Source organism: Anguilla rostrata, chromosome 1, assembly GCF_018555375.3.
Source record: "Anguilla rostrata isolate EN2019 chromosome 1, ASM1855537v3, whole genome shotgun sequence".
Lineage (NCBI taxonomy): Eukaryota > Metazoa > Chordata > Actinopteri > Anguilliformes > Anguillidae > Anguilla > Anguilla rostrata.
This window is the reverse complement of record NC_057933.1, coordinates 60,374,226-60,585,467: the sequence shown is the minus strand read 5'-3', so window position 1 is coordinate 60,585,467 and position 211,242 is coordinate 60,374,226. Positions and strand designations below refer to the sequence as shown.

General features: G+C 40.1%; 9 protein-coding genes across 22 annotated transcripts; 4 read left to right on the top strand and 5 right to left on the bottom strand.

Moving 5' to 3' along the window:
• The first annotated feature begins 1,091 nt into the window (after positions 1-1,091).
• On the top strand, positions 1,092-19,527 carry phf20l1 (PHD finger protein 20 like 1). 3 transcript variants are annotated; one of them, XM_064346336.1, is made up of 24 exons: positions 1,092-1,228; positions 2,440-2,553; positions 2,653-2,824; positions 3,138-3,233; positions 4,180-4,264; positions 4,549-4,637; positions 5,533-5,716; positions 6,619-6,753; positions 6,859-6,941; positions 7,424-7,676; positions 8,666-8,839; positions 9,403-9,585; positions 9,854-9,913; positions 10,378-10,671; positions 11,047-11,259; positions 11,392-11,445; positions 11,537-11,644; positions 12,355-12,501; positions 13,996-14,177; positions 14,538-14,637; positions 15,239-15,434; positions 16,549-16,867; positions 17,270-17,435; positions 17,956-19,527. In XM_064346336.1, exons 2-24 carry the CDS (start codon positions 2,471-2,473, stop codon positions 18,096-18,098), a joined length of 3,519 nt encoding a protein of 1,172 aa, XP_064202406.1. In that variant the 5' UTR covers positions 1,092-1,228; positions 2,440-2,470; the 3' UTR covers positions 18,099-19,527. The 3 variants fall into 3 exon arrangements, with proteins under 3 accessions (XP_064202406.1, XP_064202414.1, XP_064202424.1); XM_064346344.1 differs by lacking the exon at positions 3,138-3,233; XM_064346354.1 differs by lacking the exons at positions 17,270-17,435; positions 17,956-19,527 and adding an exon at positions 17,036-17,229.
• A 1,503-nt stretch (positions 19,528-21,030) lies between these two features.
• tg (thyroglobulin) lies at positions 21,031-68,570 on the top strand. The gene is made up of 48 exons (XM_064346312.1): positions 21,031-21,166; positions 21,379-21,487; positions 21,623-21,720; positions 22,386-22,574; positions 23,033-23,192; positions 24,753-24,859; positions 25,139-25,282; positions 25,626-25,811; positions 26,177-27,226; positions 27,831-28,427; positions 28,759-28,992; positions 29,520-29,657; positions 29,912-29,989; positions 30,692-30,795; positions 31,120-31,240; positions 31,504-31,707; positions 31,872-32,081; positions 32,644-32,789; positions 33,103-33,262; positions 33,617-33,781; positions 34,482-34,631; positions 35,053-35,217; positions 36,303-36,419; positions 37,044-37,159; positions 37,778-37,883; positions 38,340-38,537; positions 38,871-39,041; positions 39,529-39,615; positions 39,764-39,847; positions 40,358-40,495; positions 40,979-41,152; positions 46,099-46,210; positions 46,348-46,424; positions 47,505-47,648; positions 48,623-48,688; positions 49,349-49,483; positions 49,710-49,874; positions 50,200-50,404; positions 50,532-50,619; positions 50,708-50,867; positions 51,477-51,673; positions 59,799-59,963; positions 60,400-60,567; positions 61,733-61,920; positions 64,991-65,098; positions 67,356-67,496; positions 67,638-67,831; positions 68,296-68,570. Exons 1-48 carry the CDS (start codon positions 21,100-21,102, stop codon positions 68,430-68,432), a joined length of 8,223 nt encoding a protein of 2,740 aa, XP_064202382.1. The 5' UTR covers positions 21,031-21,099; the 3' UTR covers positions 68,433-68,570.
• LOC135260784 (src-like-adapter) lies at positions 52,002-58,958 on the bottom strand. The gene is made up of 8 exons (XM_064346324.1): positions 58,808-58,958; positions 56,986-57,142; positions 55,997-56,096; positions 55,366-55,452; positions 55,175-55,278; positions 54,704-54,835; positions 52,969-53,098; positions 52,002-52,806 (listed from the first exon to the last, which is right to left on the bottom strand). Exons 2-8 carry the CDS (start codon positions 57,098-57,100, stop codon positions 52,602-52,604), a joined length of 873 nt encoding a protein of 290 aa, XP_064202394.1. The 5' UTR covers positions 57,101-57,142; positions 58,808-58,958; the 3' UTR covers positions 52,002-52,601.
• A 3,247-nt stretch (positions 68,571-71,817) lies between the features above and the next one.
• On the top strand, positions 71,818-80,905 carry LOC135260766 (CCN family member 4-like). The gene is made up of 5 exons (XM_064346299.1): positions 71,818-72,063; positions 78,068-78,344; positions 78,681-78,935; positions 79,775-79,968; positions 80,207-80,905. Exons 1-5 carry the CDS (start codon positions 72,016-72,018, stop codon positions 80,504-80,506), a joined length of 1,074 nt encoding a protein of 357 aa, XP_064202369.1. The 5' UTR covers positions 71,818-72,015; the 3' UTR covers positions 80,507-80,905.
• A 603-nt stretch (positions 80,906-81,508) lies between these two features.
• On the bottom strand, positions 81,509-95,380 carry LOC135260749 (protein NDRG1-like). Of its 3 annotated transcripts, XM_064346280.1 has the most exons (15): positions 95,144-95,380; positions 91,127-91,156; positions 87,616-87,721; positions 87,296-87,416; positions 86,905-86,967; positions 86,732-86,792; positions 85,653-85,739; positions 85,376-85,432; positions 85,049-85,152; positions 84,895-84,957; positions 84,737-84,788; positions 84,300-84,347; positions 83,962-83,997; positions 83,582-83,633; positions 81,509-82,828 (listed from the first exon to the last, which is right to left on the bottom strand). In XM_064346280.1, the coding sequence occupies exons 2-15, from the start codon at positions 91,148-91,150 to the stop codon at positions 82,605-82,607; spliced, it is 1,098 nt and encodes a 365-aa protein (XP_064202350.1). In that variant the 5' UTR covers positions 91,151-91,156; positions 95,144-95,380; the 3' UTR covers positions 81,509-82,604. The 3 variants fall into 3 exon arrangements, with proteins under 3 accessions (XP_064202350.1, XP_064202342.1, XP_064202358.1); XM_064346272.1 differs by lacking the exons at positions 91,127-91,156; positions 95,144-95,380 and adding an exon at positions 88,560-89,563; XM_064346288.1 differs by lacking the exons at positions 84,895-84,957; positions 91,127-91,156; positions 95,144-95,380 and adding an exon at positions 88,560-89,577.
• Positions 95,381-99,111: 3,731 nt separating this feature from the next.
• On the top strand, positions 99,112-124,926 carry LOC135260734 (protein tyrosine phosphatase type IVA 3). 7 transcript variants are annotated; one of them, XM_064346249.1, is made up of 6 exons: positions 99,112-99,269; positions 113,720-114,325; positions 116,857-116,949; positions 120,881-121,011; positions 123,576-123,650; positions 123,791-124,926. In XM_064346249.1, the coding sequence occupies exons 2-6, from the start codon at positions 114,221-114,223 to the stop codon at positions 123,906-123,908; spliced, it is 522 nt and encodes a 173-aa protein (XP_064202319.1). In that variant the 5' UTR covers positions 99,112-99,269; positions 113,720-114,220; the 3' UTR covers positions 123,909-124,926. The 7 variants fall into 7 exon arrangements, with proteins under 7 accessions (XP_064202319.1, XP_064202290.1, XP_064202294.1 ...); XM_064346220.1 differs by having other exon boundaries at positions 113,717-114,325; XM_064346224.1 differs by having other exon boundaries at positions 99,115-99,273.
• A 3,181-nt stretch (positions 124,927-128,107) lies between these two features.
• LOC135260722 (casein kinase II subunit alpha-like) lies at positions 128,108-137,339 on the bottom strand. Of its 3 annotated transcripts, none has more exons than XM_064346198.1 (13): positions 137,183-137,339; positions 135,047-135,188; positions 133,735-133,846; positions 132,755-132,856; positions 132,439-132,489; positions 132,276-132,335; positions 131,664-131,747; positions 131,190-131,300; positions 130,786-130,887; positions 130,385-130,485; positions 130,104-130,252; positions 129,215-129,304; positions 128,108-128,613 (listed from the first exon to the last, which is right to left on the bottom strand). In XM_064346198.1, exons 2-13 carry the CDS (start codon positions 135,145-135,147, stop codon positions 128,498-128,500), a joined length of 1,179 nt encoding a protein of 392 aa, XP_064202268.1. In that variant the 5' UTR covers positions 135,148-135,188; positions 137,183-137,339; the 3' UTR covers positions 128,108-128,497. The 3 variants fall into 3 exon arrangements, with proteins under 3 accessions (XP_064202268.1, XP_064202276.1, XP_064202258.1); XM_064346206.1 differs by lacking the exon at positions 137,183-137,339 and adding an exon at positions 136,206-136,345; XM_064346188.1 differs by lacking the exon at positions 137,183-137,339 and adding an exon at positions 135,328-135,486.
• A 10,560-nt stretch (positions 137,340-147,899) lies between these two features.
• On the bottom strand, positions 147,900-160,196 carry LOC135260701 (heat shock factor protein 1-like). Of its 2 annotated transcripts, XM_064346140.1 has the most exons (14): positions 159,743-160,196; positions 158,633-158,741; positions 158,134-158,270; positions 157,092-157,216; positions 156,365-156,440; positions 156,152-156,213; positions 155,627-155,723; positions 155,126-155,259; positions 154,834-155,028; positions 153,696-153,773; positions 152,291-152,396; positions 151,987-152,046; positions 151,793-151,844; positions 147,900-151,365 (listed from the first exon to the last, which is right to left on the bottom strand). In XM_064346140.1, the coding sequence occupies exons 1-14, from the start codon at positions 159,857-159,859 to the stop codon at positions 151,205-151,207; spliced, it is 1,509 nt and encodes a 502-aa protein (XP_064202210.1). In that variant the 5' UTR covers positions 159,860-160,196; the 3' UTR covers positions 147,900-151,204. The 2 variants fall into 2 exon arrangements, with proteins under 2 accessions (XP_064202210.1, XP_064202221.1); XM_064346151.1 differs by lacking the exon at positions 153,696-153,773.
• Positions 160,197-172,197: 12,001 nt separating this feature from the next.
• LOC135260690 (basic helix-loop-helix transcription factor scleraxis-like) lies at positions 172,198-181,932 on the bottom strand. The gene is made up of 2 exons (XM_064346129.1): positions 181,081-181,932; positions 172,198-173,733 (listed from the first exon to the last, which is right to left on the bottom strand). The coding sequence occupies exons 1-2, from the start codon at positions 181,609-181,611 to the stop codon at positions 173,695-173,697; spliced, it is 570 nt and encodes a 189-aa protein (XP_064202199.1). The 5' UTR covers positions 181,612-181,932; the 3' UTR covers positions 172,198-173,694.
• Between the last annotated feature and the right edge of the window lie 29,310 nt (positions 181,933-211,242).

Below are 211,242 nucleotides of genomic sequence, written 5' to 3'. Positions count from 1 at the left end.
CTCTGACTTTGTAAAAGCTGGAGGCACTGACTATAGCCTCATCTTTAACAACTGCCACGACGGGGCTGGAAGAATGATGGGCCAATAAGAATGCAAGCTCTGCTGTGGACGTCTTGTAATGTTCATCAAACATAATGCATGCAGCAGCTATGAATATAATTTTATACACTGGTGTTGGAACTGCTTTGTAATCAATTAACAATATAACATACAGTTTTGCTTTCATTTAAGCAATGCATTCTCCTTCCAAGCACTTGAAAGCACTGGTTTTATTTTCAGTAGAACAGATGAAGCAATGAATATTGTGAGCTACTGTAAACATTAGCATTTCAGTACCTCCCTATTTGTTGTAAGTGCATTATGAGAGAGAAATTATGAGGTGACAGACTGACCTAATGGTCTATAATACTGCTGGTGGAACTGACATGTGCATCAATGTGTACTTCTGGAATGAAGATGTTATTTTCACAAAAAGAATAAAAAGCTCCTTTCAAAATTGAGTCTCCATGGATCTCCTGTATGAAAAAAAGCTTCTCCAAAAGCTGCATTAAGAGATGACAGATCAGAGGCACTGAGCCCATACTATATATAGGCTACTACAGTTTATTAATGTAGACCAACACAAATGTTTACTTTTAGTTCACATAGCTGGATAGAATCCATCAGAAAACATTACCAAAATGTATGCTGTTAATGAGTGAATTATCTAGTATCTGAAATGTGTACACATGTACAGTATTTGTGCACTTAAGACACTAGGCCTGTATACTCCAAATACAGCAAAAAAGTTAAGTGGACCAGGCCCCAGCCTTTACCCAAGGAAGACCCATCATGTTCATCCTTTAAGTATTTATGAATGTGGAGAAATGGGTTAGGAACTATTATTTACCTGACCAACAAGTACACAGAGAAGCACAAACCATGTTTTAAAAATTACAGAAGGACGTAGGGTGCATGGCAGAAAGTCTTGATAATCATTAGTCAAAAGTTACTGTTGTGACAATCTACATACTGTATCTTTCAGAGGAGAGGGGATCATATTTTCTTCATTGTCACGTGATTGTAATGTCTCGTCCCTGAATGGCTCGCCTCCTTGAGTCGCAGTGGTTACGTACTGCTGACGCCACTGTGTTTGGGTTCGGGGAGAGGGTTAAAGTATCCGAGAGCAGAAGAATGGAAAGAAGGCTGAGTTTTAAAAATAGCAACCTTCTTTAATGTGTTTGCAAAGGTAAAACAACTTGCTGTTCATCTCAACGAACGTGCTGTACGAACAGTACAGATGTTATAACTGCTGACTGTGATAACTTAATTACTTGCAAGCCAGCAATCTTGCTAGCTATACCAGGCTTGGTGGCTAAGTTGAGTTCTGAAGCTAACGTTAGCTGGCTAGCTGACTAGCTATCCAGCAAGCAAAGTAGCAAGCTAATTGCATACTAGCTAGCTATACGCTTGGGCCCATAGCTAGCTGGCTGAATTAATCACCGAAATGTAACGGAGTATTAATTTCTTAAATTGTTGTGTTACTTCATATTTCATGTTCCACTTTCAGGAAGATACATCTGACTGTCTTTATCAAGGAAAGTTGGTAGCTAGCTAGCGCCCAGTAATATGACAGTGGCTAGTTAGATAGCTAACTAGCAAGCTGTGTCAGAACAACCTAGCTGTCCAGCATGCACATCTGAACGAGTGGAGTTGTTTGACTGCTGGTGAATATTACAGAAAAGTTAAAACATTAGCAGTTGTTAGCTAAGTTACCTTGCCACTGAAAATAACTTACTATCAATTACCAGCTAGCTAGATTGTTCCGGACTTACAGCGAACTATTTTCCATCTTACTGTAAAGGCACCATGATAACTTGCAAGCAAGCTAGAGTTGTTTCCCAGATAGATATCATAACCGTATTTTTTCGACAGTTTGTAAAGTCAACTGGCTAGAAGTATTGAATCGAGCTAACGCAACTTATTTTTGATATTTTGTAAGCCAGTTCCATTATTCGCTGTCGTCTGTCGCGGTTTTGCGTTTCCACACCTTTAAAATGGTCAAAACCTGCTCACCAGTTTACTCGCACTTGCTAAGGTTCTACATCTTCTCCAATGTTCTTGTAGTTAGCTCGTTAACCTATTATAAGGGTTAGATAGAGTGTTTATGAATTAAAGTAGTTTTTTTGACTAATAGATCTTAATAACAAACTAGTTAATGCAAGATGAAGTTCAAAACTGTTGTTTGTGTCGACTGTCATGTAGATTGTATCATTCATAGGTATTCGTGCAAGTCCCATGCATGGCGCAGTATAGTACCATGGTAAAAAGTTAATGGCTAGACAATTCATTTTTCAACAATTTTACTACATGTCATCAAAATTATAAAATTTTATAAAAAGCTACAAATCTTTAAATGTCTGCATTAATGACCATTCACATGGTTTTGTTCCCCCACAGGCTGAGAAAGCATCAGTCTTGACAGACGAAGATGAGCAAGAAGCCCCCAAATCGTCCAGGAATCACATTTGAAGTTGGTGCCAGAGTTGAGGCTCAGGATTACTTACAAAAATGGTATGCAAAAACTTTTTTCTGTGTTAATATTCAATTTATGACTTTTTAATTCTCACCCTTACCACTTGTTATTGTATCACCCAAACTAAATTTACATAGGTACCCTTCTCGCATTGAGAAGATAGACTATGATGAAGGAAAAATGCTTGTTCATTTCGACCGCTGGAGCCATCGCTATGATGAGTGGATCTTCTGGGACAGCAACAGGCTTCGTCCTTTGGAGAGAACAGCACTCCGCAAAGAGGGACTCAAGGATGAAGAGGAGATATCTGTGAGGGTCTTTTCTTCTCGAGGCACAGTCCCCCACCCCCAACACACCTACACAATCACCTTCATGTGCACACCAGGAACATTCCCTAAATTGAAAGTATTGCAGATGATGGATTCACTTTGGAGAATATTGTGATGTTCAAGGATAAGGCATGCCCAGTCTTCAGGGATGAGCAAATGCTTCAGAAGTTGTTTTGATTTTTTTAATTTTTTTTTAAAGGTTGAATATGAATGCTGTTCTAATTTCTCTTTAAAGTTATCTTTTGATCAATTTAACTAATTCTTGATGTATATCTCATAAACATTTCTGCCAGGAGAGACTCGGTGAGATAAGAACATCTCGCTATCGTGAGCCTCCTGGATGTACGGAGAGCAGAGAGGACCAAACAGAGTTACCACAGTCAAGACAAGTAATACGCTCCCATCACTCAGACGCTTATAGTGATTTGGCTGGAATAACTGCTTGACTCACCAGTGTCTCAGTATTTATTTCCATTTGCTTTGAAGATGTCCTTATCCAGTTTCTTACATTTCACCTAGGCATTAATAAAGCTAGTCAATTAATGAATAAATTCAGGTACCTTGCTGAAGAGAGCAGCAGCAGTGATCATCCAGAATTTTAACCTGCGACCCACTGGTCATAAGTCTTGGCCTCTAACAGTATATACTGTGCCATGTTGTAAATATAGTGTATTCTGGCAAAAGAAAAGGTGCATGTTGTGTTCTTTTTTTTTTTTTTTTTAAATTAAGTTTTCAACCATTTTTATCAGGTATTTCTTTTTCATTAATATTATGTTTTTTAACTGTGGAATTCTACATATGTCGTGTGTTTAATTCCAATCAGGATATTTATGGCTGGGCTAAAATATAATAGATATAATTATAGTATGTCGATAAACCACCCAGAGTTTAATCAAGCTAGCAAGTAATACCACAGGAAAATTAAAAACTTTGAAAGCTTGATTGCTCCAGGAAGGATATCTGCTATTTACTTATGATAGGATGCTATTTATATGCTTTTCATACGTAGTAATTTCAGTTGTGGAGCCGGAACTGTTTTTCAAACATAAAATAATTTTTAAGTATTACAATTGCTTAACATTTAAAAAGGTGAGGGCTAACCAGTTTAGTTTGTATCCCAAGTCGGAGACCTTACTGGAAAGTGGGTGACCGGTGATGCAAAATTAAGACACAACCACAGTTGCAAGACCATTCACTTGGTAAAATTTGGATTCAAGTTTCAAAGCATCTTTACCTTTGAAACTTGAGTTTGTGTACCCCTGGGACATTATCATGTCTGCCAGTTAAGTGTTTGAGAGTGAAATATTTGTATTTTTGCTTTTGTTTCCTGTACAGGTTTTGAAGGATGGAGAGGAAGTGCTGGCACGATGGACAGATTGCCGTTACTACCCTGCTAAGATTGAAACTGTAAACAAAGAAGGTGGGTATGATTGGCTTTTCTGGATTTTACAGAATGAGGCTCGTTTTCAGTAAAGACTTCCCCTGAATTCTCACTTGCAGGTGAACGCAAGCATTACACTGTTAATGCTAATAGTGGTGATGTATTAATTTAGATTTAATTTAGATTATAAACACCATTACAAATTTCAGTCAGTGAAGTACTACTCCTTTATATGACACACGCCACATCTTTTGTGCATATATTGTATGTTTTTTGTTTTATGTTTTCGTGTCAGCTTTTGTCATCTGAATGTCAATTTCCAGGTACTTATACAGTGCAGTTCTACGATGGGGTTATTCGCTGTGTGAAAAGAATGCATATCAAATCAATGCCAGAAGATGCGAAAGGTCAGGTAAGATGATTTGAGGGGAAATGTTGGAGGTTCTGATGGACCTATTTTTCAGTGCAAGCACTACTCGCACTGCTTGTATTTTTTCCATAGATTGCGTTGTTGCCGTTCTCGTTGTGTTAGTGTTAATCAGTTTAACCTTCAGGGTCCAAGTTGAACTATGCGGTTGTTCCCTGCACTTGGACCGGTACTTCTCTCTAGGGGTTTCGTCGTACTTGTTCCTGGTTATGGTTATACACTTTGTTGTACGTCGCTCTGGATAAGAGCGTCTGCCAAATGCCTGTAATGTAATGTAATGTAATGTAATGTAATGTATCCATTTACAATATTACAATATTTGAGGTCTAATTCCTGTCATATTTAATCATATTTATACCTAAATGTATTAATTATAAGTGATGTTAAATAAATGGACAAAGCCAACTGTTGCTTAAACTTTGTGCTCATATCTACAAACTGATAGAGTGGAATTATTTATTATGCTGCAGTGTTACATTTTCTAGTATGTGATATTCCACACTATGCTAGGAAACATACAATAGTTTACTCCAAAAATGTAGAGATACAAATATTAGGTACAGATGGATATGCAAGTGTTTTCTTTCTCGGTTATTGTTTTTTAAAATTCATATCAATTAATTAAACATGTATGAGTTATGAATATATAGCCCTACTAGCTTTGAGTTTTAGAGCTCTGTTGGCAGAAATTATATTTTGTGAACTTTCTGGAGGACACTATTAAAAACCAATATAACTGTGGTTGTGTTATTGAACAGTGGCCATAAAATCACATTTAGTCTCCTGTAGAAGCGCTATGTCAAGTGTGTGATCGAACTTTCAGTGTACTGCCCATCCTCCAGTGTCTTGAATGAGGAATTCTGTTCTTTTTTTTAACCAGGACTGGATTGCTTTGGTAAAAGCAGCCACGGCTGCTGCCAAAAGCAAAGGGGCCTGCAAGCCTCGAACCAGTGCCAACAGCAACAAGGACAAGGAGGCCAGGAGGGAGGAGGACTCTGACAGTGAATCTGATGAGGACACAGACTCGGAAGATACGGATGAAGATCTGGACTCTGAGAAATCTGGTAAAGCGTGTGCCCTTGCTTTAATCCTGGATGAGTATTCTTATCAGCACGCAGTTCTTCACTAGTACTACATGTATGATGCTGGTTCTGGTATGATGCAGTGTCTGCAGGGCCACACAGCCCTGGTGCTGCAGGGCCACACAGCCCTGGTCCTACAGAGCCCTGTCCTGGTCCTGGTCCTGCAGGGCCACAGTGTCTGCAGGGCCACACAGCCCTGGTCCTGCAGGGCCACAGTGTCTGCAGGGCCACACAGCCCTGTCCTACAGTCCTGGTCCTGCAGGGCCACAGTGTCTGCAGAGCCACACAGCCTTGGTCCTGCAGGGCCACAGTGTAAATGGTAAATAGACTGCATTTATATAGCGCTTTTATCCAAAGTGCTTTACAATTGATGCCTCTCATTCGCCAGAGCAGTTAGGGGTTAGGGGTTAGGTGTCTTGCTCAAGGACACTTCGACATGCTCAGGGCGGGGTTTGAACCGGCAACCCTCCGACTGCCAGACAATCGGTCTTACCTCCTGAGCTATGTCGCCCCCTACAACAGTGTCTGCCGGGCCACACAGCCCTGGTCCTGCAGGGCTACACAGCCCTGGTCCTGCAGGGCCACAGTGTCTGCAGGGCCACACAGCCCTGGTCCTGCAGTGTCTGCATGCTGTCATTTCATATTACAGAAACTTAATGAACTGATTCAATTATCATTGTCTGGAAAAGAACTTTAACTCTCTAGGTCTACGCAGAGCTCAGAGACGTATTGGGCTGTAGCCTACCATGTACAGTTGAGTAGCTCTGCTAAATAGCGTTTACATGTATTTCAGTACCAGGTGTGTATAAATTCCTCAAAACATCAGTTTTTTTTGGTTTTCAGTTTTTATTTTGTCAACACTCTTGTCTCCCTACACCGTTAAGTTACCTTGGAATCTGCTGTTGAGGAAGAAGTAAAGCCATCACCTGAGCGGCTGGAGTCAGCAAAAATGAAACGGAAAAAAACTAAACAGGGGAGTTTATTCAACTCCAAGAGAGCTCGCCTCAGCAAAAATACAGGTAGCGTTTTCACCCGCCCTTTTCCATTTTATATTTCACTGATTTCATTTGAGTTCCTTTTGAAATGACTTTGTAAAAAACACCCATATGTTATGCAAATTGTAGGGCTTTTAGTCTCAAAGGTAGTAAGTGAGGATGAGAGCTTTCACAAGGAAGAGCAGGCTGACCTTCCTGGGACATCTGAAGAGGTATTTACTTCTTTATATCTGTGCAATGGCTTATCTTTGAAGGCCCAGTTGAAGTGCATTGTTTCAGTGCATACTAAATTTAGTGCATGTGGTTACTCGTTGATTGTTCATTGTCAGTTTCTTCGGAGCACCACTCATACATTTGTTTTAAACTTTGTTTTTGGATTGCCTTACCTAAAGTTGGTATTAACGCTTTAATTACAAGTGACTTTAAGACAAACATTACAAAACAAATGAACGAGTACTTTAAACATTTGGATTAATTTATGATTGATGAGAATTTTTTAAGTCAGGGATCAGTAGCATCATCTTTGGGACATACACAGTGAAACAGTTCATTTTCTTAACCTTAATATATGTTAATGATGCTTTATTAATGGTTATGTGATGGGGCCATGTTGTTACCATAATGCCTCATTGTGTGCCAGGTTGCATTTTAAAACTGGACTCTTGACTCGATGGTCATGATTTCCACCTCTCAGGGCCCTGAGGCAGGAGGGGAGGAGCCAGGAACGCCGGAGGACTGTGTCCAGATGCCATCTTCCCAGAGACACGCCCCTGTCATGGCAGGGTCTCACTGCAGGGCTGGGAGCCGGCGGCTCCGAGCGGAGCCTGGAGAAACTCACGGCTGCCAGAAACAGCCCAGGCCCTGCTCCTCTGCCACATCCACAGGAGGGGCCGTAGTACTGGCAGCCCCCATCCTGGTGCCCAGCCCCCCCAACATCACTCATGCTGGTGGGTGGAGTGGGGCTCTGTACTGTACATAAGACCATGGAAAAATATTATTCTTAGCAGGCCTAAACTAATTCCTTGTATTTTTATAGTGTTTTTCATCATCGCTGGCGACTCAAAGGACTTTACTTTAGTCAACCACCACCAATGTACAGCACCCACTTGGGTGATGCACAGCAGCCATTTTTCACCTCAACGCTCACGCCTCATCAGCTGACCAGTTAAACTGGGAGATACACTTTTTTTTGGCAGTACACTGGGGAACCCCCCACTCTTTGTGATCACTGTCATGGTATCTTCCTGTCTCATCCGACCGTGATCATCTCCTACAGCTCAGTTTCCCCATCACTGCACTGGTGCATTGGGGTTTATGGCTCCTTACTGGCCTACCCACACCACTTTCAGCAGCAACTTTGGTCTCTCATCCAAGTAAAAACCAAGCCCATACCTGCTTAGCTTCAGCAATTCAGTAGGCACAGGTTACATGGTGGTATGGCTCCTGGCATAAGCTTTAAGCATTTATACTTTCCTCCATAGAAAGTCACTGTACCAAGTGCCATCCCAGTCTTATTCTAATCAGACAGACACATGACCTGTACTCCACATTCCTGCAGTGGAGGCAATGACATGCATGACCTAAAATGGCTGTATTTATGTTCATGCTTACTTTCAGTTTACTGGAGCGCTCTCATTCATTTCTTCAGCCTTTATCTTTAGCTGCGTGAAGTAGTGTTTGTGGAAATATGGGGAGGGGCTCTGCTTTGGAAGACAAACTACCAACTAGATGTAATCATTTGAAATCATAATCATAATCGTTAATATGTAGTGAGATGAAACAGAGCAGAATGGAAAACACGAGAATGGTAGCCACCCTTGTGTATGTACCTGCTAAGAAAGCTTTTGTTTTATTTGTTTTTTTTAATGAAAAAAGTGTAGTCGCCAGAAGGAAACAATGGGGTTCTCTTAAGTTTGTTGTTTGTTACTCTCTGCAGGACTTCCTGTGACGGCTCCCCCCAGCTCTCCCCGAGCGACAGAGCAAAGCCAGCGACGGAGACGCTCTCAGCGCCTGGCCACTCCCACCCCCGAGTCCCTGCTCGAGCCCGTGAACAGCGGTCTCCCTGCCTCTGAGGACAGAATGGCTCAGTCCAGCCTGGGGGCTCCTCAGAGTGAGTGTCACTGGGTCACTCAAGGCCCACATCATGTGCAGCCTCATGTTGTTTAAACTGAATTCAGGTGTTTTTCATATGAAAGGCCCCTGCTCGGTTTTTATGAGGCAGTAAATCCCTCAGAAAACACTTTGTTGGACGTAGAAAGAATCTGAAACAGCTTCCTGCCAATTTTTTGTGTGTGGTCTTGACATGTCTGGCTGAGTATCAGAGAGGTCGGAACACTTCTTCCAGAAAGCCTGAAATGAATTTCAAAGAGAGAAAGACAAGAGTTTTTTTGTATATTGCAAATAAAAGTTTGATTACCTCGGAACTAGTAGTTTGTAGTTGTAGGTTGTAGTTTCTGCTGAGTGGATGTATGGCATAATGGCTAGAAAACCTGCTTTGTTGAGAAATTATATGTATGAATTTTTACAAATCAAAAAAAGTTATGTATACTGTTCTGGATAAGAACTTCTGCCAAGCAAAGTACTACAGTAATATAAATGAAGGATATATTTTATTGTGTCTTTTGTGTGTCCGACTAAAATCTAATGCTTTTAACTGATGCATTTATCTTTCAGCTCAGCACATTGACAATGTGGAGAAGTCTGTGGAGTTGCCCCTTTCTCATCTCAGTGTAGTTGTACCACCAGAAACATCCCTCCTACCACCTCATCCTCCAATCACAGTGAAAGACGAGCAGACTGACACCTCCTTATCCAATCAGATGGTCCCTGGTATGAAATCATCCCCTACGGCTGCAGGTAAACCAGGGGTGGAGGGGAAGGTAGTGTGCTCTGCAAACTATAGTGACACCAAAGAGACCAAAATGTGTAAATAAATATGCTGTCTTTTTCATTTTTAAGTTGACTTAATGGAATGGAAATAGAATGAATGATGAATATTTTGTTTGTCTATGTACTGTTTCTGCTCAGAACTTTTTAATGAACATGAGTTTTGTACTGAAATTCTCCTGAATATCTTGAGGTTTACCTCAGAAGCTGAAATCTTCATTTTCTGTCCCTCTCGTAGCTGCTGGGCCGAAGGTTACTGCCAGGACTCCCAAGCCCAACAAACACACCAGAGAACCCAGTATGCACCCGTCCTTCGTTTGCTTCTTGTACCTTGCCATGTTTTTGTATTTGGCTAATTGTGTTGCTCACTCTTTCTGGTTTGTAAAATAATTAAGTTTTTTTTCCTTTTCAAAGACAAAAATATTCTGATGTGTTATCATGTAAAGAGTGACCTACAAGGCTACTATGGCATGATGCAGTATGTGCACATTGCAGGTGTGACTCTGATTGCTGTTACATAAAATAGAGATCATGCTGAAAAACAGAAAAAACCCCCACAAAAATATTTCTTGTGCTTAACAATTGTTCTTACAGCAACAAAAGCCCACCATACTAATATAAACATAGAACCAAGCAGCTCTCTATAAAGTAAACTTTTGTGATGTAATTGTGCTTATCTGATGCGAAACAGTGATTTGTACGAGCAGCGTTAATGTTCAGGTGAGCAGCACCACTCAGATGTGTCTTCCCACCCCTTTTCAGTAATTAACGTAAGAAGGAGCGATGACCCCACATCTCCGAATGAGCCCCTCTTTGATCTGGACCACAACAAGTTCAAGTGTCAGGTCCCGGGCTGTTCGAAGGCCTTCCGCAAAGCCAAGCTTCTGGACTACCACCTGAAGTACTACCACAGCGCCGACAAGGAGGTGGAGTCGGAGGCGTGGTCACCTGACAGGGCGGGGCGAACCCGGGCCACGTCTGCCACCGTGCCCACGAGCACCCTGCTGCTGGAGAACCCCGACAACAGGCGCCGCAGGACTGTCTCCACCTCCTCCTGTACGGAAAGGCCCTCACACTCTCTCTCTCTCTCACGCTCTCTCTCTCTCTCTCTCTCTCTCTCTCTCTCTCTCTCTCTCTCTCTCTCTCTCTCTCTCTCTCACACTCTCTCTCTCTCTCTCTCTCTCTCTCTCTCTCTCTCTCTCTCTCTCTCTCTCTCTCTCTCTCTCTCTCTCTCTCTCTCTGTCTTGCTCTATTGCTCAACCTCTCTACTATGTGCAGACCTTTGTACCTTCTAAATCCATGCTTTATCACATTCCCCATTGGTGGCTATCAAGGGTCTTTTAAATAATGTGAGATTAGGCATTATGCTAAGAGTCGATTAAGTCAGTGTTCATTTTTCAATAAAAAAATTTTCTTCTTTCTGTTATGTAGCGCTCTCTCCTCCCACTCACATTGTGCCGCTCGAGTGTTTGGGTGGTTGTTCCAGACCCCCCAAATTCAGCAAGAAGAAGCGCTCCTCTGTCTCGGTCAGTTCGGACAGTTCCGAGGTGCCGCTCCCTCTTCTGTCCCGGGAGAGGAGCTTGGAGAACCTGCACGATAAGGTGATAAAGAAGGTGATCGAGAAGGACCCCCACATGGAGCCAGGTGAGTGCTGCATGTCCTGGAATGGGCTGACGTCATGGTAACCACTGTACCATAGATACCACACTCCGATGGCAATCTGAAAGAATCATGTACTGAACTATTTCTCATTACTGCTTGACTTCGCTTCCGTAGGACTCATAAAAACTGAGAAAAAGATCAAGCTTGAGGACAAATGTCAGCCAACTGGTAAGAGATCAATTTCAGCAACTGCATATGTATTTCAGTGCAGTATTTTATCGTTTATTAAAAAAAAAAAAAAACACTTTTTGTATTTCAGGGAAAAAGAAAGAGAAGGACAAAGAACGGAAAGACAAAAAGGAAAAAGACCCTTTTAAAATTAAACTAAAGAAAAAGAAAAAGAAGAAAAAGAAATCAAAGCAGCACAGTGAGTGTAGAGATGATCTCTTCTTGCTCGTGTTGTGAAAGAAATAAAAATGCTGAATGGTGTGTTTATGAAGAGATAATGTGGGGTCAGTAATGGCTCAGTTTGTGGAAACGTGACCCATGGAAAAGCTCAGGCCCTGTAGCTGCAGGTTCAGTCCTCAGCTGGACTTTATTAGACTCATTAAACTTCATCATATCAGTTCTGACAGGGAGCCTGTGGTGGTGGGATACTTTTGATCTCTGCACTTTCCTTTCTTGTGTCCCATCCTTTAGGCATGCCAGGTGCCCACAAGCAACCAGGTTTCATCTGGGAGAGATATTCCTCTCCTCCATGCAGTGCTAGCCTCCTCCTGTAGTACTGAGCAGCCTGTAAGGCTGTGGTTTTTAACCAGTGCTGGGATTTTCAGACCTGAAAATCCTGTTTATTTTCCTGTTAGTGAAGTAAATATTTATAAAGTATATGCCACTGCACCAGACACCAGAAAATAAAGGGGTTTTATTAGTATGATTTAGTATGAAGTGCATGGAAAGATTGCAGATGCAGTGTTCCTGCCATGTGGGTGACCCAACTTGCCATTCCACATCGGGGGCAAAAAAACATCTAATGCTATGAAAAACAGAGTGAATCTGGGGAAAGCTGTGTTGTCATTAGGGCGTGTTTCTCCCCCTGTGGAAGCCTGACTGCCCCTGTGCTCCCCTGCTTGTGCCCAGGTTACTCAGACTTTGAGGACATATCCCTGGCCTTCCTGGAGAGGTGCTCCTCCAGCAGCCCCTTCGCCCTGCACAGCAGCGCCCCCTCCAAGCACAGCACCTTCCAGTACCCCCGTGCCCTCCTGTCTGTGGACCTGACCGGAGAGAGTGAGTCTCCCCAGGACAGCTGGAGCCCACACCATCATAGTACCGCGACACCATTCATATCTGTTCATACACTGCTGACCGTTATAGTACTTCTACACCATTCATATCTGTTCATACACTGCTGACCGTTATAGTACTTCTACACCATTTATATCTGTTCATACGCTGCTGACCGTTATATTAGTGCTATACCATTTATATCTGTTCATACACTGCTGACCGTTATATTAGTGCTATACCATTTATATCTGTTCATACACTGCTGACCGTTATAGTACTTCTACACCATTTATATCTGTTCATACACTGCTGACTGTTATAGTACTTCTACACCATTTATATCTGTTCATACACTGCTGACCGTTATAGTACTTCTACACCATTTATATCTGTTCATACACTGCTGACCGTTATAGTACTTCTACACCATTTATATCTGTTCATACACTGCTGACTGTTATAGTACTTCTACACCATTTATATCTGTTCATACACTGCTGACCGTTATATTAGTGCTGCACCATTTATATCATACACTGCTTTCCGCATGTGTTGTAGAATTAAAGAGAGTTGGTTTATCAGTTCTGGCGCATAATCAGTGATGTCACAGTGACATCCCTTCTGCTGTGTGCCGATTCTGGTCCATGGCAGTGCCCACTGTGGCCGGTAGCTCCTTTGGGCAATGCACAGTTCGCTTTGGCATCACCCAGGGTATGGGGGGTTAAGTCGTGTTGGGTGACAAAAAAACATTTCTACAGAAGCAGATTCTACAACAAAAAAAGTGCTTAGTGTGTACGCACGCTTGGCTTGAGTCTAATCAGTAGTAAATCGTTATCCTGAACTCAGAGCAGTGACTTGTGACACAGAATGCAAAGAATGTGACCTCTGCACCTCCACACTGGACTTGTACAGTACAATGTACAGTGCTGTGTCCTACAAAAGCTTTCCTGTGAAACTTACAGTAACATTTGGCTTTAACTGTCAAATGTTACAGTACTGTTCAGGAAATCATGAATTCAGATACTATCTGATATGTGCTGCTTTGCCTATCTGTCAAGAACAGCTGTACAGTTCTATGCAATGCACATTAAGGCAGATATGAAGGCATTCCCCCTACCCCCACTCACACAAACTGAGAAACTGGATTGTCTGCCAAATGCCTGTAATGTAATGTAATGTAATTTGTATTTTTGCAGAATTTCAACTCACACTTGGACTACTGTATTCATATAAACGTAAATGGTAAATGGACTGCATTTATATAGCGCTTTATCTAAGCTTACATTGATGCTCTCATTCCAGGCAGTTAGGGTTAGGTCTTGCTCAAGGACACTTCGACACGCCCAGGGCAGGGTTTGAACCGGCAACCCTCCGACTGCCAGGCAATCGGTCTTACCTCCTGAGCTATGTCGTGGCAGCGTTAAAAGCGTGGTTAGATGTAACCATGAACAAAGGGGGTACTGTAATTGGACCTGAATCTTTTCCCCTCCTCAGACCTGTCGGACATCGACTTCCTGGAGGACTCGACCACGGAGAGCCTGCTTCTGAGCGGGGAGGAGTACGGCCAGGATTTGGACTCGCTCACCATGGACGACTTTCAGGAGGAGGACGACGACGCCAACGAGATCGTGCGCTGCATCTGCGAGATGGACGAGGAGAACGGCTTCATGATCCAGGTGCGTCCCGTTCACGTGCTCCGCCTCTGCGCTTCTCCGAGCTCACCCTCTTTCATCCTGTATCTGACAGAGAAATCCCTCCTGCGTCTCAGAAGCTTTGTCTAAAGTGTAGGACAGCCATAGCGCCGTGCTGTTTTATTACTCTGGTCCTTAGGGAGCTGGAACTCTACACGGTCTTTCCTAGAGTGTGGATGTAATTTGTAAAGTTAAATCTTGAAAGCGACACTGAAAATGCACTGAAATCAAGGGAAGGTAGTGCTGAGGAAAATCGTTTTCATCAGTTCATTTGTATTCCCGCATTATGCCGTAATTACTGTGCAGAAATCGTGTGGTAAGGACTGTTTCCTCCTCCTGATGCAGTGTGAGGAGTGCATGTGCTGGCAGCACAGTGTGTGCATGGGCCTGCTGGAGGACAGTATCCCTGAGCAGTACATCTGCTACATCTGCAGGGACCCCCCAAGTAAGAGCACGAGTACGCGCACACGCACACACTCACGCACGCACACACTCCCACGCATGCATACACACACACGCACACGGACACACACCCTGTGTTTGGAGCATTTGGCTTTAGCCCCACACTATTTATATTTTGACCTTCAGCAGACAGAGTGCATGCATACGCACAACAGCGCTAATGGTCACATCTGGATTCATCAGGGTCACATCTGATGGTAGTAGTCAATACATAGTCTTGCAATGTAACGTTAGATGCCTTAGTTGGTGCAAGAGGAAAATAGATGATATGGAGTATCATTATAAAACAAAGAAAGTGGTTAGGGGTTAGAGTTTTTAATTTAGCATAGGTGTGGCTGGTGAACCCATGTGAAGTGTTGAGAGTTCAGCCTGAGATGAGCCAAGGTGCAGTTTAAACAGTTTAAGCAGGTTAAACAAAAATCAAGAAAACAGCCAAGAAAAGGATTAGCAGTGGCCGTCGTAGTTGTGATGACAAGGAAAATAACAACGGCATGGTGTTGGTGATGATTATAATAGCGATATTGTTCGTGTGCTGTCAGAAGTGTTGCAGTCCTGGCTAACGGACACATTCATTAAATTAACAGGGCAAAGGTGGAGTGCCAGATATCAGCACGACAAAGACTGGCTGAACAGGGGACACATGTACGGCCTGTCCTTTCTCTCAGAGAACTACTCCCACCAGAACGCCCAGAAGATAGTCTCCACCCACCAGCTGCTGGCGGATGTGTACAGTGTGAAAAAGGTGCTCCACGGCCTGCAGCTCAAAATGGAGATATTACAGTGAGTGACGTCAGAGGACAGAGGGGAACTTCTTCCCCTTTAGTCATGTGTGTGAGGCATGAGTGTTCATTTAAGAAGCGTTCATAACCTATCCTCGATACGTTCGTGTGCCATGTGTTAGTATCTCGTGAAACAACTGTGCTTTATGATTGGTCACATACAGCTCTGGAAAAAATTCAGAGACCACCCCATATTTTTTAGGAAGAATCGAGGTTACTCCACCAAATATTGATTGATGAATCCATTGTTCAATCCACAAGACTTTGTTAATTTTATTGCTCATTTATGGGTATAAACTGATTTAGTTCGCATTATTCAATGTTTTGCAAAACTGTATTTTTAGTGTTTTGACCAGGTGTCATTTTCTGCAAATAAATGTTCTGAATGACAATATTTTTGTTTGGTATATAAAATTAAATGTAACCAACAGTTCATTAAAGGATATCAGAAGTTAGATTTTACACAGCCACGTACTATGAACTGTGAAACTGAAAATTTGATGGGGTCTCTTGTAGGTTGAAGGTTATCTGACATGACAGTTTGCTTTCCTCTCATCTTTGATATGAGTAATACACCGCATGTTTTCACGTGCATGGTTTCATTTCCTTTGTATAGAAAGTGCCATGTCACTCTGTCGGCTGGCTAGTCACGACTGAAGTAACCTTTTCACCATCATAAAGTTTTGACAGCTGACCGTGACGTGGTACTCTAAAAATAAGGGGAGCTGGAGCACAGAGAGGTGTGCGCTCAGCATATTTAACATCAGTCCTCTCAGTTCACCAAACATATTCTGTTAGCTCATCAGGGTCTTTTATTCTTTGGTTTAATCACTAGTCGCAGATTTTAGGAATTTCTTTAGTATTTTATTGTCCTCTGTGTTAAGCTCTATTCCTCTTGACAATAGTTGGTTTGAGGTGCATCAAGTGCTGTGTACTCATTAGAATGTTTATTATTGTTTACATAGGCAGATATTTCTTTTTACTGGTTATAATGTGCAGTGTTTCTGTGAAATTCACTCCGAAATGGCCTCTCAGGGGGCTATATCAAATAACTAGTTATACGAAATGTTGGTAGATATAAATGAGTGAAATGTGTTGATTGTTCCTCTTTGAAGAAACAAACACAATCCTGACTTGCACTTATGGGCACGGTCGTGGGTGAACTCAGAGGAGGACCAGCCCATGGAGGGAGTCCCGGACTGCATCCACTTCCAGGAGCACTTGGCCGACCCCCTGAATCAGAACTCCAACCTGGATGCCTACATCGCCAGTGAGCACAGTTACCAGAAGCCCCCGGGCCTCGGCCTGGGCCCCTGGCCCATCGCTGACCCCCTCAGCCTGGGGGGCGAGGAGGGGTTTCGGCTGGAGGAGGGGCCGGAGGTGGTGGCCGAGACCTGCCCCCACACCCCACCGTTTGGACTGAAGGAGGAGGAGGTGAGGGCCGCTTTGCACCAGGAAGTCTGATCTTCTTTATTGATGAAATCATCCAATCAGATCCCCAGCTGGTTCTGAGCCCTGATTGGGTTAGAAATTCCACTGTCAATGGAAACGCGCCCATTACGATGTCAGGATATGAGCTTGTGTATTGTATTCTTGGCACAGGTGCATGAACATGGGGCATTCAATTCTTGGTGACCTCCATTCCTCTGAACTGTTTGGGACATACAGTTACAGCTTTGGAGTTTTCGCATACATTTCACAACTTCAGATGAGTTTCTCATTGGCTAATAATGATTCAGTGTGACCATGTCACTTAAACCTAGAGTTGTATCAGCAAAATAACTCACAATGGCCCTTTTCAGCCCGAAGTGTGAACGTTATCTCTCCTCTCAACAGGAGAGCACTGCCATCACTGTGTCCGGCTGTTTGGCTGAGACTCGTACCGACTCAGCCGAACAGGCCCGCAGCTGCCTGCAGTGGCAGCTCAACCTGCTCACCCACATTGAGGACATTCAGAACCAGGTGGCCAGCAGGATGGATCTCATTGAGAAGGAGCTGGATGGTAACCATCTTCTCGTGTCATATTATGGCAAGGTTACTGATATGACCACCAGGTGGCACTGTGGTTCATGGATTATGGAAGAGCATAGCAAGACCTTAGAATCATACTGCAGTGTTTGTTCTACCTGTTTGATCGACTGTAGATTAAATAGATGTTAAAAGTTTAAAAGTCTGGTGCTCTGAATGTTAGGTTAAGAGTGCTGCTGTTATAGCCCTGTGCAGTAAAAAGTGATAAAAAGGCAATAAAAAGGTGAGCTGCTTCTGTTAAATATACAGCTTTATGAGTGTTCATGATGGTTTATAAACCAATTAGGGTATGTACAATACATGCTATTTAAGCAATTAAATAATAATAATAATAATAGCAGCAGCTATGGTTGTGGGTAGTGGTATTGATATAAATATTGACTGAGCAGATTGCATGTGGTGATCTGTCTCTCTCTCTCTCTCTCTCTCTGTCCCTCCCTCCCTCCCTCCCTACCTCCCTCGCTCGCTCGCTCGCTCCCTCCCTCCGTGGTCAGTGCTGGAGAGCTGGCTGGACTTCACCGGGGAGCTGGAGCCCCCGGAGCCCCTGGCTCGGCTGCCTCAGCTCAAATGCAGGATCAAGCAGCTCCTGACGGACCTGGGCAAGGTGCAGCAGATGAGCTCCCTGTGTTCTGTGTGAGCGCGGGGGGTGGGGGCGGTGCCAGGGGGCACAGGGAGCCCCCCGCCGCTCAGTCACAGTCCTGCCCGCTGACCGAGATCGCTGTGACAGCCTATCCCGCGCGTAGGGAAAACGCCAGCTTCCCGTCGAGAAGAGAACAGCAGCCCTCCGACTGTTCTGTGGGGGGGGGGGGCGGAATGTTCCCTGTACGTGTCATGAGAATTTGGAACTAATAGTGTAAAGGTACAAGGCAAAATGAGGAAAGTCAATAGTGTGTTGAGTATGTTGTAAAGAAACACAGAATGTGAATCACCCAAAGGTAACCACATGATGTAATATTATAAAAATATGTAGACAAATAATATTAACACAGCACAGGTCCGTCACTATATTTTTTAAGTAAGCAAGAAACAATAGTTTCTTCTCTTTTAACAGTAGTAATTACTGATCACAGTGATTATTACTTTTAATAGTAATAATTTAACAGTAATACTTGCTGATCACAGTAATGTTCTGTCACCTCTATTAAGGGAAGAGGGAATGTTTGTATTTGAAATGTATATCCACGGCCGCAGACTTAAACACTACACTGAGGGTCTTGGAGGGTGGAGTGGACAAAGGGGAAATGAACTAAAACAGTATAGGAGGGGCGTTATCTCAACTGCCATTAACAGTGCGTCAGAGTGTGTGTGTGTGCGTGGGTGGTTGCGTGTGTATGTATGTGCGTGTGTGTGTGTGTCTATGCTTGCGCGTGAGTGATTTCAGCCACAGTGCGTCCATCCCCTTGAGTGTGTGGTTATCCCAAAATTCTGAAAGAGAGATTTATTCTGGAAACCGTTTTGGTCAGAATTATGCATTTATAACCATTTTATTGTTCAAAAACCGAATGGTTATTTATGCTTTGTGCCAAGAATATCCAGTTCAGAAATAACAGTGTTCTCATGTTTGCTAGAGTGAGCATAGAAATAAGGAGAATAAAGGTGTACAGAAATTTGAAAATGAAAGGCATATATGCTAATCATAGGATGAACTGTCTTGCAAGTGGAATGGATTGGATCGGTCACTGTTTCATGCCATACAGTATGCTACTGCCTCTTCTCCCTCTCGCGAACACAGTCTAGCCACAGTAAGCTGGATGTAAATAAAGTTAAACAAAAGTGTTGCAGTTTTGAACAATGTATGTACAGTTTTATAACTGTAAAGCTAAAAAAAAATGTAGGCAGACTATAAAAAGAAGTTTACTTGAAGAAAATGCCTGTGTTAATTCCAGCATTTCTGATGATCTGTATAAAGTGTGTTTTAGAACTGGTAGGTTATAAAACTTGAAGTTGATTTTCATTTGCATATACCAGCTGTACATTAAGAATTTATTTAAAAGAAAACTACAAAATTGACTGTTTATGTAATTTACTATATGTAAAACTGTTCATTAAATTTACTGTATATTTACCATGGCTTGTCTTTGTTACTGTTTGACCAAACTGCTGGTTTCCTGACAAATGGCTGAACCAGGCCGAGGCTTGGCTTGATTACAATGAGAGGCAACCGGTGAACCCAGGGTGTCTACCAGAAGGGTGGTTAGCGAACTGTTAGGGGCATTCTTCCCCCTGGACCGTGTAGAAAAAACTGCCCCACTGGTACAGGGGAAGTCACCTCATGCCACGGTCAGTGAAGACCCTCTGATCTTTATTGTCATTTTGAATTGTGCTGCCTAGTGTCCTGGTAGAGGCCTTCCCAGACTTTGTCTCAATTTTGGTTAAGTTCCCTTTCACCAATTAACTGGTTAAATAAGTTCCTCCCTTTCATCTTTTTTGGTAACTGAATATTTTGTTTAAAAAATGGCTGCCATACATCACCTAGGTTTGTGGTACTTACCTGTGGTATGTAGAGGTGAGATCCTCCCCCCATTGTTTTAGATACCTGAAAGGTACTTTGTGAATAATCCCTCACGGCAGTGGGTAGCACTGTCGCCTCACAACAAGAAGGTCACGGGTTTGAATCTGGCCTGGGCCTTTCTGTGTGGAGTTTGCATGTTATCCCCGTGTCCGTGTGGGTTTCCTCCGGGTACTCCAGTTTCCTGTCCGGGGTTTATTCCTTCCTCTTGCCCAGTGCACGCTGCAATAGGCTCCAGCACCCTCGTGACCCTGCCCAGGATAAGCGGGTATAGATAATGGATGGATGGATGGAATTGTACGTGGAATCTGTTAGAGAAACATTTTTCATATTGTATATAGTAAAGTGGAACTTGTCATTTATAAGAGATGGAATATAAATCTATTTTGTGGAAAATAATTATCAAGCATAGTTGTGAATACTACAAGGCCCGTAGGCACATTGTACTGAGTTTCAAAAAAAGAATACTATGGATACCCACAATGCATGAGATCCAATCAGTGTTTAGTCTATCAGAAACCTGTAATTGTATTATTTGGGTTCCATTCAAGGTATCTAAAATATCACAAGCCCGTATGAAGTTGGAAATGATGTGTAGCGACAGCATGCATTTTCATTTTCCTAGTAATAATGTTTCTTGGTTGACATAATTTCCTTTACCTGTGGGGATATATTTTGCTGTATATTTTTGTGGTGTTCTGCTGTATCATCAAGGTTATCTTTATCTTTAGATTTTGAGCACCTCTGAAAAGTTCACCTGAACATATGAAACAAGTCAATGGCACCCTTGTTCTCAAGTGTCCAACCAGGAGACTACTTGAAAATTTCCTAAGCGGTAAAAGCGTGTGTGTGTGTGTGGGTGGCGGAGGGGGGCACTTGTTTGTACTTTTAGTGTTACTCTTGATTTTTTACGCTGGGCTGTGTTGGTAATGACAGTCTTTGTCTTGGACATGCATGACTGACCAGTGTTTGGGGAGGTGGAGTCGAGCATGCATCAGCAGTGCTTGTGTGTGTATTGATGATGTGAGTGGGTGACTGGGCAGATTCACTGGATAGTATTTAAAGCCCCCTGCATCCCCAGCAAAGGGCAAGCTCCTGCATCCGACGAGGAGCCGGAAAGAGCAAAAAGATGGGCATCATCAGCTGTGTCTCCGTCCTCCTCTGCTCCATCCTCCTGTGTGAGGGCAAGATCTCAGGTAATACCAGATACTGGCACATAGTGCCAACTCTCTTGATTGACATTCTTTTTTAGAGCAACTGTAGTCTACAATGTGTCAAAGCCCTTCAAGTGTTAGATGTTACTGTGGCAGTGTCTCGCCCTGGATTCGAACCTGCAACCAGGTTACCAGTCTAGCCTCCTAAGCTCTGTGTCCCAGCAGTCACGTTGTGCTGTTTTGCTGTGTTTCAGAATACCAGCTGGAGTCGGAGACTCTCAGTCGGTGTGAGCTGTTGAGGGTGGATGGGGCAGCCCAGCAGAGAGAGCACGTGCCCCAGTGCTCTGAGGGTGGCCGGTTCAGGTACAGGCGTCTGTCCTCTCTCACACTCAGGGGCCTTCTTTCAATGAGCTCTACTCTAAACAATTCCACTCAGTTCATTCATTCTGTCCTTTTTGAAGTTAAAGTTGTGTCCCTTCTCCTCTCTCCTCTCTCCAGGCATGTGCAGTGTACCCGTGACAGCAGCGAATGCTGGTGTGTCGATGCTGAAGGATCTGAGATCGCAGGGAGCAGACAGAATGGATCAGCTGTGCACTGTAACTGTTGCTTACTGACCTTACTGAACAGCTGTTACCTTTCATTGATGATGGTTTATATTAAGATATAGAGATTATGTAATACGGGATAAGATAATATCATAGGAAATTAATTTAACAGAGTTTAGATTAAACAAGCAAATTAACTGTAATTAACTGGAATATGTTATTAAAATATACATCACACAATCAAAATAAATGCAGCTGATTATTTTAGTCACAAGTGTAGATATCTTTACTGATCAATGTGTTGAAGCAGAGTTAGGTTAGAGATTTTAAATGAGCTTTTCTTTTAATCCTGAATGCAACAAAGTTATCTGCTGCCCAGAAAAGAGCATTTAGTATTGGTCATTTGGAGACCAAATTTACATTTTAAACAATTGACAGCATGTTCATTACCAATGTTCACCAATGAGGTGGAGAAGCTCAAGCTCTCATGTTGAGAAAAGCCACATTTTACATCTACAGGAGATTCTCCTGTTTATGAATATAGAGCATTGACTGTGGTTTGAGCATTTTTAAGAAAGACTTGACCATACAGGTTCATTAATTCCAATTTATGTGTAGATGCAAAGTTGGTAATTTGAGTACTCGTGGACCTGTCTGAGAGATGGCACCCCTGCCCGTACCCTGGATCACTGTCTTTTTTGGGATGGTGCCCGCAGGTCTGTCCTCATGCCAGCTCCAGAGGCAGCGGGCCCTGCTGAGTGGAGATGCCCCATCTGTGCCCCTGTGCCTAGAGTCTGGGGAGTACCAGCCCATTCAGTGCCAACGCAACCTGGGTCAGTGCTGGTGCGTGGATCAAGAGGGCATGGAGATCTATGGGACACGGCAGAATGGAAAGCCTTCTCGCTGTACGTGGTGAAAGATCACTTATATTCACGTGTCACATACTCACGTACAGATCTGCACAGTCTTAAAACACAAACATGGGTACATGTAAGCACACATGTATTAACTCTCATGCATACTTTACACACACAAGCTGTCATATGCACACATATTTGCAGTCGTGTCACACTAAGGCATGCCTGCACCTTTAGACACGCACAAATAAGGAAGAGCAGCCTCCTACACTGCAGATAGTTTGTATAGTGCTTATCAGTGCATTTATACCATAAAATCTCAGCTGTATGTAACATAAATTGTTTATGTAGCTGTATAATGTTTGGCCTGTGAGTTGACAGATGCCTGTCTGGGTGTTACACTTTAAGAGCTGTTTAAGAGCTGTAGCACAGATATGTGGCCTTAACATTCGGAGATGGCTGTAAGGGGTAGTGTAAAGTGTGTACTATATGACCTTTGACCTCAGGTCCAGGTAGCTGTGAGATCAGAGAGCGCCGCCTGCTCCACGGGGTTGGGGAGAGCTCCCCCCCTCAGTGCTCGGCCGATGGAAACTTCCTCCCTGTGCAGTGCAAGTTTGTGAACACCACGGACATGACAGTCGTGGACCTTCTTCACACCTTCAACAGGTGAGAAACAACAGCAGAATTTCCAAGGTTTAAAAAGCATGTACTTTTTTGCGTCATTAAGTGGCATGCCTTCCGACAGACAAGATAAAATTGCCTTGGAGCACTGGTGTGAGAAAGTGACTGTCAAATAATTAAATACCAAAGTTAGCCAGAAATATAGCCTTGGTTGTTCTCTACTATAAGTCTGGTGAAAACGGTCCAGTTCAGATCAATAAGCTCACCCCCTTTTCACTATTTACTACTTTTCTAGCAAATAAAATCAACTCAGTGAAGGTGGATCGAGGGTGGAGCCAGTGACTCAAACAGATTCAAGAGTACACTATGAGTAACAGGGAAGATTGCTCAGTCAGCATTACCATCCTTTTTCTATTGCCTTGGAATTCTTTGTGCCATTTAAATGATTCATTTTTATTTAAACTCAAGTTTGGGTCAAGTCTCCCATAGCCAGTGATCTAAGATCCTGGCTGTAATCCCAGTATCATATGTTGCCAAGGCTCTGGCAGAGGGGAGTTTTATTACATTGTTAAAGACGGTGAGGGGCATTGCTAATTGAGCAGTTTTATCTTTACAGCTACCAGGTGGGTGCACTGGGATATGTTCCAGGGGCACTGTGCACAGATTTGTGGGTCTTTGCGTTATGTGTATCCATTGATGTTATAAGTATCATGAATAGGATTCAGATGTTTTAATGATCCGTGGAAGATCTGGTCAAAAACCACTGATCATCACATGATCCTGACCCTGTTTTTTCCATGTCTAATCTCTGGCACATGTTTGATAAAGGAACAGGAACATTGTTTATGGTTTATCTCTTTCCGTTTCTCTCCACATCATGACTTCTTGGACAGTTGTGCATATGAGTAAAGTGTTTATATGCCTATGTTCACATATACAGATTATTTATACAGCAAAGACAAGCATCTTAAAACATTTACATAAAACATCCTTTTGCTAATGGACAGTTTATATAGCTGCATGTCTGCCATGAATACATGAATACTTCTGAATACTTTTCACATTATGTTAAAATGCATAATACATAATGGAGTGATATGACAAATAGTTGACATAACAACATTCTGTATTAAATATTTTTGCCTTTTTAAAAAAAAATGTGTTTATCACGCATTATTATCCAACAGTTGAATATGGCTGTCAGCTCCCCCTCTAAAAATATTCACATAATGAGAGTCTCTCATGGCTGACTAGATGGGCCCAGCAGTCAGTCATCGCAGGTAAAGGTATTGAAATCTTAATAAGCACACAATATAGACATAAAGACAATATTCTGGATAAGTTTGATGTTTTTGGCAAAAACCTGAGCCTAAGCTTTCTCAAATTCAGATTCATAACTGACCATTGTCTTAATAGAACCATAATTGAGAGACCCTGCTCAGCTCTGACAGTGAAAGTGTTTTGAATGAAAACACCGCTGAACTGCAGGCCTCTGGGTGGGAGTGGAGCAGCCCTGGTCAGAGGCTTTGAACTCCAGCGAGTCTCTGAGTGTCTGTTTGGCAGTGAATAAATGAAGGAATGAAGTCTTTGATGTTTCTCTTTCAGGATGCAGAGAGCCTTTCAGACATTCAGCGGCTTCAGAGAAGCATTCCCGGAGGTTTCCAGTTACTGTTTCTGTGCTGACAGCCGAGGCAGAGAGCTGGCCAACACAGGTGAGGCGTCCTCAGGTGGCAGACCATGTTGGGACACACGCCACTCCTGTCATACCAACCAAAGTTTTTCTCATTAATGTGTTGCCTTGTTTACATGGATCTGTATAAAACAGCTGCAATAGTTTGTTAATCGAGGAGGTAGGTATATTTTAGCTTTTTTTAAATCATTTCCTGAATCAGGGTATTCCCGTCTGTGCAAAGTGATAACTACAGTTCTGAGAGGTCCAGTGCAGACTGGCCACCTTTAGAGGTTGAGATTATGTCCTGTCCACCGCTCAGGCGTGGAGCTGCTGCTGGACGAGGTGTACGACACGGCGTTCTCAGGAATGGACCCCGGACGCTCCTTCTCCCAGTCCAACATGTACCGCATCCTGCAGAGAAGATACCTGGGGATACAGCTGGCCATGGGCGGCAGGTTTAGATGTAAGCATGCATTGCTGTGGAGTTTGGAGGTTGGCAATGACAAATGCTACCGATGAATAATCAATCATTCAAATGATCAGAACAGCCGAGCACTCTTAATAAAAGCACTGATATAACATTGCACAGGAAATGAACTGGTAAGACAGATACCCAAGAATTTCCTCAAATGACTGCAGTAATAAGCAATGAGCAATAAGATGTTCACAGGATATGTATGTATGAGGTAGGTATATCAATGTAATTTTCAGCTCAGTTCTTTGAAATTTAAAACATTATTTCATCTATTTCATATTATATCTTGAATGCAAGTTTAATCCTGATGAGTGTGTGTCTTTTCCCGGAGGTCCCACTAAATGTGAGAGCGAGAGGTCATCCAGCGCTGAGGCGGGGAACGTGTTTGTGCCCTCCTGTGATGCGAGCGGAAGCTACGCGCCTGTGCAGTGCCAGGCTGGCGGGCAGTGCTGGTGTGTGGACTCTGATGGCAGAGAGATCTATGGGACACGGTTGCATGGAGGAAAACCCATCTGCAGTGAGTATGGCACCACATTTAGGATTCAGAATTTTATGTTTTCAGTTCACGTCACAGACTTTTGTGCTCAGAACTGATGATGCAATATGCGTGGCACTGATTTCTTTCACCATGTTCAGTTTCTGTTCTCTATTTGTCTTTGTCTCACTCTTTATCACTCTTTTTATCTGTTTTATTCCTCTAACAATTCTCTTCTCCTCTGTCCCCCATTCATCCCTCCCTCCCTCTCTTCCTTATTATCTCCGGAAAAGGCCAGTACGTGTATGTACTGAAGACAGAATTGATTTTCTTTCACTTACAGGCAGTCGCCCAAGATGGAGTAGTCTTGTGTGGTAAAAGTTAAACTATATTGTCTTGTTGTGCAGGTAGTGGAGTGACAGACTGCCCTTCAGAGAGACGGCAGGCCCTCTCACGGCTGTTCTACGGCCTGTCTGGGCCCTTTGTTTCCCGAAACTTGTTCTCACAGAGGGACAGCAACCCCTCACCCCTCAGCCCCTGCAGCCCCGAGGTGCAGGAGCTGTTGGCAAAGTCGGGTCTGCTCGTGTCAGTGTCCGAGTCAGGGCGGTCTGACCTGGGCGAGGTCCTGGCTGAGGTAATTCAAGGCATGTTCCCCACTGGGTCCATGGCCCTCAAAGCCCTGTCCCTCACCACCAATCCCAAGAGGCTGCAGGAGAACCTTTTTGGAGGGAAGTTCCTGAAGAATGCCGGCAATTTCAACTTCAGTACAGCCGTTGGGGCCAGGGGCACATTTAGCTTCGGCAGAGCCTTCAGCCAGGTGGGGCTCAGGCAGGTTAGCGCTGACTTGGCCCAGCTGGCTAAGGTCTTCTCCCCTGAAGCCAGCTCTGTGTTCGAGGCTCCGACCCTGGACCGGGAGATCTCTGATCCCTTGGGCCGGCTCGTGAACCTGAAGAAGAACAGAGATTTGGTGAAACTGGTGGGGTCCACTCTGGAGAGCGAGCAGTTCTTGGCCACCCTTCGGAATGTCATCACCGTGATGAAGGCGGAGGACAGTGTGGACCTGGGTGGTGTGTTTCGGGCTGTGTTCCAGAGCTCCCAGCCAGGCGCTTGTCAGAGAGACTCTGCTGCTCTGTACGTCCCCCAGTGCACAGAGACCGGGCAGTACCAACAGGTCCAGTGTCAGGGTACAGAGTGCTGGTGCGTGGACTCCCGTGGGGTGGAGGTCCTGGGTTCCCGCTCAAAGGGGCGGAGACCCAGGTGTCTGTCGCAGTGTGAGAGCGAACGGGAGATGGCTGTGAAAGTGAGGGCGGGTCTGTCGGCGGGGTCACAGGTCTTTATCCCCAAGTGTGAGGAGGACGGCAGCTTCGCACCTCTGCAGTGCTCTGGGAAGGACTGCTTCTGTATGGACCGGGAGGGAGGCAGACATGATGCCACTATGGGACCTGGGGGTCTGCAATGTGAGTGTCAGCAACCCCTCCTTCTGTTGAAATACATATTGCATATGTATGTTGGATATGTAATAAGATGCTGGACAATGTTATGTATTAATCTATAATTAATGCTATATCAGTTTATAGAATTAATCTATAAACTGATATAGCAACTGGCCATAATAAACATCAAAGTGTAGCTCCTGCTACCCCATTCGTTTTGCTCCAGAACTCACACCACAAATGGGATTATTAAACTAGGGCCCCTAGTTTTGAACTGTTTATTTTGACTGAAAACAGTTGTATGTTTTCTGTCTGCATTAGTGCTACCCATTTTTAAAAAAGAGGCAGACATTTTAATCCAGTTATCAAGTGTTTTGTTTTTGATTCCCCCAAGCAGCCATAATATTATTTATCATTATTACTGTAACCGCTGAATGACCCCAAAGAACCACAGAGCGTTCCTGAGACACATCAGCACAAAAGTAAACACCACCAATATGCATTAAGAAATGCCACTGAGAACTGAATCGCTTTCTCAACTGGAAACAGAACCTTTTGGGTGCACTGCTCAGGTTCTGTAGCTCTCAGACCCCAGGCCCAGTAAACATTGTTTATCTTATTTGTCCAGGTCCGACTGACTGCCAGGTGTCAGCTGCAGGGCGGTTCTTGAGTGAGGTCCGGTCGGTGCTGTCAGACCCAGCTGCGATGGCCCAGCTCTCCGACGTGTACGTCCCCCAGTGTGACCCAGCCGGGGCGTGGCGGCAGATCCAGTGCAATGGGCCCCCAGAACAGGCCTTCCAGTTCTACAGGGACTGGGTTCGACTCAACAATGCCGGGCAGGACCTGCCTGTCTCTGAGGTCATCAGCATCCTCAGAGGGTACGGCAAGCGACCCGAGGTCCTGGCATCGTTTGGGGGGTTCGTGAAGCTGCTGTTTGATGCAGGACATCAGAGCGTCTTCCCCGTCCTCTCCCAGTACGAGACTTTTGACAGTGTTCCAGCAGAGGTGCTGGCCGGGGACAGCGATGCTGTTTTTGGCCCCACTGTGTTCCTGAACCCCCTGTCCCTGTGGAGACTGCTCCAGGGGAACGTCACGCAATACCCGGGACAGGCCTCCGACTTCAGTGTCCCCCTGGGGCACTTCCACCTCCGTCAGTGCTGGTGCGTGGGCGCCCGTGGGGACATGATCGCTAACACCAAGGCTGCTGTCAACCAGATCCCAAAATGTGAGTTCTGAGCTCAGGCCCCCCTATAGTAATATTGGTCACTGATTGGTAGTCATCAATATCCAAATGTTGTAAACATTTTTTTCAGTTTTTTTTTTCTCTCAGTGTTATTGAAGCAAAGCCCCAGATCTTTATTGTATCTGGACCAACCTAATCTTATGGGTGGCAGTTCAGTTCTAATGAAGGACTGGTTCTTTCTTTTGCACATACTATTTCAGCATTCTTCTGTACTTCTAATGGAATGGTATTTCAGTATAGCTGCAGTTGTTTCACATAGAGTGGGTACCGGTGTGTGTGTAATGGTTGCAGTGTCTCATTGTTCGTTCCTCAGGTCCTGGCTCCTGTTCTCTCGTGGAACGCCAGATCTCCCAGTTTCGCCAGGATACGGAGGCAATCATCTCCCTCTCCAACAGCTCCAATGTGCCTTTGGGCTATGGCTTTCTACTGGCAATGGGCCTCAGTCTAACCCCCCAGGAGCTCCAGCATAGCCCCCCTGTGGAATCTATCATCTCCGACACCCTGCTCATTGACTCTTATGCTGCCCTTCGCCTGGCTGCCCACTCCAGTACGCTGTTCCTTACTTATCTCTGATTGGTCTAGATCCCTTGCAGATGCCATACTGCGTGGACTGTTTTCCAAGTAACCTATTTACTTTGTTAAACTAATATTTTATTTATTAACTAATATTTATTTTGAATACTAACAAATTTCACCTTTGACTATTTATTTACAGGTGATACGTGTCTTTTCGGTAATTTCCAAACTAAGTCATTATTCAGTGGATTTATTATTTTACCTGGCACCCCCTGGCTTAAGCAATCTAATTTATTTCAGATGGTCTAGGTACAGTATTATGATGCAGTCTGGACACTCAGACCTGGCTTAGTCAAGAAAATGTATGTAGTGTTAGGTAATTAAACATCACAGATAATCATTATTGTAGACATTTGTACTTACTAACTAATGGTTTTTGTATTATCTGCAGACAAATCAGTTCTGGCATACTGCTATGGCTGTTGCTACTATATACTACTACTACTAATAATAATAATAATAATAATATATATTTTATTTATTGCCTGTTATTTTCAGCGCTTCAGTTCTACTGGCAGAGTCATATCAGCAGGTCTGACAGTGACAGAGAGGCCCTGCTTCTTGGGTACCAGCCCTACACCCCACAGTGTGACTCCAACGGCCTGTGGCTACCTACACAATGCTACCCAAGCACAGGTGAGTGTCTTACCCTGGTAGCAATGATGTACTCAACAGCTGCCTCACTGCATCACTGTTCTTATTCTGGAACCTTCCTCTGCAGGAAAATTCATTTGTAGAAGATCTAGTTTATTTATTGTAAGCATGTACAAATCCTGTTGTTCATACCTATACCCATGGGTTGTTGAAATGTGCATTCAAATTTGCATTTCTTCTGTATTGGGATAGGATATGATCTGACATAGTGATCTCTTTTTTTGCTCTATTGACAGGTCATTGCTGGTGTGTCGATGGAGAAGGAAGGTATATCCCTGAATCTCTGACCAGTCGCTCTATGGAGCTTCCACAGTGTAAGATTGTCCACTTTTCTGTCATTTTATTCTCAATACTAACAAGGTAGAAATACGATTTTCTCTTGATCAGATGCACTGAAAAAAAGAGCAAAGTCACTGAAATTTAATTCCTTAACACTAGTCCCTCATCTACCACAGGAACTCCTTCACTGGCAAAGGAAGGAATTTAGTATTTCAGATGTGTCCCCAGTGATTACAAATCTCTTAGTTTCCCTTTGGAACTGTAATGATTGACAGTTGGAAATGCCTCAGTCTCGGCTGACCTTAACCAAGACAAAAAATAATCATTTTATTTCGGAAATGGAACATCATCATTCATTTATGTTTTATATTTATATTCCTGTTTTTGGCAGGTTGGAAAAAAATTGTTTTAGACCTCTGGCTTTTATAATTGCCCATATAGTATAGAGTATTAATGTCTACATCTGTTTTACATTGAAATTCCATCTGTTTTACATTGAAACTCCATGAAATGCTTTCAGAACCCGTAACATATGAATCATTGTGTCTAGGATTTGACCTATTCTTTGGTAATAGTACAATGCAGGTATTCAATTTTTTTTCATATTATTTTCTTTCTAGGCTGAGAACCAAAAGTACATTTCAGTTTGAGATTAATTCATCATTTAACAGCAAAGAGATAACTTGAATCACTGATTTACCATGGAACGTTCCTTTTTAAACATGGTTCTCTTCCAGGCGGGACCCCATGCCAGCGAGCTCACACGCAGGCTCTGCTTTCTGATTGGATGCCATCTGTCTCCGAGCCGTCAGATTCTTTTTATAATCCCACTTGTGAAGAGGTATTTCTCCCAGTCATATTTTTATTGGAAAAGGCTAGTGCATTCATAACTGTAGATCTATCTTCAATTGTAATTGCATTTGTTGCCCACGCTTTACTGTTTGTTACCTGAGGTTGTAGCCTGGCTGAATTTGTGTGTGAGCTAATTCCCTGTGTTTATGTTTGCTGGTTTGTTGCCTGTGTTTGTGTCGGGTGAGTTTGTTTCTTCTGTTTGTTTCTGGCAGAGTATTTTGCCTATCTGTCTGACAGCGTATTGCCTGTGTATGTGTCTGGCAGACTGTGCTGCCTGTTTGTATTTGATGGTGTGTGTTGTCTTTGTTGGCAGAGTGGAGAGTTTTCTGTGCTGCAGAGGGAGCGTGCAGACAGTGGCTTTGGCTGGTGTGTCAGTCCTCTCTCTGGGAAGGCTATCCAGCCTGCTGTTTTGTCTCAGACAGGAGACATCCAATGTGCGTAAATTTCACATGTGGACTTCTTATAATTCCAGTTTCTTCCTTTTTAGTTCTTGAAGAAACTAGAAAGAAATTTACTGCCAGCTCCTTGGGTTACTATATTTGACAGGAGCCCATAAAAATTTCATAAAATGTGATTGATTGGATGCAGCCTACTCTGTAAGGGCAACAGGGTTCAGGTGTGTTGATCTGACTATATCTTTTTTTACCCTCTGCACTCCTCATTCAACTGGGGTGCTTTCCTGGTCAACATATTGTAGGCCCCAGCTGGTGCCAGATGCTGAAGGAGCAGGTGACTGGAAGGAAAGCTGGCACTGGTTATGAGCCAGAATGCAAGGCAGATGGGCAAGGCTTCTCTCCAATGCAGTGTGACCATGGAGACTGCTGGTGTGTCTCTCCAAATGGCCAGGAGCTTCCTGGGACCAGAACCCCTCGCAATGCTGGGCAGACTCCTGCCTGTGACAGTACGTCACCCGTACCTGAGCACAGTGCCACTCTGCTTTTATTCCCCCTCATATACTGTATATACATATATATATATATATATATACACACACACAGGATACATCTATACATCATACAGTCAGTCTTCACTTATTTTAATATATTTCTGTGGTCTTGTTCTTAGGTCCCCAGTGTCCCCTTCCCTTCAGTGAACTCCTTGTTGCCCACGGTGCCCTTCTGTGCAGTAACATCATGGAGGACGGCCAGCAGAGACAGCGTTGCCAGCTCGTGTGTCACCAGGGCTATGAAAGCGCACTTTCTGTTGACAACTTCCTGTGTGATTTAGTGACCGGAAACTGGGTGTCAGATGCCCCACTTCCTCATGCCTGCCAGAGTAAATAGCCACCACTGCAGTATCCACTTCCTCTCTGTGATTGTGATAAAAGTAATTTACAGAAAACTACTACTCATTCACTGGTTACTGATAATCAGGAAGGATTTTGCAATGCCCTCTACAAACATAAAATTGCAAATGGTGCAGTTTGTAGATATGCTAGATATATATGTGCTTATGCCATGATCTGTCTATTATGACAGATCTAATCAGTTTGTTTATTAGTGATCACTATATTCTATGAACATTGGTACCATTACCTCTATGTGTTACATTTTATATTTCTCTCTGTGTAATGTGTGAGGCATTTCAACAGTGGAGAAGAACTAAGGAAAACCTAGCATGAACACATTGCATTTTGTCTGTAGCATTCTAAAGTAAGTTTAAGTGAGGGCTAATTGTTTAATTTCGTTGGTAGTATTGTGAATTTGGTGGTTTTGACTGATGTAGGGTAGCACTTGTCCATGCTACTGCTTGATCTGTTTTGTTGTATGACTCTGCTTCTCTGTCTTCTATTTCTCTTTGTGTCTTTTCTCTCCCTGTTGCTCTGTGCCTCTGACAGGACTCCAGGTTTTGCAGTCAGTCCAGGCCAGCTCTCAGCTCCAGCTGTCTGTGTCCCAGAGGCAGCAGTCATGTAGCTCCATTCGCACTGGTCTGCAGCTCTCCCTCCTTCAAGACATGAGGAGTCGGGGACTCTGTAGTCTGCAGGTACTCCCATGGATACATTTGGTTGGGCAATGTGATGTACAGATTCAGCACATATTCACTGATCTTTATTTCATCGGTACGGCCCATCCCATTGACTGTCCTTGCTTTGTCAGGTAATCCATGTGCAGTAAAGATCGGTCAGTCTTGGATTGTATTGGATATATGCAGCATGAAACCACGATTTTGGTCTTTCTTGCCTTGTCCATGCCTTTTGATTGCTTTTGTCTGGTGGTAGTTGTGTCTGACAAGTCTTGTGTTAGAGGTGGTACTTTGTGTTTTGGCAGTAGAGTAACTGACCAGTTGTATGTTGTAGGTGACATCCCCCACAGGAGAGCTCAGCTTTATGTCAGCCTGCGATGACTCCTCTGTTTTGCTGGAGTGTGACACTGAGGAGACACTCAGGGCCACGCTTGCATGGAGGGCACGCCTCTCAGATGTCTCAGTACAGGCTCTACCAGATCTACACGATATCGGTAAGCAGAAAATACCAAGGCACATGAAAAGGGGTGTACTTAAAATTTGTTTTCACATTCTTTGGGTCCAGATTGGTTCATCTTGACCAGGAACATGGACATGGCATGACACGGTACCCTCTTATTCATGTAATATCGACATGCTTGCGACAGTTACAATGTAATTTACCTCATCAAACCACTGCTGCCTTTGACAGCTCTATGTGATTTTGTAATTGACTGTTATGTACAGTGAATCTCCAGATTGGCCTTATAACATCTTCTGACCTCTAAATCCCTCCAGTACATTCAAAATCCTCAAGTCCTGTCTACCACTTAAGTAGATTGTTTTAAGTGCTTCATTTTCTCATTCAGATGTGGCATTTACTGCTGGGAAACTATTGGAGGGAGCCGTTGACCTAATACGAAGTGGCAGCTACCAGTCCACCGTTTCAGTAGATGGCCCTGTGGACCCAGTCCTGACCGTGACCTTTGGGTGTGCTCCAGGTTACAGACGTGTCCCAGGAAACACTGGATGTGGTAAATATGAATGAAATGACCAAACTGTCTAATGGTGTGGCAGGGAAATTGTATGGGTAATAACAATGGCTACAATGTAATGCAGCTTATAGAATTATGTTGTTTTCATGGTGATGCATTGTTCTTGTTTTTTTTTTTATCTGAAGCTTTCAAGATCTATATAGCAGCACTGTGTTTTGTGATTCCGGCATCCTTGCAGTAAATTTTGGCAACCCCAAGGAACAGAATTTCAAATATAAAATATTTATGCAGAACTTTATATCATTATCAATAATGCGTAAATTCACCTGGAACTGCACATTAGATTTTTATTACCAAAAATATATGGCCACCCTGCCTTACAGAAAACAAATGATGCAATGCCTAACTATAGTACAACAATCATTTGAACATTCCAGTTTGAAACTGATTGACTGAAGTTAGTTTTGCTGCAGTTGCTAGAAGTGTGCAATTAAATCAGATTAGGTGCATGTTTTTCCTTTAGCTGTTCATGGTAGCATTTCATTTTGTACACATGTGGAAAACAGCTGCTACTTACTGCCAAGTAAACTGCAGTACTTTATGAGTATTTCAACTAAGTTTACAATGCCTTTCTGCCGACCCCATTCTAGACTGAGACAGACATCCATGAGCAATCTTAACCCACCCCATGTGATATAATTCCTGCCTCCTGATGGCGCTGTGTTCTGCATTCCCACAGTGGCATGCCCTGCAGGGACCTTCTTCACCAATGGAGGCTGCTCCCTGTGCCCTGAAGGGTCTTATCAGGATCAGAAAGGCCAGGACTTCTGTGACAGGTGTCCCCGCGGCACGTCCACCGCCTCCCCAGGGGCGTTCAGAGCCACACATTGTGAGTATGTGGCAGCGCAGCAGGCTCAGGCGATGGCGTTGTATCCAGAACAGACTGATCTAGGTTGAGACAAAGATCTATTTGTGAAAAAACAGCACTTTAAAAGTCAATCTTTGGGGCTTCGGACTCATTCAGTTGCTAAAAGCTTCTCTCCACAAGCTAAAATGTCACAGGTTTGTTTTTTGGCAACACAATGAAATTAGCTAACTACGACAGGGACTCTTCAGTGGCAAGAAACAAATCAAAATTTACGGGGGTATCCTGGTTGACTGCTGCATTGGCTCCTTCCAGCCATACTGCAGGTACCCACAAGAATCAGGGAGCCTGGACCCCAAGAATGTGGTTCTGGTATTAGAGAGACTGGACCCTGTCACTGTGTTCTCTGTGTTAGACTGACAGGACCCTGTCACTGTGTTTTAAGGTGCCAGTGAATGCCAGAGGAGTGGACAGGGCTGCACAGACAGCGGGGCATTCCAGGCTGCCCAGCTGGACGTCCAAATGGGGAAGTGGCTGTGCATGAGCTCGGAGGGGAAGCGTCTGCTCTGGACCTCCTCAGTGGAGCCCCTGTCTGAGCCTGAGTGTCGAGGTACAGCCATGTTGTTTTGGTGAACTGACATTCTCAGAAGAACTAAACAGTGGTTTAATTTTTTTCATAAATTAACAACAAATGAACTATGCATAAGCATAAATATTAATATTGTATATGCTTGTTTATTGTCTAACTGTTGTCATAATAACATTAGTTAAAAATTAAAACTACTCTATTTATGCCTCTGCCTCTTTGGTTACCATTTGGTCTCAATGTTGTAATCAGCCAAGATAAAAAATTAAGGCAGAATTAAATTTTTGTATTTAATGAGAGAGAACAATGAACTTTGTAAACCACCCGTGGTTTTCAGAATAACACTACAGCCCTAAAGCAACTTTCCTTTTCCTGTCTACCATTTGAAATGTAAGGCTGCTGCCTCCTTTTATGTAACTCACAGTACCGGTGACTGTTTCCAGTACTTAAGGCTATCATTTAAGATGCCTACGACTTTAAAAGCACAAGGTTGACAGAAATAGCCTCAAGGTTTCTTGAAAAACTGCAAACGCTCTTACTCTGAGGAAGTATTGCACACTTCACACCTTCCCCTTCATGCAGCACCACAATGTCACGAAGTCCCAGTGTGATCTTAGCCCAAGGTTTAGTGCTTTAGTTTCAGCTTTAGTGTTTTATTTGTGCCTGGGTGTCTGGTAAAAATGACTTCATCTATGTTAAAATAACGTCTCAGTCTTGCACAGTTTCCAAACCACAACTGACAATTAATGCTCGTTTTTGAGTGGAAAACAGATGGCTAAAACGCAATGAGAACATTTGGAATGTTTGGTAGATTATATTGTAGATGTAATGGTCTGACAAGCTTTCCAGTTGTTTTGAAATATGGTCTACATCACCTTTTTAAACGTGATTTAAAAGAGTGTTTTTGTAACTAATGTCAAAATTATGTTAAAAATTATATTAAATGGAAAATTGAAAAAAGTGCATCTTCAGTTTGTGAAAGAAGTTTTGCTTTACTCCTTTGAGCAGTCTAACACATGTCATGTGGAGATTTATTTGCATGTTTATTCATGTAGGAAAACTGAAAATGTTAAAAAAAGATATGATTGATATGATTGTTCCTCCTGCAGTGATGGAGAAATTTGAGGATGTGCCCAGGTCTCAGTGGCGAAGTGACGATGCCATCCTTCTTGGCTCCAGGGTCTCAGAGGATGCCCTGGAAAGTCAGCTCAGAAAGTGCATCTCTGGTAAGTAACTGTTTATTTATTTTACAGACCACCCTTATGCAGCATGAAAAATACACTGCAGAAAATGAAGGGCAAATGCAACAACTCCGAAACGTACAGTACTAACATATGCTAAAAAAGATTTTTTTTAAATCTGTCTATGAACAGTGATTAGTATTGACTTGAGTTGAAATGAAGGTACACCTCCAGGAAACTACTTCATCAAGAGCTTTTTGATAAAAAAAAAAGATCAGTATTCTTAAAATTCCATGAATGCACACATGGCCACTCTGTGGCATGAGAACTGCCTGGCTGCTGCCATTCTCATGCTCATGTCTGCTCTAAGATATTTTATATAAACAGGCTTTACCAGACCTGGGTCAAGTAATTATAAAATAAATAAAAAAAACTCATTAATCCTTTAGACACTATTAAAAGTATTGCAGATTACAGAAATAATTTGAAGAAACATTTGTCTTGACCAGTAGTTAGAACTTGATTCTTCCTTCAACGTTTAACAAAAACGTGGTACCGAACAAAACTGTACATTTTGTTCCCTGAGTTTAATCATACCTGTCTATATGTGTTAAACTTAATGTTATTAATGATTTTTTTTTTTAAATAAATCTTATTTTCCCACCCCAGACTGTGCTGCCAATGACTCCTGCCATCACCTGGCCCTGTTCACTGATGGAGGGCGAAAACATTGTGACCTCTACAGCACAGATGGAGCGAACATCGAATGCAAGGCTTCTGAAAAAGTATACAAGGCCCCTGTTCTTTCAACACTGTGCTATTGTTTTCACCAAAATTATTTTCATTAGTGAGAGCTTACAAAGTTATTCCATGGCCCTGTGCATGTGGCTAGCACTGATGGGTGGAGTACAAAGAGGGTGTTTCACATTGTTGGACATTCTGGGTGCTTACTGCATCACATCTTGGAAATAGACAGGCAGAAGGATGTTTGATATGCATGTCTTTTCTGAAACAGAGCTAGAGTACATGTCAAACTAGGCGCTAACTGTAAAGACAAGCTTTTATAAATCGTAAAATCAGTGTTTTGACAGTCTTTGGCGAATTAAACTACCTCAAATACCAGCAATAATTGTACTTAATTTTGGTTGTAGTCATTTCATCCACCTTGGATGCCATCCAGAGCCAGTGTAATGCTTGTTTTCTTGACTGATTGTGCTTGGTGTGGCCTGAGTGATCAAGCAGGTGATGTAGTTGAGTGAACTTGCAGAACTAATGGCCCAGGCCCCTCAGACTGTGAACAAGTCAAGCACTTGCCTTGACTCTGAAAAGGACCTCTGTTGTCTTCTGGCCTCTGATGCTGAAACAGAAATTGATTCTTCTGTTTACATTATGTCTAATTACAGACCAAAGGATTTTTGGGAAATCCAGGTGCTGATATGTACCAGAGTCTCAGCTGTTTGCTAAAAGTGAAAGGAGACAGACCAGACCTTGTGGTGTTGAGAAAGAAAGGTATGAAATTAAGATGCAGTAAATTAATGAAATAATGAAGAATATTATTATTTTATTATTATTATTATTATTATTGATAGAAGTAGTAGTAGTAGTAGTAGAAGTAGCAGTATTTGCTATAGTAGTAATGCCTTGATATCTACTGTAGAAATTTAGTTTAAGGACCTTGCTTGGTACAGCAGCTGTACCCTGCCTGATTTAACCTGAAAATGGCATCCTCTGTAAATCTGTGGAGAACTGTGAAACTGTATATCCAGAGAGATTGATTTAGGCTGATAGATTGGGGGCATCTCTAAATCCAGGTTTGTTGAATTGGAACTGTAAATCCCCGGAATCTTGGCAACAGCTAGATGTTCTTGGCCACCCGAATGCATTCGGATGCAACTGTGTGTATTGGCCAAAACTTAAGAATCTCCCATGCTCTCTTTCGTGCTCTCTCTCTCTCCCTGACGCAAGGTTACGAGTTCACCACTTCTTCTTTGAAGACCTTTGAGAGGCTGAAGTTCCGCAAGGCGAGCTCAGGGGTGTACCGCACTGCGGTATTCCAGGCTCAGGGGGCCTCCTTGACGGATGTCCATCGCTTCTGCCAGGACACATGCAGCCAGGAGAGCTGCTGTGATGGCTTCATCCTCAATCAAAACATCCTCAATGGAGGTCAGCCGCTTAAACAACACTGGAATTATAGTGCAGAATGCAAGCTACAGTACCAGAGCCATACAGATATAATATATCCAAGTAATCATATAAGCCAGAATTCAATGGCAGAAAAGCAAGTTACTGGAACCTAAACCATTGAATGAGTATCTGTCTTGCCAGTTCATTACTATCACTTCACTGTGTCCAACCAGTACTGTGTGCTTTTGTCTGAGTGTGTGTTGGTAAATTTGTTTTTGCCCGTCTATGTGTGCGTGTGCTCATGTGCTCTTGTGTATGTGTGATTACGTATGTGTGTGTGTGTGTGTATGTGCATGCACGTGTGTGTTCCAGGCACCGTCCTATGTGGCCTCCTGAGCTTCCCAGACCTGCTCCTCTGCAGTGATGAGGACTGGGACGTCTCTGGGACCTCAAAGTCGAACCGCATCTGTGGAGCAGGGGTTCAGTACAACAAACAGAGGAAGCAGTTCACCTTCAGCTTCGGGGGCCAGAACTTCACTATCAGTGAGCATGAGCTGCACTGAGCATCTTAAAATTATTAACCGTGCAAATACATTCTCTAATGCTAATGCTTAGCTCAATACAGTCCTGTTGTTGGGCTGCTGGATGACTCATCCCTTAAGGCATTGTTCTATTGTTCAAACAGAGCGGCATAAGATGTCTGTAGCATTGTCCGGGGGGGGGGGGGGGGATTTCAGTCAACAAGATGCTCTTTGTGTATAAGGCCCCCTTCTGTACAATCAGACACCCGCAGTCTGCCTGCATAACCTGCCCGTGAACTGTACTCCTCTGACTCAATGTCTGTACAAGCTTACCTGATGGACTGTGCAGTTTAAAAATCAGTGGCGGATATATGTGTTTCTGAGGAGAACATATGCTTGTCAGAGAGGGACAGCAGTGAGCACAAATATAACAGAGGATTCCAAATTGTGATGAGACTTATCTGGCTGTCTTAACAATTGAGGAATTTTCTTCTTGTCCTTTTGTCTAGCTGATGCAGCCTTGCCACCAACTAGCAAAAACAAAACTGATTACCAGGCAACAATCATTGGTTTCCAACGAATTTATCTTTGGAGAGGTACAGTACAAAATGCTCATATCATCACAGGCTATTACTCATTTGAAACAGCTGTTCATTTCAGATACATATGAATTCATTGTGTGGCTGAAAAATCTGCTTGGAAAGAGTACCATGCTTCTGACTTCACAAATGATGAACGTTTTAGGTTCTGACATGACGACTCGTCAGAAGTCATCCCCAGAATGTCCCAGTGTTTCTGCGCAGCCGGACCAGAGTGTTCTCATCTCAGGTAAATCTTTTGTGTGGAACAAAACTGAAGCGCCTCAATATCATATACTTGGCTCTAGTGGGTCCTGTGTACTGGGCTTTATACACTAGTTGGATCAGTATGCAATATAACAATGAATTATGAAATATAATATTTATTTTGAGGTTGATAAGTGTTCTGTTTTTAATCTGGTGGTTAAGGTACTCTACTTTTAACCAGTTAGGGGAGGTTGATACACGTGAGTATCCATAAGCAGGGTACTGACCATGAGCTTCTTTAGAAAGTATAAATGGTGATTGTTTAAAACTTCATAATCATACTGGATAACAGTGTGTCATGTAATGAAAAGGGGTTTGTAGTATAGCTAATGACACTTGGCCAGTGTGTCATACTTTTTGAGTTTATTCAAATTATATTGAAGTGTTGCCACTTCACATTTCCTTTTTAATATTATATTCACCTTCTCTGCACACACGTATTTATGTTATACCATTTACTGTGAGTTCCAAACCATGAAATTTTCATCCTCAGATGCAGTGAAAGAGGGATTCATGGCATTGGACAACACAGACATCCGTGTCAACCCAAGCCAGGCTGTCCCAAGTCAGCAGTACTGGATCTTCAAGCACCAGTTCTCTGCAGAGGATGCCCAACGGTGGTGCCTAAAACGTAGGAAAACCGTTCTTATCTACAGTATATGACCTCTGCTCATTGTCCTTCACACTAGTTATGAGAGAGTGAGGATTTATGAATCCCAAAATGGGTTAAGCCATCTTAATTTATTTTTGACTCAGTGATTTGAACCAATCATAGCAGTTTTCTCTGGATAGCCAGGTGCTATGATTAATTTACACATTGGATGGGTAAAAAATCTATGAATGTTCTTACATTACATGTCCTTCATGTATTGAATCATGGTTTGTAATTAATTTGGCCCCATAAAATTTTTAATTTTTGAACTATTAACCAGCTGCTCATTATCTGTGTTCTAATTCCTTTAAAAAGTCCTATTTATTTTATAGGAAGCAACAGCTTTTTAAAACTATGAACAGACCATACAAAATAATCCTTGCTGCCAATTTTGGTGAATATTTTGTGGCTTTGTTTTGCTGTTGTTTATTTCTGCCTGCTGGGCCATTCTGATTCTTACAGGTTGTGAGGAGGAGGGCCTGTGTCACGTAGCAGATATTCGGGATGACAGCCCTACCTACTTCACCTGTGCCCTGTATCCCGACACCCAGGTGTGTGGGGCCTATGACACCCCCCTGAGACAGCCCTGCAGCCTCGTACTGCCCCAGCCTCCCCACAAGGCCCACAGCAAGAAAGGTGAGCTCTCTCAACTCCCCCGTTACGCCCGTTAGGTCATGATCTCATGCAGTATGCTTGAACACTAGGCCGATTGCTTTTTAAGAAAGACCATTTTCCATATTTGAATTTCACGCATATCAAGTAAAACGGGCATGATTTTTATAATGTAATGTATATTGTTGAATTCAGTACAGAGTAGGGTGGGTTACTGAAGCGTCCAATGCACTTTATTTCAGGGTCAGAGTTTCCAAAATACAAGACATATTGTGACTTTTGCAGACACACACACACACACACAATACACCACCCACATTGGCAGAGGAAAATGATGGATGGACCTCCATGCAGTCCCGTGCATTGCTGCTCCTCATAGCTGGCGTGTTTTAAGCGTGTTGATCTTAGCAACTGGTCAAAAGTGCATGCGACGTTTGGACAGCTGTTACCTTTTCACAGTCCAAAAACAGCAGAGAGGAAGTGGTTAGGCAGGGGGAGAGCTGTTTGGATGATGCAAGCATGCTAATTTAAACCTGGGTCCTGAGCTGAGGGCGGGTGCAGGGGTTTTCTGATGCGCTGTGGCTGAATCTTGATCATAACCATTCCCAGTTGACATCAAGCCCAGTTACTTCAAGGTTCAGTGAGAGATGATGCTGACTCTCCCGGAATGAGTACCAGTTCTTTTTTTTACCATTAAAACATATACCTGCTCCTTTGTAACTGGCCTCCCCCTGGACCTTTCTTTCATCGTAAACTGTATTGGGATTTGCTTTCTTTTTATTGGCAGGCTGTTAATGTGGAGTATTTTAGAGATATAAGCATCTCGGGTTACGCGCATGAAAACACAGAGAGCTGCTGTGTTTTCCAAGAAATCTCTTTCTTCACACCCGACATCAACTGCCTGTGCCATCACAAACTCCAGGGCAGGCAGACAAGATTTTACTGCTGGCTGAATGAGCAAATGTACTGTACTGTAATTCAACCACAATTTCAAGGCATTTTCAGTGTAATAGCACATGTTAAATGATGGCTATATCAAATATCTAGATTAAAATGAAATCAAGGATCAAGCATTGAGTCTTCAGTTATTTAGCAGTACAGACTTTAGTTCCCAGAATCTGGATGTACTCTATGGAACCTAATCAATCCAAACTCTGAGAAAAACCTGAAACCGTTTATACTTATCTTTTGATATGTTATGCACTATTATGATATTAGTGCAATGAATAACATGGATCATTTGTCTGGAACCATGTGAATGCTATGATTAATACTGACCTCAGATCACTGATAAGCCATGTGTGTGTTACAATATTCTGTAGCATTCTTACAGTATGTTCTACCTGTTTTATGAGCTTTATGCTACATTTACTATTACTGGTATGTTGCTATGTTGCTATTGTGTGCACTGTGCTTATTTTCTTGTTGTTTCTGGTGAGTTCTTATTTAGTGTTTATTGCCATGGTGATTGGACTATACAAGAGTCCGAAAAATAAATAAAACCCTTTTGTATAACAGACAGTGCTTTGTTAAATCCCTGTGGTGTGACAGAACAGAACAGAATGTTTTATTTGTCATGTGCCTTGAAAGGCAGTCTCAAATGTAGATGGATTTGATTTTTATTGTAATCATATCATAGTTGATTGACTTGGAAAGGTGAAAGGTAATGAGTGTTTGTAGAATAGAGATTTGTGTTTTTTAAGCTTTTGCAGATACTTCTTCATGTCAGAAGCAGAGCAAGCTGTTTTGCTTCTTAGAATGAGCCAACTATTTTACTTTGGTCTGTGGTATTTTGAACACTCATTTCATGACTACTGGCAGCCAAACCCATGCTGTCACATGTGCTGTAAACTCATTTGCAACGTGTCCTTTGGACTTGCCTTTGCACAGCTCCTCCATGTCAAACCTGCATATGGGATTCGGATTCTTTGTTCTAGACCTGAACTCGTTCAGGTCATATGATTGAGTTCAGGTTTAGCACAAAGTACATATACTGTATGAATGGATACTCTCAGTAAAGGTAAAGCTGCCTTCTTTTCCAGTCACAGTATTCCCAAGGCTGAAACTATGCATTCAGTTTGGAAATGACTGGTAAATGACTGGTAAATGCTTATTCTCTCCTCTTGCCCCCATTGAGAGAGACCTTTGCGGCTCATGTGTCCCTAGCTAGCTAGCTTTGGCTCAGCTGACATTACTGTATTCCTGCGCTTGAGAGGGGTGTAGTGTGGCGTGCAGCGGCACTTCTGCTTGTCCATCAACATGACTCATCCATCAACTAATCAGATACTCACAACTGAAATACTTCAGGACTGCAGTGCTTTTACAAGATGAGAGGCCCAAACTGCAAATGTGTTTTGTCACAACATTTATTCTTTAATAACAACAAACAATCTTCCAGATTTAATTCATTGCATTCTGGTAGTCTATCAAACAATTCTTCATAGTTGGGAACACCTGCGTGTTGGAGATGACAATTGAATTGTAGATCAGTGCTGTTATGGAGATGAAGTCTTTTCTGGGGTTGTTATGAGGCTGTGTTTGAGTTGAGAGGCATGTTGGAGATCACAGCAGTATTAGAGATGAATAACGTGTCAGAGATGACAGCCAATCAGGGAGCTTTTTTGCGTGTTTGGGGTGAGTGGTATGTTAGAGATGATCGGGTGTCGGAAATTGATGGTGGATTGAAGGTGGTTGGATGGATGGAGGGCATGTTCCTTTGAGAGATACTCCCCAAGAAATGAATCAGCAGATTATATCCTCCATCTGGCCGTAAGCAACAGTGTGCTGACATGACCTCAGACCAGATGTATCACAGCACTGTCCTGGCAGAGCAGCATGTGCAGTTGATCTGCAAAGAAATGAGGTGTGACCATTAAGGTAGAGAGAGATAAAGTTGAGATTTAGCTTTTCTTAGACATCACCATTAGAAAAACATAATAAATAGAGAAACCCTCATCTGGAAGTTGTGGTGAATGATTTTTTTTTATATGCATTCAAACTGATAATGAAATGCATTGTAGCTCATAACTGTGGTGTTTGGTTAGCCAGTAGGCTCATCTTTTATGTCATTTTATCTCATCCAATGCCTCCTTACCTCCAGAAAAAGGTGAATCACCTACTTTTTTGTATACAACTTAATGGCTGCTTATACTTTTTTTTCCCACTCCTCGCTTTTCAAATATTTTTAAGAGGTAAAATGAATATTTGTCTGCCTGGAGTCTTATCCATAAATGTATCAGTCGATAGAAAGCAAACAGACCGTGAAAGGGAGTGGAGTTACATAACAATTGTGCCGACAGTCTGGGTGCTGTACCCGAGTCAGGTCTGCCCAGATGTGCTTCGCAGATTGTAAAAGTTGTCCAGATTGAGACCAGATGGGAGAGGCGAGAGCAATCCCAGGACCGGAGGCTGCTACACCCTGGGACCACTATGAGCCCTCTTCAGTGGAAACCTCTGTTCTCACCCTGCTCACTGTACTTTACCTTAATCAGCTGTTTCGGTCGCGTTAAAGCTAACAAAGAAAACAAAGCCTCTGTGTTTGCATGCATGAAGGTATAAAATTAGACAATAAAAGGCTGCCTCTAATGACACTACATGTAGCTGAGTAGTCATAAAAAGATGTGAATAACATCTAAAATTGGTCCTGCTCTGATGCCTGCTTTTATTTTCCCTAAACTCAAAGGAAAGGGGGTCTTCTTAAATGTTGATCTAAACAGACAGATTAGACTGGATTGGTATAAATTTGAAGGTGAATGATTTGGCTGAACCTGCAGTGTGTCAAATACCAAGAGAATCATGGGCCTAGCTCACAGCAAAAAGATAACGAAATTAGAAATTGAGTAACTACAGCAGAATTGTAAATCATTTTCCCATTTTCATACAGTATATTCAGTGTTTATGGTAAATTAACATATGTTGTATAACATATACAATATTAATATCTAATAGAACTAAGAAGAACCCTTCACGGTCTGTATACAAGCAGCTGTTTTCAGGCAAAGAGCTGTAAATTTTTATTGGTCTGTTAAAACATTTGCCGACAACAGCATGGATGTTATGACTCACGTGTAGTGCATCTGTTCTTGACATTCACAGAAGGAAAATAACAAGCCCAAAATCAGTTCAGCCATGTGGTTCATGAGACACTGTATCTGTGAAGCTGCTCTTTGGAAGCCGCTGACCCAGCACGTAAACCTGCTCTCCAGCAGAAATCAAAGTCTTCTTTTATTATGCCCTCTGGTACCGCCATAGGATGATACATGTTAGGGGCTTTTCATATGTCAGTTACTGCTTCACAGGATGATTTACATGGACTTTTGGCCGTGTAAAACTTCCTTTTGATTTGTTTCTGTTGTTTCTGTGGAAAAAACTCAACGATTCCATCTACTATGTATGTTGTGTGGAATTGTTTGAGTTTTTCCCACAGTCACTTTATGTGAAACAAAATTAATTTGACAGGTTTAAGTGAAACATGTTGAAGTTGTTCCATATTTTTTTAGTTGTTCCAACCATTTTTAACACAATACAGGTTTAGCTTCTTTTTTATTTGCTTTGTCCTTGGATTGCACAAATGGTTTAAATTCAGTGACCAGGTGTCCACACATTTAACAGTTTGGACCACACTGATTTCACCTGCCAGTCTATAATTGAATTTTGGTAGCTGTCACCTCTGGTAAGTATCTGTCCAGCTGGTGGGCAGGAGATATGGTGGTGAGTGTTGGGTGTCGGTTATCATTTTAGTGTGTTTTAACTAGAAGTTTGCCGGTTGAATTCCTGGGTGTGTTTTCACCAAACCTGCCTCAGTAAATATCCAGCAGCATAATTTAATCACGTATAATAATTAAGGAAGTACATAAATAAATAAATAAATACAAGGAAGTGAATTCTGGACATGTTGTTTGATCGCCCAGTTTTTTTATATGCTGATTTGTGAAGTTTACAGCTGGAATAATGTTTGTTCTTTTTTACAGTCAACCTGTTAGGAAGTGTGGAGAGCTTCTACAGCCGTGTGCCTTTTAAAAAGATGGTGTCCTACTCGGTGCGGAGCCGGGTCAGCCTGGGAGCAAAACCCATCACCGAGGGGTAAGATTGTCGACATACCTTATGACAGACATCATTTTGTGCTCACGCTTCAGGGATGCTATTAGAGCTCTGGAATGTGAATGTGAAATGTGTTCAGCAGAAAGTAGTTTATGACACTGCTCTGGTCGCTTGTGCAGGTTTTTTGAATGTGAACGGCGTTGTGATGAAGACCCTTGTTGTCGAGGGATTGGCTATGTCAGAGACTCACAGTCTGGTAAGTTCTGCCAGGTCTTCGCTGTCATAGTGCTGTTCGGGAGTGGGGGAAATCACTGATGGAAGAAAACATGAATTAATTTGAGATTATTTAAATTTGAGGAATATCTGTTAGAGAAGTTCTCTTGTGTTCTGGATGTCACTCAGGGTTATTGAATGAGAAATTTAAATTCTAAAAAAAGCGGGACAAACATATTAACAAACCCTGTGAGGCTGTGTGTGTTTGATCAAAATGCTTTTTTTCATTTTCAAATATTTGTTAGTGTTTTTCAGAATATTTTGAGTTCAACAACAAAATATGGTGATAATGTATTTTTCCTAGAAACCAGCTCTATAAAGAGAAACACTTAGTGAAGTAAGCAGTGACACACCATTCAGATTGTATCTCCACAGCTGGGCATTGATTGAATATCTTCAGCTATAGAAAAGACATATGGCAGCCTTACTGCTCTGTATCAAAGTGCTTAACACTTTGTTATGGGGCAAGTTTTTAAAAAATCTAGTTTGTGTGATTTATACATTGCTTGTTTTGTTAATGCAGTGTGTTTCGTGTGGCAAAATATTTCATAATTTGTTAATACACAGAATTTCTTTTACTTCTTCCGAGGAAATTATGCTTGTGAGGTTTAATTTTTGTTATTTATTTTTGAAATAGTATACAGGGCAAGAATGGCTGAGAAGTCCCTTTCACATGCTCTGACTCACATGCTCTGACTCTGACTGTGACATCAGTCTTGCCAGATCTCTCCGTTAAGTAATCCTGAGGCAGTTGGCTCCCCTCCCTGACTGGTCGCTTCTCCCAGACACCGTGCCTGTCTGTACTGGCCCCAACAGTAATGGAAGGAACTTCCCAAAGTGTTCATAACAGTGATTGGCTATCTCCCAATTCAGGTGGAAGACCCATGAGTCCTGCTTCCACACCCACCTCATAGCACTCTCCCCTTTTAATACTAATTCAGCTAATTCATATGAAAATAGTGGGGTTGAAGTGTCTCTGTGTCTCCCAAACCTACGCATATGATTCTGAATGATCATTTGACATCTTTGTCCCCCCTTCCTCCCCCTCTCTCTCTCTGTTTAGGTGCGGATGCTCTCTGCCTGACTCTGAACAGCTTCGGGATCCAGACTTGTGGTGAGGAGGACCAGACTGCCTGGCGGGCCATGGACTGCACGCCGTCCAAAGTGGTAACGGGGGTGTTTCCATTTGGCTGGTATGAAAAACCAGGTGTGTACAGCTGGAAAATGAGTCTCTAAGCTCCCCAGCCTAGTGCAGGCTAAAGCACAAGTTCTCCCTATTGTACAGGACACACCTGGACAACATCTGGAGCTTTCCCTAACCCTCACTCACCCTCTCCTGATAACCCCACTGATATCTCTCTAACAAAAGAGTAGACATTATGGAAAAAAATATGACATCCTGCCTTTTTAGGAGGCATGGAGCGCAGCGCTATACAGGGTGAAGCAAACGCGACACATTTAATCAGGGTTTTTCCTGGCATGAAAAGGGTGTTTGGTGCTCCCCATCATTGCGCCAGGGATAATTTAGCTGCCCATCATTGATAGCCCCACCCACAGAGCCCATGAGTGTGCTGTCTTGCTTGTCCCTCTCTCTCTCTCTCGCTCTCTGCTTTTTTCCAATTATCATGAGTGCTACCAAATAAATAATATTCATGGTCTGTAGTTTTAATTTTTTTTTTTCCTCTTTGGCACTCACAAAATTTTGCTTTGGCATATGCCAAAGATTTCTCTATGCAGGAAACCCCTGTTAAGAAATACACAGCGGCGTACTGTGGTGATGCAATAATACTCTACTTGACCTGCTCTGCATTGGACGAGAGGTCACCATTTTTAAATGGAACTTTAAATTCTCAGACAGTGTTATCATGCCTTTAAAATTCCACCACACAAATCAGATGGGATTTGTTTCAGCAGCTTTAGGGGTCTGGCAGTTACGAAGTCCAAGCTTTGCATTTCATGGTTATATCCTGTGCCTGTTGTATTGATATATAACGTCTGAATACTTTGTCCCTGTTAATGCAACTTCCTCTGATCTACACTGGATCCTATGCCTGCACTTAAATTGACAGGAATTTTTGCTTATTCTTGTCTTAAGAGCATTTCATATCTTAAATCTTAAATACCTTTTGAGTTACTGATTAATTGACTGATTTGTGCTAATATCATATTATCTCCTTTCAGTTAATCAGTGGACTAGTAGTCCTGACCTGTGTCCTCCATTCAGTCTCCCTACAGCTACTCTGAATGGTATGTTGCAAGGACTGCATATTGTTGCTAACATTGAAATACTGTAATTAGCCTTATATTTATATTCTTATATTCTATAAGTTAAATGGTGTATTCCTCAGCTGGAGTTATCTGACAACTGGGTGTCTAGTTATTATCTTGCATAATTTTTTATAATTGCATATTTTATTATATTTCACTTTTCCTAAAGCAACCATAGTGCATGTGTGACAGGTAGAGGAATGCAAGTAAATTTACTGCACTGTTATGGTACTTTGGGATTGCTCTTCAGTACTGACTAGGGAACTCAGAATGTTTAAAAGAGGAACTCTCAACTGAGAGTGAAACCAGACTAGACACTCTTCCCATTGGTGTCTTGTTGTGACGTGGTTATGGGTTTATATGCCACAGTGTATCTACTCAGCGTTCAGTCAGGAGTTCATGTATTGAGTTCTGTCAGCTGTGCCAATTTCCATAGCTCTCCAGTAGCCACAAACCTGCCCATTAGGAAAACTGTAGTGAATCGCATGAATGCTCTTAGACCTTGGAAACAGTACCTTTCCCTTTCCATAGCGTCTTATGTGATTTGTTATTGTTAAATATTTTTATTCTGGTTCTTTGTATTCGGTTGTAATGCCAGGTATCTCGCCAGGTCTGAGTTTGTCTTTCCTGCCCCCACAGTAACACTGAGTGACTGGGCACTGGTGGACACGTTCTCCACCCTGGTGGATCCATCAGTTTCTACATTTGATGTCATTCACATCAGCAATGACATCGCAGAAGACTTTGACAGAGCCAGAGACTGGTGTCTGTCCGGTGAGCTATGCTCTCACACAGCCCCAGTGGAATCATTTACATTATACTCAGTTTAAGTGAAGTAACTACCAGTGCACATACTCCCAGTATAATCATCTCCAGTGAAGTCTCTCCCAATAGAGCTGCTACAAATATAGTAATTTCCATTGTACTCATAGTAAATTCAGTCCCAGTTGATATATAATAATAATAATAATAATGTGTGCTGTGTTTCTCTGCTCTTCAGCCTGTGAGAGGACAGACTCTTGCTCTGTGGTGACTGTGGAGAGGCGGGAGTCTGCTGTGCACTGTGTGCTGTACCCTGACACCCACGCCTGCATGCCCTCTGCAGAGGGACAGAGCTGTCGCCTCTTAATCAGAGAGTCTGCCTCTCACGTGTACCTCAGGAAAGGTGGGCCTCAGTAAACACTCTTTCATTCCAATGAAAAAGCATTCCAAAGCTCAATGAGTGTTGTTGGAAGTGTGGTGCATAAATACGCTTTCTGATAGGCCTCAGATTCAGGTAGCCCTTGATTTAATGTTGCCATAGGGAATTGCAACAGGACGAAGAAAACTAGTTGCAACAGGAGAAGATGTATATGTTATGTTTGGCTAGAAATTATAGGTTTATATATTCTTTATATATGCTTATTCAGTGACCAATGGACATGAAGAGTGTGGTGGTATTGAATGAGGTGTTTCTACTGACTCACTAGGGTTCATTTTGTTTAAATCAGGTCTGAAGTCAGAGCTCAAGTCCGTGCTCATCCCAGGTCATGGAACCCTTGTGGGTGAATCCAAGGTAACTGTGGTTGGCTCAGAAAGGAAGAGAGTGAGCCACTTCCTGGGTGTACCATATGCTCTTCCTCCAATAAGAAACCTGCGTTTCAGTCCACCACAAGCTGCTGAGTGGAGTGGGACGTGGAACGCAACCTTCCCCAGGTAACTTTTAGGCCTTAGCAATTGTATTCAGTACAGATATTGTAGTCTTTTTCCACACAGTGAAGCTTAAAGGTGTGGGGTTTGTTTTTGTTTTAACTGTGTGTGGTATATTACATGTCGGTTGCAGGTCCAGCTGCCTGCAACCAGGAGATGGAGATTCCTCTTCATCCAGTGAAGACTGTCTGTACCTGAATGTTTTTGTCCCCAGCAGCAATGTGAGTAGAACCCATTGTAATTAAAGTATTTTGATCAAACTTTCAGCTGAAGACTCTTCCCTGTAAATCTTTCTTGTGTCTGTGATAGAGAGGAAACAGCCCTGTCCTCGTGTTCTTCTACAACCCCACAAGACCTGCCAGGGCTGACGATCCTGCGCTATTGGACGGTTCCTACCTCGCTGCAGCCAGCAACATCATCGTGGTTACAGTGCACTTCAGATCAGCAGTGTTTGGATTCCTCAGCACAGGTATGCAGCCTGTGTGTAACACTGTGCAGTTCGTACACTTATAACAATGACAACAGAGCATTATTGTGTTGGATAACTTCCTCTGACAGACAGCACAGGGATAATCAGAACAAATTGCCACATAGCTCAACATAAAAAAAACACTTCATGGTGTTAGTGTGCTAACTCAGCTCCTTGCTCAGCAGGGATTCATCAGCCATGTCAAGTCCCTATTACCTCTGGAGAAGTCGGGTTACATTTTCAGAAAATCTTGTTTCTGTTGTTGCTGACTGGATACAGCTGGCTATCAACTATTTGAAGTTGGATGACAGTTACCCAAGCCCTGTAAACGTACATACTTACAGGGTATCCTGAAAAACAGTATGCAATAATAATAACCCAGAATAGAACAGAAAACAGAGGGACATTGACTTTCATGCTCCTGCAAGGCCTGCCACTCCCCAAATATTGCACCCTGGAATATGAATGGTAACCTGAGTCACTTATAGAATATTCGTTTGTATATAAGTATTGTACATAAAAACATAATCTATGTAATTTGCCCTGGTAAACCTATTAATTGTGTAATGAACTTGTTAGTCTGATAGTCTTTTTGATTGCTGGTTCCAGCCTCTGCAGCTTCTCCAGGGAATGCAGGCCTGCAGGACCAAGTGGCTGCTCTGAAGTGGGTCCAGCAGAACATTGCTCATTTCGGGGGCGACCCAAGCAGGGTGACCTTGGGTGCGGAGCGCAGTGGGGCAGACGTTGCCAGCCTGCACCTCATCTCCGCTGGGGCAGCCGGCCTCTTTCACCGAGCTCTGCTCATGGTAAGTGAGCCTGTCTGACCTGAGGGTCCAAGGTTATCATTGGTCCTGGTGTCATTGTGGGGCTCGGATTCACAGATTCAATAAATGTTGTGTTGCACTGACTGAACTGATTTTCATCAATGGCTTATTCTGTACAATATTTCCTGCAGTGGCCAGATCGCGAACTATTCTGTAAGGTTATTTTTTCCAATCTAAGGTTGATTTTCTACAGTACAAATAATTTAGTTGAATACGAGTCAAAGCTGAACCCATCTAATACTCATATGTCGTATCTCTCAGAATCCAGGACCCATTACACAAGGCAAAAAAATGACTGAGGTCACAACTGTGAAAAAGAATTAGCAAGGTTTAATTCACAATGAATTGTCATAAACAAACGTATAATCGCAAGAAGTATTATTAAAATAATATCCAGCAGTCAGTTTTAGTGAGTTAGCCTTACCCTCTCCTCAGTAAACTCAAAGATCCCCCTTGATATCAGATCAGCCAGTGTGTTCACAGAACAAATGCAGGAAGACCATTCAGGATGAATAAAAGTACAGTAACAAGAGGTTAACCAGGTGAAGCTATATAAATATATATGAATGCTACAATACATTACCATTTCTCTGGATTGATATGACTGGCTGGATATGAAGGCTTATTTGTGCCAAATTAAAAATACAGGCACATAAAATAAAATTTTTACTATATTTCTCCCTTTTCTCAATTGAAAGGATTTACATTTAATTGCCATTTTAATTGGCAACAAAAGGAAAAACTCTTACACAATACACTCTCTCACAATTGAAACTGTGCCGTTAAAACAAAGGTGATATGGCTGTTTTAGAAGAGGCTGTCCCAGGTAAAACTTGGGGGAAACAAAAGTAAGCAAAAGTCTCAAGACAATAATGATGATTTTCTCTGGCTGGAGAGGTGTTTGGTCCTTCTACTTGTAGCAGTCCTCCTCTCTGTTCTTGTTATCCGGGAAAGTGTAGATGGATTTTTTCTTGTTCTTGTACTGGCCCTTTTGTTTTGTGTCCTGCGATTTCACAAGGGACAGGTAGGAGGCGATACTGTTCCGTACTCCAAAGCTTATCAAGGAGTCTAGGTTCTCAGGGCTGCACTGTGTGCTCTCTTTAAGTAGCTCTGACCTGTGGACAGACACAAATGTCAGGGTGGTATATTTATATCAGGTTCTTCCTAATCATAATGGAAAATGAGTCATCTGCATATTTAGGACAGGTAGATGCTAGAGCAAATATTATAGGATATATCCTTGCTGTTGTTTTTATTGGTCATGGGCACGGCTTTACCTCTGGACATTCTGCCAGTCAAATTTGTGTCGCGTCACCACCGGGGGCCCCTGGTTGGTGAGGTTGAGGTTGCCAGTCATTAGCGCCATGCAGGGAGCAGAAAGGACGCAGCACAACCCATCTGCAGTGTCTGGGAAAGGAAAACCTGTCCGTCAACACCACACGCACTTCCTTGACTTTTACGTTTGGTATCATTCCAAACATACACCAGGAACCAGGTGGGGTGGAATTGGGGGAAGAGTAAGCTGGTCTTAGTTCGAAATCTTAGATCATCCTCAAAAGCGTGATGCATTTCTGCACCCAAAGCAGTTGGGCAGTACTGTAGTACTGAAGATTTAAATGTTCATGTTTGATAATTTATAACCATACATATTCTGACAATATTCAGTCTCTGTTATTCTGCTTTTATAAATTACTTGTCATATGCCATCCTTCTTTCCTGCTTACATAAATTACATTTTACCGTACATTTTACTGGATTAGTGGCATGTTTCAGTATACATTTGCCAGTCTGGAAATTGAGCAATTTACCTAACCATATGACCCCTCCACGAACCACATTAAGTAATTTTGAGAAATGTACAATTTCATTTATTTCCACATATTTACATACATTGTGGTTTGTACATTGCAAAACTTTGTATTTTTCCATTGCAAAGCATCTCCATCTGTGCTATTTTTTATGTTACTTCTGTTAACAAATTTGTATCGTCTTGCTTATTTCGAAACAAAAAAATGTACGTAAAGCCAGCAAGTTCGGTTAAGTGAAGAAAGGGAAGCTTTAGTGCTGATAAAATGTTGAGGCTTTTTTTAACGTGGACCTCAGCAAAATGTGTGAGGCTGCCCATCTGGCATCACATCCGTCTTTTACTTCCTGTGTCGGTCCCTCCTGGCGTGTGGCCTTAGCGCTGTGTGTGTGGCACAGCACGACTAAAGTCTCAATTGAAATGAGGATTAGAAGCTTTCATGAGCATAGGTTCTGCAAAGTATTATGTTTTATAGCCTTTTGTTCTGCTGATGTTGGTAAGATAATAGTTTAGTTAATTCCCATGATTTCAGATAACATTTTTTTATTCCCATTCACACTAAGGTTTATCCTATGCTAGCCCTTGCAGTAAATATTCCTCACCTGGAGTGAACCCTGATGTAGTGTTTTAGATCAGTGTTAAAAGCTTATGTTTTGTCTGACTCTACATTGGTTCTATTGTTCCATTATTCTACACTCTCAGAAAGAAGGGTTTTTTGGCTTGTCTCCATAGAAAATTTTTTTGTTCTTTATGTAACCCTCTATGGTATGTGGGAACAGTGTGAAAGCTTCCAGACTGAACTATGTTTTTGACAAAGAACCCTTGAACTAGATAGGCTTCCTCTATGGAGATACAAAGGAGCTTTTTGGAACCCATTCTTCTGAGAGTGTACTGTTTTTGTTTGGCATTCTCTACTGTGAGATAAATAAAACTTTAAAAAAAAAATCATTTAAGGCACTATTTATGAGCTTTTAAAGGATTTGTTGGTTTTCTCTTAGCAAAGTTTTGGAACTTTATCAGAATGACTTTCTTGTTATTCTGAATTTATGCATTTATAGCTCTTAAGACTTCTCACAAATGTGCATTTTCACAACAGTCTACAGGATAGTTATGGAATTTCTTTAAGCTTTACTCTTAGACAATGGGAATTGCATCTTAGTTTTAAGTCTTGGTTAACACTGACAGCATGTAGTTGTGTATGGATTTACCAGAGTAGTGATTCACAAGGTCCTCCAAGCACTGAAAGGTGAGTCGAGGTGAGATGTAGTACCAGTTATTGGGCAGCCGGAAGATCCGATAATGTATTATAGATCTGTATCTGACTGACAGGGAATAAGCACCTGCAAGAATAAAACAAAAATGCTAGGATCAGTCATGTTCATTCATTCAAGGACTCTGTCTTGCATAAACATGAAAATGCACGAAAAATTGTTTTTTTCAAAAATACTAAAACACAGGAGAAGAATCAAGTCACAAGCTGGATGTGCATTTAAACATAGGCCATGTGAGGCACGCCAGCTTGGCTTCCACTTAGAAGTAATATGTCTAACTAAAAACTCAAAATTAGGAAATGCCTTTTCAAATGTCAGAGAGGATATTTCAATTTTGACATAAATGAGCAAACTTTATATAATATATATTCATGATCGTGTCTGATCAGTTATTGCATCTTACAATACCTTTTTCTTTTGTTCTTTCTCTTATCATGAAAGAGCCAACTTTGTTTCCAGGGAGGAACAGTAGCTCTTCTGCCTTCTGTCTGCTCACTCCCTCAAATAGCCATCTAGAAGGTACAGAGTGATCTTATAATCAGAGTTTCAGCCTTTTTGAAAGACTTCGGTCAGTGAAATGTTCAGTAATTAGGGCTCACCCATGGTAGACCTTCGCAATGTGATTGTGTGGAATGTAGTTTTCAATTCCTGTTGTGATAGAATGCACTTTCCACCACCATTCCACTCTGAGAATAAGAATAAAAAAACGGTGAAAAGCATGGTTAAAAATGTTGCGTTTCTGTCTGAGAGATGAACGATTTTTAGGTTCCTCTGATAGGACTGTTTACTCCTGGAAGGTCAATGTCTAGCAGATTTGTTCATGAGAGGTTCAGTCAAAGCAATATTTTAAAACAGCCATCTGCATAGTTGAAGTGAAAGCCTGCAGACTACTGTGATGGAACAGGGAAGTGTAGCCCTGTACACACTGTGATACTTCAGTTCTCTAGGACCAGGGTTGAGTAGCTCTGTGGACACTGTGACACGTCATTACTCAAGGACTAGGGTTGAGTAGCCCTGTACACACTGTGATACTTCAGTACTCTAGGACCAGGGTTGAGTATCTGTGGACACTGTGTCATTCTCGGACCCAAGTGAAATAGCCCTGTAGTCTGTGTAATAGAGGCGGTTGCCTGAGATATACAGATGTCTGGCCACCCACATTTGAAGTGTCAGTGTCTGGTCAGAGATGAGTGTGGTAGGGAACAGATGTACGATGGAGCACACGCTTACTGGGATAATACTCGGAGCTTCTCTCCAATTCTGAAAATAGGCTGACTTATGTCCGGTGGAGGGTAGTCCTGTAGAACAACCAAGATGTCGCTGTCCGTCACTGTAAAAAGGCAGAAATAAACTGTTACCATGACTGAATTTGTCTCTTAACTGCTCAGAAGCAGTATTACAGTATGCGTGCCATTCAGACTCAGCATAGAAGACATAAAGAGATATCCTTTCAGAAAAGTATGGCCACACCGACTTATCTTTAACTAATGGCTTCCCCTTCCTTTTATTTTACTAGTAAATTGCTACAATGAAAAAATTTCCATCTCAAATGAAATGAGATGAAAAATATTTTCCATTGCAACAGCACTGGAATTGCTTTTCAGTGTGTGCAGATCAAACTCATTTTCTTCATATTTGAGGTATTTTACAGTACAGGCTTTCAAAATAGCCTTGATCCTGGGATTCATTTTCCATTGTCACATTTTTCTGTATATGATCAAAAATAATCCCATAGGGCTAGTTAGTCATATCACGGACAGTAAATGTGACATAGCCATGCCAGGTCAGCTGCTGCAATCTATGGCTCACTGATTTCAGTTGGTTTCACTCTGTCATTCTCCTTTTGAATTAATGCAAATATACTCGATTGCATGCACAAGCGCTTTCACTCAGATTTGAATTCACGTTTTTTTAAAAAGTTGTTGATGGACATCAGTTTCCGTAAACATATCAGTGTGACATAAACACAAACATCACATACTTATAATGCCGAATAACACATACTTAGTTGTAATCAATGCTGAATGCCAGTAAATAATATAATATTGCACCAGAAATGAATAATTTTATCATCGAAGAATCTTATCAATAGCCCATGTTAAATTTATTATTACAACAATGCTGCATTTTATGAAAAAGAACACATTTCATAAAATTCCAAACATTCATTCACAGTAATGCAAACAGAGCCACAGCAAATATAAAGGAAAGCACCGAACCTTCCTCCATGCTGGGTTGCATGCTGGGTTGCATACTTTTCATCTGGGGATCTGCAAAGTTCGTGCCATTTTCGTCCTCAGGCCCGGGCACCAATGTTGTGCTGGAGTTACCCATCTTGCATCGGCAAGCCCTACACCTCCAATGATCCACAGGGGCCTAAGGCAGGGGGGAGATCGTCCATGCTTAAAGGAAAGAGTCTGATGTGGAGTACTAGCCAGCACTCAACAATGCTTCTTTACTTCTTCACCGCTTTGCAGTCTGTCGCCCTTTTTCTAACTAGCTCTGTTTTGTGACTTCCTACACACAGTGTGAAGAGAGCAGTAAGGGCAGGGCCGGACAGAATGGGGAAGCTGAAAGGCGTTCACACTTCTGTTCCGCCAAACAAGAGAAATGAGGAAGTGCTACTAATAGCCAAAGCAGACACTTCAGCAGACTGGTGCAACTTTAAAAAAAAACAAAATGCTTAATAACTCTATAAAGCACTATCCTGCTGCAGAATATGTGAAGTGTAGGACAGAGCAAAAAGTAAACATAATACATAGAGAAAATGTTGTTTGTTTTTCAACATTTTCCGTCCTGCAGATTAAGTTTGCATGTGAAAATGCTATCTAAGGTTCCTGGCTACAGATCTTGCTGAACACATGTAATTAGCTGATTAAGTTACTCTTATCTGAGTTCAATATCATGGTTGATCAGTGTTCCATTGTTAAACTGTGCAATTACAATAATCCACCATAGCCATCAAAACATGAGTAAATTATACGTTATTATATATTGTAGCTGTCTTAGAGATGGATTAACTGAATAATAAAGGGTGTTTTTGATGCATTAGTGTAATGCCAGATTAATGCATGTATAGCAGCCTTTACAGATTATATTTAAAGATAGTTTGTAAACTGAGTATTCTGTAATTCTTGTAGATGGTTCATTGAACAATGAGCATTGAATGCATTATAAATCATTCCCATATTTGGAACAGTGTGCGATAAGTAACATAATCTTCATTCTTGATGAGATCATGCTAGAATGTGTTTTATATTTTCTAAACCAAAGTGACAAAGTGGTTGATATAGCTCTACGAATGGGCATAGCCTTTTGTCATATTGCTGTTATTCTCCCTGCAATGCTTTACTGAATATTGTATTCAGTAAAGCATACAATATTCAATATTTTGCATGAGTTGGATAGTCATCAATCACTGCCAGTCAAATGAAATAAAACAGCTGACTCAGCTTTATCGGCAGACTGCTTATTTGATTTTAACTTTCATAATGTCATTATTGATTACTGTATTTGTCATCGTATTTGACGCAATACTGCTCCCACAGCATTTTTTATTCTGTGAATTATGAATTTTTGATGTGTATAATTAGCAAGGTCCAATTTGTATGCAGCCTTTTCCTGTGTACTAATTTGTCGAAAACCACTCCCTTTAAAAAAAACTTAAATCTTCTGTAAATATTCAGCTTTTTCGGACTAAATGGAATGGACTGCTGTAGAGATCTGCCATGTTTTTTTTAGATAAAATTATGCAAATTCTGCCAGAGAAAGAACAACACCAACATGTATATTTATATGTAGTGTAGTGTTTCAATGCGCTGGTCTTATAACCAGAATCTTGTCATTTTGATTCTATTGTAGGGAATTTTCATTGTGCTCTTGAACTACTTATCCTGAACTACTTCACTTAATGTCCTGCTGTTTAAGATTGGAAGTGAAAGTCTATGTGAGTGGCCCCACATAAAGCTGCCTGAAAACATGAAGTAAAGCTGCCATTTTCTTTTTTTGTTTTACGGTAAAACATAAAAAGGTTTGCAGTACCTTCAGAAAGTGCTCATTTAGATGTTCCCTCCCTCCGGCAGAGTCAGCTTTGGCAGAAACAGCTGTTGCTCACAGAGGAATGACAGATGCATCACTGCGGACGATGTCAGGGGGGCAGTTTCGTGACTGCCGAGAGGGCGGAGTTGCATGTTTTTTAGCTGGCGCAGTAAGTGAGAGTGAGGGTGATTGGCACTGGCTGCACACTTCCTCTGTTAGGAGCAGGAAGGAGACTGTGCAATATCACAAAAAAGAACCCCTGAGCCATTCCCTTCCCCTTTTTAGGTAGAGAGGATTGCACAAAACCAGCTCTTATGAAGCGGATCGTTCTTCAAAGTGAACATTTGTGTGTATTATTGAGCCTATCCATATAATGATTGTCTTTCTTTTTTTCATATGTTTGCATACAATTTAGAATTATTTTGTTGAGTTTGGTTGGATGATATTGTGCAGAGACCAACCTTACACCAGCAAATACATTTTTTGCATGGCCTCTTGCGCTAAAAATAGCTGCATGTGTCAATATATGAATTATTTGTGGGACACATGTTTGCTGTTTAAACAGATATTTGTATATTCATGATAGGATACCAGGCCTTTCAAGGAACTGTAATGCACCTGAAGTGTCTGAAACTTGGGTCACATTAGGGATTGTAATATTTTTCAGTTGTGTTCATGTTGCCCATTTTTTTACACTCCAGCTTTGTCAGAGGTGTTTCTTGTGGTTTATATTTATGTAGTTTGCACATAACTGTTATGTATACCGAGTGGCATGTTGGCATGCAGTGAGGAGCAATGTCACCTGACAGCAAGAAGGTACTGAGTTTGCATGTTCTCCCTGTGTCCACGTGGGTTTCCTCCAAGTATTCCGGTTTCCTCCTTTCCTCCATTCTACTTCAAATACTATATATATATATATATATATATATATATATAGCTGTTATCAGAGCTTTAGTTTTGTTGCGGACCTTTGTTCTGTCTTCCTCTTTTTCAGGGGGGGTCAGCCTTCTCTCCAGCAGCGGTCATTGGCAGCTCAAGGGCCCGTGAGCTGACCAGCTCTCTTGTCCGTGAGGTGGGCTGTTCCTCGCCCGACCCTGCCCAGGTGGTGTCTTGCCTTAGAGAAATACCAGCCCCTGTCTTAAACTCTGCCCAGACCAAGGTAGGCATCTGCATCTTCATTGCCAGGGTTGGGGCGCTTTCTGGCATCACTGTCTTGTGTGTCGGACATGGTCCCCTCCTTAAATTCTTCATCTTCAGCATTTATATCACTGTATAAATAAACAAATGCATCCTGCATAAAATGTGGAATTTTTCATTTTGAAATTTCAACTCTGGAATTTGGCCTTGAGTTTAGGGATAATCTGTGAGATATGGCAAGGCACTGAGGTGCACTGTGTCAGTCTCAAGCTGCAGTCTGGCTGGTTCCCCTGGATGTGTTTTAGTTAATCTTAATACAATTGAAAATAACGTCAGGTCACCCAGCTTTGTCTCCAGTTCATTCTGACCTAGATCCAGCGGCCACAGCAAATGTGTGTCTGTTTGAATATGTGTATGAAATGCAGGGTGAACATGTGAACATTTCCACGTTTTTGTAGCTGCTGGCTGTCAGTGGTCCCCTGCGGGCATGGGCCCCAGTGGTTGATGGGATATCTGTGAGGGAAAAGCCCTCCCTGGCCCTCCAGAGGACACGCTTCTGCAATGTAGACATAATGTTGGGCTCTTCAGCTGAGGATGGGCTGATCAGCCGAGCCAAGAACATCAAGGTGAGAAAATCAACACAAATTTTTCCTCCACAGAATGCTTTGGCTTTGGTGGTGATTAATAAGTCAGTCAGAGAAGGGATGTATTACCATTCCTTAAACAAAAAACAAACAGTTCCTCAAATAAGATATTAGCCTCAGAGCTGCATGCTGGCCGATCATCTGAACAGTGTGTGAACCTGGAAGTTCCTTACTCTCTTTATTAGTGTCACTGAAACATGAGCATTCAACAGAAATGAATCACGTTTTCCATTTAAAAAAACTGGAAATACACAATTCACTCTTTATAGCCATGAGTCAACAAAAGCATCGATTTGTGTACAATCACTCATGAGTTTAAATACACGTTTGACACATAGATGGATGCCTTTATTTGTTAACTGTGCAACTGCTCTCTGGCAGGCCTCTGCTGCCAGTCCCAGAGTGAGGCTGTGCCGTTAATGACATCACATGAATCTTCTCTGTCTTGCTTATAACTGACGGTCCAGTCTGTATACCCCTCTACTCAGTGCTTTTCTTGGTCATTAGCTTTTAGATTCTCTGTAATCGACATACATATTCTTTATGCGTAAAACTTTATATTTTATGAATATATTTTGAGCTTCAAATGCCTCATTCCCAAAGTGTTTGTATCACTTTGGAAATAGATTGTAGATGGTTAGTATTGCGTTTTCATCTTTAAATTAGTTAGATTGTTGCTTTGAACAATATAAATCTTTTTAACCATTGTTTCAATTAACTTTACTCCATCTGCATATTTTCAGTTGTTCTATGTGCCAGTTTTGTATACTTATACTGTGTTAGTGCAGAATCTGTGGGGAGAATGAAACTTGCTATACATATGGAATGATTTAGTTTCTGATTGCTCTCAAGGGTACCTTAGATGTGGTTTGATTTTTCCCTGGGTCACCAGGGAGGCCTTATGGTGTAGTTTCAGGCAACCTTTTAAAAAGCCATAATTTCATATCTGCCTCATACTGTAACTATGCCCAAATTTCCCCCCATGTTCTTAAAATTACGCATTTCTTTCTGTCCTTAGTGCTGTTGCTTTTATATTTGAGAAGATATTTGACTTTGACAGTATTGTTGTGGCACGGTAGGCACCCTGAAGTGTTACACTTGCCTGATGTGAAAATTGCCCATCTCTCTCACCTTGTTTTCTAATCAGAAATTTGAGGAGCTGCAGGGAAGAGCAAATGGCAAAACGGCCTTCTACGAAGCTCTGTCCAATTCTCTGGGAGGTGACAGCGCCAATGCCTTTGTGAAAGAGGCCGCAACATGGTTCTACTCCATGCAGCACTCTCCCACACCCGCTGGCTACAATGTCTTCTCACGGGCTTTGGAGAATGCCACAAGGTAAGGAATGGAAGCACCACGCACTCTTATATTGGTCACATGGTGTCCCTAAAATCACATCTTCAGTGCCTCTCAGGCATGCTTTATATTTTTGGTGTCTGTAATTTATGAGTGCGAGAAGCCATGATGGATTCTTCAGGCCCAGAGGTGCAGAACTTGCTGGCCTCAGGAAGCTAAAAATGATTTAACTTCCCAACACAACCTCCTTTCCCTCCGTGAAAGGCTGAAAGTCACATGGCTAGCCATGTGATGAAGGGTTATGAAGCCACCGTGATGATATAGACAAAAATAAGCAAAGATGGATTTATATCATCTGTGTCAAAACAATTAGGTATTCAGTCCTGGAAAGCACCATTTTAAAGTGGTTTTGCTTGACAATTTCCTAAGATTTAGATGTGGCCAGTGTTTCAAGAAAGGGATATAATGACTCCTAGTTTTAAATAGGACTGTATTGTTGTGTGGTTAGTATGCTTGATATTGTTCTACATAAATAAATTCAGTCTGTTGACCTTTCTTGGTATGTACAACTAAAGACATTTTCTGGAGCTTAATTTAAAATGCTTCCTTTCTTGAAAGCATCAAACTAGCCTTTTGCTTTAAGTTGACAGGTATGTTTAATTATAAGTGTACGTTAAACTGCTGTTATTTTTCCAAGAAATGTGAAGGTGACGTCATACTTCACTATTGACTGTTGGAATGGTGTCCTCAGTTTGTTTAAGCACATGTTGGTAGGTCTCAGAATACCCACAAAAAATAACCAGGACTACACTGTACACTATATTCCCAAGTACATATTTACAATACTGTACAAAAAAACGTAATAAACTCAGATACAATTCTTGTTTTATTATGTATAACATAACTTGTTTTTTTAACTTGATGCAAGATCAAAATAATAATTCAAGAGCTAATATGATACAAGTGCTTCAGTTTTACTCATCTGTGTAGGTGGAAGGGTTTTTGGAGAGAACATATAATGATTCTTAATTTTTGAGACATGATGTAACACAGCAACCAGGGGTACTAAACTGATATTACACTACCCTACTGATGCCTCTAGGTAGTGCTGAAATGAAAAGTTTGGTTTTGATGTTTTGATCCTTAATTCCATTCACTAGAAACGTGGTCCTCTGTGTCTGGAAAATGGCTCTCAAAGTTTTACGCTCTGATAATTTGAACGTACTGAGGTTCTATCACGAGGTCTCTTATTTCCATTTACAAACTCTTCTAATGGGTAGGAGTGAGTTTTTGTAAAACATAGTGACGTACCTATCATCAGATCTCAAGATAATGGCCCTTGTGTAAAATCCTTTGTCTTAGAAACCACTGAGTAAACTTTGAGTGTGTGCACTCCATGAAGAAACAGGTTTTCTGTCTAATGTAGCTGTGCCAGAACAGACATGTGTTTGTGACCACAGTGTTTTCCCCTGTATAATGACTAGTGTCAAATATTGCAGAGAATAGAACCGACCCACAGACCTGTGGCTTTTTATAGAATAGTAGCCTTTGAGTTTCAATATAAACAACACTCCTCACAAAGGTGTACATGTGCATGCAGGATATGCATTCTGTCTTAGCATACACAAGGTGTATTCCAACCACGGGAAAGATAGATTTACTGCACAAGTTTCTGATGCTATTATTTTCTTCTTGCAGATGTTCTTTTGCAGACCAAGCCAATCACCGGAGGACAGTTGATATAAATGCATTCCATTTTTTGCCATTACTCTGCTTTTTTCAAATTTTAAGGGGTTTCTCTTTTGTGGGAAAAATGAGTCATGCAGAAAATCAAGCCTTGGACAGAAAGAACTCACTATGTAGCAACCCCTTGTCTTTCTACCAAGTGGTTTTTTATTTTTATTTTATCAGTAATCCTCAGTAATTGTACAGATACTTTTCCTGAAACTTTGGCAATCATACATTTTTAAAAAGCAAATAACTGCTAGTTTAGTTTTAATCATTTATGACAGACAGATCCTTACTGCCAGTTACAATTACTAAATGGATATAACATCTCTCTGTGCTATTCAGAAATTATCAACCCATCATTAAAGTGAGATAATACGTTCAGCATTTAAGTTCAACTAAGTAATATGAGCGTATGTAAAATATGTATTTATTATATAAGGGCAGGAGCCTTAAGCCCACAATCCCATCATGAAGTGATTCTGGAATGAATGGTACTGCCTTTAGTTAAGCACATCTGCATTGTTCCTCTCTACATGAGAAGGTCCTGTGACAGTTGGAAGGGGTCTCTGCAAGAGCACCGCATTGGCTTTACCTGCAGGGATCTGCTGCTGTGTAAACACACTGCATTCCAGAGTGCTGTAGCTCGATGAGGAGCCCCCCAAACCCACTGGAAACTCTTACTCAGTAGTCTGCATCAGGAGAGAGAACTGATGTCATCACATTAATCACAGAGCCCGTTTGTGATCCAAGTAAAGCCATGGAATGCATTTGTGGATGGTGCCTGTACAATTATGCCATACACACACATACACACACTCGTGCACATACACACACACAGAAGCGCACACACTCATACACACACAAGAGCACACGCTCACAAATATGCATGCACGCATACACTATATGACCAAAAGTATGTGGACACTCCTTGGTCTGGGGCTGTTCATGGTCTAGGCCCCTTAGTTCCAGTGAAGTCAAACCTTAAGGCAGTGACATTCTAGATGATTCTGTGCTTCCAACTTTGTGGCAACAGTTTGGGGAACAAAGTTTTGTCATCCTGTTTCAGCATTACAGTGCCCCCAGGTGCACAATGCGGTCCATATAGAAATTATTTTGTCGAGAACGGTGTGGAAGAACTTGACTAGCCTGCGCAGAGCCCTGACCTCAGCCCCATCCAACACCTTTGGGATCAATTGGACAGCCAACTGCGAGCTAGGCCTAATCGCCCAAACAGTTCCCGACTTCACTAATGCTCTAAATGGAAGCAAATTCCTGCAGCAATGATCCAACATCTAGTATACAGCCTTTTCTAAAGAGTGGAGGGTGTTATAGCAGCATAGTGTGGACCAACTCCATATTAATGAATCTATTTATTTCCCAGGGATTTCTTCATCATTTGTCCTGCGGTCCAGATGGCTCGGTTCTGTGCAGCCCAATCAAGGTCCAATGTCTTCATGTACCATTTGCCAGAGAAGATGGCCCAGACCAGGTGAGGCGTGTGCTTAAGGGTTCATAGGTACTTTGGGCAAGGGCTAAGATGTTGAGAATGGATTCACTTCTGGAGCAAGTGCAGCTATGCCTCAGCATGGTGAAACAGGAAGTAAGATGAGGTCGCTTGGTTTCACTCTGCGACTGTTAGAGCCAAGTCTCTCTTGCCTGCTGTCTCCTTTCGCATGGAAATATCATGCATTCTTCCTTCTCCAATCAGAGACTTGTGCTGTTGTGCTGTAATATTTTCCACAATTTTTTGCTTTGTAGTTGTAGCATACATTAGTGTATTGACCAAATATATGTAAATACTTAGATATATAGGGATGGAAGCCATGAAATAGCAACTTACCAATGATGACCTTGCAGCTGACGTATATTCCCTCTACAGATCCACTCACTCACAAAAAAATACTATGAGAAACCTGGATCAGATAAAGGGCAATACCTGGTGACATCTGGTTGCCTCTGGTGTGTTGTGAGGATTCAAGATTCGAGATTAAAGATTTTTATTACCATACTAATCCAGCAGTAATGCAGAGAGCCACCCCCCCCAGCCCCCTTGTCAACAGCATCCAACAGCACCGCCCCACCCCCTCCCCGGTCGATCGCACTGGGTGATACCATCCCTAGTGACGCCACTGCGCTTAAGTAAGTTGCCCACCTATTATTTCTACCAGCCCACCCTAATATAGCAGGCTGGAGAGCCATGGTTGGATTAAACCTACCCTACTCTTAGTAAGGCAAAGACAGTTTTGTCCTGTCACTGCAGACTCCTGGTCATATTCAGCTGCTGACATAGCCAAGGCTAGAAACTACAGTATTTTGGATAAAGATCCCAGCCTTTTCCCATTGCAAGTATCTTTACCAGCATAGTCACTCTGGAGCACTTCCTCAGGTACAAATGTGAAGCTCTTTGAGATTCAGAGGACATGAACTGTGTCAAGTGGTGTGACAGTGACATGTAACCCAGGGCAGAGTTAGCTAGTATTTGGTTTTTTCTTGCATTCCTGGCATTTCTGGATTGTAAAAGAGTGTTGTCTTTTGTTCTGGAATTCCACTGTTCCTTCAAAATGTCATGACTGTGGTATTGTGTATGTGCCCAAGATGCACTAACCACATTCATTTTGAATACTGCTGTATTTCTCAGAACTATCCCCGCTGGTGTCCCTCGGGGCAACATTGTACGTAACAAAAAAACAGCTGTGAAATTTGCACTTGACTCCCAGGGGACCCATGGTTAGTGTCTTTGATTTTGATGTGTGAACACACTTTGTCAGCTTTAGTGCAGGCATCTTCCTGTGGCTTCTGTGAATGCTATTTCAGCAAAATAGGCAATACAGACAGGGGAAATTTTACATTATATACATTCTTGAGCCCTCAGACCAGTAGATGCAGAAGAACCTCATAACATCTGATTCAACACTATGTTTCACTGCAGGTTTGGCAAACATGGCATGCATGGCCAAAAATCTCAATGACTGTAGCACTTGGTTTCAATCAAAGTTCAGCACTGGTTGTAGGCTTGTTTTGCATGTACTGATCCTGGAGCAGTTATTAAGATTCAATTGGAATGATGAACTCCTTTATTTTCCTTAATTCCTTTATTTTGGCCAAAACCTGGTATACCCACAGGAAGCACAAACTTGGAAATGGAAGCTAAACATCCCAACCATATCTCAGAAGTGACCATGAATTTCTGTCAAATTTATGTTTTGCAAGTTTCTCAGTTTCCAGACTTGAAACAACTGAAAGATTGTGGTTTGAATAAAAGAAGACAGTCCTCTGGTGCACACTGAACAAGGATATGAAGGATCTGAAGGAGCTTGAAAGATTCTGTATGGAGCAATGGTCAAAAAACTTCCACAATATGTCCACCAATCTCACAAAATCCTGGCAACTTTGTTTGTTCCTTGTGAAGAGTGACTGTACTAAGTATTAAAAACAAGTGTAAAAGTAATTTGAAAATCTGTCTTTGCAGAAATTGTGCTAGTATTTGTATTAATATAAAAGTATATAATTTTTCCAGTTTCATTTCCAATTTTCTGACCATGCAATGTACTTAATTATCTGTGTGGTTAATTTTTACTGCTATTTTTGTTAATTTTTCTCAAGAGTGCCAAGCATTTTGGAAGGGTCTTTAGAAAGATGCACAGTATTTATATACTTTACTATATATCCATGGTCCTTATTTAAGTGACTTAATATCTGTTATAGTAATTAAAGTCTTCTCCCCTGTCTATATCCTTCATCCTCAGTGCCGATTTGTCCATGCCTCTGGACCTCCAGTTTGTGTTTGGAGTCCCTCATCACTCCAGGACACACAGTCTTTTCACCAGCAGGGAGCGAAGGCTGGCTCAACAGATGATGGCCTATGTGGCCAATTTCGTCAAGTCTGGGTACGGAACACAATGCATGAGACTCCCCTGCATAAATCTACAATCTTCAGATCAAACCAAGTGCACTGATCAATAAATCCAAATACTCAGTATATGCTTAATGAGTGCCTTGCTGTTTTTCGTTCTTGTTTTCTTCTCCAGAAACCCAAACTACCTACACTTCTTCTCCCAAGCATCATTCAGTGAATCACTACCTCCCTGGCCTCGCTTCCTGCCCAGTCCTGAGGGGGACAATTATAAGGAGGTGGACATGCCCCTTAGCAACCACAAGGGCCTAAGGAGGGCGGAGTGCTCGTTTTGGGCCGACTATGTTCCACAGCTGACAGCTTCCACAGGTATGTTGAAGTTTTTGGGAGAGAGTGTAGGTGATTGCGGTGTGCTACTGGTATTGGTTTCACTGGAATGTAAGGAAAGTATGCAGAGCTCCTTCAAGTATTTAGGGCTTTATCTGCCATTTATCCAAGGTTTTGCCAGCCTGTTGTTTTACACATTTTTTCTCAGCATGTGAAGCAAAGCAAGGAGAGTGGATATGCATAAAGTATGCAGTTTTCAATCATGCAGTTTTTCTCTGCTTTCTCAATTGTTGTCATGCCGCATGTTCGTTGCTGAGCTTGAAAAAAGCAGAAAGTAATCAGTGATTATAACCACAAACAATTATTTACAGTAAATTATTATATTTTGAAAAAATATTATTTGTTGTATCAGTAATACTTCAGTCCAATATAAAAAGTAAACTGGCAATCATTGTGACAATCTGTTTATTTATTGTTTAAAAACTCATCGTGTCTTTTCTCCCTAGCCAAACTCTCACCTGCCCTTTCAGAGGAAGAAACGAACAGCTTTGGAACCCCCACACAAGAAACAAAATTGTTCAACGTTTTCCGTACTTCAGTGACCCAGAGCAAGCCAAAGTCTGAAAAGGATGCTTATAATTAAAGCCCTGCACTAACATAGATATAACATAGACAAATATACACCTGACTATGCTGTTACATAATTTGTATTAATAGAACCTAATCACATTTCACTGAAGCTGTCTGTGCAAATCAAACAATAAATTGCATTCTAAAAAGATTTGAGATATGAATGAGTGCATCATTACAGATATAATGGTTCACAGATCATACAAAAAAATATTGTTCATAATAGATAGTTCAGGCACCTTATGTTTTAGGCATTTTGTCAAAATGTTTTCAGTCATACTGTCAAACAATTTGGTGACAAGCTTGTTAGAAACTAGGATCCCACTTCCTGTTCATAGACCAGATCTATATAAATATGAACCAGAGCTGGTGCTAAAGTTTTGGTGGCCCTAACAAGACAGACAAATGGTAAAACAGTAACCTATAATGTATAATTCAGTAAACATTAAAAATGGCATGTGTACTTGCGTATGATTAATGCCTATGGCCGCATTCTGAAGCATTACCTTGGCTTCATTGATGATTTGACTGCTGACAGCAGCAGCAGGAGGAATTCTGAAGTGTACAACAAATGCATATTCACTCAAATCCAACCAAATATCTTAAAACTCATTGGACAATGCTTCATCTTACAGCAGGACAATAACCCCAGACATGCTGTTAAAGCAACAAATGCGTTTTTCAGGGCCAAAAAGTGGAATGTCCTTAACTAGCCAAGTCAATCATCTGACCTGAATCCAATTGAATATGCGTTTCACTTGCTGAAGACAAGACTGAAGACAAAAATCCTGCAAAACAAACAGGAACGGAAGGTGGCTGCAGTACAGGACTGGCAGAGCATCACCAGGGAAAATACGAATAAGATTATATTCCTTTGTCCAATTACCTTTGGTCCCCTGTGTAGTTTTGGTCCCTCCATGTGTGTGAGAAAACAGTTCTTTAAAGGGAACTTATGGGAGTTATTTATGTTGAATCAAATTCAATGACTTTATTGATTCATTGAATTGCAGGCTGTGCATTGCAGAACGGTATGTCCAGGAAGTCAAGAAAAGGAATGTAATGCTACAGTATGCTTCTGGAATTTCAATACTTGTGGGCTGCTAAGACAAAAGACAGTTCTGTCCACATGCATAACTCCTTAAACACATGTGCTACAGGCTGCGGAGTGATCTCCAGAGGGATTTCAGTTCATGCCCCTTCAGCGTCAGTCTGTATTTTTAATCCACTTTGAGAGTTTTAATGACTGTAGTAAAAGAGGATCCGCCCAAATAGCAAATAACTTAAATATCCTTTCAAATACGTTTAAACATAACATAACATTCATATCTTTTATGAATTAATACCTACCATGAATTGAAAATTGAATATATTTATTAAAACAGAAGTCAGTGTTGTTTTCACAAACTGGAAATAAATGCACATTCCTGTAGCAGCTGTGATTCTTCCGGTATTCACTGTATTTGGGATAGAAATAAACACTTTACTGCCAATCTTTTCTAACTGGATACTTCTCCCTGGCACCTTGCGTCTCACATGGTGAGAGGAGCAGTCGTGCTCTGACCTGGTCTCACGCCCTGAAACTCACATGCATGTTTAAAGGTGATTTTTCCCCCTTCTAGATTAAAGCTGATGTCCATCTAAAGTATAATTTATGTGACAAGCGGTCAATGCAAAGTTAGAGAACTTTTGCCCAGCCTCTTGCTCTAGGCCATTAGTGTTGAGTCTCGTGTCCTACACTTTGTTGGCCTTCAGATACCGGATGGCTCCTGTATCTGCAGTTACAAACCGCAGTACATAAAGTATTATGTGAAGTTGACACTTCCCATTGGTTTTTGGGCTAGAATTACAACTTTTCCCACCAGTGCTCATTTTCCGGTAGAAGAGCGAACAGAAGAAAATTCAATTGAAATATCCCGGGGCTCAAAGTCAGAACAACCAGCAGGATAATTTATAACAGAAGAGACCTGTAACAAAGAGAATATTTCACATAGTGCAAAAAAAAAAAATAATAACCCAAAGTACTTGCCGCTGTTTACTTGTCCAGAGCAAGCAGTGGCTACTACCTGCACAAAACCAGATTCCATTTGCTGCGTCCTGTTATATGTCAGGGAACAGTGGTATTATGGGCACTGTGAATATTTTGGGGATATTGTTGAAAAACCTTGCCATTCTGTCCTCAGAACTAGTCTCATGATCCCAAATATTACTGTTTTGTTTCATACATACATAATCACAGACAGTGGCTTTCAAGGAAATGAATGATGAATACAGAAAATAAGAGATGTGTGCTAAAATAAGAGAATTTGGCCTGGTTTATGTAGTGGGCTCGCAGGACCAGCTGCCCATATAATTTCATGAGTGATTTTGTACAAGATTGAGCCAACAAACAACCCAAAAAAGAAAACACTGGGGCAGGGATGTGAGGTCATCACTGTGTTGTGCCTCGTGTCCTAATGATAGGGATGTGCACCAAACTTTCTCATTAGAGGTTGATCTTGGTTCTGTTTTGTGAATTTATATTTCCTTTAATTTTCCTCAAGATGGATGTGTCAGTGGAGTATGCTTTGGTCTATCAACCCAGATCAGTAATAATGGCAATGCTATCACTGTATGGAGACCATAGGCACTGCCCACAGATAAAGTTCAAGTTCAACCTTTGCCTGCTTTGAAGTTTGTGATACATATACAGGTACACAATACCACTGTATACACTTCTCACAAAAATATTTGATGCATGCTTTATTTCATAGGATTATATTTTCTAGTCACTGAATCCTGTGCCATGAATTATGTTGCCATGCCATTGCATAAATCAATCTCTAATAATGAGTTGGTCTTGGGACTATAGGCTAGGCACTAAACTCACAATCTTCTGCTGTAAGGGTGGAACTTCTGCTGCCTTATTTATAAGCATCACACCTGGGTAACCAGTGTGAAAGATTACAGTGACTGGGCAATTAAGCAACTCAAACACCTTAGGTTTCTGTGATAATATGCCCTTGGACACTGCTTTGAGTTAATATTATACATTTAAATATAATATTTATATATAATTATACATCAAAGAAGCATGCACTATGCATTTCTCAATGTATAACCTTTTAACGTGAAACTTTTAACTGTAAATTAATTGAATACAATTGAATATGTGCTTATCATTTAAGAAAATGAAAATAAATCCTATCTAAATAGAAAAGTGTGTTTTAAGCTTTTTTGTGGCTTTAAAATTTACCTAAACTGTATGATTTAAGAAAAGATTATTTGCAAGTAGTGCGGGCAAGTAGCCTTTTTTGTAATTAGCCTACTGGACTGATTAGAACATGGTTACCCCGCCCACACCAATCCCTTTCCCTTTAAGGAGCTGTTTTCACTGTATTGGTAGTGGGAATAAAAAAAGGGCAGGGAGGAAAATTACCAAAAATGCAGGGCTCGTCCCAAGGTCTGACGTAAAGAGTCGCTTTAATAAGTCTGTAAGGTCCGGGAGAGTGACTGTCAAGTTTCAGAATGCTGTGAGCTCCTGGAGACGCGGGGCGTTTTGGTTTTTTGTTACGAGGGTCTAATTCTCGGTTCAATGAATTTATTTGTGAAATGTAGTAATGAGGTGGCTTCTGTCGTGGATTCTAACATTCGCCAGCATTCATCAGGTGAGCGGGCTGCATTGATTTACTTGTTTTCTGTTGTTTTCGTTTGTCTTTCATTATATCGTGTGCTTCTGAAAAAAAATCAACATAAGAGAAATTGCACATAGCGTTGTATTTGAACGAGGTCAACGGAGACGAGAGACGGACAGTATAAACAAAATCTGATTTTATACCATAAGCTTCTTCTGTGCTGATGCACGCCGGCTCGTACCCTGAGGGTTATGCATCTCTAGAATGTGCTTTTCCATTCAGCTGAGCGGGTGTTGTGCGGAGGGGGAAGGGGCGTGGGTATAGCTGGAGATTCTTGAAAGAGCAATGACCAAGGATCATATCTAAAGAAAATCCACTCAGTACAGGCGCACAAAAACGCTTGCCGTATCCAGTTCAAGGGCGACTCCCTTTCCAGCGCCGCTAAATCAGGTTCCCATTTCTTCCCTGAAAAGATAGTGGTTTCGTCAAATGTACAGCTTTGTGAATGTGTGAATGAGATGTAATCTTGTACATGCTTCGACTATTTTTCCTTATTTTTGTTAGGACTTATGCAAAGATAAATGCATTGCACCGTAAAAATGTGTTTGGCCTATGTAGGCCTAACAATTATTTGATCTTATGATAATTATGTATTGGCCGGCTTGTTGGCCGTCGGAATATGTTGGTATAGCACTAAATGTGGCAATAGATTCGACTATATATAGACATAGCCTATGAAGTGAATTTGTCTCAACAAATATGATTTGTTGCATAATTGCCATAACCTCACAATTAATCGTAGCCACACAGTCAAGGACAGTAAAAAGCACAAAGCACATTTTTGGATTCAATAAACGTAACTGTTGGATTACCACAGTCATATAATACCAGTACCTGTCAGGTGATAGACCGGCCCCACCTGAACTTGACTTTTGCACTGAAATAACCTTAGGTGATCCCACTGTCAAGCTGATAACCTATGGTTCTATGAGAGAGCATGTTAAATTAGGCAAACTAACATGATATGAGTTGTTTTTAACGTGTCAACTTTTAGATACACTTTGTTAGTGTTTCATGACTGTGATAAGGACCTTCTAATGGGGCATTGTTAAATATATTACATCCAAATTCTACCACTTCCATTGCAGCTGAGAGTAGTGCTAAAAGCATTCTTGGAAAAGGTATCTTTCTCAATAGCAGGCAACAATCTTGCTATTGTTGCATAAATTATGTTTACAATTTCAAAAACTGCTGAAACGGTCACAACTTGACATTATTTACTATGAAAAGCTTAGCTTTTCCCCTGCACTTACTCAACATTGTAACGTTTTGAGCGGATTGGGGATGCCTGCGTGTTTGGCTGGTGACCCCTGTGTAATGAAATGTTCATAAAGAGAAGGGTCCGGTTTCAATTTGCTGCTTGTTCTTTGAAAGGAATTGGCTCTCATACATGCCAGAAAGTCTCCCTATAACAAATGAATGTTTTCCGACGTGGCTAGTGACTATCATCTGAAAGCTATTCCAGAGTACCACCTCCCTCAGCCTGCGGAGGAAGATTTCTCTTAAACGGTTATCTTAGTCTAGCTCTTGGCATACATTTCCTTCGAATCAGAAACCAGTTCATTACAATGCAATACAGTAAATAAGACAACGCCTGTATCTACTGGATCTACATAGACAATAAAAATTATTTTACATGCTGTTTTCCCTTTGCTCATCCTCAATGGGAAAAAACAGAGGTGACAGACAGTATGGTGCCACTTCCTACACTTCAACAGCTAGCATTAAGTAGGCCTACTACATTTCCCAGGTGAAGGCAGTTTTGTCCCCATATTTCCATTTTCTCAGACAGATTTTGTTGTATTAATGCAATTAATACATCTACATTTTATGAGGCATATGGTAGATATTAATGTCTTTTTAATTGATGGTGTACATGCATTGGACAAAGCATACATATGCTCGAGTCTAAGCATTGGATCTATCAGGTCTGGTCATTTGTTTCTATACATTTTGGAGTGAGGAATTCAAATAAATATATGCATACATCTTTGAGCATATTTGTATCCTCTTAGATTGATTTTTCTACCATTGTGGAATCGGCACAGACAGATCCAACCCCATCCTTCCACTATTTTTAGAACACAGTAGAAGTGATACAGAACACATAAAGAACTTTGAAATTATGTGAAAATTTAAAAATTTATCACCAAGAAGGATGACTCACCTCTTATTGTATGGAATAGCTTTGTTTTTATGCTTAGTTTTTGTTGTCACAACACATCATGATCCAACTGAATTTGAAACACCTGCTGCTTGTTTAATGAGTGGGAGAAAACCCAGCCACTGTTTTGGTTTGTCTTGGATGATCTGTGAATGGAAGTTTTAATATTAGGCAGCAATTCACAGGAGACCTGTTAGGCTTGATAGAGGGATGGTTGTGAAATTATGAAGATGCTAAAACCAGAGAACATTTATTCTACCAGAAAATGCAGGGCTGTGTAGAAGTGCTGTGACTATCTATTAATAGCGTTCTGTTATATACATCATATAAGCTGGGCTCTTCAAATTCATTTTTGAATGTTTTCTGAGGGAGTTGCTATTGGGGAGATGCAAATACCAGCAACTGATCTCAGAGGATTGCCTGGGGTTTGGGCATACTCAATTTCAAATCAAGTTCATTGTATATTTTCTAATGCTGACCTCTGGTGGTTAACTGAGACACTGTCTGCATTTACTGATCAAATTATTTTTTACATGGCTGAATGATTTTTTAGGTCACTTAGGTCCTTTTTTCTCAGCTGAGATTGGAATTGTTTTACTAGGGCAACTCAGTTGAACAACTCAGACTAAGCGTACAGCAGCAGTACAACATATAGGAATCAAGCATGCAGCCACCTGTTAACAAGGCTAGTTCTCTTTCTACTTGCCAGGTTTCTTTGCCACAGATGTGTCACATCTTTGCCAGCACAGCAGACAATGAGCCACTTAATTCACATCGCATAATTCTGTATACATACAATAAATATATTCATAAATAATACCAAGGTGCCAAAAAAGATTCAGACTATTTTGTACTTGAAATATATGGGGAGAAAAAAAAAAGTTGTAAAGAAAGAGTACACAGCAATAACAGGCTACTGTAACAGTGGCATATTTTCATTTTTAGCAATACTATGCTGATTTAGTATGAATTTAAGAACTACCAAGCCAGTGTAGTTTAGCATTAGAAATATATATTTTTTCCAATATTAAAATCTAAATCTATTGGCACACAGGTTTTCCAGGAAAAATATCAGATTGTTTTTCCGAATAGCAAATTGGTTTTGGGCAGAAAGTATGAATTCGTGTCTGTGCACAACATACCAAATATACTTATATTGGTAGTACAAAGAGGTGAGATTATTGCAACATTTGTAGAATATTACGAAATATTTCATATGAGAAAGCTTGGAAAATACCCAATGTTTAACAAATCACAATGTTTATTTTAATTACATTACTCTCTAGTTTGGAAAATAATTTGTAAAATAGGGTGAACAGGGTGATATGTGAATAACATGGTTAGAATAATATTGGAGCATGAAACATTTGCTTGTTTGTTACAACATGTTCATATTTGAATCTCTTGAATTAGTGTATTGCAATTTTATGTTGTGCAGCTCTAATATTTCAAGTGGAGATTAGGTCCTCAAATAAATCATAATATGATGATTACTGTTGTCATAATACTACAGCTTTATGAAAAGGAAATGTAACCGTCATTTTCCTAACAAACACAAAGAGCTGGTTTAACTTCAAAGTAATTTCAAATGTGTGCAGTAAAGTACTTCAAAGAGGCTAATCTGAGATGTCTTCTCTTAGCTTCTGATGAGAATCTTTGCTAGTGCTTGATCAAATAGCAATTGTCTCGGGCCACTGTGAAACAGTGATTTCTCAGCTCCACTGTCCAGTACCAAAGTTTGGGGCAGAAAATGCTGTCAGGTGACTTGGTTATTTTCCTTGGCTTTTTATTCTGCATTGTCTTGCATTATGATATTTCAGATGTTTGAGATTTTTCAGATTTAGATGTTTTAGATATCTGTGAGGTATTTGTGAGGGGGAATGACCGGAAATGCTTGATTGTTATTAGTTCTGAAGCCACTGGAAATTTTCAACAGACACTAGTCTTTCCTTCTCCAGACCAAACAAAAAACACTTAGAGCCCAGAAAAACACCCAGCAGTCAAAGTGTTTATTTTCAAAGGTTACAGCTTATAGGAGGTTGAGGGGAAAATGAAGAAATTAGAAGAAATATTTTGATATATTTATTTCTGTGAAGACTAAACTGATGAGCAGGATAGATAAACTGAACTTTCTGAACCCAGAAATGGCTCAGCATGTGTGCTGAGGTTTCATCATAAGCTTATGAGTCCATGGGAACCCTGGCAGTTTGCTGGAGCTGCTGCAGGACACAGATGGAGACAGGGATTTTTGAAAGGGTGAAGTGTGTGTCACCTCAGTGGAACACACACAGCCATTACACCACTGCTGAATACACAGGGCTTCTGTCCGTAATGGAATGCAGAACAGAATGTTCCAGAAGACCAGAGCCGTGCCATGGTGGGCCTTCCTTTCGTTCCTCCTTCTTGCTGTCTGTGTGCATCAGTTCATGAGCACATCATATATTTGTTATCCTTTTATGCTAGTATTTTGTTCCTTGGCAAACCATGAAAGATCAGGAAATGAAAGATGCATAAATACAGCTTACTTTTGGTTTCTTAAAGACAGGTGGTGTGGTCTGGTTGGTTAAAAAGCCACTGTTAACCAAAATGATGATGTCACAAAAACAGAATAGGATATGACAAGATCTATCTGGTCATCCTCATATCCTTGGATCCACAAAATGAATATACTTTAGTCACATATTTGTAACTAAGAAATAAATATAGGTACTTGTTCCACTGTTGATTTTTTACTTGATTCTCCTTGATAGTTCACTGGGACTTCCAGGTAAAATAAAGGGTACTTTTTATGGTTTGATTTGATAAACAGTACTCAATATTAATCAAGAATTGCTGTTGTGGGGAGTCATTTAATTTGTGCTTGTGAAATTAGTTAAAACAGTTGTTAAGAAGATAATGGCCATGTGTGTATTCTCCAGACGTGTGTTTTTGTTGTAATTTTTCCTTCAATTGAAATGTTTTAGAGGAAAACGTCCCCAGAACTTCCTTTTTTAATGAAATGTTTAATTGTGCACTGCCACCAGTGTCTGGATCAAGAGATGCATGTGTGGCCTCACCTCCACAGGAAAGGCTGTGGTTGTGCACTAATCCTCCTGAATTTGTTTTTGGTGACTCGAAACAGGAAGGCGCTAGAGACAGAGACAAGTATTCTTAACTGGGATTAGTGGAAACTTGATCTGCTGAATTATCAAAGTTCATTTCAAGAACTAATGAAAACAACCTCCTTTCCAGACAGGTTCAGAAAAAGAATAGTTCTCTGAAGTATTTTATTCCAATCACCAGGATTTGCTAATTAGCACAACAAAGATGTAAAGAACTAATTCGTGAAATCAGGTGGCTAAATTCATGGGTAGAAGAAGCACATGGCAGGATTTTTACTTTCTGACCCCTGATCTTTCTACCTCTGCTCCTCTCCACCTCAAGATTCCCGAACATCTTCTGCTTTGCATCTCCAAAGACAGTGGTAGCATATGTGCTTTTTATTTACATTCACAAATCTCTTAAGTATACACAGTTGTTCCTCAATTCAATATCATGTTTTTCTTTTGCAAATTGAGTCCCATTGAGATGGCAAGTGAAACTTACACCAAATAGTATATTATTCAGATATCCTATCAATTTGAAATAAATGTTAGTATTTTACACAACTACTGAACTACCAGTTTTATTGAGGTTAAGGAGGAACAGACAGTTTAGTGCCACTGGTACCCTTGTTGTGCCATATTGGATTGCTTCCAGTAATTTTTGCCTGTCAAAAAACCTGTCAGAGCCTACCCCCTCAGACAATCCACTGAAGAAATGTTTATCTTTCAGGGTATTTCCCAGAATTCCACCACCATGCCTCCCACGCTCACTGCAGTGGATCCTTCTAACCGCACGCAGTACTGCAAGTGGCCCTGCAAGTGCCCCAAGAGCGACCCCCTCTGCCCGCGGGGGGTCAGCCTAATGATGGACGGCTGCGACTGCTGCAGGGCCTGCGCCAAGCAGGTGGGCGAGACCTGCAACGAGGCGGACACCTGCGACTACCACAAAGGCCTGTACTGTGACTACAGCGCGGACAAGCCGAGGTACGAGAAAGGAGTGTGTGCATGTAAGTGACCTCATCTTTGGCGACATCTGGCGCATTGTTACATTTCATTGAGTTCACTGGACATCATAGTAATCTTCAGGGGGTGAAATGCAACAAAGAGAACGTATCAAAATGTTCTTTAAAAAAATATGTTCTTCATTGAGCTTTGGTTCTGTGTATCATTGATGTAGCTACTCAGACACTGCTCTATTTGCAAAGGTTGTCAAATCATAAATTCTGATTTCATTTCTGAATTTCAGTCTCTGCAGCTATATGAGGGTCTTGGCAACCACTTACCTCTTCCTGACTTAGATTGCTGCTGGGCTAGCGTACGCGGTTGTGTTTGTGTCCATGTAGACATGGTGGGCACCGGCTGTGAGCATGATGGTGTGATCTACCGGAACGGACAGAGCTTCCAGCCCAGCTGTAAATACCAGTGCCTGTGCGTGAACGGAGCCATCGGGTGTCTGTCCCTCTGCACCGAGTCCCAGCCCCCGTGGGTGTGGTGCCCGGCGCCCAGGAGGGTCAAGCTTCGGGGCCGCTGCTGCGAACAGTGGATCTGCGATGAGCCCAGGAAGATTCGAAAGGCCATACCCAGGCACGCCGTGGAAGGTGCCACCTCCGCTGTTTCGCTCCTTTGATTCCCCAGCCGAAGAGATGGGGGTCAGATTTGGGAAATCACAGCACACAATCAAGTTTAATGCAGTGGGATTAATGTGAACGGTTGGAGAGTTGAATTGTGGAAAATCCAATGGATGGAATATTTCGAGAAAAATTTATCTGAAGTTAGGCACTCAATTTACTTCAATCATAGTTTATTATGTACGTATATGCCTCTGCACAAGATTACTCTGGAACCCACTGCCCAACTAGCTTTGGTGCAACATAGGTAATTAAACATACACCTGCCTTCTGGCTGTAGAAACATCTGGTAACATATTCCCCAGCTCCAAAGTGTCAAAATAGTGTCCTGCCAGGACAGGATTTAGATGCCAGGGAGCCACTGTTCCATTTTGCTCACTAGGACTCGTCTGGTCAGTCACAAGCCTGAAATCAGCCTGTGTCACCTTCCTAGTCCTACAGTCAAGTAGCTGCTGGCTCGGAGTCCTGGGTGGGGGACTATGGTGATTACATGCATGTTCATTTTTAGAGTTTGAGTTGAGTTTTAACATTGAGTTTTAAAATACTTGCTGTCAGTCTCATTCTGTCAACCCTCAGGTTAGTCCACAAGGCCCAGGATAGTAGAAAACGGACACAATCAAACCACACATGACAGAAAAACACAATCAAAATGAACAACAAAAGCAAGACAGAAAACAAAAAAGGAATAAACAAAGCAATACAACAAACAGTTACAAAATGAAAATATAATTATTCATCAGAAAATGACAAATTTACAGAGATCATTGCAATGATGGGATGTTCTTTTGTCTGCTCATATGTTGGCACAGTGTACCCAAATGACAATGAAGTCTGGGACAAGAACTGTGTGACGCAGACTACGTCCTGGAGCCCCTGCTCTAAGACCTGTGGCCAGGGGCTGTCCATGCGCATCTCCAATGACAACACCCAGTGTGAGATGGTGAAGGAGACTCGTCTGTGCAACCTACGCCCCTGCGACATCGACATTACCAAGCACATCAAGGTGCACGTTTTTTAAAATCTTTTGTAGAAGCGTTCATGTTGTGTAGCATACAAAAATGTAAAAAAGTATTTGCCTAAAAATCCATTCAGTGTGATAAATGTGCAATAATAGAGGACATCAGGAAGGGGGCAAATACTTTTTGCACTGTAAGTTGTAATTAATTAAATATATGGATAATGGGTTAAAAAGCTACAATATGACACCTCATATAAACACTACATGTCTCTTTCTCTCTCAGCCTGGAAAGAAATGTCTGAACATTTACAGAGAGGAGCAGAGCCAAAATTTCACCATATCAGGCTGTGTGAGTACCAGGCCGTATAGGCCAAAGTACTGCGGGGTCTGCACAGACGAACGCTGCTGCATCCCCTACAAGTCCAAGACCATCCTAGTGGACTTCCGGTGTCCCAACGGAGCCATGCTCTCCTGGCAGGTCATGTGGATCAACGCCTGCTTCTGCAACCTCAGCTGCCGCAACCCCAACGACATCTTCGCTGACCTGGAGCGCTACTATGACTTCCCTGAGATTTTCAATTAAGAAGACAAACTTGTTTCATTGACCCAAATTGCAATACATATAGATCCATAAGTCAGCTTTCTAACTCAAAGATCGTTTTGTGTTCAAGCCATGATTGGCAACTGAAAATTTCTGACCTTTAAATTTGTTATATTTTTATTCTTTGCACCTGAACGTTTTGGAAAAAAAGGATGCACATCTGTCATCCATAAAATATTATTTTTCCTATTGGAAATAAACTTATATTTGTTTATGAAATAGTAGTAAACCAAAATAATGTTTATGTTAATAAAGAGTACAGCAGAATTATACTGAATCCATAACAAAATGACTCATCGCAGTTATGTTACAATTTGACTTTTTCTGTTACAAAACCACAAAATGAAGATCAATAAAAATATAAAAACTAAATCAAAATTACCACAAAAAATGGCCTACGGTATTGTATATCATTTGAGTGGATAACAGAAACATGTATTGGGTAACCTCTAGTATGCCCAGTTAATGAGTTAGGTAGGAACAGGGAAGATTCAGAGAGAACAGGAGGTCCATCCCATGGACCTGCCCACAAGTGTAAGTCCCGATCCTGTCCTTGGTTGATGGTTTGTCTAGGTTTTAAAGTAATTTAATATTGAATGCTGATCATTGTCATTGACCAAACAAGCAAGGAATCCTAGTTGTCATTGGATACTGGATTAAGAATCATGCTGTATTAAGGGTCAGGAGATGCCTGGCTACACATTGGAGAGAGGGGCTGGAATACATTTTAAGGGCAAAACCAGCAAAAACCAGCATTCACACAGCCATCCCACAAGAATCCCATATGCCATTGTATAAAGGCAATCACACTTGTTTTCTTTCACTTTTCATAAGATTATTTCATGCAATTAGCTCTCAAAAAACTCAACCATTTCATTGTTTTCATCAGAAATTAATAACAGGCACAGTATTAAAGTTGACTGGTTACTGTTTTCCAAACAATATGACATGAGATGAAGAATAATCAGGCAATATACACTCATACAAATTCTGGAGGAAGTTACCCATTTTATTTTTTTCCAGTAAAGGGGAATCTGTATCTTTACAGAGCAATTTTCCAGTAGTGCAAGTTAAAAAGCAATAAGTAAATGAATTAATATTCAGAAAACCCCAGTTTCTGTATGATCGTTGGTTTAGTTAGCTCTGTTAAAATAGTGCAGAGGGACATAAATGCACATATAAGTTACAGAACAATGGCACTTTTTGTCCTGCTGTAATGTATAGTATAGAAAACCAAGATTTACAACAATAGCTCAACAAAAAACATTGCCGGAAGTAATATAATCATTAGTATTGCCACAAGTAGATACTATAATTTGCAATTAGAACACAATTGCAAGTTTAACAATACTGTTATGTTACTTCTGATAGACAATAAGCTTTATTGAAAAATTAAATAACTTTTTTTTAATAACTCAAATACGATGAGTATAATCAGTTCAGTAAGGTAAATTACTGATCTAAAAAGCATCAGGTTTACAACCGATGTTAACAGCAACCTAGAGCATATGTTATCATAGTCCCATATTTATTACATTTAAAATCTCATAACTACTTCAATCCTGTGAGTTTAATGAGAAGCAGTTGCCGTTATTTAGAATTTTCTAAGCACACTTAAAATCCATCAGGCTGCTCATATCACACACTCTGTACACAACCGTACTGCTGAAAAAGTGGCAGACTGTCAGAATTAACATTTTTAAATGACGAGTTTGTTCAGAAGCAGAGAAAGCAAAGGAATGCCAACAGTGAACACTGAAACAAGCAGACAAAGTAGAAAAGCAGAGAAGCAAGTTTTACTGAAAGGGAGAGCTCTCCAGCCTGTACTGCTTTCCACTCCTCAACCTCATCTATGCCAGGACTGCTCTTGCAGGAGGGGGACATGCAGTGTTGTTTTCAAGCTCTTTAGTATTACGTGTATATATACAGAGTCTAAATTCATATAATTAACCTTGTGATGACGCGGGCCTCTTCCATTGTGTTAGATAGGGGAGAGGAGGGGGAATCTCACAATCGGAGCGTCCTGGGTTTGTCATCCACAGTGGGTCAGTTCAGGCGGGGAGAGCTGGTGGGCGGGGCTTTAGCAGGACACCTCGCCGGGCCTCAGGGCCTGGTCGATGGTGAGGTTGCCGGCGCTCTCCATGGAGACGTCCGTGTGGGAGCGGCCCCGCTGGCCGTCTCCGGGGTGGGCGTGGCTCCTGTTGCCCTCGTAGGTGTGGGAGCGGCTGCGGTTTCCGTTGGACGCGATGCTGGAGCCGGACGCCGTGCGGGAGCGCACCAGTCTGGTCATACTGGCGGCCGGCACTGTGAGGGAGAGAGGGAACGTCACTGTAACAAACCCACCCAAAGAGGTATGTGCTTCCAATGCTTGTGATCGTACTCATATACACCCATACATCATAATCTGACACATAAAGTCAGTCTGAAATGTAACTCACTCATCACTTTTAAAACACTTCGTAAAAACATTTCCTCTGAAAATACAGTGTCTGCCCACTAGAGGGCGAACAAGCTTAAATAGCTCTGTGCTGTACATGGCCAAACCTGAGTGACATTCAAATGGCGACAAAGAACACTGGATTGACAGATGCCAGTCTGAGTCTGAAAACACAAGTGTACTGACCAAGTGTTCTGATCCTGTATCACAACAAAGGAAAGTGGGGTGGGTGTTTTTAAATCACTCACTCTAGCACTGCCATGCTATCTCAAGTGCTATTGTTATCTGTGGCTACCCAGCAATGCCTCCACCTGGGTTTCAATAGGATACAGCAAAGATGCTGGTCTAACACATGAGCAAATGACCCATTTGGCCTACAGACCAGGTGATGTTTCAATCTGGTGCTTAGAATTGGCCTGTAAATAACCCAACCCTGCAGCACTGCACAAAGGAACCAATCAGCTGTCAAAGGGTGGTCATAATTCATGAAATTAAACCAGTTGCCAAGAGCAGAATGTAATTGTGAACCTCAAATTCAAGCATTTGGGTAATGAAACGAGGGCTAGTGGGTCACGAATTTTCCTGACAGGGACAGTGAACAGTGATACTCATGGACTTACTGTAGCCCATGCCCTGGATGAAGTACTTGAAGGCCTCTGTCAGTTTTCCAGGCTGTTGAGAACACGAAAGAGGAGATGAGCATGTGAGCCGTTTCTCCCTGTAGAAAGCCTCTGCCACACTCAAAATGTCTGCATCTTTTAAATCATGAGATTAATGTTACCTCAACAACGTGTGTCAAAGCACACTGAGGATAACCATGTTAAAATAGTTTGGCATCCAATGTATGTCAATCCCCACCACCACTAGTACTCTGGGTAAAGGAGTGTCAGGAGTTGCACGTAAAGCTGGCTAACTTGTTGTTCATGAGCTTAGCTGAGACCATATGTTACCTACTTAACCTTGTCGGCAGGTGTGTGAGTCACGAGGAGCCTTTACGCACCTGATCCACCTGTGGCAAGCCTCCACAGTCTGCCATCTGTAAAGAGACAGATGTGTGAGAGCTTTAACCTACATGCACTACTGACATGATTACAACTCCTTCTGTTCCTTCATAATGACTCAATCAGGGTCTTAACCAGCTTGCTATTTTTTAACTTTGAAACCTTTCTGTGCGTGTGGAATGGAATTTCACATACTGGCTTAAGCTCTGACCTAAGCTCTGAACTCAGCAGTGAATGAGCTACATGTAGCACAGCATGAGGCTGATCTGCTGCTGTTTCACCTTATTAATATCTTTGCATCTGAAATAAAAAGAAGGAGTGAGTATGGACACTCTACCTTGAGCAGTGTAGTTTTTGTGGGGTTCAGTTTGGAATTGCAGTCCACCTGTGGAGGGAATGGATTCTGATAAATAACATGGAAAATCAAATACAGATCATTGTGAGGGGTATGCTCATTATTTTGCAGTTTTTTGTTTCCCGCTGTGTTCCAGATACCGAACATTATTTGACAACCTGACTGTACATTAAATAGTGAACAGTAATACTTACTGTACATTTCTTTTAGTTGTGTTTACTCTTGCTAAGTCTTTCTGGTCTCAGGACTCAGGAATAAGGCTGCTTTAGCTATAAAGCAGTCTGCGCAGATTGTCCACTGAAATTCAGTAAGAAATGTTCTCCACTATGTACATCACTCTAGATAAGAGCGTCTGCTAAGTGAGTGTAATGTAATGTAATGTGTACAATATGAAACGATTAACTGAAGCGTGCACTTACCACTGCATCGACTGCAGGTGAGCTGTCTCCTACCACCAGAAGAGCATGGCATCTGAAAAAGCCAAGAGGGCTTTGTCAATTCCACAGAACATCTAGAAAGCAATGTAACAAACTACACACTGTGGAAACAACATGTACAAGATTAGCCTCTGACTTACTGCAGACTTTTCACGTTAACATTTCCACCCTGGACTGGCCGTTCGATCTCCAGATCCCTGCGACTGCAAAAATAATATTTTACAAATCAGGGAACAGCTAAATTTGACACACAGTGCACGTATTTACAAATGAAGTGCTTACGTGAGGCCTTACCTGTTATAGGACCTGACGAAGTGCTGCAGGTTGGTCTGGTTCATACTGGTGGTGATGTGGTGACGGAACGTTTGGATATGATCGTGGTTGTTTTGTATTTCTTCCTGCAGAGAAACACAAATTTGCGCATCACATATCACTTTCTGAGTAGAAGAATATGGAGGAAGCAGGAACTGTTGCAAGCTTCCTTTTGTGTGATCCCAACCTTCTTTTTCATATCACACAGATAACATGCTAATGTTGCAAAGCTCTTACTATAAACATTAAGTAAACATTACAAGACAACTGATGAAAGGATTGGAATATTGAAGAGGCAGGTTGGCTCACCTTTCCAAACAGCTGTGTGATGACCATGTCAGGCAATGCTTGGGCCCAGCCGGTGATCTGGGGAAAAACACAGTAACACACGGTTTATAGTGCCATCTCTGACTGCCAAACTGCCTCAGGTAAGGTTTACTAGCATAAATTAAAATGAATTTAATGACATTTTTCCATCTGGAAAAATACAAATCACAATGGACATTTTTACTAATTCTCTACAGCTGGTTATTCCCCTTCTAATTGGCTGTCACACGCAATGACACATGACGCCAAGCTGTGGTACCTTGAATGCAGCCCAGTCCATCCAGCCCTCTGCACAGGCGTTAATGTTGATCAGAACCAGGCCCTCCACCAGGTCCGGATGGTCCAGCTGTAATCAAGACAAAGCAGCGGTGACTAAGAGCTCCCCCATAAGGCCAGCTAAAGAACTTCAGAACTGGAACAGAGCAGGGCGCCCAGGGAAAGTGAATCAATCTTCTAATCTTTGCTTTCCAAACGGAGCTAACATTATGCTCCAATAGTTTTTGAAATAACTTTGCACTTTGACAGGTATAGATGGTTAACACATTGGGTATACATTTACCACTGTTCTGTAACAGATACTGTGAGTTATCACTATGACATGATCAAGTTAAAATATGGCATTATGTACTGTGTTCAAGTTATCACAGTGGTATAAGTGGTATAAGTGACCACAGTTCTGTCACCACTGTATCTAGTGATCATATACAACACTGATAGAAATGTTACACTAAGTGCCCACAGTGGTTTGACATTTACAGTTACCACAAGATTGTCACAATTATGTTTCCTTTTCGTGGAGGCATCAAGAGATTCAAGCATTAATGGAAACGGGTATGCACACTATAAGGCATTTTATTTTTGATCTCTCCAATTTCAGTATGTTAGCTCTTTGTGGAGCAAACTGCAACACAAGAAAGTAGGGCAAATGCCCAAATCACTATTATCTTAGTGATCAAAATAGCATAACAGTGATGCTATTTTGGGGAGTAACAGGATGGAATTCTGGTTCATCCAAAGGTTGCAAACCTGCGTGGGACTGTATGGAAATAATTAAATAGTGTTTAAATGTAATAATAATTAAATTTTCCCAGTTCCTAGAAGGATATAGAAATGTGGCCTCACAAATAAAGTGATCAATTAAGTTTCTCTACTGTGCAGCACAACTGCTTGGTGACCAAAGAACATTCTTAGGACTTACACCCAGGCAGTCATATTAATCAGGATTATGTAGTATAGTGGTATGTACAAGAAGGAATTTTACTGAAGTTTAATCCTGCTTTAATAAAAGTCTCTCAACTAAGCACAGGAGGAGGGAGGGGGGTGAAAATTTCAACTCACTGCAAATTTAGCCAGTATGTAGGCCCCAGCACCAACAGCAATCCCAATGATACTGCTCAGGCTGTTGGGAAACAAGACGAAAGATAAAAGCATCTCAAAGGGCTAAATCTACTGAAATCTCTTTTCTGCAGGAGCTTTGCAATGGCATATTTCTGTACAACCTGCTCACTTACCCGAAATGCTTGAGCACAGACACAAGAGACTCAGACAGCTCGTCCATGGAGGGGTAGGTGTACCTGCAGCAAAAACAATGTTCAGTCAAGGCTCCATTCAGCCAGCTACACACATCACACCATCAAACTGTTACATTTGCTCATTGATGAAAATGACATGTAAAATGTAAGAGCAGCCTGAGGTTCAAAAGAAGAACCTAGAGAAAAAAATCTTTGCTTTGCATTTTAATATTTTTCCCAAATTAGCTCTTTCACCCACAGTTGACTGACACCCACACGGGGTGCTGTGTAGGTTGTAACACCAGTTTGCAATTGAAAGGTCAGGCCTAATTTAGAAGGCTGACCTCCCCCTCCAGGTGGGGTTGGGGGGTAAAGGGGGGGGGGCTCTCACCCTGTGGAGAGGGTGGTGGCCCCCTCCTGCTGCCCTGGCGCATCCACATGGCACACTGCAAAGTGACGCATGATCTCCTGCATGTCCTCATGATTGAAGAGGGAGTTGAAGCAGGATTTGTCTGCGCACGGGACAAAATGGACAACCAGCATAAGGAATGATGGCAGAAAGATCTCTGCACAGGGAACGTTTGGCTTGAGCACAGTGCAGCTTTGTAACTGCAGATTGATTTTACTTTACACCTCTAAGGCAATCAACTCTGTTACATTTTGACGGGAAGAATTAAGTCTGTAAGTTGAATTGACCCAGAAGAGACGTACGGTTGAGTCCGATGTCGTGGAAGGTAAGGATGACTGGCCGGTTCCCTTTCGGGACCCCTTTCATAGTGCAGTGGAGCTTGCCGTGCTGGGTCTCCACATCGTGCTCCTGTGGGAGGAGAACTGCGGTCAGGTGTGTATACTGAACGAATGTTAAAATCATCCCAACCTTCACTATTCTTCACAGCTATGCAAATCTCAAGTGGACATTTGCTTAAACTAATGGAACTGCAGTTCAGTCAGCCTGTAAATTCCTTTAATTTCACTTGCAAATGTAAGTGTCACATTTTGTGCCATTCTTAATTTTGCTGAGTTCACACGTTGCCAAATTGATAATGCTTTTACACCATTTTTTTAAAGAAAATCACTGCTAAAAGTTATGAGTGGTTCAGATACATCTTAAAGGTAAAAACAACACATTATAATTATTGAAACAATTAGGCTACATTACCCCAGATTTTTAGCTCATAAATTCAGAATAACCTAACCCAAAATCTATATGCTGCAGTAATGTCAAGTTCCAGTTGCTTATACGTAGCAAAACAGTGTGAAGCACAAGTTCTGGTTTTTATTTAAATGCTTCTAACTTAGCTTCCATGATAATAATATAACCTGATGATGCTGAATTACTCACACACACACTCTATGGCACATGCTGCAGTATTAACACCCTGACTATAGATGTCATAGATGACAGACATCGAATTAGAATTAAAATGTCATAGTAAAAGTCAATTATGGTGAAGAAGAAGCCCATTGGATTGTATTCTTAGTATGACAGAGACATAGCATCAGTTTCAACATGCCTACGCTGTTCAAACAAGACCCACACCATATACAAAAGCACATGGATTTACATCACAAATCATACCACAGTACAAACCACAGACCCATTCTCAACTTCAACTGAAAATCCACCAAAGAGCAACATGGAGCCCTATACTCACAGACACTTCAATTCCAAAGACAGAGTCCACTTCTGAGTCTTCCAGCACCATGTTTGTGCTTGCAGTGGGTTTACTGTGCTTCAGTAAAGATCCTACTCCTTCAGCTCTCCTCGGGGACTTATCTGGGACTGAGCTGAAGGCCTGGTTTTATACTCCCGCTGTTAACCACCCTACTTAAGCTCCAGGCTCCCATGATGCCTTGCAACCATCACCAAAAACCAAGCTAGCCTAATTCTGCAGGAGGAGATCCGCAAATGGGATCAGTCAAAGCACTGCCCCCTCTTCTGTTCAGGGAAATCATAAAGCCAACAGCTGCGGCTCATCACGTGGTCTATTCAGTACAACCTAAGTTCTTGTTTATGAATGAAACACACAAATGCAATGTACACAAAATGGCTGGAACACAACAACCAAGTGATCCTGGTACAGTACATGTCCTGTAACTGTGGGCAACTGCGGTATAAATCAATGGAGAGTCCAAAAAGAAAACCAAGAAAAGGACAGAAATTCTACGCACCACGGGTGACATTGTTCAACCAAATACAATTGTAATTTTTTAATTGTGGAAATATATTTCATTTGACTTGTACAAGCTGGTTGTGTACAGCTGTTTGGAACTGACCCCACACTTCTGAGACCCCTGCCAGTCAGACGTGCATAACAGACCTGCCCCAGAACAGCTTACAACAGGGAGCAGCTAATGCCAGAAACTCCCTATTATTAGAGCATAAAAGGAACGATGTGTTGGGAGGGGGTGAGGAAACAAAATAGGGGAAGAATGTTCAGGGCATCCATGACCCCTTACAGTCGATAAATAATTATTAGTCTGAGGGACCGGAAGTGAATTTTCATACATTCACCCTTTCCACTGTCATGTTTGAGTTTAACCAACACATTCAAACTGAGGAATCTGAATACTGACTGCTCATTACACATAGAAAATATATCCACTGTACAGGACCACTGAGGAGGTCTATGAGCAAAAAGACACTTGGAAATGGATAATCAATTAAATGATCAATTACATCCACAAATATTGCATAAATCAATAAATAAGACAACCATATACAAGAAGGAAATTACAAATTGAATACATTAATTTATTAATACAAATAAATTTTCATATTTTTTTAAATTATTCACATTATTTGTTGTCTTCCCACTGTGATATATATGAATGTAGTTGTCCATATAACATACTCTTTAAAATTTCTATGCCAAGCAAAAGAGGGGTAGATAATATTCTGTTCTGTATGTTGTATTAATACTGTGATCATAATTGAAATATGTATACGGAGAATCCAAAGCTATTCATAATGATCAGGTTATAAAATACCCATCCTCACAAGAACTGGTGGTAAAACAGCCTGAGTTAAGCTTCCGACAGCATGACGTCATGGTGAAAACCTCGTCACGCCTCCAGCTGCACTAATCCTGTGTAATGAAGGAGGGTGTCTGCGTGCTGCATGCGTCTGCAGCTCAAATCAGCTTGGGCAGATGGTGCTTCCAGCAGGACAGCGTCATCGCTCAGGTTAGCAGAAGGTCCCCAGCCTTCCGCATGCTGCCGTTTAAAGTGGAGGACAGTAAACGGTTTGACAGGATGAGCACACGGCGGCAATCTGTTAACAGATTCCACTGATTTGGCAGGTCAAGTGTGAGCACGCTCACTCCCTCAAGACCTGCCAGGCTAAGAGACTCAAATCACCCGAGGAGGACAGGGAGTGCACCCGAGTACTTAAAAATTTGATCACACAATCCATCCCGTACATTTCAAGTAAAAGCAAAAAGGTACCTGGGATGAAAATATATATTATTTCACTTATTCATAAACAGATGCCCCTGACATGACATTTCCAAACACAGCCAGGCATAGCCTATATTTGTGACTCATTAATGTGAAGGCCCAGTCTCTTTACAGAGTTATAGAAAATATGACAGGTGTTGTCCAAGGTCCTGAAGTGAAGAGGACAAACCCACCTTTTCCCAGTTATATTTTCAGCTAAAGTTTTTATTTTTAATTTTTAAAGCTTTCCACTCAAAGGAATACCAATAACCATTTTTGGTGGTGACGGTTCAGAACCCATATAGTTCACTGCTGTTGTACTAATATTACTAATATAACATACAGCAGAATAAATGCTTCATGTGTAAAATTGTTACTATAGTTACTAAAGAAATACTAAAGATTTCAGAATGTAACAAGGCATCATATCAGTATCTATCTTACTGTAATTATTATGAGGAAAAGAGGACTTAACCACAACTGGCATCCTCTCAATCACATAATCTGTAAGCTCAGCTGATACCCCTATCCAGACGGGTAAATTTACACTTTCCATGTTCTGAAACACATTCAATGTGGTGCAGTTTTACTGCTTTAAACTTCCACTCCACACACTGCTTTAGAGTCCTTTCTGAGTTCTGCCGAAAGACAGTTGCAGACATACATGCGACCAAGCCAGAAAAACACCGTAGTGTTTATACCAGGCTGACAGTGTTTATACAAGCCCAGCATGCAGGATTCTGCACAATGCATGCTTATTTTGAAAACTGCATGATTGCCTTACCACTGGCTGTTGAACAGACTCCATCAGCCCCTGGAATAATACAAAAAAAAAAACAATAAATGAGTTACATAACCCTACAGATAATGTTTTTTATTAACACACAGAAGCTATTTTAATCACATTACCATTATTAATGCAAGCTTGAAGCTTAGCTTCTGCCAAGTCAAACAGCTACCCAAAAGAGCAACTGATTCATAACTGCATCATTGTGAGTTTACCACCAACAGACTTCATACAGTATTAAAAACTTTTTACATGTTTACAGTTTAAAATGTGATTATGATCCTTAGAACAAGCACAGCAGGTCTGCCATGGGTCAGCCAGGCTAAGAGCTTTGCGGGTTTCATAGGCCATATAATAATAATAATAATAATAATAATAATAATAATAATAATAATAATAATAATAATAATAATAATTGCCGTTATATCATCTCTTACAAGGGTTTCAGGTGTTTTGTTGACATTGATTTGTTTGGTACTATGACATCAGTTCTGCTTTGGTAAGAGAAATCCACAGAATCTGATCACATCATCGTCGACACGCCCACTTCTTATCCAGATGTTGATTCAACAGCATCCCATAGAATAAGTGCCCTTTGTAAGCTGTGTCCCTCCATGCCTCTATTCTTTGCTGCGTTGTCTGGGAAACAGCTCTGACATGTCCCTCCTCCTCGTTCTCAGATCCAGCGACTGCCAACCTCCCACATTTCACTGCACTTCCAGGCTCGGGGGCCTGTTTTCTCAGCCAAGCCAAGGACACTGAATCTCTCTCAGTGCTGGACTGGAGCCGCATTCCTGTGCAGCCGTTTCAGCACTAACCACTTTCTCCAACTTTAAATACTATGCCCTGATTATTTCAGTTTCAAAATCATTACTATCTTATCTAGCATTACAACAGCGACTTCCAATAGAGCATCATCACCATCATTTCAGTTTCAACCATGGTAAGCATATTGTACGTCTCTGTCAGGTATTTTTTTGTTGGCATCAAGGTTATACTTGGGCTCTCGTTTCCTCTTGTGATGACTGAGGACCATCAGAAAGGTGACACAGGTACAACAGTAACTTTAGGACTGCTAGGTACTCGATAATTAGATGCAATCCGTTACTGTGCTTTTTGTACTACATGTCTAGAAAAAATCACAGCATTTGATTATAAAGGATTGCATTTTTATAGCACCTTTCATTACTTCAAAGTGCTTAACAATGGAGGAGGGAAGATCCCCAAATGGTTTACCTTTCCTCATCTTTGTCCATTGCAGGAACCTAACCTGAGCATTTATAAACACAAATTATTATTACGTGGAAAAGAATAACAGGGACATTTGTGTCCTCCTAGTGCTGTTAAGTCTTCATTTTGCATGCTCCAAATATGAGGTTGTTCAATTATGATTTTGCCTGCATGATATAGCAACAATTGAGGAAAATTCCATTAAAAATTCTTCAGCTGAGCTTTCTCGTCTCAGACTTCCTCTCATTTTGAGTAAAAGTATCATCGTTATAATTAATTGAATTCAACAATAAGCTCTGCTTCATTTAGCCTACAGGTTTATCAAACAGTATTGGAATTTATACAACTAGAATGAATGATCAAATCCATGTGTAATAGGAGTTCAAATAAACACCAATAGTCTGTATTGCAGAAGCCAAGGCTGGCTTTCTTGTCTGGCTTTACAAGAAAGCATAAAAAGTCAGAAGACTCTCAGCAGGAAATTACAAATTTCATAAAAACAGCCATATGATGATTTCTTCATACAGCTTGAACAGTGTACTGGTATTTCATATAACCTGACTCGCCCTCTAGCAGTGGTATTAATACAATTCACCTGAGGCAATTCATTTACTTGCCATGTTGTGTTTTCATGGAGGATAGTTTTAATACCATTCCCTCAGTTAAGCTTGACTAAAGTAATAACATTTACCCCGTGAGAATTAAAGCATCCAATGCTGCGACCCCTTGAAATGAATTAAAAGCTTTTCTTGGCCTCAGAAATGGAAAGAAATCCTGGAACAAGTAGAGACCCCCGATTTCCTGTCATAGACTATGAACTTCCTGTTATTCCAGAGAGTGAAGAAGAACAGTCCACGACCTCATAAGTGTTCTAGGACTTTGCTAAAGAAACTTCATGCAACAAAAATCTCAATCATAGAATTCTGACCGACGCTGAAATTTTCTGAGAATTCATCTGTATTTTGTCAACCCCATTAAATTTTCCCAACTTACGGACTAGGACTGCCATTTTCAATTTATTTATAATATCCATATAGTTGAATATTTCATGAAGCTACTCAGGTTACTTTTTCAAAAAAGGTACAACAGCAGTGTCCCCTCAGTCTGCACTTGCTGGATATAAGCTCAGATACCTAGACAATGCTACATTTCTGCCATTATCTTGGTGCTCTTTGTATTTGTGCCACTGGAAGGGTCCAAACAGCACTGGATTTTCACCGCCATGCAGCGTATTCAGTTGGATGCATCTCTGAACAGATGCATTCCTTTTTTAAATAATTTATTTTTTACAGCAGCCATGGAAGGTTCACAGTTCACAAATATAGCCTTCATCTGATAAATACAACCTTTTCTCTGACGATACAGTGATAAAAAATCAATGCCGAATCACAGCACACAATTTGACCATGTGCCACAATACGATTTTGAATATGAAATTAAGAAAAGCAATAGAATTGTTAAGTAACTTGACAACTAATACAGCGTGCATATTAAAGTAAACCTATTTTAAATGAGGCAGAAGGGGACCAATGGTGGCATTCACACTTTAGGCTAGAAGAGAAAGCCCTGGGTTTGGATGGAGGGCGGTTGGGATGTCTGTGCATGTACATCACATTAAAATTGCCAATGAGTGCATTGTTCAAGCAGTTCTCTAAAGGTTACAACTTTCTGTACGGCCAGCCTGGTGGTACTTTCCCCATTGCAGGAATTTACTGGAGGACATAAAGGACTCGATTGTTTCCTCCACTGGCACTTTGTGTGCAATAGCCTAGTTCAAATTCAAGTTCATCGTTTTTTTTAAATCCTTTTTTCTTCTGGTTCCCTTTTATCAGTCCACTACATGACGTCCCTTGAACAGCATTTAGCAGACACTATGAAGGCAGATTACATTTTTACATGCAATCCATTTGCGCAGCTGGCCATTTAACGTTACTGAAGCAACTTGCTCAAACGTGCAGTAGCCTACAGTGCACCAGCTGGGACCTGAACCCAAACAGGAGTTAAATGCCAGTATACTACACCGCTGGCCACAGTTCCTGGAACAAGGGACGATATTGGATATGATTCAAAACATATATTCACTATCATCTGCAGCACGGCCAAAATGCCTGACACCCATATTTGCCTTTTCCATAGTTGCTAGTCTAGCTCACAAACAAAGCATGATAGTAGGAATTAGGGAGGCAGGCAGCCAAGATTTCGCTCCCTGGTTTCCCTGGCAACGTACAGAAGCGATCCGCAAGAGGTGACTTGCTTACTAACGGTCGAAATACAGCTAGCTAGTATAACTTTGGGACTTACCTGGCTATGGCGAACTTAGTCAGTTTCCCCCCACATAATGTTATAGAAAACTGCTTATTACGTGTTTATTACTTACACACTTTAAGTACTAATTTAACGTTACTCAGTCAGATCATATTGAAAAGTTCACTGTTCAGTTTACAAGGTACGTAATTTTATCTAACGTTAGCAACATAACTCTAAATTAGCCAGTTTAGGTGACGTAATAGCATGTTGCTATCAGTTATTTTAACGATCAAACGTTACAGAAGCTAGACTAATTTACACCAGCTTGCATTTGCTTCACAATGTGTTTAAACTCTTGAATTAATGCGGTTTACTCAGAAGTTTACAAAAAATACAAATAACAGCTCATAATGCGCCATTACCGTACATAAGTACATTACCAAATAAAAATGTTGAGCTAGCTACATAAAATATAATACTGCTCGCTTCATAACTTAACAAGTGATTAATGATTTCACTATTAGCTTGCTAACTTACCTTTTCAGACGGGAAAGAACGTCACAAAAAGCACTAAACTGGAACACTGGAATCGTTTCTTCAAAACAAATCGCGTTCTCTCAGTGCCACTAGAACTTTCTTTTCTTTTTTATCTGCTTCTGTCGCGGGGGACGACCCAGCCCACTTTGTGCCTCTTCTGTCCAGCTGTTTCTGTTGTGCAATATCCCAGAGTGTTGTTTATTTTATTTGCTCTGAGTCCATCTGCAAGCGTTTGGAAGGGAGAATCTGGGAGGACTTCCCCTGCTGTTGTTGTCTGTTCCAACAAACAGCTAAACAATATGAGGAATTTGGGGTTTGCTCAATGTTTTAACTTTACTCATGATAAGGGTGTGGAAACAGAAATACTGGAAATCCGATTATATGCCTTCATTTTCATTGTCTGAACTTTTGTAAACGGTATAAAATTGAGCAAATAAATTATTTAATGAATCTAATTCATTTAATATCAACAAAATCTATTTAGTATAAACCAAAAACAAAACCATTGATGTGGATGAAAGTACATTAAAGTTAGATATCTGGCCATTTCAGGAAAATGGCTTTCAATAAATTATTATTTACTTCCAAATATTTCTTAATTTACCTGTATGGAATGATGATTGTTGTGTATGTGCTTCATTTCAAGCACATTTGTTTTTGGCCAGATTCTGTCTGGCAATAAAGGGGATGATCATCATAATAACAATGCATACATAGATACATAGGCCAACAGCATAGAGATTTCACTAATTAGGGAGAAATGCAGCTCTGTGGTGTTATTACATAATGTAAATTTAAATACATCAATCAATCAATTCACATCAAAAAGAGGGAACTTCGGGAGTCATTTGTGAGGCCTATATATTTTTTTTAAGAATGGAAGGGATTACTATAATTAAAAATTGTGAACCGAAATAATAAATATAAATAATAGAAACAGCAATATAACATCATTTAATAGAGCAGAACAACCTTTTGTGCCTTTTTTTACAGGAGAAATGCACCAGGATTTTTCCACAAGAAAGTAAATCAACTTGATTAGCTTATGAAAGTGAGAACACTATCTCAGGAGTCATTCCAAAACATATTAGGTTGAGTTCAATCTAATGAATAACATCAATATTGTGCATTTGAAACCAATGGGTTACCACTTCAGCTCTGTGCGGATAGGGCATTATCATCTTGAAAGACTCCCTTCTGTGTAGCAAAGAAATGTTATTACATGGGCTGAAGATGGATCAACCAGTAGTTACCAATTAGTTTGATCTATTAAGGATTTCAATAATTTATAAATATTTTACAATACATGACATATGTACAGTACTTTGTTCGCAAGTTTTTTAAAAATGGTGTGATAAAATAATTATTGCATAGTAATTAAGATTTGGTTTAATAATATATAGGCTATTATACAAAATGAATGTATGCCCTTATTTTTTATTCATGGTTTAATAGTGTAATCATTGCTTGAATAGGGTGATCTGCTAAGTGGTACAGTATATTTATTCTTTACTTTTAAGTTATACTTCCATGATACAATTAAAGAGCACCATAAACATTTGCATTGGCCCATCTTTTTCTCATCTGTTCTATTATAAAATTTAGAATTATGGAAAATGAGTAGAAAGAAAATCTCAGAGACACAATGACGAGCTGCTTGATATGCGGTGATAGACGATTTACTTTATGATGCCAGCAAATTAAGAGTAATCTACGCTGGGTGACTCCATCAGTTATTCAGCCATGAGCAGGTTTCAGACTAAGTCCACAAGAGGATGTGATGCATTACAATTTAAGAAATCCTTTATTCTTAAAGGAAACCATATTTCATTCTGACTTGATGTGCCTAGCCTATATGGGGTCATTTTATCACAATAAATTTCCCAAGGAAAGCATGTATTGTTTTATTAGTCATATAGAGTAATGCAAATATCCTTAATATTAAAAAAGGCACTATTAATTACTAATACACCATATTGTTCATAGATTTAAAAAAAAAGAAACCACAATGTTTTTATTGTGTAGTTCTTATGCTAGATTGTATTTTTTTTGCTCATGTTCTTCTTTCATGTGAGAAAGATAATTTACTAATTCCATAATTAAAGCACTAAATTTACATAGCTTCTGTATCAAAGGACTAATAAATGAAGCCCCACAGTACTTAGTCGTGCTTGTAATGTTACAAATTCCAGAAAATATTAACCATTATTTATTTATTTATTCAGCTGCTTATTCACAAACAATATTACATACAGTTTTACTTATTGGTGTATTTACATACCCATGAATATTTAGGAAAACTGAAAAGTGTGGTCCAGCAAAACGGAGACCATGCCAGCATTTGTGTCAGTTGGTCAGTGCATGATACGGGTCATTCACTGGTAAGCCTGGTGAATGGACTGTTCAATGGCCATCTGTGCTGACACTTCTTTCCTGCTCTCAGATTATGTTCTGTTCTACTAGAGTGCATGACCACGTGTGTTGTTACAAAAGTGTTGCATGTATGTATTTATGTACAGTATGTATGTATGTCTGTAGCCCATTATAAATGAGGCTTAAATAACTGATGCAAGTTCTGGCCAGTGGATTAACTCTCTAATTGTGAATTGTATTGTATTGTATTTAAAATATGTACAAATATTTTGGAACATACCATGCATTTGTTTTTTGCCCACCAGTTAAATATTTTTCAAAATTTTAGCATTAATTCGCAACCTTGAAATTTACATGAATACGGCTGTGTTATCATGATTACATTTCAGGAATTTGTAAATCTAACTAACAACTGAGATGCTAGTCCAGGGTGCAAGATCGTTTCAAAGATCCACTAAATGCTATAGCCAACCTAATAATTCTATTTGTCGTATCTATATTGCATTCCAGGTTTCATAAATGACAAGATTGTGTATGAAATACACGCGAAAGAGGTGTTTTCTCGTGCAGCACACAAGATGGCGCAGTGGGACAGATAATGGAAAAGTATACATACATTCGGACGTTCTTTTGTCGTTTTGTTTCTAGTATAGATCGAGTCTATGGATGCATGCAGGGTTGTGGTTTAGACGTTTCCTGTAAGTTTTCGTCGCCGTTTCTGTGATTAATCATTTATTATATGGTCAGTTAAGCTGTTAGGCCAATAATACGCAGGCCTCCATCCTTTTCGTCGTTCCTTGTGTCAGTTTCGAATGAACCAAGCAAAATAGGCAATGAAATGAGGGAACATATTAAAGAATTCGAACGGAACCCGCATCTCGAAACCACTGTGCTCGAAATTTAAGACGAGTTCACTTTTCTGGCATAGGTTTCCTGCAATCCGATTTGTGCAGAGAACTGGATTTGTGGCAGCAGATTTCTTATAATGGATTTGGTTGGCTTTTCGTTTCATGCGCCCACCCACTTGAACATGGAGTAAATAGATTAAGCAGCTTCCCTCTTGATCTTCCCCACTTGGCAGTAGCACAATTTAGATTGACTATTCCTCCCTAATGTGGAAAGATTTTTGGAATATCTGAACAAGTAATTATATCGGGATTCTGGATGGACACCTTTTCTGAATTGCCATGTGTTGTCTCTCATTTATTGAAGCACCACCAGAGAATATACCAGTTTAATCGATTGACGCCTTTAACTGGAATCCAGACAGCAGATCGCTTATGGACTAGTAGGCTAACTAGGTTTTATGTGGTTATTCGACCACATTGGAGACGGAAGTAATGCCGTTGAAATATAAGTGAGTTTGATTTGTGGTCACTAAAATGACGCAGTCTATTGTGTAAAAAATGAACCACAACTGCTGAAATTCGTGCATATTCGCGCGTTGTAGTTTGAACCATAGAGTAGGTTACTTTGAACAGAAACTCAAGACAGACCTCAAGCAAACGCAAGCAGAACTCCCGCCAGTTATTTAAAAAAATTCTTCAGCCCGCCCATTTACTTTCTTTGCTTCAAGCAGCAGGATTCTGACGCGATGTCCCCATGGAGATAGTAGGCGGAGCAAAAATGTCATTTTGCTCTGGCTTGAAATCACATGGACCGCGGTTGATTATCTAGAGAAGCTTACCGACCTAGTCGTTTACTGTATGAACATTAAGCCGTTTTCAAGAGGAAAGAACTTTTCTGAAAATCAGTGAGTATAAAACACGATTTCAGGCAAAACAGGAAGAACCAGATGATAATATTTTTCTCTAAAACGCTGTGCTTGCAACCGGCAGTAGCTGGCTTGCTACTAGTTGATGTGATTTATCGAGCAAGCTTGGGTTAGCTATCGAGCTAGGTGGTCCGCTGAAAGGTCCGTCCTGGTGTGAATTTAAACACATATTGACCTAACAATCCAGCGTTTTCGAATCGAATATGATAGGTCCATTGTGTAAAAAAACGAACCATAACTGTATAGCTAACTAGCCTAAACGCGATAGATGGATTCACCATTTCTTAACGAGCTTGCGGGCTACAGTTCTACTAACGTTACACTAATCCCAACAATGGAAGAATAGCTACGTTACCGTTAGGTAAGACTGACTAGCTTCAGCAGTATAATGGCTAGCGGCTGGCACGTATGCATCGCTTTCGCGGGCGGCATATTTAGCTATTAAGTAATCTGAAGGCAACAGGTTTGATTTGGATTAGAACCAGCCGGTACAGCCAGACAGTGATTCATTGCTCATAATACTGTGTATAGCCACGGTGTTCCTAGATAAATAGGGTATCAGCCATGTAGCAACAGCTAGCTTGCAAAAACATTGTGGGATCATTCTATTTGTTACATATCCTTTGTGCAACTAATAAGGGTCATGATGTTACTATGACTAACTAGCTATAACCGGAAAACAAAGACATAAGAACCTCCACTGGTCTTGGCAGTAGTGTTTGCATTCTCCCTTGCTGCCATGCACATCTTAAGATAGAATTGCTCGTCAGTAACTGGGTGGTGGTCTGACTCCGACCCAAATGATATTCTCTTTGGAAACGAGGTAGCTAGCGTTAACGTTCGTTACGATGTGGATGTGGCATGCTCTTCGAGATTATCGGTCACTTGACTTGACAGCGTGATACCTCTGACTCTGTGAAATGGGAATGGAGAGATTGGTCTGAAACATCCATTGCAGTGTGGCGTTAATGTCGTGTGAATTCACATGTGTGAGCCACTCTGGATGCCTGGCGCTAAGAACGGTACATGCTGTAAATGCCTATGAACAGAAAGCGTGGCAACCACTGAGATTGCATTGCTTCCATACTCATTCCGTTACTGGTACTCTCGAAGTCGTTTCGTGTCATGTGCGATAATAGATGGTGTCATTAAAAATTAAGGACATTGAGTTATTTGTAGATTTTTTTTTTAACAAAACGGCACAATGGAGGGTCTATAACCATACCCCACGCTTGCTCTACCGTTTTACTGCCCTATGGCTTTCGACATTATTTTCTTTAATTAGAATGAATATTCAGTGTGTTTAATGTTTGAATTAATGAAATGCCACAGGGAAATGTACGGAACCTCATTCAGATCTAAGAAAATCCTCTTTTTTTATAGGTAGGTAACGTTGGAAATACAGGTAGGCGCTTAGTGGTGCTTACTGAATTTTACTATTAGATACCACGCGAACCTTCAAAAGATGTAATGTCATTATACAGGTCCAAACGAGGGTGAAAATAATCACCGTCCTACTCTGATAAAGATTTTATAATTAAAATTATAATAATACTTACTGTTGACACACTTTGAAGAATATCACCAGCTGCAGAATCTAGCCTCCCATTTAAGAAATGTATTCATGTTGCTTGGAAAGTTGGATCGTATTTGTTCTGTAATATATAAAATTGGCTGAATACGTTTGTTTAGTGTGGCTGGTGTGAATTCTCTCTTTTCTCATTCTCCTTGGGATGGCACAGTGTGTTCAGTAAACTGACAGTGCCTCTTAATCTCATAAATGCCACAATCTCAGGGCTGTATTTTAAACCTGGCTTTTATCAGCGGGTGGGGAGTGTTCCATTCTTGAGACCCAACACAACACATCAACCACAGCGTGTATTGGAGTGTATGCTATTAAAAAACTGATTTGAGATGTGCTGTAGTATTGTGCTTGTTTGTTTTAAGACCCATTTCTCAACATCTTCCTGTTTGAAGCAAAGTAGTAATCAAGGACCCATGAATCCAGAATTGGGTGGTGCCGTGATGCTGTTGCCATCTCGGTGACTTGAACCAATTGGTGTTTTGCAATAGAGAGCATACTGCGATTGATTTTTGAGCCAGTAATCGACCGCACATGGCATATCCATTTATTGTCAGATTCATGAAGCCTCAAGCCTCTAGTCTCCCATTTTCACAAACTATTAGGCGTATACTCATAGGACATGCATTCTAGCAGTATCTTTTTCTGTTGCTCTTGCAGGAGTGGCCATCTGTAGTAAGCTGTCCCTTTTTTTAATGGGCTTTGTTTTAACACCCTCTGGAATCTCATCTCTCAAACGCACAGGTGTCACTGGGTTGAAAAAGTAGTTATTTCTTTACATTTTAGTCAATAGTGAAAGAACATGCCATTACCGTGTGAGTTTCTCCGGTTCTCCTTGTTGCATGATTTTACATCTTCGTATAGGCCCTATGTATTTATTGTCTGAGGGGAATTGCATTTTATTTGATTTTCAAATTGGGTTTGAGTAATTTCAACTGTGTTATGCTTCTTGAGAAAAATATTTGCTTAATTGTAGCTGTACCTCTGAAAGTGTTGGGGAAACTTCACCTTAATGGCTTATTGCCTCCACATAAGTGCCCTTCTAAATGGTTTAACTTTTTAGGACTAGGAGCAGTTGCAGTGGTACCCACCTTGTCTTGGGCTGGCTATGTGGTTCTTTGTATGGTCTGTTTCTGCAAGTCATTTGGCTGCAGTTCAGTGTAGATTAATATGTGAACTATAACGCACATGTAGAAAGCGGCAATAAAGCACCTGGTCTTTAGGACTGTCACTTGTTGGACATCTTCTTGATGTTTGGTGCGGTTTTGGTTGAACTAGTGCAAGGGGAGCTGACCTGAGGTACAATTAAGTGATTGACTTAAAAACTCATCCTCCTTAGGTTGTTATTGATTTACTTAGCCTACTTATTTGTCATATCAGTCAATGTTCTTTATTTTATTTTATTTTTTTTGTCAAACAAAAAATGTTTGTTTACAAAAAATAAAAAACCTGTTTCCTTAAGACGACATATGACGTACAAATCTGTGATTTCATGGTACTGTATTCGTGGTATAAAATACATATAAAGAGCTTTCAAACGAAACATTCCTGATCTTTGCTCTTCATTTTGGAATGAAAAATTTCTGAATCTTATTTTGATGGTGGAAAAAGGACAAGTATCGAGTCCCACCTGAATCTGTTTAAATGCATTCCTGAATATATTAAAATGCATTTGGTTGACAGTGCATTTGCTGAGCTATGCTGGTAAAATATTTCGTTTGTATGTACATTTGGTGACCCATTTACTAACTAAGCACTATGCAAGTAGTCTAATAGGTAAAGTTTTAAGATTAAGGGTTAATATTTTGAAACAACTTCTCATAAAAGTAACATGAACAACACCAAATGGCTGTGAGAAAAAGCTAGTATTGAAGTGAGTAATGGCATAATTGTTGGATAATTACATTAGTCCAACCTGAGAAGCTCCCGTGTAAAGTCATACATTCTTTCAGCAGTTTCTGTGCAGAAAGCACATTAGCCTACCGTATCTGTTTCCATTGCACGCCAACATTAGAGGGCATTGCAGTGTCGTAACCTTATAAAGTGTAATTTTGGTGGTCTGCATGAATTTAATTCCGGCTATATGTACTTATAGCTTAATTACTCAGGCATTGCATTCCCATACAGTTCAAGTGCAGTGTATTCTAAAAGTCCTGTTCTAACAGCAGATTGTGAAGTTATCTAAGCCAGCTCTTGTGTTGTTTTGAAGGAGGATGCCTTCAAGGCTGCTGTGTTCTCTAGTGCCTCCTCCAGGAGGACTTAGTCATTTAATTAGTGCTTCCACTTAAACTCCTGTCTTTAGCACAGACCTGGTGGTTACCAGGTGGTCCTCATAGTCTAGCTGTCCCCTTTGGTTTGGGTTGAGGCAGCACTACACTATTCAAATGTATTTAAACGTCTGCACAGAGGCTCTTGCCAGTGATGAATCTCTGTCTGGCAATTTCTGTCTTTATGCACTTTTGCCAAATTCATGCATCTTTACTTGTATTTGTATTCTAAAATGTGTTTGTTACGTTTCTGGGCATAGTGCTTTTTTCGGTGTGGGGAGGGGTGGGTGTGGCTATACAGAGCCTGTGGTTTGGGATCAGATTTCAGTGGAGTGTTTGTTGCTAGGTAGCTAGCCGCTGCGATGGCCCAGATACAACAAAGCAAAAAGACTAGCCGACAGAGCTCGTTCAAGAACTATATTTAACCTTGGAATTGCTTTTCCTCTGTGGCGTCACCTGAAGTTCGCTAAGGGAATGAAAAGCGATGTGGAGTTGGCTTGTTTTCTGTTGGAACATCTGTAAGTAACATTATCTCTAGCTATCCAGCTTGGGTTGCCAGATGTCTGGTTTTTGTCCAGAATGTATGGTTTTCAAATTATTTGTACATGTTTTGTCTGAGTAATTTATAGGAGAAATTTACCAGTAGTTTCTATTGCGTGTCAGTGACTTGATCTGAGGTGAGTTGGCGGGGTTGAAGACAGAGACTTCTTTGATTGTAAACACAGGACTGTAGTAAGGCTAAAAAAAATCCTGCATAGTATGCCTTTAACTAGTCATCAATGCACAGGCTGCACTAGCCTTTGACAGCTTCTTTAGATTGGATCAGGCTGGTAGGCTTGTTCCACACTAATACTTTCAAGTAATCAGAATTACTGCCAGCGGTGAGTATGGTCAGCTGCCTGCCAATTACGTGGCCTTTTACTTTACCGTAGCTATCAAAATCAAATGCTCTGAACATCCTGTCTATTTTTTGGTTCCGATGGAAAGCCCGATCACATGTGGGACAGATGGCTCTGTCGCAGTAATGCAATCCCAGGGCCGTAATTAGAAAAGTGTGGGGAGCAGAAAATAGCAGATCATAAATATCTGCTTAGCCAACAACAATGTGATTGGTCATGTGAAGCATAACGATAAGTGTTTTGTTTGTTTTCTCATATACTGTTGCCAGCTTGGTGGCTTTTGGACCTCAGTCCAGGAAAGAATTTGCCCTCTTAGCCATATCACATTCCTGAAGCAGTCTGCACAAGAGATGTTCGATCTTCTGAAAGGCTTTAAGGACAGAACCCAGTCTCTTCCAATGTGCTGTCAACATCTGCCTTTCTCAGTACTTTCTAAGCAAATTATGCCTACCTACCTGTCTTGTACTTCCAGGGTTGCGCCCAGGAAAATAGTGGAAGGGGAAGTGCTTCACAGGGTTAGCAGTTGCAGCATAAAGTGGCAAGCTGTGGTTTTCACCTGGTATAGCCTACACCTGACCTGGTGATGCCAATTTTGTTAAGTAGTACACATTGATTGAATGGTTCACCACAGGCTGATGGAGGTCAGACTCTGAGTCTGAGGTTTTATAGATTTTTCTCTATTTGTGGAGGCACTCGTTCAGTGGAGAAACGCCACCACTATTAATACCTGGGGGAAACCATGGGCCAGTTTGGCAGACACAGATTAAGCCTGGTGCTAGGCTAAATTCTATTTTAAATGGTGATTCTCCATACAAAACTCAATTTAGTCCAAGACTAAGCTTAATCTGTGTTTATGAAACCGGACCCATGACGGCCAGGTTGTTAATCCAGATTATGTATCCAAGCAGGTGCACTTGAGATGCATAGGTATATCCTAACCCAAATGCCACATTCAAATGCAGATGATGCTTTTATATAGGCCTACTATGTTTCTTCTTCACAAAGTTATATTTATAAGGGGTTCTGTTCAGTCAGACTCATATAGATTAGTTTGTGGAAATAGGCCTATATGAAAGCAAAATCACACATCACATGTACAGCAAATACATTTTTGATTAGAATACATTGACTGATTGCATAATAGTATGGCTTGTGATACCCTCTTGTTTCCATGCCTGGTAATATTGCCAATAAGATTTATGTGGATAGGCCTCTAAAATCAGCAATGCACCATGAATTCTCAGAGAAAGTTAACCTGTTCTTTGCTGTGTTCTTAATTTTATTCAGTGTAGGAAAGCAAAGAAATATCTGTATTGTAGATATGTCTTGGTGAGTCTCCATTATTTGCTATTCAAAGAAAGACAGTTTTATGAGGCAGATTAATTAGGCTATGACAAATAATGGATTCATTACACTTTCCATCTTATGATCTCAGCGCACTGTATACTGAAGGGACAAACTTGCCTCGCACCACCAATGAGTAGGGCCTCCCCAGGAGGAGAGAGGGAATTAAATTAATTACACTGGGTGGATTATTAGGAGGACTGTATGAGAGAGTTGGATCTGGGAAGAGAAGACAATCCCCTATTGGCCCACCAACACCACTTTCACCAGCAAGTTTATTTTCCCTGGTGGTGTCCCATTAAGTACTAACACAGCCTACACCTGCTCTGCTTCAGCCATTCAGCAGGAAGTAGGGTACGTGGCGGCTAGCCAGATCATGCCACTCAAACCCTATTTTCCTGACTAAAATGGCCTGTCTGTTATTTAGCCACGCTGGTCCAAGTATGGGGTAAAGTAATTTTTTGTCACAACATTGCATGTAAGTGTAATCCACGCCTTTTGGCTGGGTCAGTAAGGTTCAGTAGTGAATAGGGCTTTAAAAATATCTGTGAGGTGTTTCTACTGCTGTCCACTTGACTTCCCTCTCCGCACTGTCTGTGAACTTGGAAGGTTCAAATCTTACCCCCCCCCCCCCCTTTATAGTTTGAAGTCAATGCAAAGCCGGGCAGTTCACTAACTCTACACCACAGTCAGAATACTATGAGAGTAAATTCTGGAGTGCTGTGCAGGGCAGCTCATGACTCAAACAACCCCTGTGGAGGGTAATGGGTTACTTCCTCCAGAGGGTAGTGCCCGTTATTTTGAACATTCTAACACTGGGGCTAGTTAAAGACAATAAAAAACAGAATGTACTGTATTCACAAATAATACCCCTTAAGCAGTTATTAAGCAGTGGTTTACAAGTTCTGAAAAGGAAGGATAACCAAGTATTTTAGTTTTTTTCATGCGAATGAAGATGCTTCCATGCTTATTTTCTAGAGAATAGTGTACCCAGTCACAGTCAAAATTGAATCATCTAAATATGACTGTTTTTAATACAACTATTTTACAAATTGCATTGCTTTTAAAAGATTTGCCTTAATTTGTTTTAGAAATGAGAACTGCATTGGATAGCGGTCTTGTGACGTAGGTTGGAGGTTGAACTTAATAAAAAGAGATTCATTTTCTCTTTTTCTGTTTAAATTGTGGTTGTGTGGGAGGTGATATTCAAGTAAAGTTCTCTGAATAGGCCCCCTTCCTATGAAGTGCACTTTGAGAACAAAGCAGCAACAGACCTTTCACATTGAAAGTCCTGATCCCATCGCCCCCCTGTGCTGTATATTATCTTTGGTTCATTCCACAACCAGACGGGTTGCCCTGAAGGAAACCTTGCTGCTGCAGTCTCGTCTGTTAAAAAAAACCTTAAATCTGTCTTTTCCCAACCTGCACATCCTGGCTCTTGGCCAGGAGGCTTAAAAAAAGACTGCATGCAAAAAAATGAAACTGGCCTGTTCAGATTTGTACATCAGCCAAATAGATGGTTGTGTTAGGATTCCCTAAGGAACTGGCTGTCTCTCCCCTTTAGGTTGACATTTCAGAAGAGTAATTGAACATGGACATCATGGCAAGCCCTGTGACACACACACACACACACACACTCGTGCACACAGACAGACAGACAGACACACACACACAGGTTGGAAATGCTTTGTTTTATGAAAATTGCTTTCCTTGGAATTTGAATTTGTACTTTTTTGTATTTCTACCCATTTAAAAAAAAAAATCTACTAGTTTTCAAAGAACAAATCAGTCAAATTCTTGTAAAGTATCATCTGAAACTTGTTACTAAAGAAGACTTTATTTTCAGTTTCAGAGTAACAACACCTTCAAACCAAGGAATGTTTCCCTGCTTGCTCATTTGGATATAGCCTAGTGGGTGGTTGTTTAATTTGCATTTTTGTTATGTACTTATATATACAGTGCAGCTCTTGCTCTAAACAGGTATGTCTGTCAATACTCTAGACAAGTATTCCAGGATGTAATATTATTAGCTGTATTTATTCCTTGTAATAGCTATTGGGTGGGTGTATTCTCTGATCAAGAATAACGCTATGAAGTAGCCTAGGCTCAGTAATGTCCAAGAAACCACGTATGTTTAAAATATTGAATGTTATAAATTGAAATGTCTTCTGTGGTATCTGCATGATAATGAAAACACAGTGGGTACTTCATGAGTGAGTGGGGTGTGTTATGAGGTGCTGCTTAACACATACACCGTGTAAACATAAAAACACATACATCCGTGACAAATTAATTTAAAAAAAATACTTTTCCTCTTGTATTACATTTGCTTATACCAGGGCACGTGCTTCAGTACTTTTAGAAGTACTTCAGGCTTACAATCCATCGTGAGCAACCTGAACTGGCTGAATCAAAATCACTCAGTAGTTGGGTGTTCTGCATTTACTGTAGTAAATAATTTAGTAAAACATCTGAAACCGTGTCATATAGAGAATATTTGCTATCAACATTATTGTGGAGAGATTAGGGTGTATATCACCAGCTAAAACTATGTCTTGCTGTATATTTCTAAATGTATAAATTTAAATAAATAAATAAAAGTCTGATGGCATAGATAGATATTCACTGCAGGTCAAATGAGGCAGAGTTCACCTCACCCAAAGAAAGGAGCTTCCACACATCGGAAAAGAATCTAGTGTCTGAGCAGAAGTGTGTGAAGGAAAGTGAGAGTGGAGAGGGGGGGGAAAAAAAAAAAAACTTTTTTTCGTGCTCGCGTTGCTGTTCTATTTATTACAGTTCTGTGTGGGTGATTGAATTTGTAAGTGTTTTGTTAACATAAAATGTAGTCAGATAAATGCTTTTTTGCATCTTTAGGGTTTCCCAATACCAGAATAAGCAGAATAGCTTTGCCACCAATCATTACCAGTCCATGCAGGAGATCATGATAGTGCTGCATGCTTTTAACACACTTACAAATTATATCTGTTAAACGGTATACTGCAGTTGTCTTTTACGACAAGTGACTAGGGATGTAATTTTGATTGTATGGTTATGGTGCTCTCAAAGTAGGACACACTCTACTTTTCATCAGACAAGTGCAGCCAAAACCCGAAAGTGGTGAAATGTATCACTGTCCACTGTCGTACTGCGTCACTGTCACTGTTCTCATGCCGGTTTCCATGCGAGATCAGTCTCTTCAGCCCACAGGCGCAGCTCTCCGTCCCTCCCCAAAAGATCCAGGCCACTATGTTCCTGGCTGCCTGTTCTCTTCTGACAAATTACGTGTTCCTGTGGAAGTGATAAAGATCTGGAAAACATTTTGATCACATTAGCTTGCTGCTGAAGGACTAACATACATGAAATTAATACCTCACATATTCCTTAAATGAAATCATTGGGACCAGCATTGAATGAAATGAAACCAGCATTGGGGCAGTGGCACCAGTGAAGCTGTACACTAGCAGGGGGCCTCATCCGTTCTTTTACACTTCCGGAAGAAAGAAAGGCACACAAATGACACTTAAAATTCCCAATCTCCAGCAGCATTTCCCTTTGTAAAATGAGTGAGAGTGAAGGGCTGATCGTAATACACAATGTTTTTTTTTTCCTTTTTTGTTAAAGGCTTTGATGGTTAGTACTCTTACACGCCGACATTTCAATTGTCAAGTTGTTCCAGATGGCATGTAATTACAGCTTTTGCTCATTTTGAAGCAGCAGTTGTCAGAGTGAACCCAGTGCAACAGTCTTCCAGTCTGAAGTGATGATCACTGAATGTGCTTTGCGTATAAGACCATGTCCATCACACTGTGCGGTGCAGGAAATCAAGCTGTCTCCTGATATTTAACATTCTTCAGCTGGGCCATCCACTGCAGGTCGTCCTGGATCTGTGAGACAGAAACCTGCACATCCCAGAGTGGATGTTTTATTGAAATCTGTTTCATATTCAATGTCTTCTGGGGCATTCTCTCGTCAAAATTACTTGCGAGTGATCTGAATCCTGGTGAATTTTCAAAAACACTTCAGCATGAGTTGAATGAATGTGAACTGGAATTTACATGCAAATAAATACAGGTTTTTTTTTAACTCTTCAGCTGTGCTTGCAGTAGAAATACAATGGAAATCTAGACACTTCATTTGGTATTGTAGCTTTTCATAGCTTTTATATTGTGAGATCTCTTAATCTGTCACTGCCAGCATGACTTACTATTTCATGCAATTCTGTTACTGAGGTATTATACTGTGTTTCAATCGTGTAACCCCTTCTGACTCTTATCTGAATGCAAGTCATTGCAAGCTTGACTGAATTCTTGTTTTATGGCAGTGAGGCTCTCTACTGGCTCTCATGATTCATAGCTTTTCTTATAAGAGGTCCATAATTGAGTTTATAATGCCTCATTAAGATGTTTAGTTTTAATTTACTTTAGTATGCTGCAGTTCAGTGGTTAAAGAAAGCGTTATATATACAGGTGAGAAACATAACAAATGCAGATGCTTCCATACAGGTGTACTGCCTGATACAGTTAAGCAGTTAACATCCTCTCATGCTCTGTGGCATGTATATGTGTGGCTCTGTTATGATGTAACCTTGTCTCCTTAGACGGAAGGGTCACTGCAAATACATATGAAGTAATTGTGATCACCTTCTTCCTATGATGAAACATTTTTATCCTGATGGGACCGGTCTCTTCCAAGAAGACAATGCCCCCATCCACAGGGCACGAGGGATCACTGAATGATTTGATGGGTATGAATAGGATGTGACTCATATGCCATGGCCTTCACAGTCACCAGATCTCAACCCAGTTGATTTATGGGAGATTTTGGCCCGGCGTAAAGACATTCCTTTCCACCACCATCATCAAAAACCATTTGACATATAGATGTATGGTTATTGGTCATGTGAGGCATGTTCCCTGTTCCCATACAATTAATGATGCAATTCAAAGTATCCCAAATGTTAAAGAACATGGGTCTGAGATGGATTGTGAAAAGTGAGAATTGGCAAGCCATAATTTAAAATGATGAGGTGTTGATACAATTGGGCGTGTTTACTAACTTATTAATTTCAATTATACTAACTTAACTTATAAATTAAATTTAAAATAACTTCTAAATGACATTTATTTTCCGTAATTTCTTGTTTTTTAAGCCTTGAAGTCATTCAGACTTTTACATTGTGGAGGTTACTTGGTTTTCAAAACAACCACTTGAGCCCGCTGTGTAAAACAGAGCCATGTAAAACTCACCGGCTCTTAATTTCAGCCATGCTAAATTTATTAGACGGCAGCTGGTGATGTTAAATATAGTGAGCAGGTGGCGTAGATGGGCGCAGCTCTGCTCTGTGTTCATTCCAGTCTGAAGTGCTCCCTGAGTGCAGGGTCTAAACAATGCTGTCCAAACTGTCCAGTGCAGATCCTCTGAACTGACACACGCAGTGTTGTCACCTCCATGCGAGAGCCCCAACCCCTCGCTGAGCCATTATCCCGTACTGTCGCTGTGCTCCCGCCTTTCACTGAGGGGCTCTTGACATGAGTTGACCTCTCAGTCATTCACAGCAGAGGAGGTGGTGTTGTTTTATTAAGTCTGTTAAAATGTTTGCCATATCTGGGCTTTCTGAGTCCTGAATTATCAACTCTCCAAAGCACAGCTGTGAAGACCAAAATGACATGAAGACCATCTTTTAGTAACATTCTTGGTTTGCATGTGTGGCCGTCCAGTTTTAGTCCTTTTCTGTCTACTGGTTTGTTAGGGGAGGGAAGAGCCCCCTGTCATTCACGCTTCCCTTCTTTGGTTAGTGCACTTCCTGGAAAATATTATCAGCTCCACGAAATGCCGCCACTGCTGTGAACATCTTATGAAGCAGCCTGTCTTCTCTGTTGTTGGCGTGATTCTGGTTCTGTTCGGTGCCAGCTTCACAGCATATTCATTTGATTCATGTGGAACATTTGATCGTTCGCATGGTCTATGCATTCCTGCTGCCCCTGCAATGGCAATCCAGTTAATCTCAGCAGGAACTGGACCAAAAACCCCAGAACTACTTTCAGTCCTGCCCTTTATTGATATAGAATGCTCCTACATTGAGCTGGACTGCCAGACTGTTTTACTGTAAAAATTCAGCTGCAGAACAGGAATGTTAATCTCTTTCTCTTTTGTGAGCATTGCATTGGCTGCGATATTCATATTACCTAACATCTATTATTTGAATGGTGACCTGTCTGGTGATCTTGTTCACTTCATGTTATTGCTCACCTCAGATTAAATTATCTGTGCTGAGAAAAAAAACATTAATTTAATTTGTGTGCTGGAAAGAAAAAGAAAACAGTGTATTGCGAGCAGTGGAAAAATAATTAAACGTATGTACATATGGGCTTATAGTGTTCCTATTAGATTTATTGGAAATTCTATCAGGGTGTGTGTGTGTGCAGGCGCATGTACGTGCGCACGTATAGGGCGGGGGTGCACTATCCCTGTAAGAGCATTAAGTGTGCATTTGTTTGTGACATTATCAGACGAGTGCTGTCAGTGTCATATGGTAAGCCAGGGCAGTCTCAGCTGGCTCAGAGCAGAGACAGTTATTAGCGTCAATGATAGTGGTTGTTTACTTTGTGTAACTCCCTCCAAATCTGCAGTCTTAATCCTGAGCAGGACACAGTGGAACACTGAGGTAAGAGTATCAGGTAGTGGGTGAGAGGGCGGGGGGGGGGGTGGTGGAGGCGGAGGCGGAGGCGTAGTACAACCCCCACCCCCTCGGGAACACTTGTTTGGTCACATCTGTGGAGTCTCGGCTGACACTTGGTTCCAGAGCGGCCCCCTCATTGTCACTGTTGCCATTGGAGAGCAGAGGAAAGGCCTCATAGCGTGCTGTGTGTACTGCAGTCCTTGTGTGGGTGTTTTTGTGCGTTCATCAGACTTGACAGCCTTCCAGCTTTTGCCTCTGTGGAGCTGTCTTTACTTATTGTGAAACCAACGTAAGATGGAAGGCACCTGTTTGTTTGTCTTTTGAGGAAAAACTGAGGATTACAGTTTCTATCAAGACTTTTTTTTTTCTTCTAAAAACTGCTGAGGTGAGCAGCAGATTAATTTGAGTTTCTGTGTTTCCTTCACCTCAGCTGAGCAGTGGGAAAGTCATTTGAAGAATCGATTTTAGCCAGTTAATGTTCTGTTCACTTGTGAGGCAATGCTAAAATCAGCATCGTATTACATTTTTAGTTTAATTCCTGAATGAAAATCTGTGTGAAAAAAAAATCTGTGTTTTAAAAATAGCTGTATTTTGCAACAATTTTAGCATTTTGCTTTTCAGAAGAGGTGTATGTTTAATGCAATGGAAATATTACCATATGTATTAGCTGTACGCATGTTTCATTTCAGTTCAAGGGAAGTATCATGCATTTTCTAATTACAATTAATGTGCATACTCTGCTGTTGCATTTCTTGTTTATTCCAAATACACTTCCATATCTGTGTAAGTATGTTGTCCTGTATTGTGACACTATATTTGTGGCTTGTAAATTAGACAGTTGGTAATTCATCAGACTGATGTACTGGTTATAAGGTCAACAGAAAGCTAGCAGTGCTGGTGTTGCTAATATGGCATTTTCCAGTGTGGCCATGAAGGTGATTTTTTCTGAATAGAGTTGTATTGGCTACTTTTTGAAAGGGTGAAAAGATACGAGAATATATTTGTCTTCACTCAGTAGCCTGAAAGTGGCAGTGGCAGGGGTGTGCAGCAGGGTTGTAAATAAGGGCACATGGCTTTGTTTAGCTGTTATTAAATTAGCCTGTGGTTACCCTTTTCCCCATATACAGCCCACTGTATTTGGCAGTATTTCCCGGGACACGCCAGGGAGAATGTACGGCATGCCAGGTCATGACCGGTTAAAATTCTCTGTTACTGCAGATAAGCAAAGAACCAGCTGAAGCACTTCCCCTTTTTAACTAGCCAGTTACAAGTAAACATGTAACCAAGTTTAGCTGTGCTAACTGTTATTCCTGTTAATGCGTGCGGAGCCCAAGCTGAAAGTCTCCTGTGCACACTGTCTCTGACCAGCAGACTCATCTCTGCTGTCTGTATTTTCATCACAATTTCTTTCTTCTGCTCTCCACCCCAATCTTCTTCACTCCTCACACTCCTTTCTTTCTTGTTTACTTTCCTCCAGTTTTTTGTCTCACCCCCCTTATTATTTATTTATTTTCTCTCTTTCTTATTTCAGTATTCAGTTTTTTTTATTAGCATGGTATATTTGAACATATTACCAGGGCTTTCACAATACCACGTGAACAGTTTGAAATGGCACCCAATACTAATCTCTCTCTCTCTCTCTGTCTCCCTCCCAGCAGCCCTGCCCTCCTGCCCCTGAGTGTTTGATGGAGTTCCTGCAGAGGAGTGGTGACTACTGCCACGCTCAGCATCCCAGTGTCTGAGGAGATGCCCCGCCCTGTGCCCAGTGCCGACACCTGACCGCCAGGAGACGCCCACCTTTTCCCAAGCTGTACAGACACACTGATGGGTTAACGGGCGTTGGCACAGGCCAACGCACGCCAACGGACAGTGTTCCGCCGCACCCCCGACCCTGCCCCCCTGCCCAAGTCCCAGTCCTAATTAGGGTGAGGGTCCCAACCTGCCGACAGAGGGACTTGACAGGATTTCCGGACACCTTTATTCATAATTCTTTTTTTTTATTAAATAAAATATATCAGTGAAATCTGGAGAGCAGAGGAACCCTGGGGGGGGTCTACGTCGCGCGGTGAGTGCATGCCGCTTCATTAGAAGAGGGGGCGCACGTCCGTCTTTGTTTCGGGAGCCTGGCCCAACTTTGCGTGACTTTGTCTTACGACGCCATGGCAAGGATGAATCGGCCAGCCCCTGTGGAGGTCTGCTACAAGAACATGCGCTTCCTCATCACACACAACCCCAACAACTCCACCCTTAGCACTTTCATCGAGGTGAGAACCAAAAACAAGGCATAGGAACTGTTCTGCTGGTTACTCTTCAGAAGTAATTGCTGTTTCTATTGGTAATGTAGACTTTAAATTATAATGAACTTTGCATTCCTGATGCTGCCAGATACGCAACTGTTCTCCAAACACCGTTACAATGTGTGACTAAGCTGCAGATTTCTCACTGTTTCCCACAGAACATTGGCTTCTCTAGACTAAGCAGGGCCTATTGATAACGTCTCCCACAACCTTCTTGTTACCATGGTTACTTTTCACATCACCATAATTCCATGGCGAGGAGATGAATTGGAAACAGGCAGGATAGGCTCCAAGGCTTCGATAGCTCACATGGAGACAGCAGACAGTGTTGGATGTAGCATTAGGTGCAAGTCAGGGCCGTGCTTAGTTCCTGCTGTAAAAATGCTAATGTTGAGGCTCGCCTTATAGAGGAACATGCTTAGCACTGCTTATTAAGGCTAAAGGTACATGCTGAGGCCCTGCTCTTAAAGGTACATGCTGAGGCCCTGCTCTTAAAGGTACATGCTGAGGCCCTGCTCTTAAAGGTACATGCTGAGGCCCTGCTCTTAAAGGTACATGCTGAGGCCCTGCTCTTAAAGGTACATGCTGAGGCCCTGCTCTTAAAGACATGCTGAGGCCCTGCTTTTAAAGGTACATGCTGAGGCCCTGCTGTTAAAGGTACATGCTGAGGCCCTGCTTTAGGTACATGCGAGGCCTGCTCTAAGGTACATGCTGAGGCCCTGCTTAAGCTGAGCCTGCTCTAAAGGTACATGCTGAGGCCCTGCTCTTAAAGGTACATGCTGAGGCCCTGCTTTTAAAGGTACATGCGGAGGCCCTGCTCTTAAAGGTACATGCGGAGGCCCTGCTCTTAAAGGTACATGCGGAGGCCCTGCTATTAAATGGCTTGTTTGAGATGACTTTCGGCTCGCCTCGAAAACAGGCGAGAGTAGCCAATTGCAGTCGGGAGAAGAGTCAAAAAGAAAAAACTTCTTGGTTGACTGGCCTGCTCACCTCGTCTAGCAATGGCAGATATTGCGTTCGCGAACAGCTAGAAAAATACTATAACACTCACTACAAATTGATGTGAATCAAGTCTTCATTTATTATTATTATTATTATTATTATTATTATTGGATACAGGAGTTTGTGTACCAAGAGCTTCTTCTGATTACTTTCTCATTATATTTTATTCAGGGGTTTTGATAGTTATTTCAATATAAACTCCATTGCAAAGATGTTTATTAAGACAGCATTTATGAGGAATATGTAAAGCGTTCGATTGTGAATGTCAGTACTCTGATAAAAATAATTTGGTATCTGTCTGACAGTTCATTAAGTTTATCTTGGAATAATGATGTATAAGATAAAGTCTCTTAACTTCCTTGTGGGTGGTGACAGCTTTTCTGAGCCAATAGGCGCTTCGCTCAAATCAGAGCAAGTCGTTTCCCATCATGCATGAAGTTGTGCGGTCAGTGGAGAGCTACTGCGTCGCCTAGCCCTGAAAACTGCGAGCTCCTCGCTCCCGTGAGATCCGCGCAGTCGGATTTCCAGAGCAAGTCGGGCAACATTCTAACCGTCATACAATGCGCTTGGCAAGGCGGTGGTCAAAACTGCGCTGGCCTAGCTAATCTCAAACAAGCCTAAACGTACGTTCCTGAGACACTGCTCTTAAAGGTACATGTTGAGGCCCTGCTTTTAAAGGTACATGTTGAGGCCCTGCTCTTAAAGGTACATGCTGAGGCCCTGCTCTTAAAGGTACATGCTGAGGCCCTGCTTAAGGTACATTTGAGCCCTTTTAAAGTACATGTTGAGCCTTTTAAAGGTACATGTTGAGGCCCTGCTTTTAAGGTACATGTTGAGCCCTGCTCTTAAAGGTACATGCTGAGGCCCTGCTTTTAAAGGTACATGTTGAGGCCCTGCTAAGTTCTGTAGCTCTAAAGGTACATGCTGGCTGCTTTAAGGTACTGTAGGCCCTGCTTTTAAAGGTACATGCTGAGGCCCTGCTCTTAAAGGTACATGCTGAGGCCCTGCTTTTAAAGGTACATGTTGAGGCCCTGCTCTTAAAGGTACATGTTGAGGCCCTGCTTTTAAAGGTACATGTTGAGGCCCTGCTTTTAAAGGTACATGTTGAGGCTGCTTTAAAGACATGAGCCCTGCTCTTAGTAATGCTGAGGCCTGCTTTAAGTACATGCTGAGGCCCTGCTTAAGTTAATCTGAGGCTCTCTAAGCATGCTGAGGCCCTGCTTTAAAGGTACATGTTGAGGCCCTGCTCTTAAAGTTATGCTGAGCCTGCTTAGGTACAGCAGCCCTTATACTGTGGCTTGTTAAAGGTATGTGCTGAGGCTCTGCTTTTAAAGGTATGTGCTAAGAACGTCTGCTAAATGCCTGTAATGTAATGTAATGTAAGAAGAAGGAAGCTTAAAATTAATCTAGTTATTTCTCACAGCACAACACAGCACACTAACATACGTATTTGTATTTTGCTTATCGTTTATATCTATTTTTGATTATCTTTGCAGGATCTGAAGAAGTATGGGGTCACCACAGTGGTGAGAGTGTGTGAAATCACCTATGACAAAGCCCCGCTGGAGAAGGATGGAATCACAGTGGTGGTGAGCTGGAGAGGCTTGGGTTCTGGGGGCCATGTGTGTCTGTGCTCAGGGTTGAGCTATGGGGAATATCTCACACTTCAGCCATTTCTGTCCGATCTGGCACTATAAAAATGGGGTGGGGCGACTCATGAGCTCATCCAGATGTTGGGGTGTGTGTGTGCGTGTGTGTGTGGGATGGAGGTTGTCATTACCCATGCATATCTGGTCTGCTCCGATATGCCCCTTCCTCCTCACCCCTGCGGTGAGGTAGCGCATAAGGACTCTGGTTTTCGCTCAGCTCCTTGCACCCTTGCATATCGACCCAGTTCCTTAATTAACCCCCTGTGTCATCCGAAAGGGTACTCCGTTAAGAAGCAGCACAGGGAGATGTGCTTGGCTACGGACAAACCAGAGAGATGTGTGGACATGGGACCCACAAGTCTCTGCCATTTATCCTCCTTTGCCAATACATGTCTGAGCACAGCTTGTGTTTTCCCTTTTATCCTCAGTTGACTTGGGAGATGGAGGGTCTTTAACAATACCACATAAACAGCAGTATGAAATACACAGTTTGAAATTGCCACTACAAAAGAATCTCACCCACTGTCACACTGTCTCAACCACATCCTCTCACTATATCATTTTCTCTCTCTCACTTCAGCAGCCTTTTAAAGTACGTTACGACAGTGCATTGCTGCCACAGTGGAAAAAAAATATATAACGCTAAATATCCTTACAACAGGATCCTTTTATTGTTATAATGTCACACCAACATATCAGGTTAGGCTACATTTTCTGGTTCTATCTAAAATGACACGCATAATTAATTCAGTGTAGACAAATAACTGAAAAAATGGCTTGTGTGCATGACTTAAGTCCTGCTATAGTCTTGGGTTGAGACATGCTGGGATTCTGCTATCCTTGTGTGCTTTAGATGGTTTTTCTCATTGGTCAGCTCAAGGGGTATGGAAGGCTGTGTAGCCATCGGGATTATTGGAGTGTATGTGGAATTTCAATTTTTCATGATATCAATACGTTTTCTTATAACAACACATTCAAGTTTCTTGTTATAACCAGAAAGTTTTTTTTTTCATTGTAGTGAGATTTTCAAGTTTCTCTTTATCAAGATCTTTTCTTGTTATAACAACATGAAAATTTGTCATTATAACAAGGAAAAAAAACTTGCAAATCCACAACTTGTTTAGCAAAGGATGCTTATTCCATCAATTATGGAAATTTTGGCGAAACCGAATCACGCCTTCACTTTCTGAGAAACAGGTCTTGCCGTCTTTCACAAAGATGTGCATACATGAAGAGGTGCAAAGGAGGGTACTGTAGGCCATCATAAGAATGGCATGAAGGGTTAAAAAAAGCTATAACTCTTCTCAACTGACCACTGGAGAGAGGAGGATGACGGAAAAGGTTAAGAAGCAAATATTGACATGAGACAGGTGCGTCCGACGTCTCTGCCAGTAAAGTGGAGAAGACCAGGTCCCGGGTTCTAAGAAACTGAGACACTGGCCACAATTAGACCTGAGAAGCCTGGCTCTGGAAGGGTTTGGCTCCAGCTCCACACACATCTTGGAAGGTACTCAGGGAATTAATAGCTTACTGTTGACATTCCAGTCACAGGCTGTTAACCTCTTAGTGGATTTAAGGGATATTTTTAAATGGCGGGCCCTACAGAAAAGCTTGTCCTCCTCAAGGTTGTGCGCAAGGTAGTTTACTCGATATGGAGTGCTCTTCTTCTTCAAAACTATTCACCTCATTCATTTCTCATGTTCTTATAACATTCTTTTCACCCACATGAACTTGATCAGTATTTGCACAGTTGCTAGTAATTTAGAAGAAGTTTATTTGAATATAAGGATTGAATCAGGATTCAATGGACTGTCTTAGTTGTATGTTTTATGGGATATGCTTAAGGATCTGTCTTAGAGAAGCATCTTAGGGGATTGGTAAAGTATTAACTAAACTACAACTTTGCAGGAATTTAAGAATGTAAATACAGTACTGTACAAATTTATGTAACAGCGTGCTGTGAACAAAGTTTAAACTAGCTTCACTGAGCAGCCTCATTATATATTAAGAATCTGGAACTGAGACTACGCTTCAGCTAAGATAATTACAAGACCTCTGTCAGATTCCGAATTCACCCTTCACTTTCTCAGTTAGTCAATAAATTTGCAGTGCCCTTAAAGGAATTTAACGGAATGTATTGAACTGTACAAGTTTTTGGAAATGTACTTTAAAAGGAAGAGCCATGATGCTTTGCTTCAGGAAGTCATCACCTAGAGTGATTGTGTATTGTTCTTGGACCTTGTCCCAGTGGCACCCTCACTGTGTACTCTCTGTTTTGAATCCATTAGCATGGTAATCCCAGCTTCTTAACAGTGTGGATTGCTCTCTGCCCTGGTTGGATACTAGGGAGTGGTGGCTTATGTCATGTCTAACTTAAAGTGTGATTAGTGTTTAAGCCACACTGTGATCCGATGGCTAGACTGAAATTTTGTCAGCCTGAACATTCACTTTCTTTGGCATTCCAGGATCCCCATGTTATAGTAAAGGATGTCATGAATTCATAGAATAATTTCGGTATCATGTACTGCACTGCATGAGATATAAAAACATGCTTGGCTATCTAGCTGCGGTACTGTCAGTGTAATATGAATTTGAGGTGAGGCGACAGTGCCTCCTTTGTTGGGCTCATGTAGCTCATTTCTTTGCTAATTGTTTTCTTTTGATTTAATTGCACATAGCTCTTGTGATGCTGGATAAAAATGGTATCTGCATTATGAAGTTTGTATATTACCATATTTTCTCATTAAAAGTTCAGACAGGCTAACCAAGGCTAACCTTGTTGACTAACCAATAAACCCCACACCTCTAATACATAGTGATAGGAAAAGTGATATGATGGTGTCAAGGTAAAAAAAAAAAAAAAGATATGTAAGCTTGTTTCAGATTCTTGAATTTTGAATATGAGAGGTTGGGGAGATGTTATTTCAAGTCCATTTAATAGCGAGTTGTTTTGTCTATAGCTCTCTGGACAGTTGTTCAACAGTGCTGTGCTCTCTTAAAGGTTCAGCCATTAATTTCATAGCAAGTCATCTGTTTTCAGTCAATATATGGCCCCTGGCATTAGAAATGAAAATGTGAGTGTGTTTTTCTGTAGTTTGTCAGGAGCTCCTGTGTTGATTACAAAGGTAACCTTGGAGAGCAGACTGGAGCGAGTGCCAGTGTGGTTGTCAGGGAGATGTGTTGTGCCATTGAATCTACACTGTATTGTGTGATTGACTGCTGGCCATCTGAATAACTGTTTTATTGGACAAGGTGGTGTTTAGCAGATTCTTTCATTGGATACTTTTACATGCACACCAATACCCCGATTGTTGGGAGTAATGAGTTTGATTGCTGCATACACGTGGATATAAGTAATGTGACGACTCCAATAGCCACGTCTACATGATTCTTTTCATAATGGGTGTATGTTCAACAGGCACAGTATGCTTGTTTTCATCTGGGGTCTTTGACTTCGCCTGACATACAAAAGCTTAAAGAAATCGGAGTAAGACGTCGATATGCACCAAACACTCAAGAGAGTGCAAAAATCCAGGTGTCTTAATTGGGTTTTGAATATGCGGATTATGACCGTACACTGATAGGCATTTACATGACCATTTCAGTAATTAGAAATGGTCGTGTAATTGGCATAATTGTTGTAAGATCAGACCATTAGTGTGCATGTAAATGCACCTATTGATCCCATCACTGACCAGCATTACCAAGTCAGTTTGTTGATTGAACCCTTAGGGAACGGCACTCAACTAGAGCCATGAATAACTCTGCTCAGTAGCCTTATTCCCACCAGGGAGTAATGGGACAGATACGGGGCTCCAGGGAGTGACCTCAGGGGCCCGAGCCCCGCTCTAACCCGCTCATCGCCCTGCAGGACTGGCCCTTTGACGACGGTGCGCCTCCGCCCACCAAGATAGTGGAGGACTGGCTGAGCCTGCTGAAGAGCAAGTTCTGCGAGGACCCGGGCTGCTGTGTGGCCGTGCACTGTGTGGCCGGACTGGGACGGTAAGCTCCCCCAAAACCGCCCGCCCGCCTCTGCCCTCCTCCGGGGGTTACCGGACCTTTTCATTGCAGGCCTCTGTAAAGTGACAGCTGTTTGGCTAAGGATCCACATCTGGATAAAATGGGTCTGATCTTTTCTGTTGAGACTTTGAGACATTAGCAGTAGACTGTCTAACATAGACAAATGTCATGCAAGGTTTATGTATTCTGTAAGTAGGCCCTTTGCAGATGTTGCGCTGCTGTAGGTCATTACAGTATGAACACACCAGCACCATATATTGCCTTTTCCCATTAAGATCACTCACTTGATATAGAATACATCAGACAAGCTTAAAGTTCACATGGTGTAAAACAAGAGCTGTAATTCCTACTCTGATCATCCAGTATGGATGTGAATACCCTCAAATTAAGCTGACAGTCTGCACGTTAACCTCATATTCATTGTTTTATTTCAAATTATGCTGGAGTACAGAGCCAAAACATCAAAAATCGTGTCACCATCTGAGTACTTTTACATTTAACTGTATTTATTGCTTGTCATATAAACTTGGAATGCTGTCAAAAGCCTGCTTTTTACAGAAAATAAGACAGAACGACTATTCCTGGTTTTTTACCTCCTTTCTTTGGCATGTTTTAAGAAACGAAAAACATTATGGCATTGCTTTTTGTGTGATCCTGGTATGTGCACACAAGTGTTACTTAAGGAGTGCTTTTTGCTCGTCACATTATTCTCTTTTGAATCAAACTGAAATTCGCTTCAGTGTCAAGCTGAACCCAGACCATTAAGTCTGATCACAGCTGAAGTATTGCTGAAACTAGTTCCACCCCCTCCTCTTTCCCACTCCTCGTTCCACAGGCTGGTGAAGCACCATCTCTGACGCACATTACACCCCCCCCCCTCTCCTACCCCCACCCTAGGGACCTGTCAGCAGTTCTTGAAAGGGTGCCAGTGTGTGCTGCTTTCCTCTTGATTTATTTTTGGATTATTCAGATGGGAAACATTCATTTGCAGTGGGCAACCCTCTCTTATTTGGAGCCAAAACAACCACCATGTGAAGAGGTTTAAAGTAGCTAAAATGTTTGCGCTAAAATGCATGTCAACACGGTATTGTTTGCAGTTCTGTTAAACACCCTTGCTTTTTATTCTTGGTATTATTGATGTTTATGTTTTAGTCCCAATTTTCAAGTTGGTTTGTTTAGTTGACTCCCTCACTTTTTTGGAACTAAACCCAAACAAACTCTCAGCTAACTTTGTAGTATGGTCATAGTAAGGGTGCTGTGGTGAAAAGTGAACTCCAGAGTTCTGAGTGAACTGTCAGTGTTCTTTGGCACAGAGACGAGCGTGGCCCCATTTCTGCAAAAGAAAACAAAGTACTTCTGTGTAAAATTAGCTCAAAATGGTATATACACACGCACACACACAGTCTGGCTCATTTTATCTCTCTAGAGAATGAACCGGGTTATTGGGGACGCGTGGTAATGTTGGGGTCATATCAGTATCAGCCAATAATGTGTTAAAATGAACTTATCAGTATAGGACCGATGCTAAGAACTATGGCCAATATGCTGATGCAAAATGTGTGTGAGCTAGCTGTAGCCTATTAGATGTACCGCCTATGCTGGAATTACGTGGAACTGCCATGTTCAAAAATTAGCCCAATCATAATGAATCATCTGAACTTTTCATTTATAAATTTTACCAGTCAAACTCAGAAGCAAAGTTATTGTTTAATAGACTCATATGCTAATGAAGTACAGTAAGCGAGTTGAAATATTTTGCTGTAAAAATTAATAAATGTTATATGTTTCATTCATAAGCTGATGTCCGTGCTAATCTACTTCCATAAATGTGGAAACTTGGTTGAGGTTTTAATTTATGCTGTAATGTAAAAAGGTATCGTAATTGGCGTCAGCCAGTATGGCCTGAAGGATATTGATTTTTAATATCATCCTCAGAATTTCATTATCAAGCATCCCTATGTATTATATCCATTTTTTAATGTAGATGTGGCCCATTAGAGATGTGGATCTGCAAATATTGGGCCGAGTGAAAAAGCCGTCTACATGATTTTAATATCCGTGCATGTTTTCAGAATCGTTTTTTTAAAAGTACAAACCTCTTGTCCTTGTTAATCCTTCCCCTCTGCTTATCAGCTGTGCGTCAGGACTGACAAAATGTCTGACGACAGATGTGCTCTAGACTAATATCACTTACGCACAGAGGCGAGGCAGTCAAAAGCGACGGGCACTTCACCTGCTCAATCGGTGCGCCGTAATCGTTTGTGTTTACATAAGAGGCAATCGGGTAACGAGCACTCATGCTCTCTGCAGCGAGGGTACAACCCCTGCATTCCGATCTCATTTAAGCTCACTGTTGCCACCGGGCTTATGTAAGGCTGGCTAAACGGGGCAGTTCTGACACGTGGCCGTTGAGCAGGGCAGGGCTTGGACTGGCTTGTTTTTTGGAAACCATGGACACAGCTGGGAGAGGAGAGTACTCTATTCTGAGGTTGGGATGATGGGACCATTTTCATGGTTTGATTCTCTGCCGTTTGTGTTCTTTGCAGAGCTCCTGTCTTGGTGGCCTTGGCACTGATCGAGAGCGGAATGAAATACGAAGACGCCATTCAGTTCATCAGGCAGTAAGGACAATGTTTCTAATCTTTAACGTACCCGGAGATCAACATGCGTCTGACGTTAGAACAGAACCACGCAGAAAACTGAAATGGACTGGCGTACAAGCTGCCTGCTTTTAATTTTATATCTCTCTCTCTCTTTCCAGGAAACGCCGTGGGGCGATCAACAGTAAGCAGCTAACGTACCTGGAGAAGTACCGTCCCAAACAGAGACTGCGCTTCAAAGACCCTCAGAACCACAAGAACAAGTGCTGCATCATGTAACTGCACCCGTCCCCCCACCTTAGTCTCCACTGATGGTTCCCTTAGACTGTGACTGACCTGGACCGTGATCCCATGTGCTCGGAGTCACGCTCCCCCTCTCCCCCCCCACCCAAAAAAGGAGATCCTCTCGTGTGGGACTCCTACCAAGCTCAGGGCGGCCAGAAACAAGCCTCTGAAACGTAGTCTTTGCAGGTTAATCCCATGCGCTGGCTAACTGCTTAGCATACAGACGTTATCTAGCACTGCCAGGCGTTGCTCAAGTGCTCTAGACTCTCCTGGGTTTTACAGCCACACACTGAACTGACTCCCATCCCCACGCCTCGCTTTCTGGACTGCCCAATGGCATGCTCGCTTCCTGAAAGATCATCATTGCCACAAATCGGCTGCTCATATTAAGAATCATGTACCTGCGTGGGCAAGAGATAAAGATCATGAAACTGTAATGCCCTTGCCCATGAGCATTCTATATCATGCACATAATTTGTTTGACTTGCCATCACGATGCTCAGCTGTTTTTCTTTCTATGCTGTCATGGTGTACGTACCACTAGAATGGGGGGAAGCGGGAGGAGGCTGTATTGAAAATAGAATATTTTTTATTTCCTTTTTTTTTTTTTTTTTTTTTTACACATTTATTGATAGTATTTACAGACATCCAGCATTAGGACACTTCATCTACATCTGCTGTATGGGGAGTGTGTACGTGCGTGCGTGCGTGAGTGAGTGAGAGTGAGAGAGAATTGTCACATGACACACATCAATCCTCTTTGGGCAGTGCAGTGACCAGACCACCCAACACCCCCCCCCCCCCCAGTTCTCTGAGATCCTGTCAGAGGTCTGACTCTCTGTGGCCAGGTACTGAAGTAACAGTGGCTCTTCGGGACATTCCCCCCCTGAATGTAGCCCACTTCAAATTCGCACATGAAATGAACTTTAAAATGTGGACCGTTCCTGCGGGCATGCGTGTGTGTATGTGTTGTATAGCGGTGTGTTTGAATAAATAAAACCAGCAAACTGTATGGAATCTTTCCATTTTTTTCCCAGTGTTTGATCAGCCTTTATGTTGAAATCAATATTACCAATATTTTGTATGACAGTTTAAGTGAGCTCCTGAATATTTGTGACAGCCTTTTTTTATTTGGCTCTGTATTCCACAATTTTGGATTTGTAATTTGTAATCAAACAATTCATATTTGGTTAAAGTGCAGATGCCCCGCTTTTATTAAAGGATATTTGGTTTTATTTATTTTTTAATCCAAAAATTTTGCCCTGAAGCTGGAAATCTGCACTTTAACCACATTTAATTGTTTGATTACAGATCTAAAATTGGAGTGGAGTACAAAGCCAAATGAAAAAAAAAAGAAATATATATTTATGTCTTTGTCCCAAGCATTATGGAGCTCACTGTAGTTACTGCTTCTGCCATTGAGTATTTTCTTAATGTGTAGACTGAATTCACCCTTTGGACTATCTAACGGTAAAGCCAATTTTGCCAGAAAGAGTAGTGCACCCATGCTGCCATCTAGTGGACATGTGTAATCAGACTGGGTGAAACTCTGAAGTCCAAAATGCTGGGTTTGAATACTCTTTTTTCATTTGCTTTTGTTTTTCACCACAGACCATGTGACAGCCCTTGGAAACACTATCAAAATAGAAATGATAAATAAAAAAAAACAAGGAGTCTGCAGTCACAGGAGCAGAACTTGCTTCACCAATGGCACAGATGATAAACTTGTGGTGTGATGTTAAGCAGCTTTGACAACCGTGTTGTGTGCTTGTTATTGGAGGCATAGAAGACAGAATTTTCTGCGGGGCACTGTGAGGTCAGCTGGTGCTCAACTGTGAGCAGGGAGAAGTCATCGGGATATGAACGGAGCCGGTCCCAGCCCTTCGTGTCCCCACCATGTTGGGGTTGGGGTGGGGGATGAGGAGGGCCCAAGCGGGTCATCTGTTTTGTGCCAGGAACACCTGTGGAAAAACTGTTTATTTTCCGGCAAAAATAGTTCCTTCCATTTGAAAGCTGACCATATTTGCATTTCCACAAAATTTGCAACACTAAAAAAATGATTTGGGCCATCCCGTTTCACTAACATGCACCAAATGTCTTTCACGTGTACCTCCTGACGCTGAACGCATTTGATTATGGAACCTATAGAATCGGCCATACAGGATTTTTCGCCATTTGGAATTTTTTTTAATACAAATTGCATAATCTATAGCAGGTCCCTGCAAAAAATTATGAAGGAAAATTCAATATGTCAGAAGATGGCTGCAGGACAATGATTTTAAATTTAACCAAAATGGCTGGCCATGCCAAATTATGCATATGACCCAAAATTTAGCTTGAGTGCAATGATACTTCAGAGCATAACAGAAACGCAATCTTGTGAGCACGCATGCATGGCCACGCAGTGTTATAATGCAATATGGCCTACATAGCACTTTTCGCAAAATACATTTTCGTTGGGTCCAGAAGCCCTCAGACAGCTTCCCTGGAATAGAAGTATATCCCCCTCAGTCCAGGCTACTTAAATACAACATAAACATGTATAAATTGTGGAAGATATTTGACCATGCCTCCTTTAAATCTAGCCTCTATTCAAATTTTTGAAATGTACAAATTGAAGAGGGTCCCACAGTCATGCGTATCAAATTTTGTGCCACTGCCATCCTAGGCGGCGCTACAGCACCACTTAATTTTAATTTTCAAATAATTATTACAGAAGAACCATTGCTTCCAATACATGCCAAAGGTGGTATGGATGGTATTTGGATTAGGTTTGCATTCCATGACAAAGTACCACCATTGCGCTACAGCTCATCCTTGGAGCTTCGCCTCCGACATCGCTGCTTGCAACTGTATTTGTTTCCAATAAAATAAGAATGAGGGCTGTGAAAAAAAGAATGCAAATCCTTGTTATACTTCAGATGCTGCAGACAGGGGAAGTGATAATTTGCACATTTTGTTCCCACTGACTCAGTTTGAACAAATCTACAATGACCAGTCCATTTTAACAAACCCATTCTGTACACAAGCAGGAGAGCTTCAGATTACACAAGGCTATAGTTGCACTTCAGTAAAATCTCTAACCATGCATCTTGAGTAGCAGTGAGTGGGTTCTCAAAGCCTCTTCAATACTTTATAGTGGGAGTTCGCCGTAATGCTTTTAAACTAGTCCAAAATATGTTTTCAACTTTTCAAACATCTCTACGAGGAGAAAAGTTTGAAAAGGTCAAGACTGTATCTCACAAACTGTCCAAATCTTGAACAGGTGCTAGCAGCAACAAACCTTTACAAACCAGCCCCACCTGCATTCCATTCACTGTGTACACTGGCTTTCCTGAAGGGCCAGGTATTATGAATGCGTGCTGCAATGCATATTAAATTCCCACACTACTGTCGCAACCTATGACAGTGTCAAGTTATATGATGAAATGATCAAATTAACATGAAAGTTTTCAATGAATTTGAATCAATGTATTTTCTCATGAAGGTGGTATATAAAACAAACTATATAAAACTGACCTATCACAAACTATTCCATTTTAGATAGGTAAGCCTGTCCTAGACAGAAAGGATGCTGTGCCTATAAATACATACACAAACACAAATTCAATCTGAACACTGCTGTTGTAAATCAGTAAATTAGTTAATGAACACTATTTGACCATTACAGAACAAAGTGTACATTTCCAGAAACTGTCAAATATCTGAAAATCTTTGATGTTCAGATTAAGAAATCGACTGCAGTTTGGCTGCTAACATGGCAAGTCTGCACTGTGACTAAGCTTTATTCTATAGGTGAACAAACTGGTGTGGTTTATAGTAATTAAAATGGACTGGATATATACAATGACCCTGACACCCAACCTTCTGTCCAGCACAGACAACTCAGTGCTTTTGTGATTATACAGAAGTACGTTTCTCATGGTCACCTTATTTATATAAAAAAAAGAAAAGAAATTACCCCAAGTGAAAAATGCCAATATATCTAAAACAAGTCAAAATAGCAACAGATTCTGATTGATAAACTACAGAGAATATGTGCAACTGTGAGAGAAAAAAAGCCAAATAGAGGAGTGTAGCACCACTTATGTGGAAGTCACAGGGAATTGGAAAAATCCAACAGGAAAACTTAAAAACAAGACACCTTCCCATACCTCAAACAAGTCCTTATAAAACCGCTTCACACCAGAATGTACTTTAGGGACATATAAAATAAATTTTATTATCCATTTTCTTCTGAATTTTCTACATTGTAGATGCATTTCTAGACACAGTCATCAAGAGAGAACGCAGCTACATCTCAACACTTCATCCAGGCACACATGCCAACACAACGTTTCTGCCATGTGTCCGGACCTCAATATATAATTATTGAACAGGAAATAAAGAGGAGGAAAGAAAAAAACTGAACCTAATTTCTTCAATTTTTTTTGTTGCGGTTTTCTTATACTCGAACATAATAAAAATAAAAACAAAGCCCGGGTGGAGGGGGGGGCGTGGCCCGGGCGAGCTGTCCCAGATCTGTAGGTGGGGAAGGGGCAGATGGAAAAAGAGGGAGGGTGGGCCAGTGAGGTTCTCAGAGTTCAGGGCTGTGCCCCAGTGGCTGCTGGGACTTGCGTGGCCAGCGTGTTTGGAGAGGAGATGATGGGCGACCCGGCCATGTTGCTGATGGGCTGAGCTGCAGACATGGATGTGATGCCTGTAAGGAAGGGGAGAGGGACGGGCCTGGGGTTAGTCCAAACTCAATTGCATGGATGTAGTCTTAAACGGGTACTCTTTTATGAAGTAACAATCCCACAGGGCTCCAAATTAACAGGCTTCAAATTAGAAAGTCTCAACAGCCACTTCAGTAGGTGTTCCTTTTTAAATTCAAAAGGAGTCAAAACCTTTTCAGTTAGCACACTAGTTTCAGAAGTTTCAGTTTTGCAGTTTAAACCTCAGACAAGAAACATCAAGGCTCACTTTACAAGTGTTTTGTCAGAGCCTCCAAAGTGAAATCCCATGATTCATGCAAAGTGCCTGATCACCCCATTTGGTTTTTAAAACGATATAGCCTTATTGAATGCCACTGGTATGTGCTCATGACATGCAAAGAAATAAGGATCCTTAGATATAAAGCAGTCAATGCTTTATATCTAAAAACTTCTTTTTTTTGTAAAAGTTGCACCTGGCCAGTCCAGCCTTGTAGTGAGAGGTCCTGGCCCAGTTACGAAGGCAAAAGCTGAAAAGCTGTAAAAACCTACATGATGCTACGGGACAGCTTTTACAGAGTTTGAGCGAATGTGGAAGCGCGTGCTTACCGGCCATCATGCTGGAGGAGCTGACTGGGGTGTTGGCAGTGGACAGTCCCGTGGAAGAGCCGAGCCTTCCCTGGTCCTTCACAATGGGATCTGTTGGCAGGTAGAGAGAGAGACCAGCAGAAGCAGCCATCTGATTAATGAGCACAGCTCCAAGCTGACAGGACCACTCCCTAACTTGCAAACCCCAGTTCCCATGAGAACCCCATGCCCAGTAACAGTGTCAGAGAGCAAACCAACCACTCCATTCACCAATATATCATGAAGAGATTGTCAACCCTTTAAATACATTTCTTTGAGGGATATGCATTTAGTTTCACTTGACATTCAAATTACATAAAAGATAAAAGCTACCATCCCCAAGCAGTGCATGAACTGGAAATGACTGCAGAGAGTGTTACATCCACTTGCTCAAAATAATTATGATAATTTATGCAGGGTTCGCAAGGTCTTTATAAACACTGATGAGAAGGATTCAAACTTCCTTCATTTTTGGCAACCAAACATTTGAATACTGATTTTAAGCAACTGATTAGTTCACTTATGATAAGAATGGCTATTAGGGATGGGTTTTTAAATAATACTGCTCACAGATGAGTACACTGAGTGGGCGTATGCATGTGGGCTGCCTGTGCACACAGGAGCCCTGGGGGGCGTGCAGCTTGCAGGTGCTAACAGAGCCCATTGTTCTGTGAGCTGGCCCGTGTACTACAGCGCTGTGTGGTCCACGGGTGTGTGTGGTCCAGGGGCGTGTGCGTGTGTGTGTGCGGGCTGGGCCGGGAGTGGGTCGGGGGCGGTCTGGGAGCGAGTCGGGGGTGGGTCGGGAGCAGGGCGGGGGCGGGTCGGGGCGGGCCGAGAGCAGGGCGGGGGCGGGTCGGGAGCGGTCACTCACAGAAGTAGGGGTGCTCCATGGCCTCCCTGGCGGTGAGCCGGGCCTGGTGGTCGTAGCGCAGCAGTTTGTCCAGGAAGTCTAAGGCCTCTGTGCTGACCAGGTGCTGGTTCTCGCTGTGAACAAAGCGCTCCCACCGCTTCCGCGAGTGCCTGTAGCCGGGGCAACAAGCCACACCCTATCACCCGTTTCAACAGAGCTTTTCAGTACAGGCTGTCCTGACATCTGGGGATTGTGTCTGACAAACAATGCTGTGCTTTACACTAAATGGGATTAGAACGTACCTTCCCAAAATGTCATTGAAGCGGGGGTCTAGTTCAATGTTGTACTTGTCAATGTAGTCGTAAAGGTCTTCTGTGCCCAGTACTTTAGCGATTCGTACAAGCTGAGGAGGATAAATCACACGCGCACGCACGCACACACGAGACACAGTCAAGTGTTGCATTACTACTTAGCAAATTGGCAAACCAAAAGGCAGGGCAGAGGGCTAAGGAATAATGCGCAACTTGTGACAAGAAACATCCATATGAATCCGTAGTCCGTAAGACGTCATCTAATAAATAGATGGTGGTAAAAAATGATCCCCCCAAAAAGTTGCACTTTGCACTGTCTGCTGTCATTAGTACGTTTCATTCATACAGTTGTAATTAAATGACATTCAGCTGAACTCAAATAGCATTCTTACTTGATCATAGTTGTCGTGTCCGTGGAAGAAAGGTTCCTTCCTGAAGATCATACTGGCCAGCATGCAACCTAAACTCCACATGTCTAAACTGTAGTCATACATCTAAAAAAAAAAAAAAAAAAAAAAAAAAAGACATATAGCGAACATGCATAAGAAATATAGCAGTTTTTTTGCCCTAGGTTTTACATTTCCACTCATACAAACATATCAGGGCACAGAGCGTACAAGTGAGACTAGCACAGTGATATGATGTGCAATTGTGTAATCAGGCAGAATGACTCAAGGGGGGGAGGTCAGCCAGAGAACAGAGAACATGGGGAACACAGTCAAATTTCAAAGGCAGTCAAAGGGAGACAGATAGAGAGAGGAACAGAGGGGTTTCACGTGTCGAGGACAGGACGTACCTGGTAATCTACCAGAAGCTCAGGTCCCTTGAAGTACCTGGAGGCGACTCGTACGTTGTACTCTTGGTTGGGGTGGTAGAACTCTGCTAAGCCCCAGTCTATCAGGCGAAGCTGAAATTATCACCAACATTTTAATTATGTTAAAATTTTTATCAAGATTTAGAATGACAAAGCAATCAGACTTTGTCCAAATCAGTTTATACATTTTAAACTGTCCCCAACATTAGAGAACAGTTAATGATACAATAAATGATAGGCTCCTTAAATGTGTTTAACATACTGGAAATAACATCATTTCAATAAAAGGTTCAAAACAGAACTGGATGTGCCTTTCAGAGATGAACCCCTGAACATTTTCTTTCCATCGTGTTCCATCATAATTTATAGTCCTGCAGATAACAGGCCATTGCGGTTTCTCAGTGCATGTATCCCCAACGGTACTGTATAACACATACTGAGGGAGAAGAGCCAGACCTTTCTGTGTTCGTGGTCAATCATTACATTGTGCGGTTTGACATCTCTGTGCATGATTCCCATGCTGTGGCAGTAGTCCAGTGCCTGGGGGGAAAGGGTAAATGGATAAGTTAACATTCTTAAAGAATAATATTTCAATGGGTATTTCTTACACAAGACCCCTTTACTCAGAGCGAGTCCTTGACTGGAACCAAAGCTGGCTGACCCTGTATAGGAAACCTGCTTTTTACTGCTGTACCTGCAATGAGATCTTAGGCCTACGACTTCAGATGGATTCCTGGACTTTCTGCCTGCAGATCTTGTCTGTCATTTTTCTGGAAAACTTATATTACATCCTTCCCTCATTCCTCCCTTCCATGTACTCTTCCACAGTTTTAAGTGAATCTGATCCTCAGAATCAGTGGTTCTAGGCTCAGGCAACATAGGAACCAAACAGGCCCATGAATTAAAATAATGAAAACGTCAACATGAGTGCACATTGATTCCAAGTCATAGATGCCAAGTTCTAGAAATCTGATGGGACTTTTCCTCCACAGTAGCTGTCCAGCTAACTGAGCTCAATCAATATCTTCACTGGGCAGCAGGTTCACTCACATCTCTTATCTTCCTTACCTTTAAGATTTCGTACATGTAGAACCGAATGTCGTAGTCCGATAACGTCTGATATAATTGCTGCAAAGAGAGAAAGACAGTTACCACAAACGCCATATGATCGGAAGAGGGAAAGTTGATGGTGCTTTGGTCTAGTGTTCCTTGAGGGAAATGCTATACTTACTTTGAAGTCTGTGTTGTTTACATGTTCAAAAACTAGTGCTGGCGTCCGTGACTTGGAATGAAGAGAAACAATAATTCATGTTAATTTCATCACTAGGCTATTTAACCTATTTTTTCCCCCCATTTACAGGTTTTTCCAACAGTTACTGGAAGTAAGTTTACCACACATTTTCCATGCAGGGGTCTTTTAAGTTAATCTAATAACATCAATTTGGTCACACACAACTTCATTTAGGCCTGCACAATAAGAATTGGTTTATTTTCTAGCATACATTTTTTACACATTTGATTTCAAAGCCATGCATGGGAAAACTCACCACAGGGTCCTTAACAATGTCTAGAAGTGTGATTATGTTGGGGCCGCCTCGCAGATTTTCCAGAATCTTTATCTCTCGCTTGATTTTCTTCTTTTTTACTGGCTGTGGGAAAAAGATTAAAGCAAAAACCAGGTGGGCACATCAACTATTTTCAAAAGAAACAGTGAGGAAACAGATTATTACCTACCTACCTGCCTGTCAAAAAAACACAGAATTCACAAATGTGTAATTGTGTTAGGGGGGAGGCATTTTGACCTCTTATGCAAGCCCCTTAGAACTTGGCCCAAAGATTCCATAATAATGCACATGCAGTATATTGATTTTAAGAAGCAGGCAAAAGAAACAACTGGTGTAGGGAAACACCCATAAAAGTGGCTCCAACAAGGCTTTTTAAAAAAACGTTTCTTATTTTTTCTTTTTCCCAGAAATGCATCACAAATAGTCTGTTCATGAGGCATTAATTTAAAAACAACCTTAAAGGTCAGCAGTGGGTGGGGATCTCTTAATTGTGTCAAATATTTTGCTGAAGCCTTTAGCATCCCAGAAACATGAAGACAACCTTGCAGCCATCGCCTTAAAAAATACTTTACAAGGAACATAGAGACACTAGAACCACAATCCTGCCTTTAACAAGGCACGAAAAAGTGTGCTCATGAAATCATGCTCCCAGTCTAGCTCACAGATAAATGGACAGTTGGACACTTCAGATAAAATCATATGAATCCTGGACAAACACTTTGTTCGGAAAATGTTAACACAGGCCAAGCACATTACAGGAGAAACAGAAGTTAAATCTATAGCAGCATGTACCAACACATCCTTCACAACTAGCATTGTGAAAAAGAGCAGAACTCTAATTATGGCAGATAAAATGATGCAGCGCTGCTACACTACACAGGAGCTCAGCTCAAATACAGTTCCATGTTACAGAGTGAGACGGCAGCATGCAACTGAACCCAGAAATGAGTCAGAGACCATACCTTGAGTATTTTGACGACTACTTTCTCGTTGTTTGTGATATTTATGGCTTCAAACACTTCACTGTATTTGCCTCTGCCCAGTTTTCGCACCAGCTGGTAGTCGTCTTGATTTCTGAAGTACAGGAAATATGCAGACAGAATGAGAAAAACACCTTGTACAAAATGGTAGGCTACATTTAGTTGTCAACAGCATCATTTTCACTGTCATACAATAATAGCAGACAGTTTTACGTAAAATGGCCTTTAACTACGATCATAGCATAATTTAACAATAAGGAAATCTTCATGAAGCCCCCTGAACTTGAAGCCATCATATATTAACAGTAATTGATGCATTTAAAACATTGACTGTTCGCTATTCAGGATTTAACATACATAAAATTTAATATTAATTTAACTGCATTTAAAGGACGTATTTGTGTAATGTGGCTGATGAACAGAAAATACAGCAAACTGAATTATCAATGGAGCAAACAAGCATGCAACAACATTTTGTCTCGAAAGAATTCAAAGTAGATTAAGAGATGTTCATGAACAATGTTCATATTAAGTTAACGGATAAATCAAACCTAATTAAGTGAGCTCATATACACAGGCTTAGAAACACTGCCTTTGTCCAATTTGAAAAATAATATTTTTTTCAAATAACATCACCACATCAGAACATTAGGGACACATTTGGCCCCCCAAAAAAACAAACAAAAAAACAAAAAACAAAACTAGAGAAAAGTAGAAAAAAGAAAGTCACTGATTCCCAGGAAGCCCCTGAATTCTGGAGGGAAACTTAATTGAGCAAATATGTTTTGTTTAAGCAATAAAAGCACACATAAGCATGAAAAACATCAGAATAAATTGTGCTCAAGTTAAATAATTTGATGAATTGAATGCAACTTAATGCACCACCATTTTTCATTAACAAACTTAAAAAATAAAAAAAAACTACTGTTGTCTCAAAATCAAATGCACGCCAACTTTCTGCTGCTCTGCCTTTGGTACTTCACTACACTGCAAAAGTGTACACAGCCATCTGCAAATCCTTGTTTATTTTTTCCCCAACAAATATACATTTGATCCACAGACATGTCAAAACCAGACTGAAAAGTTCTAAAGGCAATCACCAGGATTCAACATGTTCAATCCACAGAAAATATTAACGATGCGTGCCAGAAAAGTGCTGCAAATGTGACAGCTGTGCCATCAAGACATTCCTGGACCTTAAAAGCCATCTAGACAATATGTTTTTGAACAATCAACATTAAATGATCAAAGGTGATCAAACTCTCCTCTTTTAGACTCAGGAAATCATGCTTACCCCCATTCGACCACATGTGACTCGTAGTCCCAGTACTCCCTTGGTCTCTGTGTGTTTACTTCAGGGTAGACACGGGATCGACTTGGGACAGGGCCAGACATGTTTGAGGACGAGGAGGTGAAGGTTCCACTCTCAGTATCACCTGTAGTTGGAGCAATGTGATGTGAGAAATAAATTGCTTATCATGGCTTTTTGGTTGAGCACAGGTGTGCAATGAAAATATGCCAGAAACTATGACTGGAGAAATGGCAGGAACACAGTTAAAACGTATTGTTTCACACCTTTCACATGCTTTTTATGCTTCCTATAGACTTCCATTTGTCCCTTCCTGTTTTCTTATTTGAGTAATCGCATCTTTTCCAGCACAGAAAAGCAAATTAACATCGTGATTTTAAAATGTATTGAGCGCCCAAACAATGTTGCAGGCAGCAAAATATAGCATCTTTCAAATCTATCAATCTAATAACGAAAAATGATGCTCTTAGAACTATCAACAAGCTCAAATGTGCGTCGGCCGCATTACATGCAGTTAAGTCCAATCACAACCGGCATGTTTTATTCACCAACATTAACACCATTAAATAATAATTTCCAGTTCATACGCACAGTTTAGGCTTAAGCAGCCAAGTTATTTTCGTACATTAATCTATATCTTGGCTGTTAGGCTAGCAACTGCCGCAAAGGGAATCGGTTACACCGCGTGTAGCTAGCTAGTCTGGTCATTTAAAATACGATTCTAGCTATCTAACGTTACCCGTTTAAAGTGTATGATCATTAAGATCTAATAGTGATATTCTCGTCACTTAACCGACTGCATTTCTACAATGAAATGTTGCAACAATAATAGCGCCACAGTTAGCAAAATAGTCCAGCCTACAGGACATGAAAAGGCCGCAAGTGTAAACCTGGAACTTTCCTATCTAGCTCAGCACCACACGACCCTATTTAGCATGCTAACGTTCCCGTTAGCGACAATCAACCAGAAAGCTAGACGCATTCAACTTAGCAAAAACACAAGCGGAAGCGTGTACATCTATCACTTCCAGAAAGCCGTGTAATACTATTAATTATACGAAAGCCGCGTAACTGTTAAATGTGTATGGGTAGCAGACTGCACAATCAACGCTAGCTTAGCGAGCGAACTAACGTCCAGTTTTACCGGGTAAGTTCGTTGGCTAGGCAAGTTAGCTAGCTCTCGCTTGTTGGCCAGCCAATCATTTCCAGTATGCAGTAAATTAACAGTAAGTTAGTTAGTCTGCCAAGCAGTTGAATCACCGTTCCCAATAATGTGTTGCTTACAGCATGCAAGATAACAAAGTTACATCTTCTATTGAAAGCATCAATATAACACTTGCCACCTGACGATATGGCGTTGGGTATATTTTCATTTGTCCAAATTGGATAGGCAACATATTGGCTGGCGTGCTATTTAGCTAGCTAGCTAACTAATCAAGTCGACTTTTTGTGTAGTGCTTTGCCGGGTCCACAGTCAGCTACCTAGCTAGTCGGTAATTTACTGCCACGCCTTGTTAGCTGTATTTTCATTCAAACTATGACGATAAATAAAACTGATGGTATACATATTACATCTCGATCAGACGTTGATTAACGTTAATACACTGGTGCTTTATATTCCTAACTAGCTAGCTTTTCGAATACGATGCTGTTTGCCTTATTCCTTCGATCAACCATTCCGAAATAGCCAGGTCGCCAGCTAGCTAACTAAGCTAGTCCCGGCTAGCTAAGTGGGATTCCCTCGACATTTAACCAAATCGCCCGTACTTGCCCACACATCGAAATTTTACCAAATTGTCTCTAACTGTATACATTACCAAATACATCGCCTCATAGTAAAACGGTTATTGGTCGAAGCTAATGATTGTAAAAAACAGAAACATTCCATGCGTTGCTTTTCCTGTGGTCAGAAAATATAGCCAACATTAGCTTGCTACAGTCCTGAGGGTAGGAAGCCACGGCAACGACTCGTTGAATTAACTAGAACAAACGCGTGTTTTAGAGTTTTTAGAATAATATGTAAGCACAGGTGATAAAGTCTCATGGTACGTGTTCGTTTATTTCTATATGATAAAACATTCCATAGGTTATATCGTACGTAAAATATATACATTGTATTACCTCTCAGCGTCTCTTGACTGACAATATGGCGGTTCCTACAGACACCGACTGAACTCCAATTGTAGATGGTATTCCGAGAAGAGAGGGAAGAGTCCTCCGTTCCTTTTGGGGGCGCAAATACTTCCAATCGACGGGATGTTGTCTAGTGGAGCAACAAATGTGCAACTACAACATCCAGAGCATTCAGGGAAGATGGCCAATTTGCTATTTACCCTGGGCACATTTTATTTTGTCTTTATTTAACGAGGTAAATCAATTGAGATATCTGTTCTCTTTTGCACTTTGGACCAGACCAATAAAATTTAGCAGGGGATGCAAAGGACTGTGGAACCAGTCAGATGTAGGGGGCAAATAGATGGCCATTTTGTGGTAATTTGACCAGTACACTAGGGGGGTTAACACACAAACTCTTTTGGAAAATGCCATGTGATACTTAATGAGTCAGGACCACAGAACTGTGTGGTCAGGACCTCAGTTTAACATCTCATCTCATCTGAAGGGCAGCGTCATCTGTAGCACAGTGACCCCATCATATGTTGTTATACTGGATTTCTGTTTCATTCACAGGGAAGAGTGCCCCTACTAGCCCATGAACACATCTGGGACATTCAATGTCAATTTAGACGCTTGGGCTGTAGGGAGGGACTTGTCATCATTGTGGTTTGCAATTTTTTAATTTTTGTTTATTTATTTTTTGTATTTTATTATTTTGATAACTCAAATATTTATAGTCCCATCATTTTGCTACAGTGTAATCAGTTAGGGAGAGTCAGCTGTCACAGTCCTCCAGTTGACAGTCCCAACCTATCGTTCCTCCTTGGATGATGCAGGTCTAATTCTGTTCCACCAGGCAGGTCTACTAGCCAGGGTTGTCACTGGCACGATATAATTTGACACCAGCCATGGAATGCATCCATACACTGAAACACAGTGTAACAGCAGGATGAGCCATTCGCAGCCATTGCATAGCATTTTCTTCAAGCAGTTTCATTGCAGGGCCACAGGGAGACTACACACACTGTGTTTCTTCTGGTTTGTAATTCACTCACTGTGGATGAGTCAATTCCTTTCCCAGGTGAAATGTGTGATTTAGCAATGGCAGGGAAAAATGTTTAAATGTAAATTTAAGCACTTGATAAGATACTATGGAGAAGTAATGCACTGGTGTACAGGAATGGCCCATGTTTGCCTTATACTGTTACATCCTATAAAATTCAATTCAACCAATCTAAAAATGTTTCATCTAAAAATGGCTACTCCATCAGTAGGGAAAGGGAAGTGTGGCACATATATATATAATGTTTGCAAATAAAATCAAACTATTTACCTCTCTTTTGTTTTTATCTCTCAATTAATTGCCTGAAAAGTACTTTGTGTTATGTTTTGCGAAAGGTAATACAGTTATAAATAATTATTAATGTTGTTTAAAAAAAAAAGAATAATTGTGCATAATAATTTTAACAAGTTACACATGGCAGTAGCTACTGTTATTGGAGATAGCATTGGAGATGCATTGGAGATACTCAAGCCTGATGAATGATACTGAAAATTCACACACCTCCTAGAACAACTAAATTCTACCACAATTTTCTTTAATCTGTCCTCTTTCTCATGTGCTTTGAGAGATTACTCAAATGCATTTTTCTGTCAAATATTTTATATAATTTTTATTAATAACAATATGGTGATTTTTGTGTTCTAGCCATGATGAGTGTATGTATTATCAGTGCTCATTTAATAACTAAAAAGTTGACATCACAGTTTCATTTCATAACACATCAAATCATTGTGTAAGTAAATAAGTCAATTGACAGCCAATCACTGGTTCAAAATCCCAGAGCTGTTCCCTTTTAAGGTAATCTTTGTGAAAGAATTTCCTACACAGGAGTGTTGTTTGCTCTGCTAACTCAGAGCCATGCATATGTAAATCTGACCTTTTCAGCTTCCAGAAACCTCAAATGCAAATTATTTCCTTAAAATGAGTAAGCAGCATCCAAGCAGGTAATTATCCTCAAAACTTTTAGAGATATTCTTTTATCCCACAGACAGTGACCTTTTTTGATAGCCCTTGGGGGATATTTTGGAATACCCAAGCAGTGTTGGATGAATGGGTGAAACCATTCTTCTAAGACTTCTTGCACATTCAGGAAACCTAAAACGCAAGTGGCCAAATTTCCTGTATTTTTGCAAAACAGTTCATTCTGTTCCATTGAAAGTGGTTCAGACTGATAGTCTGTTGGATCAAATGACGGACTAAAGCTAAAATTCAAGGCTGAGCAAGGGCATTTGTTTTTTTTAACAGAAATAGTTGTATTTCGACCAGTTTTGTTCACTTAGCAACTGATCTCTTTTCCAAGTGTACAATACAGACACTTAGAATATTCGGCAATGCTTGGTAATGGTGCTTAGTTACAGTAAAGCATTCAGTATTACTCAATATCTGTAAAAGAAACACATTATTATAAACCAAGCATGCGAGTACTTGAACAATGTTCTGACATCAGTCTGAACAATATACATTAACTTATATAGTTTATTAAAATACACTAATTTAGTAAGTATAGGGTGACAGAACCTGAAAAGTTGTGTTAAAGGTGCAATATACAACCATTTCGCATACTGCAGCTAGCATAAAGTGAGATCCGCCTCCAAATTAGCGATTAAAAGCCAGGCTTCCCATTGAAATCTTTTAGAAAAACTGACATTAATAGAATTTAATTTTGTTCTGGCTCTGTCTGGATGATAATGATTTTATGAGGAGAGTTCAAACTCCAGGATGGAGCTTCAGACCTGCATTAGCCAGAAAATTTTCCATAGTGGCAGAACCCTGTATGTCTTGATGATGATGATACATGATGTCGTCGTCCCCCCCCCAACCCTAACCCTAACCCTAACCCTAACTCCCCCTCCCATTGGTATTCCATCATACCATGGCAGTTACTGGTGGCATATTTTCTTATTTTCATAGTTGCAATCTGCAGTCATAATATTCCTTGGATACTGCTATCTAAACCACTGTGATTTATGCATGTCTGCCTACCCAAGGTGATGTGGGTGTGAATGTACAAGAAACTTTGAGTATGTGAGTGGTAATTATGATAAAACAAAATGGCAACATTTTATCAACAAGAAGCCATCAGTCATTACACTTCATGATGAACATGATAGAAGAAAAGTTGTACTGGGTCCAGCCACAAGAGGTACTAGAGAGCAGAAAATAATCAAATAGTATTCAAACACACCAGTGCAACATTAGATAATTTGACATGCTACAAGATAAATCTGAAATACTTCCTTGTCCACGTTTGCATAGCAAGCCAGGTCTCTCGTGGCCACTCTTAAAAGGAGAGGTCTTTTGAGGTATATTAAATATGAACCAAGTTAAGAATGTATATTAAACAAGCAAACCTGAGATTTAATATCTCAAGGAATATATTTTTTATAAATTTTATGTTTGCATGTATCATGATGAGATTAGTTTTACTGTGCCATGAGGAGCACACATTTGGCTGTTAAATGGTGCACCTCCTTTTGTTTTAGTATCCTGATAAATTGATTGCCTTCAAATTATTATTTTACTATCTCAGTTCCATGAACCACACATCTACATGCCAGCTAAATAGTAGCAGGAACTGTTTATCATAGGTAATTCCTACAAGTAGCTATCAAGTTAACAGTAACGTTTTATTGTTTACCCACAATTAAAATCTACCCTGGAACAATGTCCATACACAAGTTTTAAGTGTAACAATATTCAGAGGACAGAATATGTTATAACAATATTTTCTTTCATATGTTCTTTTCATATGTTCTTTATTGAGTTTTTTCAAAACTCAATAAACCTAATCATGAGTGTATCTGGGCAGTAAAGGAGTGTAAAATGTTGGTCTGTGGAAAATGGGTTGGTAAACATGACTGTATAGCATGATCCATGTTGGCACATGACTAGCATGTGCATGCAAAAAAAACGTTGTGAAAGATGTGAGGTACTATATTGGTATATTCCCTAAATGAACATTAGTGACAGGAGACTGAGGCTTGATTCACAGGACAAGTAAAAACTCCATAAAACCCACAGAAAAAAACATTATGATTCAAATCAGTGAGTATTTCACCTGAAAAATCCAGAGTAGCTGGATGAAGATCTTATAGTATGATCACACTGTGAACCCTCCAGGGCAATGCAGAAATTCTGTAAAGCACAGAGTAAAAACAGAAACATATGTGTATTTCTGTGAGAGATATGGTGCGGTCCGATATGGTGAGAGGTTGCTATCATCAGTGTAGGCTGCCAGTGCAACATGAGCCATGACCTAGTTACTAGGTGCCTTAATCAGTGCTGAAGCAACAGCACCAAGGAAACTCTGTGCACTTCAGCAAGCTGCATTTTCTCTTTTTCGGGTAGTGTATGGACATTTTGGGATGGGAAACCACCCCATGATGAAAGAAATGCCCTTAACAACAAAAGCTTTTCTTTAATCATTCTTTTTGGGGAGAGATTCATTTTACAGGACGTTGGAGGAACCTGTAACCCATGGATGCTTTTAACGTAATCCGATATGGCATTTTGTTTCTCCCTGTCCAACATGAGCTACAATGATAGTCCACTCATCCTGAATGCCACGAGAAGGAGGTATAAAAGTCACATTTTCACAGAAGTGCGATATTGCGTAGTGTACTGTGCAGTACATAAGCTTCATTATCTTCCCAAAGATGCTGTGCAGGTGGATGTTCAGGTGATTGATTAATTTCCTTCTCACAAGATCGGTTGTGCATCGGTTACCTGTTTTATCTGTTGTTTTTAATAGGTGTCTGTATCTGTTGGAAATTTTTACTTTTAATAGCGTTTCGCTGCTTGACCACGTGATAGTAAGTTTGTAAACGGAACAATCAGTGACGCGTATGTTGTAAATTTGAAAATCAGATTACTATTGGATCATTTTTGTCTTGCCTTTATAAACTACACAATAAAAGCTTAAAATGTTAAAATTATACCAGTAAATGAATTCAATGACAGCCCTGAGTGTTAGACATTTATGAAGGTTCTGTGTTTTTCTGGAAAAAAAAAAAAAAAATGTAGTTGTAAGTAAATGTATTGTTGGAAATGCATTGCAACAATAAGCTATATCAGGATGAATATGGAAACTATTATTACTATGGTTTCTATTACTAAAATCAAGCACACACATATGCACACATTTGATTACATACAGTATTTCACAACAAAAACTAAAAATGTAGTTACCTTATGTACTTTGGTAAATGTAGCATATTCATCACATTGAGGCATATGCATACCTTATGTTTTCATGGAGTGTCAATACATGTGAGAGGATTTTATTAAGAAAAGGTAGTTAAAAATATTGCATTGTTTCCCAAAGCTGGTTTGTACTTTCATGTGCAGTCTTCTTTATTTTAAGTTTGTTTCCATTTTCCAGGAATGTTCTCATCTCCTGCTCTCTGGCCATTCTCCTGATAAAAGCTGACCGTGATACAGGTAATGCTCATTTCAGAGCCTTGGATATCTGAAATAGAGGCTTCCTGTAATGGGCAGGACTATTTTGTACCAAACTAACTGGTGTGAACCAATCAAAGAGCTTTGATCTACAATGAAAAACATGATTATTGATGTATCATTGATACCTCTCAGAATCTGGGGGTTCATGAAACCTACTTCTTCCAATGCTTCCAAATGATTGACGCAGCTGCTACTTTGGAACTTGACAGTTATGGGAGAAATAGAGGGGCAGGGGGAAAGATGTGTGAGATGAAATACCTGAAGCCAAACGGATGCTGTGTGAATTATTTTTGGCTGTGACAGGAGGGAACATCATAGTTCCTCTCATGTTAAATGACTGACTAGGGTTTTAAGAGTTCATGTTCAGGTGTACCCTGTAACTGTAAACGTATATGTATTTCTCATGAAACCTTGTGAGAAAATTAGTAGAATATTTTTTCTTTCAAATTTTGATTTAGGTTATCATTACTACTAATATTACCACAACTACCACTACAGCATCTGTTATTACAGTCCATCAACTATCACCATATTACCACAACTGCCGCAAGTGATTATGGCATTAACCACTGCATTACTAGTTTAGGCATTTTAGGGTTGTAGAATTACCACAAGTGCTTTTTCGGTAAATTCACTAATATCCAATTTGTGTTTTTTGTAGAACACAATGTTTGAATAACACAGAAATCAAATTTTGAAAACTTGCCTTTTGCCTTCTGTACTCATCTTGTCCCTGACAGGCCAGCATGTTCCTACAGGTAATGAAGCTTGTATTTATTATGTAGTAGTGGTAGTTATGGTAGTAATATAAATATGCTGAAATGTGCATAATCAAAATTGTTTCATACAGTTCACTTTTACTATTTGAAGCTCAGTGCCATTAAGTTATCTCATTTCAGTGCCCAACAGCTCAGTTTGTGTGCATGGTTCTTAAGCTCAGCACCCATAACTGTAAAACTGAGTCTCCAGAAAGATTCTAGGCTGACTGATTCATAATATGAAACATTTCTGTATGTACAGAGAGCACAAATGCGGTTTCTTCAGAAAAGTCAATAGGTAAGTGTTTTGGAGCAGAGTACAAATCAATCCTTGTCCTTGAATGAATATCATAAACAAGAATATTGGTACAAATAAGTGCAGCAAATTAGATTTTTTCCATTTGATGTAATGCACGCATGGATGAGAGCAAATTGATATTGAACACACATGCCGCTCTTCAACTGTTTTAGTCTGAAAAAGAAAATGCTTGAAACTCCTGGCAAAGTCCCACATATGGATAAAAACACTGTGTACAATAGGCTATGTAAATTTAAAAATTGAAGATTCATTACCACAATGAGAAAATTGCTCATTTTCAGGCTGGCAGATGTATTTGGTATTGAACTGTGATGTCATTTCATTTTTGTATCACAGAAAGTAGTCTACATTATCTTATAGATAAATTAAAGAAAAATATCCACATGATATTATCAAATCTGAGTGTGAGATTTTAAGTGTCTCTGTGTAAAATAAAATAAGCAAATGCAAGAAGTATCTTGTATGAAATCTTTATTGGCTTTCATATGAAAATGGAAGGAATAAATATGACATCAAGAGCTGCGACTATCCATATTACTGAGTGGAAACAGAGAGGTCTCTTAAAAGAAAAACATGATGAAAGGAGTTTCGAAGTAACTTTTTTAGCATCTCCTACCATCTAGTGGTTAACTGGGAAATGACAATTCCAATCAGTTTGATGAAAGTTATACAGAATCTGGGCACAATAGCACGTTTTCCAATAACCCCTATGATTAAATTACCAATGGTTGAAGTGGAACAAATGAAGATCTGGAAGTAGAATCCTCCAAATATATTGACATGAGACATTTTCTCTTTCACAGACACTTCATTTTATCAGGGAGCAGCAGGAGGTGATGGAAGAAGTATTTATCATTTATGTGGACACAAATGTGTAGCCATTTGTGGAAATAAACATGGAAACATTAAAATATATTTTCTTGTGTTGCTTTATGTTCAACAGTGTAATTACCATATCTGAAGGATATTTGAAAATGTTTAATTATATGTAACACCCAAGTATATGTGTTTCCTCTAACTTTATGGGAATACTTGTAATCGTGTGGGTCTTCAATTCTACAATCTGTAAACACAAAGAATGCATAATTTTTAGGACTATCAGGGTGGAGAGCATGTATTGAGTCAGACAGTTCAGTAGTGCCCCTGGCTTTTCTTTCTATCAATACTCTGACAGAACAGCTCTATGGGAGGAAAATGGTTATAACACTACAATACAATACAATACAATAATGCTTTGTTTGGTGTCATGGTTTTTCTCTTAAGGTCACCAAGCAAACAATGGAGTGACTAAGGGTAAGTCGTCTTCAATTAATACCTGGCCTTTATGTTAACACCTGTGTAATTAACTGCAGCTGTCAAAAAATTAAACACAAATATCACTGTCTACATTTAACATTGACATTTGTGAGTTATTAAAAATGGAATGTGTAATACAACATAATCTGACAAGGTTCCACACACACACACACAGAATATTGGTGATGTCTTTCTGCTTCCACCTTTAGAAGGCACTACATCCAGCATTGAAGACCAGAATGGTAAGATGACCCCAATTTATGTGTGTATGTTTAAGTACACCACAATCAATAACCCTAACATCAATTTGCCCACTCTTAAATCCTAACACCAACAATTTTACCAAGATAAAAGTTTTATTCTGTTCCTGGATTAGTTACTAAGGGCAAAATGCACTTACACCATTAAAAAGTTTCTTGAAACCACAGAAGTGATGGCAACTGAATTACCTACATACTGTGCTGTGATATATGATTTTATTTTACTGGGGAAAAATAATGCTTGTACTAAAAGATAAACCTCACTTAATGGAAAAATATGCTGAAAAACATGAAACACTTCAGTTTAAATAGAGGTAAACTGTTACCAGGTAATACCTGTAGCATATCTTGGAGATCTCCAAGCTTCTACTGGTAGTTACAACTTTGACTCCTGAATATCAGATTTGGTTTTTCATTCAGCAGGGAACACCTGTGCATTTCTGGTGTTCTAAAGCTAACACCCTCAAAATAATATTTGTTATTCACTAGTCTCAAAATATACAGTTTGAAGATGCAAAGTAGTGTATTCAAACATATAATTTTAACAATGTACACCCAGATTCTATTTTATTGTAGCTATTAAACTGTCTACCTGATGTATTTACTGTAGTTTATACATTGTTATCCAATACTGAAAGTGAAATGTGGTATGTGATCAAAATTGTCTTTAAAGATGTTGTTGTTTATATTTTGGTTTATTCAGGTTATTATTTTTATTTTTCAGATGACCAGAATCTCAACTCAGATGAAGGTTTGGAATACAAGTTCAATAAAGTTTCAACTATATAAGGGAAAAAGTGACACTTTAAAGAATTAAAAAAACCTGTTTTTCTGTGAAATTGACTGTGTCAGCAAAGTACACTGAGAAAAGAAGCCTGTTTAATTTCACTACGAGGACCTTAGCTTGAAATTTAGCTAGAAATACCATGGTCAGTCTGATTCAGGTTAAAGCCTGACCCAGGTCATTTTAAGGTGCTAGTAAGCAGTGTGTTCATATACTCATAGGAACAGCATATTAACATTATTTTGCACTGGCTGATTGAATAAACATCTTCCATCATTTCTGAATGCAAGTAAATTAGATTATTCAAAATTAAAGTATAGATTCAAAAGAATATACTGTATGTCCAACAATGCTGACAATTCTCGTTCTGCCTTCTTCAGGAAAACAGTAAACCAAGCTTCAGATCCCTGGACACAATGAGCTCCATTTGACTGGTGCTGACTACATGAGGACTGTGTTAAATTCACAGGAATCATATAGATGACTGTACTATAGTCACACATTTCTGCTATCTGCAATATTTACATGAGAGGCATTTCTTTTTTCAGTTGTGATTTTTATTTGTATAGATACAATAAAACATTTGTATATTGCATTTATACAACAGCTTTTTTAAAAAGATAAGTAAACCAATTTTTATTTCCTTGAATGGTTGATTACTTAATAAAACTCTACAAGCAAGTATCCAGAATGACCTTGTAATTTATATCAGTGTTATTAATTTAGTCTGATCTCGGATTATGCAAAAAATCAGGATCAAAATCTAAGTCTGTTCTTTCAAATTCATTCCTGTCCCAACATTTAGCTCAAAATATTATTTAATGTTATTAACGTGTACCAACCAACCCTGTGTTGGGGCTGGTTGGCACAAGTGCGCAACATGACTTTAAACATTAGTCACATAATTTTAGAAAACATCTGTGAACATTAAAATATATTTATTTATAGCTGAGAGCATTACTTTTCCTTTGCTACTGGTTAGAATATTCTAATATAAATTACGCCAAAGTCAAATTGGGCCACATATGATGCACTAAAACCATTGACTGCCTTTTGAATAGACCTTTGGTATGCACTTATTGTACATCACTTTGCATAAAAGCGTCACCCAAATAAATGTAATTAATTTAATGCAGACGTGGTCAGAGTTGTTGGGGGGCGAACGGCACAAAAGGCTTGCTAGACTGACCCAAAATTTCGATGAGCTTCACCAAAATTGCACTGACTGCGCTATGCAATATTGACTGGCACACACTTTGTGCGCAAGGTGAGTCACAAAATTACCGATTTAGACAATTATGAAGTGCGTCAAAATCCACGACAAAAATACGTTTTTACCTTTTTGGAAGGGCGATGGCTCGCAACACACCAACTGCAGGTTGGAAAATAGAACCCGAAGTGTCAACAGACACGATTACATTCATTTAATTTTACTGTTAGAAACATCACCCTAACAAATAAGGACGTAAGACTTAAGTATGATGTAAGCACATACTCTCAAGCTCACTATTTTTATCCACAACTCTGTAAAACTAAGAAAAGGAGGAGGTTAGCTGATATCATGATTAGCACAATATAAACCCATCAAACATTTTATACCTAATGTTAAAGTAGTCTGAAATAAAGCAAGTCTCTGCTAGGTGCTTGGTCTTCTGCATTCAACATGCTGAGTGCATCGTCATATTTGAATACTCGGCATGAATGTCACGCCCAAAGACAAGAATGGAAAATAGCATACAAAAAAATTGGAAATTGCAACAAAAATACCACTGTGAAAAGGTATCAAATATAGGTCTTTTTAATATGAAAAAATTACAGTTTTAAAGTGGAGCAGAGCTGTTGCTGGCCCACGCACCAGATCCCAGAAAAGACCCGTGCCGCTTTTGGCCAGCTGTGCAAAAGGACAATGGGGCAGACCCTGCGCAACGTCCAGCATGTATCTGGTGCCGCGTCCATTTGCTACATGGGAAACTAAACAATACCAACAAAAAAGTGCGTGGCCCCCTAAGAACTGAGGCGGGCCTTACAAAGCACAGATCACATCAAACCAACAGAACACAGGGAATCAGCAAAAAAATGGTACACATTTTTAGAAAAGAGATTATCAAAATCTTGTGACCAGCTTACTATGTGGGATATTTTGTTAATAAAATATTATGTATAAGAAAAGTATTATTTGCCAAATACACAATATTGTCTTTCAGTACCAATTAATATATGCTTACATACATAGATCTGATACCTCGTATGGCACCATTAAACTTTCCACCACAAAATATATTATTCTAAAACAAAAAAATATTTGATTTATTACACAAACAAAATATAACATTTTACTCTTACCTCTTTACATTTGCTTGACCCTGTGCATGATTATGTTTTAGGTATTAAAGAAACAGGCATTTAAATGCATTCATGTCATACTTTCCATGCTATATTTGTAATTAGCGAGCTTATTGTGCCAAAACCGAGATACAAAATTATACGCTAAAACCCCAAGCACTTACAAAGGCCATTTTTGCCTGGTTTGCGCTACTCTTAACTAAAGCATTATAACTTTGAGGCAACACACAGGAGAGACAATGGTGATGGCAGTATTTGAAGGGCACAAGTGACCCATCAGGACTAAAGTATTAAAACCTATCAAATATAGGAAGAATTATTCACGGTAAACACATAATTTACATGAAAAAAGCACCTCATAAATTACTTGGTCTACTGTTTATTTCTCAAAATCCAAATCAGCTAGTGGTAAAATTATGGTACACAATTCACCTTAAACGTTTTCTAACACTAGAAAAAAATAGTGTACTCATCTAAAAAGCTGTCAAATTCAACAAGGGTTTCTAAGGAAAGATTTTTCCCAATGAAAATTAACTTTTGTCCAGTTTATAAACAATCAGGCCAAAGTGAATAGGCAACACTATGCCATTTTGAAAATAGCAGCTACCATTGAAATTCAATTTAATCCTTTGAAGTGTAATCACAAATATGTGATACATTGTTGTCAACTGAACATTCTAATCATTCTAATGCTAATGTACCGATCACTACAAACCCCAGTCAGGTCTCATTTTAAAGCTTAGAGTCCTAATTCACCCAACTGCTTGAATGGCTTGTAAGGAGACCAATCACTGCTCATACAATCAAGACTAGCTGCCCAGCAGGAACTGATCTCAGGTCAGTGGCATTGCTTCTGTGCCATCTTAGCAGACAGACACATATTGCATTGAATTCAGAATGGCGTCCGAGCTGAGAAATTCTTGCAGCTAGAATACAGACTGAGCTGTTTTGGATTAAAAAGCATTTTTATAGACCACAAAGATGCAAGTATTGGATGTACTGGAAGTGAATTCTATGTAATTACATTATGGACATTTAAAACCTTTTTTCTGAATGATTTATTCAGTGATTTTAGGTGCTGTCCCGAAAGTTGAAAGGGAATACAATGCTTTCATGCAAAGATGTACAAGATGATAAAAAATTTTAAAAAAATTATATATATATATATATATATATATATATATATATATATATATATATATATATATATATATATATATGATGTGGCTATCCAGCTGTATAAATGCAATGTAAATGCTATGTAAAAAGTTGTGTAAGTCGCTCTGGATAAGAGCGTCTGCTAAATGCCTGTAATGTAATGTGGCTTAAGGTGTAAGTGATTGAGTGATTCTGGAGGCTTTTGTTTTAATACCCTTTCTTGCCCCAAGAGCTGATGAGGGGAAACGTGGCTTTGTTGGCTATGGAGGAGTCTAATGAAAGCTCTGAGTGCAAACTTGTGGCATGCTTGTCCATTATGTTTTAAAGCATCGTGGATATGTGATAAGTCCAAATTCTGTGGGCAGTTCTGCCCATACCACTCAGGTACAGGTAGGGTAACTTTAAATATATACAAGTCTGTCTGAATGCAGTGACCATAACACTATAATCATACATTTAACATGTTGGTAAAATACACCGTACATCATTTACTTATCATTATGTGTATTTTTCCCTGACCTATACCCATTCACAGATTGTCTGAGAAAACAAAATCTCAAAGCTTTCTTTTTCCATTAAGCTTTAAGGTATTGAGAACAGTATTCCAGTAACATGTATGGATTTAAATACCTGTGTCCTCTTTTAAGCTTCAGTATATCTGGGTGGCTTTCATAATTGCATTAACACAGTTGATATTTACAGGAACTGGAATTTAGGTTATGTGGCGTGTTTGAGGGTAGAATGGTTGGACCTCCCCTGTAACTTGAAAAAATATCCTTATGACTGCAAACCCAGCACTCACATAACTAAGCCACAGACTACTGCAGCACAAAAATGGAAGCCAATTAAAAAAAAAAACGTCAAAATTATATCATGTGTTTACAGTGCCATCGGAAATTATTCAGATATTTCAGTTTTTTATTTTTAATTTTTTTTTTAAATTTTTTTATAAATTTGCAAAAATTTCTAAAAACCTGTTTTCACTTAGTCATTATGGAGTATTGTGTGCAGATTGATGAGAATAAAAATGAACTGAATCAATTTTAGAATAAGGTGGTAACCAGTGGTGTAGGTTTCGTTTGAACATTGGGGGGCGGACACATTAAGCTGGGGGTCTGGGGGGTCCTCCCCCAGGAAATTTTGAGCGTCAAACACTTAATTTCCTGCATTCGGGTGAATTTGTGCCTTTTCTGCATCAATTTATGGTGGAAATGCTTCTTTCATGTTTTTATTGAGGGGGACAAATGCACGTGTTAAATATTGAGGGGGACGTATCCCCTGCGTCCCCCCCGAAATCTACACCTACGGCGGTAACGTAACAAAATGTGGAAAAAGTGAAGGGGTCTGAATACTTTCCGAAGACACTGTATTTTGGTTGGTGGTGAACCAAAATCCTTAACAGAGATCAAACTAATTTCACAGAATAAATGAATGTAGATGCAAGCTACCCCCAGAGATAAATATTGCTTCGAAGATATAAAAATGTAATGAGAGGTGTCTAGCAAATAACAAAAAATGAGTAGAAAAACAGTTTTACATCCAATTGTTAAAAAAAATAAGAGAGGTTGTCTGCCTTTGTCTAGCTTTTAGCCACTGTTTGAGTGGAGTGATGTGCTGGGGTCTGTTTCTTCTGCATTGCCACAGAAGGCCTCTTCCTCCAGCAGGACAGGCGGCTCATCCCTGGTGCAGTCAGGGATGATCAGGTCATCCAGAATGGGCTGGGCTGTGTATTGAACCAGCTGTTTCCCTGCAAAACACATAGCGTCTGATGAAATTAGGGCTATTACTGGTAGAACACATTTGCACACACATCTTTTACATTTTTCTTAGTCTGTAATCATGAGAATAATCCCCTGGGAACAGGCACTACACGGTAGATTAACAAATGCCAGGATCAACCAACAAAAAAACTACATAGCCACCTGTGACTGCAGACTTAAAAATGCCATAAAGCATGAAGTGTGTCAATACCATGAGTTACAAATTCAGACAGCCGGACCTTTGTAATAAGCAGGCCATAAATGCTTATAAAGTGCAGTAAGCGATGATGAATGTCTATCCTATCTGCACCATCCTATCTGGCACTACATGTTACCCTAAATCAATGGCTTAATAAAAGTGGCATCATTAGAACAGAAACCATAATGAGTGTATAATAAAAGATGCACTCTGACCAGAGTACTCGCCCATCTCTGCCTCCGGGTCCTGCATGAGCAAGTCTTGAAACTGAAGAGAGAAGGGTTTGAAGATATGAGGTTTAAATAGTCATTTGCTCTGAGCTGAAAGGAAACCATAAGCGTCATAACATAAAAAAGCTATTTGACAGGCAAAGCTGACAAATAAAATTGACTATTCTCCCCTCACTCACACTTGAAAGGCTGGTGTCCAGATCTGGAAGGCTGAATTCTTTGTCTGAGGGGCTAAAAATCTAAAAGAAATCATAAAATCATTTAAATACACAGGAAATTATATACAGCATTTCAAATCAAGTTCCATTCTTCAACCAATGCTACACTTGCTTGAATGTGTCAACAAAAAAATAAAGAAAAAGGACCACAGCCACTATACTAACTGCCCCAACAAGCCTTCTGAGCTCGTTTTTTTAAGATTTCCCCCCACTTTATAGCATTTGTTTATTATTTCATTCGAAAAAGATAAATGCCATTACTCACCTCAAAAAGAGATGAAGAGTCAAAATTGATTGCCTGGCTGTTCAGGATTGTTTGTAGGTTATCCAGACCAGAGTCAATATGCTCCACATGCTCGTTCAGCTCATTCCTGGAACAGAGACAACAGGAAACACAGCATTTTAGATACAGCTGGAATAAGGCAGTAAATGCCTCTCTCTCTGCACACAGGGAAAGGAAGCAACGTGTATGTCTACAAACCATCATTCTCAGCAATTACCCACCATATTACAAGGCAGTGTGTTTATCAAGATATAGGCTACTTAAGTAGAAATTTCATAAAAGCTGTAGATGCATATGTTTTTGTAGTCCATTGTTTTTGTCATGTTGTGGCTAAACAAGTTTCCCCTCTCTGGGATAAATAAAGTATCAATCAATCGAGATGTGATATTGCTGCGTGGATATTTGCCAAAGTCATTTTGGGCCAGGAATAGCTCCAGTGAATGTCAGCTGTAGGCTACAACTGATATAAATTACACGTACTGGGGCTGGCCTGGGACAGCCACCATAGGGGGAGAGAAAAGGGGGGGGGAGAAGAAACGTTTTAGCTCTCATATGTTTGTTTGGACATTTGGATGCGTTTGTCTGCATGGCAAATGAAAAGCTCATTACATTTCCAAAAAGCCTATTCTGACTGTGTGGATTTCCTGATTACTGATGCAGAATAAAACAGTCTGCCTACTAGCAGGGGTAGCTGTATGGACGGAGCTCTTCAGACTTCAACAGCTGACCATCAGTTGCCATACTGTAAATAATCAACTTCTTTCCTTTGAAATGTTTTTGGCCGAGATGGTGCGTGTATTCTAATGTTATGGTTAAAATTTAGCTAACTGCAAAACACAAACACAAACTTGTTTTTTCGTGTATCAGCAGGTGTGAATGCGAAATGTTCACTGACAAATTTTATGCACTCTTATTTGTTATGTCCCTGGTGAATGGGCTTTCACACCCCAAGTAAATACAGAAACCTTGCTTTTTAGGCTATTCAAACATCTGGTGTACTGTATTTTCTCAGTTACATCCTTTCATATTACATTTCATTTGTAGCCTTCCTATTTTTGTTTCACTTTTTGTACACAACCATTTGTCTCATTGCCATAACGTCATGGTGCTTTATGTTCTACACCCTCTTCTTTAATAATTCACTGCTGCATTTAGTAGCAGGAGATGACCCATCAAAAACCAGCTAATTAACAGATTGGGCACAAATGTTTTGACTGTGTCTTGCTCTTCATTAGACATTTAAAAGGCTAAATACGCTAGTCTAGACTGTATGGGACAGCAAATATATCATTAACAACTTGCACCTTTCCATGATGAAAGATGCATTTCCGGCCCAGGCTAGGTTATCCAGTGCTTTTATAATTTTGGGCATATACAAATTTCTAACCATGGGTGCACTCTGGCATGAAGGGGTGATGAGGGAGGACTGGGGACAACACAACAGACCTCTGACATCTGGGAAGAACTGAAAGACAGAAACACAAAAAGGCACTAGGAACACCAAGGGACATTTTGAAACTCCAGTTCTTTCTGCTCATGGCATCATTGCTATGCCGATGACAGGCAGCTTTTCTTTCCCATTTTCTCCCTCCATCATCTAAGTTGAGGCACGTATCTCTGCATGCCTGCCCACATGAAGCTCGACCTGTGGGCTCCCAGTAGTTTGATGCTTCAATCACTATCAACTGGGGATGGGCGGGTTTAACTGACTAGCCATTTACACGTTTAGAAACATGGTAAACGGAGTCCTTACGAACAAGCCTAGTCTCCCCATTAGTAGGGATCCACAACCCAAAGCTTAGCCAATTAGCCTGGCATTACCAGTGTGCCCACCTCATCAGTGCCCTCTGAGCACCTTTTTTCTGCTGAGGGTGCAACTGTGAATCGACTCAGAACCCGTCTCTCACCGGAGCATGTGAACATGATTATATCCCTCATCAAAACTGGATTGTTTGTTTGAGTGAACTCAAAAAGGATGTAAGCATGTGATTTTACCAGACTGGTTTGCTTTTTTCTTGTGGATAGAATCACATTTCTCAGGTATTGTTGTCTCATGTCATTGTTCCAGCTGAAATATAGGCTTTTTTGTAGTGTTTTTAAATAGTAAACAAAACTCTCAATCCACAATTTTAGAAATAATATTTGAAAGTGTACCACAATTGAAGAATTGACTTCGTGGCCAACCTGCTGTCTCAGCGAGGCCCAATATTCTTTTAACTACCTATTCATACACTATTTTAACACAAATGAATTACTGACCATATTACTGAATATAATTTTGATGAATCAAGTAAACTCAGCTATGACATCTCAATGGTGCCCAGAGCACACTGGCCAACAGTGCATACCTACTTCATGCCATTGACATTACAGTGAGAGAAGAAATACATGGTAAGAACTTCAAACAGGATGTTAGACCATTTGTTAGATGTAGAAATCCAGCATGTGTATAAACTTACGGGTGAACAAGCACCCTCCAGGCAAGAAAATCAAATCAAGCCATGGCAGCCAGGTCCTCCACTTACTTGTCCAGACAAGCCATGTTGAGACAATTTTGGCTGTCATCAGGCGGGGGTGGGATTACAGGGATTGGCTGGGATTGGCTTGCTGGGACTGGCTTGCTCTCCTGCAGTATGGAGTCGATGAAGGTGGAGGGAGATAAAGGGCTTTCCTCAGCGATGGCCACGCCCACGGGGCCCACTTCCTTCACTAGGGGGATTCTACAGGCAGATGGCCCAATGCAGATTTCGGTATTGCAAGACATGCCAATAAAATGGAAGACCGTTATCACTATTAATATTTGATTTCAGCACTTACATCTCCTCTGTCCACCTACTGGTTGCCTCAGAGGGACTTAATTGTGCCAGGTCAGTTATGTCAGAGATGGTTGGTCCCGACTTTACAGGTTCAGATGTGAGGAGGGTTTCTCCTGTGAGCGGTGAGGAGGCAGCCTGTAAATGACCAAACACCAGTAAGATCACAAAACAGTGAGGTCTGCCTGCATTGTCATTGCTAGTCATAATCTTAACCAATCATATTCAGTCTTTGCATGCATTCTCCTGGATGACACAGCACACATAAGCACACTACTAACGCAGGAAAACTGCACAGAAGAATATAAAGTTTATATGCATGTCAATTGTGTCATAGGATTAAAAAAAAAAACAAATGCCGTCAGTCAAAACAAGACAGATACACACACACAAAGCTACTCACATAAAGATAACCTGAGTTCCCATAACACAGAAAAAACCGAAACAAGAGAAATGAAGGGAAGCAATCATCACTGACTGTCCCTTTTCTTAAGGGTTTACTCACAGAGAAGGCAGAAGAACCTGGCAAGGGTTCGAGAGAGAGCTGCCGACTGTACTTAGGCAGGGAGTGGGCTGAGCTGCTGTCGCCCAGCATCAGAGGACTGTGATGAAGCACAGACAAAGACAGTATCAACACCAGCCATATTACCTTATGCCACTTTGCTCAGAGTACAGGCACACTTTGCTTTCCATAATTCCCTGTCAGGCTACCTTCTTCCAGTTCCACTAGTTTCAATGTCTGAATAAATCTTACCTCTTCACCTCAGCTGATACCTGAAAAGCGTTATGATGTGCAATGGCAGCCATTCACCAGCCAGGTGAGGCTTACACATGGGGGGGGGGTTGCTTACTGCCATATTAAGCGTTTTAAGATCCATGAATGGGCTTAACCCTTTTATGGTGTTTCCCATAAAAGATCTCGGAGAAGCAAAGCAAACGAATTTGAGAGCGGTGAATTAATCTGCCATGAAGGAATGTCAAGCAGAGTATATTTTCCTTATTTTGAATTCTGTCTTCTCAAAAGACTTACATTTTTCTCTTCAGTCCCAGAAGTCCTTTGGACTGTGCCAGTGAAATTAAGAACTGAATGACCTGTGGGGGGGTGGCACTGAAAATATTAGTCCACTTGCATTCCAAGAGCAAATTTTCAGCACTGAAAAGAAGGCTGAGATTCCAAGGATCACAATCATAACTGAAATCACAGAAATATTCATTTCTACACAACACTTTTAAAAAAAAGTACCTTGTTGACAACTTTCTGTTGCTGAGCATGCTTTTGTCTCAGGGTGGCTATCTCTTTCCACAGTGCCTCATTTTCACTGTGAAAACAAGAGACATTACAAACACACCAAACAGCAGCTTTCAATACACTGTAAAGAACTGACGGTAATTATTTACATTAAGATATAATTTAATTTCCCACAGCACTGTACATCCTAAGCCATGTATGGACTGTTTGAGTTAACAATCCAATTTCAACAGAGTGACTGAGAAAGAGTGAGGACACAGGGAAGGGGGACATATCCACCATTTTTTTTATTTTTCCTTTTCCAAAAAAATGAATTAACATTGCATATATTTATAGTAAGTTAAGGTTAACATTTCTGCCATATTGCTTAAGATATTTGAAACCAGCCTTGGTTTAGAATTACAGTATATACTGAAGTTATTGAGATATGGCAATAAAATAATTAAACTGATATGGAGAATGAATAAGAGAGCAACCACAAGGTGGTTCCGCTTCTAGAGGAGACACTGCCAATACAAGGTAATGAACTACAACTGCTTCAGGACATTACTGCTGCATGACTGTATAATATCTGAATTTTTTAACGGCACCAATTGTCCAGACATGTCTCTTCATACACTGTTTATTAAAAGTGTAAAGGAGAGTTGGGCCTCTAAAACAGGATTGGAAAACCATGTGCTGATCCGGGATCACCTCATGCCAGGATCTGTCTTTAACTCACTGCTTCATGGCAATGATTTTGGAATCCATGCTTTCCTGCTTTCCCTTCATGGACTTGGCGCTGCTCAGTAATTTGCTGATATCATCCTGGCCGAGCCTGACGTCCTCATGTTTCACATTGGAGACCTGAGGAAGGACAAAGGAAGCATACAGGAAATATACAGGAAATATATATAAATGCATTTTGTTTCCCAAAATAAACAAAACTTTAATGAAAAATAAAATGTTGAGCAACATTTTGTAAGATGTGGGGGTTCTTTAGTGTATTATTATAAAGGAAAAAATAGAAAAATGAAACAAGGCCTCTAACTACACCAATAATATCAAGCTTAAAGGTGCAGTATGTAAGTTTGTTATATGAACACTTTGTTCATATTTGGTTAAATTTCTTTCACATCCCGACAAATATCAATGAATTACAAGGCCTAAGAAAAAAATCTAGTTTCTCTGACTGCCCCAGTCTCTGAAAACAGCCACTCTAAATTTCACCGTGCCTGAATCTTAACCACCAATCAGAACAGTTGTCTGCCCTGCCTCCTGTTGTGTTTTGCATTGCTGCCAGAGCTAACAGGGCAGGTGGGGCTACGGCTACACAGATAAGAACAGAGCAGAGGTAATGATACCTAGACCTCCCCAAATGATGAGAAACTCCCATTGACATCAAGACACACAAATAATGAAAGCAAAGACATTTTTCAAGTAAAATCAAACAAACAACAAACTGACACACTGCACCTTTAATGAGCAGAACTGTTTTGCTCCTACCGCCCTTTGACACTTGGGTAACTGCAGTGCGCTTTGTGGTTATTTCACGTATGAATATAACAAACCTAACTTTTTAAGTAAGGTTTGTTATATTTCTATACAACACCCATGAATAATTTCCACAACTGCTGATCTTTGACATTATTAATCCTGAGTTTTAAAAAAAGGAAAAACAGAGTGAACTTTCAATTAATCTGCAGTAAAAAACAAAAGTAGACTGAAGAGGGGACCGAGTAACTGGAAAGAGGAAGGTGAAGGCGAGGTGCTGCTGCACGCACATTGGTGACTTTGCGTTTGATGTTTTCCAGCAGGTACTCCTGACCTCTGATAAAGTAAGGATGCTGAAATTCTGTGTCTTCTTTATCTGGCTTCAACAGGCCACCCTGCTCAATATGGACAACTTTGCGGAAGCCATCTATTAAAAATAAACAGAATTATTCATTGTAAGAGATTTTAAGAAAAGTACATACAAAGTGTAAAAACAAAGCATATTTGTTAATATACAAAACAAAGGATACAAAGGAAAAAAAATACCTAACACGGGCAGTTGATATAGCGAAGCCAATCTATACTTAAAGTCATAGATAGCACAATAAATTTGTGTGACTCAAACTGAGAGCAAATTGTCACAACAACGTAGCCATATTCCTCTGTTAGCCACAAGCCAGAAAAAAAAAGAAAAAAAAACTAAACAGGAATATGACATATTCCAAAACACCCATAAACAAAACAATAAGGAAATCAAAAGATGTGAACTAATGTGAGCATATTACTCACACATATTGAGCTGTCGGACAAAACTGGCCATGTTATTATGCTTGAAGTATTTGGGCAATACTTCCTTGGAGAATCTGGCTTGGTCAAACACGTGGAATGTTGTCCCACTCTGTGAAAAGGAAAAATGTAAGAATTACACTTTAATAAAATAATAAAACAACTGGCTAAAATGAATACGTTAGTAAAAGTTATTGTACGATTTTACAGCGGGTTATTAACACGCATCTTTGCTAAATGTAACTGAATTTACAAAAATATGTTGCAGAACAACACACAACCAAGCCATATAGGCCCAATCTCCTTGCACAGTTCATAGCGTTTATACCATCGATGATATGATGACTACAACTGGGCTATATATGGTTCAAATGAGGTGAGAGTGCGATGTGCCAGCGAATGTAATCGCTGACACTGTAAAACTAAATCCCAATGCAGTGGACAGAGATTAACGGTTTATTTTCCTAAGGTGTGCTATGTAACGATAGCCCGAAACATAACAGACACATATAAACATAAAAAAACATACACACAAGCACAGCACAAATTATCATTTTCTTTGTTTTCATCAGGGAATGTATTAGTTTAGAAACAGCTGCATTCCAACATTGGATAACTTGCAATATGTCTTCTGAGGCACCATTTGTTAATAATTTGAAACTGAATTCGTCACTTGTCAAAATGCCATTGGCTAGTTAACACTGGTAGTTACCTGGCTAGCTAGCTTGAGTATCACTTTAGAGCACTCTCAGGGCACCACATAGTTTGTAAACGATAATTATGTTGGAGTAACGCTGAATGAGCTTCGCTAGCATGCTATCATCTTTACGGCATTTAAATGCAAATCACTTGTACACAACTTAGTAACTGTGTATAGTTCAATGAACCTGTTCGTGTTGAACATTACAATTTCATTTTTTGCTTGCTGGCTAATATAATGGGCAAAAACCTGTGCTCTGCGCTGAAGGGTAATTAAAAGACTACTGGGTAGCTACTTCGCAAAGCACAGTTAGTTAGCTAGCTAGCTACCTAGTGAGCCAGTCTTCCTCAAATACGTTCAGATATTCTAGCGTTAGCTCACTGACGTTATAATGATACTACACTGACACTTACCTGACTCCAGCAGATGAGCGAATCTGTGTCCGGATCCTCCACCAATGTCCAAAGTTTAATGAGGAAAGCGGGGACATTCGCTGAATTTTGTAAAATCCCACTGGAGGTGCCCTCCATATCTAGCAATAACGTTAGGAATAACACAGTAAGAAAGTTACAGAGCTGAACCGAGGGGGCTAAACCCCAATAAAAACAAACGGCAAAATTTAGAAACAACAAGAAAGTCTCAGGTTCACTGACAGTTTGCAACACTATGTTCTCTTTTTGAAGTAAATATTGTTCCTTTTCGTCATGTACACACGATTTACTCCAATTAAATTTAGTGGCTGTTTGTTGCAAACGCTAAATACTCGAATTTTGATAGCAAAGCGGCATGTTTACAAACTACGTAGAACCGAGCAAAAAATATGCTATCCCACGGTCTAGTCGCGTTTTTGTGACATCACTTTCGCCTTTCAAGTAGAGAAGGAAGTCCGTTTAACCCACTGAACCCATTGGTTGAACCCAATGAGAGGTTGAACCACTGAACTCTATACGCTCCACGGTTGAACCTTCCACGTGTACACATCTTTTACAGTCTCTGGTCCACATGCCCTGAACCGCTTGAACCTATTCGATTACGCTTTCACAACAACGATTCGTATTGAATGAATGAATAAATGGATATAATAACAATAATAATAATAATAATAATAATAATAATAGAATGTAAACGGGCGTGATTTAAACATTGCGTTATGAAACAGTAGTATCTGGCCCCGTGTCAACTGCAAAAAAAAACAGTTTTAAGTTCGACCTAGGTTCGATCTCAATTTCCTACTCTGAAGCTGCGTCGCGCACTACAAGATTCAGATTGCAAAACATTTCGAGAAAAATTAGAGTGAAAGTATTTTGGCAATCTGAAGAATCATACTGTATTTAGAAAAATATTGCACTTTTTCAGCTTCTGCCACAAGGGCCGCCCCATGGGACAGTGACTGACCTGCAGTGCTAGTTTCAGCCAATACTGCTCTCTAGTGGTATGATCACTGAAATATCCTCTGTCAATTTGCGAGTACAGACAAATGCTCCTGAATTGTATACTGCGAACTGTCTTCTTTATACTCTGCCATCCAGAGTTATACACACAGCTGGCAGGAGTTCATGTGGCTGGCGGTGAGCATCTGTCCCATGGGGAGGCTCTGTGCATGGCCATGGTGGTGATGTTTTGGGGCTTTAGAGTAGGAGGGGCAGATGTTCATGGGATGGCTGTATCCCTCGTGCCCATGCACACGCAGAAAGATTACCTTTCGGACACCTCTTACTTCTGTGTTGTCCTCTTCCACTTAAGCAAGGAAACCAAATAACTTACGTGCTGTAAAAAGTGGTATCGCTGGATACGGTTGATAAGCTGATAGTGATGCTTCTCAGAAATGATGGCAAACTGAAATAAGGGAATAAGTCTGGAGCTCATGGATATATAGCTTTTATTGCAAACGCAATGCAAACTGACTAACATTTCGACATGTCTTCATTAGAGTTGACTCTGATTAAAGCATCATTATTGTATACGTTCACTGGGTAAAGGTGTGTGTATGTGTGTGTGTGAATGTGTGTGTGTCTTGACAGCAAAATCAACTCTCCAACTCTGAAAAAACAACAATCCAGCTCAAAAACAAACCAACAAAATAAGATAAATCAACAGCAGGCTGTACGGAGCCCTTCAGAACAGGTATCTTGGAAGAAGTGAAACCTGTCATATAGAATACACCCCTATCTTTAACTGAATTACAGTTTTTTAGCGTGACTGATCTTCCAGCCTTCCTAGGCTTTCCTTTCTACTGGAACTTGTGATCAGATCGGGGAGTGAGGCCATACATTCAGAGAAATTGTTTTTGAGGCAACAGCCACTAAATTCTTCAAAAAAAAATTCCCTCACTTTTCCCCATTTTGTTCATGTGTAATTAGCAATTATATTATGCGTTCACATAACTGGTATGACTTATGCACATCACACATGCACTATCAATAAATATACTTCCCCACAAAACAGTTGCTAATTTCCACACAACAAACCACACAGTACATAGGCGGTACATAGAAATGGCCATTCCTAACTGAGGGCAAGTGGTAACCTGTAGCACCCTAGTGAGTAGCTAGGGGGGGCTAATGTAGCGGTAAACTGAGGAATTGAACCTCAGTGGGATGAAGCACAGTGGGTCTCACTGCTACAGACTTCAGACTGGTACTTATACAGCCCAGACATGAACCAGATATGACTAGGCTATAGGGGTAAGCCTGTACTTGTGACAAGTTGCTATGCTGACTGAGCTACTTGGAAGCCTCCAGACCCTCTTTTTTCCCTGATTATACAATATCTGAATAATGCAGTGTCTAATTTATTCAATCCATCTTTTCTTCCTTGCTTTAATTCATTCATTTGCATCCCAACGTATAAACAGTTGTAACATATCTTAAGCCAGTCATGGTATTTGATTCATGTCCTCACTCATTTTTCGCTGCGTGCCAAATAAGCATTACCCTTCGAAAATCCTCAATGATGCGTTGAAAGCAACATCCATGCTTATTTCAAGTCCCTGTTTCCTCTTCGTTTTTGGACTCACCAGGCCAACAGACTTCCAAACCGTTTCCGAAGACTCTCACTCCAGAGAGGGATAAACTGTGGAGCTGTCAGGATGTCAGTCTAACTAGACATCAGGGAGGAAGTGCCTGAACATGAACTCAGTTCCAGGAGACACCTTGTCACAGAGGTGACATAAATCAAAGATTCTTCACCTGTCATAGTGCACAGACAAGGCACTATCTAGCATGAAGTGTCCTGCCTCCTCTCTCCTCTGGTAAAGATGTTTCAGTTTAACCCATATCCGCCTTGATCCTCAGCATTGTCACCAAAGCCTGACAAACCTCTCCTGCAGCAACAGAAGTGTGTTCAGAGCTTTTTTTAATTTTTCAATTTGAATGTGAACCTGGGTGATGAGATCTTTCACAAAAAATCTTGTAAGGGTGATCATATTTTCATGTTAGGCTATTGGCCTATACTGTATAGTCTTTTTCTGCTTTCTACAGGCTTTCTACATGAACCATGCCACACTGGTGTGTAAATAACTTGTAAATGGCCATGTAGCCTGAAATGGCTTCTGTACAAATTAGTTTTGTGCTGTTTACTTTGGCTTAGAAACATGTTGAAATATTAGTGGCCTTGAGGTGACCCTTCATATAAAGATGATGATAGCAAAAATTCATTTTTGAACCATGTAAAACACAATTGAAACAATACCTACTTTTAGCGAGTACATGCGTTGATAGGGTATGCAGCGCTAATATTTAATTTATTACAGAGTACAAATTCAATTTTTTTACGTCATTAAATTTGAGTCACTTGCAGCATTACAAGCTGTCATCCCTGCTGTATGACCGCCTCCCCATCCAATCAGGTCTCCAGGTCCCCTTAGTATGAACATTCTGGCTCAGTGCTGGTGCAGCCCCACAGAGAAACTCCCTTAAGACACAAGGCATCTGTCTCAGATTGATGACTCGCTACTATTGAATATCAATGATCTGTAGCAGTCTCGTTCTGATGACCTGCCACTGTCCCTTTCTAATGTTTTGCTGCTGTCTCAGACGAATGAACAGGGCTGTCTCCCACTGATTACCTACTGTCGTCTCACATGGATGACCTGCAGCATCCGAGAGGCTGAGAGCGAGGAGGCTTCCTACCAGGAGGTGGAGCTGATGGAAGCTTGACACCGAATTCAGTACACCTAGCTATTGGCTTCCTTGATCCGAGGGCTCCCAGAAAGACACTATACAGTTCAGTTTTCATCACCTCATTCTCTGTGATACGGGGGTGGGAGAGATGATTTGTTATACATAGTAATTTTCTTTTCCTGACTAGTGTATATATCTTTCTTTTGCTACAGAAAAAGTTGGAGAGAATGGGCCAGATGTCAGTACATGGAAAACATTTGTTTTAGGTTTTCTCAAGCATGTTCAACTCTCTCTTCAAGCCAATCATGTACCCTGGAGCCCCTGTTTTTGTGTGGATGCAGAGTACTCCAGAGTACAGGATTATACGGAACTATTTACTCGGCTATTTACCTTACCTATTTACAACCTGTCGGCAGCAATTTGCATGACTAATATGTGAATAAAACTTTATAGGTAAATATAATGTTAAAGTCCTTGAAGTATTTTAGTAGCAGCTACATCGTTCTTAAAACAGGCACCACAAAAGTGGAATGTGCTTAAACAACGGATGAAAAAAGTGGTACCAAACAGCCATTTAGTTTATCCTGCAAGCCAACGACAAAAGTATCCTGTCTCTTAATAATGGAAGATAGATACTATAGCTACAGCTATAGCTGAACATTATTCTCATTCACAAAACTAATGTTTGCTGAACTTGCCCAGAAATCTCAATGTGTCAGTTAGACTCTTCCTTGCATGTTTTATTCAGCTGTATAATTTAATATATTAGCTAGCTAATATTTCTTTCTCAAAAATCATATCATATATCATATCATATATCATATCATATAATGGTACAGTAGCCAAAGTAAAATCTGATGCAAATGTATCACACTTTAAAAATTGGTAGTCCCCTGCATATTAGCCTGAAATACAACAGAAAGTCACAGGACAAGGCAATTTAGGCTTTGTCTGTGTGGATTTAGCTTCCTCGTTGCTAAGCCCGTTACTAGGAAGTACAGGGAGAATGAGGAAAACACTTTTAGAGCATAAAAAGAGGCCGCTTCCTGCACCTAGACTGAAAGGTAGCCTGTGGCCTCTATTTAGGGGCCTTGCTGGATGGAAGTTTTTTTTTCCTCCCCAATGTTTTTTCCATGTGGTGGGAAGAATGAGCGAAGACACATTTTGGAACTAAAAGTCCTGGCTCCTTTCGCAGAACAGCTTCCTACTCAGCTCTGCGTGGCCTCAGTACTGAGACTTAACTATGCAGAGGCACTCAATTCAGTAGCTGCAGTGGGAGGAAGGGAGATGGAGAAGAATGGCAGTCAGACACACACTGCAAGCAGCCAAGTTTTCAGGAAAATGGAGAGAAATGTCTGGACTGCAAGGTCGAAAGGTGCTGAGATTGACATGGGAGCAGCTCATATTACTCGTCTGCTTGTAGGTTTGATGGGTCAAAGAGGACATTCTCTGGGTGCACAACAAGGGCATGGATTGCATTCCCTAATTTGAATACATAGAACTGTGAGGAAATTCATTTAGCAAACTAAGGTAAACTGGCTTGTTGAAATGCCATTGTATATTTATTACCCCATTGTAGGAAGGCAACTCCTGAGAGAAAAAGCAAAATTCACCTTTTCTGCCTCAGCAACACTGGATGATGATGCTTTTCCATGTGTTTACATGTATAACACACCACAGTCAACAAAGTACAGTGCATAAACACAATTTCCACATTAGCATCTTGAACATATTGGGTAAGATTCTGTTCCTGATCTCTATAAAGTGTTTTTTTTTTTTTTGAAAACAATGAAGAATGTGAACAAGGAGATGGATTTTTCTACCTCATAGCAACTTGCAGCACACAGCATGCCTCTGCCAGATTGATGATGTATAGTTGCACCCTTTTACATGTACATAGTGAGTCTGAATAAACAACTACTTGTTGATATTCACAACCTCAGAGGGCTACAAACTCCATTGTCCGCTGAGGTTTAAAAGGTTTGTTTGTGTTTTGGCATGCAGTTCTGTCTGGTTAAAAGAGAACAGCAGAAGGAAGTCATGTCTTCTTTGAAGAGACACATTTTTCTGCATCAATGGGGTTGTTTGGAATGGAGAAGTATCGTTTTGCCTTCTGTACAATATCTGGAACGATTTTTTGCCTCTCTCTCAGGACTCCCTGAATGTCAGTTTGGGGCCTTTTTTGTGTGCCAATAATTTGTAATCAGCCAGTCTGGAAGTACCATATTTGTCAAACACTAGAATCACATCCAGCAGACTCAAATTGAGTCTGCAGACTTGATTGAGGTCAAAAATTTGGACAACCTCAAGGAATTTGTGTAATCGTTGAAAGAATCACAGTCTCTATTGGAGTGCACTGGGGTTGTAATATGTTGTCAGTTTCTCAGCAAGTTGTTTGCATCTTTTGGTACATCTCTCATTTGATTTTGATGTATGCTTGAGATTATTGGCTTGTTGAAAAATCCATTCATGGCAAAGTTTGAACTTCCTGGCACAGCGAACTGGGATTTGTTCCAAAACGTCTTGGTACTCACTGGAGTTCATGATTCCATTGACCTTAACATGGGTCTGATAACCAGAAGATGCAAAACCTAGCCATCACCTCAATAATGCACTACTATATGTCATTGTAGTTATGACTTTCTTTTCAATATGCAGCACTGTATGCATCCTTCTTTCCTTCTTGTTGTTGTTCTTCTTCTTCTTTATTTTTCAGCTGTACTTGCCCTTATCTCTGTTTCTATGCTAAAAGGGTAACCTTAGGGGAGTCCTTTGACAATGGAATGTATTTCTTGTGCTAATAAATTAGAGACTGTGGCCACTTCAATATAAAGATCAGTGCGCAAGGGGAATGGAGGCCCACAAAGTGAGAAGCCCTGGTGTTTAAATCAAAAGGAAGTGGTAGAAGTCGACTGAGGACTCAGGAGCGTATGGAACACTGCCTGCACCATGCGCTAGGTCACTGGGTTTATCATGTGCTAATTCTGAGGTTTCGGCAAATGTTTTGGTAAACCCATTGATTTATTCACAGAGAAACCCTGATTCTTCTGTTGTATTTTCTTAATTTGCATTGTTAATAAGAAAGATTTAATCAGCAAAGAGTATTTGAAGTCATTTGGCTTATGGGCCTTTTAAGGTGTGGCCAATATTGTATTACAAATCACGACCCCGGGAGTCTGTTGGGAAGTTCTGTGTGAGCTGTATGAATGGTGGATGTACATATGATTTGTTTTCTTTACTGCTGTCACAGAAACGTGAAAGACATCAAAAATCGGCTGTGAGACATTTGGAGCTGCATCGCGTGATCGAAAATATCGCAAGGGTACTTAGAGTCGATTCACTTTATCCGCATTATTACAAACTTCTCACACAGAAACTTAATTGTACTCAAATGTCCTGTTTCTGGTTTCGATTTACAAACTACACAGAAGTTTAGTCTGTGTACTTTTCATTACAAAACAAAGTATCGTGATCTGCAGTTATAATGTTTGAGACGTTCCACATGAGTCTTCCTTCCCTTTTATAAATTTAGATAAAAACAAACTGATAAAATGGCACACGTCAGGAAGTCTGGGGAGGGGAGCAGGGGGGATTCGTTTTATTATTTTTGTTATCCCATATTTTGATTTCATAATTGGTCCAGGTCCAGGTGGTGTGCTAATGTGCACCAGATGGGATCTGTAGCAATCCCAACATTTTTCCAGTGCTGGTGAAGAGGGTAATAAAAGTGAGGATTTCCACAGTTGTGCAGACGCACTCGTGCTCAGACTCTGAAAGGGTAATGAGAGTGAGACAGACCACAGAATTACACTCTGTTTTTATTCAGTGCTGGGACTGACAAAGGGAGAGATTTCTTTCCAGTATTAAAAATGCAGGCCCTATAGGCACAAAAAGACCAAGGCCAACAGAAGTGGAGCTCTCTCTCTCCCTTTTCCCTTTCTGTCCTCTGTGAAATCAGTCAGTTAATTTATTTTTATTTTATCTGCCCAACAAGAACATTGGTTAAATATTAAATCAAATATTTTAAATTAACAGCACGGATAACATCTCATCATATTATTTTTTGAGAATATGCAAAACCTAAAAACGCTAAAGAATATTGGTCCCTTAATGGCAAGCAAATATAAAACTTTGAGAGAAAATCTGTTTGCATATTTTGGTGGTTGTTGGCTGACTCTAAAAGTCAAAGTTAGTTTGCAGGTGCTGCACTGCAATGGAACAAAATCTTGTCCTCATATGTTAAAGTAAGGATTGTGTATATCAGTTTGGTGAGCTGAAAAAAACCCTAGAGCCCCAGATTCGCTTGTAAAGCGATTAAAGCCTCTCTGCCACATTTCACTGCCAGGGCCACTTCCTTAAAAATCCTCAGTCTGTCCCAGTTTAGCCTCCAGGTGCTTAAGAGGGTTTCTGAGGTAATACCTACTTTTTCCAGCAGGTGTCAGTTTGATCAAGCCATAACATCAGTAAAACAGTAAAAAAAAACATGAATGTTGGAGGTGACTGCAGTTGTCACTCTGATTTTTAACATTTAAAAAATACATGGCTAAATGTGTCGGTGCGTGTATCTGCGTGTGTGTGTGTGGCTGGTTCAAAACCATATGTGGAGTAACTAAAGTGACCTTATCTTTGACAAAGAGACAAGTTCACCTCAAGCAACCCTGTGTAGGATCCACAGGAAGAACCCTGAACTGGACCTCCTAACCTCTGAGAAGCTACAAGGCCAGGCTGAATGAAGCCTGAGTTCACTGAGTACACCATACAAAAGAACATCATCAGTGACTTTACAGGCGAAGGTGATGCACATACTGACTGAATAATTATTGGTCTATTATTCAGAATCAGGGGATTAGGGATTATTATTCAGCTATTATTCGGACTATAAGCGTGCTTATTTAGGAACATTACAAATGACCGTAAAGTGACAGAAGCAGAGAAGTACAGCACATTCTGTGAGCCAGGGGCACTAATGATGTGCTACTGAATGAGATGAATGAAATGTCTTTAGCCAGGCCTCATTGACCACTAAAACTTCCTTTCTGGAAGTCAGTGCTTCCGAGATTGAGAAGCTGAGCTGGTAGTCAGAGATTTGCCTCTCCCAAACCCAGCAAGTCCGACAGATATCTGCTTCTGATTAAATTTTACTGGAAATGGCTTTTTCACTTATAGTTACAGGACTGGAGTGTTATTAAAGCTGACATCAGCTTAAAACATATATTGATTTAAAAAAAATCCCTTTTTCCTGCAAGCTATTTGGCCAAAAGTTTTATGCAAATGAAAAAATGGCATTTTGTAATGTAGTAGATGTAGAATGTTTTAGTAGGTCTGCACTGTTGCAGTGGTTTCGTTTCACAGGATTTAACAGGAATTGGATTTATAAAATAAAGCTCAAATTAAAAAGTGTAAATAATACAGTGTTCAGATACATATGGTAAAGTGGTGCACTTGGAAACAGCATGTTGAAAGCATCACATTCTCATGAGCAATTCACTGCACTCCTAGCAAAACTCTTGATTTCTAGGAAACAAGCATTTTCAGCTGAGACATTCAATTTAAAAGTCTGTAATTTTATCCAGGGTTTGTTTTTTGTTGGCAACTTTGTTTTATTCATGTTTCATTCAATCATTTCATTGGCCACCGAAGTCACAGTTCTGCCATAAACAACCAAAGAAGTTCATTACCACTTGATTACAACCGCTTAATTTTTTTTATTGGAAGCACAGTGTGTATTGTGATTAGTTCAGACATGCGGCTGAGCCTGAATAATTGTTTTTGAGAGGGACGGAAAACCCGGTTTTACGAAACAACGCTGCTTCTGGCGCTTCTGATTGTATTTCAGCATGTGCTCAGAGGGCAGGCAATGCTAATTACCCAAACTCCCCTGCCCCACGAGGAAAACTGATCTCTTTCACTTTGACCGCCACTTGTTCCTGTGAAGTCCTTGTGGATTCACAGTCTTTGCCATCATCACTGTGCATCCAGATGTCCGCAACACCCTGTCTCAACCCCTTTTAACATCAAAACGTGCTGTGGCGTCTCTGCTGGAATTCATACGCTTAGCTCTGCAGCCCACGCAAAGATTTACACTGACTTTACGATTATATGCAGAGGGTTTTATTCTAATGAATAGATCTTGTCTTTTGGTGATGACAGACCGGACACAGTGGTGCTGCAGATGATGAAACTGTCTCCCTCGCCTTGCAGTCCTACTCACGGTCTCTCTGCGTGATATCAAAGGAGTGTAGGGAAAAATCAAGACTTTATGCTCACAGAAGATGTGATGTGATACATCTGGGCTGTAAGCCAAAGGCTTCTGTGGCTGAACCCCTTTAATCTTATGGATATTGAAGACTTCTTCGGTTCTGGTGTGTTGAACAACCACTCTATGAAACAAACGTTTGCGTTCAGGGCATTTTAAAGCGCCATTCTCTGCTTTGGAAAATTGGACTAAACAGTATTAAATTGATCAGTTGTAATTGATATTGAACATAGGCTAATCAACAATGGAATCAGCAGGAAATCTCTTTTATTAGCCTCTTTTAACAGTCTCTGCAGATTAGAATCGTATTCTTTTTCAGGGAATGTTGATACAGTCTGGGATGTGGTTGGGTGAGTCATGTGCCAGGTTTGATTGTGCGAAAAAGCCCGGCTGTAATATGCGGGGCCATTACCACTGTGTGAATGGGTGTGAGCGTGTGAGCTGGTGCCAAAGCAGCCACCTGTCGTTCCGTAGCAGTAGTTTTAGGACTTCCTTTCATGCAGACTTCTCGGTGCTCCCAGTGGGCCCAGCGTGAGCTCTAGCCAGGGGCTTGATTGAAACCAACTGTTAACAGGGGTTATCTTCTGCAGGCTGGCTGGCCAGGTGAGGCCCAGGAGGAGGTGAGTAACTGGGCCCTTTCGTGTGGCCAGTGCAGAAGCTCAATCAGAGAAGCTGAAGGAAAGAGAAGCTGTCCAGACCACTTTATTTCTCATTTTCTTTCCTTCCCCCACCTCTGTTCTTCCCTCCTCAGCACTGCAGGGTTTTACTGAAGAGGACTGTAAAAGCATTCATGTCTTTGTGATTCTAAAAATGTATAACATGATGAAAAGTGATGAAAATGACTTCTCCAGTACATTTTTTCCCCTCGCACCAATTTCTTTGTCTTCTAATCTAATGAAATATGAAAATGAGGAGGTGCTGTTTATGTGTAAAGTGTAATAATTCTTGGGCAGTTCAGCAAATCTCGACTTGTCATAAGGCTATAAACTAGAGCATGTTTATTGAACAGAATGATTTTCGTCCAAGTCTTCAACATTGCTGTGTTCCTGATTCTTTTCATTGCAATTGCCTTTGTTTCTGATGACTGTCACAAAGCTGTCCGTGTGTTGTCATTTATAGATGCATAGATGAAACACATGAAAGGAACCACCAGTCTTCTGTGTCAGTTAAGAAGTTTAAGAATATCAATGGCAATCGTGTACATATACGAGCAATTCACATATGGGTTCACAACACCAATCTTTTATTTCCCTGTGGCCTGGAGCCTATGAATGCAGACAACTGATTTATAGTTTTGTCATATATGTAAAATGCTTTCCACTCTTAAGTGACTATACAATATGTGCAATGTCCCCATGTTAGTAAGAAATTGCTTGATATAAATCATCTGTACGTGTAAATATGTCTAAATCAATGACCATCCTATAATATAATAAGGATATATTCAGGAATGTGAATAGTGGAAGGGGGTGGAATGTGAGTGACAACTGAAAATCTGCACACTTTCTGCCAATCATATTACTTATGGAATATGAGAATTATTGAATGCATTAATTTGTTCTTTTCTCTTTTCTCTCACTCCTTTTTTAGACAACATTTAAAAAACATTTCTGTCAATACAGAAAAAGGCAAGATTATGTACACACCAGGAAAGCTACTGCAACTGAAAGCAGATGTCAGCTTCTTGCTTCCTGATGTGACAGCCCCTGCTGGGATGAGCACTGGTCTGCAAGCACGATACGATTGTTTTTGAATTTACCTCCCCCGAGTTGTAACCCCCATGTACAGTTAAAGTTTCTTTGAAAAATGCTGTTCAAAAACCTCTGTGTCTCAACAGCTCACCACCTGTTAATAGTATAAAATGGGATCCAATGACATATTCAAAATGGCTGTTTATAATGAATGGCTGCAAAATGATGTATTGTGTTGTGTATTCTAATCTAATGCTAACTCAATGAGAAACTATTGGACTGTTGTAAACTTTTATACTGTTATATAATGTGCTCATTGAGTTTTGTCCATTACATACATTTACCAGTATCCTCTAAGTGCTGTTGAGTCACTGTTTCAATTAGAAAATAGCCAAATTACTTGAAGTTGAGCAAAATACTGGATTAAACTGCAAAGACTACATAAAGAAAACAAAACACAGTTTGCAGGTAGCCACTGGATTTTGAATCTTGGTCAACACAACATATTTGATAAATGGGTTGACAGGGTGAATAAATTGTTTTAGCTGGACATTTTATTTGGGAAATTTTGAAAATGATTACTTCTGAAAATTTCATACTGTGAAGATAGTCCGCTCATATGCCTTTGCACCACCTGCAACCCACTGGTTCACATAGTGATGTTGATAAAGATTAACAGCAGCTACAGTATACTCCTATGTAGCATTGCAGTGATAGTAGGCAATATGTCCTGTTTTAGTTCAATATAGTATACTTTATTAAAATAGGTGAGGCAATTTTGCTAGAATGCTTCACGGGGCCATAATGAGAAAAATAACAATTTATTATATGTATGGAAGAAAGATTCACAATACCATATAAATAATACAATATATAAATACATTACAAAATAAATTATTACAATTTTTTATGTTTTAAATGTTGTATTTGTCTTCAGAAATACAGATCAAATTCATATAAAGGTAAACACATGATATGAAGCTCACTGAAAGCATGGAATGATCATTGAACAAATGTATTTTGTCACATCAGCTAACTATATTTAATTAAAAAAAAATGAGATGGATAGACTATCTGATACAAAGTAAATCTAATTTTCCATTAGCTCACTTGTTAGCTACCCATTTACCTTCCTATATTTTAGACCATATGTAAACCTTAGTTAACTCAAACATTCCAAGTATGGTCACTAGAATTATGGATGGCAGATATACCACTTTTTTTCTACCCACATATTACAACATGTTGCTAGCTAGCTATTTAAAGATTTTCTCCCTTCAGTCATATTAATAAGCACACCACTAAGTCCTAGCCAACAAGCAGGGCCATGTCAAACCAGGGGAGACAAGGCATATTTGAAATAATGGAACCATGAAAGTATTGAGGCCGACACGTTGTCGCCTCACAGAAAGAAGGTCTGGGTTGGGCCTTTCTGTGTGGAGCTTGCATGTTCTCCCCGTGCCCATGTGGGTTTCCTCCAGGTATTCCGGTTTCCTCCCACAGTCCAATTACATGCAAGTAGGCTAATTGGAGACTCTAAGTTGCCCATAGGTTTGAGTGAATGATATGTATGCCCTGCGATAGATTGGCAACCTGTCTTGGGTGTATTCCTGCCTCTCACCCAATGCACGTTGGAGGGTAATATGCTGACCTTTTTACCTGAAGAATTATCAATACAACCGAAGGACTCCTGATTTAGACAATTAGATTAGTGAATAGAGTTCTATGTAGTGACACAAACTCTCTATCAAAGAAACTAAGTACCCTCTGAGGATCATGATCAACAATGATGACAGTTGTCTGGTCTTTTTTTTCTGGCTCGCTAATCCTATATCCTGAACTCTCACCGCCATGTTTCTGCTTGTCCTTCAATTCCTCTCTCGGCAATCAGCCTTTTGTTTATAATATATTTGTGAGTGAGCTTGCATCTCAAACGCCAACACATTCTGTATTTGGCATTCAAAGAGATAGCTTAAGATAAGTGATGCCAGTTCATTGGATTGGGTTCACAGCTTAACAGGAATACCTGTGGTTGTTTGGTTCATGAGGCAATGAAATAACAGGCAGTTAACAAAAAAAAAATCAGAGATATCAATTTTTCATGGGCAATTCAGAATTCTTCTTCAAGAAACAAACCCAACAAACCCATTGCATTAACATATATAAATATATATTTGGATATATATATACAACCAAATTCCAGTCCTGTGAGTTTATCAATAGCAGTTGAATAAAGGGAGGTCCCTTCTGTACATGACTTGCAAATCTGTAGCTTCTTTTGTCATTCTCCTTCAGCATTAGCTTCTTAGTGCAATTTTTCTTTCTTTGTCTTTGTTCTGAAAAAGAAAACAGTGGAGTCAGTTGGCTTATTCTTCCTGCAACCAAATAATGTTCTGCACATTTTATTTCAGATATTAGGCTGGGAATATTTTGGCAGTTTTTATAAAGTTGGCAAATGTTTTTTTATTTTTTTTATTTTTTACTGTAATGGATATTGAATTGGAGCAATCCATTTTATTGTGGAAAATATCAGTAAGTACAATAAGCATTAATGCAAGCCAAACAATAAGCATTGAGGTATGCTGGGTACAAACACTTTCCATATGTGTTACAGATAAAATCACCCTTTTAACAATGCTTCAATGAGGACAGCAAAGTGATATTAAAAGTGCTTTATTTTAAACAAAAATCTGATAAATTTAATTAATTTTAATTTTAATTTAATTTAATTTTATTCTCTTTGCATTTTGAATATAAAGAGATTCAGCAGTCAGCCATTTATCAAGACACAGCAAACCTCTGGACTGTAGGATAAATCCATTCTCTGAGCTGCCTGAGTTTCCTTGAAGTCCAGGTTGTCTGGCCAGGAAGTGGACCTTGGGAAATGATTTGCCTCAGATTTTCCGTTCTCACCTTTCCTCACTTTGTGGCACACCTGGATTCCATTACTCTCCCCCACTCTGGTGAGAACCAGAGTAATTGGGAAGTCATTGTTTTCTCAGCCACAGGCGAATGAGGTAGGGCAGCACTCACAGTCATAACACACTCCCCAAGTCAAATGGAGTCTCATTCAAAAAAATAACCATGATTTTCCCCCCAAAAGTGCCACAATTAAGTGACAAATCCTTTAAGATGAAAGGGTAGTTAACTGCACCTGAACCAATGTGGTATTGAATAACATTTGTTGTAGATTTTTTCAAATTTGTACTTCTTATTTGGCAGCTTGTGGTGAAATTTTAATCTTAAAAAAAAAAAAAAAAAAAAAAAAACAATTATTTATTTATTCATTTATTTCGTGAAATGACATAGTAAATGACAGCTCAGGCAGGTAGCTCATATGTTCCCCCATTAACCTTATTTTCTAACCACATATGGTTGGTTGGTTGCTTGATGCCAGGTATGGCTGACAGTTCCATAAAAGATCACATCTGGGGCACATGTCAGATGCTCATGCTGTGTATAAGGATATTCTGTGGACTTCAAGGCCTGTAACTTTACCCCGTACATCAAACTCATCTGTTTGGGCTGTTATTAAAAGCGATCCCTCAGCTCATATTGCTTTCTGGACCATATGCTCTGCCACTGAAAATGACTTGGCTCCTTTTAAGGATGTCACTCACACTTTTGCAAACGGTAGTTGTTAAGATGACACGCATCACCCTCCCTCAGCTGCCTAGACCAAACATCAGAAATAACCGTCGAGGTTCCCTCTTCCTAAGCGTTTGCCAGCTGTTTCCCATAAAGGTTGGATAGGGGTAATGTTTCTAACTCAAGATACAGTCTTTAATAAAAGCCTAAAAAAACCGACATAATAGTTCATTATGATTCATTCATAGATTGAAATGCAGCTGTTGCTTGCATTTTAATATAAGATGTCCGTCTGTCCGTCACAGCATCTGTGAAAGTGCAGGTTTAATTCTTTTTCTCAGCTTTTAAAACCACCCTTAAACCATCTTTAAAGACCTTGATCACTTGAACTTTTCATTCTTGCTTACAGCTGTTATTAAGCATCCCATAAAATTCATCATATTCTTTTGTTAATTTAAGCTGTTTTGTTCATGGATGGGAGCAGTTATGACAAGTCTAACATATAAGAGACTGCCCTTACATGTTAGACTGGTCAACTGCTACCATACGTCAATTATTAAAACACTCACAGTGTCTTGTCAATACCAATACACAAGACACAGAATGAGCTAAAAGTAGACAGACTTTCACAATGATTGATCAAAAGTTCTGTTGCTCACCTAGCAAAGTGCAAATACCTTCAGTCATGCTGTTGCAGAAAAGTTATTTCACAAAACGTGGCTTTGACAAGCATAGTAATTTCATGGGCTGAACTATGGAGACTTTCTCATTGTATGGTCTACATGCACTTTGTGAGTATATTTAGATATCATTATTAGGATATGTATGGCCCGTGTTAATGGACAAGGAAATAAATGGTTCCCTTACTTTCTTTTTTGTTTCAAAGACCTATGTTAAAAGAACTCTTATGTCTTTCACCTGATGTCACAATCATGAATTTAATTAAAAGATTCTATCAACGTGTCATCATTTTTAAAAATAATGAGAATATGTTCAAACAGTCATGCGCAATTCTAGTTAGTACTATTAAAATCAATATAATATTAGTTTATTCATTCCCTCAGGGGAAATTATGTTTAGGGCAGAGATAGTATGTCTGCTTAAACCTTTTTAGCGTTATGATGCTTTAAGACACAAACACACACAACAAGCCTCAGTGAGCCCATGGTGCGACTCCACCGTCTGCTTTGAATCACCACTTTAAGGGCTCAGACTGGACTTTCAGTCGATGTCATCATGCAATAAAACCTCAAACTGCACAGAGGCTGGAAGGCTGAGCTGGAAACACGTCACTTACGAGCTTTAAGACATTTAAACTGGGTATTAGTTTTTTAAATAAGGAATATACGCCACACTCACTCCAAGACAAATGCAAGTCTATGCCAGATGTGTGAAAATAGAGGCAGAAATAGAAGCTCGGACTTTGACAGGAGGGCACACAAACCAGCCGTACACATTGTGATGAAACGCATGCTGTTCTAAAAAGCCCAGGGCCCCAGATCTGTCTGTCATCTCCGCTAAAGCAGAAGCCGTGTTATTCTAACGTCTAAAATCAGAACAATAATTCTCTGTGAGGTTCTGCTTCTGGTTTGGTATCGGGCATATGTGCAGCAGACAGCTTGTCACTGAGAGACATGATTGATGCCCATACATTTTGGGTTTAAAAGAGGTAATCATATTGATTCAGATTTTTGGTTAATGAACAGTGCTTTTTGTTTTTGGTCACTTGAAAGAAAACACGCGCATGCAACACTTCATCCCCGTGTGCAAAACATCTGCTAGCAGTTATTCAATTAATGGATGGGTGTATTTTTTCTTGAGAAACAACAAGTATCAGTCAAAAGTGTGTGAGGGCCATATTGATGCAAAAACTGGGCATGACTGCTGTAGGTGAGATTATGGACCGGTGTTGGGGGGTGGGGGGGCCAGGGGAGATAGTGATTGTAGAACAGAGAGTGGAGGGCTGGATTGTTGTCTGGCCTCTGATTGTCATGTAAGCAACGCGTGGATTTTTATTTATTTTCTCCTTTATTTGGCACATCCACCCCTTCCCTCCAAGTGAGTGGCGCTCCATCCGATCACCCTTGTCGCATATGTCGAGAGCTAAGCCTGAGTGGTGAAAACATTTTCAGTTTCTATGCCTTGTTGCTTTTCTTGACTTACGGTCATTGTCTGATACCATTATGACCATAATAATATATTCATGCCAGTTAAATTAATGATTTTACCTTGCAAAATGAAAAAAGAAAAAATCTTTCTGAAAAATGAATATGAAAATTGTTCATATAAAATCACTAACAGGCAAAATGTTAAAAGCAACAAAGTTAATGAATTACATGGCTAATTTTGTTGCCCAAATACAGAGTTGGAGGGGATTTTACTGTGACAATGCATTATAGACTCTGTGGCAGCTTGCTCTGTGGTTTTCTGCACCTTTCCCAAAAAATATTAATAAATCAGAACATCCCTTTGAAATGATAGAGAATGCTCCATCTTCAAAAGCTGCATTTCCATTGGGCTGCATTTACTTGGTCAGCTCTACCAGATTCAAACTGAAGCCATATCCTTTACAAACTGACCACCAAACCAAAGTTACTGATGATCAATGCAGTCTTGCAATGCAGACAGGTGAAGCTAAGGTTGTCGTATTTATGCTATAAAAAAAAAAATCATTGGCCAGAGTAAGTCTTTAACAATGCATAATCCTTGCTAGGTGTCAGGATCTTTGGTAACATATCCTAGAAAGTTCATTCTGGACAAATATTCATTTTATCTATGCCAGGGTGAATGTAGTGTGTATGTGAGCATTATTCATGACAAAGGATTTTGCTCTAATTTCTTCAAAACCCAAATGACAAAACCATAAGCATAAGGATTAAACTAGACGGTTACAATAAAATATGGGGACAGATATCAAATGAAGTATAGGCAAGTGTAGATAGATTAAATTCTCTTGCATTGCAATGGTGTGAGTTTTAAAATTAAATTTAAACATATTTAACACAATGAATTTACACATACATGCACAAATAATGCAGGCCAGTGGAAATGGTTAGAAGAGGATAGAAGAGTGCTAAGGTAGAATAAGAAGTACAGAAATAATCAGTTATGGAAGCCTCTGATTGTAATCTTTAAGCGCAGTCAGTTTGCGACAGGGTAAAATAGTAACAAAATAACAACTTGTGATATTTAAAAAATTGTGTTTCACAGAAATAGTTGATGAGCTCAGAATCAGGGAAGAACAATTCTTAACTTGTAGATGCAGTTTCCACATTAGCATTTTTTACACGCCTCCTAACTGTGTTTTAACAAGTCTGGGTTCAATTGAATTTAATCAATCAAATGAACATCATGCTGTCATCATGGATGCTGAGTTCCTACATACAGTGAATTAATCCACATGGAGAATCAATACATGCACTGAAGATATGTGAAAATAAATGCAATAGAACAGTCCACCTGCAATTGACAGTTAACCCTTACATTATGCAAACAAATATCCTCTGACCATTCACCAATAACAAATAGAAGAACATTTTTTTTTTAATTTCAAAAACAATGTTTAATAAAAGTTTATTAAACACATTATGTCCTTTCAAAAAATTAGCTAGATTTTGATAAAACCGTTCAACCAACTTGATGTACAGTAACCATTTTCAGTAATCAAATGGTTCTTGCGCTTCATAAAACGCTGACCCAAATTCTCCCACAGCATCATTTTTGTATGAAAAATGTGCACAGACATTCCACAACACAGCTGTGGGTAAAAACACTTCATATAAGTCGAAGACCCCAAAAGGGTAAAAATCATAAAATCTCACTAAGAAAAAGAGAAGGTATCTGGTATTTCAGCTCCATTACTGACCCATAACATTATAACATTATAGATGTAAGAGAAAGACACTGATCTGCAGAGTGGTCTGGTTTTGTTTAGTCAGAAAAGTAATTGTTAACAAAACAAACAAAAAGTTGTGAAGTGTGATGATAAGGTTAATGGGTGAGATACATGTCTCCTGTAAGTCAGACTCATAATCCACTACTTGTTCTAAACACAAAAACTGAGGTGAATTAAGCACACCTATGATGTTACCTACACTTTATTAATATGCAGAATTAATTTTCTACAGTAAGAAAAAAAGCAAGGGGATCAATGTAATTTCTTAAAAATAACTATTCTAAACATTGGCCTTTACTTTATGCTATATTTTGCTTTTACTTTATTGCTATATTTGTGATAGTTGGTAATTGAATCTATCGCAAAAAAATGTCATAAAACAAGTTTAATATCTCTTTGCCCCATTGCTTATAGCCTTTGCGGTGAGACAAAATACAAGCTAAAGAATTATTTTCAACTTTATGCAGAGGGTTTTCAACAGAGGGAAATCAGTTTTAAAATATGACGGGACGCGTTTGTGCTTTTTTCATTTTTACAATTGAATGCAAATGAATCGCTTCCATGGTAATTAAATACTATTACGCTTACATAACACTTACATATTTACATTGCATTTTGTTCTCCTTCAAGCAAAAATGAAATTGTTGATGCTAGGCTATCCATTATCACACGACATGTCTTCATCGTAACATTCAAATCTGTACTGGCAAGCTTTGCTCAGCTCTGACTGAGTCAGCAGCTGAAAATAATAAACACTGAAGCCATACGTTTGAATCCAGTTGACAGTATTATTAATTACAAGGCATGGAAGAGACTTAGATCAACACAGGACATCCATGTAAATCGTTCAGGAAGTCCACACAGGTAGCTCAGGGAGTAAAGCAGATGTTCACAGAATGTTCAAGGGTAGATACAAGGAACAATTCCGTTTCCAGATTGCAGCTTTTAAGCTACAATATTTGAAATATATTCACTTGCATGCTCTTGCTCTGGAACTTGTGAGTATGTCTGCTCATATGTCATTTTGAATTTTATTATGAATTTGTAGGCTGGCTGATAAAAAATGAGCTTTGACTGTTCCAAAATGGGTTCTTGTCTCATTTTCAGTATTCCGGTTTAACTTTAACTAATACATTTATTGTGCCTGTGATGCCAAAATAAAAAAACAATATTCTAGCCCAGTCATAAAAATGTAAAAATTGTGTTTGTTCACTTTTTGATTTTATACATTTCTCTGTGAACTTTCTATCCTATCGTAAGTTTTATGGCTGCTTGGGAATCTTGAATAAGAAAGAAACTGCATATTAAACAATGTTTAATATGCTATTTGACTTCATAAAAAATGTCTGAAGAAAAACCAAGGAAAGTCTATGATAGAAGAATCAATCAATTGATTAGCTCATTGATTAGCGACTGATTAGCTCATTTTTAGGAAGCAAGCTGAACAATGTTCAATCAAAGACTGAAAGGTCCACTCAAGTGTATTTACCTGGGTCTGATCGGAAGCACTTAGAACTGGTGATTTGTTGTTGTTGTTGTTTTCCCCAACTGATTTACTCATCCCTTACTTATCCCACACTTATCTCACATTCCTAATGGTGCTAAAGACTGAGTCTTACTGCTCGCATGTGTGCTGCAACCTCCATATGCCTTAATTGTGGGAGCATTAATAATGTATATAGGCTCCCCCACACTGCAGGTGGTGTGTAGAGCCTGCCATACCTTTTTCAAGCTTGAACACATATCTAACAAACCATCCAGATTTTCAATTTTGGTGAGTTTTTGGCCAAGTAAAAAGCAAAGAATAACTGTTTCTGAAAAGTTAGATTCGTAATAATAATCTCCAGTAAAATTATTATAACATATCTAACTCCAGAACAGAACTAAAAAACATTCCAGATGACATTTTATTTTTCAAAGTGAGGATGGCATTCTAAGCTTTAATGTACATAGCACTGAGTTCTATAGAAGCTTTAAAAAATTATGCAATTTCTTGTGAATGTAAATGCATTTCATTCATAAAAATATGATTGTTCATTTTTTCACATCTGTCTTAAAAGTAGGTACAAATTGGTTTAAAAAGTAATTTCTCTTTCACAAGTCTTCCACAATTCCATCACAGCAGCAATAAGAAAAGGATCCTGCAGATCTAGCTGTGTTTGTGTGTGTGACATTGACCTTGTTTCAGTGTGGTACTCACGATTTTCCTCTGGTTGCTGAGGCAGAAGGTACAGATCTGCTTGGGTTGAGAGTTTTCAGTGTCCTGGCTGGGGGATCCATTGTGGTGGTAGTAGGAGGGGGAGGTGTGACAAGGCTGCCCGTCCCCACAGGCTTCCCCCACCAGCAGGACATTGCCCAGGTGGGAGATGTAGCTGGAGGCCAGCCGCAGGGTCTCAATCTTGGACAGCTTCCTGTCCGCGGGCTCCGTGGGTATGAGCGTCCGCAGCGCGGTAAAGGCGCTGTTGACGCTGTTGGTGCGGTCCCTCTCCCGGGCGTTGGCGGTGTTTCGCTGCCGGATCTCGCCCACCGGAGATGCCATCACTGGCACCACTGGCCCGCTGCTGGGCTTCCTCTTCTTGCCGACCTTGATCTGGTAACCTGTGCCGTCCAGGCAGAAGGACTTCTCGTCCGAACCTGAGCTCTCGCTGCCGTTTTCCTCGTCCTCCGACAGCATGCTGATATCCGAATAGAGAAACCTGCTGCGGGCCGGCCGCACCATCGCAAATGACATCGTCACCCACCCCAGCAAGATCGCCCTTGATCTTTTAAGAAATATTTTTTTCACTATTATTTGCCAACTTTCTATTCCCTGGGCCTGTCACACCTGTATATAAAGTGCAGTTGATTATTAAGAAATCCCAGAGATTCTTTCAGTCAAGACCCAATTGGGAGCTTCTGGTTCTCAGCGAAAACTTTGTCATGGATTTCCCGTCTCGTTTTGTAAAAACGAAAAGCTTCTAGTGGCTGATTCTCAAAAAAGCAACCCTTCTAAGATGTTTGAGTCTAGGCCTCTCTCTCTCTCTCTGCCTTCCTCACCTACTACACAGATCCACGTGTGATTTCTGTCTGACTGTTTCAGTGTGGTTAGACTTTATAGCCCGTAGGAGTGTCTGGTGCATTTTCCACTCCCCCTTTAGCTGCAGCAAACCCAGAGCAGGCTGTCTGAAAGAGGGAGTCAATCTGTTTTGGTCTGATCAGCAATCTGTCCATTCTTTAGGAGAATGCTGAGGACCCACAGTGGGGGGCACGGTGCAGGTTATCCGTAGGGAATCAGGGAAGAATTGATTTTCTGCATGGTTTCTATAGACCTACAGGGGAGGGGTGATCGGATATTCAGTGGAGAGGTTAAAAAATGGGTTATTCCCATATGCATTATTTGCAAAAAAATCTCTGAACCTGGCAATTGTGTTGGCATCACTGTTCTGTGTGGCACATTCAGAAAAATGTGGGACACCTTGTTGGTGTTCTGCCTTTAACCACTTTGGTCGACAGAACCCTTCACAGTGGTACGGCCCTCTCAAGTTACCCTGTACAGTAGAGGTGACGGGGTCTCATTGAGTCTGGCACTCAGATCCCAGGCCATCTCAGCACACCATAAAATTCTAGAAGGTTCAAGGTAGATTGAGTTTCACTGGTTCAAACCAGGAACTTTTTCGTCAAGTATTTAAGACTTAACCCCTTACCCCTACTGAGAAGCAAGTGAATAGAATACATTTTGAGGAAAGGCACAATGTAAGGCAGAATGACTGAAATTAAATGACTTTAATTTTTACATTTTCGTTTTATTATTTTAAACAACAAACCACAGGCTTTATTATTATTTTTTTGATAGCAGAACCTTCCAGTAGTTCAGTACAGTAGGATTTGACTTCATTGCAAAGGGAAATGTGGGGTGTCTCTTAGTTATATGTTGCACCATTAACCCCAGCTGGATCAGTTTAGTCATGCTGTTTGAAGTGAATGATGTAAAAAAAAAAGAAATTCCGACCAGTGGGAGAGCGCCTGCGATGGGTTAGCATGTGGTGCAGTGCACCATCCAATCTTTCTGTCCCTTTTTGTACAGAAATTCACTGAAAAAATGCATTTTATTAAATCCTACTGTATTGAAGGAATGTCACTATTACAACTGGAATTTTGATTCTTATGATACAGAGTTACAACTGAGTTTGGCATAAAAAATATCTTCAGTTATAAAAAAAATAACAACAAACAGAAATTGAATGAATCCTGAATTTAAAAAAAAAAGAAAAGCGGTGAAATGATCATTTATGATTGCAAAAACTCTATAGGTTACTAATCCATAAGGCTGGGTGTTTCTCATGGAAAATATAATCTGTCACGGAGTAGACACAACAAAGTTTTTTAAATTCACAGAAAACTGCAAAAAAGTGGAACAATATAGAGAAAGTAAATAGTTTGTTAATGGGAATGTCCTGATATGGTGCTGTACTCTTATACTTTACAATGTATCACAGGCTATTCAGAAAATGCTTACAAAAGTGTTATATCATTCTGTTTCAATCAGTAGTACATATACAATACAAGCACAAGGTACAATTTCTGAGGCAATTGTCAATGAGGAAGAGATAACATTGCTAGTCAACTGTAAAAAGGGACCAAAAGGGACCAATTGTTATTGAAAAGTTTTTAGAAACAGTATTTCATTTTTAATAGAACAGACTACTTATAGTACTTCCTCCTGAAAGTTCCATTCAGAACAAATCAAACTTTTGGTCTACTATTCTGTAATTTATTTTGAGACTTATGGCTCACTTTTGTGAAAGAAATGGAAGTCTGCATTCACTTATAGTTTTATTTTTATTTGACTTAGATGTTTAACTCAAAGAGATGTTTTTGTTAGTTGGAGAGTGGTGCTGCATTTATATTTCAATAAAAAGCCATGAAGATTAAAGGAATATTTTTATTAGGGTTATTAGTTCAATTTGAAATATGGTCAGAAGCATTAAAATGTTTTCCTCATCTAGAAACTTTTCAAATGATCTTGTTACAAACAAGGGATAGTTTTTCCTCAAAAGGCTGGAAACAAATCAAGTTATTTTATTGGTTTTTATTTCTTTTGAAACTTATTTTCAGAATGAATAGATTTGGTGTCAACATAGGGCACTCTGTTCGCACAAAGTATTAGTTAATGAGGTATAGATGAAAATAATATATTGTGCATTAAAAAACATTCACTATAAGAACTTGTAATAAAATTAGTTTTGAGAAAAATATGATTTTTCATCTTGGTGTTCTTGAAGATATGCCAAAGACATACAGAGCCCTTTAGCCTATGTAGTGCGGAGTTTTGTGTGGGCACCAATAGTTTAAAGTCCTGAAGAAAAACGAAGTCAGGTAGAGGATTACAGGCTTACAATGCTTTGAAAAAAGTGAGTGGTCTTTCCTGCTAATTTCTTTTTGAACACTAGGATCATTAAATAGCTTTAGTTAACTGTCTCTCACATTGCCTAGGACCACCCTGTCTTTATTTTAACTCCATGTACAGCTCATATCCGACCCTTTCAATGCATCTCAATAGCTTTTCAGCTCTTCAATATATCCTTCTCCTGAATATTCTAGTACAATGTGGAATACATAGTGATCTCATCGATTAACTCAACACCCAGGTGTTGATTCTGCAAAGCAGCCCAAATTCATCACCATCCTGTCACCTTGTTTCATGTTGTCAAGTGGTACTTAAGCAATATGTTTAGTTACGTTATCGTGGCTAAAGATGTATTACCAGTTACTGAAGCTAGAGTGGAACTTTCTTCCACAGGGATTTTAAATGTTTGATCTTTTTTTCACAAATAATGGAAAAGTTATATTTTTCTGTGATTTACTGTGTCACATTGCCTTTTTATCTGTATAGAACTTGTGATCATCAAATATCCTTTACATTACAAATGTGCAAAATAATTACTTTTTTTGCAACACTACATACAGGACATACAGAAAAAACAGGTGAGAGGATCTGTTTTATGTTAATACTGGTGATTGAGCAAATAAGTATTTCTTCATACTGAAAGTCAAAAAATATTTTGATCTTGCCAGACTCCTCTGGAAAAAATGTGTCAGTCTTTTTGAGATTTTGAGAAAGCAGGACTGTAAATGTTGGCACACAGGTGTAATTTTGAAGGTAAATTGTCAGCTCTATTACAAACCTGATTTACGCCTATTGTATCAATGGATTAATGTGGACCAATAACCAGGCAGGGTTTGTCCAGTTTGGGATATGGCAGATGAGCTTGAAATTTTCCTGAAGGACAACTTAAAATATCTTTATGCTGAAAAGGCTATGGTAATTGTGCCATATTAGATGGAGATCACATTTCTTTCTTCTAAGTCTTCCCCCTTTTTCTCCCCAGTTTGAAATGCCCAAAAATGATTTGCCACAACATCTATTGATTTGGAAGACTGCAGACAAGCCCTCTCCTCTGAAACACATGGTCTCCTGCTGCTACTTGATTCACAGCAGCTTGCACAGACATGAGTGGAAGGAAGCCACTGCACGCGCAGTTTAGGTAGACTTACAGGTGCCTGATCGAGCCACCGGAATTGCTGGTGTGTGAAGAGATTCTCTAAACACATACTGTAAGTGTAATTCTGATCATGTGGTTGCCTCATGTTATCTTTCTTCAACTTTCATACCCTTTTCAACGGCACATTTACATAATACCCTTTTCTATTTTAGATATTCAAGATATTCAGTGAAGTAATGGAGATTTTGCTATCAAGCTCTAATGGCAACATTGAACAGTGTCCAACCTAAAAAATCAAACATATAAAATTCATGTTTTGTTTCCTGACCACCGCATTGCCTTTTAAAATATATCTTCTTTTAAAATTTCTTTCCCAGTATGTTCACAAAATAACTATGAACTTCTGAACATTTTGTTTGGCAAAATATGTGGGTGGCACGCCATGCGTCAGATTACTTTTCAGAAAGCAACATTCTCTCCACCAAACCATTTCATTAGATGAAATGTAAACCCCACTGAGCAAGCCACAGGCTCCTGTGAGATATTCAACCCATGGTAAGAAGTCATGCTTCTGCATTTGAATGAAACTTTAAGAATGGGTGTGATTGCATTCACCTGGCTGAGGTCTTCTGTTGGCCTGCAGCACTCCCTGTTTAATCAACCAGAGGCCTCAATTTTGGCCTGTACACACTATAGAAAAGCAAAGTGACGTGAGGAAATAATAGCTTTGTACATTTTGAATTAATAATACAGTTCAATGGCTATTACCCGTGAAGCTCAACTCCATATTCTTCTCCTTTTCTATTTTAGCTAGTAGCCAGTTAACAGTTCAATAATGAAATTACATTATGTTCTAAGAGCACAATTATTTATTGTTAAACTCTTTTCTGGCAATGTTTTACATTACCAACGTACACTTCAATGGCAGGAATGGAAGATATGGTAAGATTACTGAGAACTAGGAAGTATATTTTTTGGTCAAAAAAACAAGAAACTTTAAGCTAAAAAAATATACAACTATAAGCTAAAAAAACAAAAAAAGTTCAACAATCAAGTAGAGATATGATAGATGCACACTTTGGGTGGAATCTCTCTTAAAAAGGTGTGCATTATTAAATTGCATGTTTTGTAAATTATGAGTTGATATATGCTTTTCATCCTGATTTTGCTTGTACAAAAAGGTAGTATAAATAGAAAAATCTGTCCACCATTCTTTGAATTGCAGTGCAATTCTTTTTCCCATGGGCAACAATGATTTTACATGCAATACATTGTGAAATTGATTCAACAAATGTAATGGCACTTTATGGAAATTAAAATTATGGCAATTTTCATGTTAAAATAAATAATATGAAGTCAGGTTAATGGCATAAATGTTGAAATCAATGTTTGAATGTCAACGCATTTTGTAGCCCATTAAAACGTACTTTTTTTTTTTTTTGTACGTTTTCCCCCACTGTTAAAACTCAGCGTCCAGTGAAAACCAATTATCAGACTTTCTTTTTTTTTGAATGGGTGGATGGATGGTATATCCACATGCATCTCACAGACAGTACCAATGGTTAGCGTGCTCAGGCCAACTGAAGACTCTCTCTTGGTTTTTTAATTCTTAGTGCTTTGGGGTTTTCATATCCTGATGCAGACGGAACAGCTGCACGTATTAAAGGAGAAGGAGTGATGGGGTGGAAGAACCTGTCAGACAGAGGAGAACCCAATGCCTTTCATTTAAAGGGGGTCATGCTAAAGGAAAAAATGAAATTAGATCGGCCTGGTCCTTTGATCTGAGATGCAATTGCATTTACATTAAGTTTTCCGTTCCAACATGCTCTTTGACTGCATGTTTTCTCAGAGGTGTATTTGCAGCACATTAAACACATAAACAGACTCATAGCAGTGCACACAAACCAATATTTCTTATGAAAAATACCATACTTCAGAAAACTAGAACTAATATACTTGAGGAAGCTAGGAATAGACCTATGCCTCTGGAAAATAAGCAATATAGTAATATTCCTTCTCTTTTGTCCCTCATTCAAATTCTGTATTTCTTACTTTCACTCTTCCTCTGTTTTTCTCTTTGGTTCAGTGTTTCCCTTATAAAGCAGAACTTAAAGTTGAAAGCTAGATTTCAACACAAAGCCTAGACCTGCAATAAGATCCTTGTTTTTATAGTGCAATTGAAAGTATTAAACACAATGTGACTGGGTAATGTTCCTTTCCACGACATGAGACAAATACAGCATAAAATGCCTGGATGGAGCCAGGGTATGAATGGAGCCACGCACATGAAGACAGCAGCAGACTGTACAAAGCTCACTGAGCCAAACCCAGCCACCAGAGCTGTGTTTTCTGCATTTACACAAACGAAGAAAGGATTTATAGACTACTAAGTGAATGTGCCTGGAACTATTTCCACAACAGCTCTGCGAGTACTCCAAAAACTGAAGAGAGCTGGCGTTGTGTCTGAGAGCAGTTAAATATTTGTTTTACATGTTGATAGTTGTTGTGACTTATGATTAAGGACTCAGAATCAGGTAGGTATCATAAAAGTGTAGGAAAATGAAAAAATATAAATTTATAGCTGAATTCCGATTACATCTATAAAATTATATATGTACCTCAGCTTTATAATGTTCCATTTAAATTAGAGGTATCAGACAATAATGATAGTTCATTCTAGTTATTTTTCAATTTTGACAGGCTTGTTCTTTGCCAATGGCTACTGGAGTATTTCCCCTTTCACCAGCTCAGAGATGACAGAGGTGTACATATCTATCACATCAAGGGGTAATGATCAGACTTATGCTTGCATATAATATGAAGCTTTGTGGAACTGATAACATGGTTTGTTTTGAACTTACTTTTTTAGTTCTGCAAACAGTCTGCATACAGTTGTCACTCTTGTCTGTAAAGGAAAACACTCCGCTATAAAATTGTGGATAAAAGAAAAAAAGACAATAATCACAGCCAGAAGATCTTACAGTAAACATCTGAAATGAAATACCACTGTTGGTGTTGTAGACCAAGCCTCTTAGCAGCGATTGTTTCCTGTATAGTTTGGTGGTCACATCCTCCAGGATTCATGATGATCTAACCTGCTGTGGGAGCAGCGTGATCCCACTTCCAGGGCGGGTGGGTGAAACAGGGTGAAGGGGCATGCCAGTGACCTTACTTCCACACATCCTGTGTCCTGCTGTTGTGGGGTCTACCGTACACACAACACCTCCCCCATTCACCCCCCCCCCCATACTGTCAGTCTGTATTCCCTTTAAAATAAATCCATAAAAATGAGGAAAGCCAAACACGTATTCCAGAGATAAATAGGGAAACTGTTTTCAAGAAATCCTTCCTGAGAAGGTCTGAGAAGTGGGAATGCTGAACTTCCAGCAACATGGCTCCCCTTCCAAAAACAACTTCCAGAAAAGTTCTCTCAAGTGGCTGCAAGTGAGTGAGGGATGGGGGTAGGGGGTGGGGAAACGAAATAGTCTTTTCCAGAAGGAAAAAAAGTTACTTTATGGCAGGTGAAACTCTCCTGGATAGCTCCTGGTAAACATGCTGGAAGTAAAAGCACCTTCTCTCTTTTTCCACTGCAGTCCCACACTTTCTCTTTCTTCACAGTTGAAATACCTGTGCTGGGTCAATGTACATCCTACTTAAAAGACAATAGGAAGTGTTATTCAAATCCAGAAGCTCACGAAGTCTGCACTATGAGATTTGTTTGAGCAATGTTTTTTTTGAGCAAATGTTCTAAATGAAAAGAATTTGAAATTTAACATGCATGTTCCAAAATCTTATTGGGGGGGGGGGGGGACATTGGGCGCAAGTCAGGAAAAAAACCCATCCAAGGGTGAAAATACGCACATACACTCACACTTACTCCTAAAGCTATTTGAGCATCTCCAATTAATCTAATGATCACGTCTTAGTACTGTGGAAGGAAACCAGAGTACCTGGAGGAAACCCACGCAAACATGGGAAAACATGCAAACTCGCGCACAGAAAATCCGGGCCAGCTGGGCCTTGAATACAGAACCATTTTCTTGCAATTCATAAATATGTTTCTTTTATATTGTGCCTTTCGACTAAAATTCTTACTGCCTGTGACAAAAAAGAGAGTTATGAGACATGTTCCACTCTTTGCATTATGTAAAATTATTCAGTTTAGAACTGAATAGTAATAACAAGTACAGCTTAAATCTTTAGTTTTTTTCATAAATGTATAATCTTGGATAGTAGATTTTAATATTTAGAAGTTCAAACCTCATAAATTTATAAAAAGTTATTTTTCTGGGTGAAATATGGAATAAGTTAAATGTGGGAAAAATAAATGGTGAAATATGTCTTTTTTATCACCTTTGGAACCCTTCTAGGACTGAAACTGGTTCCAGCTCTTCAGTGGGAAAGGGGCATTAGTCACTGTCAGAACTGAATGATTTCATCTTACACACGGAGTAAGACATGTCTTGTGACTCACCTTTTATTAAAATATTTGTTGTCACAGCTAGTAAAAATTTTCCTTTTCAGAAAATACACACCGCAGGTAATCTTGCCTTCTGACCTTTCCTTTTACCTCTGAGGTTACCCATGAGCATTATGGGGTTTTCCCAACAGAACATTTGTTATCCTACGCATATATGAGATATTTTCTACATTGTTTTTATGCTTTATTCTATGTTCTTTATCGCATTGATATGAAGACACTGTAGGAAGGGAACGGCAAGAAAAAGTTAGCTACATGAACCAGCATCAGTGTTTCTGAGGGAAATATGCAGTAATACTGTAGGTAAAATGCATTATGGGCTGCCTGTAAATGCTTTAATGCTTATTCGGTCCACTGTCAGGACACCATACTCTTGATATAAATTTCTGATAATTCTTTAACATAAGCTTGTGTGCTCTCTCCATCTTATCATTCCAAGTGTCTACGGGTTACGGCTGTTCCATTTTTGTCTCTTTCTCTCCCTCCCTTTTTCAGGTAATAAAATGTGAAGTCACTCCTCTTTGATTCCATGCTGTAATCCCTCTGTTGTAATCCCTCCTGTGGCCAAGGAATTTGGAGAGTGAGGAGGTCAGTGCAGTTAGAAAGTGGAAAAAGTGATCCAATCCACCCTCCCGTATAAGCGATAGCATCACGTTTATTCACCCACCGCCACAGCAGTTCTGATGTCATCACTTCTTATTTTTTAATCAACAAATAAATTTACACTACTTCTTTAAAGAAAATAATTACATTACCATGCATACCATTTCTTAGTTTTATATATCCAGCGTACCGAATAGTTGTTAAGAAATTGGCATTGCGAGTGAAAGATCACTGGAATCCTGAATATTGCATTGCTCTTGAATGATGAACAAAAAAGGTCCAGCTTTGTTCAGCAGTGCTTTGGGTTGTCCAGACGATCTTCTAAGATCATTTTTTAAAAGACGGTGTCACTTGTGAAAGCATGGAGATGCACTGTTTTACACTGCCACAAGAAATCAGCCAAAAATTCTAAGTGACCTGAGGTCGTGACCGTGCCCGTTTGATGTTGTCGACTCATAAAGCCCGTGCAGCTGGCGGGCCTGGAGTCCTGCGGGAGCCCCTCACCTCGTGCTTGTTAAAGCCACTTCACTTCATGGCGGTGCACGACACAAGCCCCTGCAGGCTCGGCTACCTAGTGAAGCCCCTCTGATAATTCTCACACTCCCTAAAATTCAAAGAACACACACATTTTTCTCTCTCTCTCTTCAATGAGGGGCCACCCCAGACCACCAATAAAACACTGTAATAAGGGAATTTTGCGTGCGTATGCGTGAGCATGCAGGCACAGATGTGTTTGCACGTGGCCTTGTGTACTTAGATCTGTTCAGGTGATGCTATTCTGTAAGCGCTGCCCCATCCATAATGAATGTACTTGACTGACAAGCAAGAAAGCCATTATTTCCCTGAATAAAAATTGAAAGCATGTGTGTGACTTACACATTTTATATTTATCTAGTGCTGTTTTCCATATTTTTGTGTAAATCAAAAGAAAGCACTCAGAAAGGACATTTGTAGGTGAAAATGGACTGGCTACAGCTGCCATAATGGATGACGCATTATGGTCTGTCTGTCTTTGTTTTACCACCACCTGTCTTACACTCTCCTGGGAGACTGCAGCAGAAAGATGGAGTAAATTTTCCAAAGAGCGGCTCCAAGTCTAACCTGATCCATTACACCTTTTTGATATTCTTTTTTGATTATAGCAAGTACAAAGTTGTTATTTATCGGTTGACTGAGTCATTTTCTTGCCTTGAATATTCTTGTGTCTTGTTTTCACCCAAGTAAGGAAAACAGAAAAAAAGTATACGACAAAACAAAATAATGTGCAATTATACTATGGATATATAAAACATTTTATAAAATTACAGCAAAATAGATATTTTTTATAATCACATTGATCAAAGTATTACTAAATGCAGAGGGAATATATTGGCCTTGGGGGACCATGAACAGCCCTACTGCTGTTGGCCTTGGTCGGTTTGTGCTCTTCCACTGGGCCTGCATTTTTAATAGTTTCCCAGTACGTAAAAATGAAGAAACAAAAGCTTCTCCTGTCACCCTCACAGGATCTGGATAAAAATAATAAATTAAAACAACAAAGGTGAAATAAATTTTTAAAAACCCGACAGCTTTTCAGCCAGGTCCTTCTTGGATTCTCCCTTTGTATGGGTGAGGCATTCCCCTTCTCAGACTCATACTGGGGAAAAGAATGCACATTTTTAAGCCCTTCACTGATTTGTAACGCAATCCAGGTGTGTGTGCCTATTTAACTAGTAGGCATGGTCCTCCGAATGCTCTGATTCTCCCTCACAAACTGAGCCCTGCCTCACTCACTTTCTTCTTTTTTATCACTGCAAGATACATTTTTAATGGTTAATTACTGTATCAAATTTTGTGGTCTAAATCACGGGTGATTTTATTTTCTTTGGTAGTGTATTCTACATATTTGAATGCTTTTCCCAGAATATGTTCTTCATCTGAATCAATCAATGCATTTCTGTTTTGTATGCCCTCAAGAGACAGATGATTTATTCAGAAAGTTTTATTAATAATTGTAATTCACTTACCTTTGTTTACCTTTGACTTAGATTTGTTTACCTTATGCACTCCATATCATCTTGTTACATGGGAAGTTATCCCTGGTCAGTCAGATTTTTCCTTTTCCTCAGTGAAACCATACATAACTAAATAAGAGCCTTAAACCCTTATGATTGGATTTGGCAGCGCTGTAGTAGGCCTGTGGTGGCAGGTGCTTGTTGTGTAGCCGAAATGGCTCCTGCCCTCATATTTCAGCGACTCACTGTAGTGCTGTGATGTATGGTGTTTCATGTATGACATGAGGCCAGTCTGGAAGTCCAGACTACAGAAGCTTAAAAAAAGAGACTAGTTTTAATTTACATTTAATTCCTGGAGGCTGGCTTTCCAGACAGGAAATGTCTAATGTGCAGAGGTTATTTTCTCTTGCGGTCGCTGCTGGGTAAGTGCTTGTGGTTCCTGAGGGATTATGATGGAGGCGGAAAGGTTACGGTGACAGCAGCGTTCGTACTCCAGGCCAGGGTGAAGAGCAGACCAGCCTTCAAACTGGTTATGGGCTGGCCAACAGTGCAACAGGAATGCTGAACCATAAGGTTACATCATTAATGAACATTGCCTCATGCCTTTGTTAAAGTGAACCAATGAGTTATTAATATATTATCAAAGCATTAATAGTTGTCTATGTTAAACTCTGAAAAAATTAATCAATGGACGCATTTCATTAATCCATTGCAAAAGCTGCCCACAACATCAAAAAGCCTATTCGCCTACTTAGCAATACCCACCAGACTGAATGTTTTGAATTATATGGAATAGTGACTGGACATCGTTTCTTGTAATTGTCTAGCAATATAACTGAGACGTGTTTGGTATTTTACAACATCATGAAGTTTTGTCCTCTGTGAACCCCAGTTGTTTGGTGCACTGACCCTCAGGTACCAATCTACAAAAACAGTATCTAACAGTATGCAGCTACCAAGCTAGCTGGCTTGCTATGAGCCATTTTCTGGAGTGCTTTCTCTGAAAAGAGAGCTAAAGCAATACATGTTATTCAAAAAAGCATTTTTTTCTGGCTGTAGAATGGCCATTCACAGCACCAAGGACAGCACCTAGCAGCACCAAAACCCAAGGAGGATTTCACATGCCCAATCATTACGTAGTATGAACCAATTAAAATGCTGTAAATTATAAAACAGATTAAACTGATAGCACATATGATAGTTGGTCCACCCATTTTGCTGTTCATTGAAGTTCAGTTCACTCAGTTCACTCCCTGGATCACTACCAAGGTGTAGCAACTATAATGACCCCCAAATCACCAACAAACCCAGACCATCATTTGATCTTTAAAAGCCCAGTAGTCCTCAGTGGATTACTCCTTGTGGTCTCATGTATTTGAAAAAGGTAGCTAGCTGTTTCAGTATGTCATCCTACCAGCATGACCCAATGATGTCATACATTTCAACAAAACCAAAAGAAAAGTTAGTAATTTCAGGGGATGGGGAGGTTGAGTGGGTGAGTGACTGATTCTTTGTGGTGAAAGTAATTTGGGTGACTGCTTTTAAAGACATGAAATCTGAAATCAGAAATGGAATGACATTTTTTCAGAAGCCCTATTAGAATAGCCCTAGTTGTGTTGAACGAAAAAAACCTGCAGGAACTGTGTGATGCTATCACATCAACACAGACCGAAATCCCAAAGGAATGTTTCTGGCACCTTGTTGAATCCATGCCATGCAGAATTCTGGCTGCTCTGGAGGAAAATGGGAGTCCTACCCAGTACTAGATAGATATACTTAATAAAGTGGCCACTAAGTGTATAAAGCCATTACTGCTATTTTTATATTTAACTTTTTAAAAACGATGTTCTCATTTTTTAAAATAAATTATCCCAGCTGATTTGTGATGTTTAGCCTCCTGAAGTGAAGTGTATTTTTTGTACCATTTTTTTTGTACTGGTGCTTATCAACTTGGCCTTACTGGTGCAGTGTTGGATAGGGACTGATATAAAAGGAGATAAACACAAAAGGGGGAGAGGCACGCACTGCCAGTGTTGATCACAGAAAACAACCAAAGATTGATCAATATAATACTGAATTTCACTTTGGCAAAGCATGGCTTTGAATCACTCAGCTGTCTCTATCTGACAGATCCATCTTGTGCCAGCCTAGTTTTGTTCTATAGTATATTTTATTTGTGTGTGTGTGTGTGTGTGTGTGTGTGTGAGTGTGCACATAAGCCAGTGATACAACCCTATCTCCCTGCTGATTATCATATTTAGGATTTATAAATCCATAACATATTTTAATGTGAGACTTATTTTCCGAATTCAGCCTCTGAGGTATACATGCAATTTCCTAGACTCCTCCCAGGTGTATCAAAATAGTCCTATGATAGTTGTTCGGCTTGAGGTCCATCAATTTTACAGTCAGAAGGAAATAAAGAAGGAACACAAAATGAAATCAAGCTAAGCAATAAGCTTAAAGGAAGAGTTTAGATCGAACACTACAAAATACAAACTGGAGAAAGATTATAAGGGTGAACTAATTTATAGAGAGGTTTATTCAAGATTCAAGATTCAGCTTTATTGCCATTACAAACAAAAGCTGTCAGGAATTTGTCTTGGTGAGCCCATAAAAACATTGCCATTTGTGCAATAACAGCAATAATGAAAAAGGTTACATTTCATACATTCAAAACACATATACATACGCACTAGAATTGATTTTCTGGTCATAAAATATAATGACTTGTGGAAGATAAATAGTGCATAAATGTGCAATAAAAAGTGTTTTTCAAAAATACAACATAGTACATTCATTGTAAAATGTCCACCTCTAGCTAGGGTCCTATTAATCAGACTATTTGCCATTTAGAGCCAAAATGCCTCAGGGAACATGCTCCACTTGAACTGTTTGATTCTAAACCGTCTAAAACTTCTGCCTGAAGGGAGAGGTTCAAGTGGGGAAAATACTGGATGGGACTGGTCACCAATGATCTTCAGAGATTTTTTTGTTTGTTTTTGATGAAGACAAATTTTATAAGTTGAGGTGAGGTGAAAGATTTCAACCTGTTATCTTAGCTGCGATCTTGACCACCCTCTCCAGTTGTGACTTCTCCAAGGAAATCAAAGAAAACAATATAGGGAAGGATTATAGTGAACTGACACAATGAAGCTAATCCAGGCTAAATGATCAACTTCATCTCACAAACACAAAGGTGTAAAACAAACCACCATGTCACCAGAACTGTTTCTGTAACCCAAATATATAATTGTATAGTGTCACTAATAGGAAGGTGGAATTGAATAACAGAAAGCTGAACCACTGGGAATGTTGGTGCTGAACAGTAGAACATCACAGCCTGTAGCAGTGATTGGAAAGTCAAGCTTCATGAACCCCTAAAATAGATGGGGCAATCACATGTTGACTCACTGACTCGAATGACTGATAATGTTTCCATGAACAGGAATCGCTTCTCATTGGTTTTTATGACCCCGTGTGACTGAAAGCATAGAAGGTCCATCCATTATGGGATTCATTAAACTGCCCCTCACTGTCTCAGACAGGCAGGGTTTCTCTACCACCTACTTGTATGATCTTGGGAGTAATCCCTCCATTTCCCATGAATGCAATCAAAACTCAAAGGGATCATGATTTTTAAAGAAGCAACTGCTCCCTCTGGTACTGTTGGTACAGGAATTGCAAGTCATCCATGTTGTTTTTCTTTCATGGGTCACAAAGGTGCCAAAAATTAGGGGTAAACCACAACAAGCCATATTGTTCTATAGACATATTATATGATGGGGTTATAGATGTGGCAACAAGGCCAAGGCAAAAGACTATTAACCACCCTGAAGTGATTTATTTTCATATAAAAATGCTCAGTGGTTTATTGCGCATGTATATTCTTTTTTTAGTGAACAATTCTATGAAGGATTTTCAAATAGTTGCACAGGGAAGCAATAAAAGGTATTATCAATGAATTAATAGAGACAGCCTTAAAGGCTTTAGCTCATGGGTTGACTTGCAAAACACATTCTGATATCAGCAATGATTCCTGGGAATCTGGATGAACCGATGCAATCGGAGCCCCCCAAGAATAAACTCTGGCAGAGAAATAACCCCTGCTTGTACAAGGAGCCCAGATCGCTAGGAGGTATAGCTGAAACATGAGCAAGACAATTAATCTGAATTGTTTTTTTTTTTTTTAATCCATGAAACTCTAAATTCTCCATGGAGAAGGGGGTTTGATACAGTTTGAAAATAAACAGTTCATTAATAATAAATCTTAATGTGGTATTTGTTTTTATATGCATCATCAGCTTACCAGGTTTGGAAAATATAGCGATGTCACATTTAATAAACTCCAGATTAGGATATCATACATTGTGAAAAAGTACTTGACTACTTTGGTGCTGAAAACCGTTGCACAACAATTTTCATATTTAGCAGTTTTTAAAAAAAATCTGTTAAAATCTTTATCGTGAGTTGGAAATTGGTGGGGCTGAAAATGTTCTTTTAAACTGATCATTGGTCTAAACCTGTTTTCATTCATTTTTCTTGATTAAAAAGCGTGCCATTAAACTAGTAGTTTTTCAGCAACTTGCAAGTAGTTCAAATGCATTCAAATTTGTTTAGCAGTTTTAGTAGTTAATCAGTTTGAGCTGTAGTTAGTTTGAGCTGTAGTTATCTATAGGAACGGTCAACTTCTGGCCCTAGTAGTTGGCCAGTAGTCAAACCCCACTGACCAAATATTACATCTTCTCTCTCTTTTCCCTCTAATCCTGATAGGTGAGAAGCACTCTGCGCCACTATAGTTGCCGATGGTCATCTGCCAATTGCCTGACATTACCATGTGCAAAAAGAAGCCATTGCTCACATGTGTGTCATGTCTGGGGAACATTATAATGGTCCTTTTTTGATCTTCTTTTTTTTAGAAAGGATTTTTAACTTTCTTTTGGAGGAATTGTAGTTACATTTCACTTTAGCTGTTGCTCAACAACTTTCAGCATGAAGTATTTGGTAGTTTGTACACCTATGTTTTCAGAGTAGTCCCCAACTGCTTATTACACATGCCCCTTTTCACATGTACTTACACAAACACCTACTTTATTGTTACACATGTACTTGTGTGGGCAATAAAATTATTTCAAATTTAATTGTATGAGTAGTTACACAGTGCATACTTTTATACATTTGTATATTTGTGTGTGCATTTGTCTCAAAATGAAAAAAATATAGATGAAAAATCGTTTGCCAATTAAAAAAATCTTTTAACAACTAAATATGTTTATCCTAGTTCCTCTTAATAGGCTAAGAATAGCTACTCAGAAAAAAAAATATTGTCCATGTGAAGGCCTTTGAGTGCAGTAGTTTCCACAAATGTTGTACTTGGAGATGTTAGCCAAAATATTTGAATGGTACATTAAATAGAATCACTTTTTTGTGTGATGCAAGTGCTGTAACATAACATACAATTGAGGGAAGGCCCATGCCTCATAAATATATTTAACTGTCTCTCCATTAATTTGACCTACTGCCCCAAAACTTTACTTGGGCATTGTTCGGGTTCCATGCTTATCAATTAGCCTATAACAGAAGAAAAACACCTAATTGATTACAATTGTTTCTGCTGCTGCCTTTATATATTCACATATCATATTGGGGATTATATATTTCTATACAAAGTTCAACCAGAAGATCTAAAAAGTTATAAAAGGCAACTACCTTTGAATTTTGCATGTCTTATTTCACAAATGACTTTTCCACAATATACTTTTTTATGTGATTCTTTAGCATTCTTTCTAGAATGGATATCTCCCTGAATGAGTTTCTTCTCTTTCTGGGAACAGATTCAGATTAGTGATGGATTTGACTGTTGGTGGGGTGTGAGCTTTGGCAAAATGGGGTGGGTTTTCAGGTTTATATAATCACACTACTGGCCACTGTCTGGGTTGGTGAAGCCTGGGTCAGACAAATATTCAGCTGGTGCTGCCTCCTCTTGCTGTCAAATTAAAAGGCACAGCATCCCCCATACTAGTATGATTTGAAAACTTATCCAGAATCAGTTACACCAGCCCAAGCACATAGGAGTGATTGAGCATTTAGGTGGAAAAATGTGATTTTCAGTATTCAAGTAATCTTTCAGTGTAAGCCTGTCAGGAACAAAACGGATCACAGTTATGAAATTTTTAAAATTTTACTTAACATAGTATATGATTTTAACATTGTAAATGAATGATTAAGGGTGCTTGGTGAATCATTTGCATCAGTGCAGTGATGCACACTGTGGTCTGGTAATAATGTCCCACATGCAAGTATTGATAAATATTGACAAAATGTGAATTGAGTGACTGGAGACTTCCTGTAGAAGGTGAGGGGTTTATTATTATTATTATTATTATTATTATTATTATTATTATTATTATTATTATTATTAGGGATTTTGTTACTCAGTTAAAATGTGAATGCTTGGGTGCTATTACAGTATTTATTTTATTTTATTTATTTGCAAACATTGAATATGCACTGTATAAATATTGGATTAATCTAAGTCAAAATTCCTAGTTAAAAGGAAAAGATTCAGGACCACGCTATCATGTATAAAGTGAATCTTTTTTGAATGGAAGAAATACCTCTCATTGGTGAATGTTGTTATAGCTTCAGCCTGAATGTGAAATATGAACAGACTAAGCCCTTCAGAACAGTAGCAGCCAATTGTTCTATTTACACTGCATTACTACGGTACTTATGCTCATGAAGTTTTTGTTTGTTTTTCTGGTTTCTGTGAGTTTATTGAGCCACGTCTCAGTATCGCATATAGTGGAGTCATTAATGGAGGAGCACACAGTGACAACTTTTAATGTTATTATAATGTAAACTTAAAACCTTCAAAATCCATCTGTAACTGCTCATATCTGTTTTCACTTATCCTGCTCACAGGATCCATGTAGCCTATTGGCAGCAAAGGAAATCATATAACTAGAATTAAGCTCTTGGTACTGCTAGTTATTCCAATAACCACAAAATCTGCTACAGCTTCAATAATAAATGTTATAGTAGTTTTGACAGTATTTGTATGAATAAAGATTGTGATTAATCCCATTGTTTTTCAAAATGAAATCAGTAAGTGAAGCGGTAATCTGTTGGGGGGTGGGGGGATCTGTATTGCATGGCCTTGATCTCGTTCTGTCTGTCCTTCCTCTGCCCGACAAAAGAGGCCTTCTTCCAGTCTGATAGCTTTTGCAGATGCAGACTGCAACGCTCCTTTGTGTTTTCTGGACATTTGTGATGTAGAAACTGCCCCACACACGTAATCGACCGAGACATCTTTCAGCAAACTAAAAGATTCAGTGCTCCTTGACGCCAATTTGCAGCACACGAAAAGCCCAGTGCTCGTGTTTAAGGTCTTTTAATTGAAAGAAAAACAGCACTATGAACTTTTGGCCACATGTGTATTTCCCCCCTCTCAAATGTGTAACAAATCAACAAATCAACACTTTTTATTTAAGATTTTGTGGGTTCACAGCATGTAGTCAATATATCCCTGTATTTAAGTGGCCACTGGTGGATCGAAACCACAACAGTTTAGTTTTGGCATTTTAATTATTACTGTTTGTCAGTTTCTGTTCTTCCAGTGGAGTTTCATGCTTTACAAAGATCATACCATTGTACAACATTGGTGTATACAATGGTACATACAGTACTAATAGCCTCTAGCCTCTTCTCAAAGAATTCTTCTAATATTGTTTCCATTGCTAGCAGCAAATAAACCTCACATATTCTGTATATTTTCTATTGAAATTATTTCCTGAGTTATTGAAAGCATTTCCTGTAAAAATACTCCCTTTGGTTTTATTGTTGGGGTGAAAAGTAATGTGCAGGAGCCTTATTCATTACCTACTGTCCATTTTATCTGTCATAAATCACTGAGCATTTTTTACAGTGAATGTTTGAACCAGATTTTTTGGTTGTTTTGAGTGCTTTTCAGTAAATAGAATATTATATTAAACATTCTTGTTTCCTTTATTTCATTCCTGAACATATAGGCTTATGACAATTGAAACGATTTTGAATATAATTTAGAGGCAATATGCAATAATTTGTATAGTATAAACTAATCATAGACTTAAAAAATAAATTTGTTGTATTCACATTTGTGGTCCCTTGCAGTCATCATTTCCTGTATATAAGCCCTGAATCATATGAGGTGAAATTAAATCTTCATCACAGGTGTCCTTTTAGCTGTAGTGGTGGTTTTTACCTACAGGGCCGGTGCACAATTGGCTTTGCATCACCCAAGGGATATACGGCAGGGATTTTGTCGATGGGAATAGCAGTGCTCATTGCGTGAGTGTCTCCTATTGGCCAATCGGGCGCCCAGCTCTCCTTGCATGCATATGACTGGGACTCCTCCCCCAGCTCTGTTCGTGCTATGGTGTGAAAAGAAGCACCTGGCTGCCACTGTGTATTTCTATAGAGAACCGTGAGTTCTCTTCACTCTTCTAAGCCAGCAGCAGGGGGCATGTATGAGCACACTTGTACATTGTACATTGTGAATTCAAAATACCAAATTTGAGTCTGATTGGAGATACCAAAAATAAACAAAAATTCACAGATTGTGAAATGATCTGGATAGATCATTCCATTCTCTGAACTGATCTGTATCAGGTGAACATCGGTGGCTTGGCACAAATATAACACTGAATCCAGCTGGCAGACTGTGACCACAGACTCTGCTTGTGCTATAGCTATAGCCCCTCTCTGTTGCAACCGATAAGATGCCCCACGGTTATCCCCAGCCCCAAAAAGTACCCTTTAGTACTAGTTCATATTTTTAGGGCTTCTTGATTTTTCTTAGGGCATGTTGTGGATGTAATCTTTATCCATTCCGGATTTTTATTTTGTTCCTTGTTTAGCACAGTTTATTTGCATTTGCATTAGTACTTTAGTAATGTTACATACTGTATGAACTCACTGTGAATGTTGTTTGGCTGATCTGGCACAATATAAATCAGGTGAATGCACTTATGGTTTCCCACTTTGTAAGACACTCTGGAAAAGAGCATCTGTTAAATAAATGTAATGTTAATTGTAGGCAGGCAGTACTGTACAAAGGCCCCTCTATGTGCGATAGTTGATTTTACTTTGTATCAGAGTATGTTTTACTTCTTATTAATTGCTTTAATCTGACTGTACACTACATTACATTACAGGCATTTAGCAAATGCTCTTATGTAGAGTGACTCACACAACTTTTTATTTTTATTTTTTATTTTTACATATCATTTACATTGCATCCATTTATACAGCTGGATATATACTGAAGCAATGCAGTTTAAGTACCTCGCTCAAGGATACAGGAGTGTCCTACCTGGGAATTAAACCTGCAACCTTTAGGTTACAAGTCTCAGCTTTGACAAATGTAACAAACTGAAATGGTGAAATTTTACATTTAAATTTTAGTATTCAAAAAGGAATGAAAATTCACCCCAAGATCTGGTAGAACCATCCAGAGATAAGGACCTTCCCCACCGTAATCACATTAGCATTAGGCTACATTTTTTTAATGTGAACTGTTAAAGTGTTATGACGTTACCAAGGATAATGGAAGTCACAACACAATCATCCTTAGAGCAATTAACCATGGAAAGTTCAAGCCAGTCAAACCGCTCTGGCCCATGCACGTGTACAGACTTACATTACATTATGTTTTGGCCATCGGAAAGCTGACACTGAAATAATGTTGAAAAGGAAGCTTTACTGCTCACCACCTCTCACGTCCTATCTTTTGTTGCCTTACAATTGTCAGGACTTTCAAAGAAGAGAATATCTTCCTCTGTCTCTCCCCCTTCAGCTCTTGTTCCACTCGTCTACTCTCCCAAAGACAGAAAGAGACCCTTGATTTATTTTCCCCAAACCGTCTTGCTCAAACCTTCTGTTAATCCCCACCCCAGCTGTGGAGTCCCCACAGGCTTGTAAATCTGAGCCCCTAAATCCTTACCTGGACAGTGTTCAGAAAGTGTTCTCGCCCCAGGAAGCTTGGGGGCAATTTGATCCCTAAGCTAGCCCCCGACCATATCACACAGATCGAAATCCCTGTTTTTCTTCAGCACACAGACTGCCTTTCTGTGCCAGAGTAGACAGAGCTGCTAAACGTGTTTCTTCTCTTGCACATGTTTTTTGTTGTTGTAGCTGATAATGTCAATGGTTTCCCGGTCCCCGGCGTAAATGACCAGTTCATATAGCTCTCCGCCTCGTGACTGTCAATGTTCTGTGCGGTTGACGGAACATGAAGCGGTTTAACAACCAGTTTCACTTTGTTTATTTGTTTAGTTTTACTGCTTTTCCTCTGAAAGAACCACAAACTACTTTCCTCTATTACAAGGCTTTGTGGTGGGTCACCAGAAATGGAACGTGTACAGAACAGTTACGGTTATCACTGCTTGCTCTACTGAGCTATGCTCATGGACGCATGCTGGGGAATTGCTTTTTGAGCAGGAAGGTCATTAATTGGCAGTGTATTACTGTTAGAATGGGTTTCAATGAACAGTGAGGATCACTCATCTGTTGTGCATTACCTAACTGCAGAATGTACATTGGCGCCTCCCACATTGTAATTTTATGCTGGGAGCAATTACAGTTTTCAGCCTGGGCCTCGTTCACCTCTGTATGTTCATGCACACTCATTTTCCATCTGGTCGACTTCAACCGCAGCTAGTATGGCTACCCCTCAGGCTACCCCTGCTCCGCCCACACGGTTCCTTCATGCTATCAGTTTGCCTCTTAAATGTCAAATCACAGGTTCTCCTCTTAGCTTCTGTATCCTAGCTACTCCCAAATGGTGGGACTGATTCCTTTTAGAAAGACATGCCAAAAAAACCTTGGCATGGCAGTAAGGTTTTTTTAACGGTTCAAATTCACTGCTGCATTCAGAGGGGTTAACTGACTGAACAGGGATATGCATACACATTGTGATTATACCTAATTCATTAAATTTCTTTTTCTTTTATAATGAGTATCTTTTTATCTCATACTCCCATGCTATGTACATTCTGTAGTCCAAGAAAGTTAGACTGATGCAGTGTATTCAACAACCACTAGAATACTGGCAATGCATTCTAATGGTTGTTGAAACTGGCATCATCATTTTGGGTGTATAGCTAATATGTATTGTCCTATCCCATGGAGCAATTGAACATTTAAATATGTAAGTTTGTTTTTTTAACAAACAATTCCCCTTCACATTCCAAGGCTGTCGTCACTATAAATCGAGGTGGCCTGGACACATGCAAGTACACTTTGTCTCTACAATGAAAATGCCAATGAGAATTAATTTTATATGGGATTTTATTCATCAACATAGCATCTATGAACCATCTGGAAATCTAACACTTGATGTATGCCAAAACGAAAACCCAAACCAGCCCTGAAAAGCAATCAATCTTGTCACATTGAGCACAGGACCAGTCTGCACTGAAATGTCCCCTTTTCCTTGGTAGCTCTCGGGAGACTCGTTACATAAATGGCCACATGTTTGCCATGTCCTAGCCAGCCCACAGAAATGCACAGACGTGGAAGTCATTCTCACATGCGACACTGAATGAAACATGGGACCCTTCAGGATGGGCTTCTTACAGTAAGTGGCTTTTCCAGCCTTAATATCAAGAATAGGCTGCACGTTGATCTGTAATAATATTTGTGCACTCTGCAAATGTGAACTATTGTCTTGATCCAGCCCCCATCCGTATGTATTTTCCACAGGTAGCCTCCTTCCTACAAAGGGTCAAAAGCCTTCCACAGAGGGAGGGGAAGACTTCTGGATTTGATGACAGACTCACTGCAGATCATTGCTAATGTAATGTAGACAATGCAGCCTAGCCTGCCCATAGATGCCCCAAATCCATCACAGCTCAGGTGCTGTCAGACATGGGCCCTGGGGCTTTCCTAAACTGAACTGGCAGGATCTGTTCTTTAGAAAATTCAGCCCACATAGCCTCACTCTACGAGAACTGGCAAATGCTTCCCTATGAAATAAGAGTTTAATATGCAGCCTAGTATTTCACATACAGTGTGTATATTACCCTCTGTGTTCCTTAGGAGCAGTATCTACTTTAATGTAGGGTAATGTGTGTTGTGTTTACACTGCATCCTGACTATTTTATGACCTGATATGTTCTGTACCATTCTATCACTCATATTGGACTCACAGGCCCCAAAATCCCTGCTCTACAATGCCAGAGCTCTGCAGCTGTACTTGTGTGATTGTGGTTTCAGCTGGGGCGAATGCCAGGGTGAGCAGGCAGGTCAGAGAGGCTCTTTCAAACCAATGTAACAGGAGTGGGCCTGATGTGAGCCAATGGTGGTTTTTGATGACAGTGTCTAATTCTGGCAGTGGATGAAATGTAAATAAATAGGCAATCCACAGTAGCCTCCTGCAGAGGATTTTTGGCATTTGTTTTGAAAACAAAACAATGAAATATTACCCCCTTCTGTGGTTTTTTGCATGAGACGAGAGTTTGTGAGCCAACACATATTTTTAGTGTTAAGTAACAGTCACAAAATGCCTTTTCTTTTAAGGAAGGGGTAAATTTGAATTATAGTATTTGGAGATTAAACCAGCAATTAAGAGATTCACTATCCAAACATTATTGCATGATGGCTCTATATATATGTCACCAAGAAAAGGCAACCCAACCCAAACACATGAGCTCAGGCTAGCACGAGTATGACACAGTGCACAAGGGTGACCCACAGTTTAAAATAAAATGTTTATACAATTAAATTTACTGATTTACAAACTGGCAGGGTAAACTTAAATGAGAGATAAAATGAGAACTTGTATTTTGTGAGCGACTGCTTGAGAGAAGTTACATTCCAGTTAACTGCTGTTCTAACACCAGGGCTATTTCACCATGGTTAATAAGAGAGAGAACCCAATAAGCCAGCAAAAACTTGTAATAAAAAGCCGTAGAGCTATAATACATGTCCAGGGCACATGGTGGTTGCTAGCAGTAATCTCATGTCCTGGATATTCTCTTGGCTACTTCTCTCATGATGTGATGGTTATGATGGGCATTACATCTCCATGCATTAAATAAAAAAGGCTAACCATTTTAAATGTAATAAAATTGATGTTTAGCTTTTCTCTTAAGTGCAGATTTCTACTTATAGTTTCTATGAGTTCAGAAGGAGTTTTTGTTTGCTCAATCTGCAATAGGAGAATAAACTGATGTCTGCTCCTAAGATTGTCTCGATCTATCATCTGTGAGAGAAGGATACTGGGAAATAATGTGTTTTACAAGGTCATGCCAGCTAAGTGTAATTTTTATTTGTATCTTGAATTTTACGATTTGTAACATCTGTCATACGAGAGAATGGCCAATGAGAACTCTTTCCAAGGGCTGGCCATAAAACGAAAGAAAAACAAAGCACTATCAAAACAGTCCCTTCAATGGGTCAAAGATGAAAGTGAGCATCCAGGATGCTTTTTAAAAGATTTACCTGATGTCACCTATTTCACATACAGTAATATGTTATCCTCACTCATTTATTTTATCCTGTCCTCACTCATTTATTTTAACCAAACACTGGGCCCATTTTCACTGGCTTCCGTCCATTTTGTTTTTCAGCTGTTTCCTGGATAATTTTTTTTCCACCTGTACTGTGCTGGTCCTTCTCTGTTACTTCAGTACTGAGTGTTTGGAATGAAGTGTGAATGCTTCCTTTGGAAAAGAATCCACAAAAAAGTTTCCTGAGAACCAAGCAAGGTATTAATGATGCACAGCACACTTCCGGTTACTGCTTAATCTATGGCAACATTTATGGAAATTAATTTTATTTTAGTTTTTACCAAATTCTTTGTCATTCCTACTGCAATAGACAATGATGACATACATGGCCAAAGTACCATTTATTCATTCAACAATGAACTTTTTTTCCATTAAACCATAACTTCCAATGTAGAATGAGCTTGTAGTGTTTATTCATAGCAAAGATATGAAAATTATAATCAGAGCTCTTTCAGAGAATTTACTCAAAGAGCAATAGATTGTGTTACAACAGACCTTTTTAATAGTTCTGAGGCCAGGATTTTTATTGACCACCATGTGATGTTTGGTAATAACTCAATATTAAGGACAAGCTGAAATGCTGTGTGCATGCATCTACCTCCACCCCAGTGATGTGTCAATTCTTCCTGCTTTTGATTGTGTAATAAAGTTTGGTAAAATTTGTACCACATAGGCTTCACTGATGTACTTCCCCATGTGACAAAATAGTATGGTGAAATATACTTGAAATATACCATTTTATGCTTCTGAATATTTTAAGTATAATAATAGTTTACATGATTATGGTTCCAGTATTCTAGAGTATACCATTTTTCACATGGCTCTACTCCTCTGGTACTCTGCAGTGTTTAAGAATGTTTGCAATCACTGGTATTAAAGACATCACCAATTTTGTGGATGAGCACTGTAGCCTTAGCTAAGAACAGCCAGAAGATTTAGTAGCAACTCAGCAGTTCCCCCTTTGACAAAAGTTCCCCCATTGACAAGTCCCAAAGTAAACAGCAGCCACACTGTGATGAAGTGAAATTTCCAGTCACCCATAGAAAACTTAGGAAAACGCTAGGGGGTGGGGGTGTAATAATGTCCTCACCTCTCAGGTTCACTGCTTTGGCCTCAACAACTCATTATGACATCACTCTGTTAACCCACCTGACCTCTCTGAGGTCCAGTAAATATGTCACCTGATCATTTCCTTGTGTCATAGGAGGAACAGCATTTCACATTACCTTAAACAAGTGTGAAAGCTTCAGCCATGGCAGTTGGAATACTGTAAACAAATACACTTTAACTTACTATGCAAAAATAAGAACTTTCACAAAAGGATTCAGTCATAAAATGAGCAGGACTAATTTGAAATACTCTTGCTTTTGGCATATGTTCTAAAGGACCATTTTATTTTTGTACAAAATATTTAATGTATTTGTAGTTCTCTTGGATTTCCCTCTTTTAACTGTGGCATACTTCTCCACAAGGGGGCAACAATGTACAAGAAAGAAGAGATCCATGTCCTTCAATTCCTTTATAGTACAACAATTGTGTGTCTCTGTATAACATCTGAATCGCTGCATGCTGGTCTGGAGGAAAATTCATATATCACACACTAAAAAGTGCTGGATAATATGCAGGGCTACCGGATTCATAAATAAAGAATTCATAAAAGCATATTATTAGACATCTATAGTGGTTTTTGTAATATTAGAGTTATTCAGTATAACTTTTAAAAAGCACAATATTTACAGGCACAAACACATGTTGTGGTTATCCAAGGTGGATCTATATGCCTTGGAGAACTAATGACAATTGAACGAAGCCAAGAGAGCTGAATGTGTCACAAAGGTTCCCACCATCCACTGCTTTCTGTCTTGGTTCATCAGCATATTTGTCCATTTTTCTGGAATTTTCTTTGCCAGTCCTGGAACTGCAATACCCCAATGTACAGTATGCTCCTTCTACATCCAAAGGATTCATAAATGTGTGTTTGTGTCTAGAAAGTGTGTTTGTGTCAATAAATGTATTTTCTTTGCTGTTACATAGCCCTTATAAACCATTCAAGTATAAATTATTCTTTAACTTGTTTCCCTAGTGTCCACCTTTAATTTAACAGAATTGCAAGTTCATTAGAAATGTGAAGGCTTTAAAGACAGTGTTGGGTGAAATGAGGGTAGCAAGGGTTTCAGCACATGTTGCTGAAAATCACATGATGACCTCACAAGACAGAAGTTGTATTTTCAGGGCAGGGTTCATCTGGAGGGAGACTAGTATTATGGTCATCCTCCTCTGTTCCATGGTAGGTTGGTTCAACTCATAGTCCAGCAAAATGCAGTAAGTATGTGAAGATACAATTACTCTGGCGCTGACATCACGATAATGAAGGTGGTTCCGTGATGGTTGCTTGCTGTAATTAAGCTCTGATGCAGTAACAAGCCCTGGATTTCCAACTAAAATCTTAATAATCAGGACTTTGGATCTTCGACATGTTATTGCTAGCTTCTTTGTATGCCTAAGACCATATCTGAAGAAACAAAAAAAATGATCTTACATAAAAAAATATTTGCCAACCATCCTGCATATGTTTTTGAATGTTTTATTTTTTTCATCATCCCATTTCAGCAGGACCCTTCTTCAATTTGGAAGTAGAAGACTAGATCAGTCAGCTTACTGCTTGTTTTTACACACTGCAGTGTGTCAGCTAAACTACCACAGTTATCCTGCCAAGAAGATATGGTAGCAAGATGGCTAATATGAATGGTTATATTTTACACCTTTCATTACGGCTTCTTCATTCATCTCACAGATGTCCTCTTAGAACAGTGGTTTTCAACCTTGTTCCTGTAGATCTACCGTCCTGTAGGTTTTCATTTTAACCCAAATTTGGCACACCTGATGCTACTAATTAGCATCTCAATGAGTTTTCCCATTATTTCTCTTGGGGTACAGTTATATTCAGAGCGTGCCTATTAAAGAGCCAAGCTGACAGAATGAATCACCAGCAAGCAGCATACACATTGCAGAGCTTGCAGCGTGACAGCAGACAAAGAAACTGATTGACTTATATTGCTGTTAATCCCCCATGTACAGTACAGTTTGGCGAATCAAGGCCAAATTGTTTCAGCGTTATGAATTCCTAATTAGAACTGGTCTCAGTGTCCTTATGCCTGTTGGCGTCTAATTTGTTTAATGTTGTTTAATAAAGCTTTTCTCTCTATCTTGTCTGACTCCTTAAATCTGTCATTATGGGGTCTGTCAAAGCTCTGGAGTGATCAGCCTTGCTGGACCATTAATTTCTGTAGTGAGAACATGCTTGGAGCTCTGGAAATATAACATTTCATAAACAGTAGACCCCACAAATCAGCTGATGTGATATTTAAAAAAGCATTACCAAGCCTGACTGTAGCTGGGTTTCTAATTTACCGCCCACCTATTAGACCAAGCCCATTTAAAAATCAAAAGAAAACTTGACTTAACAGAACCAATAATGTAGAATGGTCCAGTGCTGTTGTCTGCATAATATAATGTCCTTGTTAATGCATTTATATACAAAATGTATAATGAACCATGTGGTTTCAACATTAGAACTGTAATTAAATAAAAGTAATAGTCTGATGACAAAATTCAGAAACAATAAATGTTAGTTTCTAAAAAATTTATTGGATTAGGCCCAGACTTGCAAATTAGCATTTAATTACATTGATGAATTGACTGGACAAACATGGTTATTTCTGTTATTGTCAAGTTTTTAATGTGAAACAATCTCCCATTGCATTATATAGTCTCTTTCACTTCAAAAGCGTAAATATTAGTTGGGTTTTCCAGCTAATTAGAGCATTCACCTTTATTTACCAAAGATATAATTAGCTGTTGGAAACACAGGTTTTAAATTCCTGGGTTATTTGGTGCCTTACCAAATGCAACAGTGGACAATTCAATAAATATATGTTAGTAAAAATTACAACTGGGATGTACTGCTACTTCTGGGTTGGAAAATTCTCTCAACAAATATGTTTATGGAGCTAATAATGAAATTAACCACTAAGCAGTTATATTGATTAGCCTCAATATAAAATATCAAAATTTGGCCTTTTTTCATGAGTCAACATAACTTTATATAAAATCAAATTCCAAACTTGATACTGTGTTAACTAAAGGGAACAAAAATTCCATGACACCATTCACAGGAGAAAGTTGATGCTGAGCAACTGGATATAGGCCTTTTCCTGTGACAAAACTAGCTTTCATAGTAGGCTAAACTGTCATTACATGGGCCATGTTTAATATTGGGCATCAGTAATCATCAGACTAACACCCATACATGGGGTTGCTGGGAGTTACATTTTCATGTGCTCTTTTTGCTCCTGTTATATACAGTAAATACAATGCATTTTACTGAGATGGTATTGTAACTCATTCGGGTAAATAAATGATCAAGAGAGAGATAATACATCATGCATGATTAAAACACATATCCTCATACAACATGTTTAGGAATGCACGATAAGTGCACGAAAATGTTATAAACTTTATGGACTTGTACAGTTCATGAAGTCCCCCTTATTATTATATATTTATTCCTTGTCTTATTTTGATATAAAGAAAGAACCCCTGAGGTGCTGGTACTTCTTAATACGTCAGATGAATATCACTTTAATGTTTCAGTGGAAAATTATAGTTTGCAATAGAGAAAAATGCCCATTGACCTCCCCATCCTCATTAAGTCCATATCCTGCTGTTGAACATAAACAGTGTAGGAACAGAGTATGTTCCACTAGATTGGAAAGAAAGAAAATAACACCTCAAACCACTAGAGGATTTCAGCACAAACCCCAAAGCTGATCACTGCAAAAAAAATTTTACATCTTCCCATGACCACAATGTTCTCTTTCAGTAGTCATTCAGATGAAATATTGGACATACAGTGCTCACCTTTTATTTAAATGATTCACAGAGTTACTGACAGTTTTTCAGATTTAATTTTTCTTGTTTCTCACTTCTAATTTTAATTAAGCAGAGAATATGACTGAAAATAACATTGAACAACACGACACTGATTACCAAATAATGCATAACTACTACTTACTAAAGCCACTGTTTATAGTACAATACACATTCATTAGATTATCATTTGTTGGACCTAGTTAGACTTCATTTGCACTCTCCTGTTGCTGGTGTTTTGGCAGTTGTCTTCCATAACACAGACTTGGTGCACAGGGATCCAGCTGGGGGTGAAGTTAAAAGTTTTTTCTTTAGAGAGTG

What these genes read in the sequence shown, in the direction of transcription:
- phf20l1 (XM_064346336.1), top strand. Translation starts at nt 2,471, where the DNA reads ATGAGCAAGAAGCCCCCAAATCGTCCAGGAATCACATTTGAAGTTGGT. An exon ending in GGACCCCCACATGGAGCCAG is followed by an intron (nt 11,260 to 11,391) that starts GTGAGTGCTGCA and finishes TCGCTTCCGTAG; the next exon opens with GACTCATAAAAACTGAGAAA. An exon ending in GGACAAATGTCAGCCAACTG is followed by an intron (nt 11,446 to 11,536) that starts GTAAGAGATCAA and finishes TTTGTATTTCAG; the next exon opens with GGAAAAAGAAAGAGAAGGAC.
- tg (XM_064346312.1), top strand. Translation starts at nt 21,100, where the DNA reads ATGGGCATCATCAGCTGTGTCTCCGTCCTCCTCTGCTCCATCCTCCTG. An exon ending in ACAATGCTACCCAAGCACAG is followed by an intron (nt 29,658 to 29,911) that starts GTGAGTGTCTTA and finishes CTCTATTGACAG; the next exon opens with GTCATTGCTGGTGTGTCGAT. An exon ending in TAAACTCTGCCCAGACCAAG is followed by an intron (nt 59,964 to 60,399) that starts GTAGGCATCTGC and finishes ACGTTTTTGTAG; the next exon opens with CTGCTGGCTGTCAGTGGTCC.
- LOC135260784 (XM_064346324.1), bottom strand. Translation starts at nt 57,100, where the DNA reads ATGGGTAACTCCAGCACAACATTGGTGCCCGGGCCTGAGGACGAAAAT. An exon ending in AAGCTCCGAGTATTATCCCA is followed by an intron (nt 55,453 to 55,996) that starts GTAAGCGTGTGC and finishes TCTTATTCTCAG; the next exon opens with AGTGGAATGGTGGTGGAAAG. An exon ending in GACTGGCAGAATGTCCAGAG is followed by an intron (nt 52,807 to 52,968) that starts GTAAAGCCGTGC and finishes GTCTGTCCACAG; the next exon opens with GTCAGAGCTACTTAAAGAGA.
- LOC135260766 (XM_064346299.1), top strand. Translation starts at nt 72,016, where the DNA reads ATGAGGTGGCTTCTGTCGTGGATTCTAACATTCGCCAGCATTCATCAG. An exon ending in CGAGAAAGGAGTGTGTGCAT is followed by an intron (nt 78,345 to 78,680) that starts GTAAGTGACCTC and finishes GTGTCCATGTAG; the next exon opens with ACATGGTGGGCACCGGCTGT. An exon ending in ACCCAGGCACGCCGTGGAAG is followed by an intron (nt 78,936 to 79,774) that starts GTGCCACCTCCG and finishes ATGTTGGCACAG; the next exon opens with TGTACCCAAATGACAATGAA.
- LOC135260749 (XM_064346272.1), bottom strand. Translation starts at nt 88,610, where the DNA reads ATGGTGCTGGAAGACTCAGAAGTGGACTCTGTCTTTGGAATTGAAGTG. An exon ending in TCTTTGGAATTGAAGTGTCT is followed by an intron (nt 87,722 to 88,559) that starts GTGAGTATAGGG and finishes CTCCTCCCACAG; the next exon opens with GAGCACGATGTGGAGACCCA. An exon ending in CACCTGCAGTCGATGCAGTG is followed by an intron (nt 84,348 to 84,736) that starts GTAAGTGCACGC and finishes TTCCCTCCACAG; the next exon opens with GTGGACTGCAATTCCAAACT.
- LOC135260734 (XM_064346249.1), top strand. Translation starts at nt 114,221, where the DNA reads ATGGCAAGGATGAATCGGCCAGCCCCTGTGGAGGTCTGCTACAAGAAC. An exon ending in CCCTTAGCACTTTCATCGAG is followed by an intron (nt 114,326 to 116,856) that starts GTGAGAACCAAA and finishes TTATCTTTGCAG; the next exon opens with GATCTGAAGAAGTATGGGGT. An exon ending in AGGATGGAATCACAGTGGTG is followed by an intron (nt 116,950 to 120,880) that starts GTGAGCTGGAGA and finishes ATCGCCCTGCAG; the next exon opens with GACTGGCCCTTTGACGACGG.
- LOC135260722 (XM_064346188.1), bottom strand. Translation starts at nt 135,364, where the DNA reads ATGGAAGTCTATAGGAAGCATAAAAAGCATGTGAAAG. An exon ending in TAAACAACACAGACTTCAAA is followed by an intron (nt 132,336 to 132,438) that starts GTAAGTATAGCA and finishes CTCTCTTTGCAG; the next exon opens with CAATTATATCAGACGTTATC. An exon ending in TTGACCACGAACACAGAAAG is followed by an intron (nt 131,301 to 131,663) that starts GTCTGGCTCTTC and finishes TGATAATTTCAG; the next exon opens with CTTCGCCTGATAGACTGGGG.
- LOC135260701 (XM_064346140.1), bottom strand. Translation starts at nt 159,859, where the DNA reads ATGGAGGGCACCTCCAGTGGGATTTTACAAAATTCAGCGAATGTCCCC. An exon ending in AAAATCATTGCCATGAAGCA is followed by an intron (nt 156,441 to 157,091) that starts GTGAGTTAAAGA and finishes TTGTTTTCACAG; the next exon opens with TGAAAATGAGGCACTGTGGA. An exon ending in AACATGGCTTGTCTGGACAA is followed by an intron (nt 153,774 to 154,833) that starts GTAAGTGGAGGA and finishes TCTGTCTTTCAG; the next exon opens with TTCTTCCCAGATGTCAGAGG.
- LOC135260690 (XM_064346129.1), bottom strand. Translation starts at nt 181,611, where the DNA reads ATGTCATTTGCGATGGTGCGGCCGGCCCGCAGCAGGTTTCTCTATTCG. An exon ending in TCAGCAACCAGAGGAAAATC is followed by an intron (nt 173,734 to 181,080) that starts GTGAGTACCACA and finishes TTTCTTTTTCAG; the next exon opens with AACAAAGACAAAGAAAGAAA.